General features: G+C 46.7%; 3 protein-coding genes across 9 annotated transcripts; 2 read left to right on the top strand and 1 right to left on the bottom strand.

Moving 5' to 3' along the window:
- Positions 1-17,890: 17,890 nt before the first annotated feature.
- SRSF5 (serine and arginine rich splicing factor 5) lies at positions 17,891-22,718 on the top strand. Of its 4 annotated transcripts, none has more exons than XM_012926739.3 (8): positions 17,891-18,045; positions 18,657-18,801; positions 19,345-19,415; positions 19,549-19,647; positions 19,904-19,973; positions 21,224-21,297; positions 21,693-21,803; positions 21,898-22,718. In XM_012926739.3, the coding sequence occupies exons 2-8, from the start codon at positions 18,676-18,678 to the stop codon at positions 22,184-22,186; spliced, it is 840 nt and encodes a 279-aa protein (XP_012782193.2). In that variant the 5' UTR covers positions 17,891-18,045; positions 18,657-18,675; the 3' UTR covers positions 22,187-22,718. The 4 variants fall into 4 exon arrangements, with proteins under 4 accessions (XP_012782193.2, XP_004584497.2, XP_012782192.2 ...); XM_004584440.4 differs by having other exon boundaries at positions 17,897-18,049; positions 21,901-22,718; XM_012926738.3 differs by having other exon boundaries at positions 17,897-18,049.
- A 3,945-nt stretch (positions 22,719-26,663) lies between these two features.
- SLC10A1 (solute carrier family 10 member 1) lies at positions 26,664-40,345 on the bottom strand. Its single transcript, XM_004584603.4, has 5 exons — positions 39,990-40,345; positions 33,423-33,633; positions 29,993-30,171; positions 28,426-28,622; positions 26,664-26,767 (listed from the first exon to the last, which is right to left on the bottom strand). Exons 1-5 carry the CDS (start codon positions 40,343-40,345, stop codon positions 26,664-26,666), a joined length of 1,047 nt encoding a protein of 348 aa, XP_004584660.2.
- A 70,433-nt stretch (positions 40,346-110,778) lies between these two features.
- On the top strand, positions 110,779-256,592 carry SMOC1 (SPARC related modular calcium binding 1). 4 transcript variants are annotated; one of them, XM_058655506.1, is made up of 13 exons: positions 110,779-111,175; positions 178,398-178,563; positions 179,697-179,809; positions 199,927-200,026; positions 202,084-202,131; positions 216,920-216,976; positions 219,546-219,626; positions 237,875-238,067; positions 238,586-238,668; positions 241,856-241,961; positions 250,125-250,369; positions 255,869-255,922; positions 256,374-256,592. In XM_058655506.1, the coding sequence occupies exons 1-13, from the start codon at positions 111,077-111,079 to the stop codon at positions 256,385-256,387; spliced, it is 1,359 nt and encodes a 452-aa protein (XP_058511489.1). In that variant the 5' UTR covers positions 110,779-111,076; the 3' UTR covers positions 256,388-256,592. The 4 variants fall into 4 exon arrangements, with proteins under 4 accessions (XP_058511489.1, XP_058511488.1, XP_058511490.1 ...); XM_058655505.1 differs by having other exon boundaries at positions 216,887-216,976; XM_058655507.1 differs by lacking the exon at positions 255,869-255,922 and having other exon boundaries at positions 216,887-216,976.
- The last annotated feature ends 11,705 nt before the right edge of the window (positions 256,593-268,297 follow it).

Genomic DNA, 268,297 nt, shown 5'->3' with positions numbered 1-268,297 from the left:
CCCTTATAAAAGCCGCTTTCCCTGAAAAGTGCCATAGGAAGTTGGAGTTCTGCTTTTGGTCCAGTATTCGCCCACCTGCAGTCCCACAGTCTGACCGACTCAGCCCGCTAGCGCCATCTAGTGTCTACACGGCAATGGGTCCCCTGAGGGGCTCCCATCTAAGACTGGCCTAGCAGGTGGCCGGTCCTTGGCTGTGTGTGTTGGGGTGATGGTGGTGGTGAAACTTACCTTTTAATTCCATTGCAGGGGGATTTTACAAAGTTCACAGACGGGGCCAAACGTGGTGGTCTGGTGGATACTGCTGCCGCCTACACTGCATCCTATGTGGGAGTTAGTATGAGTCCCCTTTAAAAAAAATCCATAGAAACTGTGTAAGAAGACTACAAAAAGTTAATGGAAAATCAGATTAATAAAAGTGCTTTGGTGCAATTAAAAAACCCATCTGGGCATATAAGGAGTATAAGGGGTTTTCAAAGAGTTTAGAGGAAAAGCTATGCATAAATTTCAAATGTTTACACACCAAAATTTGTTTAAGCCCTTTTCCCATAAACTTTGGAAAGCACCCTGATATGTTTACCTAGGCTGGAATTTCCCTCTATCTGTTAGGACTCCAGTTATAGGATTAGGGCCTATCCAATGCAGTTCGACCTCATCTTTGTTTCATCACATCTGCCTGTGCCCTAAGCCGGTATGCTCGGGTCCCAGGATACGATTTAACCAGAGGGTCCCTTGTCATGTGCAAAGGGCCAGCTGGTGCTGGGATGGGCCCACAGAGCTGTCTGTGCACCGCTGGGCTTCTCTCTGGTACTTGAACAGGGTCCCGATGAGCTCAGAGTTTTCCTGGGTTGGTGACCTGGGAGAGGAAGAAGGGAAACTGTAGGAGTGGTGAGGAGGGAGCCAGTGCAGAGAAGGTGTGCAGACAGTGACGTATGAGCTGGGTCTTGCAGATGGGCAAGGCGGGGGGCGGTGCAGCGAGGCCTTTCTAGGCCGAGTTGACAGCATGGCTGATGGCCTAGTTGGGGAGTGGTGGTGGGTCTGAAGGGGTCTGGGGGAGTTAGGTGTGTCTAGGAAGCAGGCCACAGAGATGGAGGAGGGACCAAAGAGCCAGGAGCTAGAGACTGTGGCTCAGTGGGGAAGGGCTTTCTCCTGTCACTGGAGGGACTGTAGAAGGTTACAATGTGGCCCGGCATGGTAGCTTAGTGACTAAAGTCCTCGCCTTGCATGCACCAGGATCCCATTTGGGCGCTGGTTCATGTCCCCGCAGCGCTGCTTCCCCTCCAGCTCCATGGTTGTGGCTTGGGAAACTGGTTGAGGATGGCCCAAAGCCTTGGGACCTTGCACCCGCATGGGAGATCTGGAACTCTACACCTTGGCCTCAGATCAGCTCAGCTCCGGCCACTTGGGGAGTGAATCATCGGAAGGAAGATCTTCCTCTCTCTCCTCTTCTCTGTATATCTGTCTGCCTTTCCGGTAAAAATAAATAAATCTTTCAAAAACAAAACAAAAACAAACAAACAAAAAAAAGACCAGAAGATTACAATGAATGCTCTGGGTGTCGGAATCTCCAGCAGTGGAGAGGGTTCAGCAGGCAGAGGCCTGTGACACTGGGTCTGCAGGGGCCTGGAAAGCAATTACAATCCGTGTCACAAAACTGCTCCCATATTCTGCCAGCACTCAGCCTGGATTCAAATCATGCCGGCTTAGCACTCCATGTAATATGTTTAAAACAAGGCTGACTTCTCTGATGCACTGCTCTAGCAAGCATCCCCTCTTACCAAGGTACGCAGTCTTTCTTGTGGCAACAAGAAATTCAATCCTATGTCAATGTACAAGTGCTTCAGCAATTCCATGGAAGGGCTGCTGCTGTCGTGTAGCAGGTAAAGCTGCCACCTGCAATTCTGGTATCCAATATGGGTGCTGGTTTGAATCCTGGCTCCTCCAGTTCTGATCCAGATTCCTGCCAGTGGTCTGGGAAAGCAGAAGATAGCTTTAGTTCTGGGATTCCTGCACCCACGTGCGAGACCCAGAAAAACCTCCGAGTTCCTGGCTTCAACCTGGCTCAGTCCTAGATAAGGTGGACATCAGGAGAGTGAACCCACAGATGGAAGATCTCTCTGTCTCAGCTCTGACTTTCAAATAAATAAATAAATACATCTTCAGGAAACAAAGAAAAACAAGACACGGTACCAGCTTGTGTGAGTCCTGGATTCTCTGCTTCTGAGTCAATTCCTCAATTTTCCTGGGAAGGCAGCAGAGATGATGAAAGTACTTGGTTGGGCCTGGTGTGATAGCCTAGCGGCTAAAGTCCTAGCCTTGAATGCGCCAGGATCCCATATGGGCGCCGAATCTAATCTCAGCCACTCCACTTCCCATCTAACTCCCTGCTTGTGGCCTGGGAAAGCAGTCGAGGACGGCCCAAAGCCTTGGGACCCTGCACCCGCGTGGGAGACCCGGAAGAAGCTCCTGGCTCCTGACTTTAGATTGGTGCAGCTCTGGTCATTGTGGCCATTCAGGGAGTGAATCATCAGATGGAAGATCTTCCTCTCTGTCTCTCCTCTTGTCTGTGCATCTGACTTTCCAATAAAAATCAAATAAAACTTTAAAAGACAGAAGAGTGCAAAAAATGATATTTTATTGCAAAAAAATTAAATGTGTATATTTTTCTCATGATATCCATTTTATATGAATTTTTAATTTTTTTTGCCAAAAAATATTTGTAAAGATTTCTTTACTTATTTTGAATATCCAAGTTACACAGACAGAAATTTCACAGATTCACTCCTGTAGGCCAGAATGGCTAGCATAGGGCCAGGCCAGAACCAGGAGCTTCATCCGGATCTCCCAGTTGGGCGGCTGGGACCCAAACCCTTGTCCCTTCCTCTGCTGCCTTCCTCAGGCCTCTAGCAAGGAGCCGGATTGGAAGTGGAGCAGCCATGATACACACAGGTGCCTACAAGGGCTGCTGGCGTGCCCAGAGGCAGCTTCACCTTCTGCCTCACAATGCCAGCCCTTCCATGAACTTCTGAAGGTGCTTTGTGTTCCTTAGTCTTTGCTGGTGGGCCTCAGCAATGTGAGGAAGCATATTTTTGGGTTTTTAAAAAAGACTTATTTATTTTTACTGCAAAGTCAGATATACAGAGAGGAGGAGAGACAGAGAGGAAGATCTTCCTTCCAATGATTCACTCCCCAAGTGACCACAACGGCTGGTGCTGTGTCGATCTGAAGCCAGGAGCCAGGAGCTTTGTCCAGTTCTCCCATGTGCGTGCAGGGTTCCAAGGCTTTGGGCTGTCCCCGATTCCTAGGCCACAAGCAGCGGGCTGGAGGGGAAGCAGGGCTGCTGGGATTAGAACCGGCGCCCATATGGGATCCTGGCAGGTACAAGATGAGGACTTTAGTCACTAGGCTACCGTGCTGGGCCAGAGCTTACTGATTTCTTAACAGTTTGATAAAACTGAGCTAGAAAACCCCATATGCCTGATGACTTGGAAGGACTCACTTTTGATTGCCAATTCAGTGTCTTCAACGATGACTGATTTAATGAGGTTTGCCATTTTACTGAGGTATTTTGACAACCTTTTAAATAAAATTATCTCTTTTAGTATATGTCTCCCGAATTTATTGTTACAAAATTATTCCAGGTTTTATGATTTTTTTAGGACTTAATGATCAAGAATCATGTTCCTATTTATTCATTTGAGAGATAAAGAGACACATTTACTAGAATACTGCCACACACCCACAGCACCAAGGTGGGGCTGGCACTGAGCGCGGGCCTGGGCGCTCCATCCAGGCTCCCACGTGGGTGGCAGGAGCCATCTGGACCACTGCTGCTGCCAACTGGCGTGCCCTCAGCAGGAGGCTGCAGTCGGAAAACGGAGCCTGGTATTGAACTCCAAGCAAGGGTACACGGGTGTCCTACTCAGTCTATTTGATTATCTTTAAAAAGGATTTATTTGAAGGAGAGAGAGAGAGAGAGAGAGAGAGAGAGAAGATTTTCAGGCACAAGCTCACTCCCCAAATGGCTGCAAACTGCTAGGTCTGGGCCAGGCCAAACCCAGGCCCCAGGAACTCTAGTCGGGTCTCCCACATGTGTGGCAGGGGTGCAAGTACAAAGCACGGTGGCAGGGAGCTGATTTGGAAGCAGAGCAGCTGTCGAACGGTTGCTCCTATGTGGGATGCTGGCACTATGGAGAGCAGCTTAGCTCACTGTGCCACAGCACCAGCCTCATGCCCACGTCAGGTCACCCTTCCAAATTCCTAAAACTGCTTGTTTGTGTTACTTTTTATTCTTCTAAAGATTGATGTATTTACTTGAAAGGCAGATTGAGAAGGAGAGAGAGAGAGCGAGAGAGCGAGAGAGAGATCTTCCATCTACAGTACTGGGTTACTTCCAAGATACCTGTAACAGTTAGGGTAGGTCAGTTTGAACCCAAAAGCTAGGAACTCCATCCGGATCTCCCCCATGGGTGGCAGGGCCTGCTGTGGCCCGGCAGAGATGTCCCAGAACATTAGAAATAAAATATACAAAACTGAGCTAAGGGCTCGCTCAGGGCTGAGCCAGGCACCAGGGGCTTCCCCTGGGTCTGCCACATGCGGGTCCTGAACACTTGGCCATCTCCTGTTGCGTTTCCCAGGTGCATAATCAGGGAGATGCATAGAAAGTGGACCAGTCACTACTCAACCAGTGTAGCCTGCCAGCCTTGCAGGTGGCGGCTTTAAACTGCTAGGGCACCATGCCAGTACTGGTGTATTTTATTTTCAATCTTTGTTCTCATTTGCCCTATTTGGGTGGTTTATTGTTTAGGAAATCTAGTCTTCTTTCAAACCAAAACACTGAGGAAACACAGCGAAGTGGTGCTTGGGCACTGCAGATGGAACTGGCCGGAACGGGCGGCACTTGTGTGGAGGACATTGAAAGCGCTCCACTCTGGTGGCAATGGAGACGGTGCAAAGCGCAGCTCTTCCACCAGGTGGCGTCCCAAGCACACAGCACTGACTGTCACCTGAAAGATTCCAGGCGCTGAGGGGTTTTCAAGGAAAGACGAAAGGAAAAATGTTCAGTACAGTGTGTGTGCTCCAAGGCTGAGGCTGTAACAGCATGAAGGAGCTGGCACGGAACCTCAGACGTGTCTCTCCTTTTCTTTTACATGGAAATGTCAAATCCAGAATGGCGAAACATTTTTAAAAATTGTATTTCTTTTTATTTGAAAGGCAAAATTACAACAGAGAGAAAAGGAGAAGAAGAGGGAGAAGAGATCTTCCATTTGCTGGTTGGCTGCCCAGATGGCACGACAGCCAGAGCTAGGCTGGTCTGAGGCAAGACTCACCTTCCAGGTCTCCCATGTGGATCCAGGGGCCTGAGAACGTGGGCTGTCTTCTGTTGCTTTCCCAGGCACACTGGCAGGAGTTGGATAGGAAGTGGAGCAGCTGGGACTTGAACCAGATCCGTTTGGGATGCCTGTGCCAGAGGCGGAGGTGTGACCTCTTACATAGGTTTTGATTCTTCTGTCCATTCACCCGTCTGTCTGTGTCACACCATCCATCCTGGGTTTACTGAATGTCACCAAGGACTTACCCAGGTCACATCTCTTGTTGAAAATAAGATCCCCCAGAGATGAGAGGGAAATCTTAGACTATCCCAGATCTTTACCAGGTGCTTTTGGATAGAGATTTTACATTCACTTATTTGTTGATATGTTTAAGACTTCAGAAATTTACAGCAGCCATAACAAATAAGGAAGGCACATTGTGGGGTGTGTGTATGTGTGTGTGTATGTGTGTGTGTGTGTCTTTCAACTGGAAAGCCCTGAACCTTGAGGTTTCTTCCATGGAGCAGTTTCAGCAAGGAGTACTTCCGTCAGTCCTTTCAAAATAAAAATTCATAGATACTTTTTCCTAAGGAAATTTGAGTGATCCACATAAAGCAGCTAGATATTTAATTCCTCTACAAGGGTAACATCTCTTTAAAAATAATCTGCCTACTTAAAAGTATGCAGAAGCCCAAAGTGTGAGCCTCAAGTCGGCTCTTCGGTTGTTGCCTCTCTCTGTCTTATGGAAAAGTTACTCCCACGCAGCTGTATCTATCAGACAGCAAACTGATGACATTTCACGTCCAAGTAGTGCATAATTTAGTAGTGAAGTGTTCTGGTGAGGTGCTGGGGAGGAGCAGAGAGCAGACCTAATGTGAGGAAGTCGTTTGGGAAGATCTTGTGTGTGAGTCTAAACTGTGTGTGTGCAAAGTTGAAATTGTTGGCTCTGCATTTGCGAGGGGGAGATTTTTTCCCCTGTTTGTGTAACTCAATTGAAACTCAGGCAGCATGGTTTCCAGGATGGGGAAGCATTGCACTGAACTGAAAAAGAATAACTCTTAAAGAGCTGTAAGGAGAAGCCTTTCACCAGTGGAGTTTTTTTTTAATGTCTGAATCAGCCCTGAAATCAATGTCACTCTATCTCACTCACATTCTCCCGTCTCTTGAATTTCTTTCTGCATGTAATGTCCTTTGGCCTGTGCCACAGTCTTATGTTTTCAAGACAATCAGCAAGTTACCTCCCCCCACCTTGATCCCAGCATGAGTCTGGCTTTGCCTGAGTTATAAGAGTGAGTGACCATGCTTTGGAGCAATGAGCACCTAGTGGAAGCATGAAACACCACTTAGAGTGGAAGAAAGATGATATAACTTGGGCCCAGCATGATGGTCTAGCAGCTAAAAGTCCTCGCCTTGAACATGCTGGAATCCCACATGGGCACCAGGTCTAATCCTTACAGCCCCGCTTCCCATTCAGCTTCCTGCCTGTGGCTTGGGAAAGCAGTCAAGGACGGCCCAAAGCCTTGGGACCCTGCACTCACGTGGGAGACCCAGAAGAGGCTCCTGGCTCCTGCCTTCGCATCGGCACAGATCCAGCTGTTGCAGCCGCTTGGGGAGTGAACCATCGGATGGAATATCTTCCTCTCTCTCTCTCCTCCTGTCTGTATATCTGACTTTCTAATAAAAATAAATAAATCTTAAAAAAAGATTATATAACTTGTATGAGAGCCTGGAATATTGTTTCCAAGACACTTGGGGGAGGCACTTGTCATCTTTTGTGTTTTGGTCACCCCAGGTGAGGTTTCTTGGGGTACTCCTCAGCTGGACTACTGGACTCAAAATGTCGGCCACAAGGAAGATCATAGTATATGTGGTCCCGCCTTGGACTATATGCACGTGCCGGGACTGGATATCTTCGATTGCTGATGCCTGTGCAGTGGACTGCATGCCAAGTGCATCTGGGGGACAGGATGACCAGTTCATGTAGGCCTGTAGAGGTCATTGATTGCCATGTTAAAAGATGGAGAACAGAACAGGTTGGACAAGTCTCCTGGCTGAACCTTGGCAGCAGGTGTCTGGGTGAGTGGCTGCACTGGGGTGGACTCTGTCAGCCAATGGACTGTGGAAGGATTTTCTTAACTTTGGAGCAATGAAACCAACAGCATCTCATAACTGTCCAAATCACTCAAGCAATATCCTCAGAATATTCTTCTCCACAGTGAGGTTTCTAAGGTGACATCAAGCGGACATTCCTCATCCCTGGGTACTGATGTTTGGCAGCTGAGAGTGGCTCCCTCTGCCTCCCTCCCACCCTCCTGATACAGGAGAAAAGGGGAAAAAAGGAAAACCGGAAGCATTTTCCCCACCCACCTTCTTCCATGCCTTGACCCTCCTCATCCTAATGAGTGATTCTCGCGTGTATGCATCCTTGTCAACTATGTAAACAGCATCAAAAATAAACTAAATGAATTAAAAAAAAACCCAAGTTCCAATGTGATGGTATTTGGAGGTGGGATTTTGTGAGATCTCTAATCTTAGGTGACTGAGTGTAGGGGTCTGAAGATGGGATTGTTAGTCCAAAAAGAAGCAGAGGAGACTCAAGATCTCTGAGTGTATGAGTGCACACACTAAGGAAGCCATAACCTGGAAGAAAAGTTGACCATGCTGTGAGCTTCCTCGCAGACTTCCAGTCCCCAGAACTGTGAGCAATAAGTGCTATTATTGAAGCCACACTTTCTACAGTAATTTATTTAGTAGCCTGCACTGATGCAGCTACAGTGCAGCTATCCCCTGGCTGTAGTCATAGGCTTGGGGAAGAGTAGATTACTCCAAGGACTTAAGAGGTTCCAATGGAAGGTTCTGGACGAGATGCTCTCATTTCCTCTGGCCTTGGTGGTGTGAGTCTGTGAGTCTGCAGCTACTAGTCTTACCATCACACGGCAAGCCAGTGAGGAGGCAGAGCCAGTTCTTCGGCAACGTAGAGCCAAGAGTTGGATCTTGGCATTGGCACACACGCTCTTTGTCAAGCCAAGAGTACAACTGGGCCTGTCCGTAAATTGTTCCATGACATTAGTCAATAAACTTCTCTTAAGGATTCTGTTTCTTCCCATAGGCAGAGTCCTAATGGTTTTGGCCTCTCTCTACATCATAGCTTTTCCCAAAAATATATGTCTGAATCATGCTATCTTCTTTTTTACATACAACCTTTCATTATCTTCTCAGTGTGCACAGCATCTATTCAGCGTAAGTTCATTAACATGATAGCTGCAGTCCATCACCCTTCCCTCATCGTGCGTACCCAGTCTCATCTTTCCTTGCTTGTCCTGAGCAATATTCAACTCTTTATCCCATACGTCATGCCCTCCTGTATGGGTACTTAGAAGCTCAAGAGGTTTAACTGGGAATTAGGGTTGTAGAAACATGAACGGGGACCCACAAACTGTATCAGTCTTCAGCTGGGCCTTTGCTGGCTGTTGGCTGCTGCCTGCTGGAGTATGAATGTGTTCATGAAAACTCATAGGTTGAAAACTTAATCCCCAAAGTAACATTGTTGGAAGGTGTGCTCTTTTGGGAGGTGCTTAGTTCCTTAGCTCTCATGAACAGATTAGTGCCTTAATAAAGAGCTTGTCTCACAGAGAGTTCTCCTTTGGCCCCTTCTGTTTTCTATCACTGCATTCCTCCTCCCCAAAGGAGTAGCCATCAAGGCACCATATTGGAAACAGCAGGTGTTTTATTTGCTCTCAGGCTTCCAGTAATTCTTTACGAATTATCCAGCCTATGGTATTCTGTTACAGCAACAGAAATGGTCTAAGACATTGGCTTTCCACTGGGTGCTATTTCTTTTTTCTTTTCTTTTTTTCTTTTTGTATTCTTTTGTCACTGAGTGCTGTTTCTACAGGTGATTTGCCAATAGTAACATCTCATGGTGGATTCAATTGGTTCTCTACAGAGCTCTTGCAGACTGAAGTTGGCATACTTGTTCTTAGCTTGATTTACGAAATACACAGGTTGCCAAGTGTTCTTAACCAGATTGACTTTGTATAGTTTGACTATAATCATTGTATCAGGGAGGGACTAATTACCAAGACTGGGGCTGATGGGGAGGAGGTGGTAGTTTCAGTTCAATGATTCTGTTATGAGTTGGTTTAGGGAATTTATGCTTTTGAGATTTTCATCGTGATAGCAAAGATGGAAACAGCCCAGTAATTACTTTCCAGTTCCTTATAACTTCAGAAAGTGGAGGTTCAGAGGGACAGCTTTGAAGGTGGCTCTTTGCATCTGTCTCTCTCTCACACACACACACACACAGACACACAATTCTTTGAGTGATTTGGCCTTTGGAATTCTTCCATTCTTTGTATTTTGTCTACAGAGTGTCTGGAGGCAAGAGAAAGGAGTTCCCATGTTCTTTAAGCCACTGTGTATATCTACACTCTGTGGCCAATACTCAGTCCAATAATCAGGTGCGTTTTGCCTCATGGTTCTGGGGAGAAGTTTAAGGGTTGCAGGTGGCGATTGTCCTGTTGCTGGCCGAGCCCTGTGGTGTTGCAGGGCATCTCGCGGGAAGAGACAAGGAATACATCTGTGTATGTGTATCTGCCTGATCTCTCCTTATAGTCACAAAGATTCAAACCTGAAGGCCACACCCTATGACTGTCTAATCCTGCTCACTCCCAAAAGACCCACCTGTAAATACCAGAGTCAGATCAAGTTCCCACCATCTTAACATCCCACATTGGAATCCAGTGTCACTCAAACCATAGTGCACTGTCTTGAGTTTCTTTGCTACAGAAATGTAACCTGCACCGCCACTGCCACTTTGATCCATTTGTCTTTTTTTGGATTAATTAAAATAATGGGAATGTTTTTGAGGGTGCCAGGAACTGAATCCAGTACATTACCTCCACTACCTCATTTCGTGCTCAAAACAGCCCTATGATTAGAACTTGTTATTTTTTTTCCCCCACAATAAAATTAAGGTTTAGAAAACTCTAGCAGCATGTCTGAAGTCATAGATTTACTCCTCAACAAATATTGTCAAGATTGCCCACCATGTGTCAGACTCTGTCAGTCTCGGTGCTTAAAACAGTGAATATTGGACTGAAATTCCAACATGCATTAGATCTCAGCGCTCCTGTGAAAGCTTCTGTCACTTCCTTGTGTGATTTTGCCTGGTGAGGCACAGCCTAATGTTAGGTTTAAGATATAGGTCTGTAAATTACAGTAAAATAAGATTTGAGCTTCTTGGACAGCAGGCAAGGATATCTGTAGTGAGACTTCTGGCCTGGGGAAATGCTATGTATTCTCATAGAGACCCCCAGCCACTGCGATAAAGTACATCTGAATATATGAAAAAATGCTCAAGTTCCCTGGCAATAAGGGAAATCCAAATTAAAACATCAATGAGGTACCACCTAACGCCAGTAAGACTGGCCCACATGAATAAAAGCACCAACAACACTTGTTGGCGAGGTTGCGGGGAAAAGGGATCCCTACTCCACTGCTGGTGGGGCTGCAGGCTGGTACAGCCTCTATGGAAATCAGTATGGAGAATATTCAAACAACTCAAATCCAACATACCGTATGATCCAGCAATAGCACTCCTAGGAATATATCCAGAACACTTGTTTTATGAGAAACCAACATGCTATGCTCATAGCAGCACAATCAGTAATTGCAAAAACATGGAAGCAACCAAAATGCCCATCAACAGAGGATTAGATAAGAAAGCTATGGTTCATCTACTCCATGGAATACTACTCAGCTATTAAAAAAAACAAAATGCAGTTCTTTGTGGCCAAATGGGCCAAACTGGAAACCATAATGCTAAGGGAAATGAGCCAATCCCAAAAGGTTAAATACCACATGTTTGCCTTAATTTAAGATGATATGATGTTATGTATAACATGTTATGTTTTGAATGTTATATGTTGTGTATAAACAAAAATTGAAGTATAGGTGAGGTGGTCACAGAAGGTGGCTGGGAACTCGCATTTATCTTTAACATATTGGTTACTCATTACTATGTCAATTAATTCCATAATGATGTAAATTTTTGCTGATGGTATGTTGGAGCTTTCAATTGACTGGGATGATACTCTGCTGGCTCTGTCTTCAGACCAGAGAGGGTATACCTAAGAAGCCGTTGAACTTGACTGGACAATAAGATGCTGGACTCTATGTTTGGTATACGCTTGCAATGGGGGAATCTCAACTGAACTTGAGCTGTGGTTATGCAACAAGGTGGAGGAATCCACCATGGTGGGAGGGTTTGGGGAGGGGTGGGGAGAACCCAAGTATCTATGTAACTGTGTCACATAATACAATGTAATTAATGAAGTTAAATAATAAATAATTAAAAAAAAAGTACATCTGAATAAGCAAATAGCTCCTGGTAGGTGCTTAGCAGGGTTAACAACCCACCCCGTGTGGTCACATCAGTCTGGGATGGTCCCTGGCAAGGAACTGTGAAAATCAAAATCAAGCTGGCAGAATTGCAGGCAGTGAAAATACCACGGTGTCACCCTTGGGGCCATTCTGCTGGCTCCTTAGTTTTAGCAGGTGTGGAGTCAAGCGTTTGTGACATGACAGCCTAGCCAATTCTAACCCCTAGATGTTTCAGTAGTTACTAGTGATGGCTTCTGCTGAGTTCATTTATATATTTCTGCTCACATTTGTCATGCAAAGGCAGAAATGTACCAAACTTACTTTTCAGTGATATAGAAACTCTCTCCTGACTTCACAAGTACTCCAAGGCCTTTATTATCCCTTTGAACAACTCTATCAACTGTGGGAAGAAAATCTTGCTACTGAAGAGTTGTTAAAAACGCGCTGGATTCAATGTAAGTTTCTACCACTTACCAGTTGCGTGGCTTTGAGCTTTGGTTTTATCATTCTCTTTAGAAAGAGACTATTAGGGCCCGGCGCAGTGGCCTAACACCTAACGTCCTCACCTTGAACGCCTCAGGATCCCATATGGGTGCTGGTTCTAATCCTGACAGCTCCACTTCCCATCCAGCTCCCTGTTTGTGGCCTGGGAAAGCAATCGAGGACGGTCCAAAGCCTTGGGACCCTGCACCTGCGTGGGAGACCTGGAAGAAGTTCCTGGTTCCCGGCTTCGGATCGGCACAGCACCGGCCGTTGCGGTCACTTGGGGAGTGGATCATCTGAAAGAAGATCTTCCTCTCTGTCTCTCCTTCTCTCTGTATATCTGACTTTGTAATAAAAATAAATAAATCTGAAAAAAAGAAAAGAGAAAGAGACTATTAACTGACTTTAGAGATAATACAGCTAAAGCCCTGAGCGCGATGCCAGGATTAGACTAAAGGAAAGATGCAGGGCAGTGTTCATTAAATAGGACTGTAAAAATGCCAGTGGATTTTGTAATGGGTTTGTGGTGAACTTTGAGAGCAATTTCAACAGGGAGTTGAGGTGGAAGATCAGCCGTGGGCGAGCACGAAGGAGTGTGCTATGGTTTGGATATTGTTTGTATGTCCCTGACAGTCCGTATGTTAGTCGTTCCCTCCCACGCTGCACCAGGGTTGGGCTGTGTGACTAATGGGGTACAGCAGGAGCTAAGTGCTGTGGGTTGAATTGTGTTCTGAACGTGTAGGCTGAAGCCCTAATCCCCAGCAGCACAGATTGTGACCTCATTTGGAAGCTGTGTTTTGGAGACAGACAAATTACAATGAGGTAATTATAGTGAGCCTTCATCCAGTGTAACTAGTGTTATTATGAAGAGGGGAAAGACAGAAAGACAGACGTGTTCAAAGGGATGAAGGTGTGAGGATACAGACATGTTCAGAGGGATGATGGTGTGAGGATACATGGGAGTAGATGGCTATGTGACTGCAGGAGCACCAAGGATTTCTAGAACATGCCAGAAGCTAGGAAGAGGCAAAGAAGGTGTTCCCCTGGAGTCATCAGCAGCAGCATAGTCCTCCCAATACCTTGACTTTGGACTTCCGGTCTTCATAAATTCAGTACACTGATTCAGTATGCTTTTGTTATCTCATGCCATCCTGTTTGCCGTAAATTATTGTGGTGGCCCAAGAAACTACTATACCATGAAGTTAATACATTAACATATCACTTCTGAGATGAGGTTACAAAAACAACACAGCATTCTTCCCGGGGCAGCTGTCTCCCATGTGCGACACTGCTCATGCAGCCTGCAGACAGGCCCAGGAGGAAAAGAACTGCAGTTTACAGCCAATAGCTAGCAGACAACTGGATGCCCAGGGAGTGAGCTTGAATGCAGATCCCTTGGGGAGACCTGAGTGCAAAGTGCCGCTTTATGAAAGATTCAAACTCAGAAAAGCCACCCCCCAATTCCTGACTTACAGCAGAGTCAAGATAATGCTTGCTGTTTTATGCTGTTGAAGTATGGGGATCATTTGTCCCATAGAAAACTGCAATGAAAAAAGAAATGGTAGCTTGAGAACGAGAAGGGAAAAGCAAGGAATGGCTACTGAGCTAACAAGAAAGGGCAGAGAACTGGACCAGCTCCCTGCTTGTGGCCTGGGAAAGGAGTAGAGCATGGCCCAAAGCCTTGGGACCCTGTACCCGGGTGGGAGACCCAAAGAAGCTCCTGGCTCCTGATCAGCTCAAGTCTAGCTGTTGTAGCTACTTGGGGTGTGAACTAGAGGATGGAAGATCTTTCTGTCTCTCCTTCTCTCTGTAAATCTGTCTTTCCAATAAAAATAATTCTTTAAGAAAAAAAAAAAGTGGAGCAGAAGAGGCATGAACCAGCACCTGCATGGGATGCCAGTGTTGCAGGTGGTGGCTTTACCTGCTCTGCTGCAACGTCAGCCCCTGCTCCTGGGGTGTCTGGAGGCCACTGTGGACATCACAGGAAGGCCAGGTGCATATCTGTGGGTGAAAACTTGAGAAAATCAGAAAGTGGGGATAGCTTGGGCAGAAAAGGATAGTCTTTCCAAGTTTTAGTTCTCATTTAAGAAACTTGCTAATACCTTCACGGAAGGATTTATACTGGCGATTAGCATAGCTGGTGGCACAGAAATATTTAAAGCAGCTTACTTTATAAAGAATAGGGATTCTGACTAACGGTTCTGGAGGTTTGCGGTCCAAGATTGGGCAGGTCCTGTTGGTTAAATTTCTGGTGTTAGCATCCTTGTTGGCAAAGTCTGGAGGTGCAGGACCTCCCATGCCAACAGTGAGGATGCACTCTCTTAGCAAAGAAAAAAAAAAAGGCCACCAGGAAAACATCATGAGGGCTCCACCCTCAAGATCTAATCCATGCTAATGGGCACCCAAAAGGTTGCAATTGTATCACAATTGGATTAAAAACATCCATCCTCTTAGAAACATTAACCTAAGAGTTTAGAGGCTTAAGGGGAACAAAGTGGCATGACAAATATTCAAGCTACGAATTCAGTAATACAAAAAGGAATGGAAAGGAGAAAAAGCTTAGGTGCTCTGAATCTGACTTCATAAAGGTGTCTCAAATGCTTCCCCATGACCGACCCAATCAGGTTAACCCCACCCCTCCCCACTTTGTATACAACACAACATATATAGAGGATAAGTAAATGAATAGGAGGGGGTTTGTTAACCAAAAACCTTATTTCTGGATACTGCTCTTTGGATTTTATATAATTTCCATGTGTCACCAAGCACTTTTCCTCTTTTGATCTTCCTCATTCTCAGGCCAGAAAAATACCCGTAAGAGAGGCTGGATGGGGCCCAGCGGCGTGGCCTAGCGGCTAAAGTCCTCGCCTTGAAAGCCCCCGGATTCCCATCCAGCTCCCTGCTTGTGGCCTGGGAGAGCAGTCGAGGACGGCCCAATGCATTGGGACACTGCACCCGCATGGGAGACCCGGAAGAGGTTCCTGGTTCCCAGCATCGGATCGGTGCGCACCGGCCTGTTGCGGCTCACTTGGGGAGTGAATCATCGGATGGAAGATCTTCCTCTCTGTCTCTCCTCCTCTCTGTATAAATGACTTTGTAATAAAATGAATAAATCTTAAAAAAAAAAAAAGAGAGGCTGGATGAGGTACATAGGTCATAATTTGTCAGAGGAAATCAGGATTTTAGTGAGTGAAACATATCACAATTATGCTGAAAGTTTCCGACAGAGATAATCAGTCCACTTGTGTTTATTTTAAAATTTGATTTCTCTGTATCTTCTTCTCCTTAAGTTTTGCTATTCACTTGGATGTTTTAGGAAAAGGATGTCAAGTCATTTTCCTGAAGCATTAATGTCAGAAAGAATGACCTGGAGAAAAGAATGGTTACGCAAATCCAGATCTATATTTTTCAGGCTCAGTGGCTAACTCCTCACTTTGCACACACTGGGATCCCACGTGGGTGCCAGTTCATGTCCCTTTTGTTCCACTTCCCATCCAGCTCCCTGCTTGTGGCCTGGGAAAGCAGCGTGGATGGTCCAAAGCTTTGGGACCCTGCACCCATGTGGGAGACCCAAAGAAGCTGCTGGCTCCTGGCTTCAGCCCAGCTCAGGTCTGGTCATTGTGGCCACCTGGGGAGTGAACCGTGGACAAAAGATTCTTTCTGTAAATCTGCCTTTCCAATAAAAATAAATAAACTATTTTTCCCTACTATTGGTATTTATGGTAAGGATGAATATTGCTTTGTTAATATAAAACAGATTAGGGATTGATGAGAGAGGACAAATATTGCAGAATCACATAAGATGCAGAGTAATTCTGCTGAGAGATGACTGTGTTTTTGGGAGAAAGTGGGAAGCAACACTCTAGGCTGGGGACAAGACATTAGGCAGTAAAGGAAACACCAGCTATCAGAGAAGGCAACTATTTTAAAATTGCATCACTAAGCACTATTATGGAGAAATTACTTCTGTGGAACTCACCAAAAATTTTTTTAAACAGTAAATGACTTTAATGACAAGGGTTTATATAAAATTAGTCCTGAAAAATAGCACACTACTGCAAGTTGAGGGTAACAACTTTTTTGGATGATGTACATTGTCTCTGTTTTCCAATAAATCTTGTTCACATGACTCTGGTTGCAACACAAATGATACATAGTGAGTGAAATGATGAGCGGTGGCTTCCACTATTAAATTTAGATAATAATTGAAAGGTCAACTTCTTTTTCACTATGCAGAAACCATGCAAATCCAAAAAAAAAAAAAAACTGGGTTAGGACAACACCTATTTTTGTTTTTATAGATTTGAAAGGCAGACGTGTAGAGAAGGAGGGAAAGAGTGAGAGAGACAACAATCTTCCATTTGATGGTTCGCTGTACAAACGGTACCTCTGTCGGAAGCCAGGAGTTTAGAAGTCCATCCTCCTCTCCGAGTGGCAGGGGCCCAAGCTTGGGCCACCATCTGCTGCTCTCTCAGCTGATCAGAAGGGAGCAGGATTGGAAATGGAGCACTGGGACTAGAACTGGCAACCGCTTGGCATGCTGGCATCAGGGTGGTGGTTTATGTATTGTGCAAACCAGCACCATAGGTAACAAGCGCATTTCAAAATGCCAATATTGGTTGAATGGCAATAGGATTTAAAAAAAATTATGTATCTTGAAATCTATCCTTAATCTGATAGCATAAATTACTTCCTAACATCGCTGTATCCCCTGTGAGATTCTTTAATCTCCACATATAACTGTGAATTGAAGAGCTGGCCCCATACAAATTCTCCATGCTCTCATCCCAATTTCCTGAGGACCCCAGAGGTCAGAGGCAGCGATAGCTCTGTGTGTGTGTGTGTGTTTTAGGATTTATTTATTTTTATTGGAAAGGCAGATTGATGGAGAGAAGGAGGGAAAGATCTTCCATCTGCTGGTTCACTCCCCAAGTAGATGCCTTTCTCAAAAAAATGGAATGCCTTGGTTTCCACCTAAAGGGATTGAATAAAAAATTTCTTCACACCTAAGCCTATCAACCTTATTGGGAAATCGCTGGGGCTACCATACGTGGACTGTCATTTTGTACACTCACTTTAAAAGCGGAACATAAATTGTGTTGCCGAAAATCTGCCGGCTTTCACGTTTCATTCCAGAAACCTCAACAGGGAGGATTACGCAAATACCACCTGGACCTGAAAAGCAGCCGGAAAGCTCTCCAAGGCGGTTCAGCTGCAGAGTGGCAGAAAACTAGATTCCGAACTCAATTCAAAACTGTCTTCACGCTGCTACCCCATGTAAAGACATCATCACTCAAAAAAACCTTCCGTTAAAAAAAAAAAAAGATTCTGCTCCTTTGATCTTCTCACTACAACTAAACCATTCGTCCCTGGGGAGCAACCAGCACCCTTGCGCAGGGTGCAACCTTATGGGCTACGCCGAATTGCAGAGCTCGAATTTCTGTTACTCTTCCTGGGTAAGCCAAAGAAAATTCTGGATCTAGAAACGGGTCGAAAGGGAAGATGATGAAGCGAACTCCACGCCCCAAGAGAATGCAAACGTCTCCAACGGATACTCCCCGCCCGGCCCCGCGCCCACCCAGACCTGCAGACCGAGGGTCGCCCGCGGGGTCGCGGAAGGAAAGACCCCCCTGGCCCTGACTCAGGGAGACTTCCGGTTCCCGGTCCAACGGGGTGACCCTGCAGGGGCCCAGGGAAGGCGGGTCCGGAAATGACGCGAGGACGCACCCTCCATTTTGTGGAACGCCAGAGCTCCGAAGTGCGTCAGTTGTCGAGAGACGCAGACGAGTTGCTTGGGTGCGGGCAGCTCGACGACTCAGCGGCAGACTCCGGACCTCCGTGCGGCTCAGTTGCACAAGCTTGCTGTCCGGTAGGTGAGTGGCTTCGCTTTGAGGCTTCTCCACGGCGCGCGGGTGGTCGGGGCCGCTCCCTTCGCGGAGGACGGCGTCGGCTCGAGGTGGGCGCTGGGGCTGTGGGTCGTTGGTGCACCGCGGGGTGCGGCCGTCCCTTCCTGCCCCTCGGAGCCGCGGGCCGGGGCAGGGCGTGAGCGGGAGCCCGCGGAGGCGGGAGGGCCGGGGAGGCCGTGGAGGGCCTGGCCGCCAGCCTCGTCGCCATCTTGCGGTCGCCGTGCCCCGCGCTGACGCGGCGGCCGTGCGGGGCTGCAGGGCTGCGGGGCCCGGGCCGGGCTCCGCCCGCGCTCCTCCCGCACTCCGCCCGCGCTTCTCGGCCTTTCCGAACTGCGGCAGACGGGAGGGGCGGGGGCGCGCGGCTGCGCAGTGGCGGGCGGCGGCAGTGGGCGTTGCGGTGGCTGCGGGCTGCGGGGGTCGTGCGCTCGCCTGCCTGGCCGTGCGGTTGGGGTAAAAGCCCTCGGCGGCCTCCCCCCGTTGTCTCTCCCTGCGCCCGTCTTCACCGTCTTCTCCTGGTTGAATTTTTTTTGTTTGTTTTTTTGTTTGCTCCCCGCACCCCCACCCCCTCCGACAGGACTCGCTAGCCCGACGCCATGAGCGGCTGTCGAGTGTTCATCGGGAGGCTAAACCCAGCGGCCAGGGAGAAGGACGTGGAGAGGTTCTTCAAGGGCTATGGACGGATAAGGGATATTGATCTGAAACGAGGGTTTGGTTTCGTGGTAAGTGTTGAGAAGCAGGTGCGTCGCTCTGTTGTTAACTAGCTTAAGCTTTGCGTGAACAGCGTTGTGTCCAGGTACAATCTTTTTTTTTTAATTTTTTTTTTTTCATGGTTCCGAGAGGGCAGGCCAGTGAATGAATTCACTGGATCACACTGCCAGCCATCCTCTTTGGTCAGGTGTGTCTGTATGGAAGTTTCTCTAGGATGTGCTGTTCCATTCTCGTCTGATGTTTAAATCACATGATAATTATTGCTTTGGTGATAAGGTTTTGTGGATGTAAGGATCCCCCTCTTTCTTCGTTTTCTACTTTCCCCCCATTATCAGTAGTGTAGTCCTTGAGCAACAGTTACAAATCTAAGTGTGTCGTGGCATTGTAGGTATAGATAATGGTAGAAAATCTAGTCTCCTGTTGCCAAGGTGTGTTTAACTGATGGGGACGCCTGTTATTTGGGAGTAGACACATAGCAGCAAGTGTCTTCGCTTCCCGGTATGTGGCATTGACAGGGCCAGTCTGTGTTAAGCATCTCAATGTTTGTGTTCTAGGAATTTGAGGATCCCAGGGATGCAGATGATGCTGTATATGAACTTGATGGAAAAGAACTTTGCAGTGAGAGGTGAGTATCTCCGTTTTGTGGCCGATTAGCTCTGCAAAGCCCAGCGTGACATAGACCCGGGGAGGGCAGTTTCCCCAGCAGCTCTCCTGTGCAGTGGAGGCGTCTAATGGAGGTGGTTTCTGTGTTTCTGCAGGGTGACTATTGAGCATGCTCGGGCTCGGTCTCGAGGTGGCAGAGGTAGAGGACGATACTCTGACCGTTTCAGTAGTCGCAGACCGCGCAATGATAGACGGTAGGTGATGGGTGGGCGGTTGCTGGGGCAGGATTTAAGCCTGAGGAAGCATAAGCCGCACAGTGATTCTGGGGTTGACTCTGTTAGGCTGGTGTGTTAGCACACTGTTACCGAGTCACAGACGATAACAGAACTGTGGCCGACAGTCACGTGACGACTTGTCACATCTCATTACGTGGTTTTGTCCAGGGCTGAGCACGAGAAGTGTGCATGGCGCTCCTTTTCTTCCATAGTGAATGCTCATTTTCTTCCTCAGAAATGCTCCACCTGTAAGAACAGAAAATCGACTTATAGTTGAGAATTTATCCTCCAGAGTCAGCTGGCAGGTTTGTTGGAACGCAGTTTTGCGTTATTTCATTGTGGATTTTGTTTTTTTAAAGTTAACGGGTAGCTAATGTTGTATTGATATTTTAAAATTAAAAGTAGCTTTATCTTTAATTAAATGAATTTATTTTAATTAAATTGTAATTTTAAAATTAAATTAATTGTAATTGGGGGAATATTTCACATTTTATTATTACTGATGAAATGTAAATGTTTTGAGGATATTTTTTCTTGTTTTTGAAACATCCATTTTAACCAAATATTAAACCCTTTATTTGCCAGCCTATCTGTGTCGTTGGCCTTCTGACGAGGAGTGCCTGTGGGTTATCCTAATCGTTGTGTTGGTCACTCTTGGTTGGGCCTGGTTGACTTTGCCAGTCAGCCCCTACAGTGATCAATTGGCCAGCTCTAGATCTGTGTTTGCCGGTCTAGACGTAATCGGGGCACTTGCTTGAAGTGCCAGGTTGCAGCGATCGATCCCAGAGCGTTGGTTACGTGATCTGATCCCTAAGTTGAGAGCTGCCTTCCTGTAACGCTTCTGCATAAGAGGTCCTGAGGTCCTGGTCGAAAGATACGCACTTAGGTGTTCGTTGGAATCCTGATCGCAGTAAAGTGGTCCTTGGTAACTGCTCAAGAGTAGAACATGTCTGCATCCGCCATAGTCCGCTGATAGGGAGGGCTGTGCGATTAAAGGCTTCCATCGAGTGGGTAGTATCCTTCGAGTGGGTGGCGAAGAGCCAGTCGGGCCTATGTCATGAAGGTTTCTCCGACCGATAAATGGTTTGCTGCCTGACTAGCCTAGGGAAATATTAATAAAGGTAATGTAAACTTTTTTAATGACATCCATTGGGGCACAAAATAACTGGTGTCTTGTAAATGTTCTGTTTTTTTTTTTTTTTTTTTAATATAAATCTGCTTTAGTCTTTAAAAATGTATTGTTTCTTTTTGGTTTTTTTGTTTGTTTTTTGTTTGTTTTTTTTTTCCCCTTTGTACTGAACTCAGTATAGACTAATACTACTTTAATGTTAAAATAAGAATTTCCTTAGCATTTTGCTTAAAAGCAATATGCTATTTGCTTATTTCGTGCCCTGACATAGATAATTTTTGAATTCTGATAGACTACAAGTGTGGTCAATGCCATGTTTGTACTTTATCTAACATCTTCTCTTTCAGTAGTCTTGTTTTTATACCATGTGGTTGTTTGTGTGCCACCTTTCCTCTACCCCGCGTAACACAATTATCTTGTGTTAAGGATCTCAAAGATTTCATGAGGCAAGCTGGGGAAGTAACCTTTGCGGATGCACATCGACCTAAACTAAATGAAGGGTGAGTGTGTGCTAGAGTTGGTGAAACCCTTGTTAAGGTGCCCTAAGCATTTTACTTGAAACATTCTGAGGATTGAAGATTTGTCATTGGAGTGCAGTGGTTCTCCACTGGCGGCCAGTTTTGCTACTCAGAACGTGAGGCAGTGTGTGGAGATGCTGGCTTGCGGCAGGCAGAAACCAGTGTGTATTTCCACACCCCACACCTCAGAACCCACAAGAAAGAATTGCCTGGTCCCAGAACCTGGCTCTGATGAGTGCTAATGCTGTCCATCAGAAATGAGGCTTGAAATAGCAATACTGAACTAGAATCAGTTCATTGAGATTGTTGTAGAGTTTGCAAGACCTTGGGATTATACATCTTGAAAATGGTTTTTTCTTTTTTCCCTTTCATTTTAGGGTAGTTGAGTTTGCCTCTTATGGTGACTTAAAGAATGCTATTGAAAAACTTTCTGGAAAGGAAATAAATGGGAGAAAAATAAAGCTAATTGAAGGCAGCAAAAGGCACAGGTATCTTTAATGATTTTAAATCAGAAGTTTCCTTTAATGGATTTGTAGGGTTTGTCACATTGTGACTCTGATTTTCTTTCCTTGCTCTTCATAGTAGGTCAAGAAGCAGGTCTCGCTCCCGGACCAGGAGTTCCTCTAGGTCTCGTAGCCGGTCCCGTTCCCGTTCCCGCAGTCGCAAGTCTTACAGCCGTTCAAGAAGCAGGAGCCGGAGCCGGAGCCGGAGCCGAAGCAAGTCTCGTTCTGTTAGTAGGTCTCCGCCTGAGAAGAGCCAGAAACGTGGTTCTTCAAGTAGATCGAAGTCTCCAGCATCTGTGGACCGCCAGAGGTCCCGGTCCCGATCCCGGTCCAGGTCCAGGTCCAGATCAGTTGACAGTGGCAACTAAACTGTAAATAACTTGCCCAGGGGGCCTTTTATAAAAAAAACAAATTCCCAAACCATACTTGCTAAAAATTCTGGTAAGTATGTGCTTTTCTGTGGGGTGGGCTTTGGAGGGGGTTGGGTTGGGCTGGATATCTTTGTAGATGTGGACCACTGAGGGGTTGTTGAAAACTAATTGTATTAAATGTCTTTTGATAAGCTTTCTGCTCACATTTTTGTGACTGTCTGAAGTATATAATTTGTGTATATTGACAGAGCTCTTTTATAACTAAAGCAAATTTAATTTTTTGTACTAGAAAAAATTTGAACATTTTAGTTCCTGGTTATTCAAGTATGTTAATTCAGAATTAGTTTAATGGCTCAATTAAACTAACAGCTTTGGACATTTAAAAGAGCTCTGGATTTGCTTGTACATAAAGGCTGAATTTGAGTTTTCCTTGTCAGGGTTAAGGGTGTCCTACTCACACTTTAACAGCTGCAGGACAGACACAGTGCAGCAGCTGTTTGTTATTAATAATAAAATATTATAAAACTGCCTTTTGTCATTTTCTGAAGTTCTGCACTATTTATTCTTCCCATGCCTTATTTTGTACAGTATGTTTAAAAAACACAACGCATACAGAATCCTAAGGATGCAACTGGGAAGGGTTTTTTTGTTTCTGACATTTCTACCCTAGTGATAAGATGCTCAAAAGAATTTTTTGAATTATCCAGAAATGATGACTGAATGGTGATGAACAATTTCTTCCTGTGTACTGTGTACCCTCATGCTTCCCCCCCTTTTTGTTTTTTTTAAAGATTTACTTATTTTTGTTGGAAAGGCAGATGTACAGAGAGAAGGAGAGACAGGAAGATCTTCTGTCCACGGATTCACTTCCCGTTGGCCGCAGTAGATGGAACTGAGCCAATAAGGACCTAGGAGGCTTTGGGCTGTTCTGACTGCTTTCCCAGGCCACAAACGGAGCTGGATGGGAATCTTCAAGGTTATACAATTTTTTTAAAGAAGCATTTTTTTAGTCTTAGCATTTATTTATTTTTATTGCAAGGTCAGATATACAGAGAGGGAGAGAGAGGAAGATCTTACATCCAATGATTTACTTGCCAAGTGGCTGCAGTGGCCGAAATTGCCAAGCCAAGCCAAGCCAGGAGCAAGGAGCCTCGAGTCTCTTCTGGGTTTCCCATGTGGGTGCAGGGTCCCAGGGTTTTGGGCAATCCTCCACTGCTTTCCTGGGCCACAAGGCAGGGAGCTGGATGGGAAGTGCGGCCACTGGGGTTAGACCTGGTGCCCGTATGGGATCCTGGTGCGTTCAAGGTGAGGACTTCAGCTGCTAGGCCATTGCACTGGGCCTAAAGAAGCATATGTTTTAAAAAGATGTGTTTATTTTTATTCGGAAGGCAGATACACAGACGGAAAGATCTTTCATCAGATGGTTCACTCCCCAAGTGGCTGCATTGGTTGGAATTGGTTGGAATTGAGCCACTCAGAAGCCAGAAGCCAGCAGCTGCTTCCTGTTTTCCCATGTGGGTGCAGGTCCAAAGGCTTTGGCTGGTCCTCTACTGCTTTCCCAGGCCACAAGCGGGGAGCTGGGTGGGAGGTGGGGCTTTGGGGATATGAACTGGCACCCATATGGGATCCTGGTACATTCAAGGTGAGGACTTTGGCCATTATGCTATCATGCTGGACCCAATACTGTTTTTTTTTTTTTTTTTAAAGATTATCTATTGCAAAGTCAGAAATACAGCGGAGGAGAGACAGGAGGATCGTCGGATGATTCATTCCCCAAGCGACCGTTACGTCCGGTGCTGCACCTTTCTGAAGCTAGGAGCAACCAGGAACTTCTTCCAGGTCTTCCAAACTGGTGCAGAATCTTAAGGCTTTGGGCCGTCCTTGATTGCTGTTCCAGGCCACAAGCAGGAAGCTGGATGGGAAACTGGGCTGCCGAGAGTGGAACCAGCACCCGTATGGGATCCCAGCATGTTCAAGGCGAGAACTTGAGCCATTATACTTCTGCGGCGGGCCCAGATTTGTTTTTTGTAAAGTCAGGTGTACAGAGAGGAGGAGAGACAGATCTTCATCTGATTATTCACTCCCCAGGTGACTTCCAACGGTTGGAGCTGTGCTGATGCGAAGCCAGGAATTGCTTCCAGGTCTCCCATGCAGGTGCAGGGTCCCAAGGCTTTGGGCCATCCTTGATTGCTGTTTCAGGCCACAAACAAGGAGGTAGGATATGAACCATCAGCCTTATGGGATCTTGGTGTATCAAGGTGAGATTTTTATAGCCTCTAGGTTCTCTTTCAAAAGATTGAGGCCAGGAGTTGGTATATGTATCAACCTGAGGGGAAGTGGAGTTTTCTACAGCAAAACTTAGCGTTTTGTTGTGAACCAATAAGGTTCACAAGACCCTTGATAGAAGAGCAAACTTGCACAAGTGTGGTAGTAGTATATACTTGGACTTTATAGCGGTGACTGTCCTGGAAATCATTCCCTCCTCCACACACATACTTGCCCCCTAGTACCAGAGGCTGTAAGAGAACAGTTCAGGGCCTACTGCTGTAGCCTTGGGGCGAGGATCCTCTCCTTGCGCTTGCCTGGTTCTGATCCCGGCAGCCCCACTTCCATCAAGCTCCTTATGGCCTGGCAAAGCAGTTGAGGACAGCTCAAGGCTTTGGGACCCTGCACCTGTGTGGGAGACCCAGAAGAGGCTCCTGGCTCCTGGCTTTGGATTGGCTCAGCTCCAGCTGTTGCAACCACTTGGGGAGTGAATCAACAGATGAAAGATCTTCCTCTCTTGTCTCTCCTCTTTGTATTTCTGGCTTTCTAATTAAAATAAATCTGAAAAAAAAACTGAATTTAAAAAGGAAGTCTGTCTGAAGTAACAAATTGGCCTGAATTTTTAGATTCAAGATTTGAGAAGTCTTATAAGAATTGTATTCTAAAATTTTAGGACCAAATCATGTTGTGTGACCTTTGTTTTCTGTGTATTTTGTCATCAGCTTTGTTGGTACGATTTCTTACTGGGAAGTCAGATTTTCAGAGAAGAGACATCTTCCATTTCCTGGTTCATTCCTCAAATGGGTGTAATGGAGCTTAGCCCATCTGAAGCCAGGCGCCTGTACCCTTCAGTACAGGGTCCCAAGGACTTGGGCCATCCTTCATTTGCTTTCCTAAGCTATAAGCAGGGAGCTGGATGGGAAGTGGAGCAGCTGGGGTAAGAACTTGTACCCAAATCGTATGCTGGCGCCTGTAGGTGGAGAATTGGCCTGGTGAGCCACTGCACTGGCTTATAACATCAGCTTTTTGTATAAAGGCCATCAAAGATAGGTATAGTTCTACCTTTTTAAGTTTGCTTTTTGTTGTGGGTGACTAAGTCATTGGCCGGGTGATTGAGAAAATTCCAATAGGTAAATGTGAAGGTGATAGATGAACTGTTTATAGCAGAATGTGACCCAAACTGCTGATTTGAGTGCTGGCTGCTTGTTAGACCGTGCATGGATCAAACCGATGTGCTAAACTTAATGTTGGATTCATTTGTACTTGATAATGGAGAAAAAATCAAGTAGTTAGCGTTAACTCTTTGCAAGAGTTAATAATCATTGGTATAGTATCCTAGTTGTTAAAGTCCTTGACCTATTTGCTGTAGTCCTCACCTTGCATGCAACCGGGATCCCGTACGGTTGCTGGTTCATATCCAAGAAGCTCCACTTCCCATCCAGCTACCTGCTGTGGCCTGGGAAAGCAGTTGAGGACGACCCAAAGCCTTGGGACCTGCAAAGAGTTAACTGGGAAAATAATCTTTTTGGCAGTAGTTAACAGGGCCTCCTGTGGTTTTTTTTTGGATGTGGTTTGTTGGGAAACTACCACCGAGTATTGAACTGTTAGTGAAGTAAAACTACTCCCTTTTTGAAGTTTTCTCCTCCTGGGATTATGGTCTCCAAAACTGTTCTGTAACATGGCTGTCAGTAGCTATTTGGAGTTTTGCCTCTGTGAGATTGCTTTTGTGTTGTGCCTGCTGTTGAATTCTTGCCATAGCTAGCTAAGGTCTTAGAAACTTAATGGCAATGTTAAAAGGGAAGGAGTGGATTCTAGGTGGAAGAACTGTGGTAGTCTTGGACATTTATTTCAGTTTCGGTTCATAATTCTTGGAATGAGATTTGAGTATCTGATTAATGGGTGTCACGTTCGGGCACCGAATGCCTGTGTGGGTCTAGTGACGGAGGGGAAAGAGGCAGTTTGGGTCTGTCCCTTCGTAGAGCTGGCAGTCAAAGAGCAAGTCCTTAGAGTAACAAGTGAATTCTAACAGGGAGGGCTAGTGAGTCTTTCTGGGAGATTTCTCTGTCCTCCAGGCGACGGCTTGATGGTGCAGAAGGCCCAAGGGCTGGGCAAGGCTGGCAAGATGGCTGTGGCTTTGATCCTTGCCCTGCAGTTCCTGCCCTGGCTTTGAGTTGCTCGCTGACCAGAGTCCGGGCCCCCAAAGAGGGGATTAGTCTGTGCAGGGGGAGCTTTCCTCTCCCTTGACGGTGCCATTCTCCAGATTTCCTGGAAGTTCTTCAGTTGCGGCAGCTGTGTAGATCATTTTTGTTTCATCTGTAAAGTTAGAATGGATGAAAGGTGGGGGAGAACAACATTTAAATGAAAGTTTGTTCCATGTTGAAAATAAAAATACCAGCTTACTGCTACCGTGTGTAATATGGACAGTCTACCTCTCCATCCTCCTATGCTGCATTCAAACTGTTAGAACTAGCAATAAAAGAATTAATGAATTAGGATATTGAGTCATTTCCACGACCAATTTTCTAATGAGTCAGAAGGGAGATGAATGATGGGTTTAGATGGATGACTTGCATTCTGGGAGTAAGGAGGGAAGAAAGGAGTATCTTTAGGCAAGTCACTTCCCTGAGAGTTGCCAGCTACCCCCAGCATCCATTGTTCTACAGTGCTGTGTATGTAGAAGTGGTGAGAAGCTTTACAGGAAGGAGTCTGCCTTCCCTGTTGCATGTCTGGGTTACAGGATTTAAAAGCACAGGAACTTGGGACCAGTGGTTTTGTGACGAGCAAGCTGAGATCCTAAGCTGTAAAGACAAGTTGCTTTGGCTGAGTTTTGCTCCTATGACTTCTGAAGTCTATTTAAGGAGATTTTTCTGTTTAGGTGTGAGAGCTAAAGATCTGTGGAGTATTGCCTCTTGAGGACATTCCTGGCCTGATTGAGAACTAAGGAACTCAACCTGTGTAACTCCATCCCTTTCCTTACCTGAATGAGAACTTTATCGGACATTGCAACTTGAGGATTTTGGGAAGTAGTGGGCTAAGATTCTTTGCCACAATGTTGTAGTTTTGAATCAAAGCTTGTAAAATGGATTTCTTCCTGTCTACTGGCTAAGATTATATTTTAATTAGTATGAAGTAGGAAAGACAGAGTAGTACATTGTACAAGCAACAGTTATATATTTTGCCCTAGGTAAACATGTAGCATCTAGAAAAGGTCTTGACGCCCTCAAGTTGATGAGAAGGGGCAGTTGAAAGATAGTTAGGAAAGTAACTTGTGTTCAGAGTTCAAAGTTACAGAAAAGCATTGTAGAGTTGAGTTTCCTGTTTTAAGAATTAGTGATTAGGATTCGGATTAAAGGGTGCTTTGAGGGTAGAATTCTGGATTTAGTGGAGATTTGATAATGTATTTTAAAAGATTTACTTAATTGTTTGAAAGGCAGAGTTACAGAAAGAGACATAGGGAAAGAACTTTCTGTTGACTCCTGAGATGGCTGTAGTTGCAGAGCTGTGCCAGGTTGAAGCTAAGAGCTGGGAGATTGTTCCTAGTGTCCCACGAGAGTGCGGGGGCCCAAGCACTTTAGCCATCTTCTGCTGTTTTCCCAGGTGAATTAGCAAGAAGCTGGATCTGAAATGGAGCACCTGGGACTCTAATGCCTATATGAAAGCCAGCATTGCAGGTGGTGGCTTAATCCAACTAATGTCACTAATACCTAAGGTGGTTCAGTTTTGCTTCCTCCCCTTGCACAGAGCAGCCCAGATCATCTGAGGTCTATGAGGCAGACCCCATCCACTGGTTGGAAGGTTGGCTAGAAGGCAGGGATGGGGTGTACCTAATGGAGCTGGTGCTGTTTAGAATCTCTTGCATATTGTTGTCTTATCACTAGTGACTTAGGAATGAAAAGCCTCATCTAAAAAGTCCCTTCTAGAAACTGGCTCTTAACTAGTAAATAAGAATTTGGAAAGGGATGGATACTTACCTTTGGAAGGCTTGAATCTTAAATAGCACCGAAAAACAGCAATGATGAAAAGGCCTTCTGCAAGCTGGAAAATCATGTAGAGGAGAGGAAAGAAGAAAAGTGGTCCGATGACTTCAGGGGGAAAGGTCACATTGAGGATGGTGGAACAAAGCTGCAGGTTTTGGAATCCTGTCTCCATGCTGATGGTACGTCTGCACCTGTGTAAGTGAAAGAAATGCAGTTCCATGTAAACTCGGAAGGGACATAAGGGAGCATCTTTGCTGTCCTATCCTCTTCCTCACAGCTACTCCAGGCTGCAGCTGAACAGTCCAACAAAAGAAAGAAGTGGAGTAGACGGGAGTTCAAGAAAAGTTGAGCTTGTCCGTTTTGACATTCACTTGACTCTGTAGGGTGGGAATCCCTGAATTTCAGATGAGAGAATTTTTGCCAGATTTTTTTCTGAGTGTCTTAACTCTGATTTTCTTGGCTGTGTAGAGTTGCCGGATAGAAGTTTGTAGAAATGAATAGTTTCTGAAGAATCAAAGGATGGTGGCATCCTTGACTCATTTTGGACAGAACAACCATGAGTCCAACATAAAAGAGAAGATGGTTTTGACGGGTCCATGGCCTTATCTTGTTCCAAGATTTTTGGCTTAGATGTCTAGCTCTGAAATGGGCCTCATGCTCTTTACAACAAACACATTTTCCTGGTTTTTCCATTGAAGAGTGGGATGATTGTATATAATACACACAAAATCCCAAAGGTAGTACGTGTAATTATCATTAAAATATAGAAGCAGACATGGCATGTTGGATGGGAGATTATTGTGATCATACTTGGTACTGATGGGATTTATTGTGATGTATACTGTCGTGCCTTGGTATTTGGCAGCCTTTGGAGTCTATTATTACTTTATGTATGGTAATTATCAGAGAATGGCATTAAGAATGGATATTTAAATTTATCTTGAAGATAACTTAGGTTTTTTTTTTTTGTGGGGAGGGATGTTGCTAGTTAGTCTGGTGTAAGTTTTTACTTACTGTGGCTGTAAGAGGAAAGTCATTCATCTGCCTGTTAAGGTGTAATGCCTATTGTTCCTACACTGTGCCGTCCAACTATTGTAAAGTGGAATTCGTGTTTATGAATTGAGTTAGTCTGTGGTAAAGACCCACAGCTTAGCTCAGTGTCACCTAGAGCTCTTACCCCATTCTGTCCTTGGGACTAAAGCCGAGGCAGAAAAGGAAGACAAATGAGAAACGAGGGGGATTACCAGCACCTGTCACTGTTAGTCCAGCGCCATCCCACCGAGGACTTGGCCAGTAGATAGAATCTATCCTTTGTAGGGGTTGTTTAGCCATTACCTAGCTGTGTGGCTGGTCTGAGGCCTTTGTTGTCTGGATTTCACAGGGTTGTAATGCGTTTGGTGCTTCCCTTCTCAGTGTTTGTGAGGCAAAAGTTCATTGCCTGTGGAGACATTGCTAAGAACATGCTTTGCCTAGATTTCAGGTTCTGCACACCCCATCCTTTTTCTGAGCGTCTGTTACTAGGATGAGGCTATGGGATGATGGGACCTAAAGAAATACTTACTGTGCATTGAGGCGGAAGAGAGCAGAGAGAAGATAGCCCAGCAGGAAGCCGATGAAAGGCATGAGGGCTGAGATGGTCAGAAAGTACGGAGTCATGACGTACATGATGCTGTTGCCCACGTTGATGGCAGAGAGGACGGCGACGGCAATGCTGAATGAGAGAGTGAGGAACATCCCCGCCTGGACAAGACGCAACAAGGCCATCAGGAGGGTGGAGGGTGGGACACAGGAAGCAGATTCCCACACCACTGCAGCGTGAAATGGAAGGGGATGCACATGGTTTGGAAGATGTAGATGCATTCCTGCGATGCTTTCAAATTCATTGAAACTTCTCACGTCTAGAAGAGCCTTTATTTTAGAATGGTTTGACTTCTGGAAAATTCTGATTCGTTTGAAATGAAGCTGGTAAACAGAGTGAATGATCCAACCAGATAATGTAATTTTAGATGCAAAGTGATGGGCAAGCCTTGAACGTCCTGCTAATTGGATATGAAAGAAGTTCTCGAGGGGAGTTTGAGAATAACAGTAATGATAACAGCATCATAAGGTCTGGGCAGGCATTTGGCACAGTTGAGATGTCATGTGGGGACACCAGTCATCCACAAAGGGACTGGTTTGGATCCTGGTTCTGCTTCTGGTTCCATCTGCCCACTGATGGGCACCCTGGGAGGCAGCAGGTGATGGCTTAAGTCACTTGAGATGTGGCTTAAATTCCTGGCTTGTGGCTTTAACCTGACCCAGCCCTAACTCCTATGGGATTTTGGGGGAATGAACCAAGGGATGAGAGATCTGTTTTCTCTGCTGTAAAATCCCTGGCTTTCAAATGAATAAAAATATTAGTGACTAGTGTATAGTGAAGTATTTTGGAGAATGACATGTTCTAAACTGATAAACTTGTATGCTTGTTAAGGCTACTTGTGCTCGTGAGTAAAGTAACACTGGAAATGTTATATCTTATTATTTTTTTAATGCTTTGATTTATTTGAAAGGCAGATGATCACAATTTTCCTTCCACTGGTTTCTTTTCCAAATTGCTACAGCAGCCAGAGCTGGGCCAGGCTGGAATCAGGACCCCCGGAACTCCATTTAGGTCACCAGTGTGGGTGTCAGGGTCCGAACCAATTGGGTCATCATCTGCTGCCTTACCAGGCACATGAATGGGAAGCTAGATTAGAAGTGAAGCTTTCAGGGCCCGGCACAGTACCTAGTGGCTAAAGTCCTTGCTGTGCATGCATCGGGATCCTATATGGGTGCCAGTTAATATCCCAGCTGATCCACTTCCTTCCCAGCTCCCTGCTTGTGGCTTGAGAAAGCAGTAGAGGATGTCCCAAAGCCTTGGGTTCCTGTACCCATGTGGACAACCCTGGCTCATGACTCCTGGCTTCGGATTGGCTCAGCCTTGGGCATTGCAGCTACTTGGGGAGTGAACCAGCGGACAGATCTTTCCTCTCTGTCTCTCTTTCTCTCTGTATATCTGACTTTCCAATAAAAATAAATAAATCTTAAAAAAATGGAGCATTTAGTACTACTAAGAATGTTGCTCATATGGGATGCTGGCATTACAAGTGGCAGCTTAATGTGTTGCACTATGATGCTGGCTCCGCTCTTACCTTTAGTGGTGGTGTGTTGGTTCAGTTTGCAGTTCAATCATATGTTCATTTTATATTTTCTAATAACGTTTTAAGACTTGGTGGTAATATCAAACTTGCCATTGAAATTTTCAGTTTGACCTAGCAGTTTGATCTGGCAGTTAACAAGTGGATTTTATCCTGAGAGGTGAGGACTGGACTACTCTGAGGTTAACTGCTTGCAGATATTTGCTTGTCTGAGATGGACCCAAGCTTCTGGACAGGAGATCTGGGCTGAGGAGGGCCAGAGAAGCAGAAAGGTTGGAGTAAATGTCCAGAAGCAACCTATCAGAGGAACCCCTAGGGAGTCAGAAAAGGAATGGAGAGAGGTGATAGGGCAGGAGGTTTGATGTCATAGAAATGGAAGGAGAATAAAAAAAGGTTTTGGGCATGGTGCCTCATGGAACACAGTTGGCAGGTCCAGGAAGCGTTGAGCAATGTCCATTGGTTTTAGCAGATGGTGACTAAGATCCTGGGGGAATGGGAGTCCAAGTGGGAAAACGGGCGGGGTGCAGTTTAGATGAACTGAGACCAATTGTTGAGAACCTGGTCACTCTAGAGTTTGGCAGGCAGCATGGTGGGAGCAAGTACATGTTGGGAAGGAAGTGGGTTGATGTAGGAGTGATGTGGGGAGGGAGTTGTCTGAGGTGGAGTCCACTCACATCCCCATGGTGTATTTTGTTAGTGATAGGAGGACATGAACGGTTATCAGTGCTGATTCTGAAGATCCAATGGATACGTTTCAGAGCAAGAGGGGAAAGGCTGCTGAAGGAGGTGCATAATCCACAAAAGGGAGGTCCTGGGAGCCAGGGTGGATGTAGTCCAGGGCCGATGTGGGGTGTTCCGCTGCGAATGGGAGGAGGAAGAACATTTCCGTGTCTTTAAACATGGGAAAGGGAGCTGTTGTCCTGGTACTGGGACAGGGCAAGGACAAAAATAGAAATTCTTGTGACTTGACTTGCAGCCGCTGTGTCCCAGATCCTAAACTATTGCCAAACCATGTAGATGGGCCAAAGGCATAGAACTGGGGGCAGAGATGAGAGCGGCCCCCCCCCCACCCCCGCCGGTGTTAGGATGTAAACTTGTAAGAACCAGGGTAAGTAGTGAGAGAGGGGGGACTAGCAGCCTAGAGATTGAGTTCAGAAAAGTTAGCGAACAGCCCAGACTATCTGCCAGGAGTCAGATTTTTCTGTGGGAAGCAGTGGCATGATGCCCTGAGACCCTCAGTATGCTTCTAAACTGACTGTGGCCTTGTCTCTTCACCATACATCCTGTCCCACTCCAGAAATACTAGGCATATGTGCACCATTTCTCCCCTGGTCTCTCCCCACTCATCCCCAAGTTTGCCCTCTGAACTTGATCCCAGGCCTCCCCAAATGCTACCCTTTCTTTATGGTCCAGCTCAAGCCCCTCCCTTCCAAGGAACCTCCTTGTCTCCCCTAGCCCTTGCTAACCTTGCATTCTGCCACACTGTGCTTGTACAGTTGTTGGATCACATTCTCTCATGTTTCACTTTGTGCAGATATCAAACTCAAGGAAGGTGCATGCTATTAATATTATGACATGAAATTTAACATAGCATAATATGCTGGTTTTATTCTGAAAATAGTGCTTTAGCTAAACTATATGGTGTTTCAAAGTGTTTCATGTGTACATTGTAACTCCATAAAGTAATAGATAGTAGACTTTCTTTTTTAAGACCTGCAAACAAAGAGGAAGTGCCTGTAACTTATCCAACCCCCTGGGATAGTGTCCTTGCTCCCTGCCCTGTTTGCTCACTAAGACGGGCTCAGAGGTTCTTACCTTGATGACATAGGATACATATTGTGGTCTTTTGGATTTGAGGATGATCCCTATGGTGCAAGGAATGAGGATCATGACCAGGGATATCATGATACCGCGGTAGGGCACCTTGTCCTTGAAGTCCCCCTCGTAGATGCCCCTGCTGTAGATGTACAAGAGGAGAGGCATCATCCCCAGAGCGAGGAAGGTGGAACAGGTGGTCATCACAATGCTGGGGAAAGGGAACATGGGAGAAGGGAGAGAGAGCAAGTTACTACAGACTGTTAGGTGCTTGTTAAATGCTAGGTACTCTATAGTCATTGCTTCGTTTTCATTTTTCCCCCAGTAGGTTTAGGTATTTGTTGTGGTGGTTCTTTTTCTTTCTTTCTTTTTTTTTTTTTTTTCCTGGCTATGAAGCTGAACACTAGAATTGTTGCTGGTTGGCCCGGATCACACTAATAGTAATTGATTGAGGCAGATTTGAACCCAGAACTCAAACTGCTTTAGTCCTTGTGTGCCTTCTTGTGGAAGGATCCAGTCAGAGTTCTTTTTGCTTGAGCTGTGCTGTATTCACAGCTTGTTTTGGAGAAAGCTGAGATTCCCAGTACCCCGACTATAATCCAGGAAGAGTACCTGGCTCAGTCTTGCTAAATGTTGTATTTAGAGCCTAGGGAATAACTGGATGTAGCAGCTTTGTCCAACTGAGATATAAGGATTTGCTACATGAAGCACATTTCATGTGCCAAGGCATTTGGGTATGAGGCAGTGACACTGGGCTTTGGAAATGGATGAGCGCCTGGCAGAGAAAAATGAGAAAAATGCAAAGGGAAATCAGCCAAGGTTAGAAGGACCCTAAACAGAAACAGCAGCATGAAGAAAGGAAGGACAGTAGCACTTCGGGACTCTGTGAAGGGCTGTGATGCTGGAACGAGGAAGCAGGCAGCAATGCTAACTCAGGCCAAAGGAAGAATTCACGTTAGTGCAGAAGGAAGTCACCAAGCTGCGGCGTGTTCAGATGCGGGGAAGAGCAAGCACGCCAGAGGCAGATTGGAAATTCCTAAGTCTGAAAAGGATACGTATAGAAACGTGGCAGCAAACTTTAAACTTCAACGGTGACTTGGGGTCTCTCTTATGACCTTTACAATGCATGGACCTCCAGCAGCACAGCAAAACAGAACGTAGAAAAAGAATAGGGATGGGAAGACAGGAAGCTGAACTTCTTGTTTTTTGCTTTTTTCACCAGTGATAGGGCTGAGCACAGACTTGGTCCTGGTGACTTTTTCATTATAACTAGAAAGAGGACCTATGAGATTCTAAAAACATTTTAAAAAATTGGGACTTGACATTCTTGGAACAAATGGTTAGCCACGTAAATTTGTATTTGAATACACAACTTAGAAAAATTACAAGATATTAAAAAATGTATCTAACAGTTATGGAATATAGAGCTTAATAAAAAAGTAGAACACCTAAGAAAAAATATATTGTATTTATGAATGGGAATCATCTCCAAATCTATAGATAGGAGTTCATGTTGAAGGTTTTTTTTTGGTGTACTTAAAGACTAAGAGCCTAACGATTTCCAAGAACACAGGATGAGGATCTACCTTTCAGATACCAAATTTCATTAGAAAGTCTTTATCATTAAGAAAACTTGATGCTGAAGCAAGGATAGATACAAAGACTAGTGAAAGAAAGCGCACAGTAACAAACTCATGTTCACTTGATTTTTAAGTGAAGTGGTTCTACAAATTAGGAAAAATTTCAGCTGGGTATTTTTATGTAGAAAATAAAAATAGATCACAATATAAACTGTAGGTTTATATTGAAAATAAACTGTAGGGCCCGGCGACATGGCCTAGCGGCTAGAGTCCTCGCCTTGAAAGCCCCGGGATCCCATATGGGCGCCGGTTCTAATCCCCCCCCCCCCGGCAGCTCCACTTCCCATCCAGCTCCCTGCTTGTGGCCTGGGAGGGCAGTTGAAGACGGCCCAATGCATTGGGACACTGCACCCGCGTGGGAGACCCGGAGGAGGTTCCAGGTTCCCGACATCGGATCGGCACAGCACCGACCCGTTGCGGCTCACTTGGGGAGTGAATCATCGGATAGAGGATCTTCCTCTCTGTCTCTCCTCCTCTGTGTATATCTGGCTGTAATAAAATGAATAAATCTTTAAAAAAAAAAAATAAACTGTAGGTTGAAGCTCTCCACATGAAAACTAAACATTTAAAATGTTTAGAAGAAAATATAGGGGAATAACTGTGTCACTTTGTCAATGGTAAAAGATTTCTTAAAACATAATCCATGCTGGAAAAATACTGGCAGATTTAACTAACTGACATTCTTATCAAGGTGTCAAGGTAAGCCGCAAATTCTAAATAGACTGTTGCAACATAGGTGAACAACTTTGCAAATAATAACCCAGTGTAACAATCTCGTAGACAAGCCGAAAATGAAGCTGTTCCAAGAATGGATGCTCAGATGGCTAGTAAATATATCAGAGTTTCTAAACTGGCCGTGAAATAAACTTTTAAATTATTGTTCATTCTCCAAATGGTTGCAGCCTCCTGGACTGGGCCAGGCAGGGCAAGGCCAAGTGTCCAGAACTCCATCCTGGCCTCCTACATGCCTGGCAGAAGTCCTATGCAACATAGGCCATCTTCAGCTGGTTTAGGCACTGGATGTTTGGGATTCTGACATGGGATGCCTGCATTGCAAGTAGTGGCTTAACCTAGCGTGCAAGTAGTGGTACCTAGTGAAGGTACCAGCCTCTTGTTTTAACCATATATGGTCTCACATGTGACCCTGGGGGATCATGAGCCAAACTATAGCACTTCAGATGCATACCGTATCTTAGTCCCATGCTTATCTCACGTTGTCAAATTTTAAACAGGCAAACATGGTATCTTATTTTTGGACATGTGAGAAATGACAAATATGAAATTCCAAGAGGTCCTCCTTTTGGGATATAGAGGGGAATGAAATTGGGACACAGAGCTATAGTGCTAGCTATCGATCTCACAGGAGGGCCAGCCTGTGTATTTGCTTTGGTGTGCTAGAGCAGTCATGCCGTGCTTGTTTTGGCTTTTGGAGTTTGCTCTGGGACTCTGTGTCACAAAACACCCAAATGCTGCGGGCTGGTTAAGGAGCACCACCACTAACCTGCCAGTGTCTGCAACCATTGCACTCCATAATTGACACTGAGGGACAGGGGTGGGAGATACCCGAGATTTGGAAGCATGGTCTTGGAGCAAGTGGCACTTCGAGTTAATTTTTAATTCCTCCTTGAGTTCTCTGAGCATTGCTCAGACTGGGCTTTTGGACATCTGGACACTTTTTTTGAGGGACTGGTTTTGAGTCTCTGTCCATGGAGGCCTTGGAGGCAGAAGTTGAGAGGACTATGGGGAAATCCTCAGGGTGCCTGGAGAAGTGGGCAACTTTGGAGAGTCCCAGAGGTGGAGAGGCTTCATCTCCTGGCTAGGCTTCCTGCATCATGATGGAGAGACTGGTGGGACTCCTTTGGTGACTGTTGTCCCTGTAGCTGTTGGCTCTTTCTCTGCTGTGGTCTGGTAGGGTGTTGGGGGCATGTGAATCTAGAGTACTTGGGAAGCCATCATAGGAGGCCAAGTGCCTGTTAGCATGTCCCCAACAAACCGTGCACACTGTGGCTTGATGGGCCACCATGACTTGATGGACAAGACTCATGCAGTTTTTGTAACTTGTCTAGTGAAGGAACTGGTATGCCTGGCTCTGGTGGCTCGACTGTCTCAGCTTCACTACAGCTGGGAAACAAATGAATAGACCGAGGGAGCCCAGGGCTGCCTCTAGACTTAAATTCCCCAGACTTAAAATATAAAAGGAAATTGGGGGCTGTGCAATATTTCAGCTGGCAATTCCTCCACCTTCAGGCGGCAGGATCCCATATGGGCACCAGTTTGTGTCCTGGCTGTTCGACTCAGAGGATGGCCCAAGTCCTTGGGACCCTGCACCTATGTGGGAGACCTGGAACAAACTCCTGACTCCTGGCTTTAGATTAGCTCAGCTGCGGCTGTTGCAGCCACTTGAAGAGTGACAGGTCTTTCTGCCTCTCCCCTCTGTAAGTCTGCCTTTCCATTAAAAATAAATCTTTTAAAAAATACATAAAATTGAATCGGTGTCTCCAGACTTCCTCCTAACTTTAAAAGGGATGCTGGAGAGTGTTGTGCATTAAGAAAGTACACACAGAAGGACCTCTGAACTCCATCTGGCATTTTGAGAGGCAGAGTTTGGTTCTCACCATCATTTCAAGCAAAAATATAAGTTGCCAAAGTGTAGAAATTCAAGAAATTTCAGATGCAAATGGAATTTCTATATTTGGAAAAGCAGGAAGCTGGGATAGCCATGGACCCAGCTTCTCCAGGAATGCCTTCTGCTCAGGTGTGGGGCCTCTGCCTCTAGCCTCCGATCACGCTATTCTTGGACATGCTGGCCTGAAGACATCCGAAAGCACAGACTAGGGAGCCACTCACATTCAACAGAGCGTCTCAGAGCTGGTTTCCTCATCTTGTGATAGAGCTTCTTCCAACACACCTTGGTCTGGGTGTTGAGGGCAAGAGCCGGCTGCTGCTCATGATCAAGGCCAGGTAACAATTATAATTGATTATAATCCAGGTAACAAGTACTCCCCCCTGAGCTCCCTTTGGGATTTAGGTTCAGCAAAGGATGATAGAGGATGAGGTTTCCACCTTGTTCTTGGGGTCTCAGGTGCCGGGAGAGGGATAGCCCTTAGGTACCTGGACAAGAGGTTTCTTGAGCAGGAAGGTACGAGCGCCATGTTTTTGAACTTGAAGAGGCTCAGGTTCGTGGGGACCTTGGACCACAGGGATGGAGACGCTGCTGGAGATGCCTCATTAGAGCCCACTGGGACACCTGGTTACCCATCCTCAAAAACTCCCTCTTGTCCCTGCTTCCCTCTGCTTTGCTGCCTCTGCAGCCACACAAAGCCCTTAGCATACCCTTTCCCCTGCTGCCTCCTACACCACAGTTAAGATAGTCTGGGTTTCTTGGGATGGAGGGGTCTGTGACAAGCCTTGCCCACAGGCCAGGGCTCATTTTGCAGCAAGAGATTAGCTGAGGCATGGAAAGAACTTATGTTCCCATGGCAGACAGCATAAGCCAACCACCCTCTTCCCACCTTTCTGCCCATCAGTGGCCTCAGTGACAGGAGTCACATGGACTGAGAGCATGACAGGTCTCAGCAAGCCTCAGCTCCTGCTTGAGTTTCTCATTTAAAAGCCTATGATATTGTTGGGGCTGGTGCTGTAGTGTAGTGGGTAAAGCCTCAGCCTGCAACATCAGCATCCTGTAGGGGCACTGGTCTGTCCTGGTTGCTCCACTTCTGCTCCCTGCTAATGGTTTGGGAGAAGCAGCAGAAGATGGCCCAAGTGCTTAGGCTTATGTTACACATGTGGGAGACTTGGATGAAGCTCCTGGTTCTTGACTCTGGCCTGGCCCAGCCCTGGCTGTTGCAGCCATCTGGGGAGTAAACCAGAAAATTGAAGGGTCTCTCTCTGTCTTTCCTTTTCTATATGTAGCCTTACCTTTCAAATAAATCTTTAAAGCAAAACAAAAACCTAAGCCAGCGTTACTTTGTATAGCAAAGGCCTTCACACATGGTTAGTATTTTTAGTGGAGTTTACTCAGGGACAGAGATATAGAAATCCTCTGAATCCCACCATCAGCCCAGGATTAGAATGACATCTCCACTGATGATTGACCCAGAGGAAACTGGCTGGAGAGACAAACTTCAATAAAGCAAGATCTTTTGCTGGTGAGCTTGCTTCAGCCTGCACACAGATGGTTGGAACAGCTCTGAACTGTCCCTTGGGAGACATTCGTAGCCTGAGCCCCACCTGCTTGGAAGAATTTGGGCTCCTGGGAGAAGATCCCTCCTCATTATGCTTGCTGCTTGCCTTCTTCCTATCTGTTTGGCTGAGCTGAGGCCCAGCGTAACCTGCACAGGTGCTTGGACACTCTAGGGTCTACTTGGTTGTACCTTTGCATGAGTACAGGGCAAGTACAAGGCAAGGCTGTTGGAGACCAGATATTCTAGATGGCCTATCTCCCTGGGATCATTGTGGCAATCTCTTGCCTGTGCTGCAGAAATTTGAGGTGCCCAGAGGGTTCTCGAGACACATTGATCTTCCTGATGATGTTAGGAACTGATTGGATCCCTGTCATTTCTCTGGACTCAAAGCTCACAGCTTGTGCCTGCTCCCTTCACCCCCAAATCATAGGAGAGTGCACTCAATGCTCCCTTAAGGCAACCCTGTGCCCCCTTGAGATGCCTCTCAGATTTGGGCAGGATGCCTCTGGGTGCCCCTTTGTGTTGTTTGTTAAGCAAAGATAGCTTTCCAGCCTTTGCCCAGCATAAACGCTTGCCAGTGAACTTCAGCTGCCACCTCCCCTTGTGTCTACCCAACCCCTCTTCCCCATGCCACCTGTGCCCCAGCACATTCTCTCCTGGTGTTAGCCCAGCTCCTCCCCTCAAATGGGACACCTGCACTGCCACCCTGCTACAACATGTACCCTCTTAATCCCCAGTCCTACCTGAGATTCATGTCCCCCTTCAAGGCCAAACTGAAGAGATTAGACATGTTCCCTCCGGGTGAACAGCCGCAGATCAGGATGGCCAGTGCTTCGATTTTGCTCATTTGGAAGGCCTTGCCCAGCACAAAGGCGGTGAGGGGCATGATGCCATACTGGGCCACTAGGGCGATAGCCAACCCCTTGGGCTTCAGGAAGTGAGCCTTGATCTTGCTGAACTCCATGGTGCAGCCCAACGAGAGCATGACGATGAGCAGCATGGCTACCAAGATGATGCTAAGGGCCAGGTCGGTGGGGCGCTTGCCGAAGTTGGGTGGCAGGCTGAAGTTGAAGGATGCAGACTGGTTGTAGGCCTCCATGCTTCCAAGGGGCGCCGCAAGACCACCGTGATTCTTCTGTCAGCTCCCTTCCTCAGCCTGTCCTTGCTGGAGGCCTTCTTGAATTGCCTGTCCGGACAGAGAGGTTTTTGGACAAAATGTAGCTCTGGACAAATAGGAGGATTATGCAATGAATGGAGCTGTCTCTCTGGTGGTGGCCTCAGAGGAGAGAGAGAACCCAGAGGCTTATCTGCCTGGCCTTCCTTGCCTCACCCTGACTACCTGACCTCTGACTCCCTCCTGGATGCCACACATCTGGCCCTTCTCCAGGGGCAGAGGGCTTATCTCTCCCTTTTGTCCTCCGTAGAACCTGCTGTGCAGGTGACCTGGGCCTGGGAACCCAGGCAGGACCTGCGCACCCAGGCAGAACCTGCGCTAGCTGGTGTCAAGCCCTGCCCCTTCCTTGCAGCTCCTACTCCTGGTTCAGCTTCTCATGCCTTAGTTTCTCCCTTGGGAGAAGGTATCCTGCTCCTGTTCCATGGGCTACTATTTATTTGAAGCATTTGTTTGTTCGTTTGAAAACTGGAGTGACATACACCGTCCCCACCCCCTCCGATCTTCCATCTTCTGATTTAATCTCCAATTGTCTATAACAAGATGCTGGTGGACCAGGCTGAAGACTCCATCTGGGTCTCCTGCATGGGTGGCAGAGGCCTAAGCACCCAGACCATCTTCTACTGCCTTCCCAGGTGAATGAACAGGGAGCTGAGCCAAGCAGAGCAGCCAGGACTGGAACTGGCACTCTGTCCAATATGGGATGCTCCATGATTTGCCATTTGTCCCCCAAACCCCTGGGGACTGACAGAATCAGAGTGTTATCATTGTTTCTGGCATGTAGATGGCTAGTCTGTGGAGCTGTGGGCCAGGGTGGTGGCAGGTGACATCCAGGGAGGATGTGTCTTGGATCTCCTCCGGGGAGATGAGGGGACGCCAGTGTCCTTCATGCTAGGGAAGCCCCGTTCTTATCCCCACACCTGTTGGGATGGCACATGGGCTCTTACGAGTTTGGGGTCTCAGAGGGCAGCTCAAAGGGGACCTGGCTGGGGATATGAATGTATGCCCAGGGGAGCCACATTCCTGGGGACATGTGCTGGAGCAGAAAGCAGGAATGCATAGCCCTGTCTTGGATCCTGGCATGTGTAAGGTGAGGACTTTAGCCTCTGGATTGCCACGCAGGGACACTAAAGTATTCTCTTTAACAGTAAATTTTTGGGAACAATCTGTGTCTTGGATCCTGGATGAATAAACCTTGATGCATATTCCATAAGACTATCATCCAATGGGAGTGTAAAGATCTGTTTAAGATGAATCAGAGTGATGCTACCTTTGATTTAGTAAATAAGAATAAAGACTACATTTCTTAGTCCTCAAAAAAGGAGGTGGCTGCTTTTTACTCTTCTACAAATTAGCCAAACTGGGATCCAGTTAATTAGCCGCCTGCTGTGTACAGCTAGTGCATGCCTGGCTTACCATCCTGGCTTCTGCCCCTCACTGCTATGGGGTGCTGTGTTGCCCTTTCTTTGTACTTTGCCTCATCCTATGCCTTAGTTTCTCTGCTATCTGAGGCCTAGTAAAATTCTTGTGACTGTGTGTTTGTTCCGAACTGGCCTTGCCTGGTTCTTTCACAGGCTGGATTCAACAGACAAAAGTCACACGAGAACGATTCGGTGGTGGTAGTTGGTAGCTGCGTAGATTTGCTTCAGGAGCACTTGAGCATCTGCTCTGGCTAAACGGAGCTGTCTCTTGATGTGCTCTGAGTGCCATAAAAACAAAACAAAAACATTGGTCAGCCACTGCCCATGGCCTCAAAATTCTACTCGCGGAAAATGATGCCGTAGAGATATTGCTTGAACACAAAAAGCAGATACGCAAAGGTATTTTTACTGCAGTGTGGCTCTGTATTGAGTGCGATCTCAGTGGCTGTTAGTAGAAGATTGTTGCAAGTAAAAGTATGGTAATGACCTGTGGTCCGAAAGTGATGATAGGAGCCAGCATTTCTCTTTTATTTTTTTCTTATTTTTCCTTTTTATTTTAGTAATTAAAAAAATTTTATAAGCAGAACAGATTTCCTGCAGTTCATCTTCTCTATTTTTATTTTCACTCAATGCAATTGGAAGAGCAAGGGGGAAAACCTCATACATAATAGTTCTGAAGCCAGGGGAAATGTGATTTACAGAAGATGTAAGAAGGCTCCCAGGTGCTCACTAGCAGGCAGCAGTCATGAAGCAGAAAGTGAACGGATGAGGAGTTGAGTGTGCTGGGCAGCTCAGAGGACAGAGGGCAGAGAGTTCAGGAATATGAACATCTCCTGGTGTTAAGGGATACGACCTGAGAACGGTTGTGATTGGTCCTTGTCGTGAGCCAGACTTCTTGAAAGCCACCTTACACCTCAGTTACTGGCCAGCTATAGAGACAGCTTCAGTAGGTACTCAGTTACTCACTGCTGCCCAACCAACCTTCCCTGGTGACTTGAAGCATCCTGTATTGTTCATTTCTGGGATGGGCTGGATTCTGCTCATGGTCCTTGCTGGAGGAGCCTCACATGACTGCTGCCACAGTGTGGCTAAGTCATCTCAAGGCTTTTCTGTGTGTTTATGTCTGGGACCCGACTTGGTCAAGTATCGCTCTGTGTGCTTCTGCACATGGCCAGCATGCATTTTCTCAGAGCCAGCTCTCAGCTTAGTCAGACTTCTTATGTGGCAGCTTGGGCCCAAGCTACAAGGGATTTATTTGTTTTTATTGGAAATTTCAGATATACAGAGTAGAGAGAGAGAAAGAAAGATCTTCCATCCTCTGATTCACTCCCCAAGCAGCCGCAATGGCCAGAGGTGCACCAATTTGAAGCCAGGAGCCAGGAGCCTTTTCTGGGTCTCCCATGCGGGCGCAGGGTCCCAACACATTGGGCTGTCCTTGACAATTTTCCCAGGCCACAAGCAGGGAGCTGGATGAGAATCACGGGATCTTAAGATCCTGTGGGGGAGCCCCAGGGTGTCACGTTCAACAGATTGTTTGCTAGGCAAGTGACTGTGAGCATCCCAGATTCAATACAGGGAGGAGTGCACCTCATCTGGTTGGGAAGAGAGGGTAAAGTGTTCGTATTAACAACACATGAGCGGGCCCAGCAGCGTGGCCTAGCGGCTAGAGTCCTCGCCTTCAACGCCCCGGGATCCCATATGGGCGCCGGTTCTAATCCCGGCAGCTCCGCTTCCCATCCAACTCCCTGCTTGTGTCCTGGGAAGGCATTCGAGGACGGCCCAATGCATTGGGACACTGCACCTGCGTGGGAAACCCGGAGGAGGTTCCAGGTTCCCGGCATCGGATCGGCGCGTACCGGCCCGTTGCGGCTCACTTGGGGAGTGAATCATCGGACGGAGGATCTTCCTCTCTGTCTCTCCTCCTCTCTCTATATATCTGACTTTGTAATAAAAATAAATAAATCTTAAAAAAAAAAAAAACAACACATGAGCTACCCAAGGACTCATGTGGAAGAGCAGTAGCTGAATGAAGTATTGTCTTCCCAAACAATGGTGGGGCAATCCAGCTATCCTGGTCGGCTGTCCTGGTCTCTGCACAGCCTCATGTGAACAACCTGTCCATTTACTGATGGCTGGTGACAATATCAAATTAGATCCACGCAAAGCAGAAAACAAAATGACAGATATGAAATAAAGGCAATGGGGAACAGACGTGGCAGCGTGTCAGACTGATCCTGCACCTGCGGCACTGGCATCCCATATGGATGCAGGTTCAAGTCTTGGTTGCTCCACTTCTGATCCAGTGGAGGATGACGCAAGTGCTTGGAATCCTGTACTCATTCAAGTGGGAGACTGGGAAGAAGCTCTTGGCTTTGGATTGGCTCAGCTTCAGCCTTTGTGGCTATTTGGGGAGTGAGCAGATGGAAGATCTCTATTTTTTCTTCTCTCTGTAAAATTGCCTTCCCAATAAAAATAAATTTTTCTTTAGGAATAAAGGCAAATAATACTCAACACATGCATAATTGGAGTTTCACGGGGGGGGGGGGGCAAACAGTAAAATAGATAGAATAAAAATCTATTTTTTTATGCTATGTACTGGGGACAATTAAGGTAATGAATACCTGAAAGATTTACAAGACAAAAAAAAAAAGATGTTATCTACATCATCCTTCACTATAACAAAGACCACAGTGAGTCTTGGACATTCATGGAGTACTAATTCTGTGAATCTCTTTTGAGGAAACTGCCAGAATTCAAGGGTTGGTTAACTAAGAAATAACTGAAGAAATTATGCAAAAAAAGGCTAATAAACTTTGAATAAATGTAATTCTAACTAAGGTAAAATAATTTTTTGGGGTGGGATGTATTTATTTATGAAATGTAGAGTTACACAGAGTGCAGGTGAGAGGACTTCTACATGTTGGTTCATTCCCCAAATGGCCACAATAGGCAGGGCTGGGCCAGCAAAAACCAGGAGCCAAATGTCAGAATATATCCAATAGATAGCTGGAACAGTGGAGGCCTACAGAATCCTGTTGAGAAGAGGCTCTGGGAAAGAGGAGGCAGAGGGCCTCTCACCCAGAGTGCACTTGCCCCCAATGAATCCTTGGATGTACTTTCATGCTCTCCATGAAGATAGGCAAACATCTGTACTCTGTCTAGTCAACCAAGGCTGGACAGTACTCCTTATCTATTCTCTATTTCAATAATGCTTTGACCAAGTCATCTTGCTAACTCCTTTGATCTCTTTGTTCCAGACATGACCTAATTCTGAGTTATGTTTGAACCATTGTTTTGCAAAGCATATAAGAACTGTAACCCTGGAAATAAACTTTGTCAATTGCCTAACAGAGCACTGACTTCCCCCCCACCCCCCATTTCCCCATGAATCTGCGAGGTAAACTTGCAACTGGCGCCCAATGTGGGGTTTGAACCCACAACCCTGGGATTAAGAGTCCCATACTGTACTGACTGAGCTTACCCACTGTAAAACAATAACTTTTTGTATTTTGCAAAATACACCCCAGGAGACTTTAAGAATAGAGTTCTGATGATCAGTTACCTTGGCTAAGGACCTGCTAAATCAAACCATTTTAATAAAAAGACATACATTAAGACAAACATTGGTGACCACCACACTCACACAATTTAGAAACCTAATGGGCCATAACAATGGCTCAGCTTGTATGGACTCTGATTCAAGAAGCTGTGCTGTGTCCAGCCCTCTTGAGTCCCAGAAATGAGTACTCAAACAAACACATCAGATAGTGAGATACCTGTTTATAGGTAAAGGTCAGTGTAAATCCTGCAAACTAGGAAGCCGGGATTGGCACCTGGGGCCATGTTAATCATCACGGTGGCCCCTCCAGACTACTGAGCCGGTTTCAGAACACAGGATGGCTACTGCTCTCTGACTGAGGCCTCAAATGTGAAACTTTTCAGTTTTGAATACCTGTCAGGAATGCCAAGAAGGCTTAAAATATCTGATAGAGATAGGATCCTTTTACATGACACAATATAGATTAAATTAACATAATGCCATCACTCAAATATTTCTAAAGAAAATAATTTTCATTAATTTTAAACAATGCGATGGAGAACACAAAGATTATCTTAATATAAAAGGTTGCAGATAAGAATTACCAGATTGGTTTAGCTCATATTCATATGAAGAGTCTTCAGTGTCTTTTTCTACATTTTCAACCTTCACCCTATTAATACTGAGAAACATCACTTGGCCCAAAGCTGAAGTGATCAAAAATTGCGCCAGTAGGTGCTCATCTTGTCTATAAGCTTTTAAAATATTCTGCTTCGCTCTCTCCCAGACTAAGGTTCCTTCATCAGACAACCAAGGATTATGTTCTACCACAGTGACCCAGCACTGCTGCAGCTGTGCCTTTGGAACCACAATGCTGTTCTGCTTCAAAAAGTGACGAAGCAGCTCAGTGTAGGGAATATACTTCCGCTTTCCTACTTTTTGCCCCATTCCGAATTCCTGCTTACCTCCTTCTGCACGGAGTGTCTCTTCTACTTTCTGCTTACTTCAGATCCACTGTGTGGCGCCAGTTGCAAGTTTACCTTGTAGGTTCATGGGGAAGAGAAGCGACCTAAAGAAATGGGGGGGACAGTGCTCTGTTAGGCAACTGACAAAGTTTATTTCCAGGGTTACAGTTCTTATATACTTTGTAAAACAATGGCTCAAACATAACTCAGAATTAGGTCATGTCTGGAACAGAGATATCAAAGAAGTTAACAAGATGACTTGGTCAAAGCATTATTGAAATAGAGAATAGATAAGGAGTACTGTCCAGCCTTGGTTGACTAGACAGAGCACAGATGTTTGCCTATCTTCATGGAGAGCATGAAAGTACATCCAAGGATTCATTGGGGGCAAGTGCACTCTGGGTGAGAGGCCCTCTGCCTCCTCTTTCCCAGAGCCTCTTCTCAACAGGATTCTGTAGGCCTCCACTGTTCCAGCTATCTATTGGATATATTCTCATACCAAGAGCTTCATTGGTGTCTCTCACTTGAGTGCAGAGCCTGTAGCACATGGGTTATCTTCTGCTGCTTTCCCAAGCACTCTAGCAGAGAGCTGGATCAGAAGTGGAGCTGGTGGGATTCGAACCCAGGACCCATATCAGCAAACCCCTACAATCAAATAATTATATACATTAAAGGAATTAAGAAGCATGTAAAAATTATATGTCCTATTGATATATATATTAGTGAAGGATAGTGGTGAGATATAGACTAAGTTTACTGATTGCTGTATCTGTCACACATGGGAGTCAAAAGATGAATCAAAATTGACACACGAAGTAATATAAGCATAAGCTTTTTTGATGGTTAAAAGCAAAAACTGTGAGCAAGATATATTATTACTTAAGACCAGGTAGAGAGGAGAAAAAGAAACAGAAAGGAAGAAACATACTTATTTTGTCATTGCTCAGTCAGGAGCTGAAAACATTTGTTAAATAATACAAAACCAGGATTATGCAGCTATCAAATGTAACTTAAGAAAAATAGCTGAGCACAAACTGAAAGTCTTTCAAAATTTGTGGCTTATTCACAGCAACAAAGATTACACACTGAGCACCTTATAAAATTATAAAAACTGAAAATTTATCAGTGTTAAATAGTGATCTAGCTGACATATCATTGGAGATAGGAGCCAGACCCAGTTCATCTGTTAAAAAAAGGTATTCGGGCCCGGCGGCGTGGCCTAATGGCTAAAGTCCTCGCCTTGAATGCCCCGGGATCCCATATGGACGCCGGTTCTGATCCCGGCAGCCCCACTTCCCATCTAGCTCCCTGCTTGTGGCCTGGGAAAGCAATAGAGGACGGCCCAAAGCTTTGGGACCCTACACCCGCGTGGGAGACCTGGAAGATTGGCGCAGCACCGGCCGTTGCGCTCACTTGGGGAGTGAATCATCAGACGGAAGATCTTCCTCTCTGTCTCTCCTCCTGTCTGTTTATCCGGCTTTCCAATAAAAATAAATAAAAATAAAAAAAAAAAAGAAGGTATTCACACTGAGTTCCTAGACAATGGCCATCTTTGCAACTTTCTCTTTGTAATCCTGCCATTCAAATGAAGAAACAAAACAAAACCTTCCAACAAGTTTTTAAAAATTATTTTAAAAAGTTTTTAAAAATAGGTCTCCACGGTGGGTGGCAGAAATCTAACTAGAGCTACCATTATTCCCTCAGAAAACCAGAGTCAGGAGCTGAACTTGAGTGTTGAAATGGTATGGAATTAAAATGGTGGGAGGTACAGGGCAGAAAACCAGACCAGCAAAAATTAGTAGCAGACTTTAATTCATCCTTCCCATCCCAGTGCTTAATAAATCAGAGAAAATAAATTGGGCTACAGAAGACTTAGGTCAGGCTTAGAGGAGTAAACACAGATTCACATTTTTTCCCAAAGCCCTCCATTACCGTTCAAAAGTTGGGAAAGCTGATGTAGTACTGATGCTGCCCCTTAGGTAACATCTCTCAGTTGGCTCCATCACCAGACACTTCAACTCATCTTTCATGAACCATCCCAGGGCCCAAATCCCCCAGGAGTAGCCTCCCATCAGTTCAGAGGAGCCACAGTGGAACTTCTACATTTCAGAAAACGTTGGATTTCAGCATTGTGGGTTAGAAAGGTGACATTTGTGTTTGGTCCCATGTGACAGAAATTTACAAGCTGTAGCTGAAAAAGGAACCATGGACCTTGCAAGTGGCTAGCGCTGGCACTGGGATGGTTGGGAGAGATGTCAGCTTTTCAGGGGGCTCTGCTGTCTGTGAGGAGCTGGTGGGACTCTGGGGGAGGTGTGGGTTAGCGAAGGGGGTACATAGAATATTAATATGTTGAAATGACAGCAAAAAACCCAGTGTTCTGAGATGTGGTTGGGAAATATGTATGAGTTACCAAATCACGAGATAGCAGGCAGAGGGGTTTTTATAAACTAGGGGACAGATCTGTTTAAGTGTAACCTGTGCCCTGTGCTGCTGGGTGGGAGAGTGGAGAGGGGTTTCAAAGAACTGCCTGTTTACCCTGGAGGCTATGGAACCACATCCAAGGACTCTTCTGATCCTTCTCTGTGCCAGAAAACACTTCTGTAAATGTTTGCCTTTGGGACCACAGAGTTGGGGACCACTGTGGGTTCTGGGGATGAGAAAGATCCTAACAGTAGACAACTGGACCCTTCTCAAGCTGGGTGGATGGGCCAGGTGGATGCTATTGGGGGGAAGTAGTGGTGGGGAGGGCACTGGACCTTTGTGCGAGCTGGAACTAGGGTGTGTGGAAGAGGTCCCCTTGGTGAGTGTGGGAGAATGCCACCCATGCGTGTCAAGGGTATTCTCCTTGTGCCTGGGTCTTCCAACCCTTATTGTTTAAAGCTTCCCAGGGGGCTCAGCCTGCCTCCTTGGAAATAGCTACTAACATTTTGTTACCTTCACTGGTAAAGTTCTCCTAGTCATCCTGCTAGAATCACCTACACTGTTGACTCTTGCCACATTCTCTGTGGTTCCTACATCACTTAGCCTGTGAACTGGTGCGGTCAGCTACGCCTCCCACTTCAACCCCCTCAGCACACCTTACCCTCCTGCAAACTTAAGCAAACATTTAGTGGCCCAGAGAGAGCAAAGTGCCCCGGGCGGGAGGGGGCAGAGGGCAGCGAGGAGATCTATCAGATCAGATGTTCTTGCCAGCATTGATTTCTTTTCTGTTAAAACAACGCAAGTTACACAGGCTTCGTGTTTTAGAGAGGGGAGAAAACAAACACCCCCAAAGAAAACACAAATCCCACCTCCTGGAATAGCACTGTCAGTGTCGGAGTTGAGAGATCTCAGCTGGCTTCCTGGAAGCCTTGGGATTCTGTGGAGGGCTTGGGAGACTTTGTCAGCGCTATTTTGGACCTCATTGAAGAGGTAGAAGAGGTAGAAGAGGTTTTGTCCATACGATGCAAATATAGGCAAGCTTTCCGTGAGTGGTAATGTGACAAAGACCATGGGCCGGTGAACTTGGGCCTGTTGCTCTTGGCCAGCCTCAAACCCAGCCCCTCCTGCTGGCGTTGGATGTCTATTTGCACCCGTCAGTGTGCCTGGGTCACGCGTTTGCAGGCTGGCAGAGCTGTGGGCCTCCCAGAGGCTTGAGTTCTGCTGATCTGCACACGTGTGTTGGCCTCCTGGCGAAGTCTTAGGCTGTCCAGCAACAAGTGCATCTGTCACATGCCTCAAGGCAAGTCAGTTCTCTGAGAGAACTTCCAAAAGTTTGTGGAACAGCAGAATTAAGAGATAAATTCATTTTGGTGACCTGAATATTTAGAAACCCATGTGGAGATTTATAATACACACTTCCTGTTGAAATTCTGGAGAATCTTTTATATCCATGGAATTTAAAAAAAAATTTTTTTTTGCACCAAAGTAGACTTATTTTTTTCATTCCATTTTCCCTGATGTTTTGGAAGGAGTACCGTGCATTACTTTAGCAGCTGACTTTTATTTCTGTTACGGAGGCATGCTAACCACTTCACCAGATACCTTTCACTAAGAGGCAGGATAACAATGCTTACTGCTCATGTTGCCACCTCCCCAAGCCCACGGGGTCCTGTATGCTGTGGCCCCTGTGGTGCCTGGCTGCTGTGTTCTCTCAGGCTTGTAGAGAAGGATTCCAGAGCAGCAGGGAGACGGGGACCTGGGGACACTCAGTTCCTCAATGCGAACTCCAAAGACAGAGAGACTTGCTATCTTCCAAGATGGGAGTGTAAAGCAGACTTTCTAAAGGTAAGAGAATTCAAGGGAAAGTCAGGGAGAAGCAAAGTTCCTCTACCTGTTCACATCATCCCAAACCCTGGTGGGGACAGTTCCCTGCACGACTCGGGAGACTCCAAGGGCCGAGGGGACTGAGCCGGACACCAGAAGCCAGGAACCTGGAACGTCATCTGGGTGATCCCACAGATGGTGGCAACCCAAGGACTTGAGTCATCACCTGCTGTCTTGCAGGTGGCCTGATAGGGTGCTGGACCAGAGGCAGGATAGGTGGGACTCAAACTGGCTCTCTGATACGGGATGCACGTAGCCCAAACATCAGCTAAATCTGCCGTGCTACAATACCCATCCCTCCTAAGAAATGGTTTTTTTCAGACAATATAAATCTATACTTCTCTAACACAAAAACTGAAATGTGATTTGAAGTTTAGATTTAGTTATATTTTAAAGATTTATTTACTTTTTATTTGAAAGGCAGATTTACAGGGAGAAGGAGAGGCAGAGAGGATCTTCCATCTGCTGGTTCATTTCCCAAATGGACTCAATGGCCAGAGCTGAGCTGACCCAAAGCCAGGAGCTTCCTCTGGGTCTCCCACTTGGGTGCAGGGAACCAAGGACTTAGGCCGTCCTCTGCGGCTCTCCCAGGCCATAAGCAGGGAGCTGTATTGGAAGTGGAGCAGTCAAGACTCGGACTGGTGCCCATATGGGACGTTGGTGCTCGAAGGTGGAGGATCAGTTTGTTGAGCTAAGGCGCCAACTCCTGAAGTCTAGATTTCAGCAAGGTTTCCCAGAAAACTAACCTAAACAAATTTTATCACAGAGAGCAGGCCTGGAATATGTCAAGAATTGACGAATCATTGGCCAAGATAGGATATCTTGAATATCAGTAAATTCTTTGAATTAAAAAAAAATCCTTATTTGCTTTGGTGATTTAAAATAAACCAGCACCCTGTCTGAAGGTTTAAGCCCCCGAGACCAGGGCTTTTGAAATCATTCCAATCCTTGAATTGCTTCAGTGGGATTTGGGCTGCGGGCAACTGGACCCTGACTCCAATGGGTTCAGAGTTCAAAGTTCAGAAAGCAGAGAGGTGTCAGGGGTTCTTTGCTGAGGCTGTGGGCCCCTGGCTTTCCCTGCTCTAATCCTTCATTCTCCTCTGCTCCCTCTCCCCCTAAACTCCAGTTGTTGCACCTGTGGCTTGAGTGGATGAGCTGGTATTTATAGCTCCATACTCGGATAAGAAAGGGTCTTGGTGTCTGATTTCATGATTTCATCATCTCCAGGAAAGGCTGATTTTCTGGTGTGTGTTCTTCTCCCCAGCGTGTGTGTCCCCCACAGCGGCAGCCTGGGTGCCTCTCGTACCAAGTCCTTGATGAGGGGGCAGCGTTAGGCTGAAGCAGCCACTACCGTGGCTTATCGGCTTCTGGAATTCACGGCTCCTACACCTCTCACTTGATGATGGCAGGCACAGTTTTTGAAAAGGTAGAGTGACCTGCAGATAGACTCCGCAGTTGGTCATTCTTCCTGCTGCTTCATCTTTTCTCTAGGCAGCCCTCCAATGTTAATCAGATGGCTTCCACCCCTCTCGCTTCCTCCCTAGCTCACCCCCAAATAACACCAGTACTAGCCCCATAGCATACTCTATGCTCTGAAAATGCACACTTAACACCATTGGGAAGGAAACTGCATTGTGCAGATGTACTTCGAAGATCTATAGCATTTTAAAAAAAGATTTATTTATTTCTTATTTGAGTATTGAGAGAGAGAAATCTTCCATCCACTAATTCACTCCCCAGTGGCTGCCATGGTCAGGGCTGGGCCAGGCCAAAGTTGGGAACCAGGAGCTTCCTCCATGGCATGCAGGTGGCGGGGACCAAAGACTTGGGCCGTTTTCCATACAGCATCTTTCTCCTTCCTCTGCTGCAACTTTGTAAATTTTGTCTTTCATAGAAGGCTCTGCTTTTCTTAGCTTAGAAACATGTGAGGCATTCAGACCCCCTGCCCACTGCTCGGATGAGAAAGAATCTTGGTGCGGCTCTTGCCTCATGTCACCTCTGTGGCGTCAGGACAGCTATGAACCCCTCCTCTGCTCCCAAGTCAGATGTGACATGACCGAGGTTACCCTTGTCAGCCTTTGCGCCATCATCCTTGGAGAGGCAGGGATGCTGCCTGAGCTCTTAATGCCAGCTGCCTTGGCAGGGACCAGCTCAGCCTCCTCCGAGCGTTCCCCTCTCAGGGGTGGGAGGCAGAGAGCAGGGCACACAAGCTCTCCATCACACTTTGGCCCTGTCATCCATGCTGGCTTCACACCTCGGACAATGTCTTATTCTGGCTCTTCTTTCCTCATTGGTTGCTGTCTCCCCCCTTAGCTTCTGAGTCAGGTTTCCCTTTGTGTGCGTCCGCTTTTACCAGTCCTAGGCACTGTTTCCTCTGACTGTACAGTCAGCTGTGAGGTCAGGGCCGTCCAGATACTCTCCATGTTTTCCTCTTTTTCTTTTATTTATTTATTTTTTATTTGAAAGGCAGAGAGAGAGAGAGAGAGAGAGAGAGAGAGAGAGAGAGAGAGAGAGAAAGGAGATATTTCCCATCAACTGGTTCACTCCCCAAATGCCACAATATATCTGAATCTGGGCTAGGATAAAACAAGGAGCCTGGAGCTGCATCCAAGTTTCCATGAGTGGCAGGAGCCCAGGTAGTTGGGGCTTTCTCTGATGCTTTTCCAGATTTATTAGCAGGGAGCTGGATTGGAAGTGGTGCAGCTGGGACTTGACCTCGTATTCAGATGGGATGCTGGTGCCTCAGGTGGTGGCTTAACTCACTGTACCACAACATTGGTCAGTCCCTAAACTTATCCTTTCATTCCGCTTCCATGGACTTTTTGTATCACCACCTGTTGGAAATTCCTTACATGAGCCTGAGTGAGTATTTAATTTTTTCCTAATAAGTAGAGAATCCCTATTCCAACTAAACATGTTAAACTGATTTGAAAGGGCTCCAAGTGCGCAGCTTCCCAGAAGCCCCAATATCTCCACCTCATTCTGGAATGGAGAATGTATTGTCAGCTGGCATTCCCAGAAGCTTCTAGAATGTTGTGAAATAAATGACAGAGCTGCGTGTAGATGGTCACATTCCCTTCAGCCTAAGAGCCAAACCAATGTCACAAGACCTTAGCTGCCCTTCTTAATTCTGCCAGCAGATGGTAGTACATCACCTTCGATGGGATTGCCCTGCACACTGGAACTGCTGAGACTGGCTGGCAGGGAATCAACAGGGAGCTGTTGGAGACAGGGTGGTGTGTTGGTATGGACACTCCTTCGTGAGAGAGTGAAATAGCTTCACACCATCCACAACTCCTTAAAGCACTGTGTCTAAATACAACTTGGCTATTTTTTTATGCATCCGTGTTACACTGCATCGTTGTTTTCTGAAATAGTGCAAGCTTCTTCTGCTTACATGCCCCGTATCTTTTTTTCCCAAATGCCAAGGCTTCTAAAAGAGGTATCCAAGGTACTAAGTCTGCTTTCTGCCCTTTTAGGGAACACCTGCAACATTTATTGAAGATTTACTGCGTGCCAGGCATTTTTTTTTTAAAGATTTTATTGTTATTGGAAAGCCGGATATACAGAGAGGAGGAGAGACAGAGAGGAAGATCTTCCATCCGACGTTTCACTCCCCAAGTGAGCCGCAACGGGCCGGTACGCGCCGATCCGATGCCAGGACCAGGAACCTCTTCCGGGTCTCCCACGCGGATGCAGGGTCCCAAAGCATTGGGCCGTCCTCGACTGCTTTCCCAGGCCACAAGCAGGGAGCTGGATGGGAACTGGAGCTGCCGGGATTAGAACCGGCGCCCATATGGGATCCCGGGGCTTTCAAGGTGAGGACTTTTAGCCGCTAGGCCACGCCGCCGGGCCCAGGCATTTTTTAATTGTTATTTTATTTCTATAATCTTTTAATAGTTGATTAGGGCACAAAGGGCCAAGAGCTACAGGAAAGTAGGTAAGACCATTGTTTCCACATTATTATTATTATTATTTTCTGTATCAGAGGTAAGGGGGAGATAAAAGGAGAAGTCTCATCCAGCTTCCCATCCATCCCCGAGGTGGGGCATGCTCCCAGGGCACTGCTCGAGTGGTTTTGATAGTTCAACAGTTCTGAATTGCTGCCAGTCTACGATGAAATCTCTCCAGAATTCACTGGCTAACATAGTCCATCTTAGAGTCTTCGTTTGCCCAGATTTTCACTGCCAACACATGGCTGGGGTAGATGATCGATTTGTTCTGTCCTCTGTCCTCTGTTGTGGTACCAGGTGTTCTCTGCAGGTCCCGATGGGCTGCCATATCTTTCATATGCACCTGGCTATGCTGTCCACTGTTCCATCTGAGCATCTGAGGAGGCTCAACTTTGACACATGCACTCCATGGTCAGACCTTGGAACCCGCACTTCTCTTCATGGTTGGCGTTCTGAGATCAGCAGTTCAGTTGGAGCGATCCCCAAAGAAACTTTGTCTGAGGTGATCCCAGACCTGAATCTTGTATGTGCTTGCCAGTACAGGGTCCAGCACAGTCTGTAGCCCCAATCAGCTCATGCACATGCTGGTGGTTGCAATTGCTGGGTCAGTTTTGTTTCCAGCCCTGTCTTCTACACAAACCAATGGGTATTGCAGTCCATCCCAATCCTGCCCACCACGCACCCAGGCCTCATGCAAACCAGTGGAAGCTGTAGCCTAGTTGGGGCAACTCCCCATAATCCCCACCAGGCCTGCCCCCTACCCTGGTTCCCATGCTTGGCAGTATGTACAACAGACTGATCTAGTCTGTCCCACTTCCCATTTAGCTCTCATACATGTCAATGGACATTAAAACCTAGTTCAACCCAACCAGCCCCACTACCCAGCCCACACACATGCTGGTGGGTGCCGTTCTGTGTAGCCACATCTGCCCCATTCCTGGTTTTCATGCTCTCCAGTGGGAGTGGCAACCCAAGAGGGAGGTGCCCACTATTTTCCTACTGGGCCCACTCCTGCTCCCGGATCATGTACTTTCCAGGTGGTTCTGCAATTTAACTTGATAAAATTAGCACCTAGTGCCACCGTGGGTGGCACTGGCTGATGCTGTGGCAAAGCCCAACCAACCCTCAACCACTCTGATTTATGCTTGCACAGTAGGAACAGTCGGAGCCCAGTCTGACTTTTCCCTGATGTAGCTCACATGAGGCCCATAGGTGTTGTAGCTCTGCCTGGTCTGGTCTGGTCCCCTCTCAACTCATGCTCTCCAGTGGGAGTGGCTGTCCAGCAGGGAAGCCCTCCACATTCCCCCTACCAGCTTTGCCCCCTCCACCCCTGGTTCTCACATGTGCTGGTTGAGTGCTGCTGCCCAGTCTGGCATGGTCCATGTTGCCTTGGCATTTACCAGTGGGTGCTGTAGCCTGGCCCGGCCTGGCCCAACCCCAGTTCCAGTTCACGCTGATGGGGGTTACATCCTAGTCCAGCCCAGCCAGCACTTAGTCCCAGCAGGAATGTGTACTGGTTTGTATTGCAACTGAACCTGACCTGACCCACACTCTATTCTGGTGCTGATTCACCAGTGGGTGATGTGGACCGGTTCAGCCTGGTCCACCCCCAACCTGTGCCAAATGTTTGCTGGTGGGTACTTTTCCCTGGCCTGGTCTGGGCTGCTCCCTATCATGGTTCTTGCGTTTACCTCCAGGGTCTGTGTCCTGACAGGAGTTTCCCAGGCTCTTCTATCAGAGCCTCTTCCATTGTCAGATCTCGCACACACCAGTGGGTCCATGGGTCAGCCCTACTTAGTCCACCTCCTATCCTGGCAAGAACAGTGGCCTTTCTTTACTGGCCTTCAACCCATTTTGCTTCTTACTGTTGGATGCTCAGCCCAGCCAAGGCTCGTCCACACCCAGACACAGCTCATACATGGCTCAGTAGGGACAAAGACCTAGCCTAGTCAGTCCTACACCTACTCTGGTCCTCCAGAGCACTAAATGGTGTTGGAGTCTAGCCAAGCTCAGTGTGCCCAGCCCCAGTCCACATTTGTGCCAAGGGAGACTGCAGCCATAGCCAGACCAAAATGCAGCTCCACTCTGCCCGCCCCCACTCACCAGTGGGAACCCCAACCCAGCCAGGGTGTTCCCTTAGCTCCTCAACCAGGCCTGTTCCCAGCCATAGATCCCATGCATGCCAGTGGTTGCTCTGACCCAGTTTGGCATAGCCCCTCACCTGTCTTGGTCTTTGCCTTAGAAGCTGTAGCCTGGCATCCCTGGGTCATGCAAACCAGTCAGTATAAGAGACTAGCTCGGCATGACCTGTGCTCCAGCCTGATTTCTGTTCTTGCTGCTAAGTTAAGGTTTGCTCGGCCCTGCCTGGTTCTTTCATAACCAACCCACACATTAACCAACTGCTGGAGTCCAGCTCCAGCCAAATTCGGAGCTCATGAAGGGTGCATTGAGTAGGCATAGAGAGAAAAGAAATGGACCACTACAATTTCAGGATCATAATGGACAATGCAAGAAAGCTGTCCCCTTGATTTATACAGAAGCAGTCGCAAGCTCTGGCATGGACTTTTTACGGTCATGGCCAAGGATAATTCTGCCTTTTGTTTCACCTTAAAGCTCTCAATAGAAGTTCTCAGTAGACGGTGCAAATCAATCAGTAACACATTCTTCATTCTACAACTTAATCTTTGCGCAGCTTGCCTGACCCCCAGGCCTGGACCATGTGATTGTCAATGAGAGTTATGATCTACTAGGAGAGTTTCCCAAGTTCCTCCGCTTGACCTACTCCCAGACCCAGATCTCATAGATGGCAGCAGTAAGGCTAGTGTCCAGCATATCCTGCTCTTGCATCATGACCTTGTATGAGCTGGTGAATATTGAAGCCCCGCCCGCCCCACACTCTGTTTTAGGATGCACATGTGAGTACTGCAGTCTGGACCTGCCCAGACTGTTGTCTGTCCCTTATCAGACATTCTGTCAGGATCTAACCCTGCTAGACAGACCCCCAACCTTAGCTTTCACATGGACAGGCATGTGATGGTCACATTGTTCAGTGGTAACAAGTCCTACACAGGACTCACATGTACACTGGTGTATCAATCTGACCCATTCAGATCATCCAGTCTCTCCCCTCCAAACTACCAGGTCTCAATACTCTCACTTAACTTCAAGGAAAAGTTACCCTGTCATTGGGAGTCCCTCAGGATTGATTGCTCACCAACGCACAGTGGCCTCTTTCATGCATGAACCTAGGCAGCAATTCCACACCCCTAACACCCCAGAGCTCATTGCCGGGTGGCCAGCAGACCGAGCCTGGCACCAGTTGGCACACTGGCCACCCAAAAGCCCAGGACTCGTGGCAGTGGTGGCTGTGGCCAGGGCCCCAAGCATTGTGTCCGACCTGGCTTGGGTGCTCCCATCAGCTACCAGCTGCTGGAAGTTTTTCTCCACCCAGGCTCCAAGGTCGCACTCCCCTGGGTCCCTTGCCAGGCATTTTGTATGTGATTGTTATTTCTCACAACCACCTTACAAGATGGGTATCATTAACCTCATCTTACAATGAGAAACCAGAGGCACAGAGCTATGACATAGTCCCAGAACAAGCTGGTACAGGTCAACGTTGGAATCCCAACCTGTGGGTGTCAGACAATGTGTTGACCTGCTTCTCAGCTTTAGCACTGTTGGCATGTCAGGCTGAACCATTCTTTGTTGGGGGGCATGATGGCCATCCACCTTCCAGATCCCAGGAGCTCCCTCTTTCCCATGGGGGACAAGAGGAGTTTCTCCAGATGCTGGCAGATGTCCCTTGGGTTGCAACACCATCCTCAGTGGAGAGCCACTTAAGGTGCAGAAGCTTGCAATGACTGACTGCAGGCTCACTTTGTCTTGAGTGCGGCGGTCGGAGGAGGCATCAGGACCCCATGCAGGCCTCCGTGGCCCTGCTCTGGCTTTCCTCCCTCCTGCCGCTGCTCCTTTGCAGATGGGGCAGTCTGTGGAGCCCAGGGCTGTACCTCCACCTTGCCGTACTGCGGTCCAGGGCCTGCCTGGGCTGGTTACCAGTTCTACTGGCTGTTGGAGGGTGCCCTTCTCCCCTGAGAGGCCACCAAGGGAGTCCAGTTTATGCACAGGGAGGGACAGTGGCACTTGGCTCCCCATACACAGACGTGCACACAAGGCTCCTCCAGTGGCGGTGGGAGGAACAGGGCACGGGGGTGGGTTCTGTGCCGGTGGCCTCTATTAGTTTTTTGACTCAAGGGGATTTCAAAAGTTCATGCAATAAAGGGCATAAAGAGAGAAGTACCTTTCATTGCATGTGGATGCAGGCTTACTAGCGTGATGGTGTGAATGAGGTGAGCATCCTTGAGCACTTATTGTGTGTAAGGTGTTTCAGTGTATCAATGTGCAGTTTCCCTGTATGCTCTGAAGTGCATGCACCTACTGCTTGGGTAGCTGCCAGGAGATGTGGTTGCAGCTCAGCATCCAAATCACAGAATTGCCGAATTGGTCAACACAGAAGCATCTTGGGAGCTCCAGACTTTCTCTTAAGCACATTAAAAAATTTTTATTTCTATTGGAAAGGCAGATTAACAGAAAGGATGAAAACCAGAAAATTTTTTTGTTTTTGTGGTTTTTTTCAGTTTTAATTTTATCATACACTCTGCATAGTTTGGGATTCCCCTTCCCCAAATTTCCACTCCCAACTGATTTTTCCCATATTGTCACAACAGTACATTTCTTCGTAAGTAGTTACAGTTCCATCAGTCTGCTATTTGTGTCCTGACATTGCTGGTACAGACAATGTCAGACAGTCCATCATCCTGTTATCTAGATATGTCCAACACTTTTGTTGGGAGTCCATCTTTTATTTGAAAGTAGGGATGCATCTTGTGTTGTGTCTTCACATCTGGATATGGTAGTCTCCATTACTCCATCACTATATATCCCAGTTTGCATGATAGATTCCTTGTATTAGAGAGAAAATATGGCATTTATCTTTTTTGTTTAAAGATTTATTTTTATTACAAAGTCAGATATACAGAGAGGAGGAGGGACAGAGGAAGATCTTCTGTCTGATGATTCACTCCGCAAGTGAGCCGCAATGGGCCGGTGCGCACCGATCCGATGCCGGGAACCAGGAACCTCTTCTGGGTCTCCCACGCGGGTGCAGTGTCCCAATGCATTGGGCCGTCCTTGACTGCTTTCCCAGGCCACAAGCAGGGAGCTGGATGGGAAGTGGAGCTGCCGGGGGGGATTAGAACCGGTGCCCATATGGGATCCCGGGGCGTTGAAGGCGAGGACTTTAGCTGCTAGGCCACGCCGCCGGGCCCGGCATTTGTCTTTTTGTGATTGACTTATTTCACTGAGCACAATGGTCTCTAGTTGGGACCATCTAGTTGCAAATTATATAATTTCATTCTTTTTAATGGCTGAACAATACTCCATGGGTTCATTCCCCAAATAGCTGCCATGGCTGGAATCGGGTCAATCCAAAGCCGGGAGCCAGGAGCCTCCCTAGGACCTCCCTTGTGGGTACAGGGTTCCAATGCTTTGGATCACTTCTGCTGCCTTTCAAGGCACAAGCAGGGAGCTCGATCGGAAGTGGAGCCACTGGGACGTGAATCAGCACTCGGATTGGATGCTGGCATTTGCAAGGGGAGGATCAAGTGACCAAGCCATCGCGCCATGCCCTGAAGCACATGCTTAAAAGGTTTCACTATATTTACTTCTCACTTGTTAATCATTTTCTACAAGGAAACAATCTTTTTTTTTCCCCCTGTTGTTTAGAAAGGAGCCAAATAATAAAAACACATGAGGTGGGGCTGAGCCAGGCTCGCCCGTCAGCCAAGGGGCCTCAACTGTGATCACCTTCCAGGGGAGGAAAAGTCAAAACGAAGGCTTGTAGCCATTTTTGCAATGACATTGGAATGACCTCCAGGCAAACCAGCTCGCCAGTGACACTGAGATAGGTGTGGAGACATGTGGACTTATTTGGAATCTCTCCAAGTACGGAGACTGCCCATAATCCACAATTACCATCATTTATAATACTGCTCCCAGTTTCCTGAACATTATAAATCATAGAAAGGTACCTGACAAAGGTGACAGAAAATGGAATTAAAAGCTAAGTTCATGTTGGTGGAAGAACGTTGAAATCTATCCACACTTTGTCTTCCAAAAGTCCATGGAAAATACATCTGATGAAAAAACTGTCTGAGTCAATTTCAGTTGTTTTGGCGCTCACCTAACATTGGCTCTCATTTCCATTGTGCATGCCCCTTGTGAAGCCCTCACAGGTGATAGTCAGAGAAAGTTGCTTTCGCATGCTGAAATCCTCCCCACCATCCACAGGCTTGGACACTGAGCCAGGATTTCCATCTTCATTTCTTCACAGATAATCTTTTCTTAAAAAGACCTACTCATTTATTTGAAAGAGTGATTGAGAGAGTAAGAATTAACTGCAGAGAGTTTTCAACTGCTGATTCATTTCCTCAAAGAGCTGTAATAGCTGGTGTGGGGTCAGGCTGAAGCTAGGAGCCAGGCCTCCCATGCGAATGGTAGATGCCTAAGGACTTGGGCCATCTCCCGTTGCTTTCCCAGGTGCATTCACAGAGAGCTAGGTTGGAAACAGAACAACCAGAACTCGAACCAGCACCAGGATATGGGATGCTGTTGTCCCAAGTGGTGGCTTGTCCCACCTACAGCCCTAGTATTATATTCTGAGCACATAGCAGGTGTTGATGCCAGATTTAGCGCTGGATAATGAAAATAAATGCTCTGATTTGCAGAGAACATTATGTTTAAAAATTAATTCGTGGGGCCTGGTGCGATGGCCTGGTGGCTAAATCCTCACTTTGTATGACTGGGATCCCATGTGTGTGCCGGTTTGTATCCTGACTGCATCACTTCTCATCCAACACCCTGCTTGTGGCTTGGGAAAGCAGTCGAGGACGGCCCAAAGCCTTAGGACCCTGCACCTGCATGGGAGACCCAGAAAAAGCTCCTGGCTTGGATCGGCTCAGCTTTGGTCATTGTGGTCACTAGGGGAGTGAACCAGCAGATGGAAGATCTGTCTCTCCTTTCTTCTTTATTCCTGCCTTTCCAATAAAAATAAATAAATAAATAGTTCATGAAAATATAATCACACATGAAAGCTAGACTAGACACTCGCACAGACTCGTTGAGTTCAATCCTCATACATATGAAATAGGTGTTAATGTTCTTCCCATTTTACAGAAGAGATAGCTGAGGCTTACGGGGTTAAGTAATGTGGCCAGCACCATATACACATGACCTCAAGCTGCAACATTGGGGTCAACTCTGATTATACAGCCTGAGGTCTCCACCCCTGCACCTTCCCAAAAACGCATGCATGGGAATTCAAAAGTTTGTGAGCATGGGCTTCAAAGAGAAGTCTCTTTTAGGGCAAATGTTTTGAAATCATAGTTTTTGCAGCGCCACAATGTCCGTGAGTCCTCCCGGGAGACCCAGGAGACTAGAGAAAGTGGTTGTGTGTGCTGTGGGGGATCACGGGTAAGCTACAGAGATGACACTTGGCATTTTCTAAATTGTTTCTGAATGAATTCTCTCAGGAAGTCTGTCAAGTTCCAGAAAAAGTTGGGACTTTTGATAAAGGTCACATTTGATTGGTCGAGCACTGTGGATAGAATCACCAGCTGCCCGATATCCAGTGTTCCTCTCTACGAACATTCCTAACTAGTCGTGTTCCTTTTGCCTTCTCCTTAATCATACAGTTATCTAAAATATCTGTAAGCCATACATCTCACCTATTTTATGTTTAGTCCTAGATATTGCATTGTTTTTGTGCTATTTTAAAATACATTCTGTCCCCATCATTCCCCTTTGTTCATTAAATGTTTTTATTCAAAGGGTAATTGATTCTTGAATATTCATTTTCTGCTCTAACATTGTGTTGAACATCATTTTTTTATTAAGGTGAAATTCATGTAACATAAAATTAATCATTCTGTGGGGAATAATTTAGTGTGAATTCACAGTTCATTATGCGCAACCAGCACCGCTTTCTGGTTCCAAGCCACTTAATCATCTTCCAGTAAAATGTGGGCTGCTAGGCTGTCGCTCTCCAAGAGCCATCTCCTTGCTTTGTCAGAACTGGGGCTAGGAAACCTACCATGGATACCACTGAGTTCCATGCTGCTGCTGCAGGGTGGAGGTGGCTGTGATGGGTCGGTCTCGGGATCACCTCATCATCCCCCAAGTGCAAGATTTTTGCACCTGAGAGCCTGGCTCAGACCCCAGACTCCCTTCCTTGCAGCCAGCTCTTTCTACGTCTGGGACAAGCGGAGCCTGGCTCTGCCTGGCCCTACATTACTTGCTTCTCCTTCTAGGATTCATATCCCAGAACTTGCATGGAAGACCCTGGACAGGAGTTTTGCTACCAGCCAGGTGGGGAAAAGGAGACAGCTCTTGAATTTCTCAAGTCTTGAGCACACCTGTACTCCTATACTTGCCTGCTTGGAAAGAAATAATTTGACAAATTCACGCTGAAATGACCCACAGCCGTCCTTTGACCAGTCACAAGCCTGGGTCTTTTCGCCAAGGGTAACTGGGGCTTCCGCACGGCTGGAGCTGAGCTACGTGCTGCCAAGGCTGGCCAAGAAGCCCTGGGGGACTTGGGGGCAGGCACACGGGGATGGAGGGAGGGTGAACAAGCCTGGGGGTGTGGCTCGCTAAGACCTGCATATATGCAACAACTGCTGTGGAGTCTCAAATCCTACATTCCTTACAAAAATGTTTTTTAAAGATTTATTTATTTTTGTTTTATTTATTTTGTTTTTGTATATTTATTTATTTATTTATTTTTGTTGATATGCAAAGAGGAGAGACAGAGAGGAAGAGACAGAAGGGAAGTCTGATGATTCACTCCCAAAGCGGCCGCAATGGCTGGAGCTGAGCCAATCTGAAGCCAAGAGGCCGGAGCCTCTTCCAGGTCTCCCACATGGGTGCGGGGTCCCAAGACTTTGGGCCATCCTTGACTACTTTCCCAGGGCCACAAGCAGGGAGCTGGATTGGAAGCAGGGTCACCAGGATTAATACCAGCACCCATATGGGATCCTGGCATGTTCAAGGTGAGAACTTTAGCTGCTAGGTCATGGTGCAAGGGCCAGATTTGTTTTATTTATTTTTTTATTGGAAAGTCAGATATACAGAGACAAGGAGAGACAGAGGAAGATCTTTCATCTGCTGACTCACTCCCCAAGTGGGTACAATGGCTAGAGCTGAGCTGATGCAAAGCCAGGAGCCAGGAGCTCCTTCGGGGTCTCCTACATGGGTGCAGGGTTCCAAGGCCCTGAGTTGTCCTTCCCTGCTTTCCCAGGCCAGAAGCAGGGAGCTGGAAGGGAAGTGGATCAGTCGGGATATGAAGCAGCGCCCATATGGGATCCCAGCATGTGCAAGGTGAGGACTTTAAAACCACTAGGCTACTGTGCCGGGCCCGATCCATACAATTTGAAAAGAAACTAAAGTGAGGCTGCTTCATTTAAATGCCATGCCTTGCTCTCTTGGATGTTCCTCTTGGCACACAGTCGTCATACTGAAAGGAAAATTGTTAAGTGTGATTGGATTCTGTTGGGGCAGAACCATGGCCACGCTGGGAGCAGGCACGGGCAAAATTTGGTTTCATCTAACATATCAATGAACCAATATTGATACATTGCTGTTAAGTAAAGTCTACACTTTGTTCAGCTTGCCTTGGTTTTCACCTGATGCCATTTTTCTACTCCAGGATCCTTGGCTTTGAAGTTTCTTAATCTTCCCTTGTGTTTAATGACCTTGACAGTGTCAAGGACTCCTGTTCAGGCATCTTGTAGAATTCCCTTCAGTTGGTAAATGTCTGAAGCTTTCTCATGATGAGATGGGAGTCTTGGATTTTGAGAGGAAAACCCTAAAGATGAGAAAGTGCCATTCTCATCACATGATAATAGGACCTATTCTGTCAACATTATTTCACTGTGGACTTGAACTTGAACACTTGGACAAAGTAATGCCTGTTAGGATTCTTCATAATAAATTCCCATTGCATCTTCTTTTCCCCTTAATGTCACCTTCTTCAGAAGGACGTCATTATGCGCAGCTCACACTGAAGCAGAACGAGGGTGTATTCCACCTTGTTGAGTCACACTGTTACACAAAAATTCCATATTCTTGTGCTTGGGAGATCTGTCTCTTCTCTAATGTACGTGTTATTTATTCTGTTACTTGCATCAGTTAAGAGTACCCAGCATTTATTTGATACTTGGGACTAATCTGGTATTGGTTTACTTTGTTGTCACTGTTACGGACTGGGCAATTATAGATCTAATAATTGGCTCCCATGTCCCTTTGAGAGATCCACAACATGGTGTGTGTGTGTGTGTGTGTGTGTGTGTGAGAGAGAGAGAGAGAGAGAGAGAGAGAGAGAGGCAGAGAGAGAGAGAGAGAGAGAGACAGAGAGAGAGAGAGAGAGACAGAGAGAGAGGGAGAATGAATGTGCACACTGCTTTACTTTCTAGCACTATAAAGATGCTTTGGATTCATTATTTCTAGTTTGAGCCTGAGTCTTAGAATTCTTAAAATTTTTCAAGGAGTCCTGATGCCTTTACTGGAGAAGAGTATTAAAAAATCAGAGTTCAGGGCTACATGTACACTCCTGCCCTGATGACAGCTATTTGTGGGCCTCCACGTTTTCTCAGGGTACCACTTCTTTTCTGCTTCACTCGCTGCCTGGATCCCATGAGCCAAGCATTTCTGTTACATCTTCTTCATTTCTCTTCAACCCCACCATCCCCTGGCTATGCAGTGTGCTGGACCATCAAGTCCAAATCTCAGACCACTTCCTGCCCACCTTCTTTCCACTTCCCTGCCTGTCTCCATCTTCTGTCATGCCAGAGATGTCCTTCTCTGATGCCAATGTCTCTCCTAGCTTAACCCTCTGGAAGGAGGTTTCTTCTTCCCTCTAATCTTCTCTTAACTCTTGCTCCATCAGTTATGTAATGTGGTGCTCAAAGGTGCCTTCAATATTGCTACTGCTTTTTGCTCTTTGCCTACAGCCATGTCTATGTCTTCTTTACCCTAAACACATGCACACCTCCAATAGGATCACAGCTTTTCATTGCTTTATCATTTCTTCTCTCTCTTTCCCTTCTCCTATCACACTTTTGGAGAAAACCAATGCCAATGACTAGATTATGGCCATAAACTGGTTTCTGCCTTCTCTGCCACTTTTACAAATCTGCTAAGGAATCACTAAATCCAGTGGTCTGCCATTGTCCTGTGTGGGCTCTCCCAGGCAGCCCTTCTGCTCCATCTTCCTGTTCCTTCCTGGATTTCACCTTCTTGGCTTCCAGGATGGGTGCATCTCTGTCTTGGTTTTCCTCTGCTTCTCTTGGTGTTCTACCTTGGCCACTTTCCTTGGATCATCTTTCTGGGGCTTTCCCTGAAATAATAGGCTGCCAGGTTTTATCCTCAGCTTTATTCTCCCCTCATCTGTACCTTCCACCAGGGGGAAATCATTAGCTTTGATGAGAACCCATTAGTGGTTCTCATCCTGGGATGCTAGGAGTAAGAATCACCTGTAGTGTAGCACTGAAAAAAAAAAATATGGAGCTCCAGGTCCAGGTTCTTCATTAAATCCATCGAATCATATTTTCCATAGACTCAACCCAGGTATTTCTGTTATCAGAGATGATAACAGAGGATGGAGATTTCCTGGGGGAGCTCCCCACTCAGGTCTCTTGGCTGAGCTCCAGACACACATTCCTGTCTACTTAAGGGAACCTGTCGTTGAGTTGGCCACAGAACTCATCCTGCCCCATTCCCTCTGGCTTGTTGCATCCTCACTCCCAATGACTGTCCATCTCCCCCACTCCACAGCCAGTTGGCAACCACGGCCTGCTTATCTTCAAATATTTCTCTTGCTCTCTGTTCTCACCACTATTTCAGGTACTTGCCTCCTGGCATCTGAACTATGTCATTCTGTTTCTCATTGATCTGGTTCTCTTGGTCTGGCTTCTCCCACTTCTCGAATTCAAGCTTCCCTACTTTTCCACTTAGAATGCAACTCTAACAATCTTTCCCACTGTGGAAAGATATAGGACAGCCATTGTACACCTGGTGGCTGTGCCTCTCCATGGGTGTTCTTCAGTTTTACGCAGCAGAGTTTCCTGTGGTGCTTGTTAGAATGCAGATCCCTGGGGTCAGTGTTGTGAAGTAGGGTGGCACATTCCATATTGGGGTGCTGCTTTGAGCCTCTCTAAGCTCTGCTTCTGATGCAGCTCCCTGCTATTGCACCTGGTAAAGCAGTAGATGACCCAAGTACTTGGTTCGTTGCCACCCATGTGGAGACCCAGAGGGAGTTCTTGGTTTTCAGTAGGCCCATGGCTGGCTGTTGTGACCATTTGGGGAGTGAAGCAGTAGATGGAAGATCTCGCTCCCTCTGTCTCTGTCATTTTGCCTTTCCAATAAATAAATAAGCAAGTAAGTAAAGAATCAAATCCCAAACAAATGCAGCTTCCTGAGATAACCTCAGATCCATGAACTCTGAATCAGGAATCCTGCATTTTCATGTCTGCTTCCCAGCAGGTCCTGAGGCACAGTGATGCTGAACTCTGTGACCTCAGGATGAAGGCCAAGCTCTGGACCTGGCACAGAAAATTATCCTACTTCTAGATCCCATCTCTGGATGGCTTGGCCTCCATGGATCTCCACGCCCACCATATTAGCAAACCCATGTCCTATCTAGTGAGGATTAAGGTCCCGCACCCCTGCTCCATTTCTCTGCTCCTGAAAATGCCTTGCCCTGGGTTACCTCTGTTCTCTGACTTATTCAAATTCTTCTTTCCAACTCAGAGAAACCAACACTCAAGGTGGTTAAAGCTGAGCAAGAGCCCAATTAAGCACAGGTTTGTCCAACCTCCTAAGCATGCTGCCAACCTTGCTGCTTCTGGGGGCTGATGAATGAGTTGAGTAAAAGCCCCATACAACCATCCTCCTTCTCATTCCAGCACTGGCTCTTCCCTCCAGAGCCCCTCTCATCAAGAGGTCATGCACCCCCCTTTTATCCTCACTTTAAATGGAAAATATCTACTCTTCCTCCCTGTCCAGAGGTCAGCCCATTTCCCCCTTGCCCACCTCCTCCCATCAAGTTGCAAAGAGGCCCTGTGATGAATGGGAAGGGAAAGCGGAAGGAGACGGAGGGGAGAGGAGGGGGAAGGGAGGGGAGGCAGAAGCAAGACAGGGTGAGATGGAGTGCGAGCAGAGTGCCAGAGCTACAGACCTTAATTTAATCACAGGGCCCCATGCTCAATTGAACAGACACAAGGGCTCAGAATGGGGTCCCTGTGTGGCGGTGGGGCCATCAGCCCGCAGTGGTTCCTGGGAAAGCATTAATTGCAGATGACAATGTGTAAACAGCGGGAAAGAATGGGGAGTGCAGGTGTGAGCAGCTGGGGCTGGTCCGGCTGTTTTTGCACAACGCTGGGGCTGCGGCTCCTCCACTGCTGACGTGCTCCCAGATCCAGCTGAGTGGCTACGGTTGGGAAACTGGATGGGAGTGGAGCTCAGTGTACAGCAAGTGGCCGGGGATGGTGTGGAAGAAGGCAGGTGCCAAAAGGGCAGAGACCTGGGACATGACCTGGGGATTGTGTGTGTGTGTGTGTGTGTGTGTGTGTGTGTGTGTGTACCTGTGCGAATGCAAGCAAGGCTGATATTCTGAAACAACGAAGGGTGTCAGACTTTCCATCTACCTAGGCAAAGAGAGCCAGCTGGTAGGGAAGCTGCCGAGTTCTCAGTTGCCTTGCCTGCCTCTGTGTCCCAACTGAGCCCTAGCATGAGGCTGGGAAAGGCTAGGGAAGACTGTGGCCCCGTTCCCTGAAGCAGCACAGGCACCCCTGGCCTGATGTGAGTGCAAGCATTGTCGGGGCCGGGTGTTGCGTGGAGTGGAACAGTTGCTAAAAGACAAGTCCAGAGAAGCACAGGTGTCGAAATGTCTTTTATCCATGGAATTCAAGGCTCCTTTTCAAAATGTCCCCATGTAGCAGTTGCTGATACCCAGACAGAGAGTGTAGGAAGTGGAAGTTCTGGAAAGGGTTGTTTAGAGCAAGAACCACCAGATACCATGTAGTGATGAGTTCATGTAATAGCATAATGATGACAGTTATTGTTACTATGAAGGATACTTACTGAATTGTGACTAAGCACCAGGCTCAGCATGCTATTTATACCAGGGTACTTTCTACCAGTTTGCACACACACAAAAGAAATGAAATGCTAAGTTGATTTTGTTGCAAAATCTTTTGGAATCCACGCAGTTTTTCATTAAATGCCCTTTTCATAAACATACAGACTCCTGTTTGTCCTCTTAGCTTCATTGCAACTCTCTAGGGACAAAAACAATGCCCCCCTCATTTATCTTTCCTTTCCCATGATCCCTAGAATGAGGGGTTCTCAGGAATTTTGCGAGTTCAGGCTTCATTCAGGAGTACCAAGGTCCAAGGACTATTTTAGGTAGTGAGTGTCATTGGGTTTCAGAAAGATAATGCTGCCCCCCATGTGACGATAATGCAGGAATGCAGAGATGACTTGCAAATAGGATTTGAAGGAGCTGTGACAGGAAAGTGAGGAGAGAGGAGGAATTAACTTGTGGATGGGCATGGATTTGGGGAGGAGGGTATATACCGGAGGGCCCCAGAGGAGATGAATTCTCAAGACCTGAGAACTGGGAGGCCACGGGGAGTGAAGGAGCAGGGTTCTGGTTGGCATGGCTGGCTGGCAAGGGGAAGCAGCATCTGTGATCCTGGTAGGGGTTCACGTGGAGGAGCAGGCCCTTGGGTGGAGATGATGAATTGGCTTTGGAGTGACTTTCTGATGCTGACTGTGCAGGCAAATAGTAGGCGTGAAGGACCGAGACCCCAGATGGTCTCATGGGGACTTCTTGGGAGAGGTTCAGAATGCCAGGTCCCCAGGTCTGTTTCTCAGCCAATGAACCCTGGGCCAGGAAGCATTCTACAGGGTGAGGAGTCTTCCTGCATGGTGATGTCCTATTCTGAACACCTGCTAGGGCCTCACCCTGATGTAGGGGAGACAGGGTAAACTGGTCATGCAACATTTTCCTCAGAAGAGGAAAAACAATTCAAGTTGGCTTGAAAATAGTCCATGTACAAGCCAAGAAAAAAGTACCAATGGAACCCACTCCTGAGAATCTGCGTTCTCTTTGGGTTGCCTGTTCAGTCGCTTCTCCCTGTTCTCCTGTCCCCAGCTTATTTTTATTTTCTGTTGCAAAGAGAAAGATTAATGACTTTCTAAATCAAATAACAGAACCACCTGGAGAGTGCAAGGTCCAGGAGTGGGAGTGGGCCCGTTAGGGAAACAGTAGCCACCTCCCTCTTGGGTTGCCACTTCGACTGGTGAGCATGAGAATCAGAAATGGGGCAGGCATGATTAGATAGGGAGTGGCACCTGCCAGCAGATGTGTGGGCTGGATAGTGGGGCTGCTTGGGTTGAACTAGACTTCAGTGCCTATTGACATGTATGAGAGTTGAATGGGATGTGCGACAGACTGGATCAGTCTGCTGCACATACTGCCAAGCACGGGAACCAGGGCAGGGGGCAGGCTTGGTGGGGGCCCAACTAAGCTGCAGCACCCACTGGTTTGCATGAGGGGGGCCGAGTGTGCAGTGGGCAGGATCGGCTGGACTCCAGCACTCACTAATTTGCATAGAAGACAGGACTGAAGACAGAATTGACCCAGCAATGGCAACTACCAGTGTGTGCGATGGACTGTGCCAGACCTTGTATTGGCAAGCACACACAAGAATCAGGTGTGGGAATACCTCAGATGAAGTTTTTGTGGGGATCCCCTCAACTGAATCACTGGACTCAGAACCCCAACCATGGAGAAAATTGCAGATTCCATGGTCTTACTGTGTAGTGCATGTGTCAGAGCTGGGCCTCCCCGGTGGTTTAGACAGAGCAGAGGACAGCATATCCAGGTGCACATGGAGGATATGGCAGTACATTGGAGCCTGCAGAGGACACCTGGTACAATAACAGGATGACAGACAGAACGAATTGATCAACTACTGCAGCCAAGTGTTGACAGTGAATATAGGGGGAAACGGAGACGCTAAGGTAAACTATGACAACCAATGGATTCTGGAGAGATTTAATCGTGCTTGGAGTGGTGAGATTGGCAGTAACTCAGAACTGTTGAACTATCAAAACCTCTTGAGCAAGATGCTCGGAGCATGCCCTACAACAGGGACCCTGGAATGCCATCAGGTGACTGTCTTCCATCCCAGGATATGGAGACGTTTGGAGGCTGGGTGTGGCTTCTCCCCTTATCTCCCCCCTTGTCCTACTTGCAGGAAGGGAAAAAGAGAGAGAGAGAATGTGGAAATCATGGTTCCACCCTTTTCCTGTGGCCCTTGACCTTTTGCACCCTAACCAACTATGTAAAAATCATAAAAAATAAAAATAATTCAATATTAAAAAAGATAAATGACTTTCTCCTGAAATCTCAGTACTTGAGGTTTAAAACTTCAGTGACTTTCCAATCAAAGGAAATTTAAAGGTGAATCAGGAGTGAAAAACAGGTGAGAATCCAGATAGTGGTACTGTTTGTGTTGGAGGTGCTTTGCCTATTTTAGATTTTGAATTGTTGAGTTATGTATGTGACAGACAGAAATACAGACTGAGAGAGACAGGTCTGGATGGGGGTGGGGGAGAGAGAGAGAGAGAAAAAGAGAGAGAGAGAGAGAGACTGGTTTTCATCCATTGGTACATTCTCCAAGTACCTATAACAGCTGGGGTTAGGATGGGTCAAAACTTGCATCTGCACTGGAAGTGGGGAACTCAAGGCAGGTCTCAGTTGTGAATGGCAGAGACCCAATTACTTGAGCCATCCCTGAAACCTTCCAGGTTCTGCGCTAGCAGGAAGCTGGAGTCAGGAATTGAAGGTGGAACTGAATCCAAGTGCTCTGATTTGAAACATGGGAATCCTAACTGGAGTCTTGACCTCTAGGGTGAAGTCCACTTCATAGTGTTCAATAGTGATTTCTAGTATAGTGATTCTGGAACCAAAGATTGAGATCATATCCCAGCTGTGTCACTTGCTAGCTCCCTGATTTTTGGGCAAATCTATTCAAGCCCTCTATGCTTTTATTTCCTTACCTGTGAGATGGGTATGATAAGACCCACAACAGGTTATATTGGTTGGGATCAGATGAGCTCATGCACATACTTGTTTGGTGATCAGCACAAGTATATGTCAGCATGAGCGCACGCAGCATTTCCTGACCCTCTTTGAGTGTTAGAGCTCTTCTTGGGGGGCATTCCTGGTTTCTCACTTCTTGGGCTCTGTCCAGGCAGTCAAGATAAGATTCTAGACAGATGTCTGGATGATCTGCAATTCATTGTCCCTGCTCCCCACCAAGGATGCTTTAGCTCTAAGTCCAAACTTGGCAGGGGCTAGTTATCAAAATTGATGAATAGATTGTAGAGTAGTAACTGTTTTGGCAAGTATGGGTATTATTCTCATAAATATTTACTTAGAAGGCATATAGATAAAGAGATAGGGACACACACACACACACACACACACACACACACAGAGGTGGTGGTGGGGGGTGCAGGGAGACACTGCCACTCCATCTGGATTTCCCATGTGGGTGAACCAGGAGACTGGTACTCCATCTGCTAGGGCTCCAAGCACTGGGCCATCTGCTGTTGCTTTTCTAGGTACATTAGCAGAGAGCTGGATTGAAAGTGGAGCAGCTAAGAATCATATTGGTGTCCATAAGAGAAGCTGGTATTGCAGGAAACAGATTAACCAATCACAGGACAAGGCTGGTCCCAAGTAGGGACATTAAAGAAAAAAAAATTATCATCACCATTTTATAGAAATACTTTTTCATACCCAACATGCTGACAGGGATGAAGAACAGTGATGATTTTTGCCCACCCCGATTTTTTCACTGTATCCAGGTGGCATGTGGAAGTCAACGAGGCCTTCTTAGGCCTGAGGTTCCAAGAATTCAGCATATGTCACAACCACAAGTTGTGAGACCTGGGGGACTCTGGGCATGTGGGGAGAAGCCCTGTTCCTTCTGCTGAACCCTAGCCAGAGAGGACACAGTGGTGGAGGCCTTGCTATCCTATCGCTTCCATGTGAAACCGAGACAGAGTAAAAAATGATGGCATTATCGGAGTGCCCAGTGCCACCTTCTGGAAGCCCCTGGCTTTAGATTTACAGAAAAATGGCAAAAACAAACAAACAAACAAACCCCCCCAAAAGAAAAAAAAAGCCTTCTTACCTGTCTTTCCCCTTTTAAAAGCTTATATTTGTAGGAAATAATTATTATAATGAATACACTATTAGTATACTATTATGAAATAAAATCCACGTATTACTCGAGCTTTCTTAGTTTTCCTTAATTTTCTTTTGCTGGTTCATGGTTCCACTGAGGACCTGGCAGCACGTTGAGTCATCACATTTCCTTAGGCTCCTCTTGGTTATAACAGCTTCTCAGATTTTCCTACTTTTTTCTTTTCTTTTCTTTCTTTCTTTCTTTCTTTCTTTCTTTCTTTCTTTCTTTCTTTCTTTCTTTTTTTTTTTTTTTTTTTGGTGATTTTGACAGTTTTGAGTCCTGGTTAAGTATTTTCACCAAATGCCTACCAACAGGAACTTACATGACATTTTCCTCATATTGGGCAACTATGTGGGTTGCAGTGACCCCAAGTGCTTGAGTCAACACCGGTTGCCTCTCAGGGAAGTTGGAATTAGGAGGGGAGCTGGGACTGGAACCCAGAAACTCCAAAATGGAATGTGGGAGTCCCGAGGAGCCTCTTAACTAGTACACCAAATGTCCACTCCCTGCCTCCCAACCACATCTCTGTAATAGTTGAAGTACAGACTCCTGAGTGCTTATTTTATATTTATTGTCTGATACCACTTAATTTGCTGCTGGCATGGCTCCATATTTGAGCACTGGGTTGGGGGGGGTAGCTTCCACTTGGCTACTGTGTTGTTTTGCATGTGGCCCCTCTTTTTTTTCTTTTTTTTTTCATTCATTTATTCATTTTTAAATTTTTTGCCCAACCCCTCCCTGTACCCTCCCCCCCTTTTAAAAACTTTTATTTATTTATTTATTTATTTATTTACTTACTTACTTTATTTATTTATTTATTTTTTAATCATCTGGTCCCTCTTTATGGCCATCTAGACCTTTTCAGTTGACATGAGCTATTAATTCCTCTCTATACTGAGTCAGTTTGGGTTTTGGAGTTTTGTTGCTTGTAACCCACAAATCCTGAACAAGTCTTAAAAGGAGAGTCTTTTGAATTCTGAATTTTTTTTACCTTGTCAACATTTTTTAAAAATGTCAGTGCTGCTAAATAATTTTATGCCAGGAAACACAGATCTTCCCTTGGACTGTGGTAACCACTGTTGGGCACTGAAATCATGTGAGTGGGTGCATGGGGATGGAGACTGCATGCAATTCAAGCTCTGGCCTTGCCATCTGAGACTCTTCACCCAATCCCTGAGCCAGAAAAGGGGTTCTGAGGTGGGAAAGGAAGAGGTGACATCATGCATTGTGAGTGCGCCAGAGGCCCCTTAGTTGTTGAACTGGCTGCCAGGGAGTGTAATAGAGACTGTAAATTAGGGTTGCCAGATACATACTGGATCCCCAGTTTCCTTTGAATTTCAGATAAATGACAAGCACTTTTAAGTGCTTCTTCAAATATTGCATGGGGGTAGGGTATTCTACAAATGTTGTTTGCCCGAAATTCAAATTCTGAAGTTAGCTGAGTGTCTTTGCTTGCTTTATCTAGCAACCCTATCCCAAATGCCCTCCCATTTTTAGGTTTCCCAGGACTTATATCCCTGGGGTTTGGGTGGGGGAGACTGCCACTCTGCAGCTTCAGCCTCACCGAGAAATGTGCTGCCCAGGAAGGGCAGGACTTCGCGATCAGCATCTCACGAGGTTACATCTCTGCTCCACCGCTTTGGCAAATTGTTTAACTAATCTTCTGTCAAGAAATGCATGTATTTCAGAGGTAAGGGTGATGTAGAGGGGGAGAAAGAGAGAAAAATGAGGGAGGAGGAGAAAGTAAGGGAAAGGAAGGGAAGAGAGAGGGGAGGGAAGAAGCAGCAGGCAGGGGAGAAGAACAGAGAGGAGAAGAGTGGAGGGGAGGGGTCTACAACAGATGGGGATGGGACAGTGCTGAATCAGGGAGCTGGGAACTCCATCCACGTCTTCCATGTGAATGCCAGGAACAACCAGAGCCATCGCTGCTGCCTCCCAGGGTCTGCACTAACAAGCAACCGGCATTAGTAGCAGGAGCTGGGTAGTGAGCGCAGGCATTCTGATATAGAATGTGACATCCTGGCCTGTCTTAACAGCTAGGCCAAACACCCCTGCTTAAGCATGTTGAGCTCCATTTTTTGTGCTTTATTGTGTCATGGCTTAATAATTCACAGATGCCATTGTTAACACTTTGCAGGGCTGGACTTCTGGTGGGGACTCAGTCAATGGTGACTGCTATTGATGTTAGTCTTATCTGGACAAACAGAAAGTCCTGAGAGAGTAAGGGATGGGAGTGAAGGCCAGAGCAAGGCAGCCCCCCAACTCCTTTCCAAACCCCAGAGACAGGTGGGGGTGCCCAAAAGCCTGGTTTCTTGGCTTGAAAGTATGGCATCCCATCTGGGCTCTTGTTTTCTGAGTTTATGGAATCCTTTTGGTGGAGCCCAGCTGAAGGTGAAGGGAGGAACCTGCGTTGACGCTGGCTTGGAAGAGGCCAGTCCTGTTAGGCTGCAAAGGAAACAAGTTCCTGGGGGAGCCTGCCCTCAGGCATGGCACGCAGAGCAGGTAGGCACTGGATAACGATAGCCAAGGGGACTGAGCAGCAAGGGGCCACTCAGCTGTTTCTGTGTATGATCTCACCTAAGCTTTACAGCTTCCTGCTTTACAGACAGGGCAACTGAGGCCCAGAGGGACTAGGAAACTTGCCCCAATGTGGCAGGGTTAGTAAATGGGACAGCCAGGGCAGCTGGGTCCTAGTTACAGCTCTGCATACGACAGGGCCATGTGAGGTCGGAGTGGTCACTGTGTAGCAGAGGATGCTGAGGTTTCTACAATTTTCCCAAAGTCATAATTTACACAGGCCAGGATTCCAATGTGGATTTCCAACTTGCAGGTGCTGGGAGGTGTCAGGCAGGGGAGGAGGTGGCCCGTGATGACCTTTCCCCTTGTGCCAGCCCTAGGAAGAGGTGGGAGTGCCTGCCTTGTGCCTTTGATTTACAATGGGGCAGGGGTTTAGACCCTGCTGTCAACTTGGGAAGCCACTTGAGGATTCTATTTAAAAAGTTGCCTTGTGGTTTACCCCAGTGTAGGGGTGGGTTTACCACCCAAGCAAACAGGAAAACAATCTCAATGCCCGACAGTGATGGACAGTTAAGTCAGTCATGGTTCAAGCCTGGGATGGTAGATTTTGCAGCTGTTTAAAACTATCACATGGTCAAAGATTTTTAAGTCCCCAGAAAGAAATAAAAACAGGAGATTAAGATGAATACACCATGTGATCCCAATTGAACGACGATAATTTTGTAGATGGCTTTGTAAACATGGAAAAAGACTGGTAGAAAAGACAAAAGGCAATTTACATTTCCTATTTGCTCCATTCTGCACTTGGCCACGTGTTGTATCCATCAGTGTGTCCCTGACTCATAGGACACTGTGGGTGAAATACATCCATCGAGGCATTTTAAAGATGGAGAAACTGAGACCCAGGCCTGGAGTCGTGGTTCAGCATGGCCCAAGAGCAGGGCCCTGGGTGCCCAGTAGGCTTGGGACAGCCAGTGGGCAAAGCGCACTCCTCCAGCACGTGCAGAAGGCTGGCCAGGGAGGAGTGGGATGCGCTGCCCAAGGGGTGCCGCCCCAGAGCCAAGGGGGAAGAAGGGAGGGCCCTGGGGTGGGGTGAGGAGGTGGGGCTGGGTGGAAGTTTGGGGAACCTTTCAAAAATGGAAACCAGATGAGCGGTTCAAAGGGGAGCAAATTCTCCACGGCGCGCTCCTTTGTGGCAAGCGTGTGAGGCGGCGGCAGCTGCGCGCCTCGGCCCCAGCCCACGGCGCGATGGGGCGGACACGGATAACTGCATTAGATGCACTCAGCTCTTTTCAATAAAATGCCCTTGTTGGAGGCACAATAGGGGGAACGGGGCAGCCACCCCAGGTCGGCCCCGGGGGCGTGCTGCTCTCCCGGGAGAGCAGCACAGAGCGCACTCATTTTTCAGGGCTCCGCTAATTGACGTTTGGCTGGGCCCCTGCAGTTCAAAAGAAAAGGCCGAGCTCCCCAAGTCCACTTCCACCGGAAATGAGGCTGCACTGGGTGGGTCTCTGGGGGCGCAGCCAGGGACCACAAAACAGCTGGCCACAGGTTGTGAGGGCTTCCCTGGGGGTGTATTGACGCCAATGGGAGGCGTCGTGGAACCCTCTCCCAAACAGATCGGGCGCCCAACCTTCCACTGGCTGTGCTTCAAGTCCAACCAGGAAAGGAGGCAGGTGAAAGCAGCACTCGGGATCAGTGGCCTCAGGGCTGGACGACTTCTTCAGTGATGAGCCAAATGCCACCTTCTTCCAGCGATTCCAATAAAGATATCCCAGAACATTCTTTTTAGTTTCTTTTTTTTTTTAAAGAAGAAGAAAGAAAAGAATGTCTACTCCTTGTACTACTCCAGGGAGGTAGCTTTCACTGCGAGTGAGGTCTTTATCTTTACTATTTTGTGGAGGCAGAATTCCCCGGCTTAGAGAGATGACTGGCTGCCTGAAATTGCGCAGCGCTGGGGAGGTGGGAGGGGAGGGCTGGAGTTTGAACCCAGTTATGTTTGTCTTTGGAAGCAGGCTTTCTCAACTTCTTTGGTCCTGTTGACATTGCAGCCCCCGGGGTTGTGGGGGATGGCCTGAGCAGTGTTGGATGTTTGACCAAATCCCTGACCTCTACCCTCCAGATGCAGTGGCCCCCGAATGTGCCCAGACATCACCAGAAGTCCTCTGATGACAACCGCTGTGCTAGGAAAGCCTGGCATGCTGTGTGCACTGGCAAGTTCCAAGTTGAAGGGCTCAGCCCGTCATCTCGCCTTTGGGGGAAGCGGATTGACTAACCACGTGGGGTGTTCTGAAATTCCAGCCCTGTGGTTTTCTGGGAGTGGGGGCAGTGTCAGGAGAAGAGTTGGCTGAATCAAACAAAGCCAAACAGCCCGTGTCCCAGATACCAAAGGTTTGTTGAGCACAAGAAGCATTTTAAGCTGGGTTCCTGTCCATAGTTCTCAGAGTGTGTGGGGCTGGGCAAATGTTGTGCCTTTGCTTGTCCTCCTCATCAGCTTTGGCATGCCCATCCCCAAGACAGTCCCAGAGAGAGTTGCCAGCTTTGCTCTGCATGGCAGCAGTAGTCCTGGCTGGTGGAGGAGTACAGACGATACAGACAATGTGAGGTCCTGTGAAGTCTCTGGGCAGAAGTGCAGCCTGGGCCTGATGTTGGAATAAGTTGGGTGAGGACTCTGCTGTGGACAGTCAGTCCTGCTGCTACTATCCCATCGTGCTGAGAGGGAGGTTTAATCTGATTTTCATTAAAGATTTATATATTTTCCTTGAAAAAGTTATATATAGAGAGAGGGAACTTCCATCCATTGGTTTACTCACCAGTGCAATGATTGGAGCTGGACATATTAGAAGCCAGGAGCCAGGAGCTCCTTCCAGGTCTCCCATGTGGGTGCAGGATCCCAAAGCTTTGTGCTGTCCTTGACTGCTTTGCCAGGTCACAAGCAGGAGCTGGATGGGAAGTGGAGCAGCCAGGACACAAACTGGCACCCAAACAAGATACCAGTGCTACAGACAGAGGATTAGCTTGCAATGCCCCCACCACACCAGCCCCCTCATTTTCATTTTTGGCAACAACCTGTGTATGACTCTAGCCACCTTCTCCTAAGACCACAGCCTTCTGTGGCTTTAGTCTACTGGATGATTCATTCTTTGGTCCCCAAAACTATTTGTGCCCCCCCTCCCTCCCCAAACCAGCCACAGGATCTGGGATTGCACTGAATTGGGCCTTGTTTTTCAATTTAACTGCTCCCTTCTCATCTAGACAGAGTTGATTTATAACTGGGCTCTGTCCCAAGAGGATAGTTCAAGAAATTCATGGAAAAAGGCAGTTCTCCACTGAGGTCATAGAAAGTGTTACCGTGAAAAAGCATGCGTGAGTTTCCATCTTTTTCAGTTAAAAGATAAACGAATCTATCTGTGTTCAGCATTCCTTTTTTTTTTTTTTTTTTTTTTAATCCTGGCTATCCACCTCCTCAGGCAGCTGGGGTGATTGTGATTGGCAATGCCGTTGACCAAGGTTGGCTTGGGAAGAACATCTGGAAAGTGAGAGGCTTCAGGCTTTGTCACCAACACCCTCCCTCCTGGGCTGCTCATTCTGCACGTGTCCATGGGTTGGAGGCTCAGAGCCGTGGGAGTGGGGCTCCCCAGTTCTTGTGTTGGAGGCTTCTCAGGGAAGCATGGAGGATGAGGGTTCCTGGAGTTCAAAGAGAGACATAGCCATCTGGAGAGAGAGGAAATGGGAAATTGGGCTCATGTGGCCTAATCAGCCTTTCTGAGAACGGAGGGCTAAGGACTCTTAATCCTCAATTCCACAAGCAGTAAAGCATCAAAAACGCATGTGCGGGGACTTGAAAATGTTCATGGAGAGTGGAATGAAAAGATAAGGCCATTCTGGTAAAAACTTTGAAATTCCTACATAGTTTTTTTTTTTTTTTTTTTAGAAGACCCTTTCTATGTGCATATCACACACAGTTACAACTTCCAAAGGACGCTTTAGAAAAGGAAGACATGAAAACAAGTGTGTGTGTGTGTGTGTGTGTCCCCACCACAGGCCTCCTTCCATTTCCTTTGAATATGCCCCTCCCTGGGCCACGTACATGTACCCTCTTTTTGCTGCGCTCCTTTGCCCTCTGCAACTTCATTAGCTGCCGCTCCCTCTTGCCCTGGGACAAAAAGTAGGGCCCCAACTGTTCAAAGGAACACATGGAGACTCCATTAACGATGGCCCTAATTGTGCAATTCAACCCCCTCAATAACTCTAATTAAAACCTGTCTTGCACAGGGGCACGATGACAACACAGCTGCCACTCGGAACAATCACAGAGCGGGGCTTCGAGGGCTGGGGTCTGTCTGTGCGGCCTGCCTGGTGGTGGTTATGGGAAGGGTCACCGGACGAGGATTAAGACGGGTACAGTCCTAGTGGGGGCACCTTGAAAGAGGCTGGGATGTCAGGTCACATTTGAAATGGGAAGACCTTTAGCTTTTTCCTTCCAGCCTTCCCTCATTTTTCTCCCCTACAGGCAGGAACACCTGCAGACTGATTGGAAGGGGCCGTGACCATCAAACACATGGATACCACAAGTGGACTGAAACAGCTGAAAGCAAAGGAAAAAAAAAAAAGCCAAAACCCACATATCGCTCCTCCTATCCCACCCTTGCAACCTTCCAAAAAAACCAACTGGCAAAACCACGCACTCGAAAACTGGGAAAGATTTTTTTTCTCGTGCTTTCAACCTCGTCTTTTAGGCTCCAGCTGCACTTTGCTGGGCACCATAAATAACTCTGCAATTACATTAATTGGTTGCATATTTGTTGACACTGAGGCGAGGCCCTGAAGGGTGGGGGAGGTAGCTTTCAGCTGCAGTTTTGCATGGCTTCTCCTTGCCATCCCTCCACGTCCATTTCCAACCAGCCCATTTTCTGGAGTGTGGAAAGTTGCAGGATAGAGAGACCCCTGTCACACTTGTGTCTCTCTTGGCTGCCCTAGACCCGTTGTTCTATTCTCTTAGAAATTAAGTCCCACTATGGAAGGACTTGAGCGATAGGTTCCAGGGAACACTTGAGAGGTTCAATTTTCCTCTGAAGAAAGGGGAGTGTGTGTGTGGTGGGTGTCCTGACAGGTATGTTGTTTGGAGCAAATGGTAAATGACCAAGACTTTGCCTGGATCCCTAAGTTCATCTTGGATTCTTTTAACAGTTTGACCCACCCTGTGGAGTCTCTTGAATTCCATTCCCTGTCTTTGTAGCTTCCTTTGTTCTGTTTCACTCAGTGGGCAAGGATTGGAGAGTTGAGCTTGAAAACCAACCTGTTAGCAAAGACTTTGCGGAACAGGATGCATGAGGGGGCAGGTGTCAGAGATGGAGCCCCAGTTAGTTGTTCAAGGTTGGCCAAAGAACCAGAGAGTCAGGTGTCACTTTGCTTCTGGCACAACTGAGACATGAGGGATTCCTCTGGGCCCTGGCCCTGGGTGATGTGTGTTGGAAGGATGTGTGTCTTGGAAGCTGCACTCACTGTTGGCCCTTGCAAGTTCCTTGTTTGTTTTGCTCATCGCTGAGTTCTTACGGCATTGGCGTCGGGCTGGCATACAGGAAAAATGATCCCTTGGAGCAAGATCACCCCAATTTCTCCGTGCTCGTATCGAATGGATGGTTAAATGCCTAAAGTTCTGCTTTCCAGGTGCTCTGAGCTCTTAAGAAGGAAGGAATTACATCAATCTGAAGTCATATGGTTTATTTTTACATGGTACAGTGGAAAGAGCTGAGGCTTTGGAGCTAGCCGACCGTAACTTTTAACACATCTACTTTTCAGAACTGTTATAAGGATGAATAAGCTCATGTAAGTCAACACAATGATTTCTTTTTGCTTTACTTCTCTGTGAAGTCAGCATAGAGAACTTTCTGAATCTAGCCCTCTTTTTTTTGTGTGTGTGCAGAATAGGAATAATATAGTTGTGTTCGTTAGCAAAGGTCAGCAGGCTTCAGAAATCACAAACACGAAGCTATGGTCTCTAGGCCTGCTCTCACCCTCAGAGATGTGTATGAGGGGATCTTCAAAAGTTTTGTGGGAAATGCGTAATAAGGGACCAGGATGGTGGTGCAGTAGATTAAGCCAATTTCTGCGAGGCTGACATCCCATATCAAGATGCTAATTCAAGTTCTGGCTGCTCTGCTTTCAAACCAGTTCCCAGCTAGTGTACTTGAGAAAGCAGTGACTCAAGTGCTTGGGCGTCTGCTGCACAAATAGTAGACCCAGATGAAGCTCTGGTCTTCTGGCTTTGGCCTGGCCAATGTGCTCATCTGGGGAGTGAGCCAGCAGAGGGAAAAATCTCCCTGTACCCTTATTCCTTGCAGCCACTGTCATCACTCTGCCTTTCAAACAGATAAAAAAAAAAACCTTAAAGAGAATGAGAAAACTATACATCATCTACAAAATTGTTTGCACCAAAGTAAGCATTTTTAAAATTACGTATTTGAGGGGTAGAGCTCTGATTGGCTGGTGACCGCCAGGCTAAAGCCAAAAGCTGGGAATTCAATCCTGGTCTCTCATATGGTGATTAGGGACCCAGCTATCTCAGCCGTCAGCTGCTGCCCCCCAGCATCTTCACTATCAGGGAGGGGGAACTAGGAGCAGAGCTGGGTCTGGAACCCTGACACTCTGACCTTGGGCACAGGTATCCTAATTCACAAGCTGATTTCCAGGACTAATAACCACCCCTAAATTCACCCTTTAATTCAGTTTTCCATGAGCTTTTTGAATACTTTTCCAAGAGCTCTTTCCTTAGAAGGCTCTTCTTGGGCCTGGTGCAATGGCTCAATGGTAAATCCTCACCTTGCATGCACTGGGATCCCATATGGGTGCCGGTTCATGTCCCAGCTGCTCCACTTCCCATCCAGCTCCATGCTTGTGGCCTAGGAAAGCAATAGAGGATGGCCCAAAGCCTTGGGACCCTGTACCTGCATGGGATACTTGAAAGAAGCTCCTGGCTTTGGATTGGCTCAGCTCCAGCTGTTGTGGCCACTTGGGAAGTGAACCAGTGGATGGAAGATCTTTCCGCTTGTCCTTCTCTGTTTAAATCTGCTATCCAATAAAAATAAATAAATCTTAAAAAAGAAAAGAAGGCTCTTTTCTCACATTTTTGTGTGGCATGGTGCCCATCCCTTCAGGTCTCTGTGCAAATATTGTCTTATCAAAGCATTCTTTCCTTAAGCATTACCCAAAATAACCTCCTCTGCCCATCACTCTCTCCCTCACCTACTTATTTTTCTCTGATGATGCATACCTCTGACACACTACATATTAGTTGACATATTTATCATCTATCTTTACTTAGTGCATTCTGAATCTAATGAGAGCAGACACTTGCATGATTTGTTCATTGCTTTATCCCTGGTATTTAGAACAGTGCCAGACACATAGTAGATAAGCACAGTTCTTGGATGAAGGAAGGGGTGACGACACTTTCGACTCACCTAAAGGAAGAGAATGGCTGGCCTTTAGTATCTGTTGGGCCAAGTTACTCCACAATAATCGTGCTGTAAAAGTTGGCCCTTTCTCTTTCATGTTCAGTTTGGGACCCTAGAGTAGTTGTGAGGGTTGTGGTCTTTGGAGACAGATAGACCTGGATTCAAACCTTGGCTTCACCCTCCAGTGTGCTTGGGGTGGTGACAGCACAATGAACCTCAGTGTCCTCATCCAAGATTAAGAATAATGTTACTTCAAGGGACTGAGGGGGGAGGTTTGAAAAGTCCTTGGCACAGAAAACATGTGTAATGAAAGGTGCACGCCATTGATATTGTTAAGTTCATTGTCATTCTTATTACTCTGACATTTTGAATCTCCTTTTAACTGGGAGTGTGGCTCATCTCATGGTTTCCATGATGTTCCTGGCAATACCATCTTATGAAGTGGTGGAGGGAAGTGTGGGCTTTGCTTATGAAATGCTGTCTTCTGACTAATCCCTCTTAAGGAGGTTGAGTCAAGTTTGCTTGGGTGCTTCTATTCCTCTGCTCTCTTATTTGAAGCTTGCACTTGGTTGCCCATCACATAGATAACTGAAGCACCACACATTCCTCGCTGAGTTTGTCTGGGAGCTTGGACAGGTGGTGCAGAAGCTGCCCAAATAATTTTTGGGTCATTTTTTATCTTGACAACAACTCCAATTCTTCTTTACCCCAGAGCAGATGACATTCGTTCAAAGAGACCTGAGAGGTACAACAGGGAGGACATTCTGAGTCTCGTTTTTCGGTTTTGCTAAAGTGTGGTGAGTGGTTATACTCTATTGTCAGCTACCTAGAATCAGTTTTTTTTGGGGGGGACACAGCGGAGATCACCTGCCCCAAGGGCTCTCTCAATGTGACAGTTCTCATGTGGACCTATGTCTTTCTGGAAAGTGTCAACCTCACCTTGTTGCAGTTATCTATCTATTTGAGAGCTTCAGGTTCAACAATCTTGCATGATTGTTTGTTGTTGGAACTGACACCCCTGGTGTGTTTTCATAAGAGCTTAGCCTTAAAACAGCCATGATGCCAGGCCTGATGGGCAGCAGCAAAGGAGGCTAAGTTAAGGAAGTGCCTAAGTGGAAAAATGCAAAGATGTGCTGATGAACTTGTACCCTTGTCTCAACTATGGAACCACAGGGTGTTCCTTTATAAGTTCTCTGGCATGTAGTTTTTGGAATTTCTCAGGAAAGAATAAAAGGGATTTTGCTACAAACACATTGTAACCTCCCTCACCTCTCCCTTGCCCTACCTGCTCAGTGTTACCCTATCCACCTCACTGTCCCTCTGCTCTTGCCCTTCGTGTCACATTTAGGAAGCACCTTCCCAGTTACTCAACCAGTGGGGACTTCTACTTCCCATCATGGCTTTGCCATTTAGTAGTTTTGTGAGCTGGAGTTATAATTAGTAGAAAGATGGAAAGTTCAAGGTAGCTTCACCCGTGTAAACACCCTCACACATCAAAACCATCTTCTTTTCTCCTGTTTCCAAAGGGAGGCAGACACCTTTGTAGAAGGGACAGGACTGCAGATGACGCTGCAGAGGAAAATGATCCCTTGGAGCAAGATCACCCCAAACTGACCCACACTATGGCCAAGGACACCAGGTGCAGCTCGTCTTAGTCACCTTCCCCGCACAGCTGGTAAAGCCCTCAGCATAAGGTATGATTTTGGCTGTGGTTCTGTCCACAGGCAGGAAGTGTGGACCAGCAGCAGGTGGAAGAGAGAGCCAGGAAGGATCTGTTTATGGATATCTTGGAGACTCAAAGAGCTTGCGGGTTCTAGACCAGTGATAACTGAACAACGGCTTTGGGACAACCCTCTGGATAACAGGAGAGGAATAGCAGCATGCGTTGTATTTCTTTTTTTCCTTTTTTTTCTTTTTAAAGATTTTTCTTTTTATTTTTTTGAAAAGTCAGATTTATGGAGAGAACGAGACGGAGAGAAAGATCTTTGTCAGCTGGCTCACTGTTCAAGTGGCTGCAGTGTCTGGAGCTGAGCTGATCTGAAGCCAGGAGCCTCTTCTGGGTCTCCCGTGCAGGTACAATGCCTTGTGTTTCTAACTGAGGTCTACCTAAAGCAAAGCAACAAACTCATGATTGAGCCCAGAGTGACTCTTCTACTTAGCCCTTACCTTAGGTGCACACTATGCAGGACTCATGGGTGGAAGCCCCTGTCCCCTAATCAGGAGTGGCTGCCATCTTCCCTCCCTGTGCATTCAGCCTGTTGTGATGTGTTGCAATGTATTTGCGCCTGCATATAGTATATAGGCAGCCTGAAGAGTTACTGCAGCAATTTTTTTTACAGATAACACTAAACTGAGGAATCGTATGAAAACAACAGTCCTGCATCTCAAATTTCTCTTCTGAATTCTCCCCTTTCCACAATGTGAGTTAAAAGCAATGATTTGGCAAGAAAGCTGTAACTAAAACAAATTGAGAAGATCCTGCAGCCTATTTAGATTGAATGTGGATTTATAGCAGCACTCAATAGGATGAGTCTTGCCCTAGGTAGAGGTTTTACCTTGAAATATCAGTGAGTGATGAATTGGAGACATCATGACAAACAAACCATAAAAACACTGCATTTTGTGTGCCTCGGCTTTTTTTTCTATGCATTCAGTACACGATGTAGCTGAAGATCTAACAGCATAGGATTTTGTTGTTTTTAAGGCTGTCATGGTCGCTAGCCTTGAAGCATTTAGTATGGATTATGGAAACAGCTTTGCGTGTTTCTTCTTCCCTCTATGTTTTTGTGTTTTATCTGTATCTGTAAAAGCTAAACACACACACACACACACACAAAGGAAGAAAGAAAAGAAAAGAAGAAGAGGTGGCAGTCTCTGGGCCAGATTCTGTCCAGGAAATGCTGATCACTTCAAGAACTTCTTTACTGGGAGTGCTCACTCACTAACAATTAATATCTGAGTTGCATTTAATTTGTTTCTATTAAAGATTTTCAGTGTCTTTAACATCATGCCTTTAGGGAGGTTATCCTGCTCCTGTCTTAGCTGCTAGTGTATACTCCAGAACCTAATAAAATGGGATTTCTTTAAAAAAATTTCAGTTATTAGGCATTTTGATCATCCAGTTGCTCTTCCCTCAATTAGGAAGGAAAAGCAAGTTTACTCAGTGCTCAGGGAAGGCCAGCGGCGGTGGAGGTGGTGGGGAGGGGCGTCCCGCGAGGAAGGACTGCTTGCTCACTCCCTGCTTCTATTAATCCAATTAAAGTGTTGAAAATCAGATCCCATGTGAGGCTTTGAACATGAATTTTTCATTACAGCATTGGGGTGGAGAGGAGGCTGGGGTGAAGGAGGGAGGGAGGGAGAGGGGGCAGGAGTCCCCAGGAGTCCCCAGGAGTCCCTGGGTAGGGACAGAGAAGCCTGCTTGCCTTCCCGGGAGGTTGCCTGGGCCTAGGTCCCACTCTCTGGGGGCTCATCAGAAGCCTTGGGCTCCTTGCTCATGCAATGGCTGCTCTGTTTTGATTTTTGTGAATTCCTGCCAACTTCATGCTGTTGGCTGGATGCTTGGCTGGTAGGGTCAGAAAGAGCCATGAGGGCTCCCTGCTGGGACCTCAGGGAGGACATCTATACCATGTCCCCAAGGCTCCCTCTAGCCTGAGGACAATGAGTTCTCCAGAAGTGAAGGGGGTGAGAGTTCAAAGCCCACTACCATGCATGTAGTATCAGTTGCATCAAAACTTAGTGTAGGGACAGCAGGAAAGAGCCCACTTGGGATGTCCACATCTCCATCAGAGCACCATGGTTTGAGTTCCGGCTCCACTCCTGATTCCAGCTTCCTGCCAGTGTGCATCCTGGGAGGCAGCAGGTGACAGTTCAAGGAACTGAGTCCTTGCCACTCACATGGGTAACCTGGCGGGGAAGCTGCAGACATTTGGGGAGAGAACCAACTGATGTGAGATCTGTTTGTCTCTTTGCATTATGTAAGGCAGAACAAAACATTTAATAGAGAAAAATAACTGAGGAGCCCCAAATGCTCAAAAATACTCCAGATCACCAGGAGGAGGAATGGCGTACCCAGCTGGGAGCAGCGTCTCTCACTCCCTACACACCTGTCCTTTCACAGTGCACCTGCTATCCCTGTTCCTTCTATTGGAAACTGTTCCTAGAGACCCAAGCTGGCACCTGCCACTGAGCTAGCTCTTGGCTCCCCAGTGCTGGGTCACGCAGCAGAGTCTGACCCTGTGGTGAGGCCAAGACACAGCAGGAATAAGTAAGGAAACCAACACACTCCCTGTGGATGGTCCTCACTAGGACATGAGGGTTAACCCATGTACATGCTTTATCTGCCTTCTCTATCCTGGGCTGTGGCCTCCTAGATGGAAAAAGCAGTCAGATGACAACCAAGGCCGCGCACCACCATCCCTGCCAGCACAGCTGGCTGGTAGGGGTAGGGTGGAACCCAGATGGTGCCTCTTTGTGGACATCCTATTCCTCAGGCGTCCTCCAGATTGCATTTGCCATGTGGTCAATGCATTTGTTTAGATTACAAAAAGTCAAGGCAAAGGCATGTTTCCCCACATTCCATACCATGGTGCCTCCCTTTCTGCTGTGGCTTCGAGTTTGTGTTTGACCTTTTCCAGGGTCTGGGGCTGATTGCAGATGGACCTGAGGCTTGGCTCTGGGCTGGTGAGGAAGGGATTGGCTGTTCCTGCAGCTCCCTTCTTGAACTCCCCTCTCGGCCTCTGTTCGCCTTGTGCACCAGGGCCTTCCCTGTCTGCCTCCCCCCCTACTCCCCCCCCCCCCCCGCCTCCCTGCATTCATCCTGCCTGGGGTTTAATCTCCGCCAGGCCTCTGAACTCTGGGCTGCTGGTGTGTGGTCCTTCACACGGATGTGTCTCAGCAGCTGCAAACAGTGAGGGGTGGGGGTGCTTCCAGCACAAAACCCTGGTACTTTTTCAAGCAAAGCCAGTGACTCCAGCGTTTAATCTGTTTAGGGCTGCGGAAGAATTGCGTTTGGTTTTACAGAGACAAAGTTCTCTTTAGGTCTCTACTTTCAGGGCCATTTGTGACAACCCTTTCCAAATGACCCCAGCAGCAAGGGCTGGAGGGGCTGTGGCTGTTCTGGGGGTGGGAAGGGCTTGGGGGAGCAGGGTGAACCCCCCCTGGGCAGGGTGGCAGCAGTGTGGCCTGGGTCAGGCAAGCCCCTTGGCAGTGGACCTATTTGGATTTGCTTGCCTCCTCTGGCTCTCGGAAGCCAGGAGAACCAGAACCATAGTTTGCGACTGTGGCCTGTTCTGTCACTGAGTTGACAGGTGAGCTTCTTCAAAATCTCTGTGTTAACTTTATTAAAGGAAATTGCTCTTTGTGAAATTTCAACTGTGAAAAAAAAATCACTTTTTAAAAAAAAAAGATTATTTGAAGAAAAGGGAAAGAGGTGATAGACAAATAGATAGATAAGATCTTCCATCTGCTGGTTCACTCTTGAATGGCTGCAGCAGGATGTGGGAACCCCTTCTGGGTCTCCCACGTGGGTGTCAGGGACCCACCCAAGCACTTGGGCCCTCCCATGCTGCTTTCTCAGGTGCCTCAGCAAGGATGTAGATCAGAAGCAAAGCAGCTTCTGGCATTGCAGACAGCAGCTTAGCTCAGTGTGCTGCAATGCTGGACCCTGAAAGAATTCAATCGGTAAGGCAGAAGTCCTATCACATCCTCTGCTCCCCAGCTAGCTGGAGCTCTCCAGCTGTTTAGAAAGCTGGCTGTTCTAGAATCTGCAGTTGTCCTAATGTGTTTTGGTATAAAGTATTGAAGAACAATAAACCAGAGCTCTGGCTCAGGCCTGCCCGATGTGGTACAAATGCAAGGTGCCAGGCCTGGCGTGGAAGCCTAGTGGCTAAGGTCCTTGCCATGCTTGTGCTAGGATCCCATATGGGCGCTGGTTCATGTCCTGGTGGCCTTGCTTACCACCTAGCTCCCTGCTTGTGGTGTGGGAAAGTGGTCTAGGATGTTTCAAAGCCTTGGGACCCTGCACCTGTGCGCGAGATCCAAAAGAGGCTCTGGGCTCCTGGCTTCGGATTGGCTCAGTTCTGGCCATTGCGGCCACTTGGGGAATGAATAATCAGATGGAATATCTTTCTCTCTGTCTCTCCTCCTCTCTTTATATCTGACTTTCCATTAAAAATAAATCTTTCAAAAAATACTAAGTGGGTGCCAGGTTTAAGTCTTTGCCTTGAGCACGCCAAAATTCTATATGGTCGCTGGTTCTAATCCTGGCAGCCCTGCTTCCCAGCCAGCTCCCTGCTTGTGGCCTGGGATGGCAGTCAAGGACAGCCCAAGGCCTTGGGACCCTGCACCTGCGTGGGAGACCCAGAAGAGCTCCTGGCTCCTGGCTTCAGATCAGCGCAACACCGGCCCTTGTGGCTGCCTGGGAGTGAATCATCGCATGCAAGATATTTCTCTCTGTCTCTCCTCTCTATATATGTGACTTTTTAATAAAAATAAATAAAAAAATGCAAGATGCCCAGTTGGATTTGAGTTTCTGGTGAAAGATGAATATATATTTTAGTACAAGTCTGTCCCATTTGGTAAAATAGGGCTATGAAATGTTTGGAATGTACTTTCCTGAAGATGTTTTTGTTGTTGGTCTGCCATTTATATTTCTCTGGGCAATCTATATTTTATCTGGCAGCTCTTTATTCTTATCATGTACTCTCTTTCCTCCTGTCTCCCTAGCTCTGCTTTTCCTGGGTACTTTCTGGGCTTGGGTTTCCCTGGGACCCTGTCCTCTCTCTTTCTGTCCAGTTATAATCCCCTCACTTTGGGGTTGGTGTTATGATATAAAAGATTAAGCTACTTCTTGTGGTGCCGGCTTCCCACAGTGGAGTGCTGGTTTGAGTTCTGGCTGCTCATCTTCTGATCTGTCCCTGCTTATGCGCCTGGGACAGCAACGGAGGATGACCCAAGTGCTTGGGTCCCTGCCATTCCAGGTGAAATTTCTGACTCCTGGCTTTGTGCCACTGGGGAGTGAGCCAGTGGATAGAAGATTTCTCTCTGCCTCTCCTTTCCTCCATCTCTCTTGGTTACTCTGCCTTTCAAATAAATAAAACAAATGTGTGTATATATATATATATATATATTTTTTTTTTTTTAAAGACCCCTTAACTTCTCACTCCAGGGTTTCTGTATAATTCTGTTTCTCCTGACTTTCTGTACACTTCTATTTCTCCTATTAATCCTTCTGGTAGTTCCTGGGTTTGTCACAACTCAGCTGCTGCTTCCGAGCACTAGCGATAGTAATGGTGAGATGCAGTTTACTCAGTCTTCTTGCTCTGTGCCAGGTGCTGTCAGCTGCTTTACCAACATTCACCTATGAAAGCATTTACTAGCTGTCATAAAATATATGTAGCATCAGATGGATCATTTTGAGCACAGTCAGGTGTCTGGTTCCAGGCTGCTCAGGATAATCTACTTTGTGGGCTATTATCACCGTCCTCCGTCTCTAGAATGGTTCCATCTTCCAAATTGAAGCTACATCCATTCGATACACTTTCCTCTCCTGCCAGGTTCTAGTTTCAGTATCTCTAACCTGAACTCCACTGGTCACTTCGTAAGAGCAGACTTGCATAATGCTTATCCCTTTGCATGTGGTTTATGTCCCCCAGTGCAATGTCTTCAAGGTTTATCTGTATAGTAGCACATGTCGGACGCTCAGCCTTCAGGGGTGCGTAGTGCTCACTGGATGTCGGCCCCACATTGTGTTTATTCATTTCTCTGCCACTGAGTCTGTCGCAGCTTATTGTACCTTTTGGCTATTGTGAACAACGGCACGATACCCATCAGTGTACATGTATCTGTTGAGGCCTTGCTTTCATGTATTTACCCAAAAGTGGAGTTACTGGGTCACATGCAGGGCTGTGTTTGCTCTCTTGAGGAACCGACACAGTTTTCCATAGCAGCTGTGGTATTTTAACCGCTAACTAGCAACGCATAAAGGTTCCAATTCCCCTAGATCTTTGCCAACATGTGTGTTTTTGTGTGTATAGCTATCCTGGTAGGTGTGAACAAGGAGGACACTTTTGGTTATTATTTCACAAATGAGAAAGCTGAGGCTCAAAGGTGGAGTGACTTGTGTCTGCTTAGCCAGTAAGTCACAGAGATGGAATTTGAATCAAAGTCTAATTCCCAAACCGGAACTATTAACCATTATGTTGTGTTTCCTGCTTCTAATACAATCATCTAAATGCAAATTTTTCTGTCTTTGGACAGATGTGTAATTGTGCAACACATCTGGCAAAGGCACAAATGTAGGAACAAAATGTGTCCCAGGAATTCTTACATGTTATTGAAACAGCATCTCTCATATGGGAAAAGAGCAATAACAAATAATTCATCCTTAATTGCATAACATCCTAGTTCATTTAAAAATAATCGAGTATATTTGGCCACCCTGAAGTCCTTTGCTCTGTTGTCCTTGGGCCATTCTCATGGTCCAACGAGTGTGAACAAGGATGTGTAGCTCATTGGTGGGGTCAGGGCTGGGAGGATAATGAAGCCAAAAGATGAAAGATAAGGTCCCAAATATCTCTGTGTTGGTGTTCCAAGTGGCCTGAGGGCTGTGGCTGTCTGAGAGGCGTTATCCAGCAGCACAGACATGTGACCCTCAGGAGGAAATGGGCTGCTGTGCAGATGACATTCAGAAGGACTGAGGCCACGGGGCATGGAGGAGTGGTTGCAGTATACTTGCGGTGAGCAGAAGTGTTCCTGGCCAAGGGCAAGGTTGCCTCTGTGGCTGGGTGCCAGGCCTGGCATGGCTCCACAAAGTGTTGGTGGTGCCCTACTTCCCAGACTAGAGTTTGTTCCTGAATGCCAGTTTGCCCCAAGGTCCTGGCCTTCAGATTGCACCACTGACTTTGAACCAAGGTCTCAGATCCAGCTTTTGGATTGACTCTTAAGAAAAGCTCTGTCTTGTGGTCCAGATCTTATAACAGGTTAGTGACAAAAACCATGAACTTGGAGTAAGACATGTTCAAGTTCAAAAACAACTGTTATGGGGACTCTGCAGCCATAAGAAAGTGTTGGCCTCTCTGAGCTTTAGATTATTTGTGTTAGACGTGAGAAGAACGTAGGGGGTGATTGGATTTTCATGAAATTGGAATAGGAACTTCATAATATGCTACATATAAATGCTCAATATGTAACAGTTGTTCGAATACACACACACACACACAAGACTCACAGAATGAAAATCACTGCATTTATTTATTTCTTCTGTTGGAAAGTTTTGTCAATCTGTGAGAGAAAGAGCTGTATGCCTTATTGAACAGGGGAGAGGATGATCTAGGGAAAGGTGGAAGATGAATTCTGTAAGGCAAGTCCCACCCACAGGGCAGGCATTTGCTAGTTGTTGGGTCAGGTAACATCTCTGCTGGGATGGGAGGTTCCTGATGAGGACTCATGAGAGTGAGCGGTCTGGGATTTTAAAAAATTCATGTGTAACATGAAGCAGGATACTAGCTGTGATCTTTTCTTTTTACATTATAAACACGCACTTTTTTGTTTGTCACAAATGTAATGTACTCCTCTTATAGAAAAATGAAACAGATAACTAGAGAACCTTGGACAGGAGAACGACACCATAAGAACAGCATGATGTGATGTTTGCTAAGAATTCCTCTAGGACTTGGGAAAACCACATGGCAGAGTGGGGGATGACAGACATGGTGACTGTGAGTATCTGAGCCAAAGGGACAGTGTTCACACGAGATGGAGTGGCACAACTTTGGGTCCTGGAGGGTCAGGTGGTGGGAGGAAGAGTGGGTAGTGGTCCAGGGACGGGGCTGGGATAAGACTTCAGTGAGACCATCGCCTTGCACTGTGCTTCTATATAAGTTAATTGAAAGAAGACCAAAAAGAAAGAATGGGCTTGAAGAGAAGGTGAGGCACATGAAAGTGTTTGAGAATCACCAGGACACACGTTGCTACTGAGGTTGTAACAATAAAGAACACTCTTGATAAAGGAATTGAATCTAAGAAGAGATGAAAGGACCTGGAATTATGACACTGCAGAGAAAGGAAAAAGAGTGGGAAGGAGTCAGAAGGGGAAAGGAAATATGGTGGAAGGCAGCAAGCTTAATAATGTCCCCTTCCCCAATCAGGTTCACTTGCTAATCCCCTGAGTTGGTGAATACGTTACCTTAGATGGCAAAGGAGATTTGGCAGATGGGATTACATCAGTATCTTGAGGATAGAGGCTGCTCTGAGTCATCTGAGATTGCCTACATAATCAGTGGGGGTGGGAGACTTGCTAGGAGGGAGGCAGGAAGATCAGAATCAGAAAGTGATTGGAAGATGGCGTGATGCTGGCTTTGAAGATAGAAGGTGAGGCCATCAGCCAAAGGATGCAACTGCAACGGCCTCCAGGGAAAAGATGAGGCAACACTTTTCCTTCTAGGAGAAATGAAGTCTCATAGATCCCTTGATTTTAGCCCTCTCATGCTGGTGCTGGCTTTGAACTTAGGGCTTCCACTGCTGTAAGATAATAAGTGTGCATCATCACAACAACATGGCAAGTGAGCACAGGGATGGCATTAACATACTGAACATAGAACGGGCATAGTGTGGGACATCACTAGGTACGTTAGATATTCATCCTGCTAACAAAAGACCTGAAACAAGCAGCTTGCAGAGGAAAGAATTTGATATTAGCTCATGGTTTTGGAGGCGCACAGTCCAAGAATGGTGGGCCTGTTGGTTGCTGTCTGGTGAGCTGGAGGATGGTATATATGTGTGAGAAGGAGCAGTCACACAGCAAGGCAGGAAGCAGAGCGTGACTGGGAACAACCCAGATTTTATGCTTCCATTTTCTCAGGGGAGTCACCTCCTGAGGTCGCATCCTCAGTGATCAAGACCTTCCACCAGCTCCACCTGCTAGACACCATATTCCTTCTCTTCTTTTTAAAAAAATGTTTGTGTATTTGAAAGGCATAGGTAAAGAGAAAGAAAGGAAGACAGATCTTCCATCTGATGTTTCACTTCCTCAATGGCTGCAACGACTGGGACTACAACAGGCCGAAGGCAGGAATCTGAAACACCATCTGGATCTTCCGTGTTGGTGGCAGGGGCCCAAAAACTTGGGCCACCTTCTGGTGCTTTCCTAGGCACATTAGTAGGAAACTGGATCAAAACTGGAACAGCCAAGACTTGAATCCTGCATCCATATGGGATATTGGCATTTCAAGCAGCAGCTTAAATTGTTATACCCACAATGCTGTCCCCTAGAAATCATGGTTTTCTTCCTCTTGGAATCATCCATTTCTCACTTTGGAATTTAACTGCATGAGTTTGGGAACCAAATCCTATTCGAACCATTGCACTAGGCTGCATTGGTGTGTTATTATAGTTGAGAGGGCTGTGCACTGAGCTGGAAACCAATGGCTTCCTTCCAGATTGGGTCTGAAGGCCTGACTACCAGAATTGCTGACAGTGTGGCTTCAATGCAAAGGCTGGCAAACCCAGGAAGAGCTTCCATGCAGGCTACCCATGAATACGATGAGGCTCTTACCTCCCTGGGATCAGGGAGGACAATCTGCTTTACTGCATTGACGGATTCAAACCTTATCCCAAACTCTGTCACAGACACATTCAGAATAATGTCTGATCAAATGTCTGGACATCTTGAGGCGCAGGCCAGTTGCCCTCAAGAATAACATGCTCAAGGCTGTGATGAACATGCCCTCCCCTGCTGGGACCTGAAGCAAGAGTTCAGGTGAAGCTTCCTCTCTTCTTTCCCACTAGGGGATCCCAAGGTACATGTGATTTTCCCATGGGGAGAAGTGACTTCTGCCTCTTGGATGTCCCCAGGCTGAGGGTGAGCCATTTGCCAGGGTGACCAGCCCAAACGTAGTGAGGAAGGTGAGCATGAGGTCCCTTCATCAGTCCAAGTTCCCAGAATGCTAAGCAGAGAGACACGGAAGCTCACCGAGCACAGTGCACCAGGGTGTTATGTGTGATGAGTTCTGTGGTTGGTGGACAAGGCAGCCAGAGGGATGGAACACATTGGCTACGCTGCTGAATAAACGATCTGGGAAGAAAGAGCTTGTTCCTGGATGGCTGAATCAACTGCTCTTGCTCTGCTTCAGTCGCTGGTCTGCCTAAGTGGGTAGGGTATCCCTTTCCTGCCCCAGCAGCATGGAATCTAGTGGGCCTGGTCCTGGGGCCTGCACGATTCCAGCTCCCCACATCTACCCTGGTTCTGACCACATTCATCTTTAGGGTGTCAAAAAAAACTCTAGGAGGTGTGTCAGTCAGAAAGCTTCTGCCCAGGCTTGGAACCAGGATCTCTGCCCCGCCCCAGGGACTCAGTTTCTCCACAGGCACCAGGCTATTTTCCAAAGTCTTGTTCTAAGGCAGGTGGCTCATGGGATTCTTCTGAGAAAAGCACAGTCTCCTTTCAAGTGTTTTTCTGCTGCAGCCTACACTCTAACGTCGCAGACCAATGATTTTGGTTTAAGATCAAAACACAAACTTAACCTCTGATGAAATAGTCTGCTATAATTGATGATTTCATTATTTCCAGCCACTTAGTGAAGATTCTATGATGCCTCTTGGATTGAGGCAGCAATTAACATTAGAGGCACAGATTGGAACCTAAATTCTGCTTCAAGTTCAGAGGCAGGAACACCACTGCCCTAAGCCTATTTCTTAAATTAGATTAAATTGAATCAGACTGTCTATCTTTTGCCTAGGGGAGCCCACTCCAGCATTTGGTCAAGTGGATAAAATATTTCTGACAGCTGTTTATTCTAATGACTTCCAAAGGCATTATTTCCTCTAAGCTGCATTTCCACAGTCCTAGCTAGTCTCCTTGCCCGTGGTCTTGTTTGTATGTCTCTACTCTGGATTGGTGGTATCCCTAGAACCATCCTGCTGGATTTTTGAAACCCTATGTGTTTTACCATGATATGGCATTTCACCACATGTCTTGGATTAGGTTTTTTGTGTCTCTTTTTCTTGTCTTGTCTTGTCTTGTCTTGTCTTGTCTTGTCTTGTCTTGTCTTTTCTAATGATTTCTTTGAAAGGCAGAGTTAGGTCAGGATGAAACTAGGAGCAAGGAGTTTCATCTGAGTCTCCCATGGGTGTCAGGGACCCAGACCCTTAGGCCATCTTTTGCTATTTTTCCCAGGTCAATATCAGGGAGCTGGACCAAAAGTGGAGCAGCTGGGATTCAAACTGGTGCCCATATGGGATGCCAGCACTGCAGAAAGCAACTTTACTTGTTACACCACAATGTTGGCTCCAGCGTAAGCTCTCTTAAGTAGCAGATTCTCATACAAGGAATTTGGCCTCCAGTAGCTTATTTGAAGATCATGTAAGAAAGCACAGTAAAAGCGTAGGAAGGGAAGTTCCACAGGGGAGGGAGAAAAACCATTTAATGGCCCACTATGTAGGGCTCAATCTTACAGGAACCTAAGGAAGTCATAATCCTGATTCCCAATGGTTGAGGATGGCTCCCTGCTTATTAGCTTCCAGGACTTCTAAGCTTCTGGCCTGCCCTGTGGGTGAGTATGGCCTGTGGTCAGAGGAAATGGGATGGAAAGAGGACAGCGTGGGAGTTCAGGTGGTTGCTAGGGAGGTCATGGGCTGAGGAGACATGAGTGAGGCATGGACAGTGTCTTCCTCAGGTCATGACAGGAGGATAACATTCCTAAATACTTAGTGTTCTAATACCATGATTTTACTGTCCATTGACTGCAATTTTGGTTGATTATTTTAGGCACTTCCAACTTTTGTAAGGATCAGCATTTATCTGTTTTTTTTTTTTCAAAGTGATAAGGTTTATTTTAAAAGGCGAGGGAATCACATACAGATGTTCAGGGATAGAATGGGCCAGCAAGGGAAAGGGTGGGAGAGGAATGTTTTCTCCCCTGTCTCCTCTGCATGCCTGGGAAGAGAGATGGGGTTAGAGGGGGAGGGATGTCTTTGTCATGGGCTCTTGTGAGATTCAAAAAGTTGGCTACATGACACTGCCCCCACCCTAGTTTCCGGGTAAGAGGAAGTATATTTTCCTATCCTGGGAAAGGGGTCCTTTAATTGACAGGTGGGTGGATAAGGATCAGTATTTCTTGTTATTGATTCTCTTTTAGACATCTTCCTCATTACAGCTCTGAAGTTTGCTTATTTATTAAAGATAAAATGAAACCCATATCGTTAAGCATAAATAAAAGTGAAGATACTGTATTTATGATTAGGTTTTAGACTTCATTGAACAGAGCTAAGACTCTGTAATTTAAAATTTTCTACCTATTATGGCAAAGACCAAAAAACTGATAAGAAGCTTACACAATCATAAAATAAGTCAAAAGATGAATTAAAAGAGATGGAATGCTGGTTGGAATGTCCACATCTCATGTCAGAGGGTTCAAGTCCTGTCTGTCTCTTCCTTCCTTCCTCTTTCCTTCCTTTTCTTTCTTTCTTTCTTTCTCTTTCTTTCTTTCTTTCTTTCTTTCTTTCTTTCTTTCTTTCTTTCTTTCTTTCTTTCTTTCTTTCTCCTTCCTTCCTTCCTTCCTTCCTTCCTTCCTTCCTTCCTTCCTTCCTCCTTCCATCCCTCCCTCCTTCTGCCTTTCTTCCTTTCTTCCTTCCTTTCTTCCTCCCTCTCTCCCTCCCCCTCTCTCTCCCTCTCTCTCTAATTGGAAAGGCCAATTTACAGAAACAAAAATCTTCCATCTGCTAGTTTCCTCCCTAAGTGACCTCAATGGCTGAGCTGAGCTTATCTGAAGCCAGGAGCCAAGAACCACGTCTCCCACGCGGGTACAGGGTCCCAAGGCTTTGGGCCTGTGTCTATTGCTTTCCCAGGCCACAAGCAGGGAGCTAGATGGGATGTAGAACAACTGGGATATGAATAAGCACCCATATGGGATCCTGATGCGTGCCAGGTGAGGATTTAGCCACTAAGCCATCACTTCTGGCCATTTCTGATTCCAGTCTCCTGTTAAGGTACACCCTGGAAGGCAACAGGTGATGGCCCAAGTACTTCAGTTCCTGTCACTTAAGTTGGAGAACTAGACTGAGTCCTGGGCTTCTAGATTTGGTTCAGTTCAGAAGTGGCCTTGCTGGCATTTGTGGAGTGAACCAGCAAATGGGAGATGATTATCTTGCTTCCTTTCTTCCCGCTGCATTCTCTCCCTCAAGCTACCTTTCAGCTGAAAAAACCCAGCCAACCACCAACCAAAACCAAAACTACCCTCACAAAATCCTGAAACTCCCCAAAACAAAGAGACAGCAGAACCCAGGCAAATTATGCAAGATGCATTCTAGCCTGTGAATTTTTCTTTAAGGTTTATATATTTTTATTGGAAAGGCAGTTTTACAGAGAGAAAGATCTTCCATCCACTGGTTCATTCTCAAAATGGCCACAATGGCCAGAGCTGAGCTGATTTGAAGTCAGGAGCTTCTTCTGGGTCTCCCACGCAGGTGCAGGATCCCAAGGCTTTGGACCACAATATACTGCTTTCCCAGGCCACAATCAGGGAGATGGATGGGAAATGGAGCAGCCAGGACATGAACTGGCACCCATATGAGATCTCAGTGCTTTTAAGGTGAGGAGTTAGCCATTGAGCCATCACAGCAGGCCCTAGCCTGTGAATCTTCAAATGACAACATCTTAGATGATTTTTCTCAAATTCAAGAACTAATGAATTAAAAATATGTTTCTAAGGATGAAAAGTAGTTTTATCCAGCTTGTCACTTAACATGATGAATCCAGTTGCACAATATTTTTTGGACAAAATCTTAGGACTTCCTATTTTGTTATATAAAGACATAAAAAAGTTGTTTAATTTGTAAAATTTTCATGTAAAATTTATTTGAAATAGTTTGCAAATGGGCAAAGAATATAGGCAAGTATTTCTATAAAAAAGAAATATGATGTAGACAAAAATATAAATTGAAGTAAAACATTTGTGCTTACATGGATCTATAAAATAAGAAGTAAAAGTGCTTTGCAATGATGGGACATAAAAAATGTCTATTCTTTCTCAAACAAAATTATGAGCCATGAAAGCTTTAACAAATGTTGTCTTGTGATGATCCAAATGCAAAGAGAATCACCACAAGAAGTGATAAGCTAGAACCAATTAGACATTCATTTGAAATCTGGAGTAAGTATTTGCAAGATGAGCATGTTCCAGGCTTGTGATATTTGAGTGAGTGAATGGTTTTAGTCAAAATTTTAGTCTATTTCAAGCATGCTGTCTTCAAAACTAGAATGATTTGCAAGAACATTTGAGTTTATATATTGAAATGCTTATTAACATTTGGAACAAAATCGCCTTTCACTGGATATGAGTGTCTGAGAGCTCCCAATGATCCTAACTTCTAGGTCTTGGTTGGTGATTAATAGAATATGACAGAAGCCCAGTGTTATAGTTTGTGCTTGTCCTCTTCAGACTCACATTGAGATTTAGTTGCTGTTGTAATGGCAATAAGAAATGATTAGGCCAGGAGGGGTCTTCCCTTACTAGTGGGGTTGGTGCTCTCATAAAGCAGCATGTCCCTCTTGCTCTCCATTCTTCTTCCATAGCTCACACAGCAAGAACACTCTTACAGAATTCTGACCCTCCAACATGAACTTCCTATACTCCCAAACAGAGAGCAATTGAATTTTTCTTTCTTTCTTTCTTTCTTTCTTTCTTTCTTTCTTTCTTTCTTTCTTTCTTTCTTTCTTTCTTTCTTTCTTTCTTCCTTCCTTCCTTCCTTCCTTCCTTCCTTCCTTCCTTCCTTCCTTCCTTCCTTCCTTCCTCCTTCCTTCCTTCCTTCCTTCCTTCCTTCCTTCCTTCCTTCCTTCCTTCCTTCCTTCCTTCCTTCCTTCCTCTCTCTCTCTCTCTCTCTTTCTTTTTCTGCTATGTAAAGTGAAATTTGGAGTTTACTTAAAATCAGAACACGCACATATTAAACAAATAAACAACAGAATATTTTTCTGATTTTCACTTTTGGAGTCAAAGCGTCCCCCAAACATTGGAGATCCAGCTTATACCTGGGATAAAAAGGTGTTCACTTTTTGAACTGTTTGCATTTTGTAGCAGAAAACAGGACAAAGTCCCACCTACATCTCCCTCTTTTCTTCCTACAATGTGCTCCCAAACAGATGGTCAATTTCTTTGAATGGTATATAACTTGGTCTCAGACATTCTATTCTAGTGGCAGAAACTGAGCAAGACATGGTGGATCAAGTGCTGATGGTGTATTGCTGTCCAGATGAGGTTATAAAGGGCTGCACCTTCATCCTGGGCTCTCTGTCTAGCCACCTGTTCTTCGGCAGGAAGCCAGATGCCTTGGTGTGAGATACAGGTGGAGAGAAACAGTGGTATCCAGCTGGCAGCCAGTAAGGATCTGAAGCCCACTGACCACCATGTAAGTGAACTTGGATGTGGACCCTTGGGCTCTAGATGATTGTGGACCTGGCTAATGGTTTGAGTGCACCCAGTACTAGCTACGTGATTGATGGGTTCAGTGCAAAGTGAAAATGGGATCTTCTTGTCCAAAGTTTGTTAAAGTTTTCAAGACAGCAACAGCAGAGTAGTGGGCCAACTGTGGGGCCTTTTATGGTTTGCTAGGGTCTCTGAACCAGGGGCTGTGAGACAACAAGAGCAGATGATTGTTGTTTTAAGCCACTATTCTACTTCTGTGAAGTATTTTTATAAGAATTCAAAATAAAAGAACGTGAAATAGGCCCCTAAAACTCAGATCGCAAAAGTGATAACCTTTTTTGTGAACTACCACAGAATGAAGGGCTAAGATCGTCTGATTATCCCAGTTGGAATTTCACATTCGCTTTCACCTTGGTGTCTTTGTGTTTGCTGCTTACTATGTCCATAGTTCTCATCCATGCATGCTTAAACCAGACAACCTGCATGTCTCAACTGAAATCTTATATCCTTAGAAAAGTTGTCAGCAACGCTTCAGGCAGAGTTAAGTACTTTTTAAACAAAATTGGGCGCAGTTCTCGCCTTGCACACACCGGGATCCCATATGGGTGCCGGTTCTAATTCCGGCAGCTCCGCTTCCTATCCAGCTCCTTGCTTCTGGCCTGGGAAAGCAGCCGAAGACAGCCCAAAGCCTTTGGACCCTGCACCCGCATGGGAGACCTGGCTCCTGGCTTTGGATTGGCTCAGATTGGGCTGCTGCCGCCACTTGGAGAGTGAATCATCAGATGGAAGATATTCCTCTCTCTCTTCCTCTGTGTATATCCAACTTTCCAATAAAAATAAAATAAGTCTTTAAATATATATATAAAACAAACTCTTCCAGTCACCTTGCACCTCTCTGCAGTAGTGTATGGACACTTGTCATTGGAGAACTAGTGTCTGATAGCTGGGTAGTATTGAGGTAAGTCGTGTCCTCTCTTTCTTCATGTTATATATCTATCTTGTGCTTACTGCAGTGCTTCGCACACAGTAGGGCTGCAAAAATGTTTTGACCAATTTATTCCTAAAGGATGCTTTAAATAACTTTTAAAATTGATTTATAAATTTGTGCATATTTATGTGATTTTGATAAATGTATGTATGCAATATGTAATGTTCAAATCAGGGTAAGCCAATTTATCCCCTAATACCAATACATTCCTTCATAGTTAAAGCAATTAAATATTTTCACCTAGATCTTTTTCTATAGATTTATTTATTTTTATTGGAAAGGCAAATTTACAGAGAGAAGGAGAGACAGAGATAAAGGTCATCATCTGCTAATTCATCTCCTGAATGGCCACAATGGCTGGAGCTGAGCTGATCCAAAGCCAGGAGCCAGGAGCTTCTTCTGTGTCTCCCATGTGGGTGCAGGGTCCCAAGGCTTTAGGCCATCTTTTACTGCTTTCTCAGACCTGAAGCAGGGAGCTGGATGGGGAGTGGAACAGCTGGCAGATGAACTTGTGCCCATATCGAAGCCTGGCGCTTGGAGGGAGAGGATTAGCCAATTGAGCCAACCCACCACCCCCTCATCTAGCTTTTATGAGATATTTTGATGGGTGCATTTTTGTTATCTATAGCTTCTCTTTTGTGTAATAGAATGCCAGAATTTCTTTCTCCTGCCTAACAGTAAGTTAGCACCCACAGTGGTAACTAACAGTAGCTTAGTTTCTTATGTATTTGGTTCCTCATTTCCTTTTCCATTCTGTCCCTAGCTCTGGCAACTGCTATTCCACTCCCAACTTTATGATATCAACTCTTTTAGATTCCACATGTGAGGGATCATGTGACATTTGTCATTCTATGCCTGGATTATTGCATGTAACATAATAACCCCTAGTTTTAGTTCCACCCAGGTTGTGACAAATAATAGGATTTCATCCTTTTTCAAGGCTGAATAAATTCCATTGTAAATATATATGTGCCACATTTTCTTTACCCATTTGTACATTGACGGATGCTGAGGTTGTTTTTGTTTATTGGCCACTGGATAATGCTACAATAAATGTAAGAGTGTGGATGTCTCTTTCACATACTGATTTCATTTTCTTTGAATTTATATCCAGTAGTGGGATTGCTGGATCATAACATTACTCTTTACTTTTTTGAGCAACTCCACACTGTTTTCCAAATTAGTTGTGCTAATTTCTATTTCTAACAATATTATCTTGTCTTTACCCTTTTTGATACCAGTCATTCCAACTGGAGTGAAGTGATATCTTGTTATATCTTTTACTTGTATTTTGCTGATTAGTCATGTTGAACTTAAAATTTTTTTCAAACATTTTATTTATTTAAAGGGTAGCATTACATAGAGAGAAGGAGACACAGAGACAGAGAGAACTTCTCTCTACCAGTTTACTCCCCAAATGGTCATAATGACTGGAGCTGGGCTGGTCTCCTACATGGGTGCAGAAACCTGAAGGCACTTGGGCCAATCTCTGCTGCTTTTCCAGGCACATTAGCAGGGAGCTAGACGGGAAGTGGAGTAGCCAGGACTCAAACTGGCATCATATGGAATGCCAGTGTATCTGGCAGCAACTTAATTCCACACACCCACCCCTAAACATTTTTTGATTATGCTTTTTGTTCATTTTTGTATCTTCTTTTGACAAATGTCTGTTTAGATATTCTGCCCATTTTTTTTTTTTGCTATTTGTTTGTGTTCCACATATATTCTGGATATTAACTTCCTGTCTGATACATATTTTGCAAACATTTTCCCCTATTCTGTGAACTATCACTTTATCCTATTGTTTCATTTGCTGTGTAGAAACTTTTTAGTTTAATGTATTCTCAACTGTTCGTTTTTTCTTTTGTTTCCTGTTTAAGCAGAGAGATAATTAACTATTCAGAGGCATAGTGACAGAAAAATAGAAAGATGGAGGAAAGGGAAGAGAAAGGGAGAGGCAGGGGATGACAGAGAGAGAAAGAGAGATCTTCCATCGGCTGACTCACTCTCTCAATGCCTGCAATGATAAGGTTGGGCCAGGAACTCCATCAGCGTCTTCCTGGGTGGCAGGAAACCAGGTATTTGGGTCATCATCTCTTCTCCCAGGCATGTTATCAGGGAGCTGGATCAGAAACAGAAGATTCCATCCCAGACACTCAGGTATGGATGTCCTAAGTGATAGCTAATTCTGCCATGCCACAATGGCCACCCAGCGTTTGGGGTTTTATGACAGAATCCTTGCCCTTTTCTATGGTCTAAAGTGTTTCACTTCTTCTTCTATTAGTTACATTTTGTTTATAGTGAGAGATGGGGGAAGGAGTGTAGATGCATTCTTCTTGATGAGGATATCTGATTTCCCCAGCACCATTTATTGAAGAGACCACCCTTTCCCCAAGGCGTGTTATTCTCACCATTGTCAGTGATCTGTTGGCTGTAAATGAATATTTTTTCCCACTAGTGTATGTGTCTGTTTTGACGAATACCATGCTGTTTTGTTTAATATAGAACTGTAGTGTAGTTAAAGTCAGATAGCATAATGCCTCCTGCTTTGTTGTTTTTACTCAACACATCTTGGACTATTTTATTTTGTTTGTGTGTGTGACTTCATATGAATTTCAGAATATTTTGTTCTATTTCTGGGAAAACAGCTACTAGCATTTTGACAAGCACTGTCTTGAATCTGTGGCTTGCTCTAGGTAGTATGGGTATTTTAATTACATTGATTTTTTTCAATCTATGAAAATATCTTTTTGTTTCCTTGATCTCTTCCATTCCTCTCACCAATGGTTTATAGATTTTATTGCATTTACAATTTTTGGCTTAATTTGTTCTTATATATTTTTAACAGCTTTTGTAAGTGGGATTGCTTTTTCATTTCTTTTTCAGATAATTTATTATTGGCATATAGCAGTGCTAATACTTTGTTGATTCTGTATCCTGCAGCTGTGCTAGATTTTGAGAGTTTTTGGTGGAGCATCTGCAGGTCTCTACGTGGAAGACAATGTGACACATGGAAGCGGCAGTGACGATCTGCTAGCTCCTACTTGATTTGAGTGTCCTTTATTTCTTCCTCTTACTGTTTGCTCTGGCTGGGATTTCCAGTACTGTGTTGAGTAACCATGAAAATGGACAGCTTTGTCTTGTTCCATCTCTTAGAAAGCTGTTAGTTTTTATTTTTTGTATATTAATTATGCACATGTCATGAAATGTGTTTGATTCATTGGTTTGTCTCTGTACCACTGTATTAATGGCAAATGATCATGATTTGCAAGGGTGTACTAAACCCCAGGCTGAATGAAGTCTGTGTAATAATGTTTTCTCTGGAGCACTGAAAGACGTTGGTTGTGGAACTGACAGCATGAGAAAAGCCCCCTATCTAATGCTCTCCATTATAAATGATACAGACCAATAGAATAAGCAAATGAAAGATAAGGTAGATCTGTGGAAAATTCATCCACATTGAAATGCAAGTAGGTGTTAAGCTTAGTAATGTATGTTTTTTTTTTTTTTTTTACAGATTTTATTATTGGAAAGCCGGATATACAGAGAGGAGGAGAGACAGAGAGGAAGATCTTCCATCCGATGTTTCACTCCCCAAGTGCGCCGCAACGGGCCGGTACGTGCCAATCCGATGTCGGGACCAGGAACCTCTTCCAGGTCTCCCACGCGGGTGCAGGGTCCCAAAGCTTTGGGCCGTCCTCGACTGCTTTCCCAGGCCACAAGCAGGGAGCTGGATGGGAAGTGGAGCTGTCGGGATTAGAACCGGCGCCCATATGGGATCCCGGGGCTTTCAAGGCGAGGACTTTAGCCGCTAGGCCACGCCGCCGGGCCCAGTTATGTATGTTTAATAAGCCAAGCATTTCTGACTTTTAGGCATAATTCATATAATAAGCTGATAACATGTGTTATCCCAAATCTAAGGACAACCTTCAATAAAGTTAACTTCTTTCTGATTAAATTCCTCATCGGCATAATGAGAACAATGACATTGACCTCATAGTTTGATCTTGAGCATATGAGACCCTATAGGGAAAGAGTTTAGCTCTTAGTAAACATAATGTTTAGCTCTTAGTAAGCTGATGTTCTGATTCTTCTACTTTGACTTGCTTAACCCTCTAAATCCCAGTTTCTTAATAAGATGAAGTAAATAAGGGTGAAGTAATTGCAAAAACCATGCATTAATTTCTATCTGTTTGGCTTTTGCTAAGTCCTTGGTTCATTTTGAAAAGAGGTCACAGAAAAGTAACCTGATGAGAAGAGAGATTGCTGTGTACAGGTGGGACAGAGAGGGAGAAAAAAAGAAGCAGGGGAACTCAGACAACTGCCAAGAACATTTTCACAAGCATGTGTAGTTATTAGTCTCTAACAGTGGGGCTTGTTTATTGCTTCGCTCATACCACAAGGCTGCTACCCAGTGTGATCTCAGTTCCTCCTACTGGAAAGCATCTAAGACAGAGAGGGAGAGGGGCAGTGTAAGAGTCTGGGTGTCCCTTAGGTCAATGTCTTTGCCCCGTCAAGTTGCTGTAACAAGGACCTGGTGGCCCAGAGAAAAGAGAACTTATTTGTCCCAGTTCTGGGGCATGGAAATCTGAGCTCAGGGTGCCAGCATGGCTGGGCTCTGATGAGGGGAGTATTTCGCTGTATCCTGCCATGGTGGAGAGCAGAGAGTGGAGCAAACACCCTTCTGACTCTGCAGAGGGTGCTAATTCTGTTCACGAGGGCCCGCCCTCAAGACCTCATCCACTCTCCATCACCTCCCCGTGTTATTGCAGGGGGTGGGGCGGAGTTTCTACAGGTGAATGTTGGAGGAGACTTAGTCAGCCTGTAATAACCATTCATATTTTTGAGGACAAGGAAGCTGAACCTGCACAACTTGAGGGCAGTCACAAGTGGACTTCCAATCAAACTGAATTCCTTTCAACCAATAAGTCAAGGTATTTATTGTAAGGACCTTGATGTCAGGAGTTTCTATCGCTAGTTGTGTCACCAGTTTTTTATTCTTTTGGGTGACGTAACAGATACACGTGGTCACCTCCAGTTCAGATTTCATGCTTTAAGTCCTTCTTTGCAGCTAGATATGGCCAAAATGACTAAGTTTTGGTCAATGAAACAAAGTAATAATTTTATTTCTGGAAAGTGTCATTGGAACAAAGTGCATGGTCTCCTTGGTCCCTTTTCTTCTCCTTTCCTTCTATCTGGAAAATAGGTATAATGGCTGTCTTGAACTACCAGGCAGAGCTGTCTGCGGAGGGAGAAATAATCACAGGAGCCTGGAGGAGAGGGGGTTGCTCTAGACTTTGAGTAAAGTTTGTGTACACAAGACAGAATGAGCTTATAAATCATTTGTTACTTTAACTTGCTCTGTCATGTGTGTTTAGAATGAAGGAGTGTCCTGGATAACATTAACTTCTGTATGGAACAGGACTATGAAGTTTAATGCTAAGTTAATATAGTAAATTAGTCATATACCCAGAAACAGAAGAAATGCCTGCCACTTAGCACACAGGATTCACGATGTCCCAAGCATTTGAACTCCATAGTAATTTGACAAGAATCCTGGACTCTGGACACAACTCTTCTCTCTCTCTAGGTGGCTACTGTCATTAGTGAAGTCAACAGGAATCAGTATATGTTCTAGGAACTCTTTGCTTCACAGTCTCATTCAGGGTTTACCTCTTTCTTTCAGGAAGCTTTTCATGCCTGTTCACTAGCTGAGTTCCCAAAACACAATACAGTCTTAGCTGTTGGATGTGGGCTTCAGGTGTCTGGTCTGCATCTTTTTTTTTGATTCACTCCCCAAGTGACCGCAACAGCCAGAGCTGTGCCGATTCAAAGCCAGGAGCCAGGAGCATCTTCCGGGTCTCCCATTTGGGTGTAGGGTCCCAAGGCTTTGGGCTGTCTTCGGCTGCTTTCCAAGGTCACAAGCACGGAGCTGGATGGGAAGTGGGGCTCCCAGAATTAGACCTGGTGCCCATATGGGATCCCGGCGAGAACTTTAGCTGCTAGGCCACTGCACTGGGCCTTGGTCTGCATCTTAGATTACATTTCTCTTAGAGGACAGAGCGTGCCTCCCAAGATTCCTGATAACAATGGCCCAGAAGAGATACATCAAAATGCTTCTGAAGATGAACAGGAAGTGGAGCTGTTGTTAGATGCAGTGGTTAAGTCATCACCTGGAATTTCTGCTTTCAACATCAGACTGCCAGGTTTGAATCCTGGCTACTCTGCTTCCAATTCAGCTTCTTGCTAATGTACAGCCTGAGTGAACATAGATGATGGCAGGCATTCTTGGGTCCTTGCCACCTGTGTAGGAGACCTTGATGGAATTCCGGGCTCTTGAATTCTGGCTCTTCAGTCTCACCCAGCTGTGGCTGTTGCGGGTACTTGGGGAGTGACCTAGCAGACAGAAGAGTTCGTCTGTTGCTATGCTTTCAAATAAAATCAAAACAAATTTTAAGATTTTATAAATGACTAGAAACTGCAGTTCTGAATATGAGATAGGGCAAGACTGTGGGATATGCAGGAACACAAATATATTTGAAACTGGCATTCCTAGCTGCTACTAAATATTTGAGGCCTCGGACCTCAATATGTGATAGAAGTACTATTTTTCTTTTATGGAAATACCCCTTTGCAAATAGAAATGCCACAGGACAAGGCAGTCACTGGAAGAACAGATGCCAGGATAGCTGGATTTAGTTTTGGACCATAAGCCTGACCTCCACAGAAAGAAGGAGCTTGTCAAGTTCGCTTTGTGCTTGGATCAGGAGATGCAGCCTGGCAGAGAGATGCTGTTGGGGTGGATCAGGAGATGGAGCCTGGCAGAGAGATGCTGTTGGGGTGGATCGGGAGATGGAGCCTGGCAGAGAGATGCTGTTGGGGTGGATCGGGAGATGGAGCCTGGCAGAGAGATGCTGTTGGGGTGGATCGGGAGATGGAGCCTGGCAGAGAGATGCTGTTGGGGTGGATCGGGAGATGGAGCCTGGCAGAGAGGTGCTGTTGGGGTGGATCGGGAGATGGAGCCTGGCAGAGAGATGCTGTTGGGGTGGATCGGGAGATGGAGCCTGGCAGAGAGATGCTGTTGGGGTGGATCGGGAGATAGAGCCTGGCAGAGGTGCTCTGGGATTTCTAGCCTCCTTTTGGTGTGGGAGGAGATGGGAGAGGCAAACGCATCATCTGAGTGATGACCATGGTTACGACAGGCCCTGCATGCCAACAAGAGGGAAGGAAAATACTTGCTGAGCAAAGTAACTGGAAGGCAATTGCTCATATTTTCTTCTAAGCTCCATGGTTGAAATCCAGGATAATGGGACTTTTGGATTATTGACTGCTTGGAAATAAGCTTTCTGGCTGCAAAGCAGCTTGTGGGCTTGAGACTGGGCAGGTCTACTGCAGTGCTTTTCCCCTGAATGCTCTGTGCTGCCAGATACTGGGGCGGGGGCACCTCAGACACATCTACTGATGCCAACAGATTTCTCAACCACTTCAGCAACAGAAAGCAGCCGGCCTGCTTGATGGGTGCCTGTGGTCAGGTGGCAGCGTCAGGAAAAACATGTCAGCAGCAGCTGAGCCTCTGGGGGTGATGGTGGTGGTGATGGTGGTGGTGGTGGAGGACATGGAAATTGATGGAAGTGCTGCATGAGGTGCAGGCTGTTACCAGTGCTTCAACTTCTTTTGGGCAGAGTCCTAGGATGCCAGGCCGCAAGGGCTGTTTGTTGGTCTGGGCTGTGAACATTCCCTTTCTCTAAAGCTTAGCAAAGCTTACATGTTTCAGGTGCCTTGGCAGGCCCCTGAAGAAATGCCCACCTAGCACATGGCACGCATCTGATCCTATGGCATCTGAGCCTGGAACTGGAAGTCGTCATATGACACAGGCAGAATTAGACACCTCCCAAACCCTGGCCTGGAGTCTTGGCTTAGACAGGGTGCCAGGGTGCTCACACAGGGTGAGCTGGGACCCGCAGTGGGAGGGGGCAGTGTAGGCCGGGAGTATCCAGTTCTTCCACACTCAGGTATTTCCCATCTCAATCCTAGCAACCTCTCAACTGTGGATGCCCTTGCCATCCTCATTTTATGGAAAAGGAAACTGGACCAGAATGAAGAGACTTGTTCAAAGTTATGCCACTAGGTGGCAGACCCAGGATTTGAACCTGGCTGCCTTGCTCCAGAAGAGGCTGACCAACTGCGCTAATTCCCAGGAGGGAGAAAAGACAGTTATCTGATCATACTCTCCAGTTTTCTTTGCGGAACCACAAGAACTCTGTCACTGCCCCAGCTCCCAGTCTGATAGCACTGGGGACAGGCGAAGCCTTTTAGCAGAGCGTGGTGCATTTGAGCTGCTTGCTGTTTGCAAGCTGGGAGCACTCTCTGGAGTGGGAACAGCTGCAGAAGTGGAAGAGGAACTTGCTGACTTAATCCGGGAGAGAAGCAGGACCAGAGCAGAGCTAAATCTTGGATGGGCCTGCGCTGCCAGAGAGGAAGGAGTTAAATGTGGGTTCTTACGTTCCAGGTGGAGAATAGACTCCTTAGTGAGCTCCCTGGGTGCTCTGAGAGCATCTGGGACCCATCCAGGGCAGAATCCTCCAACACTGGGTCTGGAGCCTTGCAAAGCTGCTGCTGTGACGCAGGAGGGGGGCGATCTCCGGCCCCTCCCGTGAGCCTTTAAAGGCTCTCTGCACCCACAGACCATCCCTTGTCCCCATCAAATGCTTTTTGTCCACACAGAGAGGGCCTAGGGCCACTCTGGCAGCCTCTGCCAAGGGCTGCCCTTTACCCTTGGTGCGAAGGCACGACTAGGACACCTCCGTGCTGGTCCTGGAACACAGGGGGTGGAGGCCCAGCGCACAGGCTCCACGTTGTTTGCAGGAGGCTCCTTCCCGGGTAGCCGTTGTAAGGCTCAGGGTGTCACTCTCGCAGGGAGCTTCTTGGAAAGGAGTCAATACTGCCCCTCTGCACTCCCCACCCAGTATGGGTCCCCTGGCGATGCTGATGCGGCAGGAAGTGGGTTTCTCAGCGTCTGTGGGCTTTTTCATCTTTAAGATGCGGCTAGGAGCACTTCTCTGTTCCCTCACGGGGCTGCTCTGACAACCTCTGCACTTGAGCTAGAAGCTGTAAATGCTTGAGGCATTTATTTCTAGCCAGGTGGGACTTCTAGTGGGTCGAAGGCATCCTCATACAGACATCTTATACAGAAGGGCCAAGAGAAACTTACTCTATCCTGGTCTCTCCTGGAGTCCTCTGGGGCTGAGCGACTGGTGTCGACTTGGTGGTGGTGCTGGGGGGTGACTACGAGCCAGCACTCTAACCTCTCTCCCATTGGCTTTCACCTGCCACAGGCTCGGCTGCTACAGGCCTCTCGGCCCGTCCATCAGGCCAGCCGGGCTCCGCCCCGCCCCTCCTGGGGGTTTATAACGGGAATTCCCATGGCCCGGGCTCCGGCATCCAACCTGCTGCAGCCGCGGCCCGGCCGAACGGAGCAAAACCCGCGCACCGAGCACACGCTCGCGCGGCACCCGGCCCCTCTGGTCTGCCCCGCGGTTCATCCCCTAGTCCTTCGGCCGCAGCCCCAGCGAGCACTCACCGCAGGATCTCTGCCTGCTCCCCGCCGCCGCCACCGCCAGGGTCCCCGGATCGCACCCAGGCAGGAAGGCAGGCGCGGCGTGCGCCCCGCCGAGCCCGCGACCCCTGCCCGCTGCCGGCTGCCCGGCTCGGTCCGGCTGGCACCATGCTGCCCGCGCGCTGCGTCCGCCTGCTCACGCCCCACTTGCTGCTCTTTTTGGTGCAGCTGTCCCCGGCCCGCGGCCACCGCACCACCGGCCCCAGGGTAAGTGCGCCCCCCAACCTCCGCCCTCGGGCCGCGCGCCCACCTGCCCAAGGAGGACACTAGGTCGCTTTGCCTTTTGTCGTCTGAAGGAACACGGGGTGGGAGCAGGGACTTGTCAGACTTCATCTCCCACTCCTTTCTCTTGCCCCCTCCTCCCGGCTCCCCGCCGTAAACTTCGCAAAGTTGCTGAACGTTCTCCCATTGTCTGCCCCCATCCCAGCTCGGGACTGTCACCGGTGGGGTTCTGTTTCCCAGTGTCTGCTCCCATGGCATATTGCTCTGAGACCCTCGGAGGCGCCTTCAGCTCGCGGAAGAAGCTCGCCGCCCCCCGCTCCGGGACGGTTTGCCTGGGTTCTCCCGCTGCGCCCGACCCTGCGCGCTGGCGTTCTTGGCAGGCAGCGGCGACTGCTGATGGGGCGGGGTGCGGTGAGGGAGAGTGGGCAGCTCTGCCTGGAGAGTTTTAGGTTACCCGCGAGCCACACAAGGACCTTGTGTGGTTGTTGTTTTAAAAAGCGATAGCTGCTTGTAAAACCTACGGCAGATAATTTTAATGCTCCCTCCTGCTGGGCACGCACCGCCCTGGAGGAGGGGCAGAGGTGGAGAAACTCTGTGTGTGTGTGTGAACACACACACACGTTGGGTGGGGGGAGGTGGTGAAGGGCTACACGCTCTTCAAGGGTCTCTTCCCCCGGCTCGGCTCTGGGCGGTTGGATTACTTGTTGAACCTTGGTCTGGTTGGCATGGATCGTGCCAATTCTGTGCACAGGACAGGCTGTCCGGGGCATTGTAAAATCTCCTGGAACCGACAACATTGTGCTCATTTCTGGTCTGGATCATCTCCCCCACCCACTCAATCCCGAGTCGTTGTAATAAATAATTTCGCTGCCTTAAAAACGGACTGTTAATCTGCCTATTGGTGCGTTTGGTCAGCCTTAATCTTAAACAGCATCAGTGCAGGCAGTCAGCGGCTTGCTTGCTGTTCCGCTGGCTGAGTGAGTCCCCAGGTGAAGTAGCCAATATCTTTGTGAATAAGGCAGCGGGGAGGCTCCTCTGCCGGTTTCATGCTTTCTGGCTTGTAAATCTTTCATCCAAGTCCCGTTACCACCTGTCCATTCTGCAGGTTCTTTATTCAGAGCTTTTTGGCACGGAGTCATCTTTATGGCTGTGGGCGGAACCTTAATGACTGCCCAGATGCTGGGCTGATTGCGCCCCAACCGTGCTATCACTGTGAGATCAGATTTGCAGCCACTTAGGAAAGAAAAGTGTTTGTCCCCGTGTTGGGCTGCCCTTGCTTTTATGACCAGATGTGCAACAGCAACAGTTAAAGTGCGGCCGATTAGATGCAGGGTGTGTCGTAAATCCTCGACAGCAGGCGTTCCTCAAAAGGAATGCTCTGGGAGTGACTTTTATGGATGCCGATGAGGATGCCTTTTAAACGAAGCTGCTTGGTTTGATATTAGGTCTCGAAGCTCTTAAAGTCTGAGGTCAGGCAAGCCACGGTGTTCCCTCCAATAATGAGGAACAGCCAAGACAGAGATGCAGACCAGAGCACCCCAGCTGAAAGCTGGATGACCGCCCACAGGAGGGCCGAAAGGAGAGCCATGCTGAGACAAATGGCAGGGGTTCCTTGGCAGCTGGGCTTGTCTCGCTCCTGTCTTAGGCCAGATGGCTCTTCTTCGCTGCTGCTCAAATCAGAGGAAGCAACTCCGGAAGAGTAGCTTGGGGCTTGAGGGGAAAGTGGAGGCATGGGTTAGGTTTCCTTTCAGCTTCTTCAGTTTGTGGATTTGATGGAAGTGACAGCACATACACCACAATTTACGTATGAACCACATCTCTTTCTGTGCGATCGCTTTGTCTCTCTTACACACCACTTTTTTTTTTCCTCTTTCTTATCAAAAGCCAAGGGCAAGTTCCTGGCTTGAGTCTGTGGCTACCTGGCTGCATTTCTATGCAACACCAGGTGCTGCCAAGGTTGAGCATTTGGCCTGGGTCTCGGCTGTGATCTCTCGTGCCCAAAGTGGGGTTGGGGGGGTCAGTCTAATGCTGTCTTGCAGATGAGGAAGTGAGCTGCTCGAATTGCCCATTGAGCCAGGCCCCAGCTGGCATGAATTTGAAGATTGTATGTTTTCCACACCTCCAGGCAGCTGCTGATGTTCTTCCAATATGGGCTGTCGTTCCTGTTGAAGGGAGAGATGGCTGAATGAGAAAACGCCAAAACCAGGTGCATTGGGGGTGTCTGCGGAGAAAATGTTAGGGACAATTGATTTTTCAAATCTGCGTGGCTAAAGGTTGATCTTTGAATTTCAACCTGTCTCAAGAGGCTCTGGCTCTCTTCCACGGCTTCTTGGTGGCCCCGGCTTGAGAGCAGTGGCGTCATAGGGAGAACAGAAACATCTGGCTTCTGGCGGAGTTCCCTTTGGGTACCCCCAGGTCTCTTCTGTTAATCTTTTGAGTGACGGAGGCTTAAGGATTGGCATCTTTTCCAGCTGGCTTCCTAGGAAACTGAGAGCATGCCCTTTCAGTTTAACTTTATCTGCCTCACTAATTGAGCTCCCTGGAGACCTAGACTTCAATCCTTGCCCTCCTTCTTTGCTTCCTGCCTTCCTTCATAAAATTCCTGACATTTGTTTGACTCTGGAAGCCAGCTATCAAGTATCAGATTGGAAGCTATTATATAGGAAACACCTGATTTTGGGGTTTTTTGGCTCTACACAACCACTTGACTTACCTGGGACACTGGGCAGAATTCTTTCAATGACTGAGGAGGCAGCCATTTCTTTAGTTGTACACAATTTGTCAAAAAACCTTTTGCGACTTGGAAGATGGTAAGGGGTAGGGACTGTCTTCCAGGCTGGTGAAATCTGGCTTGGCCAAATCAACCTCCTGGCTTTGTTCAGTTCTGAATTGGCCCTGGAAGTCAGAGAGTCTGGTGAGGGCAGGAAATCAATGCCTGTGTTATCCTTCCCTGTACTCACAGGGCCTGGCACCCAGTAGTGATGCACTCTGTTAGTGTTTGGGCAAGGGAAGAAGAAATACAGATAGTGTATGTTTAACGGTGATCCACAGGCTCTACTTTCTTGGTGCCTTAGTATAGTTAGAAGTAGGAGAGACATCTGAGAAGTTTGGCAAATGAAAGAAGATGGAATGGTTAAGAGGTCTGAGTCAGACACCATTTTTCCCCCTTTTTTCAAGCATATTCATGGTTGGCTTGCCTCTCCAGGACTTGATTTACCCTTTAAAAACCTAGCTTCAACATCGGCCTCTAAGAACTTTCTGCCCTGTTTCAACTTTTGATTCACTCTTACCTTTGAACCACTTTTGGCTCTGATCACTTCATGTCCTGACTTCAACCCATCCATCTGTAGTGAGCCTCTTGACATCAGGCTGATGTCTTCATCTTCTTAGTAAGTGGCTGCCCCTCCAGCACTTCCTATTAAAGGAGCAATCCTGCAGGCCCCTTGAAAATGGAGTAAGGAGAAAGTCCACCAGTGTGCTGTCGCCTTGGTGTCCTCGGATGTCTGACCTAGACACCTGCTCTCATTTAAACTTGAAGCCAGTTACCTACAAGTGGGCTGATCCATGTTTAATTCTTTGATTAAAGGTGGGCTTCTGTGGAGGTGGCAAGGAGTTTGGGAGAGGAGAGGTAGATTGGATGGGGAGATGGGCCTTAGCTCTGCTTGTGTCTCCTTATGCATCTTAGATTTTCCAGAAGTGAAGTGGTGTCTGTGGTGTTTCCTTCTGTGTGAGTAGTCTGCCCCAGGGTCTGGAACCCGTTGGGCCCTGTGTCTGCGTTGATGCTCTTCTTGGTGTCTCTGTGTTTCCAAACACTTTTCTTCTGCATTGGGGGCACTTCTTTTCTTATGTCATTCACGTGTTCAGCCAAGAAACAAAACTAAGAAGGATAGGATGAGGAGACAAGAGTCTTGGGATCAAGTGAAGAGGCAGTCAAAAAGGGGCTGGGTGTTTTGCAGAGTGGTTAAGGTACCACTCAGGACACATGCATCCCATGTGGAAGAGCCTGGGTTTGGGTCACAGATCTACTCCCCATTCCATCACGGACGAGTGAACTACAGTGCTACACAAAAATCCAGAGGAATCTTGGTAATGTGAAATTCAGTAAAATAAATGTACCCGAAGTGACATCTTTATAAACTCATGGATAATAATAACAAGAGGAGCTTTTTAGGGAGTATAAAGAGTCTCTAGAAATTTCATGGAAAATGAGTATTATGACAAAATGATGCATAGATTTGCAAAAACTTGTTGCCCCAAGGTAGACATATCCTTTAAGTTTTCAAATTTAAAGTCCTTTTTTATGTGTAGCTGCAATAAAAGATAGGGTAAGCCAAGCAGGGTAGCAATGGACACTGATGCAGCGTGAAGTCGGGTGAAGTCAGGGCGAGGAATTGGCTGGGAAACCACATGGCTAATGTGAGGTGGTGTCAATATTCTACATTTTTGTGTGGAAAAGGGAAAACCACAATGGAAGGGGTCTCTGCATGAAGCTTTGAGTGTGTCATGAATCCAAGTTTATGATTAATTCAACTCTTCGCACCTGAGGGCAAGCAAACCAAACCTCCAGAAGTCTGGGACTCTTTTTTTTTTTTCTTTTGCCTCCTCCTACTTTCATCTCCACCTTTCCCAGATGTGCATGTGGCCTTATCTAAAATGCCCTACTGGGGAACAATCATTGGCTTGTGCTTTGGTTCCCGGCTGGTTAGACCCAGAGCAGCCAGAGCCTGACATGATTGTGGAGGATATGGGCCCAAGGGCTCATTTGCGAAGCAGAGCTGGCAGTTGCAATCTTCCCTCGGCCTGGCTCAGAGGGGCCAAGTCTGTGCTTCTGAATCTCATCCCTGAAGAGCCAAAACCTCCACTAGCTCGTCTCAGGGACACAGCCTAATGAAAGTGTTTCTGGAAGATCAATTATTTTTGGTGCCCCCCAAAATACAAAATGCAAAAACCATGGGTGGCTTTTTAATCACATTTTCATACACTTTTCAAGAGCGTTGTAAGTTCTTTGTAATTGCCAGTGGGAGATAGAGGTGATGGTGGAGAGGGGTCCTTTCTAGTTAGATGCTCGACTTCATTCCAACCTCTTCCCGTCACCTGCCTGTGTAGGTGCTGGTGGCTGGGAGGGCGTGGTGCATGGCGCTGCTCAGCAGGTCCAGGACTCTCTTTCTCTCTAGACCATATGTAGATTTGTTGTCTAGGCAGCCAAGTTCTGGCATGGCTACTGCTAGCAGGGCATGTCAGATGGGGCGTGGGAGGGGTCCCCTCCTTCTGTGTTTGTCATTCTAGAGCTGTTTAGTAGAGGGCAAGGGTTGAGTGGTTGGTGAAAAATCAATCGAAGCTTCTTGTGAAGCTTGCCAAACAGGCTGAGCACTGCACACAGTGTGTGATCTGCACCAGCAGGGAGTCATGGAGGAGATGAGAGAATTAAATCTCCATGGATGCTTCCAACTGTCCCTGCTATGACCCCAAGACAGCTCAACTCATCCTAGCAACTAATTGGGTTTTCCTCTGCATTAGACACCATTCTAAATTTAACTACTGGGACACAATATAATCTTACCTTTGGCCACCATCTTAGCTTGTTAGTGATGGAGAGCTGCATGCTTCTGGGCCATTGCCTTGGTTAATTTCAGCCTCCTCTTTTTTTTTTTTTTTTTTTTTTTTTTTGAGCCAGAATGAGATATAAGGCAGGGAAGGTCACTCGTGTTCCAGTAGAGCCTTTCCCTGCATGTGGAAGGGCCAGGACGGAGTGAGGTGCCGGGGGTGCCAGGAGGTAAGGTGTCAGATGTTCAAATACTCTACACATGGGAGCAGCTTTGCCTCTCCTCCATAAAGACCCTTACACTGCAGGGCTGATGGCATTCTGGTAGATAAGGGATGTTTTTTTGAAGTAGTGACAGTAGAGAAAGACTGAATCTTCTTGCCTGAATGGCTGCTTTTAGGACTAGATAAGTATCTCTAGAACAGTGGTGGGAGTTTTCAGTGATTTCTGGGGATGTTTATTGTGCACTAGTTCTAGAAAAATTCTGTAAAGCCCCTGGGGAGAAAACACAAAAGTGGGCGGTACGTGAGAGGGTGAGGCAGGAGAGTGTTGTTAAAGGGCATGAAACATTGCTTCAGGTATGCAGCGCTGCTGACCACCTGGAAAACACTGGCAGCAAGGGCCTTGGTCTCCATAGTACTGTCTAAGAGTGCCTTTTGCAGAGATAAAAAAAATTGTCTGATATTAGCCGTATGTAGCTATTAGACACTGGAAATGTGGTTGGTGTCCCTGGGGAACTGAATAATTATCTAATTTTAACTAATTTAAGTATAAATGTTAATAGCTACATGTGCCTAGTGGCTATCCTGCCTGATTGCACTAGTCTTGCTGCTGATAGAGACGTCCAGTAACTCGAGGTTTCAGTTGTTTTGAGCCACTTAGTATGCCCTGATTCTTCTCTCTCTCTCTCTCTGTTTTTAAAAATGGTTTTAACAGCCTTTAAAAATTAAATTACTTATGTATTTGAGAAGGAGACACACATACATACACATCTCCCATCTACTAGCTCATTACCAAATGGCCATAACAAGTGGACTTGGACCAGGGCTGAAGCTAGGAGCTGAGAATTCAATCCAATTCTCCTAAGTGGGTGACAGAACCCAATAATTTGACCCATCAGTGCTGTCTCCCAGAGTCTATATTAGCAGGAAGACAGTGCTGGGTATTGAACCCAGGCACTCTGACATGGGATGTGAGTATCTTTTTCTCCAGACTAAATGCCTGTCCATGGAAAGTTTGCCCAGCTCTCCAAAGGCTCCAGTGCTACTCACATAGTGCCCCAGGTAGAAGAACCAGGTGTCCGTAGATGCTCTGTGTTTCAGCCAGTCAGGGCAGCATCAGCTCAGGCATGGAGGCAGATTGACTCAGGTCTGAGTCTGGATCTGTCGCTGGGAGCCTGGGTTCGTAATCGGAACTGTTGAGTTCTTGGTTCCTTGATTTGTGCAATGAAGGTCACAGCACCTGTGTTCCAGGGTGGTGCGGAAGATGCATAATGTCTAGTGAAGTAACTTCCTATTGCTGCTGTGACAAATGGTCATGAATTCAACAACACAAGTTTCTGGAGGTCACAAGTCTGCCATGGGTCTTGGTGGGCTGGCGAATCAGCAGGGGCTGAGGTACCCTTTGGAGGCTTCATGGGAGAATCTGATTTCTTGTCTCTTCCAGCTTCTGGGTGATGCCAGATTCCTTGGCTTTGGCCTCCTTCCACCTTCCAAGCTGGCAATGGCTGACCAAATCTTTCTCCTGCTGCCGCCTCTACCTGTGGCCTCCCTCTTCCCCAGTGAAGCTTCTTTGTGATGATGTTGGGCCCACTTGAGGGAAATCCAGAATCCACACTAAAGTCCTTGTTTTCACCCTAGCTGATTCTAACTCCACCAGCAACCCTTGTTCCTCCTTGCCTTGTGACATAGCATCGGTGGGACCAGAACCTGAGTGTCTTTGGGGAGTGGGTGCTGTTATTCTGCTTCCCACATTCCTTGAGGATCTAGTATAATACTTGGCTTCTAGAAAGTGCTTGATAAGGGCAGGGCATAATTATGACCTGCACCTGGTAGTTTCTTTCCTTTAGAATGGGAGTCTTTTAAATGGCAAAGTTGTTTAATTTTCTTTATGGAGTCTTGCCCAAGAGCAGGTGCTTAGTAAATGTTTATGGAATAACGGAATTTTCAACAAATGGAGATGGTTTCTTTCCTTGTAAAGCCTATTGGACAGTGAAAAGAAGCAAAATGCAAGGCAGAATCTGTGATTCCATTTGTTGATTTATTTCTTGAAAAAGTGGTTAGGTTGTATGTTTGGGTTGTCTATCAAGTGGATATTCAATTCCTGTGAGATGCATTTTAGTGATTATTTACAATATTAGAGGGAAATGATAAAGATGTAAGCATGCATTATTAGGGGCTGGCATTATGGCCCAGTGTGTTAAGCCATCATTGAACACTGGCATCCTATATGAGTGTCAACTCGCATTCCAGATACTCAGCTTCCACAATAATGCCTTGCTAATGCATCTGGAAAAGCAGCAGAAGATGGCTCCATTGCTTGAGTCTCTGAGACCTGGATGAACATCCTAACTCCTAGTTTTGGCCTGAACTAGCACAAACCATTGGTGTCTTGGGGGTGTGAACCAGTGAATGGAAGATCTCTGTCTGTCTCTGTCTGTCTGTCTCTGCCTTTGGAATAAACAAATGTTCAATAAAATGAGTAACCACCCCCACCCAAAACACACACACCTGTCTCAATCCAATCTGATTCCTGAGTAACCCCTGGATTCAGATTACATCTGACACAGTGGGCCTCTGCACATGGCAGGCTGGCTTTAGGGCTAGTAACTATTAGTACCAGGCCTCCTACTCATTTTTAGCACACTTTGAACTCAACCAGCTTTAGAGGAGCGTTTTCAATTAACCTCAGCAGGACGTAACTGTAAAAAATGTATTTATTGCTGCTGGTGGGAATATAAATTAGCGCAATCACTTTGTAGAATTATAGTTGGAGCTGCCCAGACTCTCTGACCTTGTAATTCTGCTCCAGTGTATACCCTAGAGGGATGCACTTGAACATACATAGCAACATTTTTTGGTAGCAGTGAAATACTGAAAACTAGCTGAATGTCCATCAACCGAACAGAACTATGTCAGGATATATTAAAATAGAACATTCCATATGACTGGAAATTACTAGCTGTATTTGTCATGGATGGACTTCATCATTGAAATATTGAGTTAAAAAAAGGAAACTGCAGAAGAACACATACATTATATTACTATCTATATAAAAGTTTAAAATATATAAAAGCTACATTGTTTGGGGGAGGGCGAACGAATGTAAAAATACATGAGAAAAAGAAAACCAGGTTCATGGTTATGCAGAGTGTGAGGGGGGAGAGGAGCATGTGGGAGGAACACAGAGAAGGTTCGGTTGGATTGGTAATTTTTTTTAATTGGGTGGTGGATATTAAATAATATCTAACAGTTTCCACGAAAGAGTGAACATATGATCGCAATGAAGTTGTTAAGGACAAATCATCCAAACTATGCTTGTGGGAAGGATTCTCTGCTCAGCATGCCTTTCTGTTTCCCAGGACATGCTCAAGGGCATTCTGCAAAGTTTGCAACCCCTTTTCCCTGCGCCACACCTGCTGGCCACTGCTTCCTGTCCTTCTGACACATTGAGACCACACCTTCTCCCCTGAGCTCCGAGTTGGGTGCAGCTGCTCCTCCAGTCACCCAACCCGGGCTGTGCCGGCATGTGGCCCTCTCCCTGTCCAGGCCTCTGCTTTGTCCCCATGGCTGCCCTCCCTGGATGATTATGAATCATATGCAGCGTTTTCTGAGTTATTGGCTGCAGGTTTAGAGTTTTCTGAATAAGAAAATAGAAATTCAGGATTGCCAGTTAAATTAGAATTTTGGATGAACAACAACAAACCTTTTTGTATGATCCATTTGGTCACTGTTTATTTAGATTTCAAATTTAAAGAAGAATCCTCCATCATATTCAGAAAGCCTACCTTAGTTCATTTTCTTCTGTGAATTATCTACCCAGGACTCCTGCCTATGCTAAAAATAGGGGAAATGGTATCATTCTTTTGAAGTAATTCTGAAGATATTAGTTTGTTTTCCCATTAGGTCTGGCTGATATCTTTCTCAGTATGTTGTATGCAAAGACAATGGTTTTAATCTACTGAACTTACACATCTTTATGTAGCTAAGCAATTATTATGGTTTTTAGCTCTACTGTCAGGCTGAGAGATGCCTTCCCCTGTGAAAATTATGGAAATTAGGGTGGCTGTTTTTGTAGCCTTGGGTTGCCCAATTTACAACAAACACAGATCAAGAGCAGATGTTTGCTGTGAGTTTATAGACTATCTTCTGTGAGCTAAACTTAATGTCCCTCTATGGAGAGAGTGCTTGTCCTGTGTTTCACAAATTTTCAATAATATTTGCAAAGATGTATCAACTGGAACTAGTCTGTGAAGGTAATTACTTGGGGAAGTTAATGCTGCAAATGTTGCTTGGTAAGCAGGCTACATTGGAATGACACTGGAATGTAGGGAAAGAATTACAGAGTTTCTTCACCTTTGGGTTCTTACCATCCATTTAAAAACTTTAAAATTATGAGAAGTTTTAAATATATGTTAAAAAGAATAGTCTAATAAATTCAGTGGAACTCTCCCAGTCATGGCCAGTGTTGTTTTTTACGTCATCTCCCTATACCCCTGCTCAAAGTGTTTTGAAGCAAATCTGACACTGCAATTTATCATTTAGAAACATTTCTCTATGCAGGTGGCACCTGACATAGGATGGCTTCAACTTTGTGGTATTATAAAAGTGAACTGTATCAGGTAGAAACCACACAATGGATTTTGTGTTTCTTTTTAAACGTATACCTTTATTTATGAATTTAAGAAACAGAGACAGAGCTTCCAACCACTAGTTTACTTGCCAAAAGTCTGTAGGGACCAGAATTGGGCCCAGTTGACGCTATGAGCTGGAATTGCAATCTAAGTCTTCCACATGAAAGTTGGGATCCAGTGCCTGGAGCTATCACCTGCCCTCTCCAAGGCAGCTTGATTCCCAGCAGAAAGCAGGAATCTGGAGCAGAACAGGATTCAAACTCATGATCCAATTGGTTGTCTCAATTGGTCTCTTTCTGACTTTGCCAAATGCCTGTCTTCATAGTCAAAAGGTGAATTTTGACCTTCTGCAGGGCTGTGACTCCCTATGAGCCACCCTATCATGGCAGGGAGATGCAATCATGTTTTAACCCACTGCGTTCTAAACTGTGATGTTCAGTAGGTAAAGTGAATGAAATGGATTTTCCACTTCATGATATTTTCAACTCATGATGTGGTTATCGGGCTCATCTTCAGTCAAGGAGCTCTGGAGGTTTAGGTGTGATTCAGTTTTTTAAAACCATAATGCCAAATCATAACCAACAAATACTACTGCTGATTATTTAATCTGTCATTAGCTTCTCATCCAACATTCTGGTTTGTCTTTCTGGTTGACTCTTAGACATGCTTTTATGTTGGTTTTACTCAAGACACAAGTAAGGTTTACACATTGTACTTGGTTGATCTGATGCTTAATCCACAGATTGTCCCTTTACCACGTTTTCGCTTTGAATTCTGCTTTTTGAATAAAGAGGTTGTTTTGGGGTTTTCTGTACAACATTTTGCTGCTTCCATTTCTCTGATGTTTTGTATCACATTTCTCTGTCCTTGCTATATTTTGGAAAATGAAAGTCTTACTCAGATGTAGATTTGGTGTATTTTTTGGTGATTATTTTCATAGGAGTTGGTGTGTGTGACGCTCATTGTTGCACCTGATAACTCACTGATTTTTAAACGAGTAACAAGCTGTGCTGAAAGGACTTCCAAATTTTTTGTGGGATTGCTGTCATGTTTCTTCCTTGTTTCTGACATCGTCACAGAGGGGTGCAGAAGGGGGCAAGGGTTGTATGTGACAGCAGGGCTGAGAAGGGAAGCTCTGGTCATGGACCAGGAGCCACTGTGTGTGCTGGAGGAAGTAGTAAGAGCACCAGGGGTGGGGAGGGAGGGGGCTGGTTTAACTCTCTAGTGCTGATTGAGGATCCTTTAAGGTGTAACTACAGGTCAGTTTGTGTGTGACTTTTGGCATGCTTATATCACTTGGGAATTTATATGACAAGAAGCAGATAACACACTTTGAACTGACTTCCACACTGTCCATGACTTTTCCTTTCAAGGATGCCCTGGAACACTTGGAAAAGTGGTAGAATTCCAGCCAAGGGGAGGAAATAGCTTGAATTTTTGTAGCAGATTGTATTTCGGAGTTGCCTTTGGCCAATTCAGCAATTTCCAGTGGTTGGGATGTGTGGCCAAAACCTCAGAACATGTGGAATCTTCACCACCCTTGTCACCTGACCATAAATGCATTTCATAGCATTCCTGTTTCCCTAAAAGGGGCAAGGTTCTGGTTTCTGGAATTGCTGAGGGTTTCAGTTAGGAAGCATGAAATGGAGCAGATAAAACAAGTAGCCAGAGACCCAGTTTGAGGAAATACAGGCGAGCCTTGATGTCAGACTTGCAGTGCTTGTTAATAGCAGTGAGATCAGGATGGACATGCCCCAAGCAAATCTGGGGCAGAGGGAAAATGTCTGGTGATTGGCACAATGGTTTATTTGGGAAGCTTTTCAAAATCTAGAGCCCCCTTGAAGCGGAAGTGGGAATCCTGTTTTTCTTGCGTGGTGTCTGCTGCACCCAGGGCTGCATGCTGTGGCCACATCCTCCTTGCTTTTTTGGCAGTGACTTCGTTTCCATTCTTGTCTTCTCCCTGGCTTTGAGGAGCAGGAGCCCTCTCCCGGTGCCCCATCGAGGCGGAGGTTTAGAAGCAGGCTGGATATGAAGCCTCTGTCCCATCAGCTGATGCTTCCCAGTTTGTGTCTTCAAGCTGTGTCTACGTGGGGGATGAAATGACTTCTCATCTTGTTGCTGGGTGCCAGGGGAGAAATCCTGTCACTTATGTGGTTTGGGACCAGCAAGGTGTGCCATTAGGTCATAACATTCTGCTTTCAGGCTGTGTGTTCTCGAGCAAATGAACCAAGCTCTAAGATTCAGTTTCCTCATTTGTAAGTGCAAGCTCCTGCTTAGCTCCTTGCAGCGTTTCAATGAAATACTGGCAGGATGCTTCGTAAATGTTAACCATTCATAACAGATATAGCTAGACAACGTGAGAAGTTCACATGGAAAACCCAAAGTTTTTGTTGCTCCTAGTGTCCCCCTCCCTTGGAATGGAAGCTTTGAAAAAGCAGTCAATATGTAGATTTGTCATCTGTGGTGTTATTTGTTTTTGCTGAAAAGGAAGCTCCCTTTTTCTTTTGTATAAATTGTGTTTTTGATAATTTTTACATAATTGATTAGGGTGTGAAGGACCAAGGGCCAGATGAAAGTGGGAGAGATCATTGTTTTGACATTCTCTTTTTTTCCTTCCTGTATCTGGGGGGGGGGAGGGGTGAGTTAAGGGGAGAAGCCACACCCAGCCTCCAACCATCCCAGGGTCCCCGATGTGGGGCATGCTCTGAGGATCCTGCTCAAGTGGTTTTGATAGTTCAACAGTTCTGTATTGCTGCCATTCTTGCCACTCCAATCACTGGCTGACATAGTCCACCTTAGAGTCCCCATTTGCCCAGGTATTCACTGCCAACTCTTGGCTGGCATAGTTGATCAATTTGTTCTGTCCTCTATCTCCTGTTATAGTACCAGGTGTCCTCTGCAGGCTCCAATGTACTGCCATATCCTCCATGTGCACCTGGATATGCTGTCCACTGCTCTGTCTAAACCACTGAGGAGGCCCAGCTCTGGCACATGCATTCCATGGTCAGACTATGGAATCTGCAATTTCCTCCATGGTTGGAGTTCTGAGTACAGTAGTGGAAGCTTGCTTTCTTTCTCTTATTTATGTGCAACAAATCAAGTTCCCTTCCTTCCTTTCCTAATGTGACATGCTTGGTCTATTCCCTGTGGCAGCTATACTCTCTGTTTTTCCCTAAAGTCCTTCATTTCTTCTTTTCCTGGTGTGGTGGATTATTTTCTGCGTTTCTGATTCTGCAGAAAGTTTGAGTTGTCCTTATCACCTTGTCATTACTGCAAGACTGTAAGAAAACAGGGCCGTGGTTGGGACACAGTGAGTTAAGCTGCCGCCTCTGATGCCAGCATCCCGTATCAGAGTATCAGTTGGAGTCTTTGATGGTCTGCTTCCAAGCCAGCTCCCTGTAAATGTTCCTGGGAAAGCAGCAGAAGATGCCTCCCAATGGAGGAGATCCAGCTGGAGTTCTAATTTCTTGGCTATTGACCTTGGCCCAGCCTTGGCTGTTGCGGCCATTCAACCACTAGGAGTGAACCAGAGGATGAAAGAGCTCTCTCTCCCTCTCTGCCTTTCAAATGAAGAAAAGAAATCTTTAGAGAAGAAGATACCGCAAGAAGCAGTTTGATCACTGGGGGCAAAGTGGGAGTGTCTGTCACTTCTGGGCTTGAGGGTCAGCCCAGTGATTGCCAGCATCTTTTCAGCTCTACGGAGCTGCAGGAGCAGGGCCTGGCTCTTCTAGCCCTCCTCTTGCTCTTGCTCTCATGGTGCGTCAGCCTTCCCTTTCTTGGTGCTGAAAGTGCATAGCAGCAGGGGCTGTGGTGTGCCAGTGTCGCATCTCCCTGGCTGCCATGTCAGCATGACCTGGGACTTGTAGGACTTGTAGATTCTTTGCTGCTAGCATGACCTTCTGGAGGTATGTTTCCAGAGAAGGTGGTCCTGCCAGGTATCCACGCTTTCATTTCCTTCTAAAAACCTGATCGATGTGTTTGGATCTTTGACATATAAGGTTACGAGTGTGGCAATTCAATTAGTATCTGCCGTATTTGTTAGTGTTTTTCATATATTGTGTTGGTTCTTGTTTTTGTCTTCCACTTTTCCCTGCCTTTTGCGCCTTTAAATGATCATTATATATGATTCTGTCCTCTTTCTCAGCATGTCAGTTATACTTCTGCCTTTATTCTCTTTAAAGTGGCTGTCCTAGGGAGCAGGGGCTAGCCTAGCTGTTATGGTGCCTGCTTCCCACATTGGACTGTCTGGGTTTCATATGGTTCCAGCTCCTGGCTTCAGCTTCATTCCAGGGCAGATCCTGGGAAGCAGTGTTGATATTTCAGCAGCTCACCTGGAAAGCCTAGATTGAGTTGCTGTATCTCAGCTTTAGTCCTGTCTGTTGTCAACATTTGGGAACTGAGCCAGCAGATGGCAGCTTTTCTGTCTCAAAAAATTAAGAAAGTCAAATAAAAAGGTTGTCCTAGAGTTTGCATTAGGCATTTACAATTAATCCAGCTTTACTTTCAATGGACACCATTCCACTTTGAGTAGAATGCAGGTGCTTGGCAATACAGCTAAGTATTCCTAATTTCTCCCCTGTATTATTACTGTCATTTATTTCACATCACAGCTGTTGAATACCTTGTTACCATGATTAGTTTAGACGAACTGTGGTCTGTTAGCCCAATCAGGAATAAGAAATAAGAGTTTAAATTTTATATTCACTTATTCTTTTTCTGATGCTCTTCTTTCTTAATGCAGAACTGAGTTTTTGATCTGTATCAATTCTTTCTCCATGAAAGACTTTTTTTTTCCAAAACACTTCTTTCAAGGGAGGTCTGCTGACAACTAATTTCCTGTTTTTGTTTGTTTGAAAAAGTCTATTTGTCCTTTATTTTTTAAGGCTAATTCTGTGGAATAAATAATTCTAGATTGGTATTTCATTTCCCCAACAATTTGAGTATTTCATTAGATTTTTTTAAAAAAGATTTATTTGTATTTATTTGAAAGGCAGATGGTCAGAGAGGGAGGGAGAAAAGAGGGAAAGGGAGAGAGGGAAAGAGAGAGAGAGCGTGCTTCCATCCACTGGCTTGCTCCCTAAATGACCACAGCAGTCATGGGTGGGCTAGGCCACAGTCAGGAGTCTGGAACTCTGTCCAGGTCTCCCATAAGGACAACAGGAACCAGGTACGTGAACCATCTACTGCTGCCTTTCAGGTGCATTAGGAGTGGAGCCCTTGGGACGTGAACCAGAACTCCCAAATGGGATTCTGGTGTTAACCCACTGTACCACAACACTGACATTCTGTTGACTTGCATAATTCCTGAGATAAAGTTGGACGTACTTCTTATCTTTGCTCTTCTTTGGGAAAGGTGTTTTCCTTTCTTTCACTTTTTTCAAGATTTTGTCTTTATCTTTGATTTTTCTAAAGTTTGAATATAACTGGGCTGGTGATTTTCTTTTATTAGAAACCATTTATATTGCTTGATATTCTCTGAACTTCACAGATCTGTGGTTTTATAACCAACAAAAATCTGGGAAAATTTTCAACTAGTGCTTAAAATATTTCTATTCTTTCTTTCTTCTTCATCTAATATTTGCATTTTGTATCTAAGATACCCTTTTCAGCTGTATCAAAGTTCTTGGAAATTCTGTCCTGCCTCTTCCCTCTTTTGCTTTTCCATTTGTTTCTCTTTGCTCTTCAGTTCTTTTTTATTTTTAAAATAAAATTTTATTTTAATTTATTTGAAAGTCACATCTGTAGACAAGAAGGAAAGAGAGAGAGAAAGAGAGAGATATTAAGAGAATATTCCAACTACTGGTTCACTCGCCAGATGATCCCAAACAGCTGTGCTGGGCCAGGCCAAAGCAAGGATTCAGGAGCCTCCTTAGATCTCCCACACTGGTGCAGGGGCCCAATTACTTGGGCCAATCTCCTCTGCCTTTCCAGGCATACCAGTGGGGATCTGGATTTTAAATGGAGAAGCACAGATGTGAACTGGAGTCCAAATGGGGTGCTGACATGACCAATGACAACCAAACCTGGTATGCCACAGTGCTGTCCTCTACCCTACAATTCTGGAAGTTTCTGCTGACATATTCTCAAGTGCAGAAATATTTTTCTCTGTTATGTTCAGGCTACTAATGAGATCATCCAAGGCATTCTTCATTTCTATTATAGTGTTTTTGACCTCTGGTACTTTTTTTTCCATTCCTTCTTGGAATTTCCATGTCTCTGCTTACACTATCCATTCATCCTTACCTATTGACTATTTTTCCTTTAGAGCTGTTAACATATTAAAAATAGTTTAAAACAATTCCCAGAAACACTTTCAAAATTTCTGCCATTTCTGTTGTGTCTAGTTCTGATACTTGTGCTGTCTGTTGAAATTCTTTTTTTTTTTCCTTTTAGTATGTCTTGTAATTTTTGGTTGAAAACTGGAATATTTTGTTGGGTGAAAGGAATTTTGGTAGATGGGACTTTGGTGATGTTCAGGGTAAGATTCATCAGGAGGAAAGCACTCTGTAGTCATAAAGTTAGATCTTGGTCTTTTGGTAAGGCTGGACCCTGTGACTTCACAAGTGCATCTCCGTGTTTTCCCACTTAAGTGGGACAGGAAGGCAAGTGTGGCCTAGAGTTGGACACTACCTTTCCTTCAGGTAGGTTCGGCTCTGACAAAACTCCAGCACTTTAGGGTAAAGTAGTCTGTCTGAGGGCAGCCTTATGAAGAACACAGGTTCTGGTGGTGTTTTAAAATGACTGCTTTTCCCGTCTCCTTGCTGAAGCACAAGGGGACGTTTCTCTGATGTTCACTTGGTTGGGCTCCTGGAGGTAAGAGTCGTAGAATGTGCTCATCTTTTGAAGCAAGATCAGATCCTCCTGGAGTTTTTATCTCTCAGACTTGTCCATCCTGAGCATGCATCAAGTCATCTGTTACAAGTTCCAGTTTTCTTACCTAACTAGGTTCAGGCACCACTTTGTAGAGTTTCCTGCCACATTGGATCTGAGAACATTGTGAGTCTCTGTACCTGCCTGTCTGTCTTTCTAATACTGGGGACAGTGATGTGCCCTGCTACTTCACTTCTCTGATAGATCTGAGAAGAACTGTTGATTTTCAGGTCGTTTGTAGTACTTCTTCGTTAGGATGGAGGGAGCCTTCCAAGTTTTGTAGGTGCTCAGCACTCACCCTAAGTAGTTACAAAGAGAGTGTTTGGTGGTGGTTATGGAAACTTTTCAATACCTTGTGATAACCTTCTGAAGAAGACATTGCTATCCCCACTTACAAAGGAGAATTCCAAGGTACGCAGGTATTCACTGACCTGAGATACCCTGGGTGATAAGTATTACTTGTATTGTAAGAATGGGATGGAAGGCATCAAGAAAACAAACATTCTTGCCTATCCCCAGTGCTAAAATGCATTCCTCTTGGGTTAATTATGAAAATGTCCAACAACTAGATGTTCCCCAGTGCTGAATCACTGTTTACTGTTCATCCCTGTGAAGTGTGGTTCCCTATCTTCTGTTCACCACAGCTGATTAGAGTCATGACACATACCACAGGGGCCAGCTGTGTAACCATGGAACCTGTAGTCACACCAGTTCGAAACTGGACATCATTAGCAAAACCTTGGATTCTTCTCTAATGAAACATTGCCATTAGGAATCTTGTAATACCCTATAGACACGTATTTTTTAGTGAGTATATTTCCTAAAATATAGTCTAACTGATCTGAGATGATAACAAGTCCCAGGCAACCGTTATTTCAGAGAAGTGTTGCAGGTGATTCTGATTCATATCCTAAGACTGCTTCTTTAGGCTACAACTGTAGAATGGAATAAAATCAGGCAAGAACTGGGACCCATGACCTATGCAGCTGTGACTTAAAAAAACATGAATGGCTCCAAGTTCTATTTGCTTTTGCCAGTAGCTCCTTATATATGCCAAGACAAGCTTCCTTGGAAGAGAACCACCTGAAATCTCTGGCTTCCACCCTCCCAGATGGTGTACATATGGGTGAGCATTAGAGGAAGATCTTGCTTTTGGGTTGGAGCTATTCCTATCCTGACTTGAAATTGGGAATCTTAGTTGCACAACTGCAGTTCTGAAAGAATGATGCCCAGTTCCATGGAAGACAGAGTCTCCAGGGCCACATGCAACTGCTATACAATGGGGTGAGATTTAAAATAAGAAATTTCCCTTCTTAGTCTCTTGACCCACGTTTGGGAGATGTCCAGGGAAATGAAGAAGAGTGCTACAGCATAAACTGGTGGTCTGAGTGGTTCCTAAGAGATGGATAGGTTGGATTGTTAACATACCTTCCCTCCACTTGTTGATTCAGGATCTATGGATCTTTGGCTTGAAGCGCTGCTGTAATTGGGAGGAATATATTAGTTCATTTCTTAACTCATTTGTTCCTGCTTTGATTGTTTCATTCATTCACTTGTTGCTGAGGGTTGACTTTTTGCATGATCTGCTGTAAATATTTTTGGTGATGAAAGTTTCTAGAGTGATCCGGGAGTTACTAATTTACTAATGTGCATATCCTCACTGTTGCCCCTAGCTTTCATGATGTGTTGAACCAGCTGCTTCCAAGATTTTATGAGTTGGCCTATGTGGGACTGTGGGAGGCAAGGAGGAAGTTGTGTTAACATCTGATCCTGAAAAACTACCAAGTTAATAGACAAAGCATTTTGATTTCTTTGAGGGTAGGGCATCTTAGGGAGTGATTTGACAAATGTCTGGGAAAGGATGTCTTTTTCCAGACGGAAGAATTGTGCAAGCCTATGTTGCAAAAGGCTTTGTCCTGTGTCTTTGTTCTTCAGATGCACAACAAGCTATTCAGTGGTACACACACCACCCTGCTGGGAAACCAGGACTTGTCAGTTGGTAAAGTTGCATGATATATTGGCAGAGAGAAATTTAGGGCCTTCTGTGATGGCTGTTTTCCCTGTCACCATCTTGAGAGGTCTATTGCAGGAAACATCTGTTGTTTTGATCTGGCTATTATATATTCTTCCTTTTCTGGCAACAGAATTTCAACTTTCTGTTGGAGACTACCATTCTCTCATTCTAGTCCTCATCATTTAAATAAATTGATTCTACCTCCCAATCTCAAAGAAAATGTATGATCCAGGGTTGGTCAGTCAATATATGCCCCCTTCTGGATAAAGGATAAGGGCCCAGACCTGGAACTTGCTGGAGGGAGTAACACAAGTGACTGCAAACAAAAAGCCACGTACCAACTGCAATAAGTAAAACTGAATTGTAGACACCAGCTGCTTCCTATAGAGCTTTTCTGGCTAAGTGTGCACATGGGTGAAGTTTCTTCTTGGTGGAAGTTTCTTCTTCTTGCTCACATTTGTGCATCTCACCTGAATGCATGTGTCTCTGTTTCCAAAATGGAAGATTTCTCTGACATCTGCTTCCAGGGGAAGACCATTCAACAGTTTTTTTCTTTTTGGAATTTAACATGTCGTGTTTTTAATAGGCTCTATATTCTTTTTTTTTTTCACTTTTGGTGTTCCTGGTCTGAAGGTGCCTGGAAGAGGTGGACTAGAGAAGATAGTGGACACAGTGAGATAGCACAGAGCTGGGGTTAGATGTGTGTCCAAAGGTTGGCTCTGCCAGCTACCAGCTGGGAGTCTTGTGCACCATCACTTCACCTCTTGAGATTTGGTTTCCTCACAGGTAGAATGGGAGGTAGTAACACTTCCTTCATGGAACTACAGAGACCCCCACATGAGGAAGACACATGGCAGGTCTGGAATGCATATGGACAACACATAGTTGGCAGTGATCCTCTGGAATGAGGTGCAGTGTATCATGAAGCACCATTTTTGCTTTCCACATCTCATTCTGGACAGAGGGAATGGCATGGACCGAGGCCTGGAGATGTGAGAAAGGGTGGCATGTTCTAGAGACTGTAAGAATCCAGTGTGCACTGATGTAGGATAATCATGAAGGATTAGGAGGGAGACAGGAATGGGGCGTGGTGACCCATCATGAAGGACAACACAACTATCCATTAAGGGATTTGGTGCTGCAGGTAATGGGCACCGCTGGAGTTTGAAGAAGGGTAGTGATGTAAGAAATAAATAAGATTTTAGGAAGATTGGACAGTGAGGAATGTGGAGGGGTACAAGTTTGGGGGCTTGGGGACTGGTGGTGAGTTAAATAAAAAAAATTCATCTAGAGATGATGAAGCTCTGATTAAAGAGGTTGAGATGATAGTGGGATTGGAATAAGAAGGAACAAAAAATCAAGCAAAGAAGCAAGCAGCAATGCTGAAAGTTGGTGTTCAGTTGGATGTGGAGGGGTGAGGGTAAAGATAGAAAATGGGGATGCCTACTTGTGTGGTGACTTGTGTGACTTCACAAATTAGGTGATGTAATGAGTTGCATGGGCAGTTCAGAGTGAAGTAATACTATAGACTATCAGAACCATCCTCGTAGATCACTGTCTTCTCCTGCTAACCTCACTTGGTGGAAGGAGTCAGAGTCTTGCTCTAGTCCTTTTCCAAAGGCAATAATTCCATTCATCAGGGCTGTGCCCCACGACCTGATCATGTCTCCCAGACCCCACCTTGGGTGTAGTGATTTCAAGTGAATTTTGGAGGGACACAGGCATCCATATCATGGTGGCAGGTAAATACGTTATGACACAGATCTCTGACTTAGAATCTATAAACATGATGCGGTAATTATACGGATGAATTCACAATGAATTCAGTGTGGAGGTTGTTTAAAATATTATAGAGACTCATTCTGCAAATAATAAATGTTCATTGAAAAAAGAGTACATAGTTTTTGTGCAGCTGCTAGGACACTGGTTGCCATGCCTACATTTCCATTTTGGAGCCTCTGGGTTTGAGTCTTGGCTTTGCTTCTGTTCCCAGTTTGCTGGTAAAGCACACCCTGGGAGGGAGGCACATGATGGCTTGAGTAGTTGGGTTCCTGCTGTCCACGTGGGAGCGTGGGAGACACAAATGGAGTTCCTGGCTCCAGGTTTCAGCCTGGCCCAGTTCCTGCCATTGTGGGCATCTGAGGAGTAAAGCCATGGATGAAAGATTTCTCTCTGTTTTTGCCTTTTTTTTTCTTTTTAAAGATTTATTTATTTTCATTTGAACAGCAGATTTACAGAGAGAACGAGGGACAGAAAGATCTTCCATCTGCTGGCTCACTCCCCAAGTGGCTGCAATGGCTGGAGCTGAGCTGATCTGAAGCCAGGAGTCAGGGGCTTCTTCCAGGTCTCCCAAACGGTTGCAGGGTATCAAGGACTTGGGTCATCTTCCATTGCTTTCTCAGACCACAAGCAGGGAGCTTGATGGGAAGTAGAACAGCCAGGACGGATCCTGGCCCTTGGAGGTGGAAGATTACCAGTTCAGCCAACACACTGGACCCTCTGACTTTCAGATAAACAAAAATAATAAGTTTTTTTTTTTAAAAAAGATTTATTTGTTTTTTAATTGTAAAGTTAGATATACAGAGAGGAGGAGAGACAGAGAGGAAGCTCTTCTGTGCAATGATTTACTCCCCAAGTGACCACAACGGCCAGAGCTGAGCCAATCCAAAGTCAAGACCCAGAGCCTCTTGCTGGTCTCCCACGCGGGTGCAGGGTCTCAAGATTTTGGGATATCCTCTACTGCATTCCCAGGCTACAAGCAGGGAGCTGGATGGGAAGCAGGGCCACCGGGATAGAACCAGCGCCCACATGGGATCTCGGCACATTCAAGGCGAGGAGTTTAGCCGCTAGGTTATCATGCCGGGCCAAAAAATAATGAAGTTTTAAATATTATTTGGAAAAAAGAAAAAGGAATACACACTGACATTTTTAAAAGTTCTCTCTAGGCAGTGATAAGGTATAGATTTCTGCTTCCTTGGTTAAAAGGAATATGTATTTCTTCTATTTATGAATGAATACCATCAATGAAAACGAAACCATTATTGAGTCTGTGTTTTTGTCCATTTCACACGTGAAAGTTAACCTTCAATATTGCACAGTTACTGTGCTGGTGCTGTAGAGAGCTGTTTAATCCTTTGCTGTGGCACTGGCATTCCTTTTGAGCACTGGTTCGAGTTCTAGCTATTCCATTTCAGATGCAGTTCCCTGCTAATGGTTTGGAAAAGCAGTGAAGGCCCCAAGTGCTTGGGTCCCTGCCCCCATGTGGGATACTGGAAGAAGGTCCTGGTTCCTGGTTTCAGACTGGCTTCAGGCTTCTGGTTTCAGCTCTGGCCATTGTGGCTGTTTTCCGGAAGTGAACCAATGGATTGAAGATCTCTCTCTCTCTTTCTTCCTCTCCCTCTCACTCCAATTTTCAAGCAAAAGAAATAAATCTTTAAAAAAAAAATTGCACAGCTAGATGCAGGTAGGAATGTGGTGCTTGTACTCTTTCCCAACGCCTCATACCTATCATTACAGTCACGTCCTGGTGTCCTAATGGCCGGTGCCTTGGAGCAGAATGGGAGCAGCATGGACTGGCCAGGGACAGGCTATGTTTAGACAAAGAGAAGGGAAGAATCCCTCCAGACCTGAGGGTCTGCCAGTCAGGACAGGGAGGGTCTGGGCCACAGCATCTTCTTTGCCCTCGTTATTTGGCCTCTGTCTTGTTTCTTTGGAAAAATATGTGTATCTTGGATGCTTCCCCCATTCTGATGGTGCCTCGGGTCCTGCGGGTGCCATGCTGGCCTTCCGGTACCCTCTGGCAATATTTCCTGTTAGTGTTGGAGGCTGGGTGTAGAGACCATTCTGGTTGATTGTGGTAACCTCTTCAGGTACGATTAGAGCTTAGGCAGGCTGGGCTCAAAACAGTGCAGGGAAGGTTTCATTTCTCTATTTATTTTTCTTTCATCCCCCCTGCTGTTTTGGGGGTTGTTTTAAAAATTCAACATGCACACACACACACACACACACACACACACACACAGATATCCTGCCTATAGGTTCACTCTGTATGTTTGTGATGAGCCAGTGACAAAGCCAGGAGTTGAGAACTCAATCCTGTTTTCGCTTGTGAGTGGAAAAGCCCCAACTGCATGAGCCATCAGCACTGCCTCCCAGGGTCTGTCTTAGCAGGAGGTTGAAGTTGGTAGCCAGGGCCAGGAATTGAACCATCTGAGATAGAAATAAGCATCATAACTACTAGGCCACCCCTTCCCTGTGTGTGAAATTTATTTAGGGGGGCCCTACTGTCCCAGTTGTTGGTTTGGCTTGCCCCTTTCTTCTTGCTTTCTGCCTCACAGTACGCTAAACCCACCTTTGCAAAAGCCCCCCCGAGGCTGGATTGTTTTGTTCAATGTATATCCATGTGCACTTCTTGAGGGGAGGAGCTCTGTATTTCCAAGCACAAAACCAGAACTCACAGGGCAACGAGCTGGTTTAGGTCTCTATTCACCTAGGGTTTCGCGTTATATCCAGTGCTGAATCATTACCTGTTGGTATTGGTACCAATTTAATTTCATCATGCCTATGTGAGTCTCCTGTGGCCCTGAATCCCTGTGCTGATTTATTCTGCATAATAAGCTTTTATGTCTACTTCAGTGACTGCAGTTTTGCTGTGTGTACTGAACATACACCATAGCTGATAGCATCAAAGACATTTCCTCTGCTACACTTTACTTTGATTTGACAATGCTCATCTGTCAAGTTCCCAGTCTAAGCTGTGGAGATTTGGGTGAGAGTGGGAAGCAGGTTTTAGTCCAGAAGGTAGCCTTGCAAAAGCTGAATTCTGGGAAGGACTTATGTAAAACTGCTCAAAGTTGTGACTGTATCTTTAATGAATGGCCAGTTTCTTATTTTTGTGAAGGGTTATTTTTCCCATTGGAAAACAATCTTGGATGTTAAGTTATATTGTTGGAAAAATTTCCATAAAATGTCAGGGCATTTTCCAAGGGCACCTTAGGAGGTAGGATGCAGTTGAAACACTTATAAAAAAGAACACCTTGTCTTCTTATGGGCATCGGCCATTTCATTTTGTTTTTCATTGATTCTTGGCTCAAAATGAATTCCTCTGGGTGTGAGGGAGGACTGGAGGAGTGAGGGAGCAGAGGTTTTGTCAGTCTGACACTCCCTAGGACAGGCTAGGTTTATTACTCAAAAAGTTGTGATTGGAGATGAATTTCTTTTTCTTTGCTCACATATCAATCGCCATGTTCTGTGATCCAGGGCAGTTGGCTTCCTCCTGGTGGCTGACCATCCCATCCCTCTGCTTTCTGAGTCCCCTTTTGCTTTCAGGTTGATGTGGATAACTCCAGAGAGAGGACATCACCTAGGGAAAAAGATAATTTCATGTCATGAGCATGTTGTATGATTGGGTCCCATGTCAGGCATTTCATAGAGGCTTTGTCCTTTATTTTTGCCCAGTGATCTGTAAAGAGAACTGGTTATTATTCCCATGTATAAAGAGGCAAACTGAGGTACATTTAAAGGGGATGCTTAGAGCCACTAAGAAGCACCTGGATGAGAATCGAAGTCAGTCTGGTGAGAGCCCTTGGGCTATCCAATACAATGTGGCAAGAAGCTGGTCATCTGCACAGGTGGATGGAAGTAAGCAGCAGGGAGGAACAGTTCTGTGCAGGGTTTCATCATATTTTCAGCATCTGGGGTGGAGTATGTAATGGCCAGGCAGGAGACATGAAGTTGGCAAAGCCACTCCCACACCTCCTGCCCACAAGACAGCCTCTGTTTATTCCATGCCAGCTAGTGTGGAGAGTGGCTTAAATGATTTATGTTCGAAGGATTTTTGGTTTTTTGGCTAACAAAAACGCCCCTATTGCCATAAGCCTTGGATGTTCAATTTTTTAGTAAACTAGTCTTAGCAGCTGCACAACGTCCAGAAAGACAGACTGTGTTTATGCCGGGAGGTGTCAAGTTGAATGTCAGAATCCCACCTGAGCAGATGGATTTTCTTTGGCCTGACTCATAGGAATTCATCCTGAACGCTCAAGACTTCAGGGTATTCTGGCCTCTAGGAGATCACCACCAACAGCTATTAGGAAGCCTGGAACGCAGGGACTTTGGTGGGAGGGGGTCAGCTGTCTGTAATATTACCATGGAGTTTCCTGGGACTGAGTGTTATGAGTTATAGATTTAAGACTGACACGTTGAATGGTATCCAGACACCATGTTCCCCTGGGCAGCTCCCTGGGCAGATCCTGGGAGCTGGGCCGCTGCAAAGGCCAGTAGCCAGGAGTCACCATGGAACGCGTTGCTAATGTTTATGCAGTGGCCTGTATGGGGCTGCATACAATATAGCTATTGTTCTGCCTTTCAGGAGTGCCAGTTCATGGCTGGTGGATTTGGATGGAGAATCCCCTCTGCCTACCACTGTGCTAAATTTTGGAGGGTGCCTAGGGGTAGAGAGTGGGGATGGAAAAGATTGGGATAAACACGGAGGCCAGACCTGGAATAGACAGATGAGGAAAGCCATTTCAGGCCCGTTTTCCTGAAGGGTCGATCACTCAAACCTGTTTAAAATTCCTTTTCAGGTTCCCATGCAGTAAATGCAACACAGTTTTTGGTGCACAGTCCTATGAGGGCAAATGCACAGACTTGTGTAATCACCCTCATCCAGATGTCGAGTGGCTCCATCCCCATCTCCCACCCCGATTCTCTCATGTGGCTTGATCTAATCAACCCATCGCATCTTAACCCCTGACAATAGGGGCTCTGTTTTCTGTCTCCACAGTTCTGCACTTTCCAGGAGAATGTCATGGAAGTGGAATGATGTAGTCATTGGACTCTGGCTTCCTTCCTTTTTATTACAGTGCATTGGAGACTCATCTCCATCATTGTGCACACTGGTGTAAATGCCTTGTTCCTTTTTATTGCTGAGTAGTAGTTCGTGTTGTAGAACTGTGGCTTGTTTATCTATTCAGCAGCAGCAAGACATTTGGTTTGTCTCCAGTCCTGGGCTATTAAAGCTGTTAGAAATAGTCATGGATGGATTTTTATATGAACCTAAAATTTTCTTTCTCTTGGTCAGTATTTTGAGTGGGATTGTTAGACATCTAGCTTCACGAGGAGCTGCCAAACGGTTACCCAGAGGGACTGAACGGTTTCACATTCCCACCCTCCATGCATGAGGGTTCTTGTTGCTTTGCATCCTCGCCAGCATTTGCTGTTGTCATTACTTTTTATTGATTTATATTCAGCATTCTAATAGGTGTGGGGTGTCTCACTGCGGCTGAAGCTTGTGTTTCCATGTCTGTGTTTTGGACGTTGTTTCCAAAGCAGGTCAGGGGCGGTCACCATTTTTCAGGATTGAAAGTGAATGGTGCAATTAACTGGAATTGTATTTTTGTATATGGAAAAAGGCAATCATTTGTGAAGTGTATACATTTTAAAATTTATCCTAATCTGGGTAACTGTGTTGTGGTATATCTTTAAGTTTTAATATACCCTGAGCCTGTGGCACTTAGGAATGGTGTCTGGCTGTTATTAGCAGATATTCAACCACAGTTGAGGCATAATTATACATAATTCATAGAGAGGAATTCCAGCTGGAGAGTGCTCGGGGCTAGTAACGGAGTTCCACAAAGTCACCCAGGACCCAGGTCTTCTTTCAGGGCTGTCATTCTTAGAGTGTAGCTTGCTTTAGGAGTCACAAACTAATTTTTGATGTTTTTGCAAGAGGAAATGGGACACAGCTTCTTTTCCATATGGTGCAAGAGCCTCCCACTTCTGCCTGTCTTGCTTGGGTCTGCTCCTGCTGCACTTGGTTTCTCTCCTTCATGCAGGTGACTGCCTTCTGCCCGGGAGGAATAGCCAGTTCACTTACAGGTGTGCTTCACAAAGGTCTTGGATAGAGGAATTAGAGGAAGTAGAGCAGCTGGGACAAAAACTGGTGCCCATGTGGGATACTGGCACTTGCAAGGCGAGGATTTAGCACTGAGTCATTGTGCCAGGCCCTTGAAAACTTTTCAGAGTGTGTATCTTACATTTATGTATGCATTATAAACCTAGAATTGGAACGGAAAAGTTCATGACAAGAGGCATGAGTATAACTCTGATGATGAGAGCAATGTTATTCATAGACCAATGTTGACATATTTGAGACTTCCCTAAACCAGTGTTTTCTCAAAGAGTGGAAACTTGTAAGAAAATATAAATCTGGGCCCCATTGACCTCTTGAATCAAAAAGTCTGGCTGTGAATCCCTGCAGTCTGTCTCTAGCTACTCTGTTGGATTCTGATACATCCTCAAGTTTGGCAATCATTACTGTAAATTAGAGGCCAGCAATTTTTTTCTTTAAGAGACCAGAGAGTGAATGTTTTAGGCTTTGGGGACTATGGGATCTCTGTGGCAAATACCTGCCTATGTCTTCATAGTGCAAAAGCAGCCATGGAGAATATATTGAAGATGGAAGGTGGTTTTGACACAAAGTCAGTAAAGAGAGCTGTATGTTTACAACAGTAGGGCGGTGGGCCCTATGTGTTCCCCTGAATCACTTGCTGGCTCCTCTGAAAACAGAGAAACACCTTGGGAATAGCCTGGTGGGCTTGTCGCTTGCATCTGCTGTCCATGGCTGTGTGACAAATGCTCCCAAACAGTTACACAAGCAGAGGTGTGAGGCACCGGCGAAACACCGTCTAGGTGTGGAATAGCTGCTTTTGCCATTGCCAGAAGCCTCTCCACCTGTATTATCCTGGTTCTCCAGGTTACATTCTTTAAGGAGACGCACTGTTCTCCCTGGCAGTTTGTTCCCCTTCCTCACAAGGCCTACCTGCAGCTCTGTGTGCCCATTCTCTGATTCATTCGAGCTTCGGTTGCTCTAGAAGGCTGGTGCACACATTTTTTCCTTAAGCCTGCAGTACACTGGATCTCCCTCCTCGCTGTCAGCTGATGAAACTATGGTTTTGGAATGGTTTGAGTTATGTTCCTGAAGCTTGGTCTTCACTGTGGTGGTACTGAGGTAGTGGAACTTTAAGAGGTGGGGTCTCCAGGAAGTTCTCTAGGTCATTGGGATGTTGGTGCTATGCTCTTGAATTTCCAAAAGTGTGAGCTAAATAACCTCTTGGCTTCTAAAGTTGCCCAGTCTTAGATACTCTGTTAGAGTAATGGAAAAACTAATTGATCCTCCTTTTCCTAGTTCACTGAGAACATGCAGGTAAGGGAAGAGAATTTCTGCAATCTGCTAATATTGAGTCTCTGCACTTACCCATGTCCATACCCAGATACACCTGACTCCATGAGGACCTGGGTTTGTGCCCACCCAAGGCGTGCCGCTCCCCTTTGGCACCAGGGTGTGTTTGTGCCTAAGAGACTCCTTGATCATTCTGTGGGTAAGAACTCCCACCCACATCCTCTTCTGCTCTTTATCTTCTCTCTGGCTTTACTCTTTCCTCCATAGTATACATCACCAACTGCCAAATTATTCATGGGCTTGTTTTTTGGTCCTGATCTTCCAGTGTAACAAATGCTTGTGAAAGCAGGGACCCCAGTGCCTACGCCAATGCCCGAGACACTTACCACATGGTTGAAGCATGGTGAACGAATGAGTTCCCACTTCTCAGACTTAGCAAGGCTGCATTATAAGGTAACAGTTTTCACACTTAAAAGAAAAATTGTTTCTTTGAGAGGCACGCGCACACACACACACACACACACACACACACACACAAAGAGACAAAGAGGTGAGGGGAGAGAGACAGAAAGAGAGAGGAGAGAGAGGTCACTCACATCCACTGGTTTACTCTGCACCTGCTTCCAGTGGCTTGGACTAGGCTGGGCTGAAGCCAGAAGCTGGGCATTCAGTCCAGAATTCTGACATGAGTGGCAGGAACTCAATTACTTGAGCTGTCACTGCTGCCTCCCTGAATCCACATTAGCAGGAAGCTAGAGTCGGTAGCCAGAGCGGAGTATGGAAAAGGAGCACTAATGTGCAGGCATCTTCATCCATGTCTTAACTGTTAGGTCAAACAACTGCCCCACAGTCATACTTTTCAAATAACACAATAGCACTTTTCCCAAATAAATTTGAAACGAGCCTCAAAGTGTAGAGAAGAGATCTCTGATATTTGATGGGTTTGCATTTATCCATTTTTTATCTTTTTTGATATATTTTTGTAAAGTATTGAGCAAGTGTCGATTTGCATTGCAAATGATAGCAATTCATTATGCAATAGCAGAATACTGTTCAGTAAAACTGACCCAGGCATTTAATGAAAGGATAATAAGTTACCTTTCTTTCAAAACCAAGTATTCATGGGATCTTAACAATTGTCACACTTTGTTGACAATGAGTATGTGTGCCCCAGAGCTGCCCAGCATGACTGTAGTACACATAAGCTGTTGGGGAGAAGACTTGTTTCTCATGTGAACGGCCATGTGCTGCCTGAATTGGAAACAAAACACACGGAGCTATGACTTCTAATTAATAAATCACACATTTAGAAAGCTTTGGCATAAAGATACGATGAGATGAACAGAGAGACGTTTTGTGAATGTTGCACAAAAACTTTGGAAGTAGAAGGCAATGTATTATAAATCTTCAGTGTGTTAGTTCTGCAATATCACAGTCATTTAAAATAGTTCAACTGCTGCTCTGATTTATTTTCTCTTAGCACACTTTTTGACAGTGGCAGCTATTGGGGTGGGTATTTGTACAGCAGTTGACACATCTTGGGATGCCTGTAACCCATATCTGAGTGCCTGGGTTCGAGTGCTGCCTCTCCTTAGGATTCCAAAATTCCTGCAAAGGGACATTCTGAGAGGCAGAAAATGATGGCTCAAGTCCTTGGACCACTGCCACCCATGTGGGAGACGCAGATTGAGTTCCCAGCTCCTGATTTTGGTCTGGCATCACCCCAAGTGTTGTGGGCATTTGGGTAGCAAACCAATACTCTTTGTTTCTGTCTGTACTTCTGTCTCTTGCTCTTTCTGCTTTCCAAATAACTAATTAAATAAATGTTTTCCAGATTTCTTTATAAACAAAACCAACTAAACCATGTGCAGTTGGCCATAGACGGGGAGCTATCGTTTCCAAAAAGCTGTTGCATTGACCCATAAGACAGCTTCTAAGTCCCCAGTAGATCCTCCATGAATGAGTGCTGTGTGTAGAATGAACATAGCTGAAATCAGAAGGTGGGGCAACATTCAGTGTCTTCTTTTAAAAAACAAAATGAGCATGGGTTTTGACCTAGTGGCAAAGTCTCTGGTTATGATATCTGCATCCCATTTCAGAGAGCCTAAGTCTATTACCCGTTTCTATTACCCATATATTCTAGTATTATCTATATTTCTATTATCCAGCTCCAGATCCTAGCTCCTGTCTCACTGACACTGGGAGGCAGTGTTGATGATTCAAGTTGTTGGTCCCCTGCCATCCTCGGGAGAGATCTGCATTGAGTTTCCAGCTGCTGGCTTCAGTCCTGGCCCCGTCCAAGTCCAGCTTTTACTGTTGTGGATATGGGGCAGTGAACTAGCCAATGAGTGCCTGTTCCCTTTCTTTCTCTGTCTCTCAAAGAAGTAAACAACAAATTCCTGCCTCATCCTTGCACCTGCCTGTAGTGATACAGTTTTCCCACCTCTCTGTCCTCTACTTGCAGCTTTATGATAAGCCATCACAAAGTTTGAGAAAAAGTGTATTTTGGCACAAAAAGTTTGAAGTCTGTGCTGCTTTTTAGTAGCTCACATTTCACGTGAAATTTCCGAAGACCCTCCATACGCCTGGCTGTTTAGATATGAGTTGTGAAATGCTTAAATCAAGCTAAAGAACATATCATTCCCCTCACATCCTGAACAATGTGTGTTTGTGTATGTGTGTGTGGTGAGAAGATTTAAGATCTACTCTCAGTCATCTTCAAGCATACATCTGTATAACAGATCTCCTGTTTATCTTCACCAAGACTCCTGGGTCTGGCTGGCTGGGTTTTATGCCCAGATCCATCACTTGTCAGCTGTTCACCACGGCCGATTAATGGAACTTCCCTGACATTCAATTTCTTCACCTTTGAAATTTGTAAAAGGTACTGACTTAAAAGCATTGTTTTGAGGCTCAAATACCTGTAAGAATAGCTAGCATTTTGCCGGTTATTACTGTTGTTATTATTCTGAGAGATGGCCCATTTCACAGCTGCTCAGTTGGCAAAGGGCATAAAATTCAGAATTGAAAGTAGTTCTTTATTGTGTTTGAGTTTTAGCATCTTTTGATGCTTTACCACATTAGCAGAATGTCACACAGCCCAGGACAAGGATCCAGGCAGAGGAAACACCCTCCTGTTGTTGTCATCATAAAGCATTTGGTGATTGTGTCTTTTTCTGATCCCAGCTTCTCTGAGTTAAGCCATGTGTTTTCTTTGCTGCTATCCCCAAGGACACACATTCCTAAGGTGGGGTGTAAAAGGCTGACTCCTGGTTAATTTTTGTAGGAGGGGATGAAATCTTCTTTTCTGTGTGGGCAGGTGCTTCCCATGGTAACACTCTGTTGCCGCCTCACCAGCAGACCCGACCCGGGCCAAAGCTTGAGTAAGCAAACATTTTGCATCCTAGGGCATCCTTCTTGCATCCTGGGATTTATTTCTTGATTTATTTTGTTTGTTTGAAAGGCCGAGAAAGAGAAAGAAGAGAGGTCTCCCATCTGCTGGCTCACTCCTAGAGTGACCACAACAGCTGGGACTGGCCAGGCTAAAGTTAGGAAACCAGAGCTCAATTGGGGTCTCCCATATGTGTGGCAGAGACCCAACTACTTGAGCTGTCACCGCTGCCTCCCTGGGTGTGCATTAGCCACAACATGGAATGAAGCTAGGAGCTGGACTCCAGCCCTCTGACAGGGGATGCAGGCATACCAAATGGCAGCTAAACTGTTGTGCCCTCTCCATTAAAATATTTTTTATTGATTTCTTTGTTTTTTCTTTTCTGTACTTTGCAAAATGGATAATGATTACTCTTTTAACCTCAGCAGTGATTGCTATTATACTAATATTTACCAAGACTTAGAAGGTGCCAGGCACTTGTAATTTCATAACATGCCTGTGATGATTTACATTTTATGGTCATGCAGAGGAAACTGGAGTATTAAACTTGACCTAACCCATAGACACTTGGCTCATGAATGTAAAACTGAGCCTCAGCTCTGACTGATTCCAAATCTCCTGCTTTTAGCTCACTGTCCTCAAAGATCCAATGCAAATGGGGCTGGGGCTGAGACCTGTAAGGAATTCTGGGTCATTTACTCTCCTAGTCTTGACAAAATCAGTGGAAATATACCAGAGGTAGATTTTTCACAAAGCGTATTTATCAACATTAGTTTGGACAACTATTTCTGCATAAGGCTTATTTTACATAAAATTAATGTAACCATCTCAGCCAAATCATTTTGTTAACACAAACATCATCCCAACAGAAGACATAGGGTTCTTAACTGCTGATTTACTCCTCAAAGACCCGCAACAAAGTCTGAGCTGGGGCCAAGGCTAGGAACTGGCAATTCAATGTAGGTCTTTTACATATAGGCTGCACTTGGGCCATCTCTGCTACCTCCTGGAACACATGAGCAGAAAGCTATAACCAGGAACCAGATCCAGGACTCAAACCTGGGTGCTCTGATTTGGGCTGCAGGTTCAAGTGGGGTCTTAGCTGCTAGGGTGAATGTCTGCAACTACACACAGTGTCTTCATGGCAATCCGCTCATCTCTTGGCAGGCATAGATGTGGTAGTTCTGTCACTCATGGCCGCCTCTAGGCTATTGCTGTGGGCTGGACTCAATGTAAGGGCTGTCATCAGAGCCTGGCATCGAATCTGCACTGGGGACTTGATTTGCAGAGGACAACATGCACGCCTGCAGGAGAAGCAAGTGCTGGGGAGTCTTGAACACCCCCTGAGCTCTTAGGATCTGCAGTGAGAAGCTTTTTCTGTAATCTCCAGGCTCTTGTTATGATTGGCCTTGCTATGATTGAGCCCGGATATAGTTAATGCCAGTGCTGCCTCTGTTACTGCCATCTACCTGTTGTAGGCTTACAGATGTGCAAATCAGGTGGTGCAGATGAGGTGTAGGATTCTCATTGGCAGCAAGCAGCCCCCATGTTCGTCTTGGTGAAGGACTGATGCCAGAACCAAGACTTGGACTTAATTCATGTGCTCATATCCCTCAACAGCTTTCTGCTGTATTCCAACGATTCCAACGATGTGCTCTACCTCCGGAAGTCATTATTCTGTTCTTCTCAACTCCTCTCTCAGCAAAGTTAACCCAAGAGTTTTGATCCGGGCCACACACAGCTCCAGCTGAGGACTCAATGATGATTGCGAAACTAGACCCAGGTGCTGCCATCATGGGGTTTCTGTGGTCTAGGGCAAGAGGCAATTAGAGTCACATGAGTAAGAGAGTGCTTCCCTGTGGTGAGGGCTACAGAGACATACTTTGCCCCAGGTGTGACTGCTTCTGCTGGGTCAGAGAGGGCTTATAGCTGGGTCTGGAGGAGGAGGCTTTACTTCGTAAAGAGGGAGGGAGGAGCTGTAGGTGGAAGGCACAGCTCAAGAAAGGCCCCAGTGGCTGGAGGTGGACTCTTGGCATTCTACTTATTCATGAAGCTAGTTCAAGGCTGGCAGTTAGCTGGAGTGCTCCACTCTGTGCCCCTGAGATACCTGGCTTCCGTTAGAGCTCAGTTCCTTGGGCGTGAAAGCTACACTTGGTCATCAGGAATGCAAGGGCCTCGTGGGTAGCTGGAGGGCTCTTCAGGGCACCTGGGCCATGAACTGCTGGTTTGTCATAGCAACATCCTGCGTTAGCTGGCTAGGTGCCCCCGAGCCATGCCTTCCATGTGAGTCACGGCCTGGGGAACCCAGGGGCCAGAAGGGCAGTGAACTTGACTATGCAACCCTCAGTGCTGCCTTGGACTCTGACCTTGGCCCTTGTATCATGTGTAAGATATTCAAGGCAGGAGTCATATGGTGTATGTAGGTCTTCTCAGGGTTATTTTGGGATGTGAGACTCTTAGCCAGTCTGCGTCATTTCCACTTACCATAAAATTGAGAGCTACGTTCTTCTCTGTTCTGGGCCATTTCTCTGTAGAATGGAGTGGGACATCATTCAACAAACAGCTATTATCCCACCCTCCCCCCAATGATGTGTCACTCTGAGCTCTGCGTCCTGGACCTTCAAAGGTGGACCAGCTCTGTGTCCTGTCTCCAGGGATCCTCCAACCTGGGGGCAATACCAACCTCTCCCTTCTCAGTTCTAGTCTGAGCAGGATCTTACTTAGTGTTTTGGGCAGACATCAACCCTAGGAGATACTTCTGTGTGTTTCCCAGTCTATTTTCTGTTGCTATGATGGGTATTTATAACAAGCAAATTATTTGGCTCCTGGGAGCTGGGAAATCTGAGAACATGACACCAGAACTTGGTGTAGGCCTTTGGGCTGTGTCATCATGTGGAAGAAGGTGGAAGAGCAAGAAAGACCAAAGCAAGAGGAAGGGCAACCCACTCTTAGAAACCCACTCTTATGAGAACCTGCTACAGGAACCCATTCACAGGAGCAGAACCCTTGTGATCTGAACATTGCTAATTGTCCCACTCCTCACCACTGCTGCAGTGGGACTGGGTTCCCACACATGAGCTCTGGCGGGGGCGGGGTGCACTTTCAAACCACAGCAGTTTTCGACCAGGGCTCTGCTGGGGCCCTTACGTGGGTGGTCTCACTGCAGGGTCCAGCTGCAGGGCACACTGCTGTTTCCTGTGTGTTTCTGTTGCGTTTTCTCAGTGGATCTTGAAGTTAACCAGCGCTCTGTGGGGGGAATTGGAAACAGCAGGTTAGCGATCCAGAGGAATCTGAGAAAAAGAGGCTCCTCTACTCCACTGCACCCTGGGACCCCTCAAGAGCTCTGAATACATGTGTTGAGCTCTGAGAGTGGGGTGTGTTTCATGGGCATACTGTTCCTGCCTGCAACAAACCTATCCCTTCCCCTGAGTCAGTGACCTGGGGGTCAGCAGGGCTCAGCAACACCAGGCTTCCTGTCAGGTGAGCTCATCCAAAAGGTGGTTTGGCTGTTGGGATTTGGAATTTGCACTCGAAAATAGGACTGCCTGGGTATTAGCTGTGTCATACTGGGCACCAAGTAATGTCATCCCTGGGGCTTTCACATGGTCAAACTTAAGTGAGGGTAGATCCAAGAAGCCACTTAATATCTTTATTGGCTTCCGGTCAATGAGCTCAGTAAACTGTGGGAATGCTGTTATCTGTGTAGTTTTTTTTTTTTTTCCACTCTTCCCGTCCTGTTCAGATGCAAAGGTCTTGTGCTTCACTATAGACTAGGGCGCAGTACGTGCTGCCGCTTGCAGGGTTGGACCAAGGCCCAGGGTCAGTGGAACTTTTCCTGCCACAGGAACTGACTTTCCTGGGGAGAGTCATGGCTCAGGTTGACCTCCTGCGCCTGCCCTTGACTGTTGATGTTGCATGTGATGTGGTTTCTGTGCTGTGGGTGTTCCTTGTGTAGTCTTAGAACTGTCATCACTGGCACTGTTTAGATGTCAGTTAGAAAGGTGGCATTCTGGGCCTTCTCTAAACTTACTGAGTGGGAGCCGGCATAGTAGGTGGGTTGTGGATATCTTCAAGTTTGAAAAGCACTGCCCGACATGGGGATAGATCTCTTCCTGAGTGTGTGTGTGTGTGTGTGTGTGTGTGTGTGTGTGTGTGTGTGTGTGGGTGGGTGGGGGTAGGGAGGCAGAGGGCACAAGAGGGGAAGGGAGTAAACAGAGCAAGAACTGAACTTGATTGATAACTTTGTGCAATCGCTCGGAGGTTCTGGGTTTTGTTTGCCTGGTGATTCCTCTCCAAGATGAGCTGGGGGCAGTGTCTGAATTATCGTGACCATATACCCTTCACTCCAGTTTGCTGGTTGGCTCACAAGGCCTCAATAAATGTTTGAATAAACACAGAAAAGCGATTTCCATGTCCATGTGAGTCCCTGCTCATGAGCGCTGAGGTCCAGGTGGATACAGTTGGCCCATTGTACCTGCGGAATCAACCAGCCACAGACCAAAAAGATTAAAAATGATGTTTGCACTGAACCATTACTGCCTTGTTTTCCTTGTTATTCCCTAAGCAATACACCATAACAGCTATTTACATGCCATTTACTTTGCAATGGGTATTGTAGGTAATCTAGAAGTGATTTAAAATCTGGGTTTGGCTGTGCGTAAGTTCATTGGGAATACTACACCTTTCTCCATAAGGAACTTGAGCATTTGTGACGTTGGCATCCCCTGTGGGTTCTAGAACCAAAACCCTTCAGAGTCCTGAGGGATGAGGGTGGTGGGGGCGCTTGGGTTTACTTGGTGTGGGGTAGATGGAGGGGGAGATTTATATGGTGGTCCCTTTGTCCCACTGGATTTTCCTTCTTGCTCTCCTTTGCTGCCTTCTTCTGTTCTGTCCTGTCTCAGTCTGGGATGGTCTCATTCTTTAGTCTTCTGATGCCAGTGTGAGCCCTTCCCCTTGACACTTTTCCTCCTGAATTTGCATTCATGTCCTGGTAGCTCTCACATTTCTTTCTCTAGCTCTTTCCTCTAGAGTCCAGTTGCCTGGCTAGCATTTGCATGTGGATGTTGTGTTAGTTGGGTTTCCTAGCTGCAGGTGGAGTCTGAGATGGACACTTGGGATTTCCTGAGGATGTTCTCCCGGGAGGAAGGGTGGGAGAAAGGCTCAGCAACAATGTGGTGCCAGATCATTGCTGGCCTGGGCCTGATCTGCTGGGAGGGGTGGACAAGCTGGGAAGTATAACCTCCCACATGGCCCCTGGGAGGAGGTGGCTGTAACCAAGGCATGAGCACTTTCAGCAACTGGGGAGACTCCAGCAGCCAGAAAAGAGGCCTGGGAGGGGCCAACAGCATCTACTGCTTGTGTCCATTAAGTGTGTCTAGAATTTTGTAGGCTCCCCTCTTATTGTCCCTCCCCCAGACCTGTCCTTCTTCGGAAATGGTACTGCCACCCACCCATTCACTCAAGTCCAGAAATCTGAAAACCACTGTCAGTCCTGTTTTTTCTTAACCTCCATGTCTGGACAATCAGCATGTCGTGTTGATTTTGCCTCCAAAATATGCCCCATCTACTTGCATTCTCTCTTCCTCTTTCCAGGCACACCTTGCTGTTCCTGGCTCCCTGCCTGTTGCACTTAGATAACCTCAGTGTGGATCTGCCTGTTTCTCTTTCTCCTGAAAAATTAAATTAAAAAAAATCAACGACATAGAGCATAATGACCGCGCACATGTTGATTTGAAATATGTATGCATTGCTGCATGTTTAAGTCAAGCTAATTAATGCATGCATTATCTCATTTTTATGTGTTGAGAACACTTAAAATCTTAGCGCTCTTCTTAGCGACAATAATAATACTATTCACCATGAGTTTAGGCACCATGCTGAACATCAGCTTTCTTAAAATTGTTTCTCCTTGAACTTTTTTACTCTTTGCCAACATCTTTGCGCCCTCTACTCCCAGTCCTTGGGGACCACTATAATGCTTTTTGCTCCTTTATTATCTTCCTTCACATGATAGCTGGGGTGAGACTTTTTTGTGCTTGTTATTGTTGTTGTTAATTTTTAAAATTTTCACTTGAGAGGCAAAGAGACATACAGGAAAGCTGTTATCAACAGATTCACTCCTCAGATATCTGCAATAGCTGGGGCTGGGCTGAAGTTGTGAGTTGGAAACTCTGTGTCTACCATGTGGCTGGTAAGAAACCATTCACCTGTGTTATCACTGCCACCTCCCAGAGCCTTGTAGAAAGTTGGAATCTGGAGCCAGAGCTAGGAATTGAACTCAGACACTTTGATGTTGGATACTATTGTCTTAACTGGTCTTTTAGGCACTAGGCCAAGAGATTCCCTGGGTGAATCTCTGGAGCAATGTGTCTCAAATCACCTCACCCCCCCTGGTGTCAACCCTTTCGATGGCTTCTCATGGCACAGCAGAATGAGGTTCAATGATATGACTTTTGCACAATCCTACGTTGACCTCTGTTCCCTCCCTCTCCCTGTCCTGTCCCACTCACAACCTGAGCAAGGGAGGATCTGGTAAGGTGGGGAAGGTGGGATGCCACTCATGTTCGTATCTTTTTTCTCCTCTGTGGAACTGGGGACATCTAAAGGGAGAAGCCATGAGTGTCCCTGGAATTTTTGTGGACTCAGCACAAAGTTGACATGTAAGTGTGCTCAGGTGTTATCCCCCTGCGCCCCCCTCCCCCAGCAATTCCTGTCTGAACCCCATGGCCCAGTCTCTGACTTGGCCATCACCCTGTCTTGTTTTCTTCAGAGCCCAAGCTACTTAACTGTCTGAAATGGTTTTGTCTGTGCCTCTTGTCTGCCTTTCCTGAGCCTCTCAGGGAGACAGGGCACATATCAGGTTCAAAGACAAGACGCACTTCCCAAAATTCATGGAGAACTGGAATTCAAAGAGTTTCATTATTTCAAAACTTTACACACCGAGATGAAGCTGAGCTTTTAGTGTCACTTTCCACATACTTCTTGAAACACCCTCATTATTTGTTGGCAAATGACTGAACCCCTGGAGAAGGGAATAAAGAGATGCAAGGGCTGCTGTAACCCTGGGATCTAGAAGGGCTCCCCTTTGGAAGGTCCAGCACTCTATCCAGAAAGGTCATCGTAGGCTAGATATTTTTCTTTTTTCAGCTTTTCTCTTATCAAAACCAGCAGGGTAGGAAGCAAAGCTGAGCTTCCTGCTTATGCCTCAGCCTGCCAGGAGAAAAAAGTTGGGACAGAATGGAGTGTGCACCAAAGTGGTGCCCCAGCTCTTCCCATGCTGTCAGCTGCTTCCAGAACCCTGTGGCATGGAGGCCATGGAAGCTGGTCAATATTGTCAGATTTTCTCCGCAGTCTCTTCAGTTGGTCCCTGACTTGGTCTGCCCAAACCCACTAACACCTGGGAGCTGCTCGTCTGGGAAGCAATCACCAAGTGACTGTTCTCCTGGGTGTTGATGTGTTTGAAGCTGAGAAGCAGGGTTCTCCTACTGGGCAGTTCCAAGTGGCCATGGACTTCAGTCATTCCAATGCTGAATTGTGCCTTGTGTGGAAGTGCTGCCAGGACAGGGCTCAGCACCAGCCCCCAGAGCACCCTGTGCACAGCCTGTTTGGTCCCTGCGTCTGGCTTTGTATGGGGGACAGGGAAGATCGAGCTGTGCTCTCTGCTTTGAGCTGTAGGTCAAGCCACAGAGCAGGCTCGTCTTGAACTAGAGAAGTTGCAGAAATGAGGTTCCAGAGGCCAGGATATGTTTGGATCCTTCCCTCATTGCATCGCTGTCTGTCTGGTGGGCTGGCCTCCCAGAGGCTCTGCCAGGTCAGTGGCCTTTCCCTGGGGAGGCTGCTGAGCCCTGCTCTGTTCTGTGACAATCCCTGTCCCATTGCTTGGAAGCCACGTTCCTCTCCTCACTCTGTTTGCTTCTTCTTAGGGCCCATTAAGGAACCATGCTAAATGCTTGCTGATGGAGCCCTGGGAGAAGATGGACACCTGGGCCCCCAATAAGCAACACTGGGGGTGGGATGTGGATGCGTACTGGGGTTGAATGACATCCCTGAGGGCTGTGTACCATACTTTTGTCGATGGCAACAACACCTGCAAGACCACACACCACAGCTGGGGCTTGAATCCATACATTTATTTCGCCCAATCCATTGAGCTAAGAGACATAGAACATGCTCTAGGTACAGACCGTGAGACAGACTGTGCTGCTTTAAGCTTGGCTTCAAAGATCGTTGACTTGGAGACAATCATTGTACATCTGTTCTGCAGCCCACAGGGAGGACTTTGCAGTGGTTGGGAAAGGTCAGGGTGGCTGGCAGTATAGCAAATCGGCTCAATAAGCCAGTGGGAAGAAAGCTGTGGCCCACACTGGAAACCTCAGAGGAGGTGGAGGACTGCATGGGATGTGGGCCAGTCCTTGCTGTGGTTTGCTGAAGGGAGACATGGCCTTTCTGGGCTGTGTACATCTAAACTGAGCCCTTGGCAGGACTGCAGATCTATCAAGGACTTCCAGGTCACCTCAGCCACGAGCAATGGAGCTGTGTCCTGCACTGTGAGGCAGATATGGAACCCTGGAGGACCAAGAAGGGGGACACATTGAAAGGGGTTGGGGTCAGTGCAGGAACCTGGCAAACAGGGGAATGAGGGATGTTGGGCTCCAGGCAGTGGGTGTCCTGTGAAAAAGAAGGTGCATCTGGAATGAGATTGAGGCAGCTTCAGTCTGGGAGAACTAGCAAGGAGAACGGGCTTGTCCAAGGCCAGGCATGAAGTATTGATCATCCACGAGTACTTCAGGCTGGTACTTGACAGCTGTTGCAGGCTGTTGGCTTGCTGGGCAGCAGCAAGTTGAGCTGACCTTGAGTCAGTCCTCCTGCTTCAGGAAGCAGGAGGGCTTGCTCTGCCATGCCGGGCCTGTGTGGCACTCTGACTTATTTCGAGATTTTTCTCGTCTGAATCAGAGATGGTTTTTCTTGGCAAACTGCAGATTTTTCAGAAAGCAAAAATGCAGTCTCCTCATAGTCTGGGTCAGTGTAATCCCCTGTTTGTTTATGCAGGCCCACAGTGTTTGAGGCCAGAGCCAGCCAGGGGTGAGGGTCCAGCCCAGGCCAGACAGCTTAGAGCTGGGTTTGCCCACCCCAGCAAGGCTCCAGTGCTGAGCCCTTCTGACCCCTGGTGCCGTGGGCTTCCTGCATGTACTCCTTTGGAGCTTCCCTTGAGCGTGCTTTCGGCCTCCTGGGATCTTTACTTCGGAAGGCAAGTGAAGCAAGAGCCTGCCACACGCCACATATGGCAGCTTGTGAGAAAATTTAGACAAATCCAGGATTCGTCCTACCTTATTTTGCCCAGCAAATGTGTCCATTCAAATGGAGTTATTCCTGTTACAGCTCTTCAAAGTGTGAGGAGTTGAATCAAGCATAGAGGAGGGTACTTAAAAAAGTTCATGGCAAATCAAATTAGGACAAAAGATTATTTTCATGGAAATCCATACATTGCTTTTCCATCTTGGCTTTTTCTGCGAACTTTCTAAAGTCTGTTCATGTGTGCTTGCCTGTGTTTTGCCCTCTTGATCTTAAATTTCCCAAAGGTAAGTTGGGAACACCCGCCTCCCAACTCTCAGGTGTTTGATGGTGTGGATGCTGGGAACATCGGGCAAGGGCAGAGACCTTTCTGGAAAGGGAATGATGGCTGTCTACACAATGGGGCAGCGACTCTTGGGTGGGCATGGATCTATCTAGAAGGACTTTTCTGGGAACTGAGAGGCTGCCTGGGGGAACAAACTTGCAAACTGCGCAGAGAGAGGCCTTGCCAAGGGGGCTCTGCCACAGGAGAGGCCCTGGAATCCAGGCTGACCTAGCGCAGGAGGCAGAGGAAGGGTTCAGCCTGAGTCATCCTTTGTGCTGAAGTCTTTGTCTTCCACTCCACCCTTTACTCCCACCTCCCGATTCAATTTTCATTTGAGGACTGTAGCACAGTCCTGATAAGCATGGTTCTGGCTTATTACGTGATTACAGTGTGCCAAGCTTTGTGCTAACTGCTCTACGTACATCATCTTAGCAGTCTTCTGGGCCAATCCATGCAATGGGCATGAATCTTAGTTTACAGAAGTTGATGCTCAGACAATGTAAGTGACTTGCCCAAGGTCACACAGCAAGTCAGTCATGGAGCAGGAGTTTGAAATGGCTGATCTGATTCTGAAGACCATGGGCAACGCTAGCCACAGAGAGAGCTGAGAGAGAAATTGAGTGCTTTTTGAAGCTAGCAAGGTAAGCCTGAGGGTAAGGCGGGGCAGAGTGTTGGAGGAATCTCTGTCTGCAGAAATGGAGGGGAGGAAAAGAGGAAGGCAAGGATATGGAAAAGCACCAATAGTGAGCCTATTGGGTGTGGACTAAGTACAGGTGGAGTTGCTTCATTGTGGCAACCAAGAATTCAATCATCTTAAAGGACCTTATTTCTTAGGGTGGAGAAGGAGGCAACCCCAGGGGCACTGGGCTGGAAAAAGAGAAGTCTTCCCAGAAGGATATCTCTTCCTGGGGTCTGGGCCAAACCTCATCAGTCAGTCCCTTTTGTGGAGCTTCAAATAGGGTTTGGTACAGAATGTGACCAGTTAGGTGCACGCCTCTAGAGGTATTTGTGTTGAGGAGGTGGGGATGGGGCCGGGGGAGTCTGCATAACCTGTGTGTGCTCTGTTGCCTTGCTTCTGCATCATTCCTGGTTCTGTACCACCCTCTGCTTTCACTCCCCCTTGGCCTCAGAGATGGCACTCTCTTGCCAGCCTCTGTGCATCTCCAGCTCGACTGCCGCTACCAGTGAGTGCCCTAGGGGACCTAGCCCCTGGAAGAGTCTGATGGGCATGTGCCTGGTGCCCAAACCATTTGTGAGGATAGAGGGATGTGCCCTTCAGGTTGAAGGTTAGGGGTCCTGGATTTTGAGTTCAAAGACCTGGACCAACTGTGGTTCTGGGGAGAGGGCTTTTTCACCCCACCACCTGCCTGGATGCCAAGTGAAAATATTTGGTCTGGTTCAGATGCTTTTCCTGGATGTGCAGCAGTAGCCAGACCAGACCCCTGGGTTGCAGGAGGCTGAGGATGGGACTCTAGGGTGGGAGATCTGGGGCCTCTGGGCTTGGGCCTCTGGAAGGCTTGCTTTTTCGGTGAGGACCCAGAGAGACCAGGAGCCTGCCTGGCCAGAAGGCAGCTTCTAAAGTTTCCAAGCAAGACCCCAATCACCTCCTGCACCCCTAGCAGGCTTGAAGCTGCTTTTGGCATGCAGCAAGGGCACATCGAAGGTGACCTAATTGTATTGCATTTACCGAAGCGGACTGAACTCAAGGATGGTGACGGCCCTTCCCAGAACCTTCCTCTAAGCCTTCTACTACATTGATGGTTTCTTTCCAACCCCACTGCCGTGGGGTAGCTTGGGTCCCTGTCAGCACCTCCTGTTGAATTTGGTGCCAGCATCTCTTCACTGTCCATTTCGCCTGTGTTGCCCTTTGCTCTGTTCTGTCTGCTGTGGCCAGAATAAGCAGCTGGGGAACAGCAGCTGGGTTAGGCAGTGACTTTCCACTCAGGCCCACAGGATGGAGGCCAGTGGTTCGAGGGATCATTGTCTGTGTTCTGTATGTGCCCAGTGCCCTCTTCTGCCAGCACCCAGGGTGCTGTGTCCCTGAAGGGCGGCCCAAGCCCCACTTTCCCAGCAGTCTCCTCAGTGGCCCCTTTTTCAGGACCTCGAGTGCCTGGGCTCTCCGTGCTTGGGATCTGTGGCTGCGGAGGTGGGAGGTGTACGGCTCTTTCTTGTTTGTTTTCATCTCCTTCTAACCAGAGCTTTGGCTTCTGGAAAAAGGGAGCTAGATCAAGTCCTTTGGCTGCTGGGGCAGGCCTCCCAGGCCTGCCCCAGCAGACATTGCTGAAGGATGGACAGGAAACAAGCTTCAACTGCAGCCGAATGACTCAGATAGGATTCAGGGAGTGGGAAGAGGCTTGAAAAGGATGTGGGGATGAGGGGGAGAGGACATTACAGATCTCAGGAAACTGATGGAAAATCAGAAAATTCTGCTGTGAAAGGCCATCAAAAATGCAGTGGTGGTAGTGGTGGTAGTGGTGGTAGTGGTGGTAGTGGTGGTGGCAGCGGGGGATCTAAGTCTCCATGGAGAAAGGTGGGTTGGGAGAAGAAAGGGAAATGTTCAGATGGCATCATCTATGTTAAAGACTCCAGACTTTTGGCTGGGATCTATCTTCCTACTTATTATTTTAAAGATTTACATATTTATCTCAAAGGCAGAATTACTGAGAGAGAGGATGTAGTGGGATATGGAGAGAACATGACTTCCATCTACTCACTCACTTTCTTGATGATGTCTGCAACCCCTGGATCTGAACCCAGCTGAACTCCATCTGGGTCTCCTGCATGGGTGGCAGGAGCTCAAGCACTGTTTTCCCAGGTGCTTTAGCGTGGCCTGGCACGCACACAGGATGCCATGGTTACAGGTAGCAGCTTAATTTGTTGTGCCTCAGTGCTAACCCCTCTGCCTTTCTACTGCTCTCTCGTTGGCTCAGGGCATTTCTCTCCCATGATGCAACTTCAATAAGGCTCTGATGCAAGGAGTGAAAAGAGAAGGACAGCAGGCATTGGGCAAGGGAGGGGACACCAACCTCGCCAGGGCCACCAACCACGGAGCTTTTCCCCTCTTCTGGAAGACCCTGGCTGGGAGTGGCTTTGCTGTCCTGTTGCCTGAACCCTGGGCTGTCCATCAAACCTCAAGCAGTTGTGCAGCCAGGGCTGCAAAGGGTGGATATGCTCAAAAGCTGGGCACACCTTACCCTGCTGTGCTTCTTGGGATTCACCAGTCCTGTGTGCTTTGGCTTGCCTGGAGGTGTTGGGGGTGGTGCACAGATGCAGCGCCTGAAGAACACCCTGAGGGGGAGGGGAACGGTGCTTTGTGGGGAACCTGGCTGTGTTTGGTAGTGTTGTGTCCTCTGCAGCAGTGATGCTGGAATGCCGGTTCCTTGTGTCCCACACTGGGCAGGCTTTGCAGCTGTGCTGCCCACAGCCTTGTGGCCTCTGGGTCCCCAGGGGTGGGGGCGGTTAGGGGGCAGACTACACTGAGGGAGAGGAGCAGCGGAAGGCAGGAACAAAGAGCCACAAATGAGTCAGGAGGAAAGAGGGCAGTGGAAGCCCGAGAGGGACCTTTCGGTGCCCCTGTGGACTTCAGATAGGGCATTGTTCCTACAGGTGCAGCTCCCTGCCTGGCTCTCAATGGCCGGATTAGGCACATTCAGCCTTTGTTCCCACCGCAGCCGGCTCTCTATTCATTCAAAGGCAGCTTTGTGGGCCTAGGGACCCAGCTTGGGCCGGAAGATGGAGATACGCTGGCAGTTCTTCCTGGGGACCACGCACAGGAGCTAGGGTGGGTAGGAGCAGGGCAATAGAGCAGGAATTGCTTTGTTGGGCTAAGAGTTCCGGGGCCTTTACTGTGTTTGTAGGAAACAGAACTTTATTTCATGGTGAAAAATGTTAAAATTCAGGTATAGTTTTAATCTCATAATATGTGTTCACTGTGCACTTTTTTGAAGACCCTACATAGGCATGCTGTTCAACATTTTTGGGGGGAGGCATCAAAATGAGCTTGTCTTTCAAGCCCATTGTCCATGAGCTTAGAAACTGTTGATCTAGTTAATTTATTTTGAATCACTAAGAGTTAGACAGGGAGAAAAGAGACAAAGAAGGCTTCCACCTACTAGTTTATTTCTCAATTGTCGGTCATAGCTGTGGCTGGGCCAGGCAGAAGCCAGGAGTTGGTAACTCAGTCTGAATCTCTCCTATTGGTGGCAGGAGCCCAAACACCTGCTGCCTCTCAGGATATGCGTTCACAGGAACCCTGAGTGTGTGTGTGTGTGTGTGTGTGTGTGTGTTGGGGGAGTACTGAGACTTGAACCCAGGCACTCTGATGTGGCATGCTGACATTCCAATCAGTGTCTTAACCACTGTGATTCTTCCACAAAGGTTTTGAAACACCTGCATATTGGGGCTGGGGGCAATGACACTGGTCCTGCTACCTCTCCTCACCCCTGCAGAGGCCATCTGGGTAGTTGGGATGTCCAAGACTAGATCAGCTTAGGACAGTCATTTTCAACCTTTCTGAAGACATGAGCTCTTCCCCCTTCGAATCAAATGGCCAGCATTTTAAATGGGAGCATTTCAAGACTATCTGGTACAGCCTAACATGCACATTGTGGCTCTCCAAAAACTCTATGTTGAAATCTTTCTCTGAGTTTTTACCCACAGCAGAACTGAGGGGGGAGGAAAAAGAAAGGAAAAAGAAAAGGGGGGAGCAAAAAGTTTTCTGGGTTTATTTTTCAAAATGCATCTTTCAGATAAAGTTGTTTTCAAGTGTTATTCTTTTATGAACTTCAAGCCATTGAAGTAAATGCATTCTGACTGCAGGCCAATGACCCCTTATTGGAAAGGTCTAACACACACACACAAAAATCACTGGTTCGGGGAGTAGTGTTTATTCATTGTCAGATGCTGGATGGCAACTGTGGCCTTGGAATAATGTTGGTCTCCCACTTAAAATATTCATTATTGCCGTCTCTGCAAAAGAAATAAGACATTTTTTTAAACTACGGTTAGCAACCATCATGCTGTTTTTTAATTTAAAAATTTTTTGGAACTTGAAATATTTTCCACTTCTGTTTGCCATGGTTTTTCTACTGCTGTGGGTTGAAAATCACTGTAATATGAAATTAGAAAGAAATGCACTCACACAAATGCAACATACAAAGAAAATTGGCCATTTCACAAAAGACCCAAAGTTGAGCTTTGCTTGCAAACCAATCCTGGGAACTGTTACTACCCTCCGTGAAAATACGCCGAGCGGTGGGACACAGCTTGAAGAACTCTCAATTTAGTTGATAATAGAAGTAATAATATAGTGCCATCTCAGATTTATCAGACATGTTTGGTAAGGCAATCTCCTCTTTTATCCTCGGAACAGCCTTTGATATTAGAACTGCTGCATTCCCTCCCCATCACAGAAGAGGGAACCAAGGTTCCCACAGGGAAGCATCGTGACCAAGGTCTCCAGTCCCAGAACTGACTCTTGTTTCACCAAAAGGCCATGCTTTTAACATTTCCCCACTCAAGGCAGGGGGCGCTCCTGAGCAGCACACCTTCTCTGCCAGGTCCTGCACAGGTCTCACAGTGGATTGACTACTGGGGCACGGGCATCCATCTTTCTTCCAACTCCTAGATGAGGACAGCTCCTTTCTCTCACATCAGAATAGAATTGGCAGTTACTATAGTGGTTAAGTCGCCTGTGCCCCGCATCTGGGTGTCTGGGTTTGATGCCCAGTTCTGGCTCCCAATGTGAGCTTCCTTGCTAATGTAGACTCTGGGAGTCAGTGATGATGGTTCAAGCAGTTGGGTCGCTGCCATCCATCGACATGGGAGAGCTAGATTGGATTCCTGGCCTGCTGGGTGTCCTGCACCATTGGGGCTCCTCACAAAGTCAGCCCATCCTTGCTTTGCAGATGGGATTTGCTAAGTGCAAAGCCAGCTTCCCCTGTCAGCTCACCCCACACCAAGGTGGAGGGAAATCTGATCTTTAGTATACTTCTCAATGTCTGCTCTAACAGCAGATGAGCCTCAAAAGTAAAAATGCAGATTTTCATGCCCCAAAGAAAGACATCCTCTCTTGCCTAGGAACCAGAAGGATTCGAAATGGACGAATCATTCCTTCTGTCCCCCAACAGTGGGTTTGCTTTGGTTTTCCACTGATCTCCCATTGCTGCCTGCAGAATTTGACACGGTTTTATTTACTTTGCCTTGGCCCAGTGTGAGTCAGCAGGAATTTTCTCCTGCTCAGAACAGCCTCACATTTGTGTGAGCTAAGATGTGAGCTTGGGCCCTGGACAGCAGTCATCAATCCTTGTCCTGGCAACTTGGTGGGGATTTTTGGCTTGAGATGATCTGGCAGCACCAGGTTTTATGTGTCACACAGCAGTTCCACATGGGTCATCTCATTTCTCTTGTCCATGATTTTGCAGGCATTTTGTATATGCATGTGCAAGCTCACATGTGTCTGTGTATGTATTCATGTGCTTGGTGATCTAACGCAGCTTCCCCAAAGACAGTGGAAATAGCAATAAAAAGCAACGTGCAATTTGAGCATACACTGTGTTTGAGGCTTCAGCAAGACCAGGATTTCCTCTTGTGTTTGTTTTGGTCTGCACTTGCTCAGCCTCATCCCCAGAGCTTAGGGCTTTGAGGGAGTGGATTTCCTCAAGTACTATGGATAAAGCATTTCTTCCTCTGTTATCACCCTTGTCAGTATAAATCACTCCACGGGATAAATGGGTTCAAAGGAAGAGTCTACATATATGCCATAGGATCTGGCCCAAATGAGACAGACACTGAAATGGGAAATTTCCTTTGTTATTATCCCATGACCTTGGACTTATACCTGTTTTTATTTCTCTTATTGCTTTTATGCAATCATGAAATCGTTTTCCATGTCCAGGAGGATGTTTAACTCCTGTCTCTTCGTCTTGCTCTGCAATTTGCATGGAAGTCTTTTATTGTGGGTGGGTTCTGGTGGGGCTGTATTGGTCCCCTTTGTGTTAATGAGGAGGATGGTAAATGGCAAGAGTAGGAGGACTTACTGCACAAGATGCAGGCACTTCAGAAAATCCATGGAAAAAAACAAGTTAAATTTCTTCTGATGCAAAAATACGCCTGAAATCCGTGTGTAGTTTTTTCATAATGCATATTTTCTATGGGCTTTTTGAAGACCCCTATTTGTGAGCAGACAGAAATTCTCTAATATCAGAACAATAACAGCAGTCATGCCAAGAATCACAAATGGTGGGCTTGTGAGGGCAAAGGACAGCCCTGTAGCAGAAAGGGGAAGCAGACAATGTTGAGATGAGAGTCTGTTTGCTAGGATAAGTGGAACAGGCCTGGGAGTAGCTTACTTACAAGGATGGTGGGCTTTGCTGCGTTAGCAGTTGGGGTCAGGAACTCAGTTGATGGGGCTCACCTGGTACAACTGGTCCGATGAAGGAAGGACTAGAAGTGCCTACGACTTTTGCAGGCTCTGTGAGATTTACCATCTAGGGAATCCATTCACCTCCTTTGGGAGACCAATGAGGATATCCCATGGCTTACATCTGAAGCTGCTGGGTGCGCCTGCAGGGAAAGGAAGGCACAGACTTCACACACTGTTATTTTTGCAAGTGACTTAGCTGGCAATTTTCTCCTTGATGGACAACCTGCTCTTGAACTAGAGCTATGGTTGACTATGCCCCACAAGAGATGACTGCCTAAGGGCACTTCTGCACCAACTCTTTTGGGTGTGTGTGCATACACAGGTTCATGTGCCCATGGGTAGAAATACATCTGTTGCCGATTAGGGACAGGTTTCGCTGATGATCCCATTCACTGGGAACCTGTTCAGCTCCCAACCTCTCTGTGATAGTCTTACCATCATTTTAGCCATGTTATGAGTTTCTGGGGGCACTTGGTGATCAGCCTGGAACCCTAATAATCATTTCTGGCGTAGTCTCTATGAAAAGCTGATCTCTGGATCCACTGCCAGCCTTGACAAGTTTGAGGCTGAAATCTCACTGCCGTCAACCTGTAATCTCATTACTATCTGTTCTTATAACTGGAGTCTCCAGGCCTCTCCTATGAGTGCTGCATTTATGCGCAAATTACAATAGCTCAGACCCTTATCTACTCCAATAGTAGCCCCTTTTAGTCCTTCTTTTGGGGTTCCTTCAATACTTCTATAGATTCATCACCATTTTCTGCAGTTGCTCAAAATACATTTATTGCTGGCGGAACCCTTCCTGAGGACAGCCAGATCTGGGTCAAGACAATGGTTTCCCAGCTGTTATCCAGGCTGCGGATTCATGTGCCAGAGCAGGGCTTGTGCAGAAGTGAGAAGGCCCTGCCTCATTCTATGTCTCTTTGTCACCTTGGCCTGTAACAGCTGCGAGTGTCCCGGATCTCTGCCAAGGATCTTTGAATCTCTTGAACACCCTTTTGTGTTTCTGCACCTCCTATTTGGCCAAGAATCTCATGGAGTCGCCCATGCAATCAATTCTGGTTTTTAAGAAACCAGCACACAGGTGGTTCCCTCAGCCTCTTCCAAAGTCATTGATTCCTCTTCCAACCAAACTCCCACCTCAGTCTCCCAGTTGTAAAACACACCTCACAGATCCAACCTACAAAACACTGCTGCTGATGGTGGGACAGAATATTGGGCTGAGGGGCAGGAGTATTTGGGCCTTTTTGTCCATCCAGGCTTCTCTGTGACATGTGAGATATTTCTGTTCTTGGCAGGCATAGTGCAAATTTGGAGCACATTGCTGGGCAGAGCTCATAGGAGTGTAAAAGATGACCTTGTAAGGAGCCACAAGCCATAGATTGCCTCTGCCAGCTGGATAGATTGTGTGAACCTGACAGTCCCTCCCTATCAGCTGTGTGTGTCATGGGGATACAGGGCAGGCCCGTGAGAATGTGTACCTTCTCCTTGTCATCTACACACCCCTGCAAGTCTGAGCCCCCTCTTACAATGCACAATCTTGTGAGCTCACCACAAGGACAAGACCACTTTGTGGCTCCTTGTGAATCACATCAGTTTCATCTTTGTTTTCCCCTGTGCTCGAGGGGTTAAAAGGATTGGAAAACTCTGGTTCCTGGGACCAGAAGAACCCTGTGTTTGATTTGCAGGAGAGAGGTTTTTATTTACATTGGTGGAAGCAGGAGCGGGGAGGAAGAGAGCTTGACTTTCTCCCAGCCTTTGCTCTGGGAGTTGTGTTGGCTGATATGTGGTGGTGGTGGTGGTGGTGTGAGGGTGTGGAAGCCAGAAACACAAATACATGCTTTTTGTCCCTCATCAAAAGATGCAGGGTGGTGTTCGGCACCTCTTGAGCTGCCTGTGTGTCAGGTCTGAGTGTCTAGGGTCAAGTGCCATGTCTGCTCATGAATTCAACTTCTAACTCATGTACACCATGGGAGGCAGCAGGGAATGGCTCGGGACCTGGGTCCCTGCTGCCTGCGTGAGAGACTTAGCTCAAGTTCTGGGCTCCTGGCTTCAGCCTGGCTGTTGAGAGCAATTTGGGTGGAGGGGGGAGTGAAAGATCTTTGTGTCTCTTCTGTGTCTCTCTGCCTTTAAAACAAATAAATTTTCAAAATAAAAAAAAGATAAAGTTGTGAGGTCCTGATGTTGCTAAAGGAGGTTTAAACCAAAGGGTCTCTAAGTCACAGCTTTTGACTCATTCGAAGAAATGTTTGTATCTTGGATTATCCTCATTTCTTCTTCCTCACAGATGCTTGCTTGTGGCAACTCACCTATCCCTTGCCAGCCTGGGGAGTGCTGTGGGCCATGGTGGAACACACCTGTCACTTCCTGTGTGGCTGCAGTCCCATTCTGTGTGGACAACGATTTGGTCGTTGCTGCTCTGACTTCACTCTGTGGCTTCAGATTCCATCGGGCACATTTGAGCTTGGGTTTGCTGAGTGTGAGCTCATTGCCTACAGCATGCTGGGCTGATTTGCCACTCCCTTGGCCCCAACATGCCCTTCTTTTCACCTTACTCTTGTCATGCTCATATGTAGGGTCTCCCTGTTTGGCATTTGTGTGTACCCTCTGTGTGAAGTTTCTAAAGTTTGGGTTTCATCTTGTCTTTTAGTTCTTTCCCTAGATTCTGATCCTTGAAAAATTAAAAAAGAAAAGAAGCACACACACCAAAAACAGCTGGGAATTCTCAGCTTTTCAACCTGGGACCAGAGTCTTAGCCTTATGATTTTCCTCCATGGTCATTTCTGGATATTATAAAGTGAGTTTGCTCATCTAGTTGTACCTACTGCTATGGCCTGGTGTGTTGGAGGATGTCTCTTTGTCCTTGTGGAGATCATTCATGATGCTGTTCACTGCCCGTTGGCTTTGAAATCCTCTCTGACCCTTCTAGTCTACACTGGGCTCCCACTGTGACCCCAGGTGACAGTGAGGTTGTGACTCTGCACAGCCTGGGGGCACTCCCATGAGGCTCTAAGCAGCTCTTTGCTAAGGGGTGCCCTTCTTCTCCTTTTTCCTCTGTTTTGCTTTTGTGGCCCTGTTACCAACAGCATTCTGTTTCCAAAGATTTTGCCCTTTTGTCTGTTTGTGACTTCAGCTTTGCTTGCTGGTTCTCAGTTTCCAAGATGCAGTCCCAGCGGAGATAGCCATGTGCATGTCGGTCTTGCAACGAGATTAGCTTTGGGGGATTGTGTTTGTGTTTATTTTCATAACCCCAGTGCACCTCAAATGATGCCTTGTAATTGCAAGAGGGTAGGAGAGAAATCTCCAAAATCTCTGGGTGTTTGAATGGGGCGGGGGAGCTATGAGGGATCTGTTGTGTCTTTCAGAGCACTTATTACTTGGATTTTTTGTTTGTTTTGTATTTTATGGGTTTTGTTTATTGTTTGTTTGTTGTGATATAATTCACATGCAGTGTAATTTACTCTTAGGTGCACAGTTTTATGATTTTTAACAAAGGTATACAGATGTGTAATAACAATCAAGGTATGGAGTATTATCATTGGCCCCAAACATCCCTGTATAGTACTCTCATCCCTGGCTCTGATTGTTGCCCATCTGATTTCTGTCTCTTTAGCTTGGTCTTTTCTAGAACGTCATAGAAAGGGAGTTGTATCCTGTGTTCTGTGTTGGATCTGGCTTCTTTTACTTAGCTTAATGGTTTGTTTTCTGGAAACTAGATGATCCTAATCCTGACCCCTGCTCTCTGTGCACCTGCTTTTCTAAAAGGCTGGTTGGGATGTGGGCTTGAAGGTGCAGATAGGGCCTGTGTGTGTCAAAAGCATTGAGGGAGTGCTCCTCCTTCTACATCCCACCTCTGTAGAGTGGGATCCCAGCTGCTTTGTCCAAACCATGGAACTCCCCTCCCCCATGACTATGTGCCCTTCCCCACAGAGACATCCCTGGGTCTTGATTGCTCCTCTGCCTAGCCGGAGTGGGGGTGAGGGTGGGGGTGGGACACAATGAAGAGGGAACTGGGCAATTGGGTGAAGTGACCACTAAATTCTTCCCTTGGGGCAAGGGGTGGCAGGTGAGGTGATGGAGGTCAGGCAGGGCCTGGCTACAACAACAGAAGTAATTCCAGCTGCCCAACAGCTGGAGGGGGTGTCTGCTTTCTCTCCGCAGCGGTGTGAAAAGCCCCTTCATCGGGGCATGCATGTGGCTGTCAGGCCCCTGGGTGAGGTGTATGGAGGAAGAACAGACACAGCCTTGCAGCCAGGCCTGCGCTTCCCTCTGACCTCCCTTATCTCCCCTCCTCCCTCTTGGCAAAGTCCACACTGGGCTGCCTTTGCACCTGTGTAAATGCAGTGGTCGCGGGGTCAGGCAAGGGTGAGAGCTGGCTAGCAAAAAAAAGAGGGCCGTGGCTTTTCAGTGCAGATGATGGATTCCACAGTAGGTGGATGAGTGATGTTCTCATGGGAAACTGCTCCTCAAGGGAAAGGCCCATGTTGGGTATTTGTAGATGGGGAGGCAAACGGTCACAGGGTTGGAGCATTACAAGCTGGGCCACAGCGAGATGTCTGGAATGTGGTTCTTCACTTTTCAGTCCAGGCATTGGCTCCAGGAGTGCCATTTCTACCTTGTTGTAGCAGATTTACATCCAGAAATGGTTTTCAGGAGCTTGAGCTAGACTTGGACTTACAAACAAGACCGAAAAATCATCCACTCAGTCTTTCAGGAAAGTGTCTTTGGTTTCCAGCGATCTTCTCTGCTGCCTGAGGGGCCACTGTCAGAGAAGACCTCAACCACTGTGGTGTTGCTAGAGGTACCAAGAGAGCCCCCTCTGCCTCTTGAGCAGCCTCTGGCTCAGTGCTAGATAGCCTTGCATTCGAGGGAACTTTGCTTTATGGTGGACAGAGTCTGGGTTGTTCAAATCAGAGTGAAAAGAGGGCGCCCGGTGGTTAGAAGCTTGATCTCGCAGGGTGCCAGTTTCTCTGCATTTGGTGGAGACATAAATGCTGTAGGAGACCAACTTTGGGCAAGACCTCTTTTGGATCCTAGACATCCGGAGATGCAGCTCCCAGATCTAGGTTCTTACCTGCAAGGAGCTTAAAGCCTGGGGAAGGAGGGTGAACAAGACATGTAGAACTTAGCAATGAATCATTTCATCACAGTTGTGGCACACATCCCAACCTATTCTGCAAGTCAGGTGCCCCAAGGTAGCGTCATCTGCATTGAGACTAGAATGTCGAATAGGACTTTGAGAGGTAGAAGAAGTTGAAGTACATTTCAGGGAGAGGGGCCAGATTGTGCAGTGTCGTGAGCTGGGGAGTAGTAACAGAATGGGATTACAATCTGCTGGCAGGAATACAGCAGTGACCATTTTCCTTCCCTTTCCCACCAAAGGGGCTTCTGCAGCTTGGCCATTTGCAGGTGGAAAAAACTGTTATTTATAAAAGTGAAGCTGGGAAAAAATGAAAGCAGGGTGTCAAAAAACTGCATGTGAATCCATGTAATCATCTAGTTGCCATTCTTACTCATGTGCATGCATTTGCTAGCTGCTAGGGAGATTAGGGTACTAATTGCATTGACTGCCTAACTGTTAGAGTTTCCTACCTGCATGCGTACTCATTTCAGACTCAGCACCTGTATTGTCTCAGGTTACTGCCTGACTTGTGGGTGGGATGCCTGAGCTTCAGGGTGGTGGATAGGTTTCCTGGAGGGCTGTGTGAGGAGTCTAAGGTCAGACTCAAAGTCTCCCACCTGGGTGGCAGGGAATCAATCACTTGAGCCAATACCTACTACCTTCCAGAGGCTTCATTAACAGGAAGCTGGAGTCAGGAGACAGAGCTATGTACCAAGCCCAGGTAATCTGCAGAACCACACACCTGCCTATAAAAGGTGACATTTACTCTATACCTTTGAAAGAGCTTTGGTGGTGTTGGGACAGAGATATTTCTTTTTCACATTGTTTTTTAAGATTTATTTATTTTTATTAAAAAGTCAGATATACAGAGAGGAGGAGAGATAGAGAGGAAGATCCTCCATCCGATGATCCACTCCCCAAGTGAGCGCAATGGCCGGTGCGCCGCAACGGGCCGGTACGTGCCAATCCGAAGCCGGGAACCAGGAACCTCTTCCAGGTCTCCCACACGGGTGCAGGGTCCCAAGGCTTTGGGCCGTCCTCAACTGCCTTCCCAGGCCACAAGCAGGGAGCTGGATGGGAAGTGGAGCTGTCAGGATTAGAACCAGCACCCATATGGGATCCCGGGACATTCAAGGCGAGGACTTTAGCCACTAGGCCACGCCGCCGGGCCCAACATTGTTAAAGAAGGAGCATTCACGATTTGCTTTAGCATGTATTGTACCACTACTTTGGGTGGGACACTGTGTTAATCCTTACTAAGACATCGTCTTTTATTAACATGGAAGCAGATAAGTGATCCTGCAGAGGACCGAGGTGCAGTAGTGGCACCTAGGAAGCTGGTAGTGGTGTGTAAATCATGGAAGCAGTTGCTCTGCGGGGTGTGGATGCCACTGTCCTTAGGTGGTAGCGTGGAATTTCAATTGGAATGGTGGAGGGTTAAGGGCTGGTGGCAAAGAGTCAAACATTTAGGCAAAAGAGACAAAAGGATAAAGTCATCATGGGTCAGAGAGGAAAGCCTGTGTTAGCCAGAAGCCCAGCCAGCTTTCAGGCGTTACAGGGCTGCCAACTGAAGCACCCAGTGAGTGAAGCTGTCATACATGTTACAGCCCCATACAAGATCCCAACTGAACACAGTCAAATGTCTTACCTTAGCTGCTACCAGGTAGAGCAGAAGAACTTTCCAGCTGAACAAAGCTACCCCACAGAATTATGAGAAATCATGACCACTAAGAGATACTAAGAATAGCTTGTTTGCTAAGGGAAGCAAACGTGTTAAACATGAGTACTTGAAGCTATGTTATGCAAGAATTAAAGGGTTTTTTTTGGTGGGGGATTTATTTTATTGAAAGGACAGATTTACAGGGAGAGGGAGAGACAGAAAGGTCTCCACTGAGTCACTCTCCAAATGGATGAAATGGCTGGAACTACTCCTGGGTCTCTTATGTGAGTGCAAAGTCTTGAGGCTTTGGGCCATCCTCCACTGCTTTCTCAGGCCGGGGAGCTGGATCAGAAGCAGAGCAGCCAGGACATGAACTGACCCCATAAGGGATGTTGGAGCTTGCAGACAGAAGATTATTCAGTTGAGCCATTGTGCTGGCCTTAAAGTTTTATTTGTTTTTTTAGTTTTACTTGAAAGGCAGAGATAGAAATCCTTCCTTCGCTGGTTCACTCCCTCTATGTCCACAATAGCGGAGGCTTGGCCAAATTGAAGTTCTTAGGAACTAGGAATTCTAGATCTCCCACATGGATGACAGGAACCCAAATAGGTGAGGCATCCAACTGCTGGCACAGACTAGCTGGAATAGGGAATAGAACTGGAATTCATACCTAAGCATGCTAACAAGGGGTGGGAGTGCACAAGTGGTGTATTAGCTATTGCACCAAATTTTCATATCACATATGAATTTATTAAAGAAAAACTTTAAATCTGCTTGGCTTTAGCCTGTGGTTTTGAATATATTATCATAACGAGAAATGCTAGTTGCCGCTCCAATTATGGTCACTATTCTCCCAAAGCCTGTGGCTGGGACAGTGCTTTAGCTGTTTCATACAGATCCTGTTTCTCTTCTGTAACTGGTAGAGTGCAAAGTGTTCTTAGAAAAACGCCTGGTTAGAATTTTATGTCCTGGTTATATATTAGGTAGTACTAGCAAGAAGAATTTGACTGTGAGAACAGCTGTACATAATAAAGAACTGAACACCTCTTCCCCGATGGGGCCCTAGGCTGGGCTGTCTTGTTCCCTTGATTGCCTTGGAAACTTGGCAGTCAGTCAAACCTGACCCAGCTTGTGGTCTTGGGGTGATCTCCCTCAGCAAAAACTGTGGCAAGGTTTTTGCATTGTACTCTGTGGGAGACTGAGTGGTAGGGACCAGTGAATGCACAATGCAGACAGGCATTCTGTCTACCCTGATCCCTATGGCGTAAGCTGCCTTCAGTCAGTGACTTCCTTTCCCAATAGAAATGTTGTCTTATTTCTACGTCTGTCAAATTTCTGTCTTCCTTTATAAATGTGAGCAAGACACTATATGCTTAGAGTCTACTTCCCAAGGGGAAAGGCAACCGCATATACCCAATTGTTTCAGATTTTTCTGTTTGGTTTCCGTATTTTGCAATCATATTTAACACCATTATTTTCTTTTTATTGTCTCTTTGCTAGCAAGAAGGAAGAGAATCCATGTGAGAATTTTTATGAAAATACTATTTCCTCCCTAGAGGGAAATGCCTGTGTTTTGCTTATTGGGAAGACAGTTTGCCCCTGCGCAATGTAAAAAGATTCCCAACACCCATGATTGCTCTGGGGTCAACCCAGACTTCTGTGATTCAGGCTTCAAGTCCCAAAAGGGAGATTCTAATTCTTTGCGTTTTGCCGGAGTACTGAGCAAACTGACAGGGGCCACGGCCTGAGGCAGGACAATAACTTGGACCTCCTGTCCCCTGCCAAAAGGAAGGAAAAGGCCACTTGTGTAACTGTAGTGGACTGTGACAAACTTCTGGGGCTATACTGGTTGTTGACCTATCAGTCATGCATGGATTGACTAGTGTTGAAAGTGCAGAAAGTGTTCTCTAAAAAATTCGTTTCTTTCCCCCTTAGTCCAGTCTTAGCCTCACAAAAACTAAGGACAACCTTTCTCTCCCTGCTGCCCCCACCTTAACTTGTTTATTTTATAGCTGTTCCGGTGCAAAATGTCCACCACTAGTCATACATGGTCATATAAATTTAAATAAACTAAAGGGAAACACAGTTACACATTAGCGAAGTGATAGTGTTTAATAACCATGATGGTTTGGACAAGACAAGTCTGGGATGTTTCTATGGTGGGAGTTCTAGCAATTGACTTGATGGTATTTTGGGGTCCCTAGGATGGCAGTCTGGCTCTTTAACTACGCATGCAAGAGGCAGGCTGGTGGATGGCAGGGACTATAGCAGGTGTGTGTTGCTGCCTGCACTAGATATGGGGCTGGGCTTAGAGGCAGGACTGCTGTCCTCAGCACATGGTAGATGAAGAGTTGGTGCATGTGAGCTTGTGAGGTCCTGGGGTTTGGCTAATCCTTGTAGGGCACAGCTCCTTTCAGAGAGTTCATTGCCTTTTTCAAAGAGTAGTCAAAAGTATGCACAAGCCCTAAAACAGATGGAAATGAGTCAGGGGGGGTCCTGAAGATGGTTAGTAGTGACACGAGAAATCTCTGAAAGTGTTATGTGGTCTCAGGGTGCCTCTACTTTGGGATCTTCAGGGAGCTCCTCCCAGGCGGGGAAGGTGGTTGGGGCTTCTGAAGCTCTTCAACCTGCCTGTTTGTTGAGTGCCTTCTGGTTACTCAGCTGGCTCTGTTGCTGCTGCTGTAGGCTCTCTATTGGCACATAGCAAAACATTTTCCAGCCAAATTCATGGCCTGAAGCTCAATGCCATGGTGAGGCATGCAGCTCTCCTCCCTTGTGGCCTGTGGCGTAGACAACAAGGCAACCTCCTTGAGTGTGAAAAACTGAACTTTGTCTTTTTTTCTTCCCTTCCCCCCTCCCCTCCAATTTTGGCAAGTTTTTTTACGAAAAAATAAAAAGCCACTTCTCCTTTTAGATTCTAAAAGAAGATGAGTAAGAAGTTACATAACTGACAATGTGTTAAGTAATTTCATGATCACCTTCTGAGGCAGGGTATATAGCTGTCCTTTCTACAGATGAGCCAGAGTCCAGAGAGGATAAACAACTTCCCCAAGAATAAGCAGCATGCAACTCTTAGGGTTAGGGTTGGGATTGGGATTGAGTTAGGGTTGGAGTTGGGGTTAGTGTTAGGGTTGGTGTTTGGTAAGGGTTGGAGCTAGAGTTAAAGTTGGGCTTGGAGTTGGGTTCGGGTTAGGGTTAAGATTAGGGATGTTTATAGACTTAGGGTTAGGATTAGAATTAGATGCTTAGCTTGATACCCCTGGCATTGTATTTCCTTGTGACAGAGTCACTCAGCAAGGATAAAGAGTGTGCACACAACATCAAAAGCTATTTACCAGCAATGTCCTGATTGGCTGGACATCATGGACCATACATTCTGGGCAAATAGTCCTGACCTCTGGGCACTCTGAGTCCCTGTGGATGGCTCCTACTAAGTGTTACTATCCTGAACTGGAGTGGGCACAGGGAGCTCTGGCTGCCTTTGCCCACATAACGCAGAGGAGACGATGTAGCTCAAGAAAGTTGAAGCTCAGTCTCGAGGAAACTCCTTCATGCACAAATTCCCTCTTGTCACACCCCATCTATGGGAGCAATAGAAGCCAGGGAGGTCCGGTCTGGCACATGGCACTAGCTGGTTGGGAGGCAAGGTGAAGTCGGAAGTATCACTGTTTGGGTGTCTTGGGTTAGATGGATGCTAGGGATGCATTCCCAGGTATAGTGGCCATCAGGTTCTTCTTCATGAAGCTCAGGATCAGGGCTGTGCCATCCCACAGGTCCCAACACAGGCTTTCATCTTCACAAACCTTGTTAGGAGGCAGTTAGGGAAAGAAAGGTGTGGGATGTTATCCCTGGAATCTGTCTCACTTGCATAAGGCAGAGAAAGCCCCTGAGAAAATATATGACGTCAAGTATGGCATGAACAGGGTTCCTTGGAGGTTAGGAAAGAGGGGCAAAAGCAACTCCCAGGAAAAGTGACCACAGAGCCAGTGCTGAGCTGGGCCATAGGACAGTAAGAACTGATGCCAGAGAGGAGGCCGGGGGCAGGCTGTGTTGGACTTGGGATGCCATGGCAGGGGACCATCACTCAAAGACTCTGAAAAGTTGAGGCCAAGGATCTGGTGCAGAGATTGCGGGGTGGTCAACATGGCCCTGACCTGCTCACAGCAACCTGAGAGGTGAGGAGTTCCTGTGGGGAAAGGGCTTTATATGTTCGTTGACTCACCCCAGAATTCCAGCACCTAACACAAGCTATGAACCTTTGGCAATTTTTATCTTTTTAAGAGATTTATTCATTTGTTTGAAAGACCAGTTGACAGAGAGCTAGAGAGCTATATATAGAGAGGTGGAGATCTTCCATTCACTGGTTCATTTCCTAAAAGGCCAGGTTTGGGTGAGGCTGAAGCCAGGTTTCAGGACCTTCATCTGGGTCTCCACATAGGTGGCAGTAATAGAACCATCTTCTGCTACTTTCTTGGTTGCTTCAGAGAGTTGGATCAGAAGTCAAACAGTGGGCCTGGCACGATGGACTGGCGGCTAAAGTTCTCGCCTTGAATGTGCCTGGATCCCATATGGGCACCAGTTCTAATCCCGGTGGCCCTGCTTCCCATCTAGCTCCCTGCCTGGGAAAGCAGTAGAGGATGGCCCAAAGCCTTGGGACCCTGCACCTGCGTGGGAGACCTGGAGAGGCTCTGGGCTCCTGGCTTCGAATTGGCTCACCTCTAGCTGTTGTGGCTGCTTGGGAGTGAAACAACGGATGGTAGATCTTCCTCTCTGTCTCTCCTCCTCTCTGTATATCTAACTTTCCAATAAAAATAAATAAATCTTTAAAAAAGTCAAGCAGCGAGAACTCAAACTTGTGCTCCAACCTGGGACACCAGTGTCACAGGCACCACAGCACCAGCCCCAATGCTGTGCTCCTAAGGCACTGTCAGGGTATTTCCCTTGGGCTTTGCACAGGACTCAGGTTTAATTATTAGCATGGTGAACTCAGGACAGCAGAGGAGAGGGCCAGGTGGCATTGTCCCTCCTTGCAAGGATTGTGTATTATGTGTGGGCTTTAACCCTTAGCTGCCCCCTCCTTGCGCCGAGCACAGTAGCCCACCAGGAGTTCAGGTAGCAGGAGGAGATGGCTGTGTGCTAAGATGTTGCCTGTGCACTTGTGGGTGGGCAGGGTTGGACTCCCTTGGGATTTGGCTAATGTGGGGTGTATGTTTCTAGCTTTCCCATAAAGGGTGTGATTTTGTTGCCAGACAACAAGGTGTCATCTTTTTGTTTCACCCAAAGGGCCTACAAATGCATTTGAAACAGAGCCTATATTCAGACCTTCCCCAAACCTCTTTGAGTTTGGTGTAAATATATGTGGTCAACTATAGCAGCTCCCATGGCTACATGTGTGCTCATGACTTTGCTGTGAATTGTAGTGGAAGAGCCACATCCTCCAGTCATCTGATAGAATCTCTGGTGTGCCTAGGCCTCTGCCATGCAGGGAGCAGGTTAGGACTGGATTCAGCTTTCACAGTTCTTATGGTCTATTTTAAAATTATTGAACAGAAGCTCATGGAGTCTAGCAGCCCAGTTCCACAGTTGTGTTGCATAGTTGTTAAAGGGATTTTCATGGATATTGGGTTCATGGTCAAAGAAGTTTTCAAAAGATTTATTTGAGCCAGAAGGAGAGGAGGAACAGGGAGAAGAGAGAGAGAGAAAGAGAGAGAGAGAAATTTTCCACTGGTATGCCCCAAGCCCCAAGCACCCACAATGGCAGATCCATGAATTCAAGCCAAGTCTCCTGTATGGATAGCAGGAACCCAAATACATGTTATGCCTCCTGTTACCTCCCAGGTAGAATATCCGAATTGGCAGAAAGCTAGAAGCAAGAGTAGAGCTGAAAATCAAACCTGTGCACTCTGATGGGGGATAAAGGTGTCTTGGCTAGTATCTTAACGGGTGGGCCTAACACCTGCCATTCATTTAAATTTGGAAAACGCTTCGTTATTTGTACTCTTTCATCTGGTTACTGATTTCTGTATAACGAACTGCCGCAAAACAGCTGAACCAATAACATATCATTATCTATTATAGCTTCATGAGCTGACTGAGCTCAGCCCATGGTTTTCATTTGGGGTCTCTTAAAACATTAGTGACTTTCACCTCTGTTAACAGAAGTCAGACGATAGCTAGGGCTAGGCTCATGGCAAGGCTTCTATGCTGACATGTCTCTGTGTCTGGGCTGAGCATGTCTCTCTCCACATGGTTTTGCTTCATGTTAACTTGGGCTTCCTCAGTGTAGCAGCTTTATGGTTGTCAAGCTTCTTACCTGGTGGCTGATTTACTCCATGAGGAGTACAGCAAGAGGCCTGGGTGGAAACTGCAAGACTCCATATGCCCTGTTTTGCAGTCCCTAGTCATCACTTTCACAGCACTTGGTTGATCCAGCAAGTTTCTTGGGCCAATCCATCAGGTGGGGCAGGAACTGACACTCCCACAAACTCTATGGGATGAGTTAATTAACCTGTGGCTGTCTCTAATTCAATGTACCTCCTGGAAATTCACAAAACATAAGAATGTGTCAAAAGTTGTCCAAGAAATGCTGTACTAAAGAGATCTGTTTAACTCGGCACACTTCCCAAGCTGATTGCTATGGCTGTTTTTAAGATCAGAATACCCTTTTCTTGGGCCTGGCATGGTAGCCTAGTGGCTAAAGTCCTTGCCTTGAGCACTCTGGGATCCCGTATGGGCGCCAGTTCATGTCCCGGCAGCCCTGCTTCCCATCTAGCTTCTTGCTTGTGGCCTAGGAAAGCAGTTCAGGATGACCTTTGCAAAGCCTTGGGACTCTGCACCCACGTGGGAAATTCAAAGAAACTCCTGGCTTCTGGCTTTGGATTGACTCAGCTCTGGCCATGGCAGCCACTTGCAGAGTGAACTAGCGGATAGAAGATCTTCCTCTCTGTCTCTCCTCCTCTCTCTCCTTTCTGTATATCTGACTTGCCAATGAAAATAAATACATCTTTTAAAAAATAAAATAGGAGAATTAAGATGGCAGAATAGGGTGGAGACACATTTACACAAATAAAGAATCATTAGTCAAGGTGAAGCAGAGCAGGCACATTCCAGGAAATAGGAAAGGACAGACTGACAGCAGAGGGGCACCTGGAGACTGATGGACACAGGAAAGCAGTGGACACAACAGGGTGGTGTGACCAGACATCCTAGCAACTTTCAGCCAGTGGCAATCAGAACTGCACCAGCGGCTGGAACTCCAGCAACAACCAGGTCCAAACGGCCAACAGGTTCCAGCAAGATCAGCACCACCAACAACCTAGCTATGTAGGACACCTGGTGTCTCCCTAATCCTGGGAACTGTTCGAACAGGAAGGGGGAGACACATTGTACAGACAACGAGTCAACAGCAGCATGGTATCACAGGAGGAGGTAGAGTGCTGAACCAGCAGCTAGGGATACAGAGACCATGGTGGAAATCTAACATAAGAGCCCAGACCTGGAACTCACTGGAGGGAGTGACACAAGTGACTGCAAGCAAAAAGCCATGTACCAACTGCAAAAAGTAAAATCAAACTGTAGACCTGTGGGTGACACAGCTTAGAAACCTGCCCCAAGGAGAAGAATCTTATAACCAGAAGTACAATGACCAAGAGCAAAAGAAGAGACCAAGGCACAATGGATATTACTGAAGACTCCCCTGCAAAGGAACAAAACCCTTTGCCAAGCTGAGTTAATTGAGGAAGACATCAGAAAATGGGGGATACAGAATTCAAAACACTTGTTACAAAATTTCTTATCAACAATGAGAAGCATGTAAAGCAGGCATTCAAGGAATTTAAGGAATATGTCACACAGGAAAGGAATCAAATAAAAGCTGATATGTCAGAAATGAAGAATACAGTGAAGTAAATTAAAAGTACAGCAGAGAGGGCCCGGCAGCGTGGCCTAGCGGCTAAAGTCCTCGTCTTGAACGCGCCAGGATCCCATATGGGCGCTGGTTCTAATCCCGGCAGCTCCACTTCCCATCCAGCTCCCTGCTTGTGGCCTGGGAAAGCAGTCGAGGACGGCCCAATGCATTGGGACCCTGCACCCACGTGGGAGACCTGGAAGAGGTTCCTGGTTCCCAGCATCGGATCGGCGCGCACCGGCCCGTTGCGGCTAACTTGGGGAGTGAAAACATCGGATGGAAGATCTTCCTCTCTGTCCTCCTCTGTGTATATCTGGCTTTCCAGTAATAATAAAATCTTTTAAAAAAAAAAAAGTACAGCAGAGAGTCTCCAAAATAGAATGAAGGAGCCAGAAGAAAGAATGTCAAAATTAGAAGATATTTCCTGTCACCAGGGGGAAACAAACAAAAGCTGGAAGCAGAGTTGGGTCAAGCTAAAAAAAGTATTCAAGAATTGAAAGACACTATTAAAAGGCCAAATATAAGAGTTATGGGAGTCCCAGAAGGTGCAGAAAGAGAATCTGGATTTAAAAATGTATTTAATGAAACAATAAAAGAACATTTCCCTAATCTGAAGAAAGAATTGGGAAACAACATCCAGGAGGGGCACAGAACTCCCAACAGGGTTGACCAAAAGCAATCTTCACCACAACACATGATAATCAAGCTCTCTTCAATCAAACATAAGGAAAAGATCCTTCAATGTGCTTGTGAAAAAAAATAATTGACGTATAGAGGAATGCCAATGAAATTCACAGATCTCTCACAGGAAAGTGTACAGGCCAGAAGAGAATGAAGTGACATATTCCAGACTCTAAAAGCAAAAAAAAAAAAAAAAAAAAGTCGTCCCAGGATAATGTACCCAAACTTTCCTTTGTCTTTGAAAATGAAATAAAATCCTTCCACACTAAAAAAAAAAAAAGTTAAAAGAACATGCTTTTTCAAACCTGCCCTACAAATGATACTTTAAAATGTTCTCTTGACAGAGAAAAGGAATAGCACCTACCAAAACCAAAGGCAAATGTGAAGAACAACCCAGTAAAATAACAACAGAAGACTGAATCAATGAACTACCCATTTTTACATAACAGGACCAAATTACCACCTATATGTACTAACCTTGAATGTAAATGGTTTAAACTCATCAAACATCATAGACTGGATTGAAAACACAAAACCCATTCCAGTTCTTACTGTTGGATATTTCAGCCTAGCCAAGGCTTGTCCATACTCAGACACTGCTCACACATGGCTCAGTAGGAGCAGAGACCTAGCCTAGTCCATCCAGCATCTACCCAGGTTATGAATGGATTGAAGGCCAGCAAGGAAGGGTGGCCCATGGACCCACCAGTATGTGCTAGATCTGGCATAGGGAGAGGTTCTGATGGAGGAGCTTGGGAAACTCCTCTGTCGGGACACAGTCTCTGCAGGTGAGCACAAGAACCACAATAGGGAGCAACCCAGATCAGGCCAGAAAAAGATACCTACCGTCATACTTTTGGCATAGGTTGGGGGCAGACCAGGCTGAACCAGTTCACATCACCCGCTGGCGAATCTGAGCACCAGAATAGAGTGTGGGTCGGGCCAGGTTCGGTCACAACGCAAACCAGTGCACATTACGGAATGCTAAGGTGAGGTGAGCTGTACCAGATGTGGCCGCAGTGCCCAACCAGCACACCTGAGAATCAGGGAAGGAGGGGGCAAAGCCGGCAGGGTGAATGTGAAGGGCTCCCCTTCTGGAACACCACTGCCACTGGAGTGGTGAGCGTGAGTTGAGATGGGGGCAGACCTGACCAGGCAGGGCTACAACACCTGTGGGCATCATGTGAGCTAGATCAGGGAAAAGCCAGATTGGGCTGATTGTTCTGATTGGTGCAAGCAAAAATTAGAGTGGGTGATGGTTGGTTGGGCTTTACCATAGCATCATTGGCACAGGCTGGCACTTGGGGCTAATTTTGTCAAGTTAAACTGCGCAACCACCTGGAGAGTGCATAATCCAGGAGTGGGAGTGACCTAGTAGGGAAATAGTGGGCAACCCCCTCTTGGGTTACCATTCCCATTGGAGAGCACAAAAGCCAGGACAAGGGCATGGGTGGCTAGACAGAAAGGCACATGCCAGTATGTCTGTGGGCTGGATAGTAGAGTTGGTTGGGTTGAACCGGGCTTCAATGCCTATTGACATGTATGAGAGCTAAATGGGATGTGGGACATACCGAACAAGTTTGCGGTACATACTGCCAAGCATGGGGACTAGGGCAGGGGACAGGCCTGGTGGGAATTATGGGGAGTCGCCCCAACTAGGCTACAGCTCCAACTGGTTTGCATGAGGGCTGAGTATGAAGTGGGCAGGATCGGGCTGGACTGCAACACCCATCGGTTCGCATGGAACACAGGGCTGGAAGCAGGACTGACCCAACAATTGCAACCACCAGCATGTGCATAAGCTGATTGGGGAGACAGACAGTGCCAGACCCTGTACTGACAAGCACACACAATAATCAGGTCTGGGATCACCTCAGACGAACTTTCTTTGGAGATCCCACAAACTGAACAGCTGATCTCAGAACCCCAACCATGAAGAGACTATGTCAGCCTGCGGATTCTGAATAGATTTCATCGTGCTTAGAATGACAAGATTGGCAGCAATTCAGAACTGTTGAACTATCAAAACTGCTTGAGCAGGACTCTTAGAGCATGCCTCACATCAGGGACCTGGGATGGGTGGGAGGCTGGGTGGGGCTTCTCCCTTTGTTTCTCCCCTACCCCAGATACAGGGAAAAAATGATATTAGTGTGGAAACAATGGTCTTACCCACTTTTCTGTAGCCCCCTTTTCTTATAGAAAAACCACTTAACTCATAGTCTTCCAGACAGCCAGTGGGCAGATGTGAAAGTGTGATAGATTTGGGGCTCAATGCAAGTATCTGATAAAACAACACTTTTCAAAGTAAAAATTTGGTTTCTGGACGCACATCGAGATGATGTGACCACCCGCAAGGATGGAAACACCTGATGTCCTAGAGGTTGAACTATGGAAATACAGCGGGGTGGAGCAATCCACTGTGGGAGGGGGAGGGTTTGGGGAGGGGCGGGGGGAATTCCAGTGTAAAAAAAAAAATGTGTGTCACATAATGCAATGAAATTAATAATAAAAAATAAATTAAAAAAAAAAAAAAAAAAAAAAGATGTTCTAGAAATTCACTGTCCTTTGGAGAGGCCTGGGTTCAAACTCAGCCTCCCTCACTTCCAGGTGTGCAACATTGGGTGATTTGGGCGATTTGCCACTCCCGGGACTAAGGTTTCCTTGGGTACATGCTAGGTTCTATTGAATCTAGGCTCCCTCTGAGGGTTAATGTAGGAGATTTCTGGGTGCCACACCTACCAATGATCCGTGGGCCACTGTTGTGTTGATGGTGAATGGAAGACTTTGTCCTTGAGGCTCTGCATCGGCTCAGTCACCTCCACCTCTAGAATTTTGTAACTTTGGATTACTTGGACTTGTTTCCCTAAGCACCAACAAGTACCACACGTCATGGACTTTCCTCCACTTTTCTTGCAAAAGTAACCTCTTTATCCTTTCCCTTTTTCCCGACCTAGTTTCTGATAAGTGATCGTGATCCTCAGTGCAACCTGCACTGCTCCAGGACTCAGCCCAAGCCAGTCTGTGCCTCTGATGGCAGGACCTACGAGTCCATGTGTGAGTACCAGCGAGCCAAGTGCCGAGACCCGACCCTGGGCATGGTACATCGTGGGAGATGCAAAGGTGAGTGTGTACCTGCGTGCCTCCTGGGAGGGGCTCCTGGCATCACTGCTCTCTGCAGGCTCTCCATGAGAGAGCTCCAGATGGGTTGGTTCATTTTGTTGACTCAGCTAGCCTGTCTCTCTGCCCCATCTTCCAGAATGTAAGGGAAGAATGACTGGCCCTCCTAAGCATGCATGGGGAACATCTGGGCCATGAACCGTGTAAGGTGGATGAAATCATTTTTTCTAGCCCTAGAAGGCAACCACAGGCAAGATTCCAAATTTACTAAATCTATAGCAGGCTTATTTTTAAGTTGATCATTTTGTATGGTCCATAAATGGTGTTATCAGGATCCAAATGGTAGGAAAAAGATTCCCTACCTCCTCCGAAAGAATCAGTGCTTTTCTGTCTTTCAGACGCTGCCACTGGGGGTGAGGGCTGGGAGACGTGTGCTGCCATCTGTCTGGTGCTCCACTTGCTTGTCTGTTTTCTCAGTGGGGCTGTAAGCATTGCCACTGGTTTCAGAACAGGGATTTCAAGTTGTTGGACAACAGATGTATTTTGTTGGATCTGTCCGCATGTCTGCAAACATGAAAATCATTAAAAAAATATTTAGGAACTGAGAGATTCAACATGAAAATCTGGCTTGTTCACTTCTCTGCCGAAATCGGAAGTCCTGTTGGTATTAGAGCTCAACACGGTGGGAGCAGAGGAGTGGCTTTCCCCAGGGGAGCCTGTCTTTCAGTTTGCCCTGGTTTCAGCTCTCCCTGAAGTCTCACAGTTGCCTCGCTGGTTTACATGGTTTGCATCAGCTTCCTGAGCCCTGTACAGATTCAGAGAGGCTAGAGTTATCCCAGGAGTTGTAAGAGGCTTCACAAGCAGCCCAAGAAGCCTTAATTTTATGAAGAAAGTATTTGTGAGCCTTGTATGACAAAACGTGTTTGAGATCCCCATGGGATCACTTGTTATAGATTAAACTCAGTAGAAATCAATGGAAGTGAAACATTTTTATTCTTACACATTCAGGGGGAGGGGAGGCAGAGGCGGGAGTGATTTGGGGGCTTCCCCTCATTCTCTCTCTCTGCGGGGCAAACATTTTGTCTCCAACTGGAGGGCACTGAGAACAGACTCCTCTCTCCGCTTTCATCTTGCAGATGCCGGCCAGAGCAAGTGTCGCCTGGAGCGGGCTCAAGCCCTGGAGCAAGCCAAGAAGCCTCAGGAGGCTGTGTTTGTCCCAGAGTGTGGTGAGGATGGCTCCTTCACCCAGGTGAGGCCTTGGGAGGTTCTCCACTGAGGTGGGAGTGGGGTGGGGGTCAGTTGGGGTGTCCCCGGATGGATGGGTGGGGATCATGAGGCCTATTTGGTACCTTCACTTTCTGGTACACAGCTGAGTGAGTGACTCCTCAGCTCACTCGTGCTCCCCTCCATATCACTTCCTGCCAGCTGGCCAGGGGCCCTGAGAAGACGTGTGCAGGTCCGAGCCAGGAAACTGGCATTGCTTGGTTCCCATTCTCCCAGTTGGCTTTCTCCACCGAGGGCCAGACCCGCGTTTTTCTCCACTGTCCAAGTGGGCTGATTGCTTTTTCTTAGCCTTGCCAGTTTCCATGGGCAACCCCAGTATTCCCGTCTCTGTTTATTGCTGGGCCCCTGCATTCCCTGGCTTGGTACCCCCACTCCTTGAATGTGATGGAGCTCTCTTGGAGCATTGAGTGGACTGGGTTCTTTCTCTCTGTGTGTGTGTGTGTGTGTGTGTGTGTGTGTGTGTGTGTGTGGCTGTGCCTATGTATGTGCACTCAGATCTTAAGAGTCCTTTCAGGCAGTCTTGCCCTCCTCCAGTGTGGTCTCCTGCTTAGTGCTTTGTGCAAAAGTAGTGCATACTATGCTGATATTGACATGAATTATTTCTGAAACAGGACAACATTAGGACAACAAAGTGTTCCTTATGGAGACTTCTAGACTGCTCCCCTTTCTGCACAAGGGCTTATGCTAGGGGTTGAGGCTGCAGCCTAGGGGGTTGGATTCTTGTGCCAGCTGGATGAAGGTGCTGTCTTGATGAAAGTGGGCAGGGTCATTGAACAAGGTGAGCTTAGCCAGGTGGTTGGTAATAGTCCTTGTGCCAGAAATGTGTGTTGCCCAGTAAAGTGGCATTTGGGGACTCCCATTATCAGGGGACATTAGCGTCATGAGTTTAGGTGCTTTTCTGTTGCTTCTGAATGAAGGGGCACAGAGTATAAGCAGCCTTTAGTCCAAGGGTTTCAGGTGCCATTTCTGGGCTGGCCATGGAGTTACCGTTCAGACTGTTGGGGTAGAAGGGGGTTGGACAGATAGCAGCAGCATTTTCCATGCCTGCTGGTTTATTCAAATATTCATCTAGGCTAGAGAGACGTGGCTGCCGACTCTGAAAGAGGTGTTTTTTGTCTTGTTTTGTTGTTTTCTTGTTTAAGACTCCCCATAAGTCGGGATGAGGGAGATGTCATCTCCCAAAGAAGCAGCAGAAGAGAGGCATGGAGCAGGAGAGCTGAGGTTCCAACCGTGGTCCCTCCCAAGTTCTCCCTACTCTGTTGTCCAAGCTAGGAGCCCTGAGGTGCTCGCTGCTAGGAGGCGTTATGGTGCTGTGGTCAGCTTGTGGCTGATGGAACCCCACCAGAACCAGTCCCTACCACCTTTGGCCAATCTCTGAGCCTATCTAATGTCATGATTTCTTCATCCAGGAAATGGAGATGATTATCCCTATTATTACTACTTATTTAATACCAATCATGGTAAGACCTAATAATTGTGTTATGTGCATTAATACATATTGCTGTTAGTGACTTATTGTTACCGCCTCCCTCATAAGGTTGTGATAAGGATTTAATGAGTTACCACATACAAAACGCTTGGGACTCACAGCTACTCCATAGACATTTGTCATTCGTGTTGTCATGAATCCCAGCTCTGTTGCAGTCCCAGCACTCGCATCTTCCTAGGATTTTATGGATGGTACCACTTAAGGTAAAACAAAAGCCTTTTGTTGAAACTTGGTAAGTTTGCAAGCCAGTGTGCTCTCGTGCATCCTTTATTTGTGATTTATTTCAGCAGAAAGAAAATGACAATCTTTGTGTGCATTTGAGACTACACTGTTGAGCATTTGCATTTGGGGAGGGGAAGCAAACCTGGCCCAGATTGATTTGACAGGGTAAAGGCGTTGTTGCAGAGCAAGTCAAAGTCAACTGGAAGCATTTTTTTCCCCTTCTCGGGGCTTGTGTAATCCTGGGTGTGTTGCTTATGAGAACGGTTGACCCTTGCCCCCTGGCCCCCCCTTCCCCAATTTTAAAGTGTTTGCTGCCTAGTGACAGACAGCTTGCACTGGCCAGCTTTTGTTTGGGTGAGGTCACACTGGACCAGGTGGTGTTTGCTGCAGGAAAGGAACTTCCAGATTAGTCCATGCTGAATTGCTAAATGAGAGGGCCCCTGAAGTTCAGCAAAGGTTGTATAGACAATCAAGCGCCTCCTTGTTAGTTTGACATGCTAAGCGCTGCCATGTGTCTGCAGGCTCAGAGTTAGCTCACCCTGGTGGGCAGCCAGACAGCCAGACAGCAGGCCCATCGCAGCTACACTGATCGAAATGGATGTGTCTTTCCCCTGATCAAAGGCACGGCCGTAACTTCACAAGATGGGCCTGCCTTTTCGAGTGTGCTTCAGTCACATGGACAGGCTGCCAAATGCCTTCCCCTCCCCCCAATCTCCACCGTCACTTAGCTAAACTTTTTTTGTTTTCGAGACCCAAACTCAGAGACAAGCTCCATTGCTTTGACATACTTCAGAAGATTGACATGCACACATCATGGTGTTAATAACATACTTTAGCCTTGGGATTTATTATATGGTAACACCCTCTTGAGATTATGGAGGTGGTGATGGGATGCTAATGGGATTGGAATTGTCTGGCATGGGGCACAGCTTAAGACCACATGGCTGAGTTGGGTTTAATGGGGTTCATGTGGAACTCAACGGCTTCTGTTCTGTTCCTTTGTCTCCTCTTGGCCTCTTCCCTCCCTATTCCCACACAACAAGAGTGGCTCATCTTCCTTCTACATCATGACACCAAGGGTACATGAGATTTTCAGAAGTCATGGGAATTTCGGAAGTCTCATACCTGAGCCCTATCCCAGACCATTCACATATTTTGGGAGTGGGATATAAGAGATTGTGTTTTTTTAGAGCTCCCCAGGTGACACCAGTGTTTGGCCGAAACTGTGATCCTCTTGGAAGGATGTTGCCATGCTTGTTTCTTTAGGTTGCACCATTGGAATGTGGAGTGAAGGCTCTTTGGCGACCTTTTGAGTAAAGCCAGGAGTTACACCTTTGTCCTTTGGTGTTGTCTTAGATTCTCTTCTAAGTATCAGGTTTGTAATTTCTGGCATCTGTTCTACTAAATATTCTGACAGGCGGTTGTCTGGTGTCCAAACTGATGAACTGAAATCCCAGCCTTGGGGAAAGGTGTTGGATTGCCACATCAGGAAATGCTGGCTGTTAGCTAGCTTGTCAAATGCATGCATCATTGAATGGGAATGATGTGACTCTAGATTGTCACTCCATGAAAGGCAGAGTTTCACAGTAATTAATCCTCACTGGAACTTTTTGAGGTCGGTATTAGCACCTTCATTTTGAAGAACTGAGTTTCAGAGGAGCTGAAAATAGCTGATTTGAGGTCACTAAGCTAGAAAGGATTTTTGCTCAAGCCTTTCTAACTTGCAGGCCGGTGCTCTTAACTTCTCTTGTGTGCTACAAAAGAGGCCTTGATGCATATGTATTTCATTTTCATCACCATTGTTATTCCAGAAGTTCCCTCTGATGCTGTTACCCAATCAATCAAACCCACATTAAAAAAATCTTTTGATTATAGAAAATTTTAAAAATACAAAAAAAGTAGAAATAATAGCATAATGAACTCCATGTACTCATCACTCGGCTTCAACAATGATTGACACGTGACCAATTCTGTTTCATCTTTACTCCATTTTCATCTCCCAGCCCAAATTGGAGTGCTTCAAAGAAAATCCCCAAAGTAATTTTTTCATTCCAAACAGACTTTTTTTTTTTAGCTCTACTATGTTTGGGTTTTGTGCTGGTTGCTTTGGGGGGATCAAGAAAATGTAGTGACCTCTGCCTTTAAGGTATTTATATGCAGAAGATATTGAGGCATATTATAGAATGGCTATATCAAGGACCACATGTGTAAAACGTATTCAAAATTTCATGTGCTAGTTGGTTATTTGGATTCTGATGTTGAGAAAATAGAACTACATTAAAAATTTCAGAAAGGAAACGCCTTAAAAGCGAAACCAAAAACAAATGACACACCTCGGCCTAAACAAAAAGCTGATCTCATATTATAAAATTCTTCCAGTTCAGAAAGAAAAAAGATTACAGGAGGAAAGTTGGCAATAGACATCACTAGACAATCGTCACAATGATAATGACTAATCAGTGAGTGAGAACAAGTAGTGCATGATTAAAACATCCAAACAAAAATGATGATGGATTATTTTCTTATACATTGGTTAAAACCTTTGGAAAATACAGTGACATCCAGGGTTGGCTCATAGTAAAGGGCGACTCCTTTGGTGTTCTTGGGAAGTATATCGGCACCAGCTTTTTAGTGGGATAATCAAAGGTTTTTAATTGTGCCTATGGTTTAGGCTTGCAATTCCACCTCTAGGAATATATTCTAAGAAAATAATTAAAAACATGTGAAAATACTTAGCTATAAAGATGTCCATATAAGTTCTGTCTGTGGTAGCAAAAATCTAGAAGCAGCCTAAATGCTCAGTAATAAAGAGTTGTTTGGAGAAGTTATGACAGAGCTACACTGTGCAAATGTCAAATGCTGTGTAAGACCCCTTGTATGTGGCGTGTTTGTATGTTAGCAACTTAATCAAATAGTTAAAAAGAAAAAATATTTTTCATTTTTTCTAGATAAATTATAGACAAATGATGCATGCTCCATAAAATTTTATGACAATATAGATGTATGTCAGGCAGAAGGAGAAAACCAATGATTTTCTCTTCTTGGGATAGCAACAACTCAGTCTGTCATTCTCTGTTTTTTTCTTGTGTATAGCTATTATCATTATTTAGGATAAAAGGGTATTAGATCATGAAGTGTTTTATTACATTTTGTCTAATTTTATTGTGAGCTCATTTCCAGATAAATTATATATGGTTCTACTTCATTATTGATGTGTTTAAAACTTACTTATTTTTATTGGAAAGGCAGATTTACAGAGGAAAGGAGAGACAAAGATTTTCCATCCTCTGATTTACTCCCAAAATGGCTGCAGAGGTGCAGAGGTTGGAGCTGAGCTGATCCAAAGCCGGGAGCCAGGAGCTTCTTCTGGGTCTTCCCACAGGTGCAGGGTCCCAAGGCTTTGGGCCGTCCTCAACTGCTTTCCCAGGCCATAAACAGGGGGCTGGATGGGAAGTGGTGCCTCTGGGACACAAATGGGCACCCATATGGGACCCCAGCACTTGGAGGTTGAGGATGGAGCCATTGTGACAGGTTCTGTACTTCATTTTTAGAAGAATAACTACATTGTGTCCCATTAATGTATCCCATTGTATGAATGTACCATGAATCCCAGAAATTGGGGATTAAATTTCCATAGCTATATGTTAGGTCACAAGGACATGCACTTAAAAACCTCATTTATTTATGTATTTACAGGACTACAAAAGGGGTAAGGCAATATGTATCTTCACATTTGCTACACTCTATAAACCAGGACATTTACTTGCTAAAGTTCTGTTTTGAGCTGCAGAGTAAGTCTCATCCTTTCTATCTTACTCTAGAAACACCTTAGTTATTCTTTTCAGATTTGCTTCTCAGATACACACCATGGTCCTGGGCCAGGCTAGGAAATCAAAGCTGGGAGATGGGAACTCTCTGCAGATTTTCCCTCTAGGCAGCAATTGAACAAGTTGAGCCATCACTCCACAGTGCTGCATGAGCAGGAAGCTGGGTCAGGAGTTGGAGCTTGGAATGAATCTAAAGTACTCCGATGTGGGATACAGGCATTTTTTTTAAAAAAAGGTTATTTATTTTTATTGGAAAGTCAGATATACAGAAAGGAGGAGAGAGAGGAAGATCTTCCGTCTGAGGATTCACTCCCCAAGCAGCCACAACCGCCAGAACTGCCCTGATCCGAAGCCAGGAGCCCAGAGTCCAGATCCCTTCTATGGCTCCCACACAGGACTCCAGGATCCCAAGGCTTTGGACCATCCTCAACTGCCCTCCCAGGCCACAAGCAGGGAGCTGGATGGGAAGTGGAGCTGCCGGGATTAGAACCGGCGCCCACATGGGATCCCGGCGCGTTCAAGGCGAGGACTTTAGCCGCTAGGCCACGCCATCGGGCCCGGATACAGGCATTTTAACGGATGCTTAACTGCCAGGCCAGATACTTTCTCTCACATGTACTTTTTAAGGTGCTTGGTACATAACTACCAAAATTGCTGTTGAGCAACATTGTGGTTGATCAGTGGTTGTCACTTTCTCAAGCCATTTAAAATTTTTATATTGATGAATTGAAGCTCTAATAATATCATAGATTATGAAACGCTGCTCATTATGGTACTTCTATGTTCAAAAAAACATTTCCTGTCTTTTAGCTCATATTCCGGAAACAATCTTTAGATATAACTTTGGAGACACCAATACTTTTCCTGTTTTTACTCATTCTAATCACTGTTCCCCACAGCAATGCACATACAAAGGTATTTCCAAAAGTTCATGGAAAATGGAATAAAAAATGAAAATTGATCTTGCTGCCCTCCAAAAGGTTGAAATATATGCCTAAAACAGATGTTCGAAACAGTTATGAAAGGTGCATAATATGAGGAAAACCTTCTATATATTTATGGATATCAACTTTTATTGCACCAAAATAAATATAGCTTTTTCTTCCATTTCCCCCAAAACTCTCTGGTACCCTCATATTTCCTAAAACCTGGGATATGGAGCACTCCTTTCCTACGGGTGAGGGGTTGGAGCAGGTTTCATTCCTTCTGCACTCACCTTGGCTTACCTCGCTCAGGTTTCCTACTGTAGCATCTCTGCTTGACAACAGTGGTGAGCTCTTGCTGATCTGGGTAGATGGTGGGAGTGCATCCTCATGAGGTAGATAGGATTTATCCTTGCTTTGATGAGCCTACACTCCAGGGTACTGGTCTTTTGGACCTTAATGTGGAAAAATGTTGTCTAGGGTAGCAATATGGAGTCTCCTTGGAGAGTGTAAAGGCATTTGTGATAAAGGACTGAGGCATGGGGTACACCTGTAGGCAGGAGAGTCTCTGAGCTTCACCAGGCACAGATGGTCCCCTTGGATGCCCAAACAAAGTCTTTTCTCTGTTTGGAATGGATGGTGTCCTGGTTTAGGCCTCCTCTGTGATGGGCACAATGCCAGCTCCTTTTTTTTTTTTTAAATAGTCGTATTGTTAAAAATACACATCCATCCTTTATGGCTGACATACATGGTGAATGACTTTATGTTTGGCGAATTGTCTTTCTTCCTCCTCTTTTGTTAATGCTCAGTAAACTTACTATTAATACAGTTTAAACAGCTTCTTTGTGTAGGATATCTTATTACTTGTTTTACATGTGTTTGTCATTGAATTGCTTTTGTTCCAAACAACTAAATATTGCATGTAATAGTGTCTGCAGACAAGCCTTCTATTTGGCACATGCTTACTGCTCAGCAAATATTAGCTTTCTTCTCGGTAGTTCTCCATTTTCCCAACTGTAATATGGGAGGATGGAGCTAGTCCACAGGCTTCAATACTGTGATTTGTAGTCTAAACCATCTGGTTTTGTTCTTTAAAATAACTGTTTGAGTTATAATTTTCACACTATAAATTTTGCCTTTTCTGAGTGTACAACTGAATGAGTTCAGTGTTCTCACAGAGTTGTGCAACCATTGCTAGTCGCCAATGCCAGAACATTGTCATCACCCAAGAAGAAATCTTGTACCTATTAGGGGTCACTCCCCATTACCTCTCTCTTCAGCCCCTGGCATCTGCTGACCTATTTTCTATTCCTACTATTTGCTGATTCTGGACGGTTCATGTAGATGGAATCATAATATGTGCTTTTTTGTGTTTGGCTTCTTTCAGTCAGCATAATGTTTTTAAAGTCTATGTTGTAAGACTGAATCAAGGTTTAAATCCTTTTTGTCGTCAACTTGTGTGAATTGTTGTGAATATAGATCCCATTCACTTTACCTGTGGATCAGTTGATGGATACTGGATTCTTTTCATATTTTGGCTATACTTCTTAAAAAAATTTTATTTTATGACACTGTTTAATAGGCATTGGGGTTTCCCTCCCCCCAAACCCCCTATTGTTTTCCTCTCCGGTCTTTCACTAAGTGCCTTCTGAGTGCCCTCAGAAGTCCATCATACTGCCATTGAGGTGCCTCTTAACGATGTAGGGACTTATCTGTTGTTTCACTGTGAGTCCTTCCTTGTATTGCCAGTACAGGGGGATATTCTGAATAATGCTATTGTGACAGTTTGTGTATGCTTTATTTTCAATTTCCTTTCTGTGTACCTGGAAGGTAGAATTGCTACATCATACAGTAACTCGATATTTAAACTTTAGGAATGTTTTACAAAGTGGCTGGACCATTTCACATTCCCATCAGCAATACATGAATGTTCCAACTTCTGTATGTTTTTGCCAATTAATACTTGTTATTATCTGTGTTGTAGCCATCCTGTGGGTATGGAGTAAGTGGCTGCTCTGGTTTTAACTTGTACTTCCATAATGATCAATGGGATTGAATATCTTTTAATGTGTGTTTTGGCAATTTTTATATCTCTGGAGAGATGTTTATTCAAATCCTTCACTCAATTTTTTAAAGTCAATTATTTGCCTTTTTATTATCAACTTGTAAGAGTTCATTGTATGTTCTAGGTATGAGTTAACAGAGAGGCAAGTCACAAATGTTGTCTCCCATCTTCTGATTTTTCTTTTCCCGTTCTTGATCATGTTCTTTGAGATGCAAAGGTTTAAATGTTGATGTCTAGCTTATCTACTTATTTTTTTAATCGTTTTTGTTGTCAGAACTAGCAAATTAATTCCTAATCCAAGGTAACAAAGATTTACTTCCATTTTTTTTTGTTTGCTTTTGAGACTTTTGTGATTCTTTGGCCATTTGGAATAAGTTTTTGTGCATGGTAAGGTGGGGGTCCAGCTTCGTTCTTTTGCATGTGAATGTTCAGTTTTCACAGCACTCCTTCCTCTTTGAATCCCTGGCGTCTTTGTTGAGCATCAGTTGATGCTTAATGTGATGGCTTGTTTTGAACTCTCAGTTCTATTCTACCAGTCTACATGTCCGGCTTAATACCCACCCTGACACTGTCTTGACAATCAAAAATCAAGGTAGGTTTCAGAATTTTCTTTTTCTAATGAGCAGGGAGATAAATGTTGCTCCGCACCCTGTGTGAATTGACGGTGGCTCCCCTCACCACAGCGATGACTCCAGGAAGGAAAATGCCCAGGAACCAGTCACCTGGCCTGTGGTTGTATGACTGTCAGTGCCTGTGGTTGCATACTTTCAAAGGAAGGGGAAGAAAAGTGCTAACTGTGAATGAGAAGCTCTCTAGAATTACCCAGAGGAGACTTGTGTATATTTGTTTTTCTTAAGAGAAACTGTGGATTACCTGTTCCCTTAGCGGAGACGTGTTGCTGTCTGCCCGTGTAGAGCCCTGAGCTTCAGCTTGTTCTTTGCCTGATACTGACAACTCTGTGGTTATAAAGGTTCTCAGGACACGGAGGACTGGGAAGACACAGAAGTTGGCAAGCAGCAGCCAGAGGTAGTTTCTTCCGGAACTCGGCCCTTTTCCCTCTAACGGGAGGTACAGGTGCCATGTAATTTGCAAGGAGTAAGCAGTTTAAGTTATGCAGCTGTGAAAGTAAAAATTTAATTATGATAATAATGGCAGGAGCAGGACCTGATCTATTCCTGTGTGGGAAGGTTTCATCTACTCTTACACATGGTGGGAGATACTATGCTTATCTTTTCAATGGGGGAACTGGTAGACCCTGGGTCGCTCACCAGGTGCAGGCATGCTCAGTACGTTGAGGGTGGACGGAGCATCTTTGTGCTCAGGACAACGTGTCCCTTGTGTTCTGTGGGGGAGTGCCTACCCCAACCTCTGCTCTGTCATACTCATCAATGGCTACTGTTGTGCTGAATGGTCATTGAACATCTCCCAGATTTGCTGCAGTCATCTGCTTGGGGGCAAGTGTGCAGGGTCTGAGTGCATCCAGCTGGGCCTCTGAGCTCCCCATAGCCCATGGGGATTCTGTCCTCCCAGTCTGCCTATTAGGAAAATGAAAGGAGCAAACCCGAGGCAGGATCTGCAGCTGTCCTGCTGCAAGGGGATACGTGGTGAGGCAGGGCAAGGGGGATGCTGTTCCTCCGGTCTTCCTGCTGCCTGTGGAGGGGGAGTGGCTTTGCTGGGGCTTCTGTTTTGCAGATAATCATCTTCCTTACTAACATAGCACTTGCAATGTTTCTGACGGACACACATCAGGTCATATGATCCTCACTACATCTGCAAAGGTAGGCTCTGTTACAGCCCATTTTATGAATGAGGAAACTGAGCCACAAAAAAATCCGAGTAGCCTGCCTGTGATAGAGTCAGGGTTCAAATCCAACAGCCTGGTTCCAGAATCCCTGCCCTAACCACCACTTCCACTGTCCCTGATGAGACTGTCATCTTTTAAAGTGACAGCATCATTCTAGGGCATAGCTGGGAGGGTTAAGTTGGGAAAGTGTGTCACCGGAGGCGTTTGCAGTGGAGCCACAGCTGTTAGGACACAAAGGATGGAAAGAAAAGGGACAAACCAAGGGCTCCATGAGAGTTACCTTCAACCTCGGGTCTGTGAATGACTAGAGGCTTTCCGTGTGGGGGTCACAGTAGAGGCGCAGGCTCGCTGTGAGGTACATACAGATGAGGGTCAGAGGAAGGAAGAATTTTTCACAAGTTGAGTAGTCCACGGATGGAGTGGCTGACTGAAAGGGAATTTTCCTTGCTTTTAGTTTTAAAAATATTTGTTTGCGAGAAGAGAAAGTGAGAGCAAGAGTTACACACACACACACACACACACACACACACACACGCACACACGCACACACATGGCTGCAACACCTGGGCTGGTCCAGGCTGAAGCCAGGAGTTGGGGACTCAGTTCCTTGTCACTTGTGCGGGCAGCAGGAACCCAATTAAGCTGCGACATGCTGCCCTCCGGAGTCTGCCTTAGCAGGGTGCTGGATTTAGGAGCTAGAACCAGCACTGGAACCAGGTTCTCGGATACAGGATGTGAGCATCCTAATTGCTAAGCTAAACACATGCTCCTGGAACTGAACTTTCTGCCTACAAGGCAGCCATGGGGTGTGGAGTGGCATACTGCTACATTCGGGAACGTGTTAAATTGATGGCCTCTGAGGGAGAAAACTCCATCTATTTCTTAGGATTTTATGACGTAGTAGCTAATGTTCAGTCAGGTGGTCTGGCACCCAGTAGGCCCACGGTAAACCCTTGTTGAGGAAATGCACAGGGGGCGCCCTGGTGCACACAGCTTTAGGGCTGTCCCTATTGTTCTGGGAGTGCATGTAGCAAGCCAGAAGGGTGACTTGCAGGACAGTCAGCAGAACTTTCCTGAGAAATGGAAGGGATTGGAAATTTTTTTTAAAACTTAAAATATCAGAATAGGGAAAGGAACAGGCATGAAGGAGGAGGAAGGAAAGTGGAACTGAAGCCAGACATTGGAAGCACTCCCCTGGGCCACCTCTGTCTCACTGCCAGCTAGCTCATGGTTCTGACCTAAACAGAGCTCTGGTATGTCAGGAACTTTCATAGTGGGTGTTTCTAAAACATGAAAGTATACTTTCTACCCCCCTGCCAAAGTGGAAATAAAAAAATAAAACCTGCCATGTTTGCTCCTGCATAGCCTAGGCTAAGTCAGTTCAAAAGTACGTGCCTGGAACTCTACAGAATCTCCTTCCTGGATCAGAAATGAAGTAACTGGGACTTGAACCAGCGCTACTAGATAGGATATGAGTTTCGCAAGTGACAGCATCACCCATTATGCCACAATACCCACCCTGACAAGGCCCTTCTTATAAAGCAAAAATGTCTCCAGTCTTCCGGACATAAGATTTCTGATGTGGTTATGAGTGGCCTGACCAGGACTTCCCCCGGTTCTAATCGTACCACTTGCAACTAATGTCATGCTGGCAGCCATGCCACGCCCTCAAATCATATAACATGTAGCCAACAAAGACTCCTGTATTTAGGAGAATTTGAAATTGAACCATCATCTTTTTTCCTGATACCCCTCTTAAATTCTAGAATGGGAAAGTATTTTAGAAGACTCCAACAGCCTTTCTTCCCTCGATCTGGTTCAGAGTAGGAGACAGTTCTGACAAGTTGTCCAAGAATAGCAGGTGCATCAAAGTGACAGCCTGTCTCCTCCCTGCAAAGTGTGAGGAGTGACGGATGGAATCACCACGTGCTGGGGCAAACTTTACATTCAGTGCTGTTTTGAGTTGTTTTTATTTACGTCGCCACATTTCATTTTCTCAATAACATTCTTGGAGGAGTCCTAGCTCTGTTTCATAGATAGGCTCAAAAGGTTAAGAGCAACAGGCAGACTAAAAAGAGGAAGCATTTTGATACACCCACTGCCAAAAAGACTTGGAAGAACACCCTCACGCCTTCTTCTTTTAGTTAAGTTTTCCCACTAGGAAATGTTCAGTTATGGAGTAACCATCACATCTTGGCAAGTGATTGCTACTAAAAATACCAAGTTTTATTTTTACAATTTGTCATTGCTACTAAAAATACAGAATCTAGCCTACCCCTTTACCCATGGTTCACATTCTCTGTTTTATAAAACAGGCAAAGAGAACTAGATGGGAGTGGGAGTTCACCATGGGGTAGCAATACACTGTGCCATAGAGGGGATCTGGTTATCCTTGAAATTCTGAGACAGATCAAAGTGAATGTCATAATAGAATCACAGTTTAAGAAAATGCTACAGAAAAGAAAGGAGGAGTTCTTGCTGGAGGAAAATGATGAGAGCTTTCTGTGTGGTCTGTATAAAGGAGGACATGACAAAGCAAAGAAATACCAGTCCAGCAAGGCCTGCCTTTTGCTCTCTTGTGTCCCATCCCCAAGCATAGGGACTATAGGGACCATCAATTAGAGGTGAGTCTCCTAGATGAGTAAGTTTAGGGATTGCTGAAAATGGCATCGTTCTTTTAAGGCTTACTCAATCATTGATTTAAAGCTGGAAGAAATCCTGCAGTAAAGAAATCTTTTGGGATTGGTTCTATGGGGTAGAGTATAAAGCTGCCAGCTGCAATGCCAGCATCCCAGATGGACACTGGTTTGATTCCCAGCTGCCCCACTTGCAATTCAACTCCCTGATAATGTGTCTGGGAAAGCAGAGGAGTATGGTCCAAGTACTTGCGCCCCTGTACCCATGTGGGTGACTCAGGAAACTTTGGACTGGCACATCGTGGCCATTTAGCGAGTGAAACAGTGGAACAAAGACATTCTCTCTCTCTCTCTCTCTCTCTCTCTCTCTCTCTCTAGCTCTTGCCTTTCAAACAAACAAATCTTTGAGGAAAAAAAGAGAAATCTTTTGAGTTTGTTTAACCCAATATTTGCAAGGTTATTTGGCCGGAGAACGCCTTTGTGCCCAAAAGTTATTCATGCCCTATTAAACTGTATTTACCAGTGCATAAACACTGCTTAATTAATTAGATGGCAAGGATAATAGTTCCACATCCCTGGGAGACAGAGAAGAACGTGGACCCCTACAGGAGACCTAACTTTTGTTATGGAAGCTGTACGGAAGTGGATTGCATGAGAGGAAGGAAAGAAAGCCAACAAAGAGGCTGCTGTGGGAGGGGTGGTCTGACCATTGACCAAGAAGCCCCAAAGAGCCAAGGGAAGATGAGTGGGTATTTGGTGTAGTAGTTCAGACATGACTTGGGACACCCATATGCCATATTGGAGTGTCTGGTTTTGAGCCCAACTTCTACTTTTGATCCAGCCTCCTGCTAAGGGCACCCCCGGAGACAGCAGCTGATGGATCAAGTGTTTGGGTTCCTACCACTCATGTGGGAGGTCCAAAATGAGTTCCTGGTTCCTGACTTAAGACCTTTGAAGTAGTGAACCAGCAGATAGAAGATCTGTCTCTGTTTGCCTCTCAAATGAAAAGAAAATAATAAAAAAGTAAATAAACATTTAAACAATTAAGTAGCTAATTGAGTAAGTTGAACCAAAGGCCTTCTTCCTTCTGTATTCTTGAGGAGAGTTTTTAAAACGCATTTGCTTTCCTCCCAAAGCAGTTGTGTTTACCAGACAATCTCAAGGCACAAAAGATCTTCCGTCAATTCCCAGGGATGGAGTTTACTTCTTTCCCCTTCTGCCTGCCAGCACTGGACAGCCTCAGTGCCCTCACTGGTAGAGTGTTCAGGTTAGACTGGTGATCGTTAAGGCCTCTTCTAGATCTGCCAGTTCCAAAATGATACATGCACTCAGGTGTGACCTTTGAACAACAGCATCGGCCTTGTGTGCCTGTGTGGCAAAGGGCATCTCCGCTGTGGGTTGGGAGCAGGCGATACCTTTGAGGACCAGTGCAGTGATGCACAGATCCTCCATGGAGAGTGACAATCTGACGCTGAAGTAGCAAGCAGGCATTTCCACTGGGGGTGCAGCCCCTGTGGGTGACAGTTGTATGCATGATCCATTTGTCTGCTTTTCCCTATGCTGGCCTCTGCTCACTCCCCCAGCTGTCTTCCCCCTGTGAGCTCATCTGCTGTCCACTCCTACTTGTTCATCCATCCTGCAGTTGCCTTCATCAGGAGCAATGGCCTCCCAGGTTTTTCCAGGTGCTCGACTCTTGGGCTAATCTTGAGGATAAGCAGGCTTAAAATAATTTCACATTTGTCTTCATTTGGACAGGGGGTTGGCCCGAGTTATACCACTGGCCTATTTGTGTAAAGGGCTTCTTGCCAAAAATATTAAACTATGTGAGTCAGAGATGAAACTTATCTAAGAACACACTGTTGTAAAATATGAGGGCACGTCAAAAACATCATGGAAACATGGAATGAAAGGAGAAGCTTGGCGAGTGAGCCTTTAGCCTGGTGGCAAAGACATCTGCTTCCCGCACAGGAGGAAATTCTTGGGTTGATTCTTGGTTCTGGCTCCTGAGTCCAACTTCCTGCTAGTTCAGGTTCTGGAAAGCTCTGGGTGTGACTTAGGGAATGCACTTCTGCCACCCATGGAAGAGACCCGAATTGCATTTCCAGATCTAGCACTGGTCCTGGCCCAGCCCTGGCCATTGCAGACATTTGGTAGCTTCATTAGGAGGCAGAAACTGTCTCTCACTGTGTCTTTGCTTCTCAGATAGATATGTGCAAAAAAAAAAAAGAATCCATGCACAATTTTTCATGTTTATTGCTATGAACTTGTTGAAGATCCCTCTATGGATTTCATTTTTTTTTTGCATCAAAATTAACGTATCTTTTGATCCCATTTTTCATGAATTTCAAAAATTTATTTAGTTAGTTAACAGACAGAAAGAGAAGGAGAAATGGAGGGCCCATTCTCTGGTTCACTCACCAAATGCCCACAACGTCTGAGAAAGGGTTAGATATTCAGTCTGGATCTTCCACATGGGTGACAGGAATCCAAATACCTGAGCCATCACTTGCTACAGTCCCTCTTCCCCGGCCCTGCAAATGTGCATGAACAAGAAGCTGGAACAAGACTGGAGACAGGACTCAAACCGACGCACCCCAGTATAGGATGTGGGCATCCAAACTAGAAGTGTAACTGCCAGGACAAAAGCCTATCGCTCCACAAACTGCAGTACCTAGCATCCTTAGAAATCCAAGTTAGATTTAACACAATGGTTAGAATAGAAGCTGAGAACAGAAACCCTCTTAGAGACTTTGTGTCTCTTAAGGAAGATATATCAGTGGATCCTTCAGCCTTTTGGGGATGCTCCAGAATGAGATAAGAGCAAATCCAGGATTTGTGTCCATGGATTTGGGGCTGGAACAATGCTGAGTTTTGAGAACTGCCGGGAAAGATACTTCTCTACTCAGACTTTTTCCCATGAATCAACTGATCAATTTGAGGGAGCAACAAAAGGGTATCGCTTGTTTATTTAAATGAATAAGTCTACAAGGGAGGAAGATAAACCAGGTAGAATTTATATCTTGATTATGTATACAAGGATACTTCCAAACATTCCCCCCAAAAATAGAATTGAAAGATAAGTTCATTTTAGTGTAAAATATTTTTGAAATCCATGTGTAGTTTTTCTACAATGCACATTTTCCATGAACTTGTTGCAGATCATTCTATGCGTAAATTTAAAAAATTGTTTTGCATCATTATTATCTTACAATTTCATTTCTTGAGAACTTTTTGAATTACCCTGTAATGTCAACCATAAATTCTATAACATTTATGCCCTCGTTGCTTTTCTGCAAGAAACCTCACTTCTCTGAGAACAGCAGAATGATTTCTATGTGAAAACAAACTTCCCCTTCCTCCACCCCAACTTTAAAAATGTTTTGCTGATTGCAGACTGCTCTGTCTCTTTGGCTGGTTAAACTGAAATGTTCTTTGCTTCTCATCAGATAACACGGCTCTGGCCTATTTCATGTGTGGCTGGCTTGTTGTAAAACAGTATACTGCAATGGTACAAATAAATAGCTAGGGTTAACTGGGCACTTACCCTGTGCACCAAGTACTTAAGTTATGTAATCTAATTTAATTCTCCCAATCTATGAGATAAGCACTGTTATCTTTATTAGTTATAGCATCTGTTCTTTTACAAAAACATGTTTAGATGTCTTTCTTGTTTATTTGAAAGAGCTATCTTCCATCTGTTGGTTCACTTCCCAAATGACCACAGTTGCCCAGGTTGGGATGAGGCTAAAGACATGGACCTGGGAACTCAGGGCAGGAATTCTGCGTGGATGGCAGAGATCCAACTACTTGAACCATCACTTACTTCCTGCATTAGCAGGAAGCTGGAATCCCAAGTGAAACTTGTTCTCAAACCCAGTTAATGTCTCCATTGCTGTGCTAATACCCACCCTCTTGCATCTTGAAGAGATACAGAGGATTTGAGGCTTGGCTGGATAAAGAAGCTTTCCCAGGCTGTGGAAGGAGTTAAGTGGGGGAGCTGGAAAGTGAAAGAAGGCAAGCTGAAATCTGTTTTCATGTAACTTTTATTTTTTTCTACAAGACATCTTAAATATTCCCCAAGAGAACTTGAAAACAACTCGTTGTTGAGGATCATGGCCTGATTCACTCTAGATTCCTTTAGCAAAGGGTTTTGTTCAGCCACTTCCTGCAGTTCCTGCAGCTCAAGATCTGCTGGCATCTCCTGTGCCTCCTTTTGTTCCTTCTTTGCAGCTCACCTGGGTCAGGTGTGCCCATCACTCTGTGCTCTCACCTCAGGGGAATCTGGCTACGATTCCTCATTCTATTGTGGTTTTGTAGGACTTGGATAGAGCTCCTAGCTTGAGCATTTTGGAAACTGGGGACATTCCTTGGAGCCTGGAGAGAAAGAAACTATGTTTAGGCCCAGGGGCTTGGCTGGGGGCCAGGAGGCATTGCCCATGTGCCTGCAAGGACACAATGGGCACACTCAGTGTGAATGTGGCCCCTGGGCCCTCTGAGCCCAGAGGTTAGATTATATCCTCTGAAACAAAGCTCTGGGCTTGGGCTCTTACTCATGTATGCGTTTTGTCCTCAGTAGCTGGAGTTGGACTTTGGCAGGCTCAGCTCCCATCTACAGCCTGCGTGACTACAGGCATGACTCCAGCAGTGCAGCACCAGGCACAGTCTCTAGCATCACATTGTGGGATACAGTCTTTTCAAGAGAGAGAGAGGCCTAACTGAACTGTGGAAGCCGAGGGACCTGGGAGTGAATCAGAATGGCTGTCTGCTCCCTGGGACAAATTTCCCATGAGGTGATTTGTTATTGGCTATGGAGGAGAAAGGCATCAGGACTAGACTCCACAGAAATGCTACCACTGGGGAGGCACCATCCCTAGGAACCGTTGTCCGCAGGGCTGACAACCCCTGCAGGGATGGACTCCAAGTTTTCAGCAGCAGTTCCAAGCAGCCACACCTCTGGAGGTTCCTGGAGGAGCCCTGGCCCAAGAGGTTATCACTGGCCAGTTTTTGTAATAGTCACTGCTTCAGCCACTGGGGAATTGAGCTGCCTTACCACAGCCCTCCAGGTTGGGCATCAGTATCCCCATTTAGTAGGCAGAGCTCAAAGACCTAAGTAATGTACCTAATGTGCAAGAGGCTGGCCTAGGATTCAAACCCATGTCTGTCTGAATTTCATTTCATTTCACTATCGAGCTTTCTCAGAAGGCAGCATTGACCCAGCCCAAGACATTGATTCTGGGGAGCATCTGGGCCAGTGAGCTAGGAACAAGGGATCTATAGAAGTGGAATGTGGAAGTGGGTGCAGGCAGGTAAGCGTGGTCTCCTTGCAGAGACAGTAGAGGTGAGCACCTCCTTCTCAAGGTAACAATTTTGCTGGTGGGAAGAAGGCACCCTTAGTCTTGTTCTGATTTCTGTTTCTAGGTCTGTAAAGAAACTACTTGTCTCTGGGGAAATTAAGGTGTCTTTTACCCATCTCAGATACTTTCTTGTTGCTTTTCTGCCTCAGTGGTAACTTCTGGATTTCTTCCAGGCTGTCAAATCTCTTTTTCATTCTGTCCTCTCTATACCTCACCTCTTCAATTTCTATGTAATTGCTGTCTAGCCTCCATTCCAAGATGTCCTGGATTCCAAGAGGTACATTTCTCCACACTTTAATATCTTTGCAATTGGTATGCATCTTGTCACTGAGATCTGCACTTAATGTGATGGGGATGTTTAAATCCATGCTATATTTTTTGATTTGATGGAGATCAAGAATGGAGGAAATATGATAATTCATGCCTTTATTCAATTCCTTAGTCACCTGTTATAAATTTTAGGTATCAAGATGGACGCTGAAAATGCAGAAATAACTAGTGTGTAGTTTTTGAGGTCATGGTCTAGAGTAGGGGACATGGGCAACAGAAATCAACAGCCTGGATTCCTTGTGATAGTATTTCTGAAGCTGAGGTATACAGGGTGTGGAGAAGAGCAGAGGGAGGAGTGAGAAGGAGGAAGGGGAGGTTGGGACTTCCTTGAGGAAATGGAGGGAGGCTGGTAACTTGAAGGGGCTAGCTAGGAGTGGGTTGGGAAACGATATGGTAGACAAACAAGTTGTTGGAGCAAGTCAAGGTTCCTAATCATGAGAAAGTAATGTGTGCTTAAGGCCTCAGAAGGTTCACTGTGGCCAGAGTGGCTACTGTGTGTGTGGACACATTACAGTAGAATGACATTCAGGATAGACAGAGTCAATCAGGGGATCTTGGGCACCATGTCAGCAAGTTGAATAACTAGCAGGAGTCCAAAAGTGAAAAAGTAAGGGGTTGTCAGAAGGGAAGTGTGCTTCCTCACGCTTTTAGGAACTCCATGGTGAAAGCAGACAAGAAGAAGAGAGTTGGGTAGGGTGGGAAGAGATGGATATGATGACAGCTATTAAAAGGGAAAGAGGATTATACTGAAGAATGCAGAATGTCTTGTCTTCATTCACTATTTCAAGATTGGTACATCAGACTTGAGGAAGACCACGCAGTGGTGCAGTGGAAGATCTAGAAATAGCTCCTGCATCTGAAAAGGACTCTGTTCTTACCTGAACCCCTTAATGTGTGCCCCCATCTAAGATATCCATGTCGTCAGTAGTGGGCATGCTGACCAAGGAGCAGATGCATGGAAAAGCCAAGAAAAGTTTACTGTTTGTCCTGTTTTGTTTAAATGTCTTACCAGCCTACGAAGGTGCAAATCTAACTTGTACTTGCCAAATGAAGCTCAATGGGCAGGATCTTTGGACAACTGGATGGGAGTGTCTGCTGGTACTTAGGAAAAAAATATAAGTATTGGTGAACACTATCAAAGGAAAAATACAATGAATGTATCTTAGGATGGTGTCACATGTCCAGTGTTAAGAAAAAGGGTGAAAAACCACTGAGGGTGCACGTCCAAGGTTGCACGTCCAAGCACATCCAAGGTTGCTGGCTGATGTGTCCTTCTGAGAGGCATTCTGAGGACAAATGTGGAGGTTGAGATGTGGACAGAGTTCTTCCTACATTGTAAGGGTGGCATACTTGTGCTTGGAACGGATGGGTCATGCCTCCTGATATTGACCCAACACTTACGGTGCTCTTCTCTTTTCAATTCCTGGAACAGGTGCAATGCCACACGTACACGGGCTACTGCTGGTGTGTCACCCCAGATGGGAAGCCCATCAGTGGCTCTTCTGTGCAGAACAAAACTCCTGTATGTTCAGGTACTGTAGAGAGAGGTGGGAAGAATGAAAAGGGTTGAAGAGGGACCTCCTGCATCTTTGGGGGCACCTCCAAAAGGCTGTTTGGTGGTATAAGCCCTTTCTCAGGTGAGGGTGGATGCTGACACATCTGCTCAGTGGTCAGCTGGGTGATGAGAGTATATGCCTATGCATATATATTTATTACTTCTGAATTGAGATTTCTGGTTTGCTATTTTTTGCGTAAGCATTGGTTTTAACCAGTAGAGCTGGAATGATACGGGTTTTCAGTGTGTGTGCTGACTTATTGGTAGTAATCCTTGCAGCACTTTACTGAAGTGGATTTTGAAACTGCATGGAAGTTCAACATCGAAGGTTGTCATGACCTATTACTGTTGTCAGTCCTGGGAGCAAGGAAAGAGGGTGGTGGCCTCAGCGTCACACTTGAACAATGTCATGTTGAATCATGGACAACTTTTGCCTTTAAATTTGCCTGAGTGCCAGTGATGCCTGGAGAAGTGTGAAGCACCTAAAGTTGTCTCCCCCATTTGATTCACTAGATATGGAGTGAGACCTGAATTCTTTATTTGATGATGCTTCACAAGTAGTTCTGATGATTAAGCAAGCTAAGCAATCACTGTTCTAGGGACCCATGGGGTTAGTGCATACCAAAAATCAAGCCTTTTCTATTTTCAGTTTCCTAAGCATAGAGAAAATTTGGCCTTAGGCCAATTTCTTTGGTTTGTGAATTATGACTTTATACAAACTCCATGCTTTTCACTTCCATTCACAAGCTGCTCTCACAAGCTGCTCTCTTCATCCACTATGTGGCTTGGGCCCCATTCAAAAGGACCTGTCCTGCTCCATATGTTTGTGTTCATAGGATTTTGTTAACTTATTTATGTTTGAATATATGTGTAAATCTAAGCATAAAACATTATGCTAATATGGGGAATTCTAAAGTCTAGCAGTCTTACTATAGCAACTTTCACCTTTCTTAATGAAATCAGTTCATGTTTCTGCTAACCCTGCTAGGTAAAGGGAAACGTAAGTGGAAAGGGCAGTAAGAATCTACATCAGGAAACCAAATTTTCAGGTCAAAAAGGGAAGTTTACTTTATTTGTCGTTTACATGGAAACTGGAAACCTTAATTGGGGTTGGAGTGAGGAGGGACAGGAATTAGCTGTCCCTGCAAATGACCTGGAAAGTTTCATGTAAAGCAAACAAAAGCACTCGAAACAAGCCATGCAGGGTAATATAATTGAATTCTCACAGAACCAGTAGGATATGAAGAATGGGCATGGCATGGATTAAGAGAATATGGATTTTTCCTTTAATTTTGTTGGAGGGTCATCTCTGGGTGCCCTTCTGTGAGTGAACTGACTTTGCCATGCTTGTGTGAGGTTCACGGAGAAGACAGGTGCCACAAGGTCATGATCAGAGGATGGGGTACACATGCAGTCCCAGTATTTGAAGGGCAGATGTTTGGCCAGGCACACACGCTGCTCACTCCTTGAGGAACAGGCTGTATCTAGAAAATTGTTTCCATGCCTTGGACTATTTTAGCCCATTCAGTACAATTGGGCCAACAATTTTCTACTTAATGTAGATGGAAAATCGCCGATTTCCTGCCCTAACCAAGGGATGTCAATCATTACATTTGCAGTAAGAGGGGGTTTCTTTTCAGTTGGCCCTGATGACTGGACATGGCTCACAATGTGGACTTGGTGAGAAGAGGAGAAAGTGAGAGGATGGAGGCAAAGGGAAAATGATGGAATGTCCAACAAGGGAGTTACAGAGATGTGGAGCTTTGAAAAAAAAATCTGGTCCAGGCCATTGCCGAGGAACTTGGAAATCACTGTTAGTCTCAACAGTGCTGGGTTATCAGTGACATTGATGTTAAACAAACCCCACTCGGCATGTATGTATGTGCTAACTTTGTATATAATATCCCTCAATGTGTATACAATACATATATACAGGACCATATGCTCGTAACATCAGGCTCTGCCAACTCTTTGAAAGAAACCAACCACGATTCATTCTGAATGGCTGTGTTTTTGTTTCCCCTCTCACCCAAGGTTCAGTCACCGACAAGCCCTTGAACCAGGGTAACTCAGGAAGGAAAGGTGAGTGGAGTTTTATGCTTTATCTAAATGTTTGCTTCTAAAGCCAGTCCAAGCAGGAGTTCTTGGAAGACAGAAGGAGCCTGGAGTGCAAGCTCACAGTGCTCTGCAGAAGGACTTCTCCATTCTTGTTCTTTGTTTCCTCCCTGGAAGGAAGGTCAGAGGTAAGTAAGGTTCCACAGTGATGGGGACTGAGCTCCCAGAATTCTGAAGGAGGTAGGGGGAGTGGAGACTGCAGAACTGGCAGAGCAATAGAGAGAGTTCTGAGAATCTCGATTCCTTGGAGATTAGCCAATCAGCTACAAGTGGAGCCGACATTTAACCGAGAGGATGAGGAAGATAGGAGTCAACCCTGGGCTCTCATGCTCCATGAAGTCACACCCCAAACTGATTCTCTTTAATAATTGCTCCAACCGCCCCAAGTTGTCTTCACTATGATTAGATTGGCTTCGTGGGCAAGCAGCCTGGACAGCTGTTTTGCTGTTTTTGGCTGAGTGCAGCATGTACCTGTACAGAGGAGATCCCTGAGAGACAAGGAGCTGCCAAGCAGCCTCCTCTCCCCATTAACATGCAGCTTTGATGATGTGTGCCTGTGACTCCCATAGCCTGCTTACAATTTTTTTTCAACCTCAACCAATGTTAAATAGTAGATTTTATTTTTAAGTTATGACAATTTAGGGGGAAGAAATTGTGGATGAAAGGATAAAGCTTTAGATTTTCATGCTGAACCGTAAGTTATTCCTGCTTTTTTAAACAAAGAGTCCTATGCATTTGTCTTGCATTGGGCCTTCAAAATTCTGAAGCTGGGGTATGTCTGAGTACTATGTAATGGACAAATCAGCATAAGCCATAGGTCTCTGGAATATGAGGCCCACAATTTCCAGTGTGGAAGAGAGACTGAGGCCTGCTGATACCCCTTGGGGTGGCACACACAAAGAGAGCTGGTGGCTGAGTAGGGATTTCCATTCCATTGCATGTGCTAGTATTCTTCACTCCCATTCCAGGCTGAGTCCCCCAGCTCTGGGGTTGAAACTGTGTGCTCCTTTTGGAACTAAGTTTGCAGACTTATTGGGAGATCAAGATCAAATCCAGGCTGTGGTCCCTGCTCTGGTGTTTAGGCTATGGGGATGGATAGAAGAGGAAGTCTGCTGCTCCAAGTATAGGAGCTAAAACTCTGAGAGCCTCCTACTCCAGGATGCAGGTGCTCCAAGATGTGGGCGTGGATCATGGCAATACCATCACCCAACTAGAAAACATGGACCGATGGACCAGACAGTCTGTCTTGCTTCCCTTGGGCAGGAATGAGGAAGTGTTTCGAAAGAAGGGAGCAGATGTCTTTCCAGATCCTTCTGGAGCAGTGAGGAGAGAGCCATTGATGCTGGTGGTTGCCTTCCCGGTGGGAAAGTGTAGAGAGGGACATAAAGACCTCTTTCTGCAAAGACCTGAAGTCCTCAATTCTGTGATTGCTGTTTGTCCACTTGCCAGGAGTAAAGGAGTCACCTTCATGTTTGCTTCTGGCCATAGAAATGTCTAGAACCATTGCGCTTTTTCCTGGACATAGGAAAAACACACTATAACCCACGAGCACTTGACCACCCAGATTTTCCCAGAAGGAACAGAATGTAGGCTGCTGAGTGAAAATGCACACTCACTAAGACCTTGCATGGGACTGTGGTTCTTAAGCTGGACAGAGACACGCTTTTCAGGTTGATGCAATAGTGTGCCATGTGAATAACAAAGCCAGTTAGACCTGGAGTCATCTGGGCTCAACAGATGGAGCTGGAAGAGGGCAGGTGGGCTAAGGCTATTACCCCACAAGAAACAGGAGTGTGCACCTTGTGTTTTTTATGGTTCTGGGGTCAGTTGGCTGAGCAGGGAAAGGGCAGGAGAGCCTGCTTCCTGCAGGTGGTTAGGAGTGAAAGCTGTTCTCTTAAGCATGAGGGATGAGTTGCTGTTGATTCCCAGCTGTGTGCTCTCCAGCATGAAGTATGTCCCTGCATCCCACAGAGTCCTTCAAAAGCTTCCTCTTGGATGCAAAAGTCAAGCAAAGGACTCGGGTGGGGCCGGGTGCTGCACTAGAGCTCACTGTCTTCCCACGCTGGAGACTTGGGTTCCATCTCTTGGTTTCTATTTCCTTCTACTTTGAAGGATCAAATTAGGTGCTAGATACTCTTCTCTTTGTCTGCCATGGGCAGTACAGTGAAGAGCAGGTTGGGGCCACCTTTAGGAAGGGCTATCTGAAGCCACACCTGCTCAGGAAACCGGGGTTTGAACGGGAACAGGGTGCGAGAGAGGGCATTCCTAATATCCTGTGTCAACCTGCCACCAGGTTCCTCTTTCAGCTGCCACTTAGGAAAGGAATGTGCTCTGGAGGGCAGCAGGTGGCAAGACACAAAAGCCCCTTGTCTGAGCTCAGCCCACACTTGGGCTCTCCTGGAAGACATCTGCCTAGGGCTGCAGCTCACAGCCCTGAGGCCTGCCACAAAGTGCTGCTAGGTCTGGGCCCTTGAGCAGGGTCAGGCTGGAGGTTGGGGTTGGGGTGCACGTGATGCTGGGGGCAGCCAGGTGGGTGAGGACCAGCTTTTCTCTCTCCCTCTCCTCTTGCCTTTTTGAATATGCCCTATGACAGGGCCGGGCAGCTGGGGAGGGGGTGGGGGTGAACCTCTGTGCCTGGAAGGAATGAAAAGATGTATTGTGTGAGCATAGAGTCTGGGTGCTGGCCAGGAGCTGGTCTTCTGAAGCAGAAGAGAAAGTCAGAATGTGTGGGGGGCTGGGGAGGAGGCCCAGAGAGATAGCAGGAGGAAGAGAGGTGGGAGGGAGGTTGGGCGGATGGGGTGGGGGGACGAATGGGGGGAACAAGACATAGCCATTTGCCCTTCCCCCGCCCCGGGGAGACCAGACAGGAGGCCTGGGTGGTTGCGGTGCTTGGAGTGTGCAGGTGTGAGGCCCGAGGGAAAAAGGGGAGGGAGGCACTGTCATCTTACCCACACACGTGCTCTCACAGGGGGAAGGGGAGGAGGTCCACAACTTGAGACTGTTTACCAAATCTCCTGGGATGTTCTTTCCACACTCCGCTGTTAGGGCTCCTGTGTTTAACGGACTCCTTTATGGGCACATGTGTGGTCATTAACACGTGCAGTGTAGGTCCTGGGCCATGTGTTTGAGTTTCAAATATCCATTGATCTGGAGCAGTCGCATCCTGGCTGTCCCCCCACCTCCCGCTTCCCCTTCTTGGTCCTTGCCCTTGGAGAGAGATGGAAGGTGGAGCATGCCTTGGAGGTGGCACACATATCCACTTGGGGGTGCTTTATTGGATGTCATGGAGGAGCATCTGCAGGAAGGCGAGGGCTCCCAGCAGCCCCTTGGAGGCAGGGAATCTGCTGCTGGAGCGGCCGAAGCCTGCAGAGGTTGAGTGAGATGTGTGTTTGAGTTGTCACTGAGATAGCCTGAAGGAAAGTGAGAAGAGATTATGAGCTTACCCCGTGCAGGGTTACCTGGCTGTATTTGGACCTATGGGTTTTTTTGTGGCTCTTCTTTGTGTGTATTGAGGGGGGAGGGGTGGGTGATGATGGCAGTGGAGGTGTTGATCTTGATGCTAACTACCTTGTGTGATTGGAGTGGGTTTCAGGATTACCAAGTTTAGGGGTGGCCCTCACTTCCTGTGGGGTGAAAGGAGAGGAGTTCTCAAGCTTGACTGAATGAGGGAATATGGGCGGCAGGTGGAAGCCGATCTCTGGCTGTTCTCTGGGAGCTTTGCGTTCTGAGTGCCCAGAGGCTCTGAAGCTCTGGGATGTTGTGATAAATGACAGGTGCATATTGAGGGTCAGCAGAGTTTGCTGTTTTTCTCTAAGAGGTCTGGGAGTTAGTTTTTTTTTTTTTTTTTTTCGGTAAAGTGAGACAAAAGTAAAACACAACTGCATTCTGCTTTCGTTTTCTGCACAGACGTCTGGATTTGTCAAGCCCACCTCTAATTGCAAGTTCTAATTCCCCAGTGGCCCCATAGATTGTGCTCCAAGCAGAAAGTGAGTCATGTTTTTTTTTTTTTTCCTCCAGGGTCCCCTCCCCTACATCCCTATTTTTAGGCTGTCTTGTGGAGCCTCGTCTTCAGGTTGGTGCCAACTTGTAGACTTTGCCACCCAAGTGATGAGTCAGGCAACACTGAACACAGAGCAGGGGTTGTGCAGGGTAGTTGTCGCAGATGAAAGGGACATTGAGACCTCTAGGCTCAGGCCTTCTGGAGGGGGGTGTTGTGCACCTGGGAGGGGGTGCAGTGGCTGAGAAGTGCCAGGCTGCCTGTGTTGCATATAGAATGTGTCTCCCTCTCATGAGACTTTAACTTCTTCCCAATTCTCCCCGATTCCTCGTTCCCCATCATGGAGAGGGAGGCTCAGGTGGTAGTTGATCTTTCAGCATTGTCGAAAGATGGCAAAGGTCTGATGACGCCCAGCTCAGGTGGTAGGATGGAGACAGCTTTGGCTTCTGCTTACATGGCTTTTCCCTGGTGGAGAAGCACTCATCCTGAGACCAGGCCGGCTGCAACAGGGTTGCGCCTCGGCAGCTGCCAGTCCACAGGAGGCAGCTCTTGGATTGTCTACATGCTTTTTGCTGCTGCTGTCGCATGCATGGAACCACCTTGACCATGACTGGCGTGTCAGCACACTGGCACTGCAGCGGTCAATGTCGGGAGCCCAGGCACACACAACACACCCCTTCACCCATAGCTGATGACTCCTGCAGCGTGGCTCCCCACTTGCCACGCACCATATCGCACGCCCTCCCCCCCATTCTAGGTCTTTGAACCGAAGTTTATGCATGAAGAGGACATAACTAAGATTTGAATCCCTGGGCCTAGTGACTAAATCCTCACTTTGCATCCGCCTGGATTCCATATGAGCACCAGTTCACATCCCAACTGCTCCACTTCCCATCCAGCTCCCTGCTTGTGGCTTGGGAAAGCAGTAGAGGATGGCGCAAAGCCTTGGGACCCAGCAACCATGTGGGAGAACCCAGAAGAAGCTCCTGGCTCCTGGCTTCATATTGGCTCAGCTCCAGCCATTGAGTGGCCACTTGGGGAATAAACCAGTGAACGGAAGATCTTTCTCTCTGTCTCTGCGCTCTATACATTGCCTTTCTAATAAGAATAAAAATAAATCTTAAAAAAAAAAAGATTTGAATCCTGTCTATACCCCCATCTTCAATGCCTGGAAAGAATATGTGATTTAAGGATACAAAAGACTTCTCAGTCATTGATTAACTTGGGTCTCTGATGACTTTTGTAACCATAGATATTTCATAGTTGATTCTTTTATTCATATATATAAGGGGGATTCAAAAATTCCTGGAAAATTGAATTAAAGTTTATTTTGGTGTAAAAAATGTGAATTAAAAAAAAAGAGTTACTTGTTTTTAAGGCAGAGTTGCAGAGGGATACATGCACAGAGAATCTTCTGTCCACTGGTTTACCCTCCAAATGGCCACAAAGGCTAGAGCTGAGCCAAGCTTAAGTCAGGAGCCAGGAGCTTCATCTGGGTCTCCCATGTGGGTACAGGGGCCCAAACACTTGGGCTGTCTTTCTTTGATTTTCCCAGATTCATCAGGAGAGAGTTGGATCAGAGGTAGAACAGCCAGGATGTGAGCTGTGGATTAACACCTAATTTTTGCGGTAAAATATTTGAAATTTAATTTATAGTCAAGAAAGAAGGAAAAAGAGAGAGAGAAAAGGAAGAGGAATGGAAGCAGACAGGAGAGCCACAAGGAAGGAGGAAGAGCAAATATCATTATGTTAGTAGAACTGTATCTGTGAATTGCATTCAATCTGTTCTCTTCCTACTAATAGACAAAGCAAAATAAGTGCAATGAAAAAAAAAACATCGAGGCCTTCCAAAAGTTCACAAAAAGGTGTACTATGAAAAAAATTATTCATGGATTTCAAAAACATCATCTTCTTGAAAGGCAGAGACAGAGAAAGGAGAGAAAGAAAACTCTCCTGTTCACTGATTCACTCCCCACATGCCTACAGTAGCCAGGGTCAGGGCCAGGAATGGGGATGCCATCCAGGTGTACCCAGGAGTGAGAGGGGCACGCTTGCTCGAGTCACTGCTGCTGTGCTTCAAGGTCTGCGTTGGCAAGAAGCTGAAGTCAGGAGCCAGGACTCTGACCCAAGTGCTTCCATGTGGAGCATGGGCATTTGAATTGGTGTCCTAACCCCTAGGCCAAATACTGATCTCTCAAGGGTTTTTTTCCTTTGCACAAAAATAAACTTATATTTTTTGTTAAATTTATAGTATACTTTTATTGTTGAATTAAAATACATGTTTGGGAAGTTTTAAAGTTTAGAAAACAAAAATTGTAGGGTTAGTGAAACAAAGAGTTCCCCTATATATTCCTTGTTCCACTCCCCCTATTATTAAAATCTCATATTTGTGTATTTGTCCCAATTAGTGACCCACACCCAGCTTCCCTTAACTTTTAAAATCTGAAGTCCTTTACTCTCCCAGCTTCTAGCTATCAACATTCTGCTTTTTCTTTTTCTTTTTTTTAAATTTTAGCTTCCACATAAGCAGGAGAACACATGGTATTTGTTTTGATGTGTCTGGCTTACTTCACTCAGCATGACATCCTCCGGTTCCATCCATTTGCTGCAAGTGACAGGGTTGGAAGTGGTGGTGGTAATCTACCCATGTTATTAGGTATGTTGAAGAGAGATAAGCCTCCCTGAGAATCAGTGGGATTCTAGAAAGCCTCTGCAAATGCAGGTGGGGAAGGGATGTGGCCCTGGCTAGTAGCTCCTGGGCAGAGCATCTAAGAAAAGCCCCTTGGAGCTTTTATGCCCTGGTCACTCCCCAAATGCCTACAACTATCAGGGCAGAGACAGACCAAAATAAGGAGCACCCAGGCATTCCCACGGGGTGTCAGGGACCCAGGTTCTTGGACTATCATCTACTGTCTCCCAAGGTATGCATTTCCAGGAAGCTGGGTGACAAGTGGTTAGGTAGCTGATTCACTCCTCCAACTTCCAAGAGCCACAGCGAGTAAGACAGTATGGTAGTTGGCAATCAGATAGATAAATAAATCAGTGGGACAGAACAGAAAACGTAGGAACAGAGCCCCACAAGTCTGGTCAGCTGATTTCAGACAGTGTTGCATAAGCCATTCAATGGAGGAAAGACAGTCATTTTGCGAAATTATATTGTGGCAAATGGACATCTGTGAGCTCAGACAGACAAACAAAACCTATAAATGAACCCAAGCCCTCAACCTAAACCTCACCCCTTATTCAAAAATCCATTCAAATGTATCATAGATTTACATGTAAAATGTAAAGCTATTAGAAATTCTGTAACTATAAAACCATATAATGGAAAACCATATAAGGAAAATTAAAAAATCTAGATAAAAACAAAACACATCTTTACTATCAAAAGTGTAATGCAAAAATTCATGTATAAATTAGATTTCAAATTTTAAAAAAGTGGCTCTACAGACGATTTTGTAAAGAGAATGAAAATACAGAAGACTGAGAGAACACATTTACAAACCATACATCTGATACAGAACTTTCCAAGAATAGAGGAAGAACATTGAACATTCTGCAGGATAACAGTTAAAAGTCAAAAATGAGTGACACACACCAGTACACATCCCACCAAAGGCACATGAGAAAACTTTCAACAGCAGTTAAGACACAGGAAATTCAAATACCATGATAAGATACCATTGCATCCCTATCAGAAGAATTAAATAAGAAATAGTGATCATATCAAATGCTGGTGAGGCTTCAGGTAAAGTGGATTTCTCGAGTATCGCTGATAATGTAAAATGGTAATTAAGCACTCTGAGAAATACTATGCAAACTTATTAAAAACAAACCTAGGAGCCAACTTTGTGGCCTAGCAGGTAAAGCCTCAGCCTGTGACACTGGGATGTTTTGTGAGTGGTGGTTCCTGTTCCAGCCACTTCACTTGCGATCCAGCTCCCTGCTGATGGCCTGGGAAAAGCAGCAGAAGATGGCCCAAGTTTGGGCTCCTGCCACCCAGGTGGGGAGAGACACATGAAGTTCCTGGCTCCTGGTTTCAGCCTGACCCCAGTCCTAGGGGTGAACCAACAGGTGGAGAGTCTCTTTCTTCTCCCTCTCTTCCCCTCTCTGTAATTGTGATTTTAAAATAAATAAGTCCTAAGAAAAACACAAAAATACTAAGCTAACTATCTACTTAATGTATGCATAATTTAGCAGTTGCAATTGTTTATTTTAGAGAAATAAAAAAATGATGTCTACACAAAAACCTGTAAGTGGAAGCTTTATCTGTCCTGGTGAAAAAATGGACGCAATCTGAAGTCATCTAGTGGATAAAGTAAATGACAGTCCGTCCGTAGCAGCAAGATCGCTGAGCAACAGACTACCTGTAGGATCTCACAGGCATCAAGCAAAGGAAAAAATGCTCCATCTCAAACGGTGCTGTGTCATGTGATCCATTCACATGTCAGCCTAGGAATGAAATTGTGGAGATGGAGGAGAACTTTGTGGTTGGCAGGCGTGATGGACAGAGTGAAGGAGGAGACATGTTGAGCAGAAAGGGTAGCACCGGGCAGATCTTTCCAATGCTGGAACCACTCCGCCTTGATTGTGGTGGTGGTAGTTCCATGACATTGCATAGAGTTCCACATATATGCATGCAAAATGGATGGCATCTGGAGTACAAGTTTGGCTTAGTACTTCAGACACCTGTATCCCACAAAGGAGAGCCCAGACTGAATCCCTGGGTCCTGCTCCTAATGCCAGTTTTTTGCTGATACAGCTCTTAAGAGATGGCAGTGATGACTCAAGGAAGATTGAATTTCTGGCTGAAAACTCCTGGCCCAGCCCATGCTGTGGAGACTATTTGGGGAGTGAACCACTGGATTCAAGTTCTCCGTGTGTCTCTCTACCTGCCAAATTAATTAATTAAAAAATAACTGGTGGAACCTGAATGGGACCCATGAATGATACCAATACCCATCTCCCAGCGTTGATATTATACTGCAGTTATGTTACCTATGTAATTAACTATAAAAATGCTCCCACTGGGAAAAACTGGATCAAAGGTACACAGGGCCTTTATTATTTTTGCAACTTCTTATGAATCTATCATCATTTCAAAATAGTTAAAACCAGGAGCACAATCTTTGGTGTGATTCACTGTTTTACAGCACCTCCACCTCCTCTGCTTCAGCTGGTCGCGTTTTTAGCAGCCTCCATGTTTTGCTCTTCTTGGTTGGAATACAGGGCTTGAGGGCATGGGGCACTGTTTGCAAACAGGCGGCACAAAGCCGCACACCTAGGAGGGAGCAGGCAGGAGTGTCAACACAAAGTTGATCACTGTCCTCGCATTTTGGATAGAATCTGAAGTGCCCAGATCACTTCTGCTCTCACAGGCCAGGTGGGTCACGTTCCAGACCCAAACCTCACTGGTCACATGTTGTGTGCCTCAGGCAACCTTGAGTTTGACATGCATCCCATCCTGTTCCTGGTGTGAGGCAAGGATTTTTGTTCAGAGCTCTTCTCCCAGGTTGAAGGGCATCTCCTTGTCATTGGAAAAAAGGTAGACAGGAGCGACCTAGTATGAAGGAGGCTCACCGGTGATGGCTTTGGGTTGGGAAGCATCTGAGAACTGAAAGCGAACTTGAAATTATCAGAGCCTCTTCAAATCTCAGGATGGAAGGAAGGGGTGGTTTCTTTCTTCCCTCATTCTCCAAGGCTCCTCCGTCTCCGAGACCCCAAGAGATGCCATTAATACAGATTCCTCCTCTGGCCCCTTTGACACACTTGCTTTTGAAGGACCTGGAAGAGAAAGCTCTTTGTATGTGGTCAGAATAAAGTCATTGTACACCCAAACAATTAACTCCTCAATGGACTCGCCAGTCCCTTGAAAGGGCCGGCCCTGCTTCCCTAGATCTCTTGGGCTCCATTCAGTCCTTAAAGAACATCAATGTTTTTGGGGTTTTGTTTTGTTTTGTTTTGTGATTCTGAAAAGTCTTTCCCTAAGAATAGTCAGAGCGGGATCAACATTGTCCTCAGCCTGGCATTTATCTCCCCTTGCCAGCGAACGTCAATCAGGAATCAAAAAGCCAAACACAGGAAGCTTTGAACAGTGTCATTGGGGGTCGAAGTGACTTCCAGCTGTCTGTGCATGGGCCAGGCCTCCTCGCAGGGCAAGGAATTGTGCTGTCATACAAACCCTCTGTCTGTATAGGCTTCCTGAACCCATGCAGAGGCTGCAACCTTCTGGGTCTGCACCTGCAAGGACAAGGCCTGGGTTGGGGGTGGGGAGCCTCAGAAGGCTGAGTGCCGTGGTGGTGGATCTTGGCAGTTTCCAAGGCTGCCTTGCTGATGCTGAGGTCTTGAGTAAATCACTGCTTTCATTGAGACTCAAATCTCTCTCTCTCTTTTTCTCTCTCTCTCTTTTTCTCTCTCTCTCTCTGCCTGGTGTCATCCTGCAGCCTGACTGGTGGTGAGAAAAGATGAGGAGAGCCATCTGCCAGGAGCTGAGCATTGCAAAAATGTAGACCTTAGCCTGGAAAAGTTCTCTCAAGTTTACTTCATGTATTTATTTCAATGTTTCCAAATTTACTTCTCACCCTTCTCTGTTAAAGAGAAATGAGGTTTTGAAAAATTTTTTTTTCTGGGTGCTCTGTCTCCCTTAGTCTGGGAGAGCATTATGGTATTCAAGAGGAATAAAACTTTCCTGTTTTAGGTCCAACAGAATCAACAAGAATAAGCATCAGGCACCAAATTATCCTATGTATCTGTGAACTGAGATTGAGATATTTTTCTTTCCAGTCTGTGGGGGAGTCTCCTCCCATGTTAGAACCGAGCTCTTGTTGCCTAACAGCTTGTTTAGGATCATTTTTATACACTCTCCCTTTTGCTTTAGCAATTCTGTTAAAAGACAATTTACTCACCATGAACATGGCCTGTTATGAAATGTAGTCATCTGTAGAGCCATGCAGTCATCTTCAGAGAGCCTTTCCATCTCCCCCAAAAGCAGCCTAGAGCCCAGCTGCAGTTGCACCCCACTCCCGCCCCAGCCCCCGGAGATCCAGCGCGGATCTGCTCTTGGTCTCTGGATGTTTGATGTGAAGGCAGTTGTATGCTATGTAGCATTTGACCCTGGCTCGTGAGCTTCACTTGGCAGAGCGTTTTTGAAATTTTTATCTGTCCTTTCATTCCTTTTAAGCTCTGAGTTGTTTCCCATCAGGTGAATCCTTTCCAATGCAGCCATCCATAGCTGACAGAAATTCAGATTACTTTCTGCTTGAGGCTGTATGCAATGCTGCCATGAACATGTGTGTCCCATCTTCCTGTGGATGCCTTTTTATAGCCCTTGGACAGACTTGGAGTGTCTGTAAACTTACCATAGGTTTATGTTTAAAGAAACTTTAAAAAAAAAGATACTGCTATTATCTTCCAAAGCGTTTGCCCATTTGTGTGTTCCCACCAGTAATGGAGGAAGGGTCCAGTGTCTGCACAACCCTGCTAACACCTGAGGCGGTCTATCTGTGTGTGTGTGTGTGTGTGTGTGTGTGTGTGTGTGTGAGAGAGAGAGAGAGAGAGAGAGAGAGAGAGAGAGAGAGAGAGAGCATTCTAGTGGGTATTTAGTTGTACCTCATTCTGGTGTCTAATTTGTACCTCCCTAAGAACTAATGATGTTGAGCGTCTTTTCATGTACTTGTTACCCATCCATGTATCTAATTTGGTGAAATGTATATAAAAATAATTTTCTCACTTAAGTAAAGTTGTTTCTCGATTTATTAAGTTTATAATTTAATTGTAAAACTTTGATAAGATTTTCAACTTCTAAGCCCCAGTTCGAACACAAGTGATTGAATACTATGGCTAGCACTCCTAGAATTATATACTCTCTTTACTAGGTCCTTTAGATTTTTACATCTACACAATGTCCTGAAACTTGAAGGCAGGCATTTTCCATCTGTTATGAAGAGGATGTTGCCATCCAGAGAAGTAAACTCAAGGGTTAGGTTACCCAACTTTTGGGATGTAAAGCAGGAATCAATGTGATCCCATTTGAGGCTGTGAGGTCAGAAGTACATAGAAAACTTTACTCTCTCTCTCTCCAGGCCTAGTGTGGGGCCTGGTACTACTCCAGGGCTTGCCTGGAAGCAGAACTGATGTGGACCTTGGAGCCAAGCCCTAGCCTTCTGAAGGAAGAAAAGGTGTGCTTGTTTGCTAGGTCGGAAGCCAGGTGTCCAGGGGCCCGGAGATGATGGTTTGAGGGCCCTGTTGGCTTTGGCTTGGCTTCCTGGCCTTCGGGTATGCTGGGTTTCACAGGTGGTTCCTGGCAGCAGGGCACCTTGTCTTTTCTCACTTCATAAAGATTTCCACCTAGGGCCTCCCTTGTGGCAGAGCAGCTGTATCTCCTGACCCTCGGTGACCCTGCACTGCAGGAAGGCTCCCTCTCTGTAGGTAGCTGCAGCCAGGCATGCTCTGGAAGGCCCCATCTGGAAGCCTCTGGAAGGCTCTGCAGCCTCCTCCCAACCCCCCAGCAAGGAAACCACTGTTCTCCTGGAGCACCGACCTTCACTGCTGATGGCTCGGCCAGACTGGCATCTGGATACTGAGAGAAAGAATGAAGTGTTTTCAGTGACTTGCTCCAGAGAGAGCTATAGCTTTTGTAATAAAGGAGGATTTTAATGTCTGCATAGAGTATTAAAATATAGCATAAGCCAATGTTTCACAGAGGTCCATGCCTCAGTCCCTCTTAGGATGTTTGATTTCTTACTTTGCCTTGTTAGCCTGTAAAACCTCTAGGATGAAGTCCTTCAGGGTGGAGGGCTGATTACACTGCACTGGGCTATTGAGACTGTGAACTCTGCATCCAGCAGAAGCAATCAAGTGTGCCTTGCAGCTGCCAAAAGACTTCATTCAGTGGCTCATGGAATTCAATGGAAAGAGGTGTTAATAGAGTCAGGGGGAAGTGATGCTATTTTAAAAATGACATTGTGTGGTTCTGCTCAGTATTTATTCTCCCTTGGTGATTTCCAGACCAAACTCACAGTTTGGCATCTAGAGATGCCTGCTTTGGACTCCAGTTTGAGGCAGCTAAGAGATTCAACTTAGTTACTCCACTGTTAATGCTACACCTCATTCTTTGGGAATGGCTTATTTCAGGATCACCATGTCCCCTTTGAGAGTTGGGTCTTGGTGTCAGCCCACAATAACACCAGCAGATCCAAGTTTCTGCTTGTTGAGTTACTGGTTTCTAGCTTCAGCCAGGGTTTAGAGTTCTCAAATCTTAAGATCCCAAGGGTGAGTTGCTGATCCAAGAAGATCAGGACTCCATGTTCACTCTCTGTCCTAGATAAGATACAAGAAATCAGCCAGAGACACTGGGAGAGAGATTATTGGCTATCCGACTGGCATTATAATGTCTATCTGAGAACTTGCATTCACAAAAAATGGTTAATACTCAGAGTAGACAGTATTCCATGCACCAAGACCTCAGAGAGAGGACTAGGTCCTAGGATGAGAAGGGTAATTAAACCATCAAACCATCTGAGACAGTAGTGCTCTCCAACCCTCCTCCTGTTCCCAAGGGAGAGAACAGAGAAACATCTTTAAACTGTGTGCTCCCAAGGTGGATAAAGGTCCCTATTCCCAGACCACATCAGAGGAGTAAAATTGTTTCTTTATTGGTGAGAGAAAATTTGCTATTTATATACAGAACATGCATCCATGGATATGTGCATGTATGCATACACACATTACATGAAACATGCTGCTTATCATGAAGATGTTATTGGGAAGGTGACTAGGAAAAAGTTGCCTACAAAATGTTCTTATGAGGACAATGAGGAGAAGAAAAAGAAAAAGAAGGTTGGGAACACTGTTCTAAGATCTCTGTGTCCTCAGTGGTAGTAAGCATAAGCAAAAGCCATACTAATCCTGACCTGCAGAGGTCCCTACTCTGCAAAGAGAGAAAGCTGCCGAGGCATTAGGAGAATAAGCATTAAAACCCTGCAGCTGAGAACTCTTTGTTCCCACTATCCGTGTCAAAAATTTCAAAGCCAGAATAGGGTAGTTGCTGCCGTTGTCCATTGCCATTTTGTTGGCCTTCATCTTGTACAGGAGTTGGGGTATATACTGATTGATTCCCGAAAATGTTCCAAAGATGTCCGATTCTCTTCGGTTCATTGTGCTGGACAGAGATTCCCACCTCCTCATCCTTTTATAGATAGGGATGTAGAAATAGCTGGAGTTCAGAAGGGAGCAGCACTCAGGTCCCCTGTTTTTCTGAAGTTCCTTTCCATCTAGTCCACTAAAAAAGCATTCTGGGTTGGTCTCTTTCACAAGAGGCAGGAATGGAACCAGAGACATCAGAATCTGATACCCTAACGTTGGGTGTCAACCATATCCTAACAAGGTTGGCTAGAGCTCAGGGCTGCTGGTGGAGATACCCCTTCCCAGCTTTCCTGTGGATAGCAACAAGGACTGAAAGAGTTGTGCTGGTGCTCTCAGACCACAGAACAGGGCCACCCAGAGCCATGAAACTGGTTTGTTTTGTCTGTCCCCTGAGATGGTTAATGCACACCTGTATTTATTCTACCATTGGTGTTTCTCTGTGGTTTTTCCTTTGCTCTTCTTCTTGCCTCCGTTCTTCTTTCTTTTCTTTGATTTCTTCATTGGAACTTGGCCGGGCCATGTACAAACCCCAACCATTCAACAGTGCTGGAGAGTAGATAGTATTTACCTCAATAATGGTAGTCTCTTTTCGGTTCTTTTTAACCCTCAATTCAGATGACGGGTCGAAGCCAACGCCCACGATGGAGACTCAGCCGGTGTTTGATGGAGATGGTAAGTTCCTGTTTTACCCTCCTTTTTTGTTCTTTCACCGATTTTCAGGTTTGGGAATGGCCTTGGCTTTGGATATTTGTTTAAACTTTATTATTATTATTGTTATTATTAATTTCAAATGTTCCCAGTGTAAGTTGGGTTGTTTTAACCTTTTTTAAAAAACTTAAATTCTCCAAGGAACTGAAAGTCTCTTTACTTCTGGGGAGGTCCTCTGTTCTCTCTGGCTTCCTGACTTGACCCTGATGTCCAACAACAACACAGCCCGGACAGATCCATTGAACTGCCAAGATCAGGGCCAGGAATGTCCCTTCAGTAAATGAATCAGCACCTGTAAGCGCCTGTTCCGTGTCTTAGCACTGTGTCTAAGGCCCCCAGAGATGAATACCAGCCTTTGCCTTCATCACCTTGGCAACTATGAAAGAGCTTAACGTGCTCAACTACTTTGGAGATTTGTTTGTTTGCAAGTCACAGTTACAGAGAGGGAAGGAGAAACAGTAAAAGATGGAGAGGGAGATTGTCCATCCACTGGTTCACTCCCCAGATGGATGCAATAGCCAGGGCTGGACTAGGCTGAAACTAGGAACCAGGAACTTCCTTCAGGTCTCCCATGTAGGTGACAGGGGCCCAAGCACTTGGGCCTTCTTCTGCTGCTTTTCACAGGTCGTTTAGAGACAGCTGAGTTGGAAGGAGAGAAGCTGGACCACAAACTGTCTCCACTGTGGGGTGCTGGCATCACAGGTGGCAATTTTACCTGCCATATCACAATGCTGACCGCTATGATCTTGATTTTTGTTTTGGTAGTAGACATTTGTGGAAGAAGAGATCATACTAATCTGGGGAAAGCTTTTGTGAAAAGATAATGCTTGGGTCTAAATCTTGAAAGGGGAAGAGTGGATCCCAGGCAGGAGGGTGGCTCTGGAGAATTTGTAGGAAGGATTAGGATGGTGAAGAAAGTAGCAGGAAAGAGCCTGGGGAGTAGGGCTGGCTTAATTTGGTTATAGGGATTTTAGGAGTCAAGACATTTTGGGAAACTTTGGCGCTGTGATTCAGTGATTTAAACTGCCACCTATGATATCAACATCCTATGCTGATATTAGTTTGAGTCCTGGCTGCTCCGCTTCTGATCCTGCTCCCTGCTAATGTACTGGGGAAAGCAAAAGAAGATAATCCGTGTGGTCAGACCCCTGTCACCATGTGAAAGATCCAGATGACGCTATTAGCTTTGACCTGGCCCAGCCTGGGTGTTGTGGAAATTTGGGGGAGTGAACCAGTATATGGAAAATCTCTCTCTCTCTCTCTCTCTCTCAAAGTCTTCCTTTTACATAATAATAATAATAGTAGTAGTAGTAGTGATTTTGGTAGAGGAGAAATCTTACATCAAGGGAAATAATGTGACTAATGGCATGGTAAAGGCTGGAAGCCCCTGGAGATCTGTGGATGGACAAAAGCCCATGGGGTGACAGCCCGACTGACATTCGAGTGGAGCTGCTCAGTGCATGTGACTAAGAACCTTAGCTCTCCTTGGGGACCAGCAGCAAGCAGACATAACAAGAGCTTTCCAGAAAATCTTAGCATGGAGCTTGGAACTCAGTGTAAGATACAGCAAAGTTCAAAGAGCTGTTAGCCGAGTGCATCCAGATCTGCACCATGAGACAGGATAGGGAAGCAGGGGAAGAAGAGATTGCCACTTTGGTCAGGGATGTCCCTAGCCCAAGCTAAGCTCTGAGGAAAAGGATTGAAATGTGAGTCACCTTTGTGGCTGGCTTATTTGGTGGAATAGAGGTATGTTTGTACTTGTAAGTTCAAATGTTGATGTGATCCACAAAGGTCATGGTAAGTCTGGGACTCCAGGGCACGAAGTATAGAATAGAGACCATGGCACCGGAGATCTCCCATCTGCCTCCCTGAGGGTCTTGTCCCTTCACAGTCTATCCAGTATCATCTAGGATCCTACATTCCCTGCCCACTGGGTAACCTGAGTCCAGAGAGGGCTTAGGCACGCCAGAGTGCCCTCGATAGGTCATTCATCTCTGTTCGGTGACAGATTGTCAGAAAGGACTGACCCCCACGTCAGAGCCGTACGTCTCTATCCTGTGTGGGACAGAGTCCCAACATGCTGAATTTGCTGTGGCTCAGCTGTTTCCTCTAGAATGGTCTCTGTGGTTTGTTTGGCGTTCATTTGTTGATTTATCCCCTTTTAAATCTTCTCCCAGGGAAGCAGCTGAGAGGACCTTGGCTTGGCCCATGTCCCTCCCCTCCTGGGATAATATTTTTATTCCTGGATGGAGTGGCTTGGTGCCTCTGGACTCTGACCACTCTGCCTCCCCACACAGGATGCTTTGGTTGACTCTTATGATCTGGGGTGGGGGTGGGGGGACGGTTGAGGAAGAGGAGCTTCCGTCTTGAGGAAGGGAGAGGACCTTGGCACAGGGTGGATATGGGACAAGGGAGATAGCTAAAGCTTCCTTGTTCAAAGTTTTTATAAAAGATAAAGAAATAAGTCTTTGATTACACTCCATGTCAATAGTTCTGTTTGATCACATCTTTTCTCTTCCTTTTTTTTCTCCAGAAATCACTGCTCCCACATTATGGATTAAGCACTTGGTAATCAAGGACTCCAAAATGAACAATACCAATGTAAGAAATTCAGGTAATAACCTCTCTTGGATTGGATATGTACCCACTATGTGCCTGATTGTCCCGTGGTGACCTATCATGTGGGTTTGGGCCGGTCGTTTGAGCAGTCTGGTCTTGAATTTGTACTGCTATAAAATAAGGAGACTGGATGAACCATTCCTTTCTATTTTTAATTGTCTTCAGTTATCATCTGGGGACCATCTTTCATGAGTTATTGATGCTTTTAGCTAACACGTTTTGACTGCATGTTTAAATTTTTGATTGACTTTCTATATGCCAGGCAGAAGAATTTGAAAGAATGGCTTGCGCTAAGAAGTTGGACTTCAAGTCTAGAATGGCTAGCTTGTGTGTATTTCTGAGGCTCTGAGAACTGCTTACACTGCTGTCTTTCTGGTATGATCTTTGGGAAGCTAGTAAGTGGTTAGGTTTTAACACTGAACTTGTAGAAAGGTAATGATATTTTACAGGTGATCAGATTTGTAGTTTTTTAAAAATGTATTTTTATTGAAAGATTTACAGAGAGAATGGAAGGGAGTTCAGGCTCCCAAGGCTTTGGACCATCTTCTGCTGCCTTCCCAAGCCATAATTAGAGAGCTGACTCAGCAGTGGAGCAGCTGGGACATGAACTAGCACCCATATGGGATGTATGGGTGCTTGCAGGTGGAGGATTAAATAGCTGAGTCACATAGCCAATCCAAGATTTGTAGGTTTTTAAAAATAGAGGTTATTTATCATTAGTAAAGACCAGAGTCAATAGCACCCATTTGCCATCATTAAAGAGACAGTGTTCATCAACAAGAACATGTGCTAACAAATCGAATCTGAGTGACTCTCAGGAAGACTCTCTTTTCACAGCCAGAGACTTCATTGTGAGAAATACCGCTCTGTATCATTTGGGCCAGATTATTGAATTTATCCATCTCATCATTTTGTTACAGATGGTAAGGACTAGGAACAAAGGGCTTTGGACTGACAGGCAGTTTTTTACATGGCCGATAATGAGTCAGCTGTCATTACCTTTCCCCATCCCCACCACCCTCAATACGCCAACCCCCGTAGGTTCTTCTGTGTTCCATCTCTCCCTTACAGGTGGTAGAATAGGGGCTAGGGTGCTGGGACTGATCTAGATCACGTGTGAATTCCTAGGGTATCTGTGGATTTGTTCCTTGACTTAGTACTTCTCCATGTATCTAGTTCATTGAGAAATGCTGGAGGTGTGAGATGGGAATGTCATGGAAGGAAAACATGTGGGCTCCTTTGGCCCACAGTCTTTCATGGAATAGGGCAGTAGGTAAAGCCCAGGCTTTGGAAATTGGGAAAGCATGAGTCTATATTCTGGCTCCAACACCTAGTGAATAACCCCAAATTAGCTCATTTTCCCTGGGCCCAAGTTCTCATCCATAAAGTGGGATTATGTTCTCTCTCTCTCTTAAAAGACTGTGGTTAAAGATTAACTCAGTCAATGCCAATATGGAACTTAATGTTAAATCTTAAGTATATCTGTATGTTAAAAATTGTTGGTAGGAGAATTTTAACGATAGTACTTATTATAAGAATTCATCAATCAAGAAAGAATTGATGATTGTGTTCCTAAGCGGAGGTATCTAGTAATCAGACTTCTTATGACCTTTCTCTACACTCTTCACTCTTAGACAAATAGGATAAATAGGAGAGAAATGATTTGGTTCCTGCAGTACCTGGTGGTCCCCAGGGCTCTGGAAGATCTAGCAGATCCAGACAGAGAGATAATTCTCTTTCTGTGACCACATGGTAGACATGAGAGTGAGCTTTCTGAACTGTATTGCACCTTTTATCTGCAACACTCATTTGCAATTGCCTCTGTGAATTTCTTTTTGATCTAACATTAGTTGATTTCTTCATCTTGGTAATAAGTCTGGGTGTAAGGTTTCTGCTACCTACCAATTTTTGAGAAACTATAGAATTATATTAGTGTGCGTCACTGCTTTGAGATGGGATGCAAGAGGAGCATCAGCATCATCGTTATTTGTAAGGTCAGAAGAGCACTGTCGTGGTGGCTAGTCTGTGCCGGGTCCTGTGGATCTTCACAGTGGCTGTCTTATTTGAATTCATTTCATCCCAGCCCTATGAGCTAATTCTGACAATCATCTCTGTCTCGTGGAGGAAGCTTCAGTGATTGGGAGAGAGAAAGTAACTTATCTTGGGTCATAGGTAGAAAGCAGTTGGGCTGGGGAAACTTAATTATCTTTGAGAAAAGAGTGCCTGACTTTTTATGCTATGTTCTCTGAGTGTTATAACATGGTAATGTCCTCTCAAGTTCTGCCTTCCATCCCTCTGTTGCCATGGTGTACACATGGAATAGGACCTTGGTAAGAAATGGTTTTTAGGATGGCACACTCACCTTCTTTTTGTTGGGATGACCCAGTAACCTTGACTTCTCCCCAGCTGACTCAAGTGGTGTCTGGGTGGTTAGTGTGTAGGACAGAACTAACAATTGCCTGGGAGAAATTGAAACTCAGGTTAATTACTAAGTCTTGATAACTCTCCTAATGAATTGGGACATCCTCCATCATGCTCATGCTGCTTAGTGCCTGTAGACCTTTTTCTAGCTAAATGTATATGTAAGGCATGGTACTGCAAAGGCATTTTTTTGGAAGATAGAGTTTTATTGGAACACAACCACAGCTACTTACTTACATATTGTCTATAGTTTTTTTTTTCATCCACAGGCATAGAATGAAGTAATTGTGATAAAACCTGGATGGTCGGCAAAGCCCAAAATATAAGAGTACTTGAATAGTTCATGGAAAGTAGAATTTAAAGAAACATTGTTTGGGGCCCCAAAAAGCTTTTAGAATTCATGCATTGCGTATAATGCAATAGAAGCATTTTGGATGGGAGTGTTATTAGGGTATTGTCTTTGTGACCTTGTAGACCAAACAGAAGTAGGACTGTAGCTCCTGAGATGTTTACTGAGATGACCAGGGACAACTGCATTAGCAGTCTTGAAACACCTCACAGAACTCTTCATCACTTCAAATGTACCATTTCAAGCTGTAATATCCTGTTCTGGTGCATGCTCATCAGATGGATTGCCAAGGAAGCAGCCCAGTGTTTGGCTTTCATAGTCCGGGAAGTAGGAAATCTTTGCACACACACACACACACACACACAGAGTCTCTTTCCACTAATTCATTTCCCAAATGGCTGCATCAAGGAAGGCTAGACCAGTGGGAGCCAGAAGCCCGTAACTCCATCCAGATCTCCCCACATGGGTGGCAGGTATTCAACAACTTGGTTCATTTTCTCCTGTGTTCTCAGGTGAATTCACAGGAAGCTGAATTAGAAACAGAGCAACTAGGACTCAAACCAGTGCTCGTATAAAATGCTGACATCACATATAGCAGTTTAACCTGATGTACCACAATACGAACCCCAAGAATGGCTACTCTTGAGTTAGAGTGTCTTTATGTAACATGCTAGCCATTTTTTGCATGATTGTATTTGCTTTAGTGAGAAGTGCGTTAGACTTTAATGCTAACTCATGTCTGGGCACCTGGTTCTGCTGGTCTGTGGTCAAACACCTGAGACGTTTCCATTAGAGTTTGATGGAAACTTCTGCGTTCAGGTGACTTTCAGATACCTGGGAAGGAAGGATGGCATGGACCCTGCAGAGCCCATCTGAGAGAAGCTCCTCTTCTCAACAGACTCCCAGAGGAAAAATAAGATCCCAGTTTCTTTTACACCCCAAACATCCTTTTTCACACTCAGACCCTGTGACGCCAGGTTTGTTTTCTGGCCTAGAGACTGTTGATGTTGGAAAGGATCCATTGGGCAGCTGCAGTTTTGCAATAACATGACACACACGCCTGTAGACGTACCCAGGCCCCTTCCCTCCTCCTGGAAGCTCTGGGTCTTGTTTTTAAGGCTTTGTCACGGGTTCGCTGTGGTCAGTGCTGCCTCTTCAGACCTTGGCAGGTTCCATAGCAACAGACTGGCTTCTCTGCTCTTATTCTCTTTTGCTCTCATCTCCCTCACACCTTTCCCCTCTCGCTTTGTCATTGCCCCAGGGATTCTCTCTGAATGCACAGAGACAGCATATCTGAGCAGCTCACTTTGAACTTGAGAGAAGCATCCTCTCACAGATGAGTGTTGGCTAGACCCTCTGTGCTGCTTTTATAAGAGAAATAGAACTCCTGCTGACTTTTTGTGAGCGGGAAGGCATTTCTTAATATATCAAGAGTGTACGATATTTTTTTAAAACCCCAACATTTTACACAAGAGGGAAAAGGGATAAAATAAATGACAAGAATTAGACTTCATATAATTCTTCATTGCATACCCCATGGCTTCTCAGCTGACCACGTGCAGACACATTCTGACGGCTGTGACATATGTGTCCTTTTATTTCTGCACAACAAAACTCTCTTCTGGGAAAATGAGATGTCTCAGGAAACAGGGTCGTACAATCCTTAGCTGTACTCTTTGTACAACATATAATGCTACCAAGGCCCACAGCCCATTTCCCTCTGCCCTAGGGAGTCAGGAGTTAAACTTAGGTCTTGTAGCTTCTGGTGGAGAGCTTTGACTTCCCTGCCTGCATCTCCGTCTCTTTCTTGCCTCTCTTTCCTTGTTAACTTCATTTATGATAGACCAGGGACTTCAAGAAGTCTTAGAACCTGAGCCTGTGAATTCCATGCAGAAGGATCATACCTTTTTTCTCTTGACTCTTTGGTCAGTAGAACTTCCTCTGGTGTCTCAAAGAATGGAGTGATTGGGGCCCATGTTGTGATGTAGCCGGTTAAGCCACCACCTGCAAGGCCAGCATCTTACATGGGCGCTGGTTTGAGCTCCAGCCATTCTACTTCCAGTCCAGCTCCCTGATTATGTGCATGAGAAGGTAGCAGAAGATGACCCAAATGCTTGGGCTACCTGCATTGGAAACCCAGATGAAGCTCTTGGCTCTTGATATCAACATCGTGTAGTCCTGGCTATTGTAACTGTTTGGGGAGTGAATCAACAGATGGAAGATCTTTCTCTGGCTGTCTTTCCCTTCTATAATTCTGTCTTTCAAATAATTAAATGAATATTTTAAAAAAATGAAACTGGGCCCGAAGTGATACCCTAGTGGCTAAATCCTCACCTTGCAAGCACCGGAATCCTGCATGGGCACCAGTTTGTATCCACTTCCCACTCAACTCTCTGCTTGTGGCCTGGGAAAGCAGTGGAGGATGACCCAAACCATTTGGTACCTGCACTTACATGGGAGACCCAGAAGAGGCTCCTGGCTTTGGATCAGCTCAGCTCTGGCCATTGCTGCCACTTGGAGAGTGAATCAGCAGACAGATCTTTCTCTCTGTATATCCTTCTGTCTCTCTGTATATCTACCTTTCCAATAAAAACAAAATAAATCTTTTTTTGAATGAAACAATGTGCTTCCTGTAGACAAAGCAATCAATAGGGGATATGATATGAAAATGCAATTCTTAAAATTCTACCTCAAAAATGATATCCCTTTCTTCTTGCCCTGGAGAGTCTCTGGTGCTTGCCCAAGCCACCATACCTGCCCCTGACCATGCCTGCCTGCATCAGGCTGTAATCTTCTAGGCCTCGGCCCCCTGTTCACAGTTTGGGTGTGCCTGTCTTACTCAAGATGCTCCTGCCAGGGAAGCTGCCCCTGCCAGAGAAGAGACTGGGTGGGTGTGGGGTGGGGGTCACTGGGGCAATGGCATCTCCTGGCTGGTTCCCCTACCCCAGACCAGCAGTCAAGATCCGCCTAGAAACCATGGGCTGATGTAATGACCTGAGGCCTGGAAAAATAAACAGCTCACAAGGAAACCAGCGGTAGCCGTTGTAAGCAAATATCCCACAGCCACCTGGACTCCTGTACATGACGTGATTGGAAGAATGAGTAATCCGGCAATGTTCACAGCTGAGGACGGGCCTGGGCTTGTGTGTGTTTAAAATGTCTATATGAAAACAAACCCTGAATGTTTATTTCTATAACTGGCCCTCTGAGTGTCTTGCTCATCTGTCTTATGCAGGTGCCTTGGTCAACAGTGGCCAGTAGAGCTGAATTGGGAACAAGTGACCATCTTTATGATTTTCTTCTTGGCAATGAAAGCCTTGTTCTTTCTCAAGCTTCCCCTTCCATGAGGAGACCAATATATACCTATAGAGGGCCCAGAGGGCCTAGCCCCACAGTCCATTTTCACTTGATTGTAAAATCAGATTTCCTAATTGCATGGCTCCTTTGTTGCACACTGTTTGCCTACAGAGAGAGTGAGGGAGGTTACTGCATGATTCTCCCTCTGGGACTTCTGGACCAGCTGTTCTCAAAGTGAACTTGCATACCTTTCAGTATTTGACAGCAAAACCGCACCTCCTAATATTTCCCTTAGTATCTCTGCTATTAACAGTCTGAAGATCAGACTAGGGTTGTGGGGCAGCAGGTTAAGTACTGCTGTCTACAATGCCAGCATCCTGTATCAAAGTGTCAGTTGGAATCTTGGCTGCTCTGTCTCCCATCCAGCTCCCTGCCAGTGCATTTGGGAGGACCACAGATGGTGTCCTAAGTATTTGAGGCACTGGCATCAATGGGTGGAGTTGCTGGCTCCCAGCTTCAGCCTGGCTCAGCTCTGGGCATCACAGTGATTTAGGGGGTGACCTAGTTCTGGTGGTCATTTGAGGAGTCAACCATCAGCTGGAAGATCTCTCTCTCTTTCTTCTCCCTCTCTTCTCTCTCTCTCTCTCTCTCTCTCTCTCTCACTGTGTGTGTCTTTCCCCCTCTCTGTCATTCTGGCTTTCAAATAAAATCTTAACAGAAGGAAAAAACCCCTCTGAAGCCCCACCCACCCATTGCAATGAGCTCGTCTCATCTCAGTCTACTAGAAACCTAAAGTGGGCTCTGCTTTGATGAGAGTTTTTGTTCTGTGTTTCCTTGCGAAATGAGTTTGCAAGAGAGCCATCCACCTTACCAACACACTTAGACCTTGAACGTTGGTATAAAGAATGCATTTATAATACTTCGACAAACTGAGAAATGCAAAGGTACTTGAAAAAGCTCATGTAAAATAGGATTTTAAAAGATAAGTTTATTTAAAAAAACAAAGGGTTTTGAAACCCATGCACAATTTTTCATGAAACATTTGCCACAAACTTTCCGAAGTTCTGTTTATCTTCTTGCTGTATGCCTGTGTCTCCCTCTTCATTTGAGGTTTTGTTTATCAGTTCTTGCTCCTTAAAATACAGAGCCATTTGTGCCAAGGCTGATGGAGTTACTGGGAAAAGCTAGAAAAGGACAGCTTACTATTTCTCAGCACTGGTCATGGCAAAACTATTGTGAACCATTTCCTATTCTTTTGAGTTTGTATCTGCTCACTTCATAGTGTGAGTCAACAGAGATGGGAACCCAGAGTGGGTATGAGTCAGCAATGCTCTAGGGAAATGTTAAAAAGAAAAAAAAAATGCTTCTATACTCTCTGGGACCAATCTGTCCTCGAGGAAAAAAAAAATAAACCTCTGAAAGTTTGTATCTTGTTCTCCCTCACCCCCTCAGACCGTGGTGAGCCATGAGTGACCATTTTAGGTTCTGCATAGAGCAAGCACTGAGATAGGCTAGCTGGTGTGTGAGTTGCCCACACACCATCTCCCCCATGATGCTTCAGCCTGACAGCTTACCCTATGTAAGGTGCCAACTGCAAACCCTCCTGGGAGGAGTTGCACAGTCAGTGCCTGGAGCTCATTTCTGCTTGAAGATGGGGCCTCTGAGACACACAGCATGGGTGGGGCTCACGGGCCACATAGCAAAAGTCTGGAAAGAGGCCTGAGGTATGAGGGAAGCAGCAGACAGTCTTGCTCTCGACTCAGCTCTCTCCTGCTGCTTGGGTTGCACTGGAACTTGGGAAGCTCAGTGCCAATTGAGTGCCTGAGCCATGGAGAAGTACACCTGGTCTTGTCTAGTTGTCAGGCAGTGAGCATTACAGCGAGACAGGCTTGGGAACCATGTAGGATTACCACCTGAGTTCCAGTAAGAACCAAACTGTTGAGGCTTTGGTCCATGGTCGTGGGGTGAATCAACAACCACTAGGTATCAAGGCCTCTATCTGGGACGAAGAGGGTCCAAAGAAGCGGTTAGGTGTATCTGAGGAAGGGGTTACCCATTCAGGCAGTGAGATACCAAAGGAAAAGACAGTGGTACAGGCCACATTTGTTAGAATAGAAATATTTTATCATTGCTTTGGTTTGCTGGCATAACGATTGTGAAGAGAAGACTGACTCTGAGTTCATCTCTGTCTCCCTCTCCATCTCAGTCTCCAGCTTGTCTCCACTTTCTCTCATCTCCATCTATTTCTGTTTCTCAATCCCCGTAATCTCCATCTTCACCGTGTCCATTATCTCTATCATCTTATTCTCCATCACCATCCTCTCCACATTGAATTCTTTATCCTCACCCCATCTCCCTCTCCATCTCCAGATATGTCAGTCACTGCAGCCCAGGAGAGGAAAGGTCATTTGTAGGAAGAGGTTGGGAGCACTGTATTGACTCCAAATTTTTTGAAGACTCTGCTCTGGAGGACCAGTTAAATCATCATAGAAATTATTTGTCTTTAAGTGAATAAGAATATCCCAAAAAGATTGTTGATGATGGAATTAAAATTTATTTTGTGCAAAATAAAATTAAAACACTTGTATATTTTTCATAATATTCATCTCTATGGACTTTTGGAAGCCCCTCCTATACATATGGTTTTAATTTTTTGCACCAAAATAAACTTATCGTTTTTAAATGATTTGTTCCTTTATTTTTAAAATTTATTCATTTATGTATTTCAAAGGCAAAGTGACAGAGATCTTTCATCCACTGGTTTATTCCCCAAATGATTGCAACAGCTGGGACTGAGCCAGATTGAAGCCAGAAATCTGAACCATCTGAGTCTCCCAAATGGATGGCAGGGATTCAACTACTTGGGCCGTGTTCAGTTTCCTCCCAGATGCATTAGCAGGGAGCTGGACTGAAAGTGCAGAGTAACCAAGACTCGTACCAGCACTCTGATATGGGAACAAGCATGCCAATTGGCATCGTAACCCGCTACACTGAATTACTTGCCCTTAAATTTGTCTTTCACTTTCATTTCCCATGAACTTTGAAAAGTACCCCTGTATTGTTTCATTGAATCTTCACAATGACTCCTTAAAGCATGTGCTAGGATTATTCTAGTTTTGCAAGGAAGGAATCTGGGATTTCAGCAACTTAAAAAATTGTCCAAAATTCATGGAGCTAACAGGGGATCAATAATTACAAAGCCTGGAACAATGACTCCAAGCTAATCTTTTTTTTTAAAGATTTATTTATTTGAAAGGCAGAGTTACAGATAGAGAAGGAGAGACAAACAGAGATGCAGACAGAAAGAGAGGGAGAGAGACAGAGGCAGAGAGATGGAGAGAGAGAACGAGATCTTCCATCCACCTTGGCTGGGCAAGGCTGAAGCCAGGAGCCGAAAGCTTCATTCTGGTCTCCACATGCGTGCAAAGAGCCAAGAACTTGGGCCATCTTCCTCCATTTTCCTAGGTACATTAGGTCGCTGGATTGAAGCTGGAGCATCTGAGACTTGAACTGGTGCATATGAGATGTCCTTGTTGCAGGCAGCAGCTTAATCTGATATAGCACAACGCCACACTCAGCTTGTGCTCTTGCTTGCTGTGTTGCACTGCCTCTGTTCTAAGGTTGTTGACCTCTGTGAAATGGTGGCCGAAGCATCCAATGTGGCTGATCTGTGGAGTATGATAAGCGCCTTCTGTCACTTCAGCCTAGCCAAGCAAGCCTGGTTAGCCCCATATCTGTCCCACTTCCAGGAACATCTCTCTGACTGCCCTCAATGGCAGCTGGCACTAGGAAGCAGCCATCCTGCTCAGCTTTTATGCTAGCCTTTTTTTTTTCTTATTTTTAAAATCTGGACTGGGGCTGCAGGCAACTGTTTTCTTGGCCAATTGGTCAGTCGGAAGGAATGCCTCCCCAGGGAGTCTGCCAAGGTCCCCTTGTAGGTGACGAGTGGGTACTGAGGTTGTTCTTTATTGCTTCCTTTTCTGATGGAGGAGAAGAAGCATTTTAGCTTAACAAAGATGAGAAAACTCATTCTGACAGGAAAAAATTATTTTAGAATTTGCACAAAATCTGCTTCTGTTCTACCCGCCCCACGACAACTGAACACACACCTGAGCTGATCTGTTTGCCAGCGACTTTGGCTTTGCCAATTCTAGCAGGACCTCTGCTCTGGACCTTTCTTTGTTGGGCTTGTTGAGCGACCCTGTTCCCAAGAAAGGCCCCAGCCAAGGTTCTGTGTATGGACTCTCCTCTTTCAGAGGGGTTTTTGGATGACTTTGAATCATGTGGGCATCGAGCCTCAGGAGCTGACTGTGGCCAAGTGGGGCTCAGCAATGTGCATGATGGAACTCTCTGTGCAAATGGGGCTTGGAAAAATGATCCTCGGGGGCCACTTAGCCCCTCCTGTGCAAAAGCGCCAAGTCCACAAAGTAAGAAAAATAACCGATTCACATAGTTGGCTTGGAACCCTAGGTGCTAAAAACCCCATGTGGCTAAACACACAGAAAGGGCCTGCTCAGTGAGTTCCCATAAATCACTTGAAGACGACTTGCTCCAGATCCAAGCGCCACATCTCCAGTCCCGGTGCTTGCCCTTCCCCCAGCAGCAAGCTCTGCTATCTGAAACCTGGCCCTGCCTGTCCATCCATTGCTTTCTGCAGCTCTTTTCTTCCACTAATTTTGCAGCCACCCAGCAATTCTGAAAGACCCAGAAAGCACCCCCTTGGCAGGTGCATATGTGAGCCAAAAGAATTCTGAGCAGAAGTTGCACAATGTCTTGTGCCCCTGGAGTTTCATGTTGGGATGTAGAAGGCCTTTTTGACATGCACTGTGGTCTTTGGAGTCATATTTGAGCATTTCATTCATTTTTGATGAGACGCTACATTGGTAGGAAGCATTTGAAGAGGTTTCAGGGTTACTGTAGTAAACAGGACCCTAGGGATTCCCTAAAGTTCTTGGCCCAAAAGAATGGTTCCTTTGGCCATGAAACATAATCCAGTACCTCTCACTTTTCAGGCTGGGTAACCTTTTAATTGATTTTGTTTCCCTGAGAAAATTGAAGGCTTGATGAACTGAGGATTAAGTGGAGCATTTCCCAGGATGTGTCAAGGGGAGAGATATTCTTTTCTCAGCCCCTATGGACTCATCCTCACTGTGTGAGACCTATTTTGCAGTGGGCAACCCCATCTCCAAAGCATCAGATTAAAAGAGAATTCTGGGCATGGTACCATAATGGAGCGCTTGGACTAAATACTCTTAATGAATCCTGGATACCTAAGATTCCTTGGTTCTCTCATGAGTTGGCAGCTGGGTGCCAGAGTGGGTGTGGCAAAGGGGTGGGAGACGTGGACAGATTCCTGGCTATGGAGCATACATCCTGGTGAACTCAAGGCCAAGGGGAAGGGTTTCAGGGCAGATTGAGGCATCAACACTCAGCAGGGGCTGCAGTACTCCTTGGCCTCACTCCAGGGTGGGGGTTGTTAAGGAAACCCTTGGGGAAGGAGGAATATTTTGCATAAAGGTTGGTTACCAGCTCATGGCTGGTTCTTCCTACCTGTGGTGTTTGCATGGAATGTTTTTGATCTTTCTGTTGTCTGATGTGGCCCCACTGCAGAGAGCACACACAGAAACAGCCAAGCTGAGAAGCCAAGTCCACTGAAGCCCTGGATCTTACTTTCCTCCTGCTGAGTCCCAGTCACCTTTGTGACTCTAATTCCTGCTTTGGGCCTCACTCCCTCAGGACACTGCCTTGTCAGCTTCCCACTCTGTTTTCTGTACTGTGAGCAGCTTTCTTGTCTGGGGTACCCAAGCCGCCCTAAATGCCCACAGAGCTCCCTTGAGGAGGACAGCCTCTTTTTCTGGGATGATTGCATCATTCATCTGGGCGTCCACCCAGTCCATTTTATGGCCCGTGACTCTCCTCAGTTTTTCTGCGTATGGTGCTCTGAGACATTGGCCTTTTGTCTTGCACTCATTTGTCTTGTGAGCCATTTTAGGTCTGAACTTGGCTTGGTTACTGTGTCCATTTTAATGGTCAAACACAAATCTAGATATTGTTGTGCAGTTGGTTGTGGAAATGCTAAACATTTATGATTTTTTGACTTAAAGGTTTTTAAAGAAGTGATTTAGTTAAAATTTTTGATTAACATGTGATATTTGCATGTTTTTATGGAGCACAGTACAAGATTTCAACATGTACATACAGTGCAAGCTGAGCAAACTTGATATACATTGTGTTCTGTAATATGAATGGGCCTCCTCTAAACAGTTGAAGGGATTCAGAGCAAAGACAGGGATTTTATCTCTAAATTCCACATGCAATTCCTGCCTGAGTTTCCAGCCTGCTGTCCTGCCCTGTTGATTTTGGACACAAGGCTGTTCCATCACTTTCACTTGAATTTCCAGCCTCCTGACTTGTCCTATATATTTCAGGCTTGATAGTGTCCACAGTGACATCAGCTCCTTCCATAAGATGTCTCTATCTTTCTCTGTGCGGGTGTGTTCATGCACTTCCACACAGAAGCCCATCTGTATCTATAGGGACTACACTCCAAGATCCTAGTGGGTGCCTGGAACTGTGGCTAGAACCACGCTCTGTGTACATTACACTTTCTCCTACACATCCACCTGCATGAATAGTTCAGTTTACAAATTGGGTGCCATAGGAGAATAACAACCGTAATTACCACTAAAATAGAACAATTATAGCAGTATATGGTAAAAACAAAAAAAAGCTATGTGAATGCAGTCTCTATTGCCATGGGATGTGGGATGAGGCAGGGTGGAATATGGACATGTGGGATAAAGAACCATGGTTCATGTCCCAAGAGAGATGGCATGAGACTTTATCACCCCACTCAGAACAACAATTTAAAATTTTTAAAGTGTTCATTCCTAGAATCTTCCATTTAATATTTTCAAACCATAGTTGACCACGGATAAGATATTGCTGAAAATTGGCTAAGAGGGAGTCTCTTGTATAAACACACACACATACACACACAGAGGGAGGTTTTCTAAAAACTTGTGGCAGGCACAGGCATTCAGCTTAGCATTTAAGATGCCTGGGTATGACTCCCAGCTGTAGCTCCTGCCTTCAGCTTCTTGCTAATGCAGAGCATAAAAGGCAGCAGGTAACGGTTCCAGGAACTGGATTCTGACACTCCTGTAGGAGACCTGGATGGTGTGGTTGGCTCCTGACTTTGAGGTCATTCTAGCCCTGGTACAGAACTGATTGTTGGGGGCCTCTGGGGCATGTGAGCCACCAGGTGGGAGCTTTCTTTCTGTTTCTTTGCCTTCATCTGTCTCCTTTCATGTCAAATACGGAAATGGGCAAGTTCATGAAAGATGCACCTTATCTTTTAGTTGCCTTTCTCTGCGAATGCTTCGGAGTAGCCTTGAACATGTTTTCTGTTGGTACTTTGGGTGATACAAACCTTCTCCAACCATGGTTTTTTCTCTCCACTCCTCTCAACTCCTGCCTCCAACATTGTGAAGTTCCCATCTTTTTCCTCCAAAAATTTCACGCCTTGGCTGGCCCAGTATAAACACTGACAGCATTTTTGAGGTGTTTGCATGCTAGGCTACCAGACCTCAACTTTCCTCTGTTTTTGTTATTTATTTTCATGTTTTTAAGAGAGAAAGAGAGAGGGAAACAGAGAGAGTTAGAGATCTTTCATCTGCTGGTTCAGTCCCCAAATGCCCACAACAGCAGAAACAAAGCCTGGGCTCACCAATGACCTTACGGGAGGCAGGAACCCAAGCACTTGAGCCTTTCAATGTGCGCATTAGCAGGAAACTGGATTGAGAAATTGAGCCTGGACTTGAACTCAGGCACTCTGATATGGTGTGTGGGAATCCAAAGGGGTGTCTGAACTCCTGTGCCCAGTGCCCGAGCCAGACTGCAGCTTTTCTGTTCTTTCCCTCAACAGTTCCTTGACCAGACACCAGAAAGAAAGAACAACACAAGGAGCTGAAACTCAAATCTTATCGTGTTTATGTTTGTTGGCTGTTTTTGCTTAGGGAAAAAAAATGGTAGAGGAAGAAAAAGATGATGAAGAAGGAACGATTCCCAGGACAGAAGGATAAACTCTGGGCTAAAGCCACAATTGGGGATTAGCTGGGGATTAGGTTTTCCACATCCACTTTGCTCTTAATTACCAGGTAGAATGGAGAGGCCCAGGCCAGTCATGTAGATGGCTGTTCATGCTAGCCTGTCTCAGTGTACTGTGTGAGGACCTAGGCCCTGGGCATGCAGGCAGGGTTCCTGTCCATGTGGCTCACCCTTGTGCTTCCTCTGCCTTCTGCCATTGCTGTTCCACCCCAGGTCTCCTTTGCCTGGTGTCAGGCATAGTTGGATGACCTAGAGACTGTATGTTGTCTAGTGGCATTTTCTTGCATTTCTTACTGGGGATGCTTTTCTATTGTGTTTTTTTCTCTGACACTCCCAGAGCTCTGTGGGTGAAGCTTAAACTACTCATTGGTGCACGGGGATAACCTGGCTTTCTCAGTCTCTCTCAGCACCATCCCAGGGGTAGGTGTGTAAGTGTGTGTGTGGCTCCACATGCTCGAGCCCCAGCCTTGGCAGCCCTGGTTGTTCCTCTTTCCTGCTGTTGATTGTGACTTTTGAGTGTGTGCAGATGGCCTTGGCCGATTCTCCTCTTGGCTTATGTCCTTGGACTTTCCTAGGGCGAGAGTGAGCGCATTGGAATTAGTGGGTGTCCACATCTGGAGAGACCCTTGAAATACAACTGTGCTCTTGTCTCCCGGAAGATGACTTCTTGGCACCTGGGAAAACTGATACATGTGACTTTGAAGATTCATCTGGGAAGTGATTGAGCAAGGCAGAAGGTGACAGCAGTTCCAAGGACAAGCCCGCTTCTGAGTCAGATGAGCTTTTGCCCCTTGAGGCTCACTGATGAGTTTTGCATGAATAATTGATTTAGGAGAAGCGCTGCAGGAATCATTGGCTGGTTGATCGATTGAAAGGCTTTGCGGAGGCTATGGGAACACTCAAGGGGAGACTGACGGAGAGCTGAGCAAGTCTAGACGTTGCAGTTAGCTGTTGCTGTGTGGCAATGCACCTCACAGCTTCCTGGCTGTCCTTCCTTTTTAACATGGCTGTGGGTTTACTGGGAGACTTGGACTTGCTTTACCTGAATTCGCTCCTGAATGCTTCCAGGGAGAGTATCTGTGAGCTGGACTGTCTAAGATGATCTGCACGCACACGCCTACAGCCACTGTGGATGTGGGCAGAGCTGCTGCCCTCTTCCTGTCGGGGGCTTTGCTTCTTTAGGTTACACTCATTTGTGTTCATGGCTCCCTAGAAAGTGCCAAGTGGATGCAGGACTCTGCAGACCCTGGTCTAGTCCCATTGTTACTCATCCATTCCATCGCCGGCCAAAACAAGTCAGAATCGACAAGGAACAGGGTCTACCCAAGGGCCTAATGTCAGGTGCAGACCCAGGCTCATGATCTACCATAGTAGTAAAGGGAAATGAAGGCTAGAAGATATTCAGATTTGCAGAGGGGAAGAACAGAGCTGGGCTCCAGTCCCAACTCTGCCCCTTCATGACTGTCTGACTCAGATGGAGTTAGCCGATCTTTCTCTGTGTTCTCTGTTCAATGAAGATCACAGCAACATTTCTCTTACTGGCTTCTGATGAGCTTAAAGTCAGTTCATGCAGGTGTTTGTTTCCATGGTAAACACTCAACGAGGTGTCACTCACTGTTACTCGCTTGACAGTTCTCTTGTGCTGGGGGAGTTATACATTGGATTTGGGTTTTCTAGTTCTGAAGCAAAACTGGGAGGCACAGAAGCGACAGGGTGCTGCCACAGGATGTCATCTGCCCAGCGGCAGCCGGGCTGTACCAAACACCCTGCATTTTGAGCCCAGCAAATTCAGGTGATCTGTAAGACACAGAACCCAGAAAGAGCCCACTCTGCAGGTAGATGCATTTCTCATCCATGGATAGTTGACGGTGATGCTGTCTAGGGCTTAGCAAGCTGGCCTTGGCCATCGGGAACCCTTGACTAAAATCCTTAGCCTCCTTCTCTCCCAGCTGCATGCACTTGGGGAAATTTTATGTCTCTCCTAAGTTAAGCTTCCTTGTTTACCTTGGATAGGCAAAGGGACAAGGCCAAGCATAGACCTTAGGTCTCCACTGAGCACATTTGACATATCTGCTTGTGTTGTTACTAGTATAAACATAATTTCAAGGGAGATGTTGTTGGAAAACCAACAGTGTGTTTCACAAAGGTTGTGATGAACCATCTCTCATTCTTATGGGGTTTCATAGAGGACAAAGAGAATAAATACTGAATTCTTATGCTTGCATTCAGCCTTCTCTCTAACTCTGTGCTAACCTGTATTTGTTCACTTAGGGAACTTCATCATTTTTATGGTTTCCATGTTCTCTAGAACTTTCCAGAAGCTGACTGTAAACATTTCAGAATAGTCTTCAAGGCCTTCCAGAAACGCATCATGAAAGCCAAGACCACAGACGTGCACCTCATGGACAACCCCAGTGCACATTTCTGTGGGTTTCAGGAGCCCCTAGGGTGTGGGAAGTTGGGTCTACCATGGTCTGTGTGCTGGGGAAACTGGCTCTCTGTGTCTGGCTCTCAGCCTGATTTACGACTTGTAGAGGTCGGCCTGGAGAGATTTAATTTAAAGCCTCTGTCAGAGGTTGTTAGCTGAACGTGGTACCAGTGAGAAGTTTTCCTTTGCTTTGCTCTCCTGTCACCTCTTTCATGGAGTGATATACGAGATAGGTTCCCAAATTGGGGGCCGTAGGAGCTATTGAGACACTCTTGTCTAAGCCAGTTGATGTTGCCATGGCACCATGCTGGCCAAGCGCTGAAGTGGAAATCCAACATCTTTCAGACAGGTTCCTTCAGGTCCCTCTTGCCACTCCATTTCGCTCTGTTTTTCCTAAGCTTGCTGCTCGGTGCTGATCTGTTGGCGGGCACCGAGAGTGCAGTGGTGGGCAGAATCCCAACTCTGATGCTTGCTGTTCTTCATAAACTCCTTTTCCTGTAGTTGATGGGATTCTTTCCAGCTGCTTCCGTTTGCACTGTGAAAGCAATAGGTTTCCATTTTCTAAATGGCAACTGTGTTTTAATAGTACATGTGCTGCACATACTGTCCCCTGGCCCTGAGGTATTTTTGTGTCCACAAGGAGGCATCCCCCTTGCCGCATGATGAGGATTGCTGGTAATGTTTGTCAAGGAGAGGAAGAACGGCTTTTCCATCATCTAACTTCTCCCGGGGACAGAGTGGCTTTACTCCGCATCTCTGAGCACACCTGCAGATTAAGCGTTTACTCTTTTCTTCTGTGAGGGTGCTCCAAAGTGTTTGGGAAAAAATAGAATTGAAAGACAATTTGATGAAGTAGCATTCATGGAGTCACATTTTCAGAGACAGAGCAGAACAGGCGTGAGGCCCCTTGGGCTGGACATGCCTGGCACGAAGCACCACCGTACACTGTCTTAGCATGGCCTTGGCTCCAGGAAGTCAGGTGTGGCAGCTCAGCCATGCTCATGTAGTCCCAGGGTCCTGAGTGTGGTCATCTTCCCAGTGGGTCTGTTCTCATTCTCACTAGATGGATGCAGCAGGTGGCTATTGGGTTTAGCTGTGGCAGAGCTGGAGCCGGTCCTTCCCTCTGGAGTATCCACAGGAGGCCAGCAGACATGGTTCTGTCTTGACACATCCAGGCCTAAGCTGTCTCCAGGGAGGGAACTTCCTGCTCAGTTCGTAGCGTAGCCAGGCCACTGGCACTGTCTCTCTTGGAGCTGGTAGAGCATGCATCAGTGGAATTCAAGCTGACAACAGGGAGGAAACTCTGCTCCCAGGGTGGGGTTGGGTGGGACAGGTTGGGGGAACTGCTACTCTAAGGAGGCCCTGGCTGGTTCATAGCTGCAGCATGGCCTGTTGGTCAGGGAGGCTGAAAGTCTGGCAGTGGATGGGGGTGGGCACAGGCAGGCCCCTCTCCCCTGTCAGCTGTGGGAGACACAGCTCTCTCTCTCTCCCTCCCCCCATCCCTCTCCCTGGTGATTTGTCAGCCAAGCCATCAGTCATGTGGGATGAAGCCGTATGTACATAGGGTGCTAGACAGAGAAGACGGGAGAGGAAACTTACAGTAGTGGGAGTCACTGCCAGGCTGTGTGCTCTTTTGCAGAGAAAGTCCATTCTTGTGACCAGGAAAGGCAGAGCGCCCTGGAAGAGGCCCGGCAGAACCCCCGTGAGGGCATTGTCATCCCCGAGTGTGCCCCTGGGGGCCTGTATAAGCCCGTGCAGTGTCACCAGTCCACTGGCTACTGCTGGTGTGTGCTAGTGGACACGGGGCGCCCACTGCCTGGGACATCAACACGGTAAGCACATGCAGAGCCTGTCCTACAGCCCGGGCCCCAAGCAAGTGGATCAGCGCTTGTTGTCCTGGCACCTGCCTGCTTCGTTGCCTTTGTTGGATGGCAGGGAGGTCAGAAGTGGTGCTGATGAGGATCTGATAGAAAAAATCTGGGATTAGGATTCTGTCATAGATTCATTCCTTCCTGGTTAGGAGCCTTGGAAAAGAATTTGAGCTCCCTGAATGCCCATTTTCTGGTAAGAAATGTCTGCTCCGCCAGCTGGGGCTCTCTGCTTTAAAAGAGACCCCGGGTGCAGATCTAAGGTGACACAATTGTGCTTGAGTGATGAAAGTGACATGCCAAACATGTCTCAATAGGAACATCTCTGCTGAAGTTGTCCGGGGCTGCCGGCTGTTGAGGGGAGGTTTTGCTGCCAGCCCTGGGCGCTGTAGGCTCAGTAACAGCTCAGATCATTGCCAGGCAGCAGTGGCTGAATGGGTCTCAGTTGCCAACCCCTCTCAGCACCATCTCTCTCTTCTCAGATACGTGATGCCCAGTTGTGAGAGCGACGCCAGAGCCAAGAGCGCGGAGGTAGATGACCCCTTCAAGGACAGAGAGCTACCAGGTGGGAGATGTGCTGCCCCTGCTGTCCCTGCACCCCCTCCACATGGGAAAGCTGCTCTCCCCGCAGTCTTCCTGGTCTGTGAGATGAAGTGGGGGCTACTGGGCAGGCAGTGCAGGTATGGGGGACCAGCAGCCATTGGCTTTGCATCCCAGTCTGAGGTTTGTCCCTAATTTCTCCTATACTCTTGAGCACATTGATTCTCTCTCTTGGTCTCGCCTCTATTGTTGAAACATAGTCACTGTAGCTAGCATTTTGGCACAGCCAGGTGATGCTGCTGCTTACAACATCAGCATCTCCTGTCAGAACACAGGTTCAAGTGCTGCTACTCTACTTCTGATGCAGCTGCTTGCTAATGCGCCTAGGAAAGCGGTAGAAGATGGCCTAAGCGCTTGGGCTCCTGTACGCCAAATGGGAGACATGAATGGAGTTCCTGGCTTCTGATTCCAGCTTGGTCCAATTTGAACCATTGTGGCATCTGGGGAGTGAGACAGTGGATGAGAGGTCTCTTTCTCCTCCACTGAATTAAAATCTTGCCTCTGCAGTTCTCCAGTCCTTTCCAACCCCTGGCATCATGTTTAGGGGGTCTATAAATCACTTTTTTTCCAGGACTGTGAAGAGAAGACAGCCTGCAGGGAGGAGCTGTCATTATGAATGGGGCTGGGTCTGTCACCTGTCCCACAGAGGTGCCTGGTGGCACAGGATGACCACGGAGGGTGACAGAAGACACACAAAAAGGGGCTCAGGACCTCCAGATGACCACCATGTTGGGCTGCTACTAGAGATTAGAGATCTGGAATCTCAGAGTTTTTTTTTTTTAAGATTTATTTATCTTTATTTGAGAGACACTTAAAAAGCGAGGAAGAGAGAGAGGAGAGATTTTTCTATCCACTGATTCACTCCCCAAATGACTGTGATGACCAGAGCTGAACTGATCTGAAGCCAGGAGCTTCTTCCAGGTCTCCCACGTGGATGCAGGGACCCAAGGACCTGAGCCATCCTCTGCTGCATTCCCAGGTGCATCAGCAAGGAGCTGGATAGGAAACAAAGCAGTTGGGATTTGAACCATAGCCCATGTGGCATTCTGGCACTGCAGGCAAAGGATTATCCTGATAAGCCACTGCCAGTCACGGAATCTCAGTGTTTTTACATCAGTGCTGGTGGGAACTAGAGCCCCCTTCTGTAACACAGCCTGGCTCCAGAGTGAGGGCAGGGAGGAACGAGTCCTGGAAGTCAGGGGGTTGCCACACAGCGTGGTGGAAATTACCCTGTCAGAAGGGAAAAGTCATGGGGCCAGGTACCTCTCTCTACCCTCCTCCTCCTCCCCTAGTGGGAGTTAAAATTCTACTTGGTGCCTGGTACTTGGTTTAACTTAGTGGGCAACATCTGCATGAGCCTTACAAAATGGAGGAACAGACTTTGGAGGAATCCATCCATATACTGGGAGAGTTTAAAATGTTTGTGGAAGGATGAAATTAAAAGAGAAGTTATTTTAGTACCACACATTTGAATTTTTAAAAATATTTCTTTTATTTATTTGAAAGGCAGAGTTATAGAGAGTGGGGAGAGACACAGGGAAAAAGAAATCTTCCATTACTGGTTCATTCCATAGTGAGGTTGAAGCCAGGAGCCAGGAACTCTCCTGGATCTCCCACATGGGTACTTGGCCATCTTCTGCTGCCTTCCAGGAGCATTAGCAGGGAGCTGGATCAGAATAGCCAGGACTCGAACTGGTGCTCATATGGTTTACTGACATCACAGGCAGAGGTTAAACGTGCTGTGCCATGACACCAGTCCCTGAAGATTTAAAATTCGTGAACAGTTTTTTTTCATAACATGTATTTTTCATGAACTCCCCAGCATGGAGTGCAATTTTTGTCTTCGCAACAAAATCTGTATTTTAATCCCATTTTCCCATGAACTTTTTGAAGTGCTCTGGTGTAAATAGTTCCGACAGAGCCTCTCATGGAACACAGCCAGGTGATGTGAGGATGCAAGGGGGAGTTCACCAGGTATTTCACGCCTTCTTGATCACATGTGTTGAACCTGACACCTGGAGGGTTTGGGTAGAGAACAGGACTGCTGACAGAGAGGAGGATCATGAGCCCTGTTGAGGGCCATTGGCAGTCGTGAGCTTATGGGGACACGCCTCTATCCCATCCCATTGTGTGCTGGGCGTTGTCTCGGGCAATGCCCAGCCCTGTGGGTGTACATACAGAAAATGCCTGTCACTGAGGAGGGCATCTGTGCTTTCTAGGACAGAGCAGTGAGGAAAAGGAGAACAGAGTTTTGGGGGCATTTACCAGGCACATTTTGTAATTCTAATCCAAGCTGCGTGGGAGAGTAGTGGACAAAGAGGAGGTTCTTGAACAAGTCATTGTTTACTGTTGGGGCTCTTTTTTAAAAAAAAGATTTATTTATTCACTGAAAGGCAGCACAAAGTGATACATGGATGATAGATTAGATAATAGATAGATAGATAAACAGATTGATAGATAGCTTCCACCTGCTGGTTCCCAAATGACTGCAGCAGCCAGATCTTGATCTTGTTGAAGCCAAAAGTCTGAAACTCCATCTGGGTCTCCCACATGAATGCCAGGGGCTCAAGCAATTGGGCATTGTCCATTGCCTGTCCTGGTGCAATGTCAGAGAGCTGGGTCAGGAACAGAGCAGCCAGGACTGAAACCAGTACTCTGTTGGGAGATGCTGCCATTGCAAACACTGGCTTAACTTGCTGTGCCGCAGTGCCCGCTCCAACCACTGAGAGTTCTGCCTCCACGTGTGCTTCCGTGGCTGGTCCTCACCTCTTAAACAGTGTTCTTCAAACTCTAGGGTGACTTCCTGCCCATCTGCTCGCGTCTCCAATGTCTGGGCTTCCCAAGGAGAAGGGCCCTGTGTGTTGTTCACTACTGTGTCTGCAGTGTCAAACAAAGTGTTCAAGTTGGTTCTCAGCCAAAATGTGTGGAGTGGAAGAAAATGTAAAGCATTTTTATCCACTTGGTCTTATCGTCTCACGGGAGTAGAGGAATTAGGGGGCTTATAAGAATCATCTGAGCAGTAAACAATCCTGAAAGTGGATTTGGCTGGACAAGGAGGGCTTCAAGAGGTTTGGGAATGCATGATAGTTGAGAAAGGCTGTTTCTTTGATTATTTGTCTGGCATCTGTCTTCAGACTCATTTTATCGTTTAGGCTGTCCAGAAGAGAAGAAACTGGAATTTATCACCAGCCTCTTGGATGCGCTCACCACCGACATGGTTCAGGCCATTAACTCAGCAGCGCCCACTGGAGGTGGGAGGTGAGAATGTGAGCAGGACTGAGCTTGGTAGCGGGAGGTGGGATGGGCAGGATCTGTAGGGGACAAGAGCGGGAAGCCTGTCCTTTTCCTGAAACTGTCCCTGTGGCTTTGTTTCTTCTGCTGACAAACTTCCAGCCCCTCTCCTGTCCTGACCTTTGGGAACTATGACTCGCAGGGCTGTCTAGAAAGTTCCAGCTGTGCAGTCGCAGAGGGAATGTGTTGGCTTGAGAGTCCTGAGTGGGAGGAAGGATGAAGGGTGTCCACCGGGGGCGGGGACGATGGGGGTAGTACATTGCCCTTGGCGACTTTCTCCTCTTCCAAGAACTGGGAGCTTTCTGCCTCTGCGATCTCTGGAGACTCCAGCAGACTCTGGGCCGAGGAACCGGAATCACACTTAGTTTAGGAGTAGATGTGGCATGAAGTTATCCTGATGAGAGGCTGACACACACACACACACACACTCTCCCTCTGGGACCAGCATCGCTGGGCGTCACTAGCTGGGGCCATCTTGTCAGCTGGTTGCAGGCAGGCATCCACTTAGCACCTTTGGGTGATGTACCATGATCCAGGCACTGGGATTAGGACTCAGTTCCCAGGAATATGAGAAATGTCCCCTCCCTTTGAAAGAAAGCATCCTATACCATGGTATATACTTAGCAAGTTATGTGGGGAGTGCGGGGGCTAGAGGTGGATGAATGGTAAAAGGATGCTTAACTCAGCCTGGGGAATCAGAGAAGACTTCCTGGAGGAGGTGCCAGTGGAGGTGAGTTTTGAAGGATAGATGGGTAGGACTCAGTCAATCAGACATTGAGAGGGTCATTCCTGGAAGAAAGAAGAAACATTGTGACCCCAAAAAAGCACCTCTCTGTGGCTCAGTACAGCAGGAGGTGGGTGGCAGAGGACAGCAGATGCAGAATCAGCCTACAGTGATGATGTCGGAGTGGGCCGGGTGGCGGCCAGGCCATGGCGGTGGGCATGGAGGGCAAAGGGTTTGGGCTCCTCGCTGCAGTACAGCAGGTATTTCTTGTGGCAGGAACTTCTGAGTGTCCTGTGGCTTGCCCAGGCAGGGGAGCCAGTCCCCCAGCATTTGCCTGGAGCCGGAGCTGGTGTCCGTAAGGGGAAGGCATACCACTAGGACAGACCCTGGCCCCTAGGCCCAAGCCTGACAGCTCTGCAGCAGTGTGCAGCACCCCTGGGTATGGACTTAAGGCAGGCTCCGGGACTTTGTGCACAGCTGTCATGCTCCTTCCCCTCCGCCCCCACCACTGCCCCATGGATCTGATAAACGCAGCCTTCCTGAAAGCGCAGGGGTTAGAGCAACACAGATGCTCCTAGGGTCAAGATGTGCAAACAGCCAAAAGGCAAGTGGGATGCACACACACTATGGAATATTGCTTGGTCCTAAAAAGGCAGGAAGTCTCCTTATGTGGAGGACATGATGCTGAGCGGCACTGTGTGACTGTGTGCTCACAATTCCCTGAGCCCCCTGAAATCATCGGTGCAACAGTGGTTCCGGGAGCTGATGCTTTGGCACTGTCTGTGGTCTCAGGCATTGCCTGAGGGTCTTGGACCACATCTCCTGTAGCTGAGGGGAGGGGTACTGTGTTCCTGTGCCTTAGAAGAGAAGGAAAGCCTACCAGAGAAGGGCATGGAGGTGAAAATGCCAGGCCTGGGCATTCCTGCTGGGCTACTCTGCCTCAGCCCTAAAGTGCAAGCTGTCAGATGCCAGCCTGTTGGCTCCCAGGCAAGCACTGGGGTGTGGCATGGTTCTGGCACAGAAAAGGGCAACACAGACAAGATATGTTGCTGCCCCAGGCCAGGAAGTCCAACCATAGGCTGAGGGGACTTTTTGAATAGAAAATTGAACTTATAAAGTTGGTAATGGTCTTTTCAAAGATTTGCTTATTTTAATTTGAAATGCAGATTTACAGAGAGAGGGAGAAACAGAGACAGAGAGATCTTCCATCCATTGGTTCACTCTCCAAATGGTTGCAATGGTTGGAGCTGGGCTGACCTGAAGCTGGGAGCCAAGAGCTTCCTCCTAGTCTCCTGCGTGGATGCTGGGGCCAAAGAACTTGGGCCATCCTCTGTTGTCCTCCCAGGCCACAAGCAAGGAACTGGATGAGAAGTGGAGCAGCCAGGACTTGAACCTGCGCCCATATGGGATACCAGGGTGCAGGTGAATCACTTGCATGCTGTGCCACCGCACCAGCCCGTATAATAGTTGTGTGTCCTGGGGAAGGCATATCTTCCAACCTTCTCTTTTTGGTGTAATTTAGAGTTGGGAAAAAATTTTTTTTCAATATTCTTTCCAAAATGTGTTTTTCATTTTAGACTCATCTTAGCTTAACCCTGCTTGGAATGAAAGGTTGGAACTGCTTTGGGTAGCTGTGTTACCTAAAGGCTGGACTTTTAATCAAAGACAAGATGGGCCAAGCAACAATTTAGAAATCAAGGAAGGAGAAGGAGAGAGAGAGAGAGAGAGAGAGAGAGAGAGAGAGAGAGAGAGAGAGAAGGAGAGAGAGAGGAGCAGTTGTATGGGGTTACTGGTTGGGGTTGCTGGCTTTCCTGGTTTAAAGTTCTCCAAAGTATCTCCATCACATTTAGCAGAAGCCGTGCCCTCAAGGTCAGGGTCAGAGGCTGGATTGCAGGCACCAGATAAGGACACCCCATCTGATGTCTGCCAGATCTTGCTGGTCTCTGGCAATAGAGACTGTCCCTGAGCTGAGGCCTGTGGCAGACAGTGACAAGAAGGGGCAGGGGCGTGTTTGAACAGTGCAAAGAAGAAAGTGTTTCCCTCCTGGCCCCTGCTCCCTGACCTGTGTCCTCTTAGCATAGAAGTGCTGGCTTTGCACCAACTCAGGCATCAGGGGGCTGACTTGGCATTTCCCAGCCTCTCCTGGTCTGGGCTCCTTGCTTAGGTTCTGGGGATGTGTGAAGATGGAGAGGAGACATGTGCACCTCAGGCACTGTACCACAAAGTCAGTGTGGTAATAAAGGCACTGAGGGCATGCTTGACCTGGGAGGTGATATCTGACCTGCCCTGTCACTTACAGAGGGGACAGCGCCCCCACTTGGATGGCTGGGGGCGAATCCGTCCCAGTGCAGGGAACCATACAATACAGAATATGGAGCAGGCAGGGCATGTGGGAGGCCCTGTCAGAAGCAATGTGGCCTAAGTTTGAATGTGGGTTATGGACCAACCAGAAGTGAGGCTGCAGAGCCAGGCAGCGCCCAGATCATGCCACGTCTCCCGAGTCACGCCAGGGGGCAGCAGGGAGCCACTGGGTGCGAGGGGTGTTTTTGGAGCATCATCCTTCTGGGGCTGTGCAAGTGGGATTGGGCGGGAGCAAGGCGGGCAGGGTGCAGGGAGAGCCTAGATTGTGAGGGGGAGGGGTGGCTCCCTGGTTTTCTGCGGTGCAACCAATAGCATTTCCAGATGTGTCGGATGTAGGCGGCGGAAGAGCTGGAGGTGGCTGCTCCCTCTTTCTGCCTTTTAGCCTGATTTAGCGCTGAAAAGCCACTCTGACCAAGTCTGTAAAAACAGGCAAAGTGGAATGGAGGGTGTCGGCAGAAACGTCTGGGGCTGGGGCGTGGGAAAGAACACCCTGCAAACAGCACCCTTGGGTGTTGAGTTCTCCCTTATCCGCCCCTTCCCCCAGCAGGACGTGGCTCGCTCCCTGGGTCTCTCTTGCATGTGTTAGTGCCAAGGACGATTTCTGAGATCCCAGCCAGTGGAACATTCTAGAGAAGCGGAGCTCTCTCCTTGCTCTGGGTGGCCAACTTCAAGGAGAGCAGGATGGCTTTGTGGCCCCAGCCTCGCTGTTCTCTGTTCTTGCCAATAGGTGGCACTACAAGGAAGAGGCTAGCAGGGGCTGACTTGGCATTTCCTGGTCCTAGCTGCACAGCTGTTGAGCCCCAGACCCAAGTGCACATGGGGTTCTGTGGGTCTGCTTGGCTTGGCTGCTGCCCACAGCCCATCCTGCCTTACCTTGTCTGAAACTGCTGAGCACAGCAGAACTGGGCCTCAGTTCTTGGCCGAAACAGGTTCCCTTGTGGTGAATGGGACTTGGCTCTCCAGCTGCGCATTGCAGCCAAGGCTGGCAAGGCTGATGGTGCAGAAACAAAACTGAAAGTGCCGCAGAAGGGTGGTCCCTGCCTTTCTCTGGGATAGGGAGAGGGCACTGGGGGACCAGTGCAGGGAGGAACCTGGCTTGCGAGGGTCTTCCCATTCCTGTAGCTGCAAGTCAACCAGGCAGCCACTGAAAGTGTCCAGAGTTCACGGCACACACCAGCACGGAGCTGAACCGTCAGCTTCCAGACTGGGATTTGGTTCCTTTTGGGTGTGTCTGTCTGTACGATTTCTGAAGGAACTTGGATATTTCTTTGGGTAGAAGTTGAACTTCGCCTGTGGAGAGATCCGCAGCAGAGAGGCTCAAGGCCTGTAGTTGTAAGGACCATGGAAGGCCATGGCACCTCAGTGTCAGGGCCACCAGCCCTTGCTTCGGTGGTCTGCAGGGGCTGGCTGTGTGAGTGAGGGGTGCCAGGACGGAGGCCAGTGGAAGTGTAAGTTACAGAGGTTTTAAAAGATAGCAGAAGAAAGTTGCTAGTGGTCAACATGGAGATGGGGATTGAAGGCCAGTGGTTGGAAATCCCAGGCGCGGTGGGAGTGAGGCAAGCAGGGAGATGGATCAGGAAGGGAGAGCTGGAGGAGGGGGAGAGAAGGGCAGGAGCTGACTGGTGAGAATGATGATAGCTGTCTGGCTTGGGGGAAAAGAAAAAAACCCAAACTCTGAGCACTTGCATCCCAGGGAGGAGCTGCTTCTTGCTGCAAAATAGCCCTCAGGGAGGTGTGGGGGAGCGCGACAGGGGCTCCATCAATGGCGCTGCTGAGAACTGGACAGACAGAAGCCCCGGGAGCGCATGGTGGAGGCAGCAAGCCTTCCCTGGCAGGGCCTCCAGGCTGGTGACCTCATCCCTTCCTGTCTCAGCAACTGAAACCGTATTATTCCTGTGCCTAGGTAGACATGACGCGATGCCGAGCCTAAAGGTTAGAGGAAGCGCCACCTTCGCCTTGGGCTCTCCTGGTGGCCTCCCAGTGGGAGGGAACACAGGGGAAAGGTCTCTGACTCCCCAGATGGCGACAACCTACTCCTCCACAGCCTGTATCATTCCTCAGGTCCCCAGGGAAAGCAGAGGCCATTGGGGTGAGGAGTGGGGAGCTCTGTGTCCTGTGTCACCTGCATCCTGCAGGGGACTCCATGCCTGTCCCCCAGGCGTGCATTACCTGGCAGAGAGGTCCCGAGGTCATTGTTGCTGGGGAGAAAGCACTCATAAGCTGTGTGCCCTGGACAGGACCAGAGGTGAGCTATGCAGGGAATAACCTCACACCTGATGCAAAGACCTCCTGAGCCTGGTTTCAGAGTCCCACAGAGCCAGAGGTAGCTGGGGGCTACACCTAGGTGCACCCCACCCCCCGCCTCTGGGTGCCCAGGTTGTCCCTGGATCTGCCCTGCCAGGGAGAAATTCCTTTAACAGAGCCATTCATTGTGCCCTCTTGGCATCAGTCCAGGATGCCCAGGGCACCTGTTGAACACTGAAAGGCACTGCTTTAAGGCTGAGCATACAACAGGGAAGTCTGGCTTTGTATCTTTATTTATTTTTCAACAGATTTGCTTATTTGTTTGGAATGCAGTATGGTAGAAAGGAAGGAAGAAGCAGAGAAAGAGAGGTAGGGAGACCAAGAGAGAAGAAGAGAGTTAGTGAGAGTTTCCGTTTACTGGTTCAGTCCCCAAATATTCACAACAGCCAGGGCTAATCCAAGAGCCAAACACTCCATCTTGGGTCTCCCAAATGGAAGAAGACAGGTTCCCAAATACTTTGGCCATCATCCACTACCTCCTGGGCACATCAGACTAAAGCTGGGTCAGAAGTCTGAAGTAGGGCCTGGTGGGATAGCCTAGTGGCTAAAATCCTCACCTTACACACCTGGATCCCATTTCAGCATTGGGTCATGTCCCAACGGCCCTGCTTCCCATCCAGCTCCCTGCTTGTGGCCTGGGAAAGCAGTTGAGGAGGCCCAAAGTCTTGGAACCCTGCACCCATGTGGGAGACCCAAGAGAGGATCCTGGCTCCTAGCTTTGGATCAGCTCAGCTCCAGCCTTTGTGGCCACTTTGGGAGTGAATCAGTGGACAGAAGATCTTCCCCTCTGTCTCTGCTCCTTTCTCCTCTTCTCAGTATATCTGACTTTCCAATAAAAATAAAATAAATCTTAAAAGAGAGAAAGAGAGAGATGGAGTAGCTGAGATTCAAACCAGGCATTACATTGTGGGTATCTTAAGCCGCAGCTTAACTTGCTGTGCCGCAATGCCCTCCCCCTTTATTTTTTTTTGTAATGAAACTCTTTTTCTTTGACTTTTGAAGTTTGATGGATTTTTCACAGGGAAGAAGTCAGAGATGGTCCCCTCCTTTCTGGAAAACTCTGCAAACCTCAAAGAAAGTAGGGTGTCTTTGGCAAGTGCCTTGAATATTTTCTTACTACGAACAGCTTCAGGATGTGCAAACAGACCCTGAATCTCTGCTCTGAGGCCCCTTCCTGTGTAACTGCAGCCCCTCCACCCCATCGTCTGACCCCGGTGGGCACGTGTTCTGTCCTAGTGCCTAGCACCTGGAAGTACGCGACTCGCAACTTTAACTTGTTTCCTTCCCCAGGGGAAGCTGCTAGGGCCTGAATGATATTGACTCAGTGCCTAGAACTTGGACCCATGGTTCTTGTGGGGTTCCATCCAGTCATGCCCTCTGGAGCGGACACAGCGTCTAAAAATTGTAAATATTAGCTACCACCCTAATGCTTTGGGGGGAAAGGTAGAGCACAAAAAAAATTTTTTAAATTTAAAATTTAAGAAGGTTTTAAAAATTTAAAATTGATCTTGTAACTTTACAATCAGTCAGACACCTAGTCTTGCCAGATGCGGCTGTCACTGTGCCATCTGGACAGAAGGTGTTCTGGATAATTCTAGCTCCATGTTCCTCAGCAGGACCCCCTGGGGTGCTGGTTAACCTGTGATTTCCTGGTTCCATCCCAGAGCTCTTAATGGAAAAACTGCAGGCTGGAGAGACTCCAGGAGGACCCAGGCTGGCTGGCTTTGAAAGGCTTTTCATCCATCTCAGCTGTCACTTTCTCTCAATTCCTGCTCTCTTGGTACCAGGCGGTGAGGGGCCATGAACATCCACCTTCCCTTTCAACTTGTCACTGCCTGTTTGCGTACTGCTAGCTCTGTCTCCTGGAGAGGTGCACCTGCCTCCTTGATGTCCTAGGACCAGGCCTGGCACTGAGTAGGTGGTGGCCACACGGAACACCCTTTACCACAGTCGCATCCAACCACATATACACATGTGCGCATGAAGAGCAGTTTGTAGCGAATGTGGAGCTGGGAGAAGGACAGCCCAGAATCCAGCTGTGGCTTGCTTAGGGGAGTCAGCCATACCTGGCTGTGGCAGAGGATGGGGAAGGCCCATGACGTAAGGTGCACATACAGGGGGTGGGGCCCGTGTAAAGAATGGACCAATCATGAGGCTCAAGTGGGACCGGACAGCCTGACACTACCCCAGCCTGAGAGCATCTGGAGGTCTTGGGCTTGGAGAAGTCATTTCTTCCTGACTTCTGGAGTCCGGTGTGAGTGCCATCTCCGTCTATTCTCTATCACTCGAACAGAATATCTGAAACTAATTTATAAATTAAAGAGGTTTACTTTAGTTCTGGGAGTCCGAGAGCATGGGACAGCAACTTCTTTGCTTCTGGTGAGCAGAGGGCTTCATCCAGCTTCCATTCATGGCAGCAAGCAGGAGGAAAAATGGGTGCACACCAAGGAAAAGGACACCGAGGAAGCCAGACGCTTCTGGCTAATTCAGTCTCATGAGAGCTAACCTAGTGTCGCAAGAAAGATGTTCAACTGTCTTACAGGCTCAGTGTGTCCCAACACCCTTTCCTCGGCAATCACATTTCAGCACACGTTTTGATGGGGACAAGCTACATCGGAACTGTAGTAGGAGTCCTGGCCTCTGGCCACCTAGGAGAGAGTCGCTGCGGGCTGGAGGGGGTGGGGAGGGCGGGATGGCTGAGCGTCCGTTGCAAGAGCCTAAGCCGTGTTCTCTGGGCCCAGGTTCTCAGAGCCAGATCCCAGCCACACCCTGGAGGAGCGTGTAGTGCACTGGTACTTCAGCCAGCTGGACAGCAACAGCAGCGGCGACATCAACAAGCGAGAGATGAAGCCCTTCAAGCGGTACGTGAAGAAGAAAGCCAAGCCCAAGAAATGTGCTCGGCGTTTCACCGACTACTGCGACCTGAACAAGGACAAGGCCATCACCCTGCCTGAGCTGAAGGGCTGCCTGGGTGTGAGCAAAGAAGGTGAGTGGTCCCCTGGCTGTACCGTGCAGGGTCTCAGGGCTCTAACATCACACGTATTCAGTGAGCACCAGCAGCCTTCGTATTCCACAACTATTCCCTGGGATTGCACCATGCCTGATACAGTGGCGGGGCGGACTGTTAGAGCCTTCTCTTTACAGAGTCTACTCAGGAGAAACATTTGTTTTTTAAATAAATATTCTCCTGCATTGGGATAAGTGCCTTGGGAGGATGTATTAGTGAGGACAAGCTGCAGTAACAAGTAGAGCCATACGTGTCATGGCTCAACAGAGCACAGATGTTTTCTCTTGCTCATAGAATGGTTCAGCATGGTGTGTGTGTGCGTGTGTGTGTGTGCGTGTATGTGTGTGTGTGTGTGTAGGAAAAACACTTGGCAAGGTGATTCCTCCCCAGAGTCACCCTGAGAACCAGGCTGCAAGTGACTCTGTCTTTTCGTCTTCACTGTGTGCCTTCAAGGGTCACGCCTGGAGTCATCTGCACACACAGGGAACCGGAGGGAATCAGCCTGCAACAGTGGAGAGAGAGAGCTTCGTGGGCTAGCTCTAGGAATGGCACACATGATGCCTCATATTGTACTGGCTAGAAGTCAGTCACTAGACCATACTCAGCAACAGGAAGGAGTCCGGGAGGCCAGGAAGAGGAACCAAGCATGGGAATTTGCTAAGCACCAATGTGGTAGAACAGGTGGATGAAGTTGTGGGACCCCTAAATCACTCACTGGGTGGATAACTTTGGGTCACTTTGAAAATGAAGACTTTCTAAACCATGGCTCACCAAGCCACACACCTGATCAAATCCATGGCCTGTGGGCAAAGTGATAGAATTTGTATTTTAAGTATTGGTGCATTTATTCTATTTATTCTGGAGACAGATCTACCCAGAGAGAGATAGTAAGGGACCTAACATCCACTGGTTCGCTCCCCAATGCTCACCACAGCCTGGGCTGGACCAGGCTGAAGCCAGGAGACTAGAATTCAATTCAGGTTTCCCACGTGGGTGTCAGGGACCAAGTTTCCGAGTCCTCTTCTACTGCCTCCAGTGTGCGCATTAGCAGGAAGAAGGAACGAGGAGCAGAGCTGGGTCTGGAACACAGATGTTCCCTCTGCTACAGGGTACAGGTTCCCTAACCTGCAAAATTGCTAGGCCAGATGCCCACCCCAGTTTTTGCACCCCAGTTTTTGCACATCATCATGTAGTGGATTAAGCTGAGGCCTATGACACCAGCAAGCCATGTGAGAGCCAGTTTGCATCCCAGCTGCCTGCTTCTTATCCAGCTCCCTGTTAGTGAGCCCTGGGGAAAACAGTGGAAGAAATCCTAAGTGCTTGGGCCTCTGATACTGTGTGGTAGCTTCAGGTGGAATACCTGGCCCAGACCCAGCCATTATGGCCACTTGGGGAGTAAACCAATGGACAGAAGCCCTGTATCTGTCTCTCCCTTTCTCTTTCTAACTCTGCCTCTCAAATGAATAAATCTTTTTTTTAAAAGGTTGTTATTTTAAATAAAAAGATGAGTATCAGCCAAAGACTGTCAGGGCCCACATGACCTTTTACATATTTATGATTCAGTTTTTTTTACAGATATATTTTTGAATCTCTGTTCTAAACCAACACCTGATGTGCCAGTGGGAGCTGGTCAAGGAAAGAGTTATGAGAGATGCTAATGGGGAGTGGAGACGGGGATCAGCTTTAGAGGCAGTGAAGGCTGTTAGTGCAGGCGGCAGGCACGGGAGTGGGGCGGCAAGGGTCAGGGTGATGTTGGAGAGTCTCTGGATGCAGGGGGAGAGGTATGGCTTCAGAAGGACAGAAGGAAACTGCTGTAGGGGTTCCGTCAGAGAAAGGATGGGGTCTGTTGTGCCTCAGAACGTTGCTTTGGCAGCTGTGAGGTATGGATTAGGGCTGAGTCCAGACAAGAGATGATGAGGTTCTAGGTTACGCTCAGGGACAGAGGGCAGGCTGGTGAGTGAGTGGGCACTGGGTGTGTGTGTGTGTGAGAGGGTAACAGCAGGACGCACCACCACAGACAGCAGGAGGGAGGAGCAGAGCGGCCAGGGCAGGTGTCAGGGCAGCTTAGCCCTGCTGAGCTGGAAACACCTGAAGGATGCTCAGATCTGTGGTCCAGGTGAAAGGGCTTGGCTGAAGATGCAGATTCGGGTGCTGCTGACTAATTTCAAGTGGAAGCTTTGGGAAGGCTGAGATGGTCGGCACCGGAAGAGCAAAAGGGCATTCCTTGGTTCCTGGTTGTCTGTGTCTGCTCGACGGCTTGCGGGGGAGTGGATTGGTTGCTATGGGAGCCATCCGCGTGAACCTGTGCCTTCCATGGCAGGGGTCTGAGGTTGACTAGGGTGAGCCTGCTTGAGCAACCTCCTCCTCCTGCATATGGCTGTGCTCTCTGAGATTCCAGGGTATGGCTGTAGCCTCCGCCATGGGAGAAGCCCCACTGACAGTCCTCAGCCATTCTGCATTTTAGTGTCTTCATCGGTGTGATGGGAATCATTCTTGTGTGGAACGGTAGGAGCCTTGCATCGCCATTCTGCTTCCTAAGGCTTTTGCCTCTCTCAGCAGCCTGGCCACCCCTGCATTGCTCTTACCTTCTGATCTCCCCTTCAAATCCAGGCCTCTGTTTTCTTAATTCCTAACGTCTTGCACACAGGGCACCTAGCAGAGGTCCACTGAGCCCATGTCAAATGACTGAAGTGTGCACAAGTTAGTGAATGGACGAGGGACTTGCTCTCATGACAGATGGGGTTTCAAACTCAGACACACATCTCATAGCGCACAGGCAGGAGGCCGTCCAGTGTCTGCGTGGATGTCAGACCTGGCCAGGAGCATGTCAGGGCTGAGCAGGGGAAAAGTCACAGTTCTGCTGCAGTCCCATCTGTGGGCCCCTTCTGAGGCTGGTAATTCCGATTGTCACTGCACATAGAAGCCAAAGCAAGGCTGAGCGTGGGAACTGCGGGTCCTTCCCACTCTTCCCCTGAAGCCTTCTCAGAGCCCAGGTGTCTTCCAGTCCAGCTGATGTGCAACCCTGGAGGAAGCACACAGGGACAGGGGTGGGGCGGGTGTGCTGCTTAGGGAGCCATGTCATCTGGGTCTTCCTTCCCAACCTACACCCTGCTGGGGCAGGGCTGAGTTTCAGGTTACTTTTCCAAGCTCTGCCTGGGGAGGTGCTTGGCAGTGCCACTGTCATCCTCCTTGGCCTGATCTACTGCCCAGTCTCCCAGCCTGGGGATACTAGAGAGCTTTGGGACTGTTGCTGACCCCTGAACACCAGCCAGGGATGCCCATGGATGAGTGTCTGTACCTTTCTGTGTGTCCCTGTGAGCATGACTGATTGTGCATGGCCTGTGCAGTTTGTACATATGCCTGTGGGCATCGTGTGTATGCACAGGTGCATGTTTGTAGCTACAACTGTCTGCATGTGTGGTTGGGGAGTGCAGAGGATGGAGCCGTGAGATAAGCAGAGGGGATGTAGGGTTGGTTGGTCGAATGGGATTGGCAGGTGGCTGTGGAAATGCCAAGTCAACAGAGAATGGATCAGGATTCGTCTGTCCACACTGCGATTCTGTGCATACCACAGTATGTGTGGTTGCAGGTGCACACAGTGCCAGAGAGAGACATGCCTGGCATGTAGTAGCAGCTTCCTCCAGGCTACACGTGAGGCAGCATCCCTGCTGGCCCTTGGCCCAGCCTCAGGAATCCCAGGCGCTCCTCCTGCAGGAGAATGGACCTGCCCGGCACAGTGGGATATAAGGCCTGGTGTGAGCAGGCCTAGCTTGCTCACGTGAGGAAGCCAGGGCAGCAGACCTGACCTTGGGATGCTGTTATAGCAGAGAGTAGGCACAGCAGGAGATAGGCTCCCAATAGCTGCTGAGGAAATGAGGAGAAGCCTGGGGAGCCCTCACTCAGGCATGAGGCAGTAGAGAAAAGAGTCAGGCAGGTCTGGCTTCTCATCCCCACTCTGACACTTAACGGTGTGTAATGTTTGCCAAGTTACCTGAACCCTCAGATTTGGTGTGAGGTTGTCATGAGAGGAGGCAGCACAGTACCTGGTACACAGAAAACGCACGAAAGAAATGGGTAGAAGTTCCCACCCCTGGGCAGGCGACAGGCTGGTGGTTCCCCTCGGTCCTTGTGTTCAGTTTAAGTACACCTGCCTGTGTGGTGGCTCCAGGCAATGAGCCCTACACTCTGGCCATTTGGTGTCATGTGGCGCCCTCTGGTGGGTAAAAGTGAGGTATGTGGGCCACAGGCTGTGGAGTTTAAGAGTAAGTATAGTCTGGGGAATGTGAGGTTAAACTTTAGGATATTCCATGGAAATTTGGTTTCTTCTACTAACCAAAACCCCGCACTGGATTGTTGGCCAGATATTTTGAGGTCCGGGCCTGTATCTGAAGTGGCTGGTGCTTGTGTCAGAGTTGTTGGTACCAGCTTGCAGGCAAGGGGGGTGAGGACCTCTGTATTTCAGGAATGCCATCCCTCCCTTTGACCTGCCTGAGGATACTGGCCCCCCTGTCTCAGGCTCATCTTCTCCTCTTCCCTCCCTGGCCACATGTTGGGTCTGAGTTTGCCTCTCCATGTGAAACCTGTGCCCAGCCTGGTGAGGCTCCTGGGTATTCCAAGCCTCAGTCCCACCATCACAACCTGGGGGTAACTTTATCACTGTTGTGTAAAGTCACTGTGAGGCTTCAGGGTTGGGTGTGCACGAAGCAGCACCGTGGAACAAACTGGCTTTCTATCTGATGACCCATTTCGCTTCCCATGTCTCAGTCCTGCTGCCACAGGCTTTCTTTCTGTAGGAGGGGGCTTGGAAACAGGATTGAAATGCAAAGAAGGTTCTGAAAGCTTATGAGGAATCCTCAAAAAGTTCACGAAAAAAAAATGTGCATTAGGAAAAACTACTCATGGGCTTCAAAATTCATTTGCACCAAAATTATTTTAATTCTGTTCTCCTCGGATATATTGCAATCCTTTCTGCTCATACTGGGAGGAGCAGTCACCTGAGGGCACAGAGAAGGGATATGCAGTAGCCAGCTTGGTTCTATCGTGACCCACCTAGGGCCTGTCGCTTAAGCCTTCTGTGTCTGTGACCTCACCTGCAAGATTGGATATGCCTGTGTCCCCTCCACCTTGTGGCCTGTCCCTCTTTCTCCTGGCTTAAGCTAGGTTGGCAGAACAAGGGGGACCCTGAGCTGTGGGGTCACGCAGTCAGTGGTGTGCAGCCTGGAACTCCTCTGCACCCAACGTCTGTTTCCTCCTCCTAGAACTCAGTCCGGCCTGGCCTTCTGCATGGTGGCTTTGCTGGACAGTGTTGGCCACACAGGCAGAGTCATGATGCTAACAGGACAAGAAGCCCAGCCCCACGCCTCCTGGCTCCTTCCCGAGCCTTTTGTCCAGTCTAGGCTGGGACGCAGGTGCGTGCAAAGCTTTAGCAGTTCCCTGGGTGAAGGTCCCCAGAGTGTCATGTGTTCCTATTCGTTGCAGGTGCTAGCCTTGGCAGCCTCCCCCAGGGAAAGCAAGCAGACACAAACCCTCTCAGTAAGTTGCCTTCTTCTTGGGCTCCCTCTTCACACCACACACCACCACCCTCCCCACCACCCCAGGGAAGCTTGGTGAGAAGGAAGATTGCCTCTTAGGCTCTCGTTTCCCATTGTTCTTTTGTGGAGGACCCCAGGTGGGAGCACTTTGCCCTCCCACCTGTCAGGTCAACACAGCCCAGGGGGTAGGGTGTACAGGGTACCCACAGCCCCAAGCTGTGCCAGGATAGCCCCGTTCTCTGGAACCTTCAGTTGCCATCGTGGTACCTGAGAGTGACAATGGATGTGCTGGGCGAATGTGCTGATCTGCACGTCTAGACGTGTGCCTCACCCAGCCTGTATCTGACAGCAGGTGCAGAAGGCTGCTCTAGTGGAGATTTCTCATACACCCAACACTAACTTCTCTTTGCTTCCCTCCCTGCCTTCTTTTCGCACTCTTCTTCTCCCCATAGGACGCCTCGTCTAAGGAGCCAGACAGCAGGGCGCAGGTGCAGAGTCAAGGGGACAGGATGCACCAAGGAACCCCTAGCCTCCAGTGCTGCCTGCGGCCCCGCCACCTCCCCTGTAACATAAATGACGCCCACCGTGTTTGCACTTTCAGTAACTCTTCCTTGCGTGTCTTGCATTTGGTTTCATTTTTAAACACCAGTATCTAACACCACAGTGGGAAAGGAGAGGGAAGGCGGACTGCTGATTCTCTCTCATAAGTTTTTGGATCTGCTACTGACAACTTCTAGGGTTTTTTTTTGTGGGGCGGGAGGGGGGTGGGAAAGGGTGTTGTTGGAACTGAGAAGAAAGAGATTTATATACTGTACATAAATATATATGTAAATTGTATAGTTCTGTTGTACAGGCGTTGGCATTGCTCTTCGTTTACCCCCCTCCCTCTCCCTGCTGTGGAGGGGACACTTCTAGAACACAAGCCTCCGTCCTCAGCCTGCCCGGATTCCGTTTGGAGACTGACCCTCTGCAGACAGAGCTAGGAGCCTGCGATCGCATTGCCAACTCCAGCCGTTCTCTTCTGGAGTCCATCGCTCTGTGCTGTTAACCGGGGAAGTTGCCGACACGCTTGGCCCTAGGCCTGCTCAAGGGACACTGGATTGCCAATAGATGGGTATTGGCCCTGGGTGGGGCGAGGGAGAGGGGAGAGCGGAAGGCCACATCTGGTGAGCGGCCAGCACAGGCCCCACCGCTCGCTGGATCCATTGCCTTCTGCTCTCCTTGGGCCTGGTTTGTCGTCCATCAAGCAAATTCTCCTGACTGAATATGCATTAGGAAACTTCCAACATCTACCCTGAGAGGAAGGGAGAAAGAAGATACCCAGTGGGCCTTTTATTTAGTAGAGGTTTAGTGGCTGACCCAGGGAGCATCTGGGCCACAGGCTGTACTAGCCCTGTGAGGTCACATGGTCTGGTCCTGCCATTGGCAACCATAGGCAGGGCTCAAAGTACAGTAAGTCTATAGCAGACTCTGGTAAGCTGATGATTTTGTATAGCTTCTGAATGATGTAAAAACTAGATGGGCCTTGGCAGCAGGGGAGGAGGACAGAAGGCCCGTCCCGGCCAGTGATGGAGCCAGTGGGGAGGAAACCTGACTTCCTGCAAACCTCCATGGGAGACCCCGAGACTTGACGCGGAGCTTTTGCCTGTCCCCCATCTTGCCCTTGTCCTCTGCAGCAGTCGCAGCCTGAGGGAGGAGTTGGGTCAATTACACACAGTTTGTTTGTTTGTTTCATCCAAACTGAGGTTCCTCCTGTTCCTTTAAATTTTCTTATGAGCTTCTAGGCTTCTGGTCAATTCTAGAAGAAGCACTGGTCTTGGGTCTCCTGTTTCTGTCTGCACTAGAGGCACAGGATAAGAATCTGGCTAAAGGAAGTGCAGGCTTAGCTTTGCAAGGCATTTGGCTGCACAGGAATTCAGCATGTGGTGCCTCGCCTTCAGGGGGATGTGCAGCCACCGAAGCCCAAGCGACCTCCCTAGTCAGATGACCCTCAGCCATGGTGGCCAGTGGCAGCATCTTTACCCTGGGAGCAGCCCTTGTGGCCCCGAGAGTGTTTGGGGAGCCCAGGCCTTCTGCCCTCCTCAGATGGGCTACTGGCCTCATCTCCTGGCATCCCTGTATGAGTGCCCACCTTGGCAGCTGGTGGGTATTTGCCACGCAGACAGGTCTGCAAGGCACTGGCCCTACGGGGAGGGGTCTGGCTTTGTCAGAGTGTGATTGATGGGGCGCTCAGGCTGCCCTGAACGTTATCTCGGGGTGGAAAGGAGGCCCTGGCTTGTTGGCCTTGAAAGCGCAGTGTGCTGGAGCTGGGTGAACAAGACAGCCCCACCTCCTGGCGGGAGGAAGTGTGTGCACACAGAAAAAGGGCCTCCCGGTGGTGTAGTTCATGGTCCCCTCCAGGCGTTTTCTTCACATGACATGTGTAGGCTATGTGGTATGGTTTTCCTTGTGGGGGAGGGAAGCGTGGTGGGCAAGGGGATCTGTGTGTAGCTTGTTTTATACAAAATAAAAATGGGTAAACCTTGGCAGTGGTCGCCTCGTTCTTTGCGTGGCGCCCTCTAGTGGGTAAGACTTTGGTTCCTTTTACAAGGTGTGTTCCCCTGTGCTGTTCTCTCCTCTGCTCTTGCAAAGCCTGAGTTGCTGTTAAAGGCAGTCCCAGGGTCTGGCCTTGTGGCATAGTGAGTTAAACCAGCAGTTGCCTCTAACGCTGGCATTCCCTTTGGGCACCAGTTCGAGTCCCAGCTGCTATATTTCCAATCTAGCTCCCTGCTAAGACACCTGGGACGGCATCAGAAGATGGCCCAAGTATTTGAACTCCTGCCACCCACATGGGTGGAACAGAAGAAGGAACCAGAAGAAGCAACCAGTTTTAAGAACTGAACCAGGGAACTAAAACTGTGTGTGTGTGTGTGTGTGTGTGTGTGTTCTTCTCTGTACCTCTGACTTTTAAATAAATAAATAAATAAATAAACATTTTTAAAAGGACTGTCCCAGCAGGGAACCTGCAAATGGCTGGAGGTGATGCCCGCCTGTAGGTGGCCCCCGGCTGGTCAGGCTGCTCACTTTGGGACTTGCCCAATGTGTGTGTATTCTCTCCAGCTCTCCCTCTTATCTTCACCATACAGCTGCCCCATGGGATCCTCTTCCTTCTTCCCAGACGTTGCTGTTGCTGGTGGAGCTTGGGGGCCAGGCCAGGCCAAGGGGAAGCCCCTTCTATTCCCACAAAGCGCATCGAAGACCTCTGGCTGGCTCCAGCAGCTTCATGCAGCTGTGGGTTGGGAGCTGACTCCTGGCGGGGCTCAGGCAGGCTGTGTCCAGGTATGCAGGGAACGCCTAGAGGCAGCACTTGCTGGTTTGGTTGGCAGGGCTGCAGGGCTGCGGCTCTACAGCATGCCCTGTCTCCCTGGTGTCTTCCTGTGCCCTCTCTGCACACACAGCTGTTCCTGGCCACACCCTCCTCCAGCCCCAGAGAGCCTTCTCCAGATTCCTTTTGCTTCATTTTGCCTCCCTTATCCTCCACGAGAGAACACAATTCCCCCTTCAGAACTCCAGTCCCTCACAATTCCCCCACTGAGTGCTTTTGAGCCCCGGAGTGTACCACCCCCTCCCGCCTCCCCAGCACCCCTGCCCTGCATCCTGTCTGGCCTTGCTGACCTCCAAGATCTCTAGAGCATCAGGAGAGAGGCTGCCCAGTCTATTGCCCATCTGCCAGCTGCCGCATTGCAAACCCCACCACAACTCACTAGCACATATATCAATCACTGTGCCCAGATCCTGAGAGTACACACAGACCCAGGAGCTCAGCGGTTTGCTTGATGCCACACAGCTGGGAAGAGCAGAGCAGGACTCTCACCCATTTCCTCCAAGAGCCTGTGGTTAAAAGTAGGCCCGTCCCATTCCATCCACTGTCTCTCAACCAACCCCAACAGGGCAGACTGCTCGGAACAGGAACATAAATCAGATTCCACTCACCTCTTGCTGGATGTCTCTCTGTGGTTCAGAATAGCTGCTGCAGGCTCAGTTGTGTCCCCAGGTGCCAAATCCATGGGTTAAAGCGGTAACCACCCCCTGCTGCTGTCCTCTGCCCCTTCCTCCGTGTGTCTATATTTAGAGAAAGGGCCCTTAAGAAAGTCATGAAGGTTAAATGAAGTTATAAGGGTGGATTAATAACCCATTGGGTTTGGCACTCTTATAAGAACACGTAGAGACACAGAAACTGATTCCTCCACCCCTGCAAACCTTCTTCATCACGAACACACAGGAGAAAGGTCATGTGAGGACACAGCAAGAACACGCCGGCTACCAGCCTAATCAGAACCCAACCTGACAGCACCTTGTACTTCTAGCCCCATAAGCTATAAAAAAAGTAAATTTCTGTTGTGTAAGCCGCTCAGTCTTGTCATTTTGTTAGGGCAGCCTGAGCTGACTCATACAATAGCTTTGGGGATTACAGTTGCCTTTGTTTATTCCATAGGGCTAAATAAACATCGTGCCTGCTGACCTTAAACCACTGCTTCCATGCCCACACCCCAGGAAAAGACACACATGTTGTTACCCAGCATTTGTGTTTAGCCATTGAAACTTGCAGTTTCCACATTCAAGCTCCTGTTCCAGTCACACGTGCCACACTGCCCTGTACTACATGTTGTTCAAAGTGTAGCATCTCTTGCTTCTGTGTGAAACAACATCATTCACAATGCAGCCGCAAATCTGTTAGGCAGCGTGATACAGAAATATGGTGGTTGCATGTTTAATCCCCCCAAACTCAACACAGAGGATATTGTCTTGATCATGTAATTGAATGAAAAATGCCAGCTGTCAGGACCTTTGGTAATGTGGTCAAGGTCATTTTGTTGGTGATCTGAGAGCTAGGACTCCACAAGTAAGCCACTCTCAGCTTGCAACTACTTCATGCAACATCACTGGGCAGTCTGGAATGTGTGTAGTTCATCGGCCTTGCCTGATACTTCAAAAACGCATCTCAAAGTTCATTCTTCTGATCACAGCATCGGAACATGCATCTTCCTAAAAGCCCCACACTCTCTTCTTCCTACCTTAGCAGAGCATTTTTAGAAGGAACGTGGTGCCAGTTAGAGGCTGTATTTGGAGTGACCACACTGTAAGCTTTATCCTGTAATCTATGTGAGGAGAGTGAAAATAAACATAAATAAGCATAAAAATAGCCAAATAGCTTGTTCTAACACTCATACAGAAACTCAATCAGCAAAATAGTCTCCTCCTGGTCAAACTTCAAACTTGTTGCAGAGTCAGAGTTTTGGAAGCCATTTCTTCCAATGTCTAATTTGGTAGGCCTAACCAAAGTTACTTTTCTAAAGAGGGATATGACCTTTGAAAATGGGACTGCGCCTACTGGCATCTTGAGTAGTGTATTGTGTCAGCGGTTAACAATGAGACGTTTAGGGAAGATTTCATGAGATGCATACACCATTGTAGAGCAGTTCACACCCCAAATGGACACATTTGAACAGCTGGAGTTCTTCTAGGGCACATGGGAGGTATAAGCCACTATGACAGTTGACTTGAAAACAGTTCACTTGGTCTCTGTAATGTTATAGTTTTGTCTGGGGAAACTGAGGCTTAGGGAAGAAGTCTCTTGTTTGACAGTAAATAGATGAACTCCAACCCTTCAGAGTGCGAAAGGCAAGCATCAGCATTGCAAAAGGCCAATATACATCATCTCATGCGTCGTTTCCTTGCAGGTGTCACAGGCACAAGCAGCCATAGGCCTCAGGAATCACTTGAATGACAGAGAGGAGTTGGGCAGGAACTCGGGTGAATGGAAAGCATAAATCATGTGTGCCTGCAGTGGCCAATTTCCAGCTCTGCTGGGTTGGTACCATGTAGAATTGTCCACTCCGTGGGTCCAGAGAAGCCCAAATCCAGGTTTTTGCAAGAAAAATTTCATTTAAAAAAAATGATCTATTTATTAGTATTGGAAAGGCAGATATACAGAGAGAAGGAGAGACAGAGAGGAACATCTTCCATCCGATGATTCACTCCCCAAATGACTGCAATGACTGAGCCAATGCAAAGCCAGGAGCCAGGAGCCTCTTGCAGGTCTCCCACACAGCTGCAGGGTCCCAAGGCTTTGGGCCGTCCTCTACTGCTTTCCCAGGCCACAAGCAGGGAGTTGGATGGGAAGCAGGGCCACCGGGATTAGAACCAGCGTCCATATGGGATCCTAGCACATTCAAGGCAAGGACTTTAGCCACTAGGTTATCACGCCGGGCCCAAAAATTTCAGTTTTAAGACCTTAATAGCTATTCCCATTTTTGACAAAGGACTCCCTTGTGATGGAACACATCGAGTTCTGTTGGCCATCAGGTCTTAACTTCTGCACCACAGTCATGAAACAGAAATTGATTGAAATAGGGCCCAGCCAGAAGTGTCTATTGCAGACAAAGAATTATCAGTCATCACATTATGTAGAGGCAATCTCACTGATGGGAGCTATAGTTACAATAAAGGCAACCGTGATAAAAAGCTGATACTGTGTTTCCACCGCAATAAATTTTAAGAAATACTTGGGGCACGCTGGAGAGGATGGTATTTATATCATAATCTGAAGATTTTGAGGCACTCGAATAGTTTTACTTGGAGTAAAGTGCTTTTTCAGATATTTAAGAAGGCACGATGCGTTCCTACTTCTAGATATGTATAAAAAGTAAATTAAATCAGTGTCTCAAAGAACTAGCTGTGCACCATGTCAATCACAGGAATGATCATTCACAGTTGTTAAAATGTGGTGTTTGTTGATGGATGAATGCACAAGGAAATTATGGCATATGTGCACTGTGGAATATTTTTCAGCCTAAAACCCTGCCATCTGTATAACATGGCTAGTCCTCAAAGACATTGTGTGGAATGACACATGCCAAACTTAGAAAGACAAATGCCGCACAATCTCTGTTTTATGTGGAATCTGTGTAAAACAAGTTCATGGAACAGAGTGGGAGGGTTGTTTTCCAGGGCTGTGATGGGAAAAGCAAGGACATGCTTGTCAAAGGGTAAAATCTTGCAGCTACACGATGACCTTGTTTTGGGGAATCTACTGCAGGGTGTGGTGTCCACAGTTAACAACAGTGCTTGAATATTATATATTTAAAATTTGCTCACAGAATGGATGTTTTAAGCATTTTCACCTTAAAGAAGACAAACATATGAGATGACAGGTATATTACTTAGCTTGATTGTGGCAATCATTTCACAGTGTATACCACAACATTATGCTGTCTATCTTAAATACAATTTTGTCTATTATACTTTAATGAAGTATAATAAAAAATAAGAGGAGCGAGTGTCTGGCTCGGTAGTTAAGATGCCTGTGTCCCATGTTGGGGTACCTGAATTAGATTTCCAGCTCCACCCTTGACTTCAGTTTCCTGTTAATGCAGATCATGGGGTGTTGTAGTGATGGCTCAAGTAGTTGTGTTCCAGCACTGACTTAGGAGATCTGGACAGCAATTCTGGCTCTCACCTTCGGCACTAGTTCACTCCCAGCCATGGCAAGCATTTGCAGAGTGAATCAATGGATTCTCTCTCTCTCTCTCAACTAGAAATAATTTAAAAAAGAAAAAAACCAGGAATAATGATCTAACTTTTACAAAGTCAGTCTGACACTCCCTACACCACCTTGTATTCCCTTCTGAAAATGCCACAAATATCACATCATATGCCTGCCATAAAGTTTTCAATCTTTTTTGTATATTCTACCCCAAGAGGATATCTTTGGGATCCCCTCGATCTGGTGCCAGACGAGTCCCCATCATTAGTGATCAATAATTATACTCTTGTAATGAAATCTGTTGATCAGGGTGAAATTTTCCCTTGTTTGCCATGGACTGTTATCAGTATTATGGTCCATTCAGATGCCCCTATAGGAAGTTTTCCCTCAGTCAGGATAGAGACAGGAGAGAGGAAAATCAGAAATAAAATTATAGGCATATGAGCGAACCAGTTGCTGGTGATTTCTGTACAGGACATTGGGTTGTTTTGTTCTGGCTGGGCTTGCCTGCTCTTGGCTCCCGCCACAGGGATCCTTGATGTCCTGCAAAGAGTTTTATTTGTAATCAGATCTCTGTTGCTCCTGTTTTATTCTTCTTGTGCTCCGGGACAGAGATCTAACCTTGTAGGCCTTTGTTGAAAAAATAATACCTACTTCTTGTGGATATTATTAAATTTGAATACATACATGGGCAAGGTTTTTCCGTAAACCAAGGAAATCCACAGATATAGGTCAGATTGCTCCTGGCCATTGATGTTAAAAATACGCTTGTTTTCCCCACAAAGGGATTGTGGCAAAGGCAAATATTTCTAAAACCCCGTCCTTTTGCTGCATGGACAGGTCACTGGACAGTGGCTGTTTAGTCAAGGACATGTGCCAGTTTCCTCTGAGTTGAGGTGTGTTAAAATGACAATCGTTCACTAACAGAAGACAAGCAGAGGTGGTGAGTGTTAGTTCAGAACCAAGGATGTTGGAAGTGTCAATGTCTTCTCATACTTTCTTTCCATTGGGATGAAGAGGACTGCTTGACTGTGGAGGCTGGCAGAGTCACAGAATGGAAAGGAGCCAAGTATCTACATTGTCACATGGAAGAAAACCACCTGATGACCAAGATCGTCTTCATTGTATGATGATAAGTGCAATACTTTAATTCTGCAAAGCCACTTTATATTGGTGCTTACTTGTCGTAGCAGCTAACACTAATTATAAACGAGCCAAGGGGGTGGGATGTGGCTCAGTTAGCACGAAGCACTGAGAATGAACTAGAGTACAATGGCTGGCAAGACTGTCTTCCTCCTAACACACAGGTTGCAGAGCCAGTGACTGCATACGGATATCTGAAGTGTCTGTCTCAAGTCAGCTTCCCAGGCAGTTTGTCACCACCTTTATCTTTTAGAATCTCAGCATGAGAGCTATAAGTAACGTGCTTCAGAGGCCATCTGTTAAAACCTCGCCTTTTGCCAGGTGTGGCTGGGCTGTAACACCCAACAGTAAGAACCGGATTGGGTGTGGGCCAGTTGGGCAAGGCCACTGTTCCTGCCAAGACATGAGGTGGACTAAATCAGCCTGGGCCAAGGACCCACCAGTGTGCGCGAGATCTGCCACTGAACAGAGATCCAATAGAGGAGCTTCAGGAACTCCTTTGTCAGAGCGCAGACCCTGCAGGCAAGTGCAAGAATCAAGGCAAGGAGCAGCCCAGGCCAGGCGGGCAGTACCTGCAGGCAAACATGTGGGTCAAATTTGGGGGTGGACCAGGCTGGGCCAGTTCATAACACCTACTGACAAATCTGAAAAACAGGATGGGATACAGGACAGGCCGGGTTGGGCTGCAGCACCAGCCAGTTCACATTAGGGCCAGGACTGGGGGCTGACTGTGCCAGGTTGGGTGGCAGATCTGCCAGTGCAAGCTGGAACAGGGGCACACTAGGCTGGGCCAGACTACAGCACCTGCTGGCAAATGCCAACATGAGATGGACCATGCCAGACTGGGCTGCAGCACCCACCAGCATACATGAGACCAAGAAGGGGTGCAAACCTGGTAGGGGAGCCTCAAGGACTCTCCTGCTGCTGGTGAGTGTGAGAGCTGGGACTGGAGGCACATCAGTCTGTGTAGGACTATAACACCTGTTGGCCTACATGTGAACTAGGTTAGGGGAGAGCCAGGCTGGGCTAACTGTATCCACTGGTACAGGCATGAACCAGAGAAAGGGCAAGCTGGTTGGGCTTTGCCTTAGCAGCAGCTGGCAAGTGCTGGGACTGGGGAGCAAGTCCTGTCAAGCTAGACTGAAGAACCACTTGGAGAGTAAAAGAGCTGGGGCAGGGAGTTGGTCCAGTGGGGAGGCTGTGGACACCTCTCTAATGGGCTGCAACTCCCACTGGTGCGCATGAGAATCAGGACTGGTGGCGGACCTGGCTGGACAGGTGGTGGTACCTGCTGGCACGAGTGTGGGCTGGAGGGTGGAGTCAGTTGGGTTGAACTGGGCTTAATGCCCAGCGATGTAAACGAGATCTCATTGGGATGTGAGGAAGATGAGACCAGTGCATTGCACATGCTGGCAGACGCAGGAACCAAAGCTGGGGGTCAGTTCAGTGGGGGTTATTGGGGAGTCGCTCTAACCAGGCTGCAGCTCGCCCTGGTGTACACAAGGGCTGAGCACTTGGTAGGCAGGGCAGGGCTGGGCTAAACCACCTATTGGCTTGCAGAGGAAAGAGGGCAGAACAAATTGATCAACTATCCCAGTGAAACTTGACAGCATATTTCTGGGCGAATGGACACTCAGAGGTGGACTATGTCAACCAATTGACCTTGAAAGGATTTCCTCATCTTTGGAGCGGCGATATCAACAACATCTCAGAACTATCGAAACCACATGACGAGAACAAAAGAAAATGCTTCACACCAGAGACCCTGGGATGGCATTTGGTGGCAGTTCCCCAACCCCAGGTACTGAGGCATTTGGGAGGCTGGGCGTGCTTTCTCTGCTTTAACCACCCCTCCCCTAGACACACGAAGACAAAAGAAGACATGTAAACAATGGCCTCACCCACTTTCTCTTGATCCTCAACCCTCCCCACCCTGATCAACTACGTAAACATCATCAGAAACAAAACTAAAAAAATTAAAGCCTCGACTTCACAAGTGGGTGTTTGGTTGCTATGGTGAAGATGCCTCTTGGGATATCTACATCCTGTACCAAGATGCCTGGGTTCAAGTCTCAACTGCACTCCTAATTCCAGCTTGTTGCTCATGTGCTCCTTGGGAGGCAGGAGTGACAGCTCAAGTCAGTGAATTTCTGTCACTAAAGTGGCAGACTTGCGTTGAGTGCCCTGCCCCTTGCTTTGGCCTGCCCTAGACCCACCCCCATGTCTTACACAGTTTAGCAGTGAACCAGTGAGTAGAAGCAGTGTGTGTGTGTGTGTGTGTGTGTGTGTACTGCCCTTCACATAAATAAAACAGATACAAATATAAACCACTCCCACTCAAGTTTAGGAAGCCGATGGATAGGGGAGATGGGGCAGGCCCTGTGCACAGAGTAATGGGGGTGTCTGCACCAGTGCCGAGGACCCCAATTCCTGGGCTGCTGCCCTCAGCCCTCCTCCCCACTCTCCATGATTCATCCCAGTGTCTCTCTGGATAAAGCCAGACAGTTGAATAATCCAACAAGGACTTAAAAGGCAGGGAGGGGACCATAAACAAAAAATGGATTTCATAGTTTTGTATTTCTCACTTAAACACTGAAAAGGCATTTTTCGTTTTTGACTTAGTGTCTAGCAATAAAACTAAATGGACCTTTAAGCCAAACCCTTCTCTCCATCTTTATCTGTGTTTTTTGTTTCACTTGCAGGTCCCATTACTGTTTACTGTTTCATCCTGCCTAGTTAGCTCATTCATGGCAGGACTTGTATTTATTCCTGATACTGCCTTCTCAACCCTATTAAAGAGCCTACAGCATGCTCTAGTACCCACTGCTGGCCCCAGACGCCCTCAGGAACCCACCCTAGGCAGCCAACGTAAGGTCCTTCAACCAAGGAGTCAGCCTCTGGGGATGAGCACTTGGTCATCATCTCTCAATGGAGAAGTTGCACTCACAGGAGAGGACAGGGGTTCCCCCTGGCCCTGGGAAGTGGAACTCTGAGGTCCTTCCACTGCGTGAGGGCTGGTGAAAGCTTCTGGGCCCGATGCAAGACAGAAAGAGGCAGCGTCCTGGGAGACAGGACAATGAGCACCCCGACAGGAGGGGCAGGTGAATCGGGAGAGCCTGGGTGGTACTGTGGAGAACCGCCCTGAGTCCTGGGGGCTTTAAGGCTCTGTTTCCTGTGTTTTTCACCTTGGACCTCACAAGATCCCTCTCTTGGGCCTTCACAGTACTGTCGGCCTCCATTTCTCTGAAGTACTTGACTGGGTTTCTTGACTAAAACAAATTTTACTTTGCCTCTCTGGATAATGAATTCCTTGATGTCAGGAAAAAGCTCTTACCTTTGGTTGTTAGAATGCGGTTGAATGCATGCAGGCATCCAAAATATGTGAAGTGAATGAAAAATAAGTAACCAAATGAATAAACATTATGTTCAAAGATTATTTTCTGGCTGGATTCATACCCTGCCTTTTTTTTTTTTCCTTAAGATTTATTTAGCTGAAAGGCAGAGTTACAGATGGAGACGTAAATACCCTTCCACCCACGGAGAGGGAGGGAGGGAGAGAGAGAGAGAGAGAGGAGAGGCAGAGAGGTTTTGCATCTGCCGATTCACTCCTCAATGGCCACAACAGCCGGGAGTGGAACAGGCCAAAACCAAGAGCCAGGAACTCCATCTGGATGTCCCGAGGAACAGCAAGGGCCCAAGCACTTGGAC

Source organism: Ochotona princeps, chromosome 26 (assembly GCF_030435755.1).
Source record: "Ochotona princeps isolate mOchPri1 chromosome 26, mOchPri1.hap1, whole genome shotgun sequence".
Classification (NCBI taxonomy): domain Eukaryota; kingdom Metazoa; phylum Chordata; class Mammalia; order Lagomorpha; family Ochotonidae; genus Ochotona; species Ochotona princeps.
Note: the sequence above shows the minus strand (reverse complement) of the source record. Positions and strands in the feature narration are given on the sequence as shown.

Excerpts from the sequence above, each read along its gene's own strand:
- SRSF5 (XM_012926739.3), top strand. The coding sequence starts at position 18,676 with ATGAGCGGCTGTCGAGTGTTCATCGGGAGGCTAAACCCAGCGGCCAGG. Across the intron at positions 19,648-19,903 it reads AGACCGCGCAATGATAGACG|AAATGCTCCACCTGTAAGAA; the intron begins GTAGGTGATGGG and ends TTTCTTCCTCAG. Across the intron at positions 21,298-21,692 it reads CGACCTAAACTAAATGAAGG|GGTAGTTGAGTTTGCCTCTT; the intron begins GTGAGTGTGTGC and ends CTTTCATTTTAG.
- SLC10A1 (XM_004584603.4), bottom strand. The coding sequence starts at position 40,345 with ATGGAGGCCTACAACCAGTCTGCATCCTTCAACTTCAGCCTGCCACCC. Across the intron at positions 33,634-39,989 it reads AAGGGGGACATGAATCTCAG|CATTGTGATGACCACCTGTT; the intron begins GTAGGACTGGGG and ends CCCTTTCCCCAG. Across the intron at positions 30,172-33,422 it reads ATGTATCCTATGTCATCAAG|GCGGGGATGTTCCTCACTCT; the intron begins GTAAGAACCTCT and ends CGTCTTGTCCAG.
- SMOC1 (XM_058655505.1), top strand. The coding sequence starts at position 111,077 with ATGCTGCCCGCGCGCTGCGTCCGCCTGCTCACGCCCCACTTGCTGCTC. Across the intron at positions 238,068-238,585 it reads CTGCCTGGGACATCAACACG|ATACGTGATGCCCAGTTGTG; the intron begins GTAAGCACATGC and ends CTCTCTTCTCAG. Across the intron at positions 250,370-255,868 it reads CCTGGGTGTGAGCAAAGAAG|GTGCTAGCCTTGGCAGCCTC; the intron begins GTGAGTGGTCCC and ends TATTCGTTGCAG.